Here is a 221,989-nt window from a genome sequence, read left to right on the forward strand (position 1 = left end):
AAATCATGACTGATGTGGAGAAAGTAAATAAGGAAATACGGGTCACTTGATGAGCTTAATAGGCAGCAGGTTTAAAACAAAAAGCACTCCCTCACACAACACACTGTCCATCTGTGGAATTCATTGGCAGAGGATTTTTGTGAAGGCCAAAATTATAAGTAGGTTCGCAATGTATTAGATAAGTTCATGGAGGACAGGTCCATAAATAGCTGCGAGCCATGATTATCAGGGATGGAAACCTAAGCTCTGGGCATCCCTAAGCTTCTGACTGCAGAAGCTGAGAGTAGAAAACAAAAGATGGATCACCCAGTGATTGTCTTGTCTGTTCATTCCTTCTGAAGCCTTGGTATTGGCCACTGTTGGAAGATGGGATACAGGGATAGATGAAACAATGCCCTGACAGAGTAACACCACTCATGTCCTCATCCAAATTGTAAGGCATTTGAGAAATGTTTTGTTATACAGTTTTACTTCTGCACAACGGTGGTGGAATCAAGTCCCTAACTGATAATCAATTAAAATAATCTGGGCCCAGGGAGGCACAGGAAGAGTCCACTATATAAACTAAGAGGACACAAACAATATCTTCAGGTATAAAAGAGCTCAGGTGCTTAAGAGTTTTAACTCACACTCAAAAAGTTAACTGCCAAACCTAAGGTCAAGAAAGAATTTTCCCTCAGGACATGTTGGCAGAGACAGACACATCTTTTTGCCTTCCTCTAGTGCACTGAGTCAGGGACCATCCGTTTGGATCAGGTGGCTTGTGATTTCAGGGCACGGTTGGCATTACTGGCTATTGCTTCTTTCTGCTGCTTTCTTCTAAGGTTCTAAACATTTATGACCAGTGATCATCTCAAATATGGTTCAGTTAATAAAAAAATATTTAGACCTTTTTTTCTTTTCCCACTCTTGCAAAGGGTGCACTACTTCCCATATGCAAAGTATGGGGAAATTAAACAAATGTCTCTGGTTCATAAATTTAATTAAGCTACATTTATGCCAATTTTTCAGACTAATTGGGAATGACGAGGTGTTGGCAGGCCATTAAATATTCCATCTCCAGATTTGTAACCCTTTGCAGACCAAAGACATTGTGACAAATAATCACTTTGCCTTCAATTTGCACTTTTCTTTGCAGCAAGAGAGAAAACCAAAAATGCAGGTTTACTAAGTTATGAGTAACACACACACACACAGGCATAACAAAAATTTGAAGAGACGAACTAATGCTTTGTTATTTTTAACTTACAGTTGCAGAAATAAGCAAGAAAATATTGAAAGCAGAGAAGTATTTCTGAAGTGTTTTTTCCTTCTAATTTTCTCAGCTCAAATCTTGCTCAACTATAATAGCTATCAGCATCTATCGAGTTCATAAACTTCTGACTGGCAGCCATTTCTCTATTTTCTATATGTCACAGTAAAACAGTTTTGCTTACAAGTATTGTTATTGTGAATGTAACAGCCAAATTAACACCTGAGCCTAAAACAGCTTGTAGGAGATATTACAGTGTAGCAAATGGACATTCTGAAAACCTAGAAAAGTGTTCAGTTAACATCATGTCTTTTGACAAGACTGAGATCCGTCTAGTCAAAGAGCCATTACTTTAATATGTATTAACTCACTGAGTTTGTAGCTATAAATATTAGGGCTAACATTTAGAATGAGCTAGACTGAGTTCATTGAACTCCCATCAAAGTGTAACTGAAGCTGGGTGTGAAGTTTTTTGTCCGAAGTGCAAGCAAAATGTTCAGTCTAACTTTTCTATAAAGCATTTTTAAATTTTGAGATTGATTAGTTGGATTTGTCCACATGCCTGGTTCTTATGACATTTCTTCTGAATCACTTATTGGTTTAGCTTACTAAGTGTTTAGAAGTGAGCCTAGAAGCATCTTCAGCGTCATGTCATTATACTCCTTAAAATGCTCCTTTTCTGTGATGCCTACAAAAATGGTGACAAGAATGAGGCCCCTGGCGTACTGAGACCCCTGCTTATCATGATGATCATTATCATCTCATTGTTTCCTTCTACCCTCTTGTCTGTATTTACTTGATTTCTCTTATTTTACATGACAATTGTAAGCTCTTTGGGGAAGGGACCATCTACCTGTTCTGTGGTAGTTCCATAGCTAACGCACTGTGGCTCTTGTTCATGATGGGAGCTACTAGACACTATGGTAATACAAACTCCAGATTAAAAAAAACACTTTAACTTTTTTGTTCGGGTCTTTGTGGATGCTGCTGTGGAGATACACTCCTGACGGATGCCAGCAGAATGGGCAGGACATTCACCCGTCAGTAGATGGGAACAGGACACAGCTTCATTTCCCACTTAACAAGAAAACTCTGATGGAAGGAGAAGAACTGAAGTGGATGTGGGTAGAGGGCAAGAGGAGGGAAATTATGTGTTCAAAAGACCATTGGGACAGACGGTTAATATGATGCTGGAGAACTGCAGGGCCTCTAGAAATTTGGATTAGCGATAGCTCAGATTCATCCTCAGATCCCACAAAATTCAAGCATGTGCCAATCCACTTTTTTGGTTGGGCCCAATATCAATGTACATCCTGGGTGAACATTTCATCTCCAGTGTCAGTGCTCTGATACAGTCAACCCTCAACTTCTAGTTTTCCCTTCATGACTTGGGAATGAATTTGAGAATTTACCACATCCATATCTAAATGATCCACAAAGATTACTTAACATCTCCATTACAAATAATATCATTCACATGAGCACTTAGAAGTAAACCTAACTATTTGATTTGCACATATAGTCTGCACCTGAAATGCTTCTGGAAAATTCTTCAGACATTTCATTTACAAGCCTTCGGTGCCATCTCAGGGCTAGATCATGGCAGGATCTAGACCACTCCCTACGTCCTTTTTGGGGCAATACCTCCCAGAAGTTCAGTTTCCCCCCTAAACTTCCTGATATACAAGATGTAAGTTGAAACAATATCAGAGCACGGGATTATTTGGCATGAAAATAGTGTTTTTCTGGTGATAACAATGTAAATTGCAGCCACCTGTTGCTTACAAGTACATGAGTTAATTCACCATGTAAAAGGAAAGCCACTTTAATGGCATTAGCCAGCCACGCACATGGCATAACTGGTACCTAATTATTTTATTACTGTAATCCTTTTGCTGCCTCACCTCATGTTGCCTTGTTAGTGTTACTCTTACTTGGTGCATCATATCTATAGTTAGATCACAAATTCTCTGGGGGTAAGGACCAGACTTCTGTGCTGTTGAGCAGCAGTTTTCAACCACGGCTATGCAAGGGTCCAGATATTTGCCTGGTTTTACAATAGTCTGCATAAAAAGCACCAGCAAAGTCAGTACAATCTAAAATGTCATACAGACAATAACTTGTCCATATTGCTCTTTTTATTATACACTGAAATGCAAGTATAAAATTTCTATTCCAATTGATTTATTTTCCAGTTATAAGGTAAACATGAGAAAGTAAGAAATCTTTCAGTATTAGCGTGCTGAGATGCTTTTGTGTTTTCATGGCCAATGTCGTGAGCAAGTAGCTTTTATGTAAGGTTCAACTTGCAGATACTTAAGACAAAATCACACTCATAAAAGGAGTTCGAACAATGAGGCGTCCTGTAGTACCATAGAGACCAACAAATGTATTAGGGCATAAGCTTTTGTGAGTAAAACCCACTTCATCAGATGGAATAAAATGGTAATACAAAGACAGGTATATATGTAAGAAAATTACTGAGAAAAAATGTTATTATCCATTGTAAATTCAGGGAGTCAGTCAGGGTGACTGTTGCCATTCAATGTGGCTGATGGGGAGATGTGAATGGCCATCCAGGGGAAGTTGCCTCTGTAGAGCGTTATTCAATTACTCCTTATTGAGACCATAGTACTGACTTTGCAGATGAGCTCCAGTTCAGCTGTTTGTAATTGAGTTTTGAAGCTTTTCTGTACAAGGATGGCTATTTTAAACCCTTCACTGAATGTGCAGGGAGGTGCAGTAATCTGGAAAGGCTCAGAGCATGTAAAGCATGTACGCATGGGTGGCAGGTAATGTAGGCAGGGCAAGGCTGTGATCCCTCAACCAGCTTACTGTGGTCCCATCTCCCAGGCGAGCATGCCTCCTGTAGCTATCTCACAATGGCTGGTGCTGGGCCATGCTGCCTGCATGGCACCCTGGGCCTGCGGGCATCACAACTGTGCTGGGCAGCACCCCAAAACCTGGGGCACAGGGCACTTGTAATGAGAACTGTGTACCCAGCTGCCTAAGTACTTGGAGTGGGGCTGGGGTCACCATGACCTGGCTGCCCAAGAACTAGAACTGGGGGCCAGCCGGAGCCCTGTGGCTGGGGGTATGCAGACCATGCCACTTAGCAGCTGTGGATGTCAATGCTGTGCTACACTGCTGTGTCTAGAGCCTCACTCCCTCAACCCCAGCCATCTGGTGCTTGGGCTAGGGGCTGCAGAGGACATAGTTTGGGCTCCTGCAGGGAACAGAGAGAGAAAGGGAGGAGGAGAACAAAGGGAGGTACTTGGGCACATGAGGAGGGAGTAGGGGCCACACTCTCCTGGCAGCTAGGTCACCGGCTGCAGCCACCCACGCATTTATCACACTTTTGGTGAATATATAAATGAAATTCTTCTCGCACAGGATGGCAAAAGCACCAAACTTTGGCTTAGCTCTGTTGTTCCCACTGAACTCAATGGGAGTTTTAGAGTTTAATTCAATGTGAGCGGAGTTAGGTACATGCAAGTGCTTTGAAAAATCCCAACACACACAAATCCTAATAATAACAGAGAGGAAGCCGTGTTAGTCTATACACTATCAAAACAAAGAGCAGTCAAGTAGCACTTTAAAGACTAGCAAAATAGTTTATTAGGTGAGCTTTCGTGGGACAGACCCACTTCTTCAGACCATAGCCAGACCAGAACAGACTCAATATTTAAGGCACAGAGAACCAAAAACAGTAATCAAGGAGAACAAATCAGAACAATATAATCAAGGTGAGCAAATCAGAGAGTGGAGGGGTGGGGGGGAAGGTCAAGAAGTAGATTGAGCCAAGTATGCAGACGAGCCCCTATAGTGACTCAGAAAGTTCCCATCACGATTTAAACCATGTGTTAATGTGCTGAATTTGAATATAAAAGCCAGCTCGGCTGTTTACCTTTCCAGAACGGTGCAATAATTCTTCTTCAGTAACACACATACCTTTAGGTCATTGACAGAATGCCCCATTCCATTAAAATGTTGACTAACTGGGTTGTTGATCTGGAGTGTTTTGATGTCTGTTTTGTGCCCATTGACCCTTTGTCTAAGGGAGTTAGAAGTCTGTCCAATATACAAAGCATCTGGGCATTGTTGGCACATGATGGCATATAGGATGTTAGTAGAGGAGCATGAGAAAGTGCCCGTGATTCTGTGAGTAACCAGATGCTTTGTATATTATTAGGTCTTTCAAAAGAAGATAAGCAGTGCAGATACTGCTCTTTCAAAAGTAAACCCCATCTTCGAAAAAACCCTTCTTCCCTTTCTTTATGGGAAGAAGGATTCTTTCAAAGATGGGGTTTGCTTTCAAAACAGCCACGTCTACAGTGCTTTCAAAAGAAGCTCTTTCAAAAGAAGAAGGTGCAAATGAGGTGCCAGATACGTAAATCTGCACCTCATTTGCATTTTCAATTTCCCTCATTTGCATGCCTATTTTGAAGGAGGAATGCAGGTGTAGGCACAGCCTGCCTGTTTCGATTTTTGTTTTATGTTCTATTTCTTCCAAAGGCATATGGTGAAGGCACGTGAACCATTTCAATAATTGTAACCTGCATGCAATTTTTCCTGTTGTTTATCCTTCATTTTTAGGACTGTTTTTCATAACAAGGGTTCATCCTGCATCCTGTTGGTGATATTTTCAAAATAAAATAAATTCAGAAATACACAAGATGTAAAGTTTCATAATAATAAAAATATACAGGTAGATATTAAGCAGAAGACTCTGGTATTATTGTCTGTTGCCCTACTACTGTAGCTCCTCAATTATCGTGCCTTCTACTGATTTTAATCTTTAATCCTATAAAATCCTTGTGAAACATATAACTATTATGCCTGTCACTCAGCAGTCCTGAGCTGAGGCTTACATTTCGGCTGTCTACACTACCAGTGCATGCCAGCACTTCGAAGCTTGACACTTGGAAGTTGCTGAGGGGGAGAATTTGCCTAATTAAGTGCTGCATATGCATTGCAGCACTTCATTAGTAATATCCCATCACCCTGATTACTTTGCCCGCTTCTTCGAAGGGGGCAAGTGTAGACATAGCCTTCGTGTACACACCATATTGTGCTTTGTAAACTCGATTTGATTGCAACCAATTAGAAACACCAGGTCAGATTCTCAACTGTATAAATCAGCATAATTCTGTGGAGGTCACCGGAGGCATTATTATTTACTCATGGTGAAGGTCTGGCTCTCTGTTCCTTATTTTACCTTTAAATTAGTGGTTCTTAACCTGGGGTGTGTGATGCCCTTTCGGGGGGTGCGAGGCACGCCAGTTTTTTTTGGAAGGTAAACCATGAAAAACACAAATTAAGCAGAGGCACATAAGTACAACTACTTTGTTTCCTGAAACATATGTATTTATTTACATTTTGTAACAATTCCAGTAATATACAAACAAAACTTTATTTTCAAGCTTGTAAGCTAATTAGTGAAATTATCTCTCTACAAAATACAGTGTATTGCCACTTTGCGGGGTATTCCTTGACGCAGGCGCAGATGACGATGTGGCAGCACATCGGGGCTTTGTTTGACTTCAGTTAGCGCATCGGTAACGTTTACTTCCACAGCAAAACTCTGCAACATCTCTGGGTAGTACTTACTTATTTTTGTATGCCGACTATACTATTATTTGTGGTGCGTAATAACATAAAGCTATTTTACATATATTTAATATGCATTTAAAAGTGTATAGGCCCCCCATCTCAATTTTTGTTTTTTGTTACGGGATGTGAGAATATATTTTAAGAACCAAAGGGGTGCAGGCCGCAGTAAAAGTTAAGAACCACTGCTTTAGATGAATAGTGAAAAGCCACTGGACTTTGGAGAGATAGCATGATGTGCCAAGCACTTTTAGAGCTCTCTTTACACAAATTGATGGCACTTAGCAACTCTAGAGGAGGAGATTGGGCTTTAAAGTACTGTACACCTTTGTTAAGAGTTTACTAAGGTAAAGACATGTTTCATGGTGCATTTAACTGCGTATTGGGGGGTGGGAGGGAATCAGTCTACAGTGATAGCAAAGAGAAAAGAGGTCACCCAGATTCTGCCTCAGAAAAGGGAGCAATGTTTTCCATGACCTACATAAAGAAAGGCATAATCAGAAGTGGCCAAGGGATGCAGTTTCTTAGAGATCGTGTGACTTTTTCTGCCCACTTGAAAAAGCTGAATGAGAACAAGAAGCTACAGAAAACAAAACAGCAGTCACGTAGCACTTTAAAGACTAATAATAATTTATTAGCAGATGAGCTTTTGTGGGACAGACCCACTTCTTCAGATCTGGAAATTCTGTGCTACATGACTGCTTTTTTTGTTTTGTAAAGCTACACACTAACATGGCTACCACTCTGTGGCTACTCAAGGATAATCTACTACTGTTTGTACAAAAAACTGTTCATGTAAGACCTATTTGAACTTTCCCGCTTTGTTTGCATGCATTACAGCATTGTATTATTCATAAAACATGTGGAGCAAACCAAGATGTTACGTGCACATGCTTGTGCTTCTGATTCCTGTGTATTACACCTTACATGGGCACCTGTGACTTGACAATTGGCCTTATACTGCACAGTTACTCCAAAGAATTTAAGAGGGCACCATGGATAGGACTCAGCAAAATGGCTACAGTTACATTTAAAGTGCTTCTTAGCGTGAGTACCAGCGCAGAACTCTTCTTGCCATAGCTGCTGGCTCTTGTCAGCCAGAGGAAACGAGATCCTTAATCCTGCAAGCTGCTTGCCATGGGCAGATTCTTAAGTGCCACTCAAAATCCAAGGGGCTCAGCCTGGGTTCATCTCATGGACCTGCTTGTGGAATGGGTCCTAAACATGGTCTTGAGTCAACATCCCAAACAGGATCCTCCATTTTCTGATCCAACTATCCCCGTCTTCATAGGTGGTGGGTGAAGCCTCACTGCAGGGAGACTAGTCCCCAGCTCTGCCCCTTCCACCTGCATCCCCCTGCAACCAGAGCCACAAGCCTGCCCCCCCCGTACAGCCAGGGAAACAAGCTGCCCCAGTCCAGAAGAGCCCTGAGCGTCCCCCCTTGGATGGAGGAGCCCTAGGCTGGCCTGAGCCCTTGAGGACCAGAGGAGCCCTGGGCCAGCCACAGCTCACCATGCCTCACTCCTCAGACCCCAATCCACATGGCAGGAAAAGTGTCTCTCCCTGAAGCTTTGGTATGCCCCATGCAGTTTCCCAGGTGGCTGAGGAGACAATATCTCCAGGGAGATTACTGATGAACCCAGGATGCTGAACAGCATATTTCACCTACTTTGCTGCTCCAGCATCTGCGTGGAGCACACTAAAGCAAAAACGTTCCCTACCAAACCCACAACCAGGCATCCAGCAGCAGCACCTGCACCAAGAAGGCTGGCTGGCCTATTATCCCTGCCACCTGTGCATTTTTTGTTTTATTTGTGGCTATTGATGTGCATCTGTTCTTTAGGCTTCTTGGGGTTCAAAGAGCTTTTACAATTGGAAAGGCTAAAAAGCCAAAGCCCATTCCTTCACCTCGTGGTCTCAGACAGCACTGCTACTGATATGAATGGGACAGTTTCCTTCATCTATAAATTCTCTCTATTTTCTGATGGAAAGACTCATTTTTTATGAGAACTGGGTTTCTCACAAGTAACAATCCTTTTTTGTTTGATGTTTATTCACTCATTCCTCTATGTTTTACACTGCACTAGACACTGTGGCACACCGTGTTGTAAAGAGTATAATGAATTGGTGTGTATAGTATTGCCAACCCAAGTGTTCAGAAGCCGTTAGCTGTAGTACCATAGCACCTAGGAGTGCTAGAGTTCAGGCATTTTCTGGAAGATTAAGGCCAGTTTTTCAAGGGTTACTGAGTGCCCTGCAAGAACTAAATGAGAGACTGAGGGAATGGTAATGGCAGGGAGGTAGAACTCAAGACACGTATTGGGAATTTGTCATAAAACAAAAAGGTGGTGGTTCAATCAAGTTAGATTATTCAAGTGAGCCAACATAAGTAGAAAACCACATTTCTGCCTAGGCCTTATCTAGGATAGGGATGAAAGAGTTATATTAAAAAATATTAACTAATATTATACAAACGTAGCGTAAACAAGGAACATTGCCTGTAGCCTGTGCTAATGTGCTCAAATAAGGCCTAAAGAATTCACAATGCAAAGAAAGTAAACTACTTGCCAAAAGACTTAGCTGGAAGGAGTCAACAGTATTTCTTCCTTATTTCAAGAACATGGGGGATGCGATCCTTGAACCAATAGATATAATCAATATGAGCAATTCTATCAAGCAGTCTTTAAAAATCAGACAATGAATTTGACTCTGATGAATTTGATTATTTTATTGAAGGCCTGATTTTTAATATCCCAGCTTCAGAACAAGTGCTGTGACAGTTTTATCCATAAATATCACAGGAGATCCAACAACCTGTACAAGGATGGGTGCTTTTCTGGCAAATTTCTGTAAAACATTTCTCAATCAGTTATCTTCTACTCTTTAAAAGGGTTTCACTGAAACATCCCGAAAAAGAACCACGTCTGTCTCATACCATAAGAACTGCTTTAATTTCTTTAATATTAAAGAAGAACAAAGCTGGTTGCAGCTTGGCAACTTCTGACTCATATTTCTATTAAACTCAGATTGCAAAAGAATTGTGAAAATTTTAGCAATAGGACTGAACATCATCCTCCCATCAATTATACATGCAGATCAGTTTGGTTTCATTAAAGGAAGATTATCTGCTGAGAATATGAGAAAAATCACTCACTTGATCCAGCAAGTTCAGATATCAGATGTTCCCTCCATAGCATTATTTCTACATGCAGAGAAAGTCTTTGATAGGGTTGAATGACATTATCTGATGACTGTCGTAAAAAATGGATGCTGTCTCTCCACAATTTCTGCCTGTGCGCATCGGCGGAAGCATTCTATATATAGCATGGGTGTCCAACCTTTTGGCTTGCCTGGGCCACATTGAGTGAAGAGGAATTGTCTTGGGCCGCATATAAAATATATAATATAGTTAATGTATATAAATCACATAATAATATTAAAAGTTTATGATCTTGTGGGGCCGCATTATTAGCTGTCCAGGGCCACATGCGGCCTGCGGGCTGGACACGCCTGATATATAGCATTCTATATATGTCTAAACTCCTGCCTGCCACACAGAGCCACAGCAGTGGTACCACTAACTCAGCCAGCAATATCGTCAATCTGTCCAGCTACACACTCAGCTCAGCAGAAGAGTCTGCTCTTTCTCGGGGACTCTCTTTTTGCCCCACCACCCGCACAAACATAATACAGTTCTGCGGTGATCTGGAAGCCTACTTTCGCCGTCTCAGACTCAAAGAATACTTTCAACACAACACTGACCAGCACACCGTTCCACAGACACCCTCCCAGCAGCACAAGAAGAATAACTTCACATGGACTCCTCTTGAGGGTAGAAATAACAGGCTGGACCTATATATAGAATGCTTCCACCGACGTGCACAGGCAGAAATTGTGGAGAGACAGCATCGTTTGCCTCACAACCTCAGTCGTGCGGAACGCAATGCCATCCACAGCCTCAGAAGCAACCCTGAAATTATAATCAAAAAGGCAGGTAAAGGAGGAGCTACTGTCATCATGAACAGGTCTGACTACCAGAAGGAGGCTTCCAGACAACTCTCCAATACCAAATTTTACAGGCTACTTTCCTCAGATCCCACTGAGGAATACACTAAGAAACTAAACCAGCTGCTCAGGACACTCCCTACACAAGCACAAGAACAGATTTATACCAACACACCTCTAGAGCCCCGTCTGGGGCTATTCTACCTACTACCCAAGATCCACAAACCTGGAAATCCTGGACGCCCCATCGTCTCGGGCATTGGCACTCTCACTGAAAGACTGTCTGGTTATGTGGACTCTCTCCTCAGATCCTATGCCACCAGCACTCCAGGCTATCTCAGAGACACCACTGACTTCCTGAGAAAACTGCAATACATTGATGACCTACCAGAAAACACTATCCTAGCCACCATGGATGTAGAGGCTCTCTATACCAACATCCCACACAAAGATGGAATAAATGCTGTCAGAACAGTATCCCTGATGATGCTACAGCACATCTGATGGCTGAGCTCTGTAACTTTATCCTCACACACAACTATTTCAGATTTGGTGATGATATATACCTTCAAATCAGTGGCACAGCTATGGATACCTGCATGGCCCCTCAATATGCCAATATTTTCATGGCTGACCTGGAACAGCGCTTCCACCAACACCCCGTCTCTACTTACGCTACATTGATGACATCTTCATCATCTGGACCCACGGGAAGGAGACTCTGGAGGAATTCCACCAGGACTTCAACAACTTTCACCCCAACATCAACCTCAGCTTGGAACAGTCCACACAGGAGATCCACTTCCTGGATGCCACGGTGCTAATACACGATGGCCACATCAATACCACCCTGTACCGTAAACCCACTGACCACTACGCCTACCTTCATGCCTCCAGCTTCCATCCCAGACACACCACACGATCCATTGTCTACAGCCAAGCACTAAGATATAACCGCATTTGCTCCAACCCCTCTGACAGAGACAAACACCTACAGGATCTCTACCAAGCATTCTTGAAACTGCAATACCCACCTGAGGAAGTGAAAAAAACAGATCAACAGAGCCAGACATGTGCCATGAAGCCTCTTACTACAGGACAAGCCCAAGAGAGAAACCAACAGAACACCACTAGCCATCACCTACAGTCCTCAGCTAAAACCTCTACAGCGCATCATCAGGGATTTACAACCCATCCTGGACAATGAGCCCCCACTTTCACAGGCCTTGGGAGGCAGACCAGTCCTTGCCCACAGACAATCTGCCAACCTGAAGCAAATCCTAACCAGCAACTATACACCGCACCACAGTCACTCTAACTCAGGGACCCATCCATGCAACAAACCTCGTTGCCAGCTCTGCCCACATATCTACACCACCAACACCATTACAGGACCTAACCAGATCAGCCACACCATCGTGGGTTCATTCAGCTGCACGTCTACCAATATAATTTATGCCATCATGTGCCAGCAATGCCCCTCTGCTATATACATCGGACAAACTGGACAGTCTGTACGTAAAAGAATAAATGCACACAAATCAGACATCAGAAATGGCAATATACAAAAACCCATAGGAGAGCACTTCAATCTCCCAGGCCACACAGTACCAGACCTAAAAGTAGCTATCCTACAGCAAAGAAATTTCAGGACCAGACTCCAAAGAGAAATTTCTGAGCTACAATTCATCTGCAAATTCGACGCCCTCAGCTCAGGCTTAAACAAAGACTGGGAATGGCTGGCTAAATACAGAAGCAGCTTCCCCTCCCTTGGTGTTCACTCGTCCAGATCAACTGCTGGTAGCAAGCCTCATCCTTGCTGACTGAGCTAACCTTGTTATCCCCACCCTTGCTCTGGCTTATTTATACCTGGCCCTGCAGATTTCCAAGACCAGCATCTGATGAAGTGGGTCTGTACTCATGAAAGCTCATGCTCAAAACTTTTCTGTTAGTCTATAGGGGCTCATCTGCATACTTGGCTCAATCTAATTCTTGACCTTCCCCCCCGACCCTTCTACTCTCTGATTTGCTCACCTTGATCATTTTTTTTCTGATTTGTCCTCCTTGATTACTGTTTTTGGTTCTCTGTGTCTTAAATATTGAGTCTGTTCTGGTATGGCTATGGTCTGAAGAAGTGGGTCTGTCCCATGAAAGCTCATATAATAAATTATTTTGCTAGTCTTTCAAGTGCTACTTGACTGTATTTTGTTTTGATAGTGTATAGACTAGCACGGCTCCCTCTCTATTACTATTCAACATGAGAGGTAGCCATGTTAGTCTGTATCTTCAAAAACAGCAAGAAGTCCTGTGGCACCTTATAGATATTTTGGAGCATGAGCTTTCCTGGGCAAAGACTCACTTCATCAGATGCATCTGATGAAGCGGGCCTTTGCCCAGGAAAGCTTATGCTCCAAAATATCTGTTAGTCTTTAAGGTGCCACAGGACTTCTTGATGTTTTTAAAAAGATCATAGCATAAGTGGCTGTCTTAAAGGTCTAATCTTGACAGGGAGATTAGATGGGCATAGAAATTTTTCTTGGTAAACCTTTTGTTTTATTTTGATATATTTATTTTTAGGAATGTAAATGATCACTTTTCTTCTGATTTTACCTCCAAATATGAGTGTACCTTATTTGAAAGTTATCAAAATACTTCCAAATTATCTTTGGGTCATTATAACCCATAACTACATTTTTTTTGGTGTTATCCAGATGACTAAAACATCAATTGGCATGCTAAATCTTAATTTAGTCTTGGCTGGGGCTTCTCTGTACATGCTGTATGTGTCACAGTTAGCTACTGTTGATGATTTAATATCAATATGACACATGAATCATCCACTGAATCACTTCAGAGTTTGCTTCTGAACTGTTTTAAGAATCATTACAATGCTGTTACTCTGCATGTCAGTTCCCAGTAAACTGAAATTTCTAAACTATAATCTGTTCAAATATGTTCCAAATGCCATTGCATATGTACTGTATGCTAATTTCATACTCCAATATCCCTTACTCCCCTTGTTTCCGCCTTCTTCTCTGATCTGATTTCAGTTTATGGTTTCTGCACAGGTTAGTACTGAAAACTCCTCAGGGCAGGGGCTTTGTCTTGTTGTTATATCTGTGAAATATTATCCATGCTGGTGGTGCAATACGTCTAACGAAAAATGTGTTATAGTAACAGTTTTTGGCAACAAAACAGAAAGGTGACACAATGATAATATCCCACCCAAATTCAAACAACTCTCCATGGTCTTCTGAAAGTACTTCTGTTTGCACTGGGAACTATAACAGCTAAAACTGGGTTTGGTCTCTTCCTATTAGTACAAACTTAAAAAGGAATGGTCATGTCATCAAAAAGGAAAAAGAGAAAACCCAAGGCCCTTGTTGCGTTATACTACAAACAAATGTCACAATCAGCTCTGTATCTTGAGTAGGTCTTCATTCACCAGTGACGGTTTTTTCTACAGGAAGTTTTACTGAAAGTCACATGACTGTTTGCCCACTAGAGATAGCATGTAAGAAGAGGGCCATCATGAACTACAAATTGCTGGGGCCTTGAGTGGTTCTGTGGGCATCCTGCCTTAGCTCTCTCAGAGTTTACTTGCACCCAGAGCCTTTAAACAACATTCCTCTTCTCTTGGGAATCAATTTGTCCAAAGCAACTTCACCCTAGAATGCTCCATTTTAGGTCCCACTCCTCTTTCTTGGGACAGAGGGGATTTCCTATGAGGCCTTTCCATCCTTGGCTCAGGAGGCCCACACCCACATTGCTGGAGTTAGGTTATCACATAATAAATTCATGCTCCCAGATAAGGAGCCCATGTCTGTCCTCCTGGAGTTGGAATGTGCTTCAAGCTATCTGTAGCCCTCCGACAGGAGGTGGCCGCTTAGCTGGCCCCTCACTATTCAATCATTTTATCTGTCAGGTTAGAGACAATAACAGGTGGCAGGTAGTCTTTAGGAGCACCTGACACCACAATATAGGCATCAAAACTCAAAAGGTTCAGACTCTGACACACTCTCTGCCTCTCGGCTTCTGTTCAGTCCCAATTCTCCTTCAGTCTGGAGGCTTTCAGGCTTACCCTCAAAGTCCCTGACTGCAGTTCAAAAGCTCAAATGAAGTAATAACACCAAGTCCACCTGCCCTGGCCTCAATGAAAGATTCATACGCCTCCTGGGCTTTCTTCTGCCTCCCTGACCTTGTATGGCACACTGGCCACAGGGCCACTCCCCCCGGCCTTCCTCTTGACTCTCCTTTTCTCACTCCCGGGACCTCTCTGAAGTCTCTCTCTCCCCCTCAGGCAGAAAGAGTCTCACATTGGTTCTCTCAGCATCTTTTCTAACTGACTGACAGGATTGGCTCATTAAGTATGACTCACCTGGCCTCAGACACTTTCATCTGCTGGTGTCCCTCTTGGAGCCAGGTGCCTTCTTGTAAACTAAGGGTCAGCTGATCAGGTACAGGTACACTGGCCTCTTCCCTCCTAAAGGGTCCATACCATCATGTGACAGTGTGATAAATGCAATCCCAGAGCTGACTGAAAGTATTCTGTTGGAAAAGTTTTCCCTGAATGATGTAATCACAGCAAAAAACAAGACGTCATAGAATTTTGAAAAGATCTGACCAGGGAAAAGTATAAACAAAATCTATCAGCTGTGACAGGGTCAGGCCAGACAGTACAGGAGCGTGTTAGGAGGGAAATATATGAGTCCTAGATTAAATAGATTCCTTTCCCCAGGGTAAAATTATAAAGGTGAACTCAGAACCATCAGAAATTTGCTAGAATTGATTAGGGCAATCAGGCCAATGAAGGCATCTGGAGTCAAATAGGTAGGTGAACTGCTCCACATCTTCCAGGTCATCCCCTCCAAGTGTGATGGTGGTGGTGCTGGACTGGTTGATCCTCACTGTGTTGTTCTTTCCCTTGTTAATGCTTAGTCCAGCCATTGAGGCAGATTTGTCTAGCGTTGTGACCTTTTCTTTCATGCTTTTATGTTGGTGTGAAAGGAGGGTGACATCATCTACAAAATCAATGGCCTCTAGCTGTTGGAAAGGTGCTCTCTGAATCCCTTGTTGATGGCCATCTGTTGTCCTGTTCATAATCCAGTCCATTGTAATCAAGAACAGGAAAGGTGACAATAGCCACTCTTGTTGCACTCCCGAGAGTATGCTGAAGGATTCTGCCAAGACACCATTGTGAACAACTTGGCATGTTCAGGGTTCATACGTTGAATGAATCAAGTTAATAATTTTGGATTGGATGCCATGGTGTTGCAGCAGTTTGCACAAAGTGTCTCTGTCAACACTGTCAAAGGCTTTCTCGCAGTCTATGAAGGTTATGTACAGGGGTGACTTCCACTCAAGCAACTGTTCTATGATCACTGAGAGTTGCTATTTGGTCAGTGCAAGATCTGTCACTTTGGAAGCTGGCCTGTTCTTCTCTGAACTGTATATTGATTTCTGCCTTCATTCCCTTCAAGAGAATCCTCTTGAATGCTTTTCCTGGAACAGACAGTAACGTGATGCCCCATCAGTTCTTGCATTTCTTCAAGTTGCCTTTCTTTGGAAGCTTCATAAGCTACTAGGGGAGTATTATGGACACAGATGGAGGAACAGATAAGGATATTGATGCCAGGATAGGGAAAGAAACAGCTGCATTCAAGACTCTCTATCCAGAGTTCACTAATGATATCTGAGAAGATGAAACTGTGGTTCTTCAACACAAATGTGAAGCACGTGCTGCTGTATGGATGCAATGCCTGGCATACTAAAAAGTCTTCCAATCAGAAGCTACAGACATTCATAAACAGAAGCCTTCACATCAAATGACAAGACTTCATCACAAATGAGGATCTTTGAAACAGAGCAGGACAAGAACCACTTGACATTAATATCAGGGTCAGAAAGTGAGGATGGCTAGGCCACGCTCTCGGGAAACCATCATCATCCAGAATAGTCCATCAAGCTCTCACATGGAACCTACAAGGAAAACGCAAAAGAGGAAGGCCTCAGAGAACACAGAGAAGTCTACTGAGATTGAAGGACAACAACTGGGCTACTCCTGGAGCCAGCTAGAAGTTTTGTCCCAAGACAGAGTGAAGTGGAGGAGACTTGTAGATTGCCTATGCTCCATGCAGAGTACAGAGGTTAAATAATAATAGTAGTCAGTTAGGAGGTTTCCAGAATAAAGTGAACCAGACTAATCAGGGCACCTGTAGCCAACCAACTGACACTGTTAAAAAGGGCTTCCCTCCAGTTAGTTCACTGTGTGCAAGGAGCTGGTGAGAGAAGGGGTTGTGGAAGGTCTGTGGGGAACAAGCACCAACAAATCCCAGAAGGAAGAGCCTGTGGTAAGAAGAGTGCCAGGGAGATCTTGGGGAAGTGGCCTGAGGAATCATAGCTCTCATGTAGCTGATACTGGAGATGTTGCAGGCAACTGCTAATGCAGGCTCCTTCAGCTGGAACTCAGAGTAGAAGGTGGGCCTAGTTTCCCCCCCGCCCCCATTACCAACTCCCTCTTCAGCATAGGAGAAAGACTAATTTTGGTAAAAGAGTCTGTCCATCCCTGAATCACTTGTAGGGGCAGCAGAGACTATAGAATTTGGTCTCCTCTCTTTGAGCCAGGTTGGCCAACAACGAGGCTGGTTCAACAAATGGCAATCTGTGCCCTAGAGAAAGTGTCTAAACTCTGGGCTTCCATGAGCCTCTGGGGAGAACCATCCACCTAAAAGTGTGGGACCCGTGAAGGTAGAGGAGTTTTGTCATACAACATTGTCAAAATGACATTCTTTTGCTTTCTTTTGATTTTGTCCTGACTTACATAAAACACGTTATAGTTGTTATCCATGATAGATAATAAGCGTGAAATGAAACATGAGATAAAGTAAAAACAAATTACAATACTGTCAAAACAGAACTATTCCAAGGGCACAAATTGAAATTTTTCAGACTTCAGTCTTTTCTTTTCCCTTTGGAACAAAAAAATAGAGATACCAATATTTCCACAAAAAGGATAGTCCAGTTTCCAATCGATTCTACTAGGGAAACCAATTTTATTTCATGCAGGACTAGAAATGGAAAATAAATCTTCTCTCATGCCCATGTCTTAGCCACAAGTCCAACAAAGAGATAAGATTCAGCTCCCGAGAGAAAGTGGGAGATTGGTGCCTGCTAAGACTAGAATCACTGCTGATATATTTAATGGAGGCATTTATGGGGAACATAGCCCATGGCCAAATACCATATGTGGAGTATACATTATGGCCCAGACATCTCAGTGAAACTTACTGTTTCCAGGATGCACTTCTCCATATTGATCTGGTTCAAAGGTCAATCAGATCAAAACAAGAGCATTGCATGTTGGGATCTGCAGTTCTTGGCTACGTCTACACGTGAAGCCTACATCAAAATAGAATAACGTCTACACGTCCTCCAGGGCTGGCAACGTCGACGTTCAACATCGACGTTGCACAGCACCACATCGAAATAGGCGTTGCGAGGGAATGTCTACATGCCAAAGTAGCACACATCGAAATAAGGGTGCCAGGCACAGCTGCAGACAGGGTCACAGGGCGGACTCAACAGCAAGCCGCTCCCTTAAAGGGCCCCTCCCAGACACAGTTGCACTAAACAACACAAGATACACAGAGCCGACAACTGGTTGCAGACCCTGTGCCTGCAGCATGGATCCCCAGCTGCTGCAGCAGCAGCCAGAAGCCCTGGGCTAAGGGCTGCTGCCCACGGTGACCATAGAGCCCCGCAGGGGCTGGAGAGAGAGCATCTCTCAACCCCCCAGCTGATGGCCGCCATGGAGGACCCAGCAATTTCGACGTTGCGGGACGCGGATCGTCTACACGGTCCCTACTTCGACGTTGAACATCGAAGTAGGGCGCTATTCCGATCCCCTCATGAGGTTAGGGACTTCGACGTCTCGCCGCCTAACATCGAAGTTAACTTCGAAATAGCGCCCGACGCGTGTAGCCGCGACGGATGCTATTTCGAAGTTAGTGCCACTACTTCGAAGTAGCGTGCACGTGTAGACACAGCTCTTGTGAGTTATATTTCCTGACATCTACAAGGTTACAACACTTGGCAATTCGAAGAAGCCATGTGGCCCACTGCAGGTCAAATGTAGGCACTGGCTCCTAATGTTCAGTACTTTTGAGTTCTGACAATAACTATGAAACACATCTCTTCAGGTGGCCAATCTCCCAAACCTCACTGAGGAGCAGTAAAGAGAAGTCACCAGCTGATAATGCTTTTTTCCCCCATCTGTAAATCTCTCAGTTCTAAACTGCTGTTTCTGAGAGCTTTGCCCTGCACGTGGTAAGTAGGTTTCGCTGTTCCTTCCATCACTCTAAACAATTATCATAATAATGGTTAACATTTATAGAGCTCTTTATAGCTTCACAATGCTTAGCTAATATTAATCACATCACAATGGCTGGGTTTCTTATCGTTCCCATTCTTTACAAAGCCATGAATAATCTGATAATTATATGAGCTAATAATTGTTAGCTCATATAAACAACTTTTCCACTTTTAGCAGTTTTCTGTTTCGCTTAAGTTATAGGAATGTGATACAAGAAGCTATGAAGTTTGAACTATTAACCTCCTCCTTCCCGAAAGTATACAGTTAGGCTACGTCTACACGTGCAGCCAACATCGAAATAGCTTATTTCGATGTTGCGACATCGAAATAGTCTATTTCAATGAATAACGTCTACACGTCCTCCAGGGCCGGCAACGTCGATGTTCAACTTCGACGTTGCTCAGCCCAACATCGAAATAGGCGCAGCGAGGGAACGTCTACACGTCAAAGTAGCACACATCGAAATAGGGATGCCAGGCACAGCTGCAGACAGGGTCACAGGGCGGACTCAACAGCCAGCCGCTCCCTTAAAGGGCCCCTCCCAGACACAGTTGCACTAAACAACACAAGATACACAGAGCTGACAACTGGTTGCAGACCCTGTGCCTGCAGCATAGATCCCCAGCTGCCGCAGAAGCAGCCAGAAGCCCTGGGCTAAGGGCTGCTGCCCACGGTGACCATAGAGCCCCGCAGGGGCTGGAGAGAGAGCATCTCTCAACCCCCTAGCTGATGGCCGCCATGGAGGACCCAGCAATTTCGACGTTGCGGGACGCGGATCGTCTACATGGTCCCTACTTCGATGTTGAACGTCGAAGTAGGGCGCTATTCCTATCTCCTCATGAGGTTAGCGACTTCGACGTCTCGCCGCCTAACGTCGAAGTTAACTTCGAAATAGCGTCCGACGCGTGTAGACGCGACGGGCGCTATTTCGAAGTTGGTGCTGCTACTTCGAAGTAGCGTGCACGTGTAGACGCAGCTTTACACTTATATTTATGCAGAAGGGGAGAGGACAGAGGCTTTACTGCAAGTCCCTTTTCCCCCTACTGCACTTTTTAAGCAAGTGTAGTCATCCTTCCTTAATTATGGGTCTGTCCCAGTGTTCCCTCTAACCTTTTCCATGCACGAGCAGAATAAATTTTGTTATGCGCACCTAGGCATGTGTGGACGTGCACCACCAATAGAAACACACACTGCCCACTATGGCTATGGGTGCTCTGCTAATCAGTTGGGCAGCACCTGAATCTCTCCTGGCAGTTGCAAAGGAGCTCAGCTTACAAGGAACACTGGAGTCTGCTCAGAAATGCGCTGTTCAGGACTGATGAGAAGTGAATGAATTTGTCTGAAACCCCCCATTTTAATTACTAAAAGGCATCCTTCTTTTGTTTTCCATTGATAATTATTGACTGTGTGTTTGTTTGGCATCATATATACCATAGAAGAGAGAGTCCCTGACTTACAGGTGCATAAACACTACAGTTAGATATCTAGAGCTGGCCCATGCTCACTAACTCAGGTCATTCTCACTCCCAGCAGGGTCTCAGTTCTTGGACTCCAGCTCCAGCCTAAACAACTACACTGCAATGAAACACTCCCTGAGCCCAAATCATCTGGTATGGGCCAACTGGGTGCTTTAAATTGCAAGGTAGACTATCTCCTGAAGAAACCATGTTAATCACAGAATCACGGACACATGCTCCTGTTCCTCAGCTAACACCATATGGGCCATCATGTGCCAACAATGCCCACACGCCATGTATATAGGACAGACTGCAAACACTCTTTGACAAAGTATGAATGGACACAAAACAGACATCAGAAAACACCAAACACACAAACCTGTCAGCCAGCACTTTAATGGAGTGGGCCATTCTGTTAATGACCTGAAAGTCTGTGTTTTACTGAAAAGGAACTTTAACGGCCATCTGCAGAGGGAATGCTCAGAACTGTCATTTAAATTAACACATGGATTGAACCAGAACAGCAATTATCTGGCCCATTATAAAGACTCTTTTACATACTTTGTTTTATCTAATGCTTAACTTCCCCACCCCACACCCTCCTCTCGCTGCCCCTCTGCTCGTCTGGTTTGCCAACCTTGATAACAATTTTTGGACCTCTGTGCTTTATATATTGAGTCTGTTTTGGTATGGCTATGGTCTAAAGAGGTGGGTCTGTCCCATGAAAGCTCATCACCAAATAAATTTTTTTGTTAGTCTTTAAAGTGCTGCATGACTGCATTTTTGTTTTGATAGAATACAGACTAACACAGCTATCTCTCTGTCACTATCTACCGAAGAGTACAGCCTACGGTTGCTAACCTCCATTAAAGACATCGGCAGTGATTCTGTTCTTAGCAGGGGCCAATCTCCCACTTTCTCTCCAGAGCTAAACATTATGCCTTTGTTGGACTTGTGCCTAAGACATAGGCATGAGAGAAGATTTACTTTCCATTTCAAGTGCTGCAACAGACTTCGTAGACAACTGATTTCATCCATCAATAGTGAGATACTGTAGGTAGTTCAGTAGGGGTATCTTAGAGGCTAGCAAATCGATTAGGTCACAAGCTTTTGTGGGTAAAATCCTCAGATGAATCTGAGGAAGCAGGTTTTATCCATGCAAACTCATGACCTAATTTGTTAGTGTCTAAAGTGACACAGGACTGCTTGCTATTTGTGAAGCTACAGACTAACACAGCTACCCCTCTGAGACTATTTACCTAGGGTATGTGATGGTTGGTTCATTAGTATTTGCCAAGTGCTTTGAGATTTTTCAGATAGATGAGAGAAAGCAAAGGATTAATACCATTCACCATCATCTGGTTTCCATTTTAGAATTCTAGTACGTTCAACTTTCATGCTAGCTCAGCACCATCTCACCATCAGCCTGGTCTAAGAGAGACATACGTGGACCCTTCTGTCACATGACAGTGCAACTTTGTTGTTACTACAATTTACAACAAAATGGGTTGTCCCTGGCCTTGCCACAGACTCTCCAAGACACTGACCCTTAACCCATTACTGTACTAATACGAGCCTGTCAGTGTGCATGGTGCTTGATACGCAAAGAAATCACTGCTCTAAGAGATTTTACGATATCAACTAGACACAGCGCTTGCAACGACAACAAGTTCTGTTGACTTTCAGACCAGAAGGGACCACTGTCATCATCTCTTCTGGCCTCCTGTATAACACAGGCCATACACCTTCTCCAACATAATGTTCAGATCTTGCCTCTTACTAAAAAAAAAATCCAGTATTGCTTTAAAATTGTCAGTGCTGGAGAATCCACTATGACTGGTGGGTTAGTGGTCCCAATGGATAATTACCCTTACTCTCTAAGGTTACTCCCCCTTTACAGTCTGAACTTGTCCAGCTTCAACTCCCAGACACTGGACAGTATCATTTTGGACTGTGTTTCCAGGTAGACTGTAACAGAGTCATCTTACCTTAGTTAAGCTCAATAGACTGAGCTCGAGACTCTCTGGGAGACATGTTTTCTGGTCTTTTAATCAATCATTCTCAGGACTCTTCTCTGAACTTTCTCCTGTTTATCATCACCCTTACTGAACTGTGGACACCAGCACTGCATGCAGTATTCCAGCCGCAGTCATACCAACACCAAATCCAGAGAGGTAATATAACGTCGCTACTCGTGTTTCATATTCAGGATGCCGATGTTTATGCATCCCAGGATCACATTTCCTCTTTTTGGCCAAAGTGTCACATTGGGAACTCATGTTCAGCTAATTATTTGCCACAACCACCACAACATCTTGTTCAGAGTCACTGCTTCCCAGGGTAGAGTTCCCCCCAGTCCTGTGAGTACAGCCTGCATTCTTTATTTCTAGATGTGTGTTTTTCTGTACCGGGGAGGGAATGTAAGTGAGTAAGGGTTACAGCAATGGAAGGAGGAGTTGCCCCAGGGTCCTCAGGCATGAGGGGCCCCAAGTCTCCATAACTCCAATTTTTTAAACAATTCACTATAATGGAACAAAAGAAATGTGTCAAGTCATTCTTATTTAAAAGTAATGCAAGTGTACTTTTATAACGCATCATGAATAATAATAATAATAATTAATAATAAGCATGAATAGATTTAAAGCATAAATAATGACTTTACATTAATATTTTAATATATGCGGGTGCCCCCGGTGACTGTGTTCTCCCAGCCCCACCTGTTCCTAATTCACCCCAACACAGCTATGTTACTGATCTCATCTGCAGCGAAGCTCTACGCAGTCAGTAGAAGTAGGGGGACGGGAGACCCCAGCAAACACGATGTTCTGTGGCTCCAAATTGCTCTCAACAGGCCTGCACAGCATTGCAAAGGACAGACACTTGCAAGAAAGCATACAAGGCTAAATGATGGTCCTCTGCAGTATGCTCAAAGCGACACTGAGGTGCATGATCACCATCTAGTGGTACAAGTAACCATTAAACTCCACAGTGCATGAATGCAGAATTTTTAGTGTGCAAACCAAAGCAAACGCTTGTTTCATGAAATATGTCCTCATTTCAGCAATCGTAAATGCAGACTCTCAATAAGATGAATGCACATGTGTAGAGTAAGCTCTGTTTTGTATGGTATTTGTATAACCGGATCTCTCAACTAACAGGCCCAAACATGGGAATGCTCAAGCAATGCTGTCCCTCAGGGGCCAGCCCGCTCAGTGCTCACCTGCCCTCCCTCCGAGCTGCCAGAGACGCCCCCAGCCCTGGGGCTGCTGAGGTTCTCCCGGCTGGGTCCCCAGGGCTGAAGCTGCTGGCAGAGCTCCACCCCCAGCTGGCTCCCAATCCTGGGGCTGCCAGAGTTCCCCTGGCTCTGAGGCTGGAGCTGCCAGCAGGGCCCTGATGTTCTCCAAGCCCTGTGGCTGCTCAGATTCCCCCAGCTGGGAGCTGTCAGCAGAGCTCCATGTCCCAACCAGTTCTCAATCCTGGAACTGCCAGTGGAGGAGTTCCCCCGGCCACAGGGCTGCTGGAGTTCCCCTGGCCCCAGCAGGCTCCCTGGGGTGGGAGCTGCCAGCAGGACTTCATGCCTCAACCTTCTTCCTGCCCCTGGGGCTGGCAGGGTTCCCCACCCCCCACAGGGGATCCCACAGCTGCTCTTGATTATCCAGAATATTTGAACATTCGGGCAATCTCTCAGTCCTGGGGTTGCAAGATATGAATGAGTTTATTATATAAGCCAGATAAAGACAGGTTTCTTCAGATAGTTTCAGTGCACAGTAAAACTCAAAACTTGGATCTATTTTAATTCAATAGCATCCCTGGTCATCACTGGCATACAGTTGACCTAAAAACATTTTATAGGGAGGAAACACTAGAGATACCTACATACAGCTAGGAACAGGATAAAGCCATTATTACTTGGAAATGGGGAGGTTTAACTTTGCTTATCACGGTTACAATCTTCATTTAATGAAGAGAGACTTTTTGATGTAAGTGGAGAAAGAGAAAAGTGAGTAAGGAAGGGTCATGGTATTCTTGGATGTTCTGGTTCATGTATAACAGTGTTTTTATTGTCAATAAACAGGTACTTTGCAATTCCCTGAAACTCCATTGGTTTAGCTCATGGTTTCCCAAACTTGGGGGGTGGGACGTGAAATTCCGGGGGGGGGGCACAAGGTGACCCAGCCCCCCTCATTCTCCCTACCTGAAGAAAGAGCCAGCCTTTGCTTCCATCTCTCAGTACCTGACATTTAATGTGCGCAGACGCTATAAAAAGCAGGCAGCTGGCGAAGACCCACATGAAGCTAGCTGCCCCCTGCAAAGTTGAATGAGTGTGGGTTGGAGGGCAGGGATGGGGAGGAGGGAGAGGATGGAGTTAGCTGGGGGATTAGGGGTGCCTGGCTCGGGTGAGGGGTTTGGGGATGAGATAAGAGTGGAGGGCTGGTGGTGCCTGGCTTCGGGTGGCTGGTTGCAGGGCGTGGGTAGCTGGCTCCAGCATCATGAGGCTCAGGCGGGTGGCTGGCCCCAGCAGTGTGGGGCTCAGGTGTCTTGGGCTGGCAGAGGGACAGCTGGCCCAGGCAGCATGTGGAGCTTGGGCAGGCAGCTAGCCCGTGGCTGATGCAGCTGGTGGGCAGGTGGCTGACTCCAGCAGCATGGGGCTCAGGTGGCCAGCAAGTGGCTGGCCCCGGCGGCTGGTGGGTGGCTGGCCCCGGCGGCATGGGGCTCGGGTAGATGGCTCTGGCAGCGCTGGTCTCACATGCATGGGCGGATGGCGTGGGCAGTTCTGGTGGTTGGCACGGGGCTCAGGCAGATGGCCAGCTGGGGCTGCACTGGGCACCCACAAGGGGCCATGAAAAACTATTTGTGCTTATTTTTAATTTGAAATAACCTTTTTATATCAAGCTTTTGTGTTTATTTTAAATTATGAATTGAATTTTTTGTTAAAGGGGGGTTGGATGATGGTAAAGAAGAGGTGGGGGGCATGAGAGTTTCTCAAAATTCAAAAGGGGGGCGTGATGCCAAAACGTTTGGGAATCACTGGGTTAGTGGCATATTGCTGCTACCAAAGATAGGAAGGCCTGCCAGACTTTCAGCAAGAGCAGAAAAGTTTAGTAATAGAGATACAGGAACAACACCCAAGAAGCAAGAAATGAGACAGCCATCTGCATTTCCCCTAGCAGACCTGGATTAAATTCAGTCTACCATGAGCACGGTTGAAGGAAATATAAGCACAATGTGTTTGTTCCCTTCTGGATAAGGATCAATATATTAGCCAGTCTTTAGCCACAGTGGGATATTTCCCCCCAGGACCACCCTGTCTGTTTAGAATAGCATTTACACAACCCGGAACCAGAAAGCTACTGTGGAAAACAAGGTGAATGCTGTGACTCTGTTAGGGAAGGCTGGTTGCTCTGAAACATAGGAAGCGCTATTTAATTGGTCGTGTGGTTATTTTGTGTGCTTACATTGCCACCCTCTGACAAGCGAGTGGATTAAAATATTACTACGGCAGAAATGTAGCACTTTAAAGACTCACAGAATGATTTATTCGGTGATGACCTTTCGTGGGACCGACCCACTTCTTCAAATCTGAAGGGAATTGCAAAGTACCTGTTTAAATCTGAAAAGGTGGGTCGGTCCCACGAAGGCTCATCACCAAATAAATCATTTTGTCAGTCTTTAAAGTGCTACATTTCTCCTGCTTTGTTTTGTGGGAGTACAGACTTACATGGCTACCCCCCTGTTAAAATATTACTAGTCATTGAAGGACAACTGAAATTGAGGAAAAAACAGTTTTATTCAATACCGGACTGGTACAACATAATCTGAAAGATATGAAGCAATAGATAAATTATTGACATCATTTTGGTTTGATTTTAATCTCTTTTCACTCCATTAAAGGACATACAGTACATGCAATAAGCAATGAAGCCCTGCCCCCTGCCCCTCTGTCACAGCACCAGCTATGTAGTAAGCCTGGATTTTGAAAGGCTTGTCTGAGGATATACAGCAGGGGTGGAATTCCTCCTGCTGCAAGGAATCTAAGCAGAGCTCTTTGTGTACATTGTCAGCCACCTACACTCTTACGTGGGGGGCAGCTCCATTTACCATGTGTGCTGTGGGATTCTGCTCTATGTAGGCTCTCATACCACGCTCCTAACTGTAGAACCTGAGCACCCTCCAATATTGCATGAAGCAACATGAGCACAAATCTATCCAATGACTCTTACCTTCACTGGCTGCAGTAGGCTATGCAGACAGCAGCAATGATGTTCAGCAGAAATTATGGCTTTTGATACTAGAGTTGGTTGAAAATCATAATTTCTACCATGGGGGAAATTTTCACATGACAAAAATTGTGTTTTTTATTACAACAAAACCAACATTTTCAAGCCACGAAATGGAATTAGCAAAATATTTCGGTATTCAGAAAAAAAACGCTTTGAATTTTGCTTCCAAATTTCTAAGTTAATTTTTTGTTTCAATACATTCCACCTCCCACAGGGACTTGTTGAAGTCACCTTTTGTAACGTGTTTTGATTTCAGCAAAAGCCGCATTTGTCATCGAAAAAGTGCTTTGATGAAAAATTCCAGCCAGCTCTATTTAACACCCAGTGAAAGTGGCACAGGCTAAAATAACAGCGTCTGGCAGGCCATGCTGATGCCCCGCCCATAGGTTGCTCCAGCCGTTTAGTCTCCTCAGTCCACGTTGACCCCCTCACCCACAAATCTTAAAACTTTCCCTTGACGAAACCCAGTTATACTACTTTTATGCAGTGAAGTGTTTTTCAACCCGGGGGGGAGGGTGGGAGTGAATGAAATGAAAAGGGATCAAATAAAATCAGTTTGCATCTTGTATAAAAATTTAGTATTGTATTAAATATATCCTCATTTGACATCAGTTTTGTCTGGGGGAATGTGGTCTCATTTTCTCCTACTGGGTAATTGCCTATTAGTTAGGACTGTATTTTCTGAGTAGAGATCTGTGTCATTAAGATGACATCAGGTGAAAGTTAAACAATTCCCACAAAGGAGTCTTAGCTTCCCTTCTTGTGTGTTTGGCCTTACCCTCAAATTATGGATGGTATTTTTACTTGGTATCTTCTGGTCTACCCTTTGGCCATCTAGATTAGGGTCCTACAAATCTAGCAACTTTCTGCTAGTCCTGAGCAAATTGAGCCTGGTGTCTGTGATTCAGGAGATGCAGAGAACAATTTTTAATTGAAGACCATGGAATACACTTAGGCTACGTCTACACTAGCACACTACGTTGAAGTAGCCTATTTCGAAGTAAGGACATTGAAATAGGCTACTTCGACATGTATCATCTACACGTCCTCCAGGGCTGGTGCCATCGACATTCCACGTCAAAGTAGCTACGGGGAACATCGAAAGGAGCCGCCCTGGAAGGAAATGTGGAGCGTCCAAACACACAAGTGCTCCCCTTTGAAATAAGGGGCCAGCAAAGCCCCAAGCTGCTCCCTTAAAGGGCCCCTCCCAGACACACTTGCCCTGCACAGCACGAGATCCACAGAGCCGACAACCAGTTGTAGACCCTGTGCACTCAGCATGTTTAGTTTACAGAAGAGAAGACTTAGAGGTTATTAACAGCAGCCTTCAACTTCCTGAAGGGGAGCTCTAAAAAGGAAGGTGAGAAACTGTTTTCAGTGGTGTCAGATGGCAGAACAAGGAGTAATAGTCAGAAGTTGAAGAGGGAAAGGTGTAGGTTAGATATTAGGAAAAACTACTTCACCAGGCGGGTGGTGAAGCACTGGAAAGTGTTGCCTAGAGAGGTGGTGGATTCTCCATCCCTTGAGGTTTTTAAGTCCCGGCTGGACAAGGTCCTGGCTGGGATGACTTAGTAGGGTTTGATCCTGCTTGAAGTGGGGGGCTGGACTAGATGACCTCCTGAGGTCCCTTCCAGCCCTATGATTCTGTGACCCCCAGCTGCAGCAGCAGCAGCCAGAAGCCCTAGGCTGCTGCACGCGGTGACCATAGGCCCCTCGTGGGCTGCACAGAGTGTCTCTCAACCCCTCAGCTGATGGCCGCTACGGAGGACCCTGCTATTTCAAAGCAGCGGGACGTGGATCATCTACACACACCCTACTTTGACGTTGAATGTTGAAGTAGGGCGCTATGAATAGCAATTTCAACGTCTCACCACGTAACGTCGATTTCAATGTCAAAATAGCACATAGTGCGTGTAGACGCGATACGTGCAATTTTGACGTTGTGTTGGCTACTTGGAAGTAGCTGGCTAGTATAGATGCACCCTTACTGTCAGGTCATCTCAGCAAGATACGGTGGCTTCTGGAGCAGATTGTCAAATCATCGAGTAACACCGACAGACCAGGACTGCTGGCACCAGGGATAGAACCTACAAGCATAGGGTCTAAAGCCCTGCACTCTACCACGTGAACTAAAGGTCAGCTCACTCTCAGTCAAGGCTGTAGAGCAGAGACTTCACTCACTCCAGATGAGGTCTCAGTGCCTCTGGGTACTACAATTGTTTTACAGCTGGAACTAAACACATCTGCACAGTTGTGGGTAAGGACAAAGGCAGGAAATAAAAATCCGTACGGGAATAAAGTTTATAATCTTGGTGAGGTAGGAAGATGGGAACCAGTAATGCTACTGTTTCTGCTCTACTGGATTCCCTCTTCACTTAGGTAACTAGAACCACAGAGTTAAGTGAGCAATTCAGAAAGGACTCCCTTGCCAGAGCACTGATGCTCCAGTATAAATATTGCCCAAAGCAGTCTGTTTGCTGAATAATTTGGTGGTATTTGACAGCTCCTCAGATAACCCAAAGGGCACTAGACAAAGAACAATACAAAAGGGCATGGATTCCTCCTATTGGGAATATATTTTACTCTGCTAAATTCATCACAGGTGAATACAATCCAGAAGACTCTTTTTCAAGACCTGATGAGAATACATACTGAAACAAGACTTTTGAAGGAGAATGGTTATAGACATCCACCTTGGGACAAAGCAGGTCTTGCAAACCTGTACAGTCTAATAAGGATCTGAAGTCAGTAGGCATTTACACATTTGCACATGTCCTAGCCCAGTCCTGAGGTACAGCTATTTCTATAGCTGTATTTCTATAGCTATTTCTATAGCAGGGGCAAGTGGCCTCTCCATGGGGAGTCAGGATCCAGTCTGCCCATGAATGCCATCTGAAGGACCACCTGGGAGTAACTGACTGCCCCAGGTGGCTGATTAATGGTGATTAGCAAATGAGCTCCTTGACTTAATAAATGTTGCCAAGTTCAGTCATAAAAAGACTCCAAAAGAGACAGGAGGTACCTGTGGAGAGCAGCTCATAGGAGGACTGAGCAGGGAGCCCAGGGGGAGTGATTCTATAGCCAAAGAGCTAATAGGGAGTTTGGAAGCCATGCTCCTAGAAAGGGAGCTGAAGTGGGCAGGAATCCTGAAGGGTCTTGTCTCAATTCAGGGGTCTCCTAGACATCAGCAAGAAACTCAGTCTGAAAGGAACCTTGTGAAGAGCTGCTGTTGATGGACTTCCACAGACCCCTGACTCCAGAGAAGGCTCCTACATTAAATGTGACGAGAGGTCTAACTCAAGGGGAAGAGCCCTGGACTGAGTGAACACATGGCGAAGAGTCTGGATGGAACCATGCCCTGGACTCAGATGGTGGTCACAATTACCTGGTCACCCAGCTAAAATGAAGGAGGTTTTTTTTATGTTCTTTATTGACCTTCCTAGCAATAAATAAAACACTCCAAAAGGGGATGTTCTTTAGTATCTAAATATCTGCATGGGCTTGTGGATATCCTTGGTGAGGGGGAATCAAGGCAGGGAGAACCATGGCTCTCTGCAAGGGGGTCTGGAGGTACAGCCTGGATGAAGACAAGCAGTTATTGAGGAATTCACAGTCCCTACTTTCTTTCCTGCTGCTCTGGAATAGTTTTACACCTTATCAGTTTTGGTCATACCAGGACAGGCCTAATCATAATGTATTTGATCAGTGCACAGTAAGGCAGCCTGCTTGTCAAATAGCAGCTCTCAGTGGTAGCTTGCAGCACTAGTTTTGGTTTCTGGGCAGAGTTTAGGGCATTGTTATTCTGTCAAGAAACGTGTTATGCCTCATGGGGGCGAGGCAGGAGGCTGTCAACAAAAGTGCCGAGTTCTGTTGAAAGTAAGTTGACAGAAGGCATTTTTAGTGTGGATTCACTGTGGGTTTTGTTGACAAAGCACCAGTTTTGTCAACAAAACCCTCTAATGTAGACGTAGCCTTTGTGACCCATCTATAGGTAAAAATTATACAAAGGGTTTGAGGAACAATTTAAAAGCAAATCATGGTTGGTTTGTGGTGCAGTGAGCACATCTATAGTTAAAAAGTGACTGTGCAATATAATCAAAGTTAGACTCCCATCATGCTTCAGACAGAATACATACCGTTGTTCAGAAGAGTGAGCTATTATGATACGCAGAATCAGAATGGGGGAAAAGTACAATGTAGATGTGGAAAACATCTGTATTTTCTGATTTTCAGCTGTGCAGGTTTAATATTGTATTCACAATCATTTAAATCCCTGTGGTCAGAAAGCTGTAGAGGAGGGAAACCCAGGGATATGAGTAGAGAGGGGGAGAAAGGAGTGATGACTAAGAACTTTCTCCTCCCAGTTCAGCCTGCTCAATATACATGTCTGGATTACCTCATCACCATCAAATGTAGCTTCTTCAGTCTCTCTCCCACAAGTTGGTTTTGTTTAGCCATCTGAGTAAATTAAGATTGTATTCCTTCCATAGTAACAAAGAGCACAACTCAGAGAGTAAAAACCAGTCCTTCCCCCTCGGCCAGCCACAGACTTCTTCAAAAACTAGTTCCAAGCATCCGCTCTTCACCTTTTCAGTCCTACAGCCTTTCTCCAAGGGCCTAAGCAATCACCTTCCCTCAGTGGTGCTGGAACAATTTTTAGTGTGGCAGTCAGGTCCCTCCTTATAATTTATGAGGCCTTATGCAATTCAGGCTGCCTTCCCTGCATCCCACGTGGCTTCCACCGGGGCTTGGAGATCACCCTTCTGTGGCTTCTGCTGGGGTTCTCTTCCCACCAAGCACAACTTCTAATAGGGCTTTGGGGCTTACCTGGGCACAGAGGATCAGGAGGAGGACCTCAGTTAGCAGTCAGCTGCTGGCCAAGAGGAGCACCTGAGTGGGAGGAAGCAGGAAGAACCAGCAGGAGAGAGCAGCTGAGGGGAGGGAGCAGAGAGAAACCAGGTAGTGAAGGCAACACAAGGGCGTCCTTAGGCATAGGAGCACCCTCGGCTGTGTAGAAGCACCTGAAAACTTGGTGCCCAACATTTCTGAATTCCTGATGCATCTGTGTATTTTGTGTATGCCTAGGGACTGCCCCGATGGGGGTGCTGACCTGTGCTCCCCCACCCTTACCTCTTTCTGTACCCCTCATCATCCTCAAATGGAGCCACAGCTGCAGAGCCAGAAATGGAGCCCCATGGCTGGCAGCCAGGATCCCAGGGCTGGTAGCAAAGCCCCTGGGTGTTGGGCTAGTGGCCAGGACTTTGGCACGGGGCCTCACTGGGCACAAAGACTGGGGATGCAGCCACAATCCTCTGCATCCCTACCACCAGTGCCTTTTTCTTCCCTGAGTGCAGGGAAGGCCTTTGCCAGAAGTCAGAACTCATAGAGTCAGAGTTTTCCAGGCCAGAAAGGAATATTGTGATTATCTGGTCTGACCTCCAGTATTACACATGGCAGAGAAAATTCCCCCAGAATTCCTCGAACAGATCTTTCAGAATAAATATCCAATCTTAATTTACAAAATGGTCAGTGATGGAGAACCCACCATGACCCTTTGTAAGATACTCCAGGGGTTAATTACTCGCTTTTAAAAATGTACACTTTACTTCCCATCTAAATTTGTCTCCAACATCCAGCCAGTGAATCATGTTACTGGCTGAACCTCTCTAATCCAGCATGATTTTAGTCAGAGGGATGACCACAGGTTAAAGTTGAACCTCTCTAGTCTGGCACCCTCGGGATCTAACCAGTGCCAAACCAAAAATTTGCTGAACCATGGGAGGTCAAGTAGCATTACCAACACTTACACTGCTTACTGGGCTCTTAGAAGACATTTAAGGGTAAATTACAGCTAAATAACAGCACAGAACACTGAGAGCCAGGACTGGTAGCTGGAAACAAACTTTATGAGACCACAGGAAACTTGGCCACACCCACGATGTGGTCATCCAGCTAACTAAAATCCTTGAAGGCCTTGGATGTCACGTGACTATGGCCTACAGGAGCTATGAATCCCACATGCCTTGCTGTATGAACAAGATTGTGTCAAGGCACATGTTTCCTCAAGGGACCAAAGGATGCCCAGTTGCACATAGTCTAATGTACATAGTCACGTTCTGTAAATAATCATGGTGTTATTAAACTCAGAGTTTTTTTTTCAAAACTCTTAAAGATGAGGTCTACATCATATGCAAACCTGACACATTATGGCTCCAATCTCACACAGAAGAAGGAAGAAGGACTACATACTGTTTTACACTGTGGGAAGCGTATGGATTTCAGCTGTAAAATTCAAACTTGGCTAAGTTCTCCTCCCCACTCCCAAATAATTTCCATCAAATAGGACTCAGGGCAAATTAGCCCGCAATCTTCAATGTGGTAGCTAAAAATGTGTGCTGACAATCAAATCATTTGGAAAAGCTTTGATTTTATCCTCCTTTACCAGCATGGCAGTCTTCCAAGCTGTGAGTCAAGAGCCAGAAAACCTCTTTCTAGAAAGCCATATCAAATCAGTTCACATCCACCTGCCCTTTCACCAACTTTCCCATCCACTTTGAAGTTCCAGGCATTCTCACAGAGTAAACTTCTTAGTATATTCAGAATAGTAGTGTCGTGAATGTGCCTATGTGGCCTTCATCAGAAATGAGGTTGTTGGATAGGGAGGTGTTTTTTCCATCCCACACATACATTTGACCTTGGAAGCTGTTATCTGTTCCACAATGGGGTGAAACTGGGACCTTTCAAAAGGTTTTTGTTTTACAACAGAAATACCACAAAGAGACAATTGCTCCAGAACAGCTCTGGAATTAGGGCACTCACACAGGCCATGGCGGAAGACCTGGCTTTGAATCTCTGCTCAAAATCAGGCAGCAAAATGACTTAAACACCAAACAGAGGATTAAACACCATGTAGCTGACTATGCTGGGCTCCTCTGACAAAACTTTCAGAGGAGCTGAGGCAGCCCCTTGAATAATTTCAGTTTTGACAAATGGGCATTTAGTGATAAAAGATGTTTCTTCAAAAAATTCCTGACCAGCTCTAATTGTGACCTCACTGTGGCAGCCCAGGTACCAACACAAAGAGACAATCCCTGCCCCAACTGGCTGCAATCCAAGTATGACAAGAGTTCTACCCCTTGAAGCTATTACAGAACACTTAACAGAAATAAGAACTCTAGGCAGAATGGGAAAGCAGTCAGCCAGCACTGCTCCCCTGTTGCCTCTGATACTTCTGAGGTATGCAGCAAGCCTCCCTATACAGGCTGGCCAAAGATAATCTCTGTCTCTCACTGCCAGGGAGATATCGGTGGGGCTGGCTTTTTTTTCTTTCTTTTTTTTTTTCTTTTTTTTTTGTGGCTCTGCAGATCCTGGGTTCAAGCCCACCTGAGAATCTACACAGGTTTATTTGTTTTTGTCCCCATCTCCCAGTCACTCCCACAAAGCCATGTAACAACAGTCAGATCAATTGCCTTTTTGCCCAGTATCCTGTCTCTGACAGTGGCCTATAACAGAGCTTCAAGAAGCATAAAGAGGCCAATTTGGGTGGGATCCACCCCTGTAGGCTTCTGATGCTCAGAGGTTTAATATCATCCCATGCATGGGGCTGAATCCCTGATCATCTTGACTACTAGTCATTGATGGGCATATCCTCCATGAGCTTTTCTAATTTTTTTATTAAACGCAGTCACACTATTGACTGCTATCACAGCCTATGGTAATATGTTCCATAGATTAAATGTGTGTTGTGTGAAAAAGTATTTCCTATTGTTTTTAATTAAGCCTGCTGCCTATGCATTTCATTGTTTGTTTTGTGGGATGGGGTAAATAACACTTCCTTATTCATTTTTTCAAAGCCAGATTTCTGTTATGGTCCACCGCCCCCCAGACCATCTTTTGGAGAAGCATTCAGTCCCTCTGCTGTATGAAGCATTTAAAGAATCCTGTACCAGCATGGCTTGCCCTTGGGGCTGGAGATCCTGGAACAAAGCCAGCCCTGATTACAGAATGGGCCCCACCTGAGAGAAACCAGTTGATTCCAGTTTAAAAGGAGCAGGAAGTTGCAGTGAAGGTAGGAAGGTTAGAAGAAGGTAGATGTTTCAGGGAGTGGTAAGAAGGCTTCTGCAGGGCCCTAAGTCAGATGAGGGAAGGAAGCAACTGACAAAGCTCACAGAAAAGGGCAAGCTCCGGGCTGGAGATACTGGGAAGACCCTCTGAGAGGAAGGGTGTGGGTTGAAGACAGAAAACATGTTGTATTTTGAAAGACATTGTGTTATTTGAGACTACTGGAGGGAGTTACTGAAGTAGGGTTGAGACCTAGAAATCCAGTGTATATCTCCAGAGGGCTAAATAAATCGGACCCCTTGTGTGGATTGTTTGAATTATCTATGGACTGTGGAGTTCTTCCAGAGCCCTGAAATGGGAGAACACAAGGAGAATGCTTCACAGGCAGCTTTCAACATGAAGGGGGCATGCAGAAGGCTGCTGCCCATATTACAAGATCCAGCTGAGTAAGAAGATACATTATTATGTCAGAGCTTCCAGGACCTCTAGTCCCCAACTGGGTCCTCACATAATCTGAGCAAATCTTCACTATGCCCTTTTATCCCATGCTTTGGTAAACTGGAAGTATATCCATAGAATCATAGGGCTGGAAGGGACCTCAGGAGGTCATCTAGTCCAGCCCCCTGCTTCAAGACCATCTAAAGTCTTCACTTTGCATTGATGTAACACAGAGGCAGAGGGTATGGAAGGACAAGTAAGCAAGGATTCATGAAATCAAGCCGTTCCAAAGGTTAGGATGACTTGGTCACATTGGGCCAAAACATGAAAGGAGCACTCATTGGGAGCGTGGGACTTTTAACTCATTGGGAGTTAAAAGCCAACCCAAAAAGTAGAAAAAAGGAGACATACAAAATAAAGAAAAGTCAACAGGTGATTTAAGAGATTTTACTAAACAAGCAGCATAGGCAGGCTGAGATCTCTTCCTTCTAGTTCTAATAGCTCCTCACCTGCAACCCAGGAAAAAAAGCATATGATAGTTCCAGTGCCCTTGTTCATGTTTTCAATTAAATAGACTATACACGATGAGCCTGAACAGGAACATCAGATCAAGCTGAACTCAGTGTCTGGGAGAATTCAAATCCAGATATGATCTTCATAGATGGTGACCTGAAGGATTGGGGTTGGATCATGAGGCCATCCCATTGGGATGGGAAGTGTGTAAGTCCCATTCCCTAGAGAAACATGGAGAACATGTGAGGGGAGTTTTGTAGAGCTACCTGTCTCCTGACATCTCCCCTCCCTATGCATAGATTGTTTTGTAGGAGGGGAGCAATCCACTTCAATAGCCATTCATTCCTCCGACTGCTAGGAATATGTTGTAGTTCACTAATGAAAGTGTCAGAGAAGTAATGCTTATTTCATCTGCCATGTGGAAACATCATTTTCTGGACTTCTGCATGTTGCAAACATGTATTTGCACCAAGTGTATATCACATATGTATTGGCCCCCAAAAGGGGGATGTTTGCTCTTGGGAAAAAGCTAGCTTGGAACCTTCTGTTCTGACACCAGCTGGAATGTAGGCTTTGTGGAGCACAAGGTATATCGGTCCCAGGATGAAGAACTAATGTGGAAATAAAAGAGGAATGAAGATACTCTACATGGGTTTCCATGCATTCTGAGATCTCTTACACATGGAAATTTTACAAAGCCAGCAAGCAAGAGTAATGCTGTGCTGTACTTGCATGTCCTGCAAGACATGTCATCAGAAAGCTTTGTTCCAGAGGACAATCTGAAGAACTTTTCTTCTTGTAGCAGGGGCCAGGGCCAGGGCAGCTGGGGGATGCATTGATTCATGTCCTAACTCCATTCTTTGCTGGTGCGATGGAGTTGCTATCCCGGTAAAATATGAAGCTGCCCTTAAACATTATCAGTCTTAGTAGAGGGTGGTGGTAGAAACAATGACAACTGTGGCACTAATACATGGTTTTATAGCTGAAAAATGAGTTCCATTATCTCCAAGCTTGGGATGCTACATGCAGCACAGTAGTCTACACTGGCACAGCCTCGGAAGAGGTGAATTTGATTTCTCATACTATACCCATAAAGTAGTGAGACGGCAATTTGTTAGATAATAATATCATAATGTTGCCTGTCTCATTAAAAATAGCAGAGATAAAATGTACAAGAGTCACAGCTCTACAGTCGGATGAATTGAGTACCTCCTGTTCATTGTCCAGGTTGTGCCTAATAATATTTGACACCTTCTGAGTCACCATTTGCTAGGGAAGGTTTGGTCATCCTGGAGCTTCTTTAAAAAATTGGATCGGGGGAGAGGCCCAAAGCTAATGAGCAGCATGTGAGTGCAGTTTCCAACACAGAATCAAAATATTCTTTGGTAGCAAATGATGCAAATGATGAATTCACTCTCCAGCTACATAGAAAACAATAGGGGCCTCATGTTTTGGAGCTTCATTCTAGCAAATAAAACATCAATGGATGTTAAAGAACCACTTCAATCCAAACCAAATTACAACATGATGGCGTTTTTCTTTAAACAGAACAAAGAAGAGCTTCAAAGCCAGACGATATTTGTTGTTACAATTGAAATCCAGATTTTTAATGAATTAGGTTATTCAGGACTAATTATGTTGCTTTTTTCTTTCTCATTGCTGTGATAATGAACAAGAAGATCACTTAATCCTCCAATGAGTAAACACAGAACTTAGCTATCTGTGTCCATAACTTGAAACAATGAGGAGCTACTTTATTGAGGATTAGGATGCATTACATTCAGAATCAGCAAGTGTGTTCTGACTTGTATATAAATATTGTCATAATAAATGTTTTTCTTTTGTAGCATACCAATGTGGTGAAGTGAGTTGCCCATGACCACCAACCGGTTAATGTCAAAGTCAAGAATAGAACTCAATCTTCTGACCACTGCCTCAGCCACTGAGCTACTGCCAGTGTTCACCAACGTATGGACCTCATTCTAACCTTGCCCAGCCCCTGAGTTCAGTGGAGCTATCCCTGATTCAGTCTAAGTAGGATGATGTTATTTTCCCAAAGGGAAACTGGGACACCCCTGGGCTGGCCCAAGCCTCCCACCCCAGAGGGGGCTGGCTCAGCCCTTCCCACTGGTATGGGGCCAGGCTGAGGTTCCCCTCCCCCAAGGGCCAGCTCCTTGATACCCACCCATGTGTGAACTAGCCTGAGCTTTCCCTGCTTCCCACCCATGTGCGTAGGAGCTGGAACTAGGTGCTGCAGCTTGAAGGGGCTTGAAGTGGTTTCCATGATATCCACGGTTTGTAGTCTGGGCTCTCAGCACCCCCAGAATGAAAATTGCTCCAGCACCTCTACCCACGTGGAGCCAGCCTGAGGTTCTCCGTCCCACTGACACCTAGGAGCAGCCTACGCCCTTTCCCAGACACCAATCTTTCATTCCCCTCCCCCTGTGTGCAGGGTTGGTTAGAAGCCCTCACTGACTGCCTGGGGGTCTTGTCCTCTGAGCCATTGCATGGTCCCCCCTGCAGCTGGCCCAGGCTCCCCCTTACTCCATGTTTGGGGCTGTCCTCTGAGTCCTATCACTGCTCACCTGCACATGGGGCTGGTGGTCTGAGGCCCCCTGCCACATGCTCAGGGCTCCCTCTCACCCCTTCTGTATGAAGCAACCTGATGCCCTCTTCCTCCCCCTGCATGCGGGGCAGGCCAACTGACCCAAATTGCTCTCCCTAATCTTCCCTCCAGATCACGACTGGTGATAAAACTTGTGCCCTCCCACAACTAGGGTCCTGTCCCACATTTTTGACAAAACTGAGCCTTTGCCCATTTGTGCTTCTGCCAGCTGATAATCAGTTGACAACAGCAAACAGCACAAAAGCCCAGTTTTGTCAAAAAAGTCAGGATGGCCTGGGTCAGGGCAAAACAGGGACTGTGGAGGCCAAACCAGAATGCCTGGTCACCCTGCCATAAGCCAAGATCACATTGTTCGTTTTATCAGAGAGGTGGCCGTGTTAGTCTGTATCTTCAAAAATAACAAGAAGTCTTGTGGCACCTTATAGACTAACGGATATTTTGGAGCATGAAGCTTTCGTGGGCAAAGACCAGCTTCATCAGATGACACAGGACTTCTTGTTGTTATTGCTCATTTTGAATTCAACTCCTTCTGATTCACTCTTGGAGATATTCTCAGAGGGTAGCCATGTTGGTCTGCAGCTTCACAAAACAAAGCAAGCCATCCTGTAGCACCTTAAAGACTAACAACTGTATTTATTCCGCAATGAGCTTTCATGGGTACGACCAAAAGGCGAAGTCACTGTCATTTACATTTGCAGGTGCCTTTTTGCAGGGTTCCTTGGCTGACTGCATTGTGACATATTCTTCTGACCAATTGCTTTGACTAGCTTCCATCCCTGGCTGGAGCCACTCTAATAAGCTAAAGCCAACAGAAGACAAAAAGGCCAGAAGAGCCTCAGCTGAAAAGCCTATTTTGTCAGGAAGTTGTTTCATCATCATCCCCACAATCCGATTTCTTTCCTAACGCTAGTTTAACTGGTGATTTAGCCATCCAAAGGATTCTGTGACTACTGAGATCGCATTCCCCAGTACACAGAAGCAAAGAAGAAATGTCTTTCTGCTGAACCAATTTTGCCCTCCCCCATTACCACACTCCAACCGCTGCCCCAGTCCAGTATAAGTCCAATAAAAGTGACTGAGGCTGGGGGAAAAACAACCACCAAGAGATGGGAGATGTAGTGTATGGGAGCAGGGCCACAGAAAAAGAGGGGCGGGGCAGGATTTCAGCCTCACGGAAGGGTCAGCACTAGGGTGTTCACTGGAAACAAAAGCCCTATTTAATTCCCATAGTGTTAATTACTCCAGCCAGTGCAAGTTAGGCATTTTAGAACTCACTACTCAAAGAATAATATTTAAATGTAAAACAAATAAAAATTGTGAAAAGCATGGATTAAATAGCACACTTTGAAAGAATAAAATTACAGAGAATGTATCTGCATTGCAGGAAGTACCAAATAGTGACACCAATAATAAAAGTGTAGGTTGCCTGGGGGTGGGGGTAACATGGGCAGGGGAGGGCAGGAGAGAGATACTGTGAGCTAGTTGATCAGAAAATCTGAGAAACCGTACACTGTCTCTTTAAGGAAGGCACACAGTCATCCAGCATAGAACACAGCAGCTCTGATGGAAGAGTCCTCATGAGCCAGAGCCTCCTGTCTCCCGGTCCCATGCTCTCCAAAGACAGAGCAGAGCCGTGGTTTCCGAACTTTTCGGCATCATGCCCCCCTATTGATTTTTGAGAAATCCTCACACCCCTGACCTCTTTTTCACCATCATCCAACCCCCGCTTAACAAAAAATTCAATTTGTAATTTAAAATAAACACAAAAATGTGATGTAAAAATGTTATTTAAAATTGAAAATAAGCACAACTAGTTTTTCTTGGCCCCTTGCAGGTGCCTGGTGCAGCCCCAGTTAGCCAGCTGCCTGAGCCCCATGCCAGCCACCAGAGCTGCCCACGCCAGCCTCCCACCCACCTCAGACCTGCACTGCAAAAGCTGCCTGCCCAAGCCCCATACCGCTGGTAACAGCCACCAGCCCACCTGCCAGCCGCTGGGGCCAGTTGCCCGAGCTGCCTGTCCAAGCCCCACTGTGCCCGGGCCAGCCACCTGCCTGCCAGTCCAAGCTGCCTGAGCCCCATGTTGCTGGATCCAGCTTCCCACCTGTCCACTCGAGCCCCATGATGCTGGGGCCAGCCACCCACATGCCACCCCAAGCCACCTGCGCCCTACGATGCTGGGGCCAGCCACCCAAGCCCCATGAGTGCTGCAAGCCGGTCGGCCTCCTGAGCCCCACAAGCCCTGAGAACTGCCCACCTATGCCCCTCCCCTCCCATAAAGCCAGGCACCACCAACCCCCCTGCTCTTACTCCATCCCCATCCCTCTTACCTGAGCCAGAAACTCCCAGCCTCCCATCTAACTCCATCCTCCTCATCCTCCCACCCCCGCAGCCCACACTCACTCATCTTAGCATGTGGGTCTTCGCCAGCTGCCTGCTTTTTGTAGTGGCTACGCTGGGTTACCCATGTAAAATGGCAGGGGCTGAGAGCCAGAAGCAAAGGGTGGGGGGAATAATGAGAGGGGGCTGGGTTGCCTCACACCCCCTCAGAATTTCTTAATGCACCCTCCCAGAATTTCTTCGCACACCCCCAAGGGGGCACACAACCCAGTTTGGGAAACCCTGGAGTAGAGGGATGGGGGGAACCCTGAAATCAGCACACACACATGCACACACTCTACACAGCCAGCTGGAGGGTCCAGAATCACTGTCCTGCAGCAGGAAGGAGCAATGTTGGTGGAAGGGACTGTTGTCTCTCGGGTAGGAGGCATGTGAAGGTCTCCTGCATGGCAGAGCCCCTCTGGGCCCTTTGAAATGGCCTGGGCTCCTGGGCAATTTCACCCTTTGCTCCCCCTCCTGTTGGCAGACCTGCCCCAGCCTCAGCTTCCACTGGCTTCAGGGGAGGTGCCAACTTAGGGCAGAAAGAGCAGAACACAGAAGCAGGGCATCATGGTGGAACTTGGGCTGGACCATGCCTGGCTGTCCGGGGAGATGTAGCCTCTGCTGGCCTATGGTACATGCCCCTGGTGCCAACAGGGCTCAAATAGCTCAGTGGCTTGACTATTAGCCCCCTAAACCTGGGGTTGTGAGCTCAATCCTCAAGGGGGACATTTCAGAATCTGGGGCAGAAAACAAGACAAAGATGATGCTTAGTCCTGCCAAGAGGACAGGGGAGTGGATTCATTGACTTCCTGGGGCCCTTCCCATTTGTGGGGGATGTGTGATTCTCCAGATCTCTCACCACAGTAGCATAATTACTCTTCTGTCATCCCTCCAGGTTCCTCTGTCAATCAAAGAGTTCAACCAGAGGTGTCTAAATAAAATTTACAGAATTACAACTAAAGTCTCCCTAATGACCCTCATCACTAAGTTTATCTACTTTCATTTTTAAAATGACACGATGCTGTGTTAAACTGGTGACAAAACAAAAACGAACAAAAAAGCCCTTGCTGTGTTATTCTGAAAGTGTGGCAATTTGTGAAGCCGTGGCCTCAATGTATTATTGTTTTAAACAGATCAGCTTGCAAAGTCAGTTTGTGGGTACCGTGGGAGTAGAAAGAAGTCAGAGGGACACAACCTGCCCTCTGGGAATGACACAAAACATGGTAGAGTGGGACACAGAGAGCTCTGCCACCTCTGTGCCCAATGGGCCATAAGTATGGAGTGGTTAAATAAGTGTCTTATCAATTACTGTCAGTTCAGGAGAACAGATCCCACACTCCAGAAACCATGTTGCTCTGGGATATACTTCAGTTGTTGTCCATACATGCCTTAGTGTTGTATTCTTTAGATACTTCTTGTTGCTTTTCTATACTGCACTAGATTTGGTTTTTAAAAGAAATTAATTAGGATGAAATTTGTCCCGCTGCCCTAGGGAAGGTATAACCAAATTTACACTTCAGCTTAAATTTTGAAATATTTCTCACCTGTACAAATATACATGTTATTTTCTAAACCTGTCTGGACATTTAAATTTATTACCACTGCAAGCAGAGCCCTGAAATTTTCTGACATGAATTTTCATCTGCACATACATTCCAAATGGTTTATGTTCTGCAGTATGAAACACTTGCTTAAAAAAAATCACTAGAATTTTGTTTTCTTTAGCTCTGTCTGCACTAATGCAGGTTTTCATGTATTATGCCACTGACACACACGTGCTGTATATTAATCATTGTCTTGAAACTAGCTAAGAAAGGCACATAATGGTCATCACTAAAAAGTCAACATTTCCCAGTATTCAGCACATTGGAAATAAAGCAGTTATAACCTTTATAAGAAAGAAAGCTTGTCATATTCAGGTAGCACTTTTGGATAACTATTACCTAACACTGATTTTTTTTTAACAAGAGAAATACTAATCCAATCACTTACTGTATTTCTATCAACAGAGCCACTCCATTGAGACACAGAGATCACACATCCTTCATCTACCACACTTTGGGCAAAATTCCCACTACAGGTACGCTACTGAATTTCTTGTTCACGCTTCATGCATTTTCAACAATATGGACACAAGGCAGCGGTCTGACATGTTTCATGTAACCCAATCTTCTATCAGCTTTCAATTAGGGCAATAGACATGAAGGAAACACCTGCAATGTTAGAATTCCCAGTGCAAAACTTTAAAACATTCAGATCACAGGAGAAGGAGATTTTGGTAAGCAGTTTATTTTGCCTAAAATGTATTCTTGTACAAATCCCATATGCTGAAAACATTGGAAGTCTCTTCCATGCGCTACGTCAAAATAATGGTCTTCCACATTACTGTACCACAGAGTGCAGTTATAGTGCTCTGAAGAATTTCAAATGACAGTGAATTTTGTCACAAGTTAAGAGCAAGTTTATGCTCCAAGAAATTGTAAAAGATAGTAAAATTTTTGATACATTCAGGTAACATGCTGTAATTTTAATATACAGCCCATATTACCACTTGGTATAATGGCATCTCTTGTCTGTGGAAAGAATACAGGCTTCATTGTTATGCCTTTATTTCCCAACTTTCCTATGAAAAAGTAATTTCACATTGAATTTGAAGATGTTCCAGCAGAGAGGTTTTCCCACCCAGCTTCTCTTGTGACTGCTTTGTTCAGAAAGATCATCTTCAAAACTTTTCAGTTATGCTATCAGATAAGTGGTGCTTCTCTGAGATTCTTTGGCTAATTTATACACAAGAGATGCTTAAATTGGCTCTCTTGTGTAAATTGATATGCATTCAGAGTTCTATCACTGGGGAAAACATCAATCAAGTCAAGACGATCCACATAGAAAGCAAGCACAGATGGTAGGTGAGGTCTGCCAAACTTGGAAAATGGGAAAAGAAAGCAAAAAGAGAGTGATATGCTCAGAGCAAGTGATTCCTGCTACCATTTGCACTACAAGCATCTCTTCCTGTTTGATGTTGGTAAGTACAGGTTGCACTTCCCTGGTACAACACCCTTGGACCAGTGGAAGTTAATGCCGCCACTACCCCAGTCTCTGGTCGCTCCCACTGGCCAGCTGCAGCTCCCTAGCCCTGCAGATGTGGCTTGCTGCCACAGCAGGCTCCCCGGCCTCACACAGCTGCCTGGGAACTCCAGCTCCCAGGGCTTGGTGTCATGTGGCTTCTAGGGATGCCATTTCTGGCCCCAGCCCTGCTGCCCTCCACAGGGCCATTGGGAGGCTGGCTGCTCTTGCCCTCCTGCCCCAGCCCTCTGGTCCAGAAGCACCCCTTGTCCTGCCAGACGAGGGATATTGCCAGACCGGAGAATGCCAGTTTCAGTATGTGCAACTAGTATAATGAGAATACAGAAAACAGATACCCATGTAAATGGGAGTTTTAAGTATTCTGGGCTACAGTATTTTTACCAACAGGAGCTGAGGGAAAAAAGCCTCTCCAGAGGGAGAAATGGCAGTGGCATTAGGCACTGAGGTGCCACTCAGATCTAGCCAGATAGATGGCTTGCCCACAGCACTGACAGAATATTTTCCCAAGATTCACATAGGCCAGCTTCTCGGGAGCACTGAGACAATATAAAGCTGCCCCCTGTAGGACAGCAATAGCGCAAATATTGCCACAGACTTCGCAGGACTGTGAGTCTCCTTTTAAGTGCAGCCTCTAGGATGCACTAAGGACCAAGTTACAGGCTTTCTGTTCCAGCAAGATAAATCAAGCTCGTTTCCAAGTTAGCTCCCACGTGAGTCCCTTTTGAAAGTCTAGTACAACTATCATGTTATGTGTCATCTTAGGGTTTAACACATAATGCATTAGCCGCTTTATTCATCTCTGTCCCCATCTAACACGTACAGACCCTGTGGCTGCAAAGTGAAAAATGATTTCTAGAAAATATATGCCTGAAGCCAGATAATACATCAGATGATAAATTAGGGTCATATTCTTCTAGTGGCTGCTCAAAAGCAATGGTGGTGGCCTGAGTGGGCACCTAAGCACAATGTCAAAGATCCAGTACTCACACTCATCAAAACTTCTCAAAAAGCAGCTTGACCTAAAATGTTTTCGAAGAGGCATTATCTAAAGTCTTTAGGAGTTGACATTTGGGAGGTCATTGCACAATTCAGCATGAAGTAGTACTGACTTCATAGAGGGGAGGGTTCGTTCCAAAAAGATTAGATTTAATTTTGCTGGCAAGCAGGTTAATAATTCAGGGCTGAATCAGCCCTATCTGCTGATTTTGAAGTTCCCAGGACCCCTGTCTGGACGAGTTGCGCTGGATTTGCGAAGTACTCTAACATGCTGGGCTCGACCTGCCCTTGTAGATCCTGCTGGTGTGCTCTAAAAGGTACCTACAGCATAAGTCCTGTTGCAAATAGTACTATGCTAACATGAGCTGGGGACCTTTCCGTCAGCACCAGCAGGCTCCACCCAGGGCAGCTACAACACACTCCACTAGTGCACTTTACAAATCACACTCCTCTGGTGCAATTTGTCCGGAGCGCACGGACAGGCCTGGAGTGATGCACCATTGCTCCATTTCCTTAAAACAGTGCACAGCACAGGCTGCCCTGTCAGTGGATCTCTTCACACCTATCCTCTGATGCCAGCAATGCAACTATTTGCTCAAATTCAAGCTGGCAACGTAATTATTTTCCCTGCAGCACTGTCTCTGACCATCTTCAAGGGCTCAGCTGTGCTGTACGGCATTAATCAGCATTAGAAGTGGTGTAGACCCCTGTGCCTAGTAGGAGCTCAGGGAGGGGTAGTGTCTCAGGGTAGGCATATGTCCTATCTACACACATCACCTGCTGTATGGAAGGAGAAATACAGCCCAGTGTGTTGGACATGAGCCTGAAAATTGGGAGAGCTGGGTTCCCTGCCTTGCCAGACCTCCTGTATGACCACATAGCCTCTTTGAGCATTTGTCAAATGATAAGACCACTGCCGTACCTCACAGGAATATGAGGAGGACATAACATTAAAGATCTTGAAGAGCTCAGATATTATGGTGAGCAGGGGCTTTTCACTGGGCTAGGATACAGCTACGTCGGTTGTCTGCCCCTCCATATCTCCACCAGATTTCTTCTCCAAGAACAAGGATTGCCACTGTGGCTGAGCCTTGCACAGATCACAAAAGCGGAAGTGGAGAGGCCTTGTTGTTGCTGATTGTCTCCCATCGCTGCCCATCTGTGCTACAGCCAGTCACACTCTGCCCCCAGTTATTTTGGTGAAGAGATAAAAAAAGTACTTTACAACCTTTCAGAATCCAGTTAAACAAGGGAAGGCATCAAAATTATTTTCATGGCAGTGTAGAGATATCATCAGCTTGCCATGCAGTCATTTCCAAAGACTGACGCAGAAGTAGCTCAGGTATTAGACCAGCTCACAGGGTTCTGGTCAGTCTTTGTGGTTAGACAGTCACATTTTCCTTCTTATTTCTTTTAATTCCCTCTTCTCCTGACCTTTGCTTGTGTTGGACCCATTCACAAGACCTGGAGAAACTGACCCCACAGCAGAAACAGTGAAACTGGCTGTACAAAAAGTGTCATGTAACACACCGTAAAAAAAACTTACCTCCTCCAGCATCAGTTCCAGCCACTGCCTCCATGTTCCTTCTCCTGCATCTGAGTGATCGGCAGCACCTGGGGCTTTGTTGTTATTTTCCTTCTCTGGCCAGAGTCAACATACAATAAACATTTTGATTCAAAATTAGAAATTCACAACCACCTTTTACAGGCTCAGCAGCTCTTTACACCATTCAGGTTCAGCAGCATGTTGGGTCCTTACGGGCTCCGAATTCCCTATGAAGAGTTTTGGTCCTGCAGCGTGTGCCAAGCCTCTCTTGTTTGCTGGTAGGGAGGTCTTTCACCATGACTCTGGGCCACATTTTGGAGCCTCCATTCAGATCTCTCTCGTCTTTAATCCACCAGGACATCAGACCCCAAGTTCTTTAAGTTTCTCTACCAGGCCTCATCCCCAGTCAATAGCTCTTGTTTTTCCTCAGCCTCTGGCCTTCTTCAAATTCTCTGATGCCCCAGCCAAACCCATGTTAAGAAGCCAGCTATTAGTAATTAGATATAGACAGAACTGAGCCCAACCCTGTTGAAATAAAGAGCCAGCCTGTTATACATGTAACCCTTCTGTTAACGCCAGATGCCTGCCAGAAGGGCCAGGTTCAACTCTTGTGGGGTTTTCCTATCAAGGATACAACCAACCAGCTCGAGCCCCCACCCAGTGGCCTGGGACAATTTCACCCCCGTGCTGGGTGCCTGTAAGGCGGTTCTCCCCCCGCCTCGCAAGCACAGAGTCTGAGATAGAAATGGCTTGTTTAATGACCGTAACCTACCCCAAGGTTACAGCGACAGATGCAGTATATCTCAGCACAGAAGAGACAAAACCCCTTTTACCCAGATACCATCCCCATATGCAGAAGAACCCAGTCTCTTGCTCGGGCTCTTGGCCCTTTTCCACACACACACACACAGTTACAGGGTGTACCCTCTGCGGTGCAGTCCCAAACTCAAAGCCCACAGATACATCACCAGGGCAATACTTGCTGTCCACTTGTCTGTAGCCTCCCCTTGCTGTCACCAGCCGTCTGCCAGTCGCCGTCGTCCGCCGCCGCTCCTACCGGCCACCCGCCGTTCACTGTCGTCTACCACCGCCGCTCCTACCGGCTGCCTGTCAGTCGCCGTCGTCTACCACCGTCGCCACTCCTACCGGCCGCCCAGGGGTCGCCGCCGCTCCTACTATCCACCCCCTGGTCCTGCTGTTGTCCGCCGCTCCTAACCCCACTGCTTGGGACTGCCCTAAGGCAGAACCCAGTGATTTCAGCTCTGTGTGGCCTCAGCTGCCACTCTGTGATTTCAGCTCTTGGTATCTCTAGTGTAGGGTTTCACAAACACCCTAGTAGCCAGCTCTATCTTTCAACAGGTGGGGAGGGTTAGTCAAGCCAGGCTTATAGCTGTATGGCCAAGGCATAGGCAGGGCCATGGCACTCAGCAAGCTGGCTCAACCAGTGCCCCTCCCCTTCTCCCTCACAATGCTTTAAACCAGGGAGCCCTGTGTAATCAATGTCTTACACAGCTAAGGCAGCTGCCCTGTCCCCCACAACAACCCAGAGCATTGGTGAGATCTCACAACTCCCGCATTAAGTGTCAGCTTAAATTGTGATTTTACAATTACATGTTTACAATAGACCAAATCTCATGGCTTACTTGCTACCCATTAGGCTTTGCCTGAAAAGGTATCACACATGCACACCTTTTGCATTCTCATGCAGATGACCTCTGGGAGACTCATTCCTCCCAGCCTTCAGCAGCACTGCATTCCTTCTGCCACATTCCCTACATACACAAAGAAACAAACTGAAAACTGGGAAAAATATAAAGAATAATGTTTTCCTTCTCTAATCTCCTTTACCTAAAGTAGTTTAGGTGTTGCATGAATCAATATTATGTCAAAATTCAAAACACAGGGTGATTTTTAACTGAGTTGTGTCCCATTTTTATTTTCCTAAAATAATTGTGATTTGGACTGTACACAAGCAAAGCTATAATCAGGTCTGATTCAGATTGAAGGGGAACAAGAAGTCTCCTGATGTGAAACTGGTTGCCTTGTCCTGCCTACTCATTTTGTATCTTCAGGAGCAGGTCACTATGGCTACAAAATCATAAAACTATAAATCCTGCAGCCAGTCACTGCCTGTTTTAAGGGGGTGTTGGCTTCATGCACTGAGGAGCATGTACTAATTTACAACAACTAAGAAAAGCTTCTCCAATTACTACACTAAGGTGTTTGTTTAAAGTGAGTTTCTCCATGTGTGGCATCTCGCTCAACATCTGTTTCTAGTTAGCTCCTTTTCTGAGCTTTGCGTGTGTGTTTCTGTGCTGAATCCATATTTAATTTCAAAACAAGACAGAGTTTTAAGATAGAAGTAGACTTTCATTAGACTCGTAAAAAGAAAAAGTCTGCAACACAACCCTGATATTGTTCAGTTTGTGCATTGATATTTGGGTGATGTCCCTGGAGATTCTCCATTCCTGCTAATTTGTTGCTTTGACTCCTGCCAGAAAACACTCATGCAGCTACTTTACTATGTTGCAGGGTAGACAGAGATTAGCTTTCTATGAACCTTTTTGTTCACCATGGCTACGTCTACCTAGCCCAAATCTTTGAAATGGCCATGCAAATGGCCACTTCGAAGATTACTAATGAGGCACTGAAATGCATATTCAGTGCCTCATTAGCATGCTGCTAGCTATGGCTCTTTGAAATTGCTGCTTTTCGCTGCCATGCGAATTCGCTGCCCCTTACTCCTATCTGCTGATTTCGAAGTTCCCAGGGTCCTTTCTAAAAGGACCCCTGTCTGGACGAGTTCCGCTGCAGTGAAATGCAGCAATTTCAAAGACCATGGCCAGTGGCATGCTAATGAGGCACTGAACGTACATTTCAGCAACTCATTAGTAATCTTCGAAGTGGTTATTTGCATGGCCATTGCAAAGATTTGGGCTAGTGTAGACACGGCCCATGTTCCTTAATGTGCATTTTCTTGGAAAGTGATTACATGCAGCCTTTGTAACTTACCTAGTTTATTAATTAAAGAATCAGGCCAATATTTAAAATAAACCACTATCACATTTTATTGACAAAGTACACAACCAATGAACTAGTTTACGTATGAATTAATCTACACAAGATGTTGTAATGCCAAAAGATACGCACATACTTTGCTGATTTAGGTGTTTGCACATTCAGTGTAACCATGTTCTTGTTTAAAATCATATCACCTGTCCCACATCCATACCCAATCTGCTATCAGCAATTCAAGTTCTGCCCCACATCAGCTTTTCAGCAACACACACAGGCTGCGTCTACACTACATTCCCCTTTCAGAAGGGGAATGCAAACGAGGGAGATCAAAAGTGCAAATGAAGCACTGATTATCAAATCTCACATTTAATTTGCATAATCTCACATGATCACATTTTTGGAAGAGGCTTTTCTGAAAGCAAAAACAGCGGTGTACAGGGGGTTCCTTTGAAAATAAACCCCTTTTTTGGAAGCACCCTTCTTCCTGAAACAAAGATTTTTTGCACAAGAATAGATGTTGGCCCCTTCTGCTTTTTCATACTTGGATAAATGGAACGTCATTGACTTTCCTCACCTAAACTTTGAACACTGTAAGGAAAAAAAAATTAATAAACAAGGTCTGCTTGATCCTTCATTCTATACTGCCCTTTAACAAACACCAAGGGGGCCAACAGAATTTCTGCATCCCTGAGCAAGGTGGGGGGTGCAGCTCCCAGAAGAGGCAGTGCCTTGGGCAGAAGGAGTGGTGTTGGGGGCAGCCAAGCTTCAGCACCACCAGAACCACTTGCCTTCTCCCACTCAGCCAGCCAGCCATTCGTGCAGCCACCTGGGGCTCCAGCACTGATTTAAAGAGCCCAGACCTCTAGCCACCACCCCTGCTACAGTAGCTGTGCTGGCCACCAGAAGCCCTGGTCCCCTTTGTATCACCAAGCCATAGGGTAGTTACCTTCTTCCCCCCTCCACGCCCCCCTTGGCATTCTTATAAGCACCATATGTAATGGGTGTCATGACAGCAGCCTTGGTTAAACTGTTCTTTTGAAATATCCTTAATAGTTCCTTTAAGCTGCTGAGTGTTCACAGGCCGGGGGAAGAGAATGCAACCAGGAATAGTTCTGTTTTGTCAGCTCCTAGCCATTCAAAATCTGAAAGGCTTTATATCATGTTTGTTTAAAGTTTGTACAGTGACTTTGAAGAGATAATGCAGCAGAGAAATTATAAAATACAATGTCACTGTATAAAATATGAAATGCTATTTCTAAAAATACTATTATAAAATGTATTAGAAAATAAAATTAATCACATAAAATATTAAAAGCGGACAGTGGGCAACCATATAAAGTTCTGCATCACTTCTAACTGTTACCTTTGTCTTACAAAGGCTTAAAACAAACAATGCAAACTGTAAGAGGCTGGTATACATAAAATTCATGCTTGAAAACCTCATGTCAGAGCTGCTGATCACACATTCTAGTCTAGATAATATGTTGTCCTGCACCTTCCTGAGGTCTCTTCCAGTCCCATGATTCTATTCTAGGATTGCAGTTGTGGAAGAGCTTGTTGACTGAATGGCCCAAGGTGGTGAATCACTGGAGATTAACTACACAAACTAGGTATCATCCCACAAACAATATTTGGGCTCTGTGTGAAAGTAGTAATGCCTTACTCTCAGCCAGTAAAACACTGGGAATTGGATTTCAGAGCAAGACAGCCCGAAATACAATGCTACCCCATGTAATTTTCCCTCAGGGCTGCTGCCAGAATTGCTGGGTCCCCAGGCAAAGTGGATGTGGAGTGGATCTAGGCCTACAAAGGTCTGACCCATGCCAGCCCTTCAGCACTGCCTGGCCCACAGTGCCTCAGGCTCTGGCAGTGATTTGAAAGGCCCAGGGTTTCTGCCACTGTCTTTGTCACAGTAGCAGCAGCAGGGAGCTCTGGGCCTTTTTAAACCACCGGGTCCTACACCATCTGCCAATTCCCCCTACACCCTGTTATCCCAGTACTACTTCCTTTACTTCAGTGGATTTTATACCTGAGTGGTTTTGTTGTATGTAATAAAAGATGCCTCCCAGACTGCAGCTAGAGTGATATAGGGTAGGTGGTTTAGAGTCTGTAGCTTAGGGAAAAGACTTGCTTGACTTTGCAGTGTGCCATGTAGAGAGCTGAGGGTAGAGGTATAAGGTTGAAGGAGATCATCAGCATTTGTCAGGGGTGCTGAGAGCTATTTAACCACCCTGGAAGCCCTGCATATAGTGGAAATCACTTCAAGCCCAGAGGGTGCTGCAGCTTTACTTCCAGCACCTGTGGTGTTTGGTCATCCTCACACAGATGAGCACTCCACTACCCAGAAGGAAGGAGGTCTGAGAGCAGGAGAGAGTACCACCCCTCATGCTGCTTCCTGACTCAGAAGTATCTGTTTGAAGAAATGAGTATAGTAAGAGTAGAATAAACTTGCTAATTTTACATAAATAAATAATACGTAAATATGCATGTAGATAAAGGTTTGATGACTTCATAACTTTTTTGGAATATGTAATTCATAAGGGATTTAGGCTAACGGGAGAGAAGGGCCTACTTGGCCTGTGTAGGCCCTTCTCTCCCATTAGTCTAAATCCCTCATAGCCTTAATCCAACCCTGGCTGTAAGAGTGTCTTCTCTTCTATGCTACAGCAGCACAGCTGCACCAATGGGCCATTTTAAGTACAGCCTGCCTTCAGTGCCTTGGTGGCTCTGGGGCCTGAAAACTTAATTTCCTTTGCTAGTCAGTTCAAGCTCCCAGACCCCTAGGCTCTGATTCAAGAAGATTTTTTAAGCAGGTGCCTAACTTCACATCTATGAGTTGACTCGTGCTTAATGCTGGGCAAATGCTTAAGTAAGGTCCTTGCGGACGGACTGTCTTTTGTGCGTTGTTTTTGTGTAGTGCTCAGCACAGCTGGGCTGTGGCCTTGTCTAGATGCTATGGTCATAGAAATAAAGAAGTACATTGCTAAACCAGTGGAAGTGCCTGGAGGTGACATTTGAAAGCTTCATGGGGTCCTGGGGTAGACATCCCACACAGGACAGCATTTCAGAATCACAGATTGATGTGCCTTTATACAGCACTTTTTAAAAAAAGTAGTCATCAGAGAAAGTTTTGAATAATAGTATTTGTTTAAGTGTTAGGCAATCTTTGAAATATTTATGTCCAAATAGGATTTATATAAATATTTGCACAGAAACAGGATATTTCTAGAATTTCTCTGTGTTGCTTTGAGTTATTTCATTGCTGTGTAATGTTTAATTCATAAAATGCAGGAATAGCTTTATTCAGGCTTTAAGCCTGAATTTTAGCCTTTCTGAGGGCAGACACATACCATGGGATACATTTTCAGACAATAAGTAACATGTTTTATAACGTATCCTATTTCAACTGCACTCAGATTATATTTTTTCCTTAAGGAATATAAAAGAAAATGCGCATACCAAATAACAGATGCAGAAGTTAAAGGTCCATGTTCAACAAAGCACTTAAGTGCAAGCTTAGTTGTAAGCACCAAGCTCCAGTGCTTTGCTGAATAGGGTCATAATGAAAATCTCGCAACTTTTACTTATGACCTGGCCTTAGTTACCCTAGTTAGCAGATGGAAGCTGGTAAGATACCAGTAACAATCTGCAGCAGCAGGTGTGTATTTGAAAAAGGCAAAACTATCAAAAAATCTCACAAAGAAAATATTTAAGACAACTTCTGTGACTATATTTATTTGTATTCATTATGGTAAAGTACTTAGAGAATGGATGGGTTTGTGGTCTCTGTCCAGACTAGGGGGAAGAGATGTGCAATAATTCACATTTTACTGTGGGAGAGGGTCATGGAGAAAGGATTACCAATAGATATTACATTCATTTCATAACAGTATAAAAATGGCAGTACTTAGGAGCTTGAGAGCCAGCCTTCCCTCCTGCTCCTTCCTACTTGGCTTAGACTTTGTAACCTCAGGAGGACTTGAGGAAACCTGGAGAGCTCTAGTTCCACACTGGGTGAGAATTTCAGAGAAGGAACTGCTGATGGCTGAGGTGGAGTAGCAGGTCCTAGAGACTGGCTCTGAGATTCCAGTCCCCACAGAGCTGGGCAGTACCATCAGAAACATCCTCATCCCCACCAAAGAGACCCCTCTTTTAAGAAGGACTGAGGCTCAGCATAGAGTGGGTTTCCAAGTATATTCCCTGGCTTGTGATAGTGATTCTCAGGCCAAGTCCACTCTACAAACTGCAGCCAGCATGGTGATGTTGATTTTGGCTGTGATTATTGGCATAGCTATGCCAGGACAAGCCTTAGCTCAAGCAGAGTTGTACCAGCAAAACGGTGTATTGGCCTGCCCGGTATAGCGTGGAGGGTGAGGAGAGTTTTACTGAATCAGTGCAAAGTGCAGCACTGGTACCACTTTACTAGTAAGGTCCATTGGTGTTCCTTCCTGTACCAGTATGGTACTCCTCATGTAGGCAGACCTGAGGCCATGAAGACTGATAGGACTGACTAGATGGATGTAGCTTAGAAATACATGTCTTATTGGACCATAAACAGCCAAACTCTATCCCTCAAAACTTGCAGCACATGAGTCCTAATGCTCTACCTGAGTCTGACGCAAGGCAGCCGAGTGTATCTGTAGCATTAGTGAAGTAAACATGGCTTTGTTCACGGATCTCCCTGGTTTTGGTTTAGCTGAGACAGCACATTTTGCCTCAGAGTGCCTGGTTGGTCTATTTCCTTTAGAAGCTGCTGGAGTTTCTAATATTAGAGATCATCTTCAATTCTGAGCACACACTTTAAAGTCATAAGCTCAAGTGTTTGTCTTCATTGCATATTCGCATTTCAATTTCACTACTACTTAGAGTCACCTAAATGTCCCATAAAGATATTTATTTTATCTATTTATAGCAGGCCCACCACTGTAGTAAAGCAGCTGATACTGTGCTGAGAGCGGGTAGCAATAGAAAATGAAAACAACCATTTTTAAAAAAAGACAAAAATATGTAATTGAGGGCTGGTATAGTCATCACATATGCAAGCTAGGACATTAAATTTTTCCATAAAAGCACAACATTTCTGGATTATCAGCTGTCAATAAATAGTCTAATAAAGTCAGGAAAATTTTGTAAGAAACCCTGAACTCATGAGATTTTCAACTTATTTTCCAGACTAAATGAGATCTAGATAATATTTGATTTACATTGGAATATGAGCTTCTGATGCTCACTCATCACTAGCTCTGAAACGTACAGGGGTGACACCCACACAAAAAAGTGAAACAAGAAACTGAAACGAGTATTACATTGCAGTTGAATAACTCTTCAGAACCCAGAGTGCACTTTCTGTTACATATACAGACTGTAACTAGCAACATTAAGAACCAACCAAGAAGCAGGAGGATAGAAAGAAAACTTCCCAGAAAATTCCCCAAAGGAGACAGCATAGCTATCTAATCTGGATACATAGATCAAAAGGTTTGTTAAGTGCAGACAATACAGGGTTAATCTAGAGCAATATTTTCTATTTAAAGGAGTATGTTAAATGGGAAAAAAAGACAAAATATGTGATTTAAAGAAAAAGGTATTAGTGTCTTTTGAACCTTGCTTGAAAAGAATGTAAGACCTGTAGGAAGAATAGAATCTGAAGGCTTTGAAAGAATTTGCACTGATGTTGCACAAAAATCCCAAATGGCCAATGAAATACATATCCCATTTTTTTTAAATGTCCACAAGTAGAACCTGCATCATCCTTAACAGAATCAGTGAAACACTGAGAATGGGGCTGCTATGAGGTAGGTGTATAACCAGTTGGATAACCATTGACAGAAAATAATTATTAATGGTTCATCATCCATAAAGCAGGATGTGATGTATTGATTTATGGAGAGCAATTTTTCCCACTGCAGGTTTGGTCATCATGAGAAACTGATTCTTCTTTATTGTTTCTCTCCTGTTCATGAACGTTTTGCTTTATCAGTACTCTTCTCTTCACATGAGCCATGTTCTACCTTATCTCTTTCCTCCATGCCACCAGCAAAACTGGAAGATTCTCCGTCATCTTCCTCACATTGCCATTTCTTACCTTCAGGTAAATATGCTAATTCCTTAGTAATAGGACTTCCATAGTTTATGCTTCACTGCTCAATTTCCTATGCTCTGGGACAATTGTTGCTGCTGAAAGTCCAGTCTATTATTGTTCTATTTCAGGTATTTTCCTAACAGCTTTGCTCCTTGCTTCAAACTAGACTGCAGCTAAACTTTTTGTTTCCTATACTGAACTCCTGAAGGCTTCTTCAGACATATATTTTGTTTTCCATTGGGGATGTGGGGAGCAGACAGTACTAGAAAGAGCAAGAGTCTGTGTTTTGCTGTCCTATAAAGCCATCAAACATTACATGCAAAAGATAGCAAAAAAAAGTAATAATATTTCTTATGTTTTTCATAAATTGGGTTTAATAGATATGTTTGGTCACTCATTCAAAATGTGCCTTATTAGCTGCTACTTACATGCTTGAGCTTTTAAAACACAAGTATATTTTAACAATTACACAACAAATCAAGGTTAATGCTACCACAGATGGGTTCTCACTTCACTTCATTTTTATATCTCTGACTGACTGGCAACATTCTGTATCCATAAAAACATGAATGACAACATGCTAGGAGGTTCAAGGAAAATGTAGTTCTCAGAAAGTCTGGAAGGTTCCAGAACATTCTAGGCGATTAGCAAAAAATTAATCACCATATGAAATGTCTGGAACATTTTACTTCAAGCATTTTATTTTCACTTTTGTTACTGACAACAAAAACAATGTCCTAACTCCAGTACCTCTAAACCCAGCATACCAGACAGTTGCCTGCCGCTGAATCCAGTGCTGTCTGACTGTGGGGGAAAAATGAAGGGAGGAAAAGATTCATATTTTGAAACTGAGAACTTTGTACTGTGTAGTGACAAAACATGTCTCAGTTTCCTCCCATAGTCATATAAGGTCACTCAGGAGACAAGGAGCATATGTACACCTTTATTAAAAGTAAATCAAGCTGTTGGCCGGTCTTGAACAGTGGTGAGCAAACCCCATGAAGTCATAACTCAAGGAATCTGGACATGTAATTTTCCATTCACATAATATCACTGTATAAAAATATTTCAGACAGTTTTTCCAACTTTTTATCTGAAGAATAGCACCCTTCTGTGAGCTCTACAAGTTCTGCAGGTGTGAGAAGTGTCAGGTCATCTTGTTCTGAAGATTACCTCTATGAATCAGATTTCTGAGAGTATCTTACAAATGGAAATATGAGGGTTATTCATAATTGTAGACATTCAGTGCTAACAAAATAGTCTCTTTTTAATTAGCCTCCCTCCTGCACAGACCTCAGACAATTTTGTACTTTTGAAGCCTTGGTGAGGCCTCCCAAGGAGAAGTAAGTAGCAGGTATGCAATTTCATGACTTCTAAGCAGATGGTTTAAAGAATTATTGAGGTCATTTTGTACCCTAATGAAAAGATGTTGAGTCATAACAGAAAAATGTGCAGTATTTTGCTGGATGCGACTGCCAAGTTATACAATTATGCAGTGTTTTTGTAGCCATGTAGGTCCCAGGGTAATAGACAGACAAAGTTGGTGAGGTAATACTTCTTCTGCACTTCAAAAAATCCCACACCTCATCATCAGAAACAAGTTCCTCACAGATCAAAGCACAACTTAGTCAGGTAAATCCCAGCAAAACAACAAATTCAAAACTCATATCCCCACTGCTACAACAATCTACACTTCCCACAACAGACCTTTCAAGATCCATGGATGCTATACGTGCCTGTCCCAATATATGACGTACCTCCAGCTAGTGCCCTAAATTGCCCAATAACAACTGTGTGAGTGAACCTAGTCACTGTGACTGCGCTCTCAAATGAATTCACACAGGAAAATGATAAAGATAAAATCACTACATGACCTCTGGGTAAACACATTTCACAGAGCCATCATGCTATATCTGACCAACTAGTTCACATCCTTGAAGGAAACCTAAACAACCCTTTCAAAGACTGGGAGCTTAAATTCATAACTTTGTTAAATGCTAAAAACCATGGTCATAACAAAGAACCTGAGTTTATATCTTATTATGACAACTAATGACCCACTATTGCCCCCTCTCCCCACTATTTTTTAATCCTACAACTAAAGTGGTATTAGGCCATTTGATCTTGAATGGTTCCTTAAAATATGTGCTATCAACTTCTGTTAAACTATCTGTTTCTAATTATGATGCTCTAAGCTGACAGGAGACAAGTATCCTAACGGAATAGTTAATCCATCTCCCAGAAAGGTGATAGCTATGTTGGCAGGAGAGATGCTCCCATGAATATGGCATGGTCTAAATGGGGAGTTAGGAGATTTTTCACACCCTTGACATGGTTATACTGATATTGGTCTGTAGTGTCTACCAGCTCTCAGTACCATCTCAGACCTGAAGTAGAGCTCTGTTGAGCTGAAAAACCTGTCTCTCTTACCAACAGAAATTGATCCACTAAGCAATATTACCTCATCCAGTTTATGCAATCTGCTTTCCATGTGAAATAAAATAGCAGATTTGGGTAGCCAAAATATTGTGACATCGGAATCCCATCCTCACTGCACAACTATATCGGCTAATCTTATTGCAACATGATTCTGAGTTGTTGGGTGGGCAAGACCTTACCCATGTTCCATTATCAGTCTTATGAATTAGACATGGCTTCAACCTGATTGCATTACCTGATTGCGACTGTGGTGTGACAGAGTTGGGAGACAATTGCAGAGTTGATTATGTATTGATCAATATGTGGCACCCCAACAGTTTGCTTGAGACTGTGCATAATAGTCCTCACCTTGGTAAGCTTCTATTTGTAGTATGGACAGAGGCTAAGGAGCCAGACCTACTGAAGTGGGTTTTACAGATGAAATAGTCAGTGCAGTGCCTAGTTTGAAGAGCCTATAATGGGTTGTCAGTCTTGGGATGAAGCCTGGAAGTCACTGGAACCACTGTGCCCCCTAACTATTTAGTTGGGTTAGCCTCTCTCACTGCTCTGCTGGTGACTTACCCTCTCCAGTCCTCCTTATCAACCAACAAGACAGCAAGTGCACCACAACACCCAACTAAATCACCTGAATGCTTTATCTGAGCCACTCATGGACCAACAACAAAGTCACCAGCCAATATTCTAACCCTCCAGCCTGGCACCCCAATGGAGTATAAGCCAAGAATTATACTATCTTACACTGCACAAGGGGTCTGTATGGTACAAGCTCATTAAACTGGCTCACTCCCCACTTGACATGGGAAAGATATGTACCAAGTCTTTGTTAAATGAGCTGAGATTTCCCCAAACACTTTGCTCAAAAACATATGGGTTAAGATAAACCATAATACAAGTTTATTAACTACAGAAAGAGAGATTTCAAGTGATTATAAGTGATAGCAAACAGAAGTGAATAAAAAGGCAATCTAAAAGGGTCTCACCCTGTTAATTAGTACATGCAGTCTGTCAAGCTTCCATGTACAGACGAGAAATCCCTTTAGCCTTGGACCAACACATTCCCCAGTTCAGTGTTTGTTCCTTGGTATTTCTAGGCATTCTCTTGTCTGGGGAGTGAATAATAGACATGATGTCACCTCCTCATTATGTAGTTTTTTCCGTATGGCAGGTTACTAGCCAGTGTCCCAGCCCAGTTTATAGAAAACTATAGGTATCAAAATGGACTCCAATATCGCGAGCCCATGCATGCCATGTGGGGTGATAGCAGCCATTAGTCATAGGCTGGCTGAAGTGTTCACAGGAGAATATAATCTGTTCCATGGTCCATTGTGTTTGTTGATCAGCTATTAGCACTAACTTCTTCACTGTTTTACCTGAAAGGCTAGTTTTGAGTGTTTCCAGCTACACTACACCTGTCAGTAACACATACGTAGCAAAACTTCAAAACAAAAAAGCAGTCCAGTAGCACTTTAAAGACTAACAGGATAATTTATTAGGTGATGAGCTTTTGTGGGATAGACCCACTTCTTCAGATCATAGCCATACCAGAACAGTCTCAATATTTAAGGCACAGAGAACCAAAAATAGTAATCAAGGTTGACAAAACAGAAAAATATTATCAAGGTGAGCAAATCAGAGAGTAGAGGGGCAGAAGTGCGGGGGGGAGTCAAGAATTAGATTAAGACAAGTATGCAAAAGAGCCCCTATAATAACCTAAAAAATTCCCATCCCAGTTCAAACCACATGTTAATGTGTCGACTTTGAATATAAAAGAGAGTTCAGCAGCCTCTCTTTCCAAAGTAGTGTGAAAATTCCTCTTCAGTAAGACGCAGACCTTCAGGTCAGTAACAGAATGGCCCACTCCATTAAAATTCTGGCTGACCAGTTTGTGGATTAGGAATGTTTTTATGTCTGTTTTGTGCCCATTAATCTTTGTCTAAGAGAGTTTGAAGTCTCTCCAATATACAAAGCATCTGGGCATTGCTGGCACATGATGGCATATATGATGTTAGCTGAAGAACATGAGAATATGCCCATGATTCTGTGAATAACCTGCTTAGGTCCAGTGATGGTATCTCCAGAATAGATATGTGGACAAAGCTAGCAATGGGCTTTGTTGCAAGGAAAAGTTCCGGGACTGGTGTTCCTGCGGTATAGACTGTGGTTGTGGATGAGAATCCTCAAGAGGTTGGGAGGTTGTCTGTAGGACAGAACAGGCCTGTCACCTAGGGCCTTCTGGAATGTGGCATCCTGATTAAGGATAGGTTGCGGGTCTTTCATAATGCGTTGCAGTGGCTTGAGTTGGGGGCTGTAGGTAATGACCAGTGGTGTTCTGTTCTTGGCTTTTTTGGGTCTATCTTGGAGTAGCTGGTCTCTGGGTATTCGTCTGGCCCTGTCAATTTGTTTTTTTATTTCTCCTGGTGGTTAATTATGAATATTTGGTAGAGATCTTGTAGTTTTCGGTCTCTGTCAGTAGGATCAGAGCAAATGCGATTGTACCTAAGGGCTTGACTGTAAACAATGGATCTAGTTGTGTGTGCAGGATGGAAGCTAGAAGCTTGTAGGTAAGTATAGTGATCAGCAGGTTTCCAGTAGAGTGTGGTACCAATCAGGCCATCCTTGATTTGTACTATAGTGTCAAGGAAATATATCTCTTGCATGGAGTAGTGGAGGCATAAATTGATGGTGGGGTGCAGATTGTTAAAGTCTCTGTGGAATTCTTCTAGAGTCTCTGTAACATGGGTCCAAAGCATAAAGATGTCATCAATGTATCGTAAGTAGAGGGGGGGTAATAGGGGACAAGAGCTGAGGAATCGTTGTTCCAGGTCAGCCATAAATATATTAGCATATTGTGGGGCCACATGGGTGCCCATAGCAGTTGCACTAATCTGGAGGTATAAATTGTCCCCAAATCGGAAATAATTGTGGATGAGAACAAAGTTACAGAGGTCACACACCAGACTGGTTGTGGTGACATCAGGGATGGTATTCCTGATTGCTTGTAATCCATCTTCATGTGGAATATTAGTGTACAGAGCCTCTACATCCATGGTGGCAAGGATGGTGTTGTCAGGAAGTTAACCCAGACATTATAATCAAATCAGCTGACAAAGGGGCTGCTGATGTCATCATGAATAAGTCAGACTAGGAACAGGAGGCAGCCAGACAACTCTCTAACACCACGTTTTACAGACCTCTCTCCGTTGATCCCACTTTGGAATTCCAAAAGAAATTACAACTACTTAAGTAACTCCCTGCTGCTACTTGGGACCTTATTCACTCAGACACACCATCTGAGCCCCAGCCTGGATTATTCTATTTACTTCCCAAAATCCACAAACCTGGAAACCCTGGATGCCCTATCATTTTGGGTATTGGCACCATTACCACCAGAGTATCCAGTTACGTGGCCTCCCTCCTCAAACTGTACGCCACCAACACTCCCAGCTACCTCCGAGATACCACTGACTTTCTGAGAAAAATTACAAAACATTGGAAAAGTTCCTGACAACACCATCCAATAGGATATTAATGTTCAGCCAATCAAGACTTCTAGCATGATATCTCAGACAGCATACCTTGTACAAAATATATCATAACTATATGACTGGTGAATGTGGGGAAGCCAGGAGGTCACATGTCCTTCTGGGGCGTAGGCATGAGCTAGTCCCACCAACACAAAATTAGGTGCTTTAGGAACTTAAAATGCATACAAGGCCAGCCAGAGCTCAGTGGGGCAGGTGTTTAAAGAGGCAGTTAGGCTCCTATCTCATAGCTGTGGATTCCACTAAGGGGCAAGGCACCTAAACATTAGGCACTGCAACTGTGAGGCTAAGGCCTTGTCTACATCCCACAGTTAGGGCCACAAAGCTGCCTTACATTGACCTAATTGCATCAGTATATGCACTACTCCTATTACACTGACATAATAATTCCTCCTTCACAAGAGTCATAGGGCTTATGTCAGTATAATAAGGGTGATACAATTTCATTACTTATTTCAGCTGCTGGCTGTCTTGTCAACTTCAGGGCTCTATGCTGGAGCCCTAAAATTGACAAGGCGACCAACCACCACATAAGTAATGCAATGTAAGAAATACTTCATGCTGGGGCCCTGAAACTGACAAAAAAGCTAGGTAGCTAGGGCTTGGCTGCCTCCAGGACCCACTCCCAGCTGGCCTGCACACCAGGCTCCCCACCCAGGAAGGCATGGCACGTGGGTGGCTTTCCCAGCTCCCAGCAGGGAACAAGCTGGCAAGAAGCCCAGAAAGCAGCTGAGTTCCCAACAGGGATCTGTGCAGAGCTGACAGTCCTGGCTCTTGACCTTCCTCACTGGCCCTCCTCAGCTGGCAGAAGCGCTCCTGGGGAGGACGTGCTGCACCAACAGAAGGAAAAGAAGGTAGATCTGAACCACATAAGTCATTACTGTGGTTACTATAAGTCAACCTGACAAAGGTCAGCTTCTGGATGTAGGATAGACATGCCCTAAGTTTACCCTCACTTTTGTGGGTCCAGCCATCACTCCCTACCAGCACCCCAGCATGGCACAGCTATCCCTTCCATGTTCAAGGGCCACTTTTACTGATGATATTCTTTCAATCCTATGAGACTTGAACACTGGGGGTTTGGAGATGTGCTGTAGGTTAAATTACACATAGTTGAATGTGAGATGTGGCCCCAGCTGATAAAGGGTGTGCCTATACTGCATGCGCCTTATGGTGCCACATGGATTACATATGCTGCATGAAATCCTGGCATGGGTCTATAACCAGTAATGTAGGTGTTGAGGCACTGCTTAGCTACCAGAACCTTAGCATGTCCATGTCTTTCTGAATACCCAAGCAGCACCTTCTCCCTCACTTATCCTGCTATTTTCAGCAGTCATGTCCCACTACATCTCTCTGCCAGAGCATTTCATTGACACATGTACCTTTGAGCTACAGTGTGGACAAAGCCTACTTTTAATTGAAGTGTGTGGTCTACATGCTGCCATCAGTGGTGTGCAGTGTAGATATACCCTAGATGAGCTTTTTGCTTAATTGGTAAAAGGTTAGGAAACGTGACCTTAATGTTTCACAGCAGAGCCAGTAGGCTGGTGGTCCAGAACACTACACCAGCAAAGTATGTATGTATACATATATATATATAGCTAGTATGGTGTACTGGAAAGACACAAGAAGTGGCTCTCAGTGTTCTGTGCTTTTATTTAGCTCTATTTTACCCCTAAATGTCCTTTGAGCACCCCCCATGAGCACTGGAAGTGTTGGCAATGCTGCTAGATAATACTGACCTCCCACACTTCAGCGAATTCTCTCGTTCAGCACCAGTCAGGTCCCCAGGTGCCAGACTAGAGAGGTTCAACCGGGAGTAGTCATGCAGTTAATAACTCACATTCAGTTTTCATGAAACTTATTATTGCTCAAGGGATCAAGTACAACTTAATTATTACATGAGTTTTAGTTTCCCCTTTAATCCAATGCCACATTGGCTACGTCTACACGTGCCCCAAACTTTGAAATGGCCACGCAAATGGCCATTTCGAAGTTTACTAATGAAGCGCTGAAATACATATTCAGCGCTTCATTAGCATGCGGGCGGCAGCTGCGCTTCGAAATTGACGCGCCTCGCCGCCGCGCTTCTCTTCCAGACGGGGCTCCTTTTCGAAAGGACGCCGCCTACTTCGAAGTCCCCTTATTCCCATGAGCTGATGGGAATAAGGGGACTTTGAAGTAGGCGGCGTCCTTTCGAAAAGGATCCCCATCTGGACGAGAAGCGCGGCAGCGAGGCGCGTCAATTTCAAAGTGCCGCGGCCACTCGCATGCTAATGAAGAGCTGAATATGCATTTCAGCGCTTCATTAGTAAACTTTGAAATGGCCATTTGCGTGGCCATTTCGAAGTTTGGGGCACGTGTAGACACGGCCATTATGTAATAATTGTTTATGCTCACTTGCACACAATAGAGAGGGCTTGAAAAAATATTCTGTAAAGGTTTGCTGTCCAGTAGTCTTACATCAGAGGGGTAGCCGTATTAGTCTGGATCTGTAGAGCAACGAAGGGTCCTTATAGACTAACAGAAAAGTTTAGAGCATGAGCTTTCTGAAGAAGTGAGTTAACTCACGAAAGCTCATGCTCTAAACTTTTCTGTTAGTCTATAAGGTGCCACAGGACCCTTCGTTGCTCTACAGTAGTCTTACAGGAAGCCATTAGTGTATAGATGTTTCACAAATCTGTACATGGGAAACAATGTTGATTGGAAGACATAGTCTGGTCATTCCAGGCTTGTTTGATAAATTTGTCAAAACACAGTTGTCCAAAAATTTTCTTTCGATGGAGACTTTAATATCCAGTCCAGTTGCAAAGGTTGGTTGGTTTGTTTTCTGTAAGGTAAGTAGGACAAATCTCTCATAATTGCCTATTAAAGATTCTAAAAGGACAAGTTTTTTTCCACAGTTTAGGTTGCCTTGTCTAACTGCAGTATTTTAAACTTACAGGATGTACCAAATATTTTTGAAGCTAGCTGAGAAAATGAAATAAGTGCAAAATATCGCATTATTGCAAAACCCCTTCTTTATGCAATGATGGAAAGAGTCCGGTTGGATCAGGCCTTTAATTGCCTTCCATCAATGATATTATCTGAAATATATGCAGAAGTTGCAGTTTGTTGCCCACATGAGCATGAGGCATAGCTGTTCCTTTTGCAATTTCTTGTTTCTTTTCAAAGATGGACTTTCTTTTCTTGTTTACTTGGTAGTAAATATTCAGTAGCTTACATGGTTAAGTTGAAGCTGATCCTTGTGCTACCTGGAACATGAGCTTAATACATCTTTAAAATTTTATTTTTTTTACATTGGGTGGCTTGGCTTGTGCACATCTTGCTTTTAAAAGTTAACAGAAATCCAAACACGCCAAGCAGTTTGTTAAATTCAAATAAGTTCTCCAGTGCAGGGATTCAAAGTTAGTACTAGAAAGCAAGTCATTAGGTTCTTGCTGTATATATACAAAGATATATACTTTTCTCTAAACCACTTGGCAAACTTCATTTAATCTTTGGCTGGACTATACACATAGCCTTCATCCTACAAACACAAACACATATGAATGACTCAACAAATGAATAGCTCCAATGAGCTGTATGAGAAGTCACCCAGGCATAGTTACATAGGGGTGCGGAGGAGTTGCAGGATCAGAGGCCATAACACAGATCTCTGCCTTTGAGACTGAAGAGTTCTGATTTCCCTGCTAAAAAGACAACAGTTCTAAAGCTAGAACAGACGTTCTCTTCTATTAATGCCTGCTTCCTACATACACGATTAGGCTGCTTCTACACTAGTCCCCTCCTTTCAGAAGGGGCATGTTAATGAGGGATTTCGGCAGATGCTAATGAGTTGCTTCCATGAATATGCAGTGGCTCATTAGCATAATGGCAGCCGCACGCGATTCAAAATTGCTGCTTTCAAAACACACACCACCCAGGTTGACGGGGGCCTTTTGAAAGAACATCCTGATTTTGAAAGCCCCCTCTTCCCAAAACCAAATGGAAGAAGGGGCTTTCAAAATCAGGGGGTCCTTTCCAAAGGCCCCTGGCTACATGAGCCTTGTGCATTCCGAAAGTGGCACTTTCAAATCATGCGTGGCTGCCATTATGCTAATGAGGTGCTGTATATTCATGTCAGCACCTCATTAGCATCTGCCGAAATCCCTCATTACCATGCTCCTTCCGAAAGGAGGGGGTTAGCGTAGAAGTGGCCTTAGAGTCTGTGTAAGATAGCAACTGTTCAATGCCATCAAGATACAGTACTAAATATTCCAAGACACTCAATTAAAAAAAGAAAAAAAATACACTAAAAGAGAAAGGCATCTTAGGCTACGTCTACACGTGCCCCAAACTTCGAAATGGCCATGCAAATGGCCATTTCGAAGTTTACTAATGAAGCGCTGAAATGCATATTCAGCGCTTCATTAGCATGCGGGCGGCAGCCTCGCTTCGAAATTGACGCTCCTTGCCACCGCGCAGCGCGTCCAGACGGGGCCCCTTTTCGAAAGGACGCCTCCTACTTCGAAGTCCCCTTATTCCAATGAGCTCATGGGAATAAGGGGACTTCGAAGTAGGCGGCGTCCTTTCGAAAAGGAGCCCCGTCTGGACGCGCCGCGCGGCGGCAAGGAGCATCAATTTCGAAGCGCGGCTGCCGCCCGCATGCTAATGAAGCGCTGAATATGCATTTCAGTGCTTCATTAGTAAACTTCGAAATGGCCATTTGCATGGCCATTTCGAAGTTTGGGGCACGTGTAGACACGGCCTTAAAAGGAAATCTCACTCAACTGATCAATTATGGAAGTCATCTACCACTAACATGTACATATATAAACAACAAAAAGTCCGGTGGCACCTTAAAGCCTAACAATTTTGCTATGGCATAAGCTTTCATGAGTTGCAACTCACTTCTTCAGATGCATGAAGGGAAAGAAAAAAGATAGCAGGGTTACAGAGTGGACAGTGTTACCTCAGAGCTAATTCAATCAGAGTGGATGTGGATAAGAAGGTGGGATTACCTAATATGGAAAATAACATATGGAAAACACATTTTTAAAAACAGCGTCAAGAGAACGTTAAGGTTATGAAGTCAAGTGAGAAGTAGGAAATACAGCAGTAACTCAGCCATCTTCTATGTGTGAATCATTATACAACCTTTAATTGCATGCTCACATATTGGGTTCTTTTTTTCAACAGGACCTCTAAACCTAGCACACTAGGAGCTAAAATTGAATTTATTAAAATTGATTTATTAACGCTGGGTTTTATCCATGCGATTTTGAGCATCCTCACCTTCTCACATGCTCCTAACAAAATCGACTTATCGCTGCCACACACAAGTAGCTTAAATTGACAGCTACAGCAGCATATTGTGGGAACCTATCCCACAGTTCCCTGAGCCCCGTCACGTTCTGGCTATTTTCACTGGTGCAGCACAGGGAAAAAATGCCACGCAAGTAGATGTGGGTATCTAACGACATTTTCCCACATTTCATTCCCCTCTTTCCCCTGCTAAGTTAAACAAATGTCCCTTTTTCCAGATGGGGAGGGGAGGAGGAGGAGGTAAGGAGTAGTAAACCTATCCCAACTGCCAGGTTTCTGAAAACAGAATGCAGAAGCACTGATATCCCTGCTAAAAAGACAACAACTCTAAAGCTAGGACAGACTTTATCTCCGATTACTACCTGCTTCCTATATACACCATTAGGCCGGATTTAGATCTGGATTTAGACCGCCCGGCAAAGAAGACCCTCAGAAGAAGGATATTTTTAAGTAGATACAGGTGCTACACTGAAAAGTGCAATGCATCATTGAAATAGTTATGGCTCAGGGCAACTAAAAGACCCCAGACTTTAGGCGGCCCTGAAAATTGTGACCACCCAGGGAGACCCACCAGCAGCCCCCATTAACAGCATGCCTAGGCTGGGATCTAGGTTTGACCCTGAATCTGGATTTAGACCTCCTGGAAAAGAACACCCTTAAAAGAAGAATATGTTTAAGCAGACACGGGTGCTACACTGAAACTGCAATGAATCATTGAAACAGTTATGGCTCAGGGCAGCTAAAAGACCCCCAGCTACAGTCAGCCCTGAAAATCATGTCCGCTAAGGGAGACTTCCTCACGTGGCTAAAAGACACCAGACTACAACCAGGTTTGCACCTGTCAAAAAGACCCTCAGGACAAGAATATTTCTCATTGCAAGCCTGACTTTGAGAACTGTGGTAATTGTATAGCTACAATCTTGCCATTATTGAAACAGTTACAGCTCGGGGTGACTAAAAGACCCCCGGCTACAGTCAGACCCCAAAAATTGTGACCACCAAAGGAGACTTCCCCTGGGCAGCTAAAAGACCCCTGGCCACAGCCAGCCTCTTGGCCTTTGGCTAAAGCCCATCCAAAAACTTCCTCTCAGAGGACAGCCACTCTTACAACAATGTATTTTCTTCTGTTGCCCAAAAATCATGACTGATCAGGAAGACTTCCCTGGAAGGCTACAGGACCCTCACCGTGCACAATCTTCCTGACATCTTGCACAGCATGTCCTTTTATTGGTTCAGGGTCAAGCCACATGATACAGCTGGGCATGGGAAAGTTACAGACTGTGTGACACCTCTGGGGGTAGGGAAGGGAGGGGATGTGGGGGTCAGGACAAAATGTAAACAGCTGAAAAGAAGTTTCTCATCCAAGAACAACCCCTACCCACAATCTATCTGCCACGTGATGCATGCAAGAAAAAGTTCCAGAATGCATGGTGCTTCTCGAGGAGGGAAAGGAGGGACAGTGGGGGGTGGGACAGCATGTAAATGGCTGAAAAGAAGTTTCTCATCCTATCAGACAAGCACGACCCCCACCCATACCCTAGCTGCCACATGATGCAGGGGCAGGGCAGGTGGGGGGGCAGCAGCTGGCACCAGGTAATGCGGAAAAAAAGGCAACCAGCTGGGGTATACAAAGAACCACAAACCCCACAGCCAAATTGAAAAAGTGCCGAATAGAAAAGGTATTCCTGTTGCCTAATTCCTCCGCACCTGAGAGCAGTGGAGATGGAAATGGCCAGAGCAGAGGACTGTGGAGCATTGTGGGGCACATACAGAACATCTCTGGAGGTTAATGAATTTGATTTAAAGACATGTCACTTCCTCACTACCCTTCATTCAGAATTTTATATTTGAACTGAACGCTATACCCGCCAGGTTACTGCGATATTAGGATATCGATATTATGTCGATTTCAGTGCTCCATAAATTGAATTAATGGAACTTACAGTGAAGACAAGCACTAAGAAAGATTGGGCTAATTGACTTAAAATTGATATCATATCATAGTGTAGACATAGTCTGGGTCATTCAGTGCACAGGAGAATGAGTTAGAATTATGCGGTGAATAAGGCTGCCTTGTTTGTTTGAATAGTAACAGAGAGTAAGCCGTGCTAGTCTATACACTATCAAAACAAAAAGCAGTCAAGTAGCACTTTGACTCAATCTAATTCTTGATCTTCCCCCACTACCCCTCCACTCTCTGATTTGCTCACCTTGATTATCTTTTTCTGATTTGTCCTCCTTGCTTACTGTTTTTGGTTCTCTGTGTCTTAAATATTGAGTCTGTTCTGGTCTGGATATGGTCTGAAGAAGTGGGTCTGTCCCACGAAAGCTCACCTAATAAACTATTTTGCTAGTCTTTAAAGTGCTACTTGACTGCTTTTTGGTTGGTTTGTTTGACTATGACTGAAAGCATGTAAATAACAAGAGGACGACAGAAAGAGAAAGGCTAAGATAGGAGAACTTGGGTCCTGACCTAGAAAGGTGTACAGGAACCTAAAAACAGGTTGGGGTGCCTAAGTCTCCAAAAAACCATACTCAGTTTAAAAGTTCCCTGTTACTCAGCTTTCGGTAAGTGAATAGGAATTGGTCCATATAGCACAAGCATCACTCTGCAGTCAGATGGCTAAAGCTCTTACCTGAGAGGTAGCAGAGCTGTTAAAATCCCTTTGCTGGGATAGAGGGAAACTGAAGCAGGACCTCCTACAGCGTAGGGAGTATCCTGACTCCTCAGCTAAAGGTTTTAAGGGAAGCCCAACTCAACTCAAGCTACCTCCTAGCCTCTTTGTGCAGTGTTATGTGGCCTCTTTATTCTTTTTCGTTAAGGTACAATTTAGATGCCTGACCCCAGGAGAAGGATTTCCATTCATAAATTTCTAGGAAAAATAGAAATCGTCCTGCAGCCCAGATTTGGTCTCTGAACACTACAACAGGGGCAGAGCTTAGGATACTCTGGCATCTCCTATTGCTCTCATCTAGGCACCATGCTGGTATTTGTGGAAGGCTTTTAAGGCCCCATTCGCTGTAGAGGGAGCCTAAGTGCCTAACTCAGGCTTTGAGGAGTCCAGGGTTGTTGCAGAAGCCTAAAAAATTAGGTGTGGCAATGTCTAAATCTCTTTGCAGATCCAGATCTTAGTTCCATCCTTGCATCTGTTGCAGTGCTGTGCACATCCCTTTCAACCACAGTTCTTAGGCAGGTGGCCACAGTTCTTCCTTTATTTTACCTAATCCCTACTTGGAGGCACCTAGGGTCTGATATGGACCATCTGCTTTTGAAAATGCCAGGTACCGCAGCATATAAGGCAGCCTGTCCACTAATAGTTACCCTGAGTACTACTTATATCACCAGTTGAGACTTACCTGTCACAGGCAGGTGGGGGAGTTTGGCTGAAGTATCATTCTTTGTTGTACTTACCATTGCTTCTGGCTACATGAACCATCCTTTTCATCACAAGATTTCTCCTTAGCTACTTTCCATTGGCAGTAGTCACTCTAGTTGTTCTCGGGATATGTTTGGGGCCCCTAGTCATGGACTGAGTTTGACAAGGATATTGTGGATTTGATGGCACTTATCCCTTAAATGGTGGCACAGCATTGGGGAGCATGTAAAAAGTCTTCACCCTGAACAGAGCCAAAGGAAATGCTAGCCAGAACGGCAGCCCCTCCCCTTACACATGCACATAGACTCCTATCAAGATGCACCATCCCTATTAAGCTCTCACTTCAGTTAATCAGAAAGAGGCTGAGGAAAGTGTCACAGATTTAACTGACCTGCCCCCGCCTCCTCCACCTGAGACACTCATCAAAGTGGAGTGAGGAGAGCCAAACCCTGAATCCCCATGTGCTTCAAATCTCTAGAATCTAAACAGAGCACAAGCAGTGCCTTTGGCTTAAGGCCTCTAGATACACTATTGAGGCACAGATCCTCTGTCTATCACTGCCTCCTGGAAGCTGAAACCTCGTAGTCCCACTGCCTAGCTCCTGGGATAAGTGTCAACCCTCAAGCTTCCCTATGGCTTAGAGCTCCTGTCTCCCAGAACTCCAGCCATGCCAGTACTGTGAGTTCATAAGTTCATCCCTCAGGGGTACATGGTAAATGTGACATGTGCAAGATTCTAAAGTCCTCTTTAACAGCACAAGAGATAAACCCTGCTGCCATAGATCCTAGCAAGTGCCTCCTCCAGACCACCTACTAGGACTGCTGTGAGGGAAAATCAAGCTTCTGCTGCTCTGGATCTCCAGGTGTTCCAAGTCACTGAAGCCTGAATGGAATCCAGTTACTGCCCCACACTCTCATACCACAGACTAGCTGCAGGTCTGACAGCCAGTTCAGATGGTGAACAGGGAGCGGCTAAAGAGGTGCTGAGGGTCAGGTATGGCAGGTGGGTAGAACGCACGCTTCCACATCACCCACTTGAGAACACTACAAAAAGTGGGTGGTAGGACTGCCCTCACCTACGCGAATACACAGCCTGGCTGGAGAAGCCCCATGCACCAGCCAGGGTCCACCCAGTCTCATTGGGAATCAGAGTCCAATTGTTCAGACAGATTCTGGATCTTCCTGCTGGCTTAAGTAGGGCAAGCTGGCAAATCAGCTGTCCTGGGATTCTGACAATAGGATGGCAGGGGCAGAGCCTCAAAATGGGGCTGGGCTTCATCGATCCCAGGTGTTACCAAGTTGTCAACTGGTGTGTTGCTCCTTCTCAAAACACTGCCACCTCAGGTGTGAGACCTGTAGGTCATGACATCATCTCACCTTTGTTGTTTTACATGGGAATGACCCCCCATGTCAGCATGTACACTCCTAACAGCGCATTTTTCTCGAATTACTCTTCTTAACCTGAGGGAAAATATTACTGGATGGTGGACTCAATTGTCACTTGTTGGCTTTCTTTGTTACATTTATTTATTGATTTTTTCCATTCAGTAGTAGGTTTCACTGTTTTGTTACCATACCTGTACTTTTTCTTGTATTTCTTCTCTGCTAGTGTCAATGGACCTGTGTGCACACATACTAGCTGAGAATGTATCTTATGTCTACTTATCTTCATCTGAAGTTCTTTGGGAAAATGCCCTCACTTTTGGCAAAATGCTGTAAATGATCTATTTAAAGCAGAACTTACTATATATCTATATTTCTCAGAGAGCTTTTCCTCATCCACAAAGAACGTTTGCCATAGAAATTGTCAATCTGAATCAGCAAATGGCCCATCTCATCTAATAGCCTGTCTCACAGTGGCTGGTACCAGATGGTTTAGAGAAAGGTACTGAAATAGTCAGCTGTAGAAAGTTATGAAATAATCTGTGCACAAGGAATGTTTATTCCTATCTTTCATTACTTAGACTTATGTCCTGAAGAATGTGGGTTTTATCCCTTCCAAAACTCCATGTTTTCTTGTTTGTTTATTGCTCATGTGTAAATTTGCTCTGGATTACAGTTCTTATGACTATCCATAAGAGTTCAAGCTCTTTTGTGTCCTCTTACTCTTGCTAATACTTGATTGCAATGAGTTCTCCAGCACTGGTATGCACCATTGTTCCACTCGCAATAGCACGCTTCTAAAATCCTGAATCCTTGCTTCACAATTTAGTGCTTGTATAGGCACTTTATACACAAATAATGTTGGTTACTCAATTTGTGTGAATAGCTAGAAATGACCATATAAAGACAGAAAAAGGACTGATAATTTTGCTGCAAAAATGCTAACTATCAGCATCCCTGTCACAGCTTTATATTTAGCTGTTTGTATCACAGTCATTTCTAGTAAACACAGAATTAGCATTCCTTCAATTACTTATCTGTGTAATAAGATTTAACATTCTTTCCAGGATCATTAGTTCTTAAGGCATTTTATCTCAGCAGGCTTCTGTTGAAAACATGCTCTTTCTTGTTAGGAATGATGCTAATTTTCCAGTGAGCAATCAAAACAAATTATTTCTGAATTTATAGCACAGTCTGCCATAAATGTGCAGAATGAACTCATAAATCTATATCACTTCCTTCAAAAGTATGGAATTTGTGTTTGCCCCAGTCACAGCATGTCACCAGATGGGTTAGTTTTCCTAAGCAACAGATAAAATTTTCTATTCTATACTCTGTATGACATCCAATTAAGGGATAAAAATGACTACTGAGCCCCCAAAACTGCAAAAACTACAGAAGCAGGGCCACATTAATGAAAAAAGCGGATGTAACTTCATCCCTGAGTTATTAGTATTCTGATTAATGTTACCATGAAAAGTAATTGGAGGTAATATAGTGTTTGATACAGTTTGGCATCAGATCATCTGCACCTCAGTTTCACCTCTGGGTGGACAGGTGATTTGGGACTTGTTGACGATTTGATGCTTTGGCCCTCCAGTCAATGCACAAAAAGTCTTCAGTTTCCAGAGTACAACAAAAGAATTCAAACAAAACAAGTATTCAGCCTCTCCTGAGGCCCCATAGCCCTTTGCCTTCTCAGTGCAGGCCGCACCACACTTCTTACTTAGCTGTTAATATATGGAAGACCTTTTCCTTACTCAGCCATGCCTCACACCCCTGGCACTTTATACTGTGCCCAGAAGACTACCCTAATGCAAAATTTCCAAGCTCCCCTTCCTCCCAAAGCCATTTTGTATGATGTCTGTTGCTGGTCAGACCTTCTCTTCTGCCTCTGCCAGTGACCAAATGTTTCCCCAGAGGTCTATAGTTCACCTCTAGGTCTCTTGGCTTGGCATATATTTCTCAGGAGGATCCTTTTTTGACAACTGCCTCTCAGCCAAATTCTTTTCCCCATTTCTGGAAAGCCTCCTACTGAGTATTTCCCCTATAGAAACTTTCCCTACTCAGGGAGAGGTTGTACGGCTGACTGAAAAATTTTGGCTGAAATTTCCCAACTGAATTTTGTCAACAAGAGTTGTTATCCCTCTGAAAATCTCATGTTTAAGCATTTTTCAATGGATTATGAAACAAAAGGAACATTTTAATGTTTTCAATATGAAATATATACACTTGAACCTCTTTAATCCAGAAACCTTGGGAAATAGGCAGTTCTAGAGTATGGAATTTACTTGATCATGAGTGTTCTCCATAATGGAGGGTGAGCAAAGTTTATTACTAAAAAAATGTGTATGTATAAACCATTATGGAGGACTGTACATGTATACCACATCACCAGATGATCTTTAATGCACTGTATTTAAACTGTTACTTTGTTTTTATTATCAGATGTAGATAATTAAGCAGAAAACCACTAATTGTACAGTATAGTGCTCTGCCATTTCTTATGTTTACTAGTTAAATTTGCACTGGACAGTACAGTATGTATATGTATGTAACTTGTTTTGTTGCACCATGTTTAAACTTATTTTGTTTTTATTATCATCATGGGTGGTGGATATGAGACAAAGAGAGGCAATGCCTCCCCTGCGTCTTAGTGCTCAACCTCTCTCTTCTACCTATCCCTATTCTGACAGTTCCTGAAGGCTCTCACAACTGACTGTTGTAGCTTGCAGGCTCGTGACTTTTCCCCCAAAGTAGATCTATTAACTTAAAAGTGAAAAGCCTTCCATCTTACCCGATCTATTAGCATAACACTGACCCTGGGAACAAGACATTTTAGTAGTACTGAAACCATTTAACATCCATATGCCAGCCTTCTTTACTGAAGAAAACAGTTGTGCCTTACTATGCCTACATAGTAATCCTGGTTCTCATCAGTCTTCACTACAGGGCTCATTAGGTTGATTTTAAGGGGCACTATGGTAGATTTTTTTAAACCTCCCTTTCATGAAGAGTAGCTCCAAATCTGAATTTGCAATAGCGACCTTGGGCTAGTGCAGACACAGTGTTATTAAAATCGATTTTATTGGCCTCCATAAGTATCCCACAATGCCCACAGTGTGTCCATTCTGGGCATCGCTTTCACCTTCACTGTTCTCCAGGTGAGCAAGAAGTAGGTCACAGGAAGCAGGAAGCAGACTGGGAATTTTGTATTTATTTCCTTTTTGCCCAGCAAGGCCATCAGACCTCAGCAGCACACCTGGATGTGAGTTCACAGGGTCACCAAAAAGCCCCAGCATGGAGCAATCAGGAGATCCAGGACCTCATTGCTGTTGGGGGAGAGGGCAATAAATCCGTCCTGATGCAGTTCAGAACAAGTAAAAGAAATGAGGACATTTATGCCAAGATTTCACAGGGAATGCTGCAGAAAGGTTGTACTAGGGATGCTCAGCAGTGCCATGTTCAAATCAAGGAGCTCAAGCAGGTGTACCAAAAGACCAAAGAAGCCAATGGATGGTCTGGGTCATCTCCTCAAACATGCCACTTTTATGAGCAGCTGCTACATGTGATTCTGGCGAAAGACCCAACTACTTCACCCCCCTTTATGGCAGCGAGACTTGGACCCTGTATGCCCGCCAGGAAAACAGGCTGAACGTCTTCCACTTGCGCTGCCTCAGGCGCATCCTTGGAATATCATGGAAGGACAGAGTGACCAACACCGCCGTCCTCGAGCAAGCTGGAATCCCAACCATGCACACCCTCCTCAGGCAGTGTCGGTTCCACTGGCTTGGCCACGTCCACAGAATGAATGATGGAAGGATTCCAAAAGACATCCTGTATGGTGAGCTAGCCTCTGGCAAAAGACCTCCCGGACGCCCCCACTTGCACTACAAAGATGTCTGCAAGAGAGACCTCAGAGAGGTAGACATTGAGCTGGACAACTGGGAAGAACTAGCAGACGACCGCGGCAGATGGAGGCAGGGCTTACACAAGGGCCTTCAGAAGGGCAAGATGAGGATCAGACTGCTAGCAGAGGAGAAGCGAGCGCACAGAAAGCACACTAAGGACTTGCCAGACACCCACCACATCTGCAAGAGATGCAGCAAGGACTGTCACTCTCGTGTGGGTCTTCATAGTCAGAGTAGATGCTGTAAATGAAGTCCTCAATTGAAACTATAAAGGGTGCAATCCATAGTCTATGCAGACTGAAGGATGCCTACTAAATACGAGGGTCCTTTGGTAGAGGGAAGTGAAAAGATTTGGAAAGCATCAGAAGTTAAATTGAAAGCACTATAGAATGGTCCCCCATCTCTAAAATACCAGTTTTCCATTATATTGCTATCAGCAGCCAAATAAATTCTAAACAAGACTGACAAGTGAATTAATTTGCCAACTGCAAAAGCTCATAGTATCATGAGTGAAACATCAAAAATAATACACAGATAGTTACTAAACAGAATGATGTGTGCTTTGATACCTGACTGATCTATTCAAACATAAAACAGCATCTCAAAGAATTACTACTGTACTTACTTTTGTGATAATTTGCTAGTCCTTGAAACATCACAGTTTCAGAGAGCCAACAGAGACTGTAGTGTAATCTAAATATAATTTAATACCTAACTTTTTCAAGAGAGAGAGTTCATCTCTTACTATGATATTATCATATGTACGTATGCAAGCAGAATTTCTGATATAATTTGGTTTGGCTTGTAATCGCTGATTCTAGGCATAGGTACGTACTTCACAGTAAGGCTGTGTCTATACTACAAAAATAACTTCAAAGTTGCTTTAAAGGTAAGTGACTTTTAAAATGTGAATAGTCACATGATGTTAGCTTCTGTGTAGTTTGTTTTATTAAATATATGAAAAGAAATAAGTATATGAAATAGGTCTCTTGTTAAAATTGTCTGTAGCAATCAACCTTTATTGGTTGATAGGCATCTTTTACAAAATATTGTCTGCCTACACAGCTAGAAGTGAGGTAAAATTTCAGTAGGTCTGGTATAACAGAAAGGTTTTAAAAATAAAGATTTAGAATTTTAACATTATTCTTCATAAGTGAAAATTTGTTGTCAGAGCCCAGTGAATAATATTTTTTCAGAGAAACGCAGGCATTGCCCTCTTTCAAAATGGCTGTTATCTCCCTTTGTTATCAGTTGAGCAGCAGCCACAAACTGGCTTTAGTTAAAATATTATGTGACTAACAACCTAGGTTAACACACTTTTTTTGCCTTAGTGTATGCGTGTTTGAAGTGACAGCAAAGAATGAAAGAAATCAAATCTGAAAGTAAAACAGAATTAATACAAACTTTAAATGAGAGACTGAGGTAATCACCTCAGTTTGTCCAGGTATCAGCCTCCCTGTCCTAATTAAGCATTGTTCCCTTAATTATATTACTGATAGTTTATATACTGAGCATTAGAAAAAAATTACCATTTGTTTGCCTGAGAGCAACATGTTTCTTGGCTTGATAGTAAGAGATTATGCTATGCATAGCCCAAATTCTTTCACCCATGTACCCGCAAGTAATTGATGGTGTAACAATAGTTATCATATTTCCTGAAATCCATATAAACTCCTAAGACAAAAATATTACTAGATTCATTAGAGCATATCTATTGTGGGTCCCTCTACTATGGTGTAGCTGTTTCAAAATATGAACATAAACATTGAATCCTGACATGCTTATGAAAAATATAAACCTTTCCCTTAAAAAAAGTGTTTAATGTCACAACATTATCTTCAAGAAATAGTAAATCTTATGGACATTTTTTCTAATCCAACACTTAAAACTTAAACAGAGTATTATGAAAGATTATTTTTTAAATTGACTTTCATAGTCAACCCCAATAAATTAAGGTGATAATTACAGCTGACACAGTGGCAGAGTCTGACCCATAGTATAATCAAAAGCTAAGAGACATGTGGTGGAACAAGTAAATTCAGACTTATTCTTTCTAGTTATAAAAATTTGATCATTTATAATCTATACAACATGACACATGGAATTTACTGGCTCTTGCTTTTCAAACTTAGAGCAACCTGTTCAAAGAAATTCATCTACATTTAGGGTCCCTTTTAGCATGAAAACAAAGCAGGAAATCCATCACACTGGTGGAAAAATTAAACTGAGTGTCTCAGTGCTAAAGGTGGAACAAAATATCATGTACACTTAAAAGCCATGGGCCTGAGTCCCATCTAGTTTAAACCCAGTGTAACTCCCGTGTAACTTCAATAGGATGAACTCTTAGTTTACAAGGTAGAGAACCAGAACCCATATCAATAGCAGAACAGTTTCAAGAGAGAGTGGGAAGACCTGCCAACCGATCCTAACAGTAAATTGCATTAACCAAACCAAATGCACAGCATTTTGCCAAATATTTATTTTGCACTGTTTACACACAGCTATTCTGGCAAACTAGAGTTATAAATAGAGATGAAGAAATTAGCACTTGACTAAAATGAAAGGACAGTCGAAGCAGTTAAAGAGTTTATTTTTTAAAAAGCAAGAATGCTACCACTCGTAATGCTACTCTGTATTATAGATATAGGGAATACCCATTCAATCTACCAGTGGAAAAAGAATGAAAAGTAAGTTCCACCAATGTGCCCAGTTATGCTGTATTTTCTTTGCCTATGCATATCCCTAAGCTGAGCAGATTTTCAAAATCAAAACCCATTGCTTTTTGTGGCAATGCATTATGGGTTGTGAAGTACCTGTAGAAAAGATAAATGCACTTTTTAAAATAAGTCATGCTGTCATTTCGTTCAGGTTTTGACTCAACACATGTGCCTCTATTGTAGAGATGGGAATAAATTGATCACGAAGCTGAACAAGTGTCATTAATATTCAGTGTGCAGAAGACTGTCATTGATAATGTCAACAGTCCCACGCCTTTGATTTTTCTCTTCACTTCAAACAGTCTTTGTCATACTAAATACTCAGTCACAGGCCCATTGGTTTGCTGCTGGTAAACACGGAGCCAATTCAACTTTGTGCAGCAATGTCTTGAACAAATATTTTGTAATTATAAAAAGAACGAACATTTTGACTAATGACATGAGAAACTGGGATATTTCGTGTGTCCTGAAAGAAATTCCCAGGTTATTTGGGACATCAGATAACAAAATCAGGACTTTCCCAGTTTGGTGTCTTTACATATATCTGAAAATCTGCATGTTTCTCATGAGTGATGCAATTTGGTGTGATTCACCCCAGGGCCAACAGCCAGTACAAAGTCAATGCACTTTTTAAATAGTACATAGGTCTTGTTCTGGCCTTTGACAAAGGGGTAGATTTCACCCTTTGCCCACTAAGGCAACCCATACATAAAAGAAGTATGTTTACTCTTCCTTAACTTGATTGATATTTGCTCACTTCTTTGCTAGAGTTATCAGTATAGCAGTGACCTTGTTTATACTGAAAAGGAGCACCCTGTATATTTGACAACTAAGTTCAAACATGGGTCAAGCATGGTATCACCTAATCTTTTTCCTAACACAGTATATTTGGCTAACTTAAATTGGTTCATAATACATGAATGTGTTAGAATCTTGTTCACAAAATATTTGGGATTGTGGATTTGTCCAGCCTTAGGCCAAATGTTGCACTTAGATAGACAGAAATTCATCCTTGCCACAAGCATCAGAAAGGTAGCTGTGTTAGTCTGTATCTTCAAAAACAACAAGAAGCCCTGTGGCACTTTATAGACTATCAGATATTTTGGAGCACAAGCTTTCGTGGGCAAAGACCCGCTTCATCAGACTTCGTCTGGGACCAAAATATCTGTTAGTCTATAAGGTGCCACAGGACTTCTTGTTATCACTGCCGCAGAAGTCAGAAAGATACTCAATAATTGTGCAGCTGGCAGAGGTGAAAGAGAGAGAAAACACATGGCGTGAAACGGATCCCTGTGCAGAAGGCCAGCTCTAGGCAACTTATAAATCCTTCAGTAGAGTGGGAGAACTGTGTCCCTCTCTGGTGCACAGCACAAAGAGCCCAGTTTTCCTCTCTGTTCCATGGTGCAAATCCAGTTGTCCAAAAACTGAAGGGCTGTAAGGGTGTTGTAGACATCACATTCTTCTGCTACTCAAACTGTGTTCTCCGACTGCTTGTCTTGTTCTGACTAGGCTTGGGGAATGGCCTACCAAACCTCTCACTCACATCGTCAGCCTAAACCCTTTCCATGAGGGTGTGATAGCAGAAGGAAAGCATGATGAACTGCAGACTGGGGAGCCTGGTCTCCCTCTTCCTGACTTTTTTTTCTCCATTCTGAATGCTAAGCAGCTCTTAATCAGGGTGGAAGGCTAGCTTGGTGTGTTTGTGTGTTGGTTTACTAAAGCTAGCTTTGGGAGTTTGATCCTTGAGGGAGCTATTGAGGGAGCTAGGCCCAATAGAAAGAAGGGACCAAAAATGGGGTGCTTGGCCTTGCTAAGAGGGTAGGAAAGCAGACTTCATGACCTCCCCAGGTCCCTTCCAGCTCTATGAGATGTATATCTCAGGTTGTTGTTATTATTATCCCTCTTTATACAGCTAACTATTATGTAGCCCTGGGACAGCTCCCCTACATCCATTCCCACTGTTCTGGTGTAAATTAACTTGGGAAAGGGGTTTTGTTGGTTTCGAGCCATTGCCATTCCCACACAATGTGGATGGAAACTATGTATATAAAATATATCACCCATCAGAAGCTTAGGAGCCATGCTTGGTTTGAAGAAGAACAAAGCTGTTCACTTGAGGAACTAATAGTATTAGTGCTTATCACTGCCTATAACATTGATTAAAGTAATAAAAAATGCTGTGCTAAACTTATGGAATAAATGAACGCATTACACTTCAAATAATATAAGAATTGTGCAGACGTATTTCTCTGTATCTCTCTCTCTCCCCTGCTAGACGGATGATTCATTATTTTCTTCTACCCTACCCTGATTTCAAGCCTAACAGTACTTCTCTTGTGATGGTACAAGTGCAAGCTTGGACAATAGCACTATACTTCCCCACCCAGGTCAGACTGACAGGCTGAATGAACATCAATTCCCAGGCACTGGCTCATTAGGGATAGTATGGAACTTCATTGTTGGAGGCGGAGCTGAGGAAGAGATGATTTTACAGACATAGGTGCTGGAACTGGGGTTGGGGGGATGCTGCCACACCCCCAGCTTGAAGTGCACTCCATTATAAACAGTGTTTACAATTTCATTCAATGGCTCCCCACATTCCCACTGTAAAATCTGTCCCAGCACACCCCATTTATTTAATTTATGTTCAGCTTCCTTTAGAATGTCACAGACTGCCATGCCTGGGGAGCCTAGTCTACCCCTCTACACCCCCACTTTCTCTCCTTTCAGGGAATGTGTGACCCCAGTGACATGGCAAAAATAGGCTCTACACTTGTCCATGTCCTGTATGCAAAGATGTACAAGAACAGGAGGAATGCTTTTCTGTCCCTCACCTGCACACCAGCCCCTGCATGAGTCACAATCTGATCCTTTCTTCTGGAAGATATTAGCACAGCGCCTCATCAGAATCCTGTATGTTCTTGTTGATTGATTGACATTGATTTCCTGTATGAACATTCTATTAAGGAAATAATTTTGTGGAAGCACTGGATGGCTGTATGCTAGGATAATGCTACTTATGTTCAAGAAGTGAATTCATCACAGCTGAGTCTACGTCACCAGGCAGAAGGATGGATTGATAGGTGATTTGGCTTCAGCTCAGCTATTATGCTTTATCATCTGTCTCAGCCTTGGGAAATATAATATACAAACAATACGGTAAGAAAAATAAATGAAAGTGAAGATGACAATTTCCCAATATAGTCATCTGGAATGTTTTACAATTTAGATATCTGCATTATTAACCAAACCATTGCACTTCCAATCAATGGCTTTACATGGGAATTACAAGTCTTGAAAAAAAAATGAATTAATAGCATATGCATTAAACTTGTACATTTTCTTGTGAAACAGCTAGGAAAAGCACAAGCTCACTTCCAAATCTAGCTTTCTCAGACTGGCAGTATGCCTCTCACCAACATATAACGGGTCTGATTCTAACCTCCTGCATGTCTGTGTAAATCAGGAATAATTCTACTGAAGTCAGTAGTATTATTCCAATGTGAAATGGATGTAGCTGAAAGGAGGGTCAGGTCCAAGTTTCTTTGTACCAGCAGCTTGAACTTATTCCTTTGTTTCTTTACTCTTAAGCTGTGTCTACACGTGCACGCTACTTCAAAGTAGCGGCACTAACTTCGAAATAGCGCCCATCGCGGCTACACACGTTGGGCACTATTTCGAAGTTAACTTCGACGTTAGGCGGCGAGACATCGAAGTCGCTAACCTCATGAGGGGATCGGAATAGCGCCCTACTTCGACGTTCAACGTCGAAGTAGGGACCGTGTAGACGATCCGCGTCCCGCAACATCGAAATTGCCGCGTCCTCCATGGCGGCCATCAGCTGGGGGGTTGAGAGATGCTCTCTCTCCAGCCCCTGCGGGGCTCTATGGTCACCGTGGGCAGCAGCCCTTAGCCCAGGGCTTCTGGCTGCTGCTGCGGCAGCTGGGGATCCATGCTGCAGGCACAGGGTCTGCAACCAGTTGTCAGCTCTGTGTATCTTGTGTTGCTTAGTGCAACTGTGTCTGGGAGGGGCCCTTTCAGGGAGCGGCTTGCTGTTGAGTCCACCCTGTGACCCTGTCTGCAGCTGTGCCTGGCACCCTTATTTCGATGTGTGCTACTTTGGCGTGTAGACGTACCCTCGCAGCACCTATTTCGATGTGGTGCCGCGCAACGTCGAAGTTGAACATCGACGTTGCCAGCCCTGGAGGACGTGTAGACATTATTCATCGAAATAGCCTACTTCGATGTTGCTACATTGAAATAAGCTATTTCGATGTTGGCTTCACATGTAGACGTAGCCTTAGTGGCCTTCTTCATGTCATACATCAACATAGGTTTACTAAAAATATCCCATTTGGTTCCTTCAACCAGAGAATTCTAGGGATGAGAGCTACACTGCTTCTGTTATAATATGATGTCCTCCCAACAATTTCTTTGTTCCCATCATATTTTGATTCTAGCTCTTCAAGTGCAAAGGCAACTTTCGCTGTTAGTACATCCTGCGATTATGTGGCAGCTTTGGTCTGGAGTAGTCTCAGGATTTCTGAAGGGTGGGGAGAAGAATAGAATATGCTGTTTTTGTCAAATTTGAGATTTTTTGCTATAAATTCAGTCTTTTCCATACCTATTTTCTTCAGCTCACTGCATCCTGGTTTGCCTGTCAGCATTACAGCCCTTCTTGCTTTGTTACAAGCATTCATCAGTAATACAATAAAACACAGAGAACATTTCTCTTCTCTCCTTCCTGCACTGAACTAAGAGCTTGTCTACCCTGAGGTAGCTCAAGTTTTATGGATAAACTGTTTGCCAAAAAATCCAGTTTCAGTCAGATTGAATTATTTACAGATTTGTGTTGAGTTGATGCGCATAACTACTCTTCAGGACAATGGCTAATCCTGATAGGTACAACATTGATGTGGCCTGTGGGTCACCCAAAGTCATGTCACTGTACAAATGGCTATTTAATCATTTATAAAAAAAGTGGAACAGCTTCAACAGGAGAGATTAAGGAAGACCCACTCCAGCATGTCCTACAGCTCAACAGCAGGGGTATCTTCTGTGATGTGAAGACTCAAGTTCAAATCCCCTCTCCAGATTAAATAGAAGAGGGGGTTGAACCTACTGAGCTAAAAGTTACAAGGGAGGTCCTTCAGCCCCAGCTTAGTGCTTTGTTTGGTGTAGATCTTCCCTGGTTTAAAATATGTTGTTTCTCCCCAACTTCAGGATTTTTCCCTTTCAATACACCAAAATTTAGTTTTTCATTTGACCCAAAACGAAACTTTCTTCTCTGATTTTTCAGATTTGTCAATAGAAAAAAAATGTGTTGTTCACTCATGTGACAGTGGTCACTGGGCAGGGAATGGAGGTAGGCTATACTGTGAAAGCTCAATTGGTGGAAATTATAAAGAATAGAGCAGATGATCACCAAACTTGTTGGTTTATTCTATAATTTTTTTTACTTCCTATCAGCACAGATGTTCAGTGTGAGGCATTATTTAAAAGCTGTGCTCATGATACAGATTGTTCTTCTGAACCCTGAAGGGCCAGCCACATTACTGAGTCAACATTTGTTTGGATCTTACCCAAGATATCATGGTGCCAGCCAACCTTTTAGTAGCTAAAACTAAAGAATTATTATAAAAGAAAAGACCAAGAAGAGAACTGTTAAGTGGTAAACCAACCAGATACATACATAAAACTTCAGAGTCCGTATATCAGGTTCTTGGCAGCATTGGTGAGTTCACTGGCTTGTAGAGTCTCTCTGGAACAGGTCCAAAAGTTGGATGGATCTGTGAGTCCTTTGTTCAATGTGTTAGTTTGTAGAGAAGTTGTTTCAGAGATAGAAAGCAGGACTGAAGACAAAATGGAAAGATACACCTGTTATTTTATGTACTTTTGCCATGTGGTTTGTACTTTCTTTGTCTCAAATTTACAGCATGGGAAAGTCCTTTGTCCACCAGATGTCTCTACCTCTCCTGCTGATTCATAGGTGAAGGCTGGCTTTTCTTGGTGGATTCACTGTATCACCCTTGATGGACCACTGAACTGGCTAGAAATTGCTGATGCTGATCTGCCTGTAGGCATTACTCAAAAACACATCATAGGTTTGAGATACAGCTAGATCACACATATCCACAATGCATGACACAAAGATGATACAAACATATAAACAACATCATCATACTTGGCAAATCAAAACTTTTCCACTGATACCAGACAGAGGGCATATCTTAAATAAGATTCATTGCAATTTTATAACATTGGTATCAGTAATATTATAAATGGTCACTTACGTTTAATACAGCATCACATAAAGTTCTACCAATGCCAAGAAATCAGACATATTACCCACAAGGTCAACAAATATTTCAGACCTTACGAAGGTGATATAGCCAATTCCGACTAAGTAATCTATGATTGATTTTAAAAGAGTTATTATGGCTGAAAGATCATTTTACATACTGATAGGAATAAAATTCTGAGGCTAGTTTGATAGCATAGATAGTGAGCTTGCTGATATGCAAAAGCTCTTCCAAAGCCAGTTCAATGTTATAGTCTAATAGACAGTCCATGCACAGAGTTTTCTCAAATTCTGTGAGAAATTGTAGGGTGAATACAGAATAGATCTGGAAACCTAAATCCTGTAGGCTTATACTTTCCCTGTCAAAGTCTGAGCTGTTCTGAGACAGTAAGGATCAGTCCCTTTGTAGTTAACGTTTATCTCATTATTGTCTTTGCAGCAATTCATCTTAGCAGGCTTTCCTTGAAGAACCAGTAATGCATGTTCTTGCCTGGAAGGAAATCCCTGTTGGCTGGGGATTCTCCACTAATAGTTGCCTTCATTAGCATAAGACAAGCAGCGCCGGGGCAATTTTACAATGTGTAGTCACAAGTTTCAGAGATAAATGCAGATAATAATATTACACCACCAGTTCCATTTAAATAATAGCCCTTTTTGGTCTCTGAAGCAATAGAATATAGTAATGAAACATTGGAGATAGGATCAAAAGTTTAGGATCTACAAGCTAATTAGACCACATTGTAAAAATCCTCCAAAGAGATAGGTTAGCACAGACAAATACAATTAGTATCCACTTCTGATTAGCTAACAATGCAGGCTAACATATTTTTAGTCTATTTAACATAAATCTGATAATCATCTGCAAGGAATGGCCCTATTTATCATTTCAGTACTTTTGTTCTTAAGAGCTGCTTTCAGTTCAACCAGTCTGCTGCTTGCTTAGCGTCCACTGGCTCAGCGACACAACCTACCTCTGATTCACACAGTTTTGTACAATTTTAATGCTAACAGTTTCAAATTAGGATAGTTAAAGCAGTATGCCCCCTTACGTGCCATTACACTGGCTTATGGTAAAAGCTCATTTCTATACAGGAATACGTTAAACTGATAGAAGCAACTTTGTACATGTGTTGTATCATTTTAATTATGCCGCTAATAGTTACACCCCATCCAAAATATTTAATTTATTCAAAAATAGTATAGATCTGTTCTGAGACAGGAACAGCTCCAAAACTCCTGACATAGGCAAGATGTGGGTGGGCACAGGAGGCCACATACCACCCCGCCAGCTTCAGCCTTCTCTCTGCACTCACCATCAGTGCCTTGCCACCTCCCCTGAATGTGGGGCAGTCCTGCCCCTCCCCCACAATGGCACAGCCTGAAAGCAGCGCAAGCTTCCTAGCTCACACTATTCTCAGTCCACTTTGCTCCAGGGGAGGGAGGGGAATGTCCTGCACCCACCGAAAGCAGCTGAATTCAGTGCAGTGCTTCCACAGGAAGAGGTGGGCATGGGAAAAAAGGGTCAAGGAAGGGATGGTCATGGGCAGAAGAGGGGCAGGCAGGTATGGGAAGGGGAGGGGCATGAGTGGGGGGTGTAGAACTAGGGCTTCCTAGCTGCCTCTGACTCCTGATAACTGTGTTTTCTCCCTTTTTGAGCTACCACAGAAAACTTGACCAAGCTTCCGGAAGTTTCTAAATTCATTTGTGAATTTCTGTCTCCAATTGGCTATTGAGGGAAGGGAATTTCCCCTAGGAGAGAAACACAGGAGTGGATGGGTGAGGTTCTGTGGTCTGCAGTGTTCAGGAGGTTGGACCAGGTGATCATGGTGGTGGTCCTTTTTGACCTTAAACACCATGCCACGTCTACACGGGCAGCTTCTGTCAACAAAATTGAGCTTTTGTTAACAAAACTTGCCAAGCATCTACAGATTTAAAGTGCTCTGTTAAGAGTTTGTCAACAAAACTCAGCTGTTCGGTCAGCAGCATTATCCCTTTTCCCAATCAGGTATAATGCCTCTGTTGACAGTGTTTTGTCGACAGAGTGCTGATGTAGACAGAGAGGGCTTCCAGTTCCCCAGGCAGCCTTATTTGCACAGCTTCCAGTCAGCCAGTCTGTCTGAAGACGGCAAGGCAGTGTGGCTGCTCCCTATCAGCAGACTAGCTTGCTCTTTCAATCTGCTTTTTGTGTGCAGATGCTACCTGTCAACAGAGGTCCTGCAGAAGTGTCTCTGTCAACAGTGTAGACATGGCCCATGCATCTATGAAATGTTCCAAAACTACATGCTGCTTTTCCCATCATGCATTTTTTCCTGTGCTCCCCATTGATCGATCCTTTCTTACACTCACACAGCAAAGCACAATAAGCAGGGTGTTAGTTGCAAGCTCAAGGAGGCATATAAGAGCTTGCTCTGATAAACCTAGTATGCTAAAAATAAAGTGACAGATTAGGACTTTGCATGAGCGTGCTCTCAGGCCCAACAAGCAATGGCTTAGCTGGGTTTGTTCTCTTTATCTGCCAAGAGAAAACAGAACCATTCAAGTGCCTCCCTTCTGCCTCGGATACCCTGTAAAGAACAGAGCTATTGGTAGCAAAAGAACACATTTGTAGTGAGGGAGTTCCCTAGTTTCGTTGACAGAAGGCCTCTTCTATAGACAGAAGTTTGCAGCGTAGGCACAGCTTTAGTGTTTAGTTAGCTGCTAGGCTGTTCCAAGGTGCAATGCTACTAGTAATTGAATGTAGTCCCTGGTCTGATCTGTACCTAGAAACACCATACTAACTGGGCATTGGGGAAGATCTTTAGCCAGAATGGAGCGCTTATAAAATTTTCTCGTGTGGCCATAATCCAAATAATTAGCAAAGTGAGCACTATAGATATTATAATTTGGAAGAAAACAAATATTTTATACTATACTTCTTTGTTATATTGCCCTTAACAGTAACTCTGATCCTCTACTCTCCTACAATCTTTGTAGTCACTGGTAATATGATTGTTATTGAGTGTGTTTACTAAGCCCTATACGTACTGGTGTATTTACTGAGTTCCAGATAGTTGCTTTCAAAGGCACTGCTGGGTTAAGATTTCTGTAGCCTGTGAAAAATGAGCTCTGATTTCAAAGAATACAAATGCAAAAAAGGGACGAAAAATGAAAATCAGTTCACAGGGTAGCTTATTTCAATGGATTTCCTGTCAGCAAGACCTTTTCCATTTAAAAATAAGTGCTATAAACAATCTGCATTATAGCTCTTCAGTGTGACTGTAAATATCCTACAGAACCTGCTCCTCCAAACCTAGGTTTCTACCCCTTGCTACTTACAGAGATCTCACTGTATGAAGCAGCTATGAGGATCCAATTGTGTAATGTGCTGAGCTGCTGTTGTAAACTGACACAGCATATGAGATGTCCACTGCTCAATGCGTTCCTGCTCATGTGGCTCAAGCCACTACTTTATAGGGTTTCAATACTTCTTAGCAAGAATCTGGGACTGTTTCCAAGTGCCCACCCCCAGACTACTCTACAAAGAAGATCAATCCTGCACGGTCGATCTTCCAGAGTTCGATTTAGCATGACGTGCTAAATTGAATTTACAAGGTGGCACTGTTGACTGCAGTAGTCCTGCCCCATCCCCACCATTAGGAATAAGGGACGCTGACAGATGAGCAGACTCCCATTGACCTCCCTTGGTGGTGATGGTATGGAAGCTCAAGTTAAAGTACATTGACTTCCGTGACGTAATTAACATAGGTGAAAACGCGTATCTTAATTCAACTTTCTCCTGTAGTATAAACCTTCCCTAAGACTTTATTCAGCTTTGGGATATTTGTAACCATGTAGACAGGGGTTGGTGTATTTTCGATTTATTCTCTCTCCTTATTAAATAAAGTATCTAGAGCTGACAGGTTAATTCAATTCAACCTTGGCTTCTCTACTGCCAACAAAAGAAAACTAATCAGTGGAACTGTGAAAATAGCTTTGTTGATTAGTGTAGTCATCGATGGATGCAAAGATATTTCTGATGTGTGAGTGTAAGAATGTAACCTTTCATTTGGATCTGTGCTTTACAAGTCTATGGTGAAAGCACCTTTTGAACCATTTAAAAGTTAAGCTATGTACTTATATGGCCTCCATTGAAGACAATGAAGTGATACTGGTTTACATCCACCAGAGAGCTGATACTATTAATAATATGGACAGCACAAATCCTGTGTGAATAGCAGTCATTGCATTTTGGGTTATAAATCAGACTCTGCACTGCTGTGAACATGTTCTTTATACAATTGTCCTGCATAAATAAATCTCAACCCATGTAGTCTCCTGCCCCAGAGAATGATGAAATAATGACAAACTAAACGAAACAAAGCAACTGAAGATTTGAGGGGAAGAGGAAAATGTAGGAATGGGTTGGGTTTAAAAACAGTTGAGTACTTGTTTATGAGAACACAAACAATTCATGCTCTTTTCAGTGTTCTCAGTTTGCCACAGAAAGCAAACTTTGGGATTACTTTAGAAATGGAAAACACAGTATCGATGTTGAAACAATAATAAGAGGCTGATGCCTCTGTCCTGCAGCTGCCTCTTACTCAAAGAGAGTAGTATCTTAGAAGAGCTGGCTGGCAGCTAGTAGAACAGAAGGCCATGCAGAATGGGGAGCAAGGAAAAGTCCTTACGGAAAAGTCCTACAGGGGATGAGGGCTATATAAAAATTAGATAGTAAGAGCTCATAATAAACTATTACATCTTACAAATCAACTCCTTTTCTTACATTGCATGCCAGCAGTGCTTCAATCCACAGAGCTCAATAACTCAATAGTCCCCAGAGCTGGAAAGAGTAAAACTTTGGTGATTATTATTTATTCGATAACACCAAAGCTAGTGAGTTTTAACTGATTTTATCACCATGTGAAAAGTCTTGCACAAACAGGTTCAGGCAGTGCATAATAAAGCAAGCAATTTATCCCAGATGTAGCTGCCATTCCACAGGGTACAAACAAGACTGGCCTAATCATCAAATATTATGATGCCCTGGGAACAGTTTTTGGAAGATAGGATAGAGTTTTTTGTCCAAGTGGCTTAAGCTGCTGGCTGTGGCAGAGCACTAGATTAAGTCCCACAGGGAAATCATTCAGCTTCCTGACATTCATGTCTTTCTCCCGCTACAGTAGGGCCAAAACAAGCAAAAACAAGTGGGAAAATGTCAGAATTGTGCAATCTACCTCTTTATTATTTGTTCTATTTTTCTGTTTGCAAAACATAGCAAAGTTACATACTATATAAAAAGGATGAGACAATAGCTAATTTACCCCTCCAACAATACTGATTTTACTGTGTCTCACTATTGTGGGATTTAACATTCTATTGCCAATCATTGATCAGCCAGGTCTGCAACCCTGCCTCTATCAGGGACCTCTGGCTAGCGCTTCAAAAGAAAAACAGCATTGATTATTTGTGCAAAGACAAAAAAGGGGAACATTTTCTCCCTGATCTCTGCCCTGACGAGCATGAAGCATGAGAATGGATTACCCAATCTCAACAACTTCAGTTACCAACATCAGTTATTGTTCAGAAATTCTGCCTCTTTTTCAGTCCTAATCATGACTTCCTGCAGCAGAAAATTCCACAGGCTGACTGCATCCTGTGTGAGGTATTTTATATTACATTGAATCTCTTTTGAATTTGCTTAACCTTTTCTCTCTTAATCACCCCCTGCCAGTTATTCATGGCTTCTTCCTCTCAAAATGGGATTGCTGCAATGTGCTCTACGTGGGGCCAGTTCAGAAACTTAAGCTAATTGAGAGTGCTACAACCTGCTTGTATAGCAGAGTTGTATATTGGTACAGGTTGAACTTCTCCAATCCAGAACTCTTTCATCCAGCAATATCTGTAATCTGTCATGATTTTAGTTAGCTGGATGACCACTTCTCATGTGCACAGCCAAGTTTCCTGTGGTCCCATAAAGTTTGTTTACCACCACCAGTCCTGGCTCTCAGTGTTCTGTGCTGTTACTTAGCTATAATTTACCCTCAACATCTTCTAAAAGCCCAGTAAGCAGGGAAAGTATTGGTAATACTGCTAGACAATATGACCTCCCATCATCCAGCAAATTCTCTCCTACAGCACCAGTCAGATCCTGAGGGTGCTGGGATTAGAGAGGTTCAACTTGTAATAAGTTAGACCAATACTGTTTCAGTTCTGAAACTTGCCCCCCTATCCAGAGCTCAGATGTGTTAGTTGTCCAGTTGTGCTGTGAAGTTTCTGTTTCCTCCCGTGGTAGCTAAGGATCCTGAGGAAGGTATGGATCAATGTGGATATATTTATAGGCAGTTCTTTCCCTGAGTAAATGGTGTCATTTCTAAACTATGGGATGGGCACTCAGAATGCTGGATGGATGTCTATTGATGTATATTAACAGCTAGAATAAATAAAGAACACCATACAATGCTGATCCATCAGTTTTGACTATAATCTGTATGGATATCTCTACACTGAAGCAGTGAGCAAGTCTCCCAAGCTGGGTAGACAGACTCATGCTAGAATGTGGAACATAGCTCTAGCTGTGTCTACACGTGCACGCTACTTCGAAGTAGCGGCACTAACTTCGACATAGCGCCCGTCGCGGCTACACGCGTCGGGCGCTATTTCGAAGTTAACTTCGACGTTAGGCGGCGAGACGTCGAAGTCGCTAACCTCATGAGGGGATCGGAATAGCGCCCTACTTCGACGTTCAATGTCGAAGTAGGGACCGTGTAGACGATCCGCGTCCCGCAACATCGAAATTGCCGCGTCCTCCATGGTGGCCATCAGCTGGGGGGTTGAGAGATGCTCTCTCTCCAGCCCCTGCGGGGCTCTATGGTCACCGTGGGCAGCAGCCCTTAGCCCAGGGCTTCTCGCTGCTGCTGCGGCAGCTGGGGATCCATGCTGCAGGCACAGGGTCTGCAACCAGTTGTCGGCTCTGTGTATCTTGTGTTGTTTAGTGCAACTGTGTCTGGGAGGGGCCCTTTAAGGGAGTGGCTTGCTGTTGAGTCCGCCCTGTGACCCTGTCTGCAGCTGTGCCTGGCACCCTTATTTCGATGTGTGCTACTTTGGCATGTGGACGTTCCCTCGCAGCGCCTATTTCGATGTGGTGCCGCGCAACGTCGAAGTTGAACATCGACGTTGCCAGCCCTGGAGGACGTGTAGACGTTATTCATCGAAATAGCCTATTTCGATGTTGCTACATCGAAATAAGCTATTTCGATGTTGGCTTCACGTGTAGACATAGCCTCTGTGATTTTGCTCCGTAGGGCTTGGGCTGATCACTGGGTGAGGATGGGTTTTCGACAGCCTGGGCCCTACCAACACTACAGAGTCCATGTAGCTATTTTGGCAGGCTAGCACAAGCCCCAGACTGGGAGGTTTGCTCCTGGCTGCAGTGTAGATGTACCCAAAATATCTTCATTAAGTCAGGACAGGGGTTTCTGTGACATCCCTGCCTCGCCCACCACTGCTCTGCTCCATAGCTAATACAGTAAACTCTATCTGCCATTCTATCATCCAGAATTCTCCAATAACCAGCATCTTAACCATAAGTATATTTAGTGACAGAGAGTAACAGAGAGTAACAGAGAGTAAGCCGTGCTGCTTTTTGTTTTGATAAGTAAATTTAGTTACGTTTTCCATAAGTACAGTACAGTGAAAGTAAATACAAATAAATATGGCAATTACAGTATAAGTTTACAGTGTACAATGCTACCATTGCTGGAAAATAAAGTACCCTGCATACACTCTTGTTTGTTTCTTAATATCTAATCTTGTTTTTCTTTCATGTTATGATTGCTACATATACTTCTCTATTATCCAGAATATTTAAACATCTGGCAAACTGCCAGTCCCGTGGCTGCCGGATATGAAAGAGTTTACTGTGTTGAGGAACAAGCCTCTAAGCATCTATGACTCATCCAACTCTACCCTGCTCCTGAGCTGTCAGGACACAGGCCACTACATGGTCAACAGTTCTGAAAGAAATGGATAGTCCTAAAAGTAGCGGCATGAATCTCTGATTTGCTTTCATCACCAACAAGGGTTATCAATCAGCACAACCAAGAGCCTTATGACTTTTGGGCCAAGAGACTTGTGAATAATCCTGTATTTTGATCAGGATTTCAAACCAATTTATTGGTGGCTAGCTGTGTTCCCACTGCAGTCAACAAAGGGATCAGAGACCTTTTGAAAGTACCTCTCCATGGCTGCGTCTACACTTGCATTCCTCTTTCAAAAGAGGCATGCAAATGAGGGAAAATGCAAATGCAAATGAGGTTCAGATTTACATATCTGGTGCCTCATTTGCATATTCTTCTTTCAAAAGAAGAAAAGTAGTGTAGACACTGTTCTTTCGAATGTAAACCCCATCTTTTTTAAGGGTTCTTTCGAAGATGGAGTTTACTTTCGAAAGAACAGCATCCACACTGCTTTTGTTCTTTCGAAAGGAGCTCTTTTGAAAGAAGAATATGCAAATGAGGTGTCAATATGTAAATCAGCACCTCATTTGCATTTTCAATTTCCCTCGTTTGCATGCCTCTTTCAAAAGGGAAATGCAAGTGTAGACGTAGCCCATGAGTATTACATGCAAATTATTTACTCACTATAAAATTCTCTCCCTGCCTCCTGCAGTATCTGAGGATCTTGACACAGAATTTAGGTTGAACCTGCTACAGAGTATATCAGGTCTTGTACATAATAAACACAGATTTTTTTTTAAATGGGGGGGAAATGTGCAGATCTGTGAAGCATCATCAGGTTTTGTTTGCAGTATAATGTTTATATACTTTTTGGCAGAAAATGGAAATGAAAGGCTAACTTGTTAGAGTTCAGTACATCAAGCAGTGTGAGGTAATATCTTTTATCGGATTAACTTCTGTAAATGTCTCAGTTCAACTCACAGCTTGAGAAAAATAGTAATGTTTACTTCTCACATATAACTGGGCACCAAGAGCTCTTGAAGCAGGCAATAAAGGAAAGAGATAGCATTATTCCTATTTTACAGATGGCAAAACTGAGGCACATGGCCATGAAGTGACTCACCCAACATCACCATTAAGGTGAACATAGAATCCACAGCTGCTATCCAAGACGCTATGCCATCTCTTAATGCAACATTCTGAGCTCCCCTAAATCAGTTGAAAGTTTAGTAAATTAGATGTGACTCCATAGGTAGCCCTTACATTATAGCCGTGTCTACACGTGCACGCTACTTTGAAGTAGCGGCACTAACTTTGAAATAGCGCCCGTCACGGCTACATGTGTTGGGCGCTATTTCGATGTTAACATTGCCGTTAGGCGGCAAGACATCGAAGCCGCTAACCCCATGAGGGGAGGGGAATAGTGCCCTACTTCGAAGTTGAACATCGAAGTAGGGGACGTGTAGATGATCCGCGTCCTGCAACATTGAAATAGCGGGGTCCACCATGATGGCCATCAGCTGAGGGGTTGAGAGATGCTCTCTCTCCAGCCCCTGCGGGACTCTATAGTCACCGTGTGCAGCAGCCCTTAGCCCAGGGCTTCTGGCTGCTGCTGCTGCAGCTGGGGATCCATGCTGTATGCACAGGGTCTGCAACCAGTTGTCGGCTCTATGGATCTTGTGTCGTTTAGTGCAACTGTGTCTGGGAGGGGCCCTTTAAGGGAGCGGCTTGCTGTTGAGTCCGCCCTGTGACCCTGTCTGCAGCTGTGCCTGGCACCCTTATTTCGATGTGTGCTACTTTGGCGTGTAGACGTTCCCTCACAGCGCCTATTTCGATGTGGTGCTGCACAACGTCGATGTTGAACGTCAACGTTGCCAGCCCTGGAGGATGTGTAGACTTTATTCATCGATGTCGCTACATCGAAATAAGCTACCTCGATGTAGGCTTCACGTGTAGACATAGCTTATGCATTATATCTGGAGTTATTGTATATGCACTCACTCTGTCATTTCTTGACTTTTGATTTCATAGCCATGATATCATTCAATTAAGGCTATTTTAGTACAGAATAAGATACCCACATATAATTACAACCCAAGAATCGATATGTGGATGTGGGAAAAATAAAACTGAAAATAAACAAACTTGTAAGTTCTAAAAATGATAGGACTTTATGCACCACACAGAGTAAATAAACTGGTCTACAAAAAGGTCACTGATTACTCTGCAAGAGGGGCAGCATACAATTTTTAAAACCATATATTCTCATGATGTCATTCTATGACTCTTATAGAAACTTCCCATGAACACAATGCTTAATTACACATTTATTCCTCAAAAATAGTCTTTAATTATATACTTCAATCATTTAGCACCATCAGATTCATGTTAAGCTTGTAAAACAGCTTAATTATAATTTTTCTTAATTATGTGGGTGTAGTTATTATTGTAATCAGAACTGGTGCAGTTCAAGGTAAATTGGGGAGTCTATTAAAAAAAACAGCGTGAACCAAATTCTGCAGCCCCACTAACCATGCTAATGCAAAGTAAATGAGAAAGAAGTGTGTCATTCCAGAACATGTTTTCCCAGACCCAAACAGAAGTTCCGAGTTTCATTCTAAATCTAGAACCAACGATTCATGACCTGGGTTTATATTTGGCAAAATGACTTAATTCATTCCTGTCCTTGTTTTCCAATAGTCCTTAGTTCCCTCATGCCAGTGAGGAGCAAACACCTCTCCAAAGCTGCAGCCCTAGTTTGGGTAAACTACTCTAGTTTGCATGTCGTTTGTTGGGACAATACTAATATCAACTAATTTAGCATTCTGGAGAAAAGAGAGACATGAGCTTTGCTTTTCTGAATTTTAATTCCCAAAAATCTCTTCGGGTCATAACTCTTTCATAACAGGGATCATATGAGAGCTATGGGAACAAAGGATTGTGGAAGGGTTTTCTCCCTTTTGCCCAGCGTAGTTGTATGGGCAAAGTTTTTAATTACCTGCCTGCCACTTATTTTGAGGAATGGATGATGTGACACTATCCCTAACATTTACCCAGTCTCCCACACATAGCTTTACTGAGGATACTCCTATGTCCCTAGTGCAGTGAGGTCACAAGGAGGATAGAAAAGAACTCCAAAGCATCAGGGTGAGAATAGAGAAGATGGTCCCATTGGGGGGATCCCTTTCCTGTGATGAGGAAAAGATCTGCTAGAGTGACTCCCACTCACTGCCATGTCACATGAGTTATGTTGTAGTCAGAACTGCTACCACTTAATGTAAATTAAAGGACCTCTCTATTATTTAAAAAAAAAACAACTAGTGTGAGCCAAATTCTGCAGCCCCACTAACCATGGAATCAAAAAGGAAATGAGAAAGAAATGTGTCAATCCAGAATATGTTTTCCCAAGCCAAAGAGACATACTGAGCTTCACTCTCTGTGACATCATCCATATTATTTGGTAATGTATAAAAGGAAGCCTGGCTTGGCCACAAGAGCTTCCAGGGAGCTGGAAGTCATAACTCTTTCAGATATGGAACTTTCTATTTCTGTGCGTGTCTGTTTCTATGTGTTTTCCCTTCCACCTCTCATTTATAACCCAAACCTATAATATATTACACAGAAGTCTGGGCTCCCTCTCACTGCTTCCATTTTCCATTTTGTCTTTCTTTTCTTTTTCCTGTGAGTTTTCTTTTCTGTTTTTCATTCTTAATTTTTTCATCCCCTCCACCTTCCTCCTCCCTGCCACCATCTGCACCATCCCTTCTCCACCAAGCTCCCTCCAATCTGTGTTCCACCCCATCCTCTTCCTCCTGCCCGCCCTTCCAAATCTCTCTCCCTTTCATTGTGCACTTCCTCAGCTCCTTCACCTTCCCCTCCCTTATCTCTGCATTCCATCACTCCCTTCTTTATCCTGCCCTCCTGCATCATTCCTTTCTTCCCTGTTTTCCAGTTCATAGAATCAGAGACAGACAGAGTCTGGAAGGGACCTCAATAAGCCATTTAATACAGTGACTGCCCTGCAGCAGGGCTATTATCTAGATGGGGGTGGGGAATCTTGCCTGGATCTGGCCCCCATGGCTTGGGCTCCCCTCCCCAGCATCTGACCTGCTGTGGGGAGGGGTTGTGGAGCCCCAGGCCTTGTAGACTGGAGTCAGGCAAGCCACGGCCAGATCCAGACCATGGGCTCTGCCTGGAAAGGGCAGGAAGCAGCTTCAGGTCTGCCCCTGCTGCTTTCCTTCCCCTTCTCCAGCTGGGGAAATGGCAGCACAGCTCTGCTTGAAGAGGCTTTTCCCCTGCCACTCTGAGTGGCTGCAATTCTGGCCAATCAGAGCAGCAGAGGAGAGCAGTGCCTGGAAGCAGCAGGGGGAAAAGCTTCTTCAGGGGAGCCCTTCTCCATGCGGCTGTTCCCAACTCAGAGCCCTCACCTCCAGCCTTCTCCTGAACCACCTACTGCGTCACAGCCCACTTATGCACCTAACCTCCCAACCAGACCCTCCAAGCCCAGCCCACTCCTGCACCATCCCTCCCTCCCTCCCAGTCCCCAAGCACCCACCCCTGCCTGCTCCTGTACCCTTCCTCCCACCCAGATCCCACACCTGCACCCTCCCTCCCACACACTGGATCCTCAGCTCCCCATTTTTGGTCCCACCCCAGGCCCCCAGAAGAGTTAATCTGGCCTGGGGGAAGCTCTGAACCTCGGTCCCCCCTTCTCCAAACCCTGACACTAGGGATGGAGCATGAGGAGATTGAGGTGTTTCGGGGGGGTTTTTGGTACGTCTCACTTTTCTGTGACCGCCAGATGATTTTTCTGTGGGTCAGTGGCCACCAACCAAAAAAAGATCCCCCACTGCTGCTCTAGGCCATCTACACAACATCTCCCCTTCAGCATTCCACTCTGTTTCTCCCTTCTTTCTCTCCCAAGCCTGGTTCCTTCCCTCCCTGCCCACTTCTTTCCTCTCCCCATCAGCCCTGTCACTGTCGCGAGTTCCCTTTTCTCCCCGTTGGTTTTTCCTTCCTGTCTCCTGGTGGTCCCCATTCTCCACTTTCCCCCTCCTTTCCTCCCTCCCTCCCTCCCTCCCCATTTATAAGAGCTGGGCTTGTGCTGGGGGACTGGGCCTTTGCACTAATCAGACGTCCCTGTAGAAGCGGACAGTGGGCCCTTTGGACTAGCAGCAGTTTGAAGCCACTAGGCAGACAACCTACAAAGATCAACTAGCCACTTTCTGTTCACTGGCTTATGCGCCAGCCAGGGCACACTTCTGCACAGGGGGTGAGAGCACCACAGCTCCGCCTCCCTCTGCCTTTCTTGATGTCACGGGAATTGCTTCTTAAAACCTCGGGATCAGTTTTCCCTCTAATTTACCACCCATGTGCAGAACAAAGTGTTTAACATGCACCGAGGCACATGCAGACAGTCGTAATACACACTGCCGGCTGTGGGCACGGTGAGGGCTCTACTAATCCTCTGGGCAGCATTCCAGTCTCTCCTGGGTGGCTGTCCAAGCGATCAGCTTACAGGGAACTCTTCTTGGGATTAGTTTCTCTAAAGCAGCAGTTATCAGCCTGTGGCCTGTAGACCCCTGAGGTGTCCACAGGCTAAGTCTCAGGTTTCCAAAGGAGTCTGCACTTCCATCTGAGAAGTTTTAGGCCTCCTCAAATGAAAAAGGTAGATGCCCTCTGTTCTAGAGGGCTCCAGTATATTCAGAAGGAAGTACTGTGGATTCCACTGTGTATAGTTGCTGAAATGCCCCTTCTTCCCTTGTCATCTTCCCTAGACCTATCTCACAGAGCTGAAAGGGACCTTCAAAGGCCATTGAGTCCAGTCCCCACTCCTCACAGCAGGACCTACCTCCATCCTGGACAGATTTTTTTTAAATGTATTTGTCCCACATCCTCAAATGGCCCCATCAAGGACTGGGCTCACAGCCCTGGCTTCAGAAAGCCAATGCTGAAACCACTAAGATATCCTCCCCTCAACTTTCTTCTCTTTGTTGTATATCTGTTCTGTCTGTTTGACAATGTGGCCTCTTCCAGCTAGGGACCCTGCACATAAAAACAAGTCCCAAAACTTATCAAATGCCAAAAATGTTACAAGTATCTAAATCTGAGACCCCATTTGAGTGTGAGGCAAAGGCCCAATGGCCCTCCTGTCCCCCTTCTTGCCCCTCAATCTGCCCCCAGTTGGCCCTGGGTACAGCTCCTCACTTCTCTGGCTGCTGAAAGGGATGGAGTGCTGCCTGAGTTGCTGCATTCTTAACTCTGACACACCTCTCCTGCACTCAGCCTTACCCCAGCAGGCGTGCCAGTATGGGAGGCCATGACCCCCCATTTTTAAAAGTGGAAGGGTTATGCCTTCCCACGTTTTTCCAGCTGTCAGGGTGAGTGACGGGGGAAGAGGAGTGAGCGGGGGGAGGGTTTTGGGGGACCAGCTGGTGTGGTGGTGAGGTCTCGGTGAGGAGCAATGCAAGAGAAGAGCATTGCTGTCCCCACACTTTTAGGGTATTTCTGCTGCTCCTGCACCCTGGCCACCCCCTACAGAACCCTATGGCTGTCCTCTGCAGTGCCTATACCTGGACACTCTCTGGAACTGGACGGGTGGGTGGTGTGGTCCCTTTATTACGTGCAGTGTTGTAGCTATGCTGGTTCCCCTGTGTTGGATATTGGAGAAACAAGGTAGGTGTGGTAATATATTGTACTGAAGTTGGCCTGTTAAAGATATTATCTCTCCCACTGCATCTCTATAACTTTCTCTCTATGCCACTCTGCCAGAGTGTAGTGAGGGTGGCGTCTGCTAGGCCGACCAGCTTTGCACGTTCACTTTGACAGTTTGCGCTTTCACGTGTGTGCCTTTTCTTGTTTTTTAGTTCAGTCAATAGGAAAGAATCCTCCTCGCCAACTCATGGCACCATTTTTGCCCTCAAATATTATCTTAATGTTATATTTGGTAGGGATAAAATTATTTTCAGGAGTTCCAGCCTCCACTTTCTGCCTCCCACTGGGAGCTGGGAGCTGGGAGCCAGACATGGGAAGAGCAGGAGGGGCAGGCAGCCTTTGGAGCACAGGTGCTTGGTTTCTTCATTGCCATTGCCTGGGTCTGAAGAGCACCTTGGAAAAGTTGGAAGTGGCCCAGGTCTCTTTGGACTGGGCCTGTCTACACCTTAGACAAGAAGGATCTTTTCCATCCCTGGAGCTGCCCAGGGTCAGGAAGGTGGTTTAGCTCCGCCCCCAAAGGGCACAGGTGGTCAGGAAAGGAGGAGCGGAGACATTCATTTAATGTTCTGATAAGTGAAACAGCACGTTAGTTTTTCCATTTTCTCTTCAGCTGAGGCACTCGTAAGCATTTGCCCATTCACAGAATAAAAGACATTAAAAAAAAAAACACATGCACACACTGAGCTCTTCAGAACACAGCTTGAGTATTGGATATTACAGTCTTGCAATCACAACCCCATTATTGCAAAAGCACTTACTAGCACCAAAATGCTAAGTGAATGTCACTTTTAAATGAGGAAACTCTCAAAATTAGGCACTTTATTCAAAATATGAAGTTTAGAAACATGTCTATAAAGAGTTTGTCCGTCTGACTCTCATTAGCATCAAATTCACGGGAACCCTTTCCAATTGTAAATCATTATCCTTATGTTTTCACAGGATGAATGCAGGCATTCCATTGAATGGGTTCTGTTAATTTTCATTAGAACCATGCATCTAGCATCTCCCACCTGACTTTAGAGGTTTAGTGATTATTATGTAAAACTATGGTACCTGTTCAAATCAACAGCACTCATGGAAATGACTTATAACCAATTATGTTGATTTTACAGTTGAATGTGTAGCCCATTGGTATTATTGCTTCATTTTTTAATCCAGACCTTTAATGAAGATGTGTGTATTTTTCACAAAATAGTGGCTATCGAGAAGATCATTTTAAAAACTAGACAAAATAAAAAGAAAATCAAAATAGATGGGGCCAGAACTTCAGGGGGTGGAAATCAGAATAGCCATGGAAACAATTTAACTTCTGTGGAGATACATTAGTTCACATCAGCTGAAAATGCATCCCAGAATCATGTGTGCTTTTTTTGCAACAGAGTCAAACTGTTGACTCATACATACCTTGTGTTCCACTATGACCCCTCGTTCATTTTCTGTGGTACTCCTTCCTAGGCAATCACTTCCCATTTTGCATGTGTGAAACTGACTGTTCCTCTCTAAGTGGAGTACTTTGCATTTGTCCCTATTGACTTTCATCCTATTTGCCTCAGACCATTTCTCCCATTTGTCCAGATCATTTTGAATTCTGAGCCTATTCTCCAATGCACTTGCAATCTCTTCTAACTTGGTATCATTTGCAAACTTTATATGCATACTCTTTATGCCAATAGCTAAATCATTGATAAAGATATTGAGTAGAACTGGCTCCAAAACGGACCCCTGAGGAACCCCTCTTGTTATTCCCTTCTAGCATGACTGTGAACCATTAATAACTATGCTTTGTGAATGCTTATCCAATCAGTTATGCACCCACCTGATAGTAGCCCCATCTTGGTTGCACTTCCCTTATATACTGATAAGAAGGTCATGCAATACTGTATCAAATGCCTTACTAAAGTCCAGGTATACCACATCTACCACTTTCCCTTTACCAACAAGGCTTGTTACCCTATCAAAGAAAGCTGTCACGTTGGTTTGACATGATTTGTCCCTAAAAACTCCTTTCTGACTGTTACCTAGCACCTTACTATTTTCCAGATGTTTGAAGATGAATTCCTTAATTATTTGCTCTATCATATTTCCTGGCTCTGAAGTTAAGCTGTCTGGTCTATAATTTCCCAGGTCAACCTTATTTCCCTTTTTATATATTTGTCCTTTTCCAAACTTCTGGAATTTCTCTTGACTTTCATGACTTTTCAAAGATGATAGCTAGTGGCTTGGATAACTCCTCTATCAGCTCCTTGAGTATTCTAGGATGCATTTTATCAGGCCCTGGTGACTTGAAGACATCTAACTTTTCTAAGTAATTTTTAACCTTTTCCTCCCCATTTTAACTTTTGGCTCTACCCTGTTTCCACTAGCATTCACTATGTTAGACATCCAGTCTCCATTAACCTTCTTGGTGAAGACTGAAACAAGAAAACCATTAAGTACCTCTGCCATTTCCACATTTTCTGTTATTGTTTCTCCCTCTTCATTGAGCAGGGGGCCTACCCTGGTCATGGTCTTCCACTTGCTTCTAAAATACTTGTAGAATGTTTTCTTGTTTTCCTTTATGCATCAGGCTATATTGCACTCACTTGCTGCTTTTGCCTTTCTAATTTGGCCCCTACATTCCTGTGTAATTTGTTTATATTCCTCCTTTGTATTTTCACCTAGTTTCCACTTTTTATACAATTTATTTTTATTTTTAGTTTATTCAAGATGTCCTGGTTAAGCCAAGCAGGACTCCTGCCACGCTTCTTATCTTTCCTACGCAAAGGAATGGTTTGCTCTTGGCCCTCAGCAAGGTCCCTTTGAAAAAACTGCCAGCGATGTTCAACTGTTTTTCCTTACAGTCTTGCTTTCCATGGACCTTACCTGCCAGCTCTCTGAGTTTACTAAAATCTTCATATCTGTTGTCTTTACTTTGCTGTTCTACCTTCTACCACTCCTTAGAATCATGAACTTTATCATTTCATGATCACTTTCATCCAATCTGCCTGTCACTTTCCAATTGACAACCAGTTCCTTATTATTGCTGAGTCTACACTACAAAGTTCTGTCTACAGAAGAAGCCTTCTGTCAACAAAACTAAGGAACACACTACAAATGTGTTCTTTCTAGAATCTGTCGACAGAACACAACCTTTTACCTGGCACAGTTCTGCTTTGAAAGTTTGAGACATAGCACCTCTGTAGGCAGATTCTGTCGACAGAAAAATAGTGTAGACACTCAGCGGCAGGGAGGGCTCTGTCAACAGAGAAGGATTCCGGTTCACTGGGCTGCCCTGTTTGCAGAGCTTCAGATTGGCTGTTCTGTTGACAGAGGGCTGGGCAATCTGGCTGCTCTCTGTCGACAGAGAGTGTTGACAAGGGGAGCCTGTATTAGATGTGGACATGTTCTGGTGGCAAAACTCTGTTGACAGTAATGTAGTGTAGACCCCGCATTCGTGGTGAAATCAAATCTAAAACAACCCCCCCCACCCCTTGCTTTCTCCACCTTCTGAAATAAAAAATGTCTCCAATGCATTCCAAGAACTTGTTGGATAATCTGTGCCTTGCTGTGTTCTTTTCCCAAGAGATGCCTAGATAGTTCAAGTCCCCCATCACTGCCAACTCAACAACTCTATGGCTGTGTCTACACGTGCCCCAGACTTCGAAATGGCCATGCAAATGAGGTCATGGGAATAAGGGGACTTCGAAGAAGGTGGCGTCCTTTCGAAAAGGAGCCCCGTCGGGACGCGCCGCTCGGCGGCAAGGCTCGTCAATTTCGAAGCGCCGCTGCCGCCCGCATGCTAATGAAGCGCTGAATATGCATTTCAGCGCTTCATTAGTAAACTTCGAAATGGCCATTTGCATGGCCATTTCGAAGTCTGGGGCACGTGTAGACACAGCCTATCTTTTATGTCCATCTCAACCTCATTCCCAGTATACACATTTTTAATATATAAAACAACACCTCCTCCCTTGTTTTCTCCACACCTCCTAACATTTGAAGCCTTTAGTAATAAAGAACTATTTAACTTAATGGGAATGTCACAGATCATATAGAGGCGATTTCCCCACAAACAATCAAATGTATTGGAACAAATCAGTTTCACGCATACAAAATGGGAAGTGATTCCCAAGGATGGAGTATTGCAGAAAGAGATCCAGGGGTCATAGTGGACCAGAAGCTAAGAATGAGTCAACAGTGTGACACTGTTTCAAAAAAAGCAAGTGAATCCCGCTTAGAATGTCTCAAGCTCAAAATTCACCAAAAAGAGACATTAAATGAAAGCCAAGGGCTATTTGAATACTATGTCCTTAATCGCACCATCTTCCATCAATATACCCACCAAACAAGAGAGAAATGTAGCTGTCATTCATGTCTTCTTTCATTCAACATTCAATAGAGTCAGAATTAAGGATTCTCTGTGGTGATTCAATTGACTTGGAACAGAAAGTGAGAAGGTCCACCTGGGAATTTTGAAACTCTTGAAGTGTGCAAGTAACTTTGCCCATGGAAATACATTTAAGGGGGCACGCATGCGCACGCGCACACACACACACACACACGCACACACACAGAGTGGTGAGTCCAACAATTGAAAGAGGGTGCCTTTCTAAAAATGAATAAATGAATCTAAAGATGGTGATTTGTTGGGCCATTTGCACGCTGTGCTTTCCTGGAAGTATCTTCAAATCTGCTAATGGAAGGCTTGAAGCTTCGTCTTTAGCTGCATCAAATCAAGACTCAAAGCAGCTCGTGGGGGATGGGGCAGAGGGAGGGGAGGGATGATGCCAACAAGCTGTTTGCAACTCCCTAGTCCTGGGACTGGCTCTGTGCTCTCTCTTTCCCTGGCATCCTTTGGAACAGGATCAAGGTTGCCATAACTACATTAGTCGGCTATATTTTCCAGGGGCCAGAATGCAAGTTTTTTGCAGAATTTTCTTTTATTTAAAGCAAATTGTGTGTGTAGTTTTACACCACCAGTTAGAGTTTCAAATTCAGCGTGAAAGTTGCCATAGCTATTTGCTTTAAATTGAGAGTTTCTAGGAACATATAGGTTATGTCTACACTATCCCTTTCCTTTCAGAAGGGGCATGGTAATGAACCATGAATATGCAGTGCCTCATTACCATAATACCAGCCACACACAGTTTAAAAGTGTGACTTTCAAACTGCATGCCGCCCATGTAGACAGGGTCCTTTCAAAAGGACCCTCCTGTCTTCAAAAGCCTCTTATTCCTAAAACTTTCGAACTGCGTGCAGCTGGCATTATGCTAATGAGGCACTGCATATTCATGGCAGTGCCTCATTAGCATCTGCCAGTGTGGCTTGTTATCATGCTTCTTCTGAAAGGAAGAGGCTAGTGTAGACGCAGCCATAGAAACCAACGGTAGTGACTACAAACACATTCACAAGTTCAAAGTCTATTCTTCTTCACAGGTTAAAGTTATGATCACCTAAGCATAGAGCAATTCTGTACAGACCTATGTACAAGTTACTAAAACAGTTAAACTCACATCCCTAACAATGATGTTAGTGTCTGATGGGTCTCTCATGGCTTGATCATCAGAAGAAGGATGGTTCTTGCTGTAGGCTTCCATAGGGCACTCAATTTTCCATTCTGGGCATCCCCTTTTTATAATGTGATTCTGTCCACACCTGCATTCTGCACTTGTCTCTCAAAGGCTACGTCTACACGTGAAGCCTACTTCGAAGTAGCCTATTTCGATGTGGCGACATCAAAATAGGCTATTTCGATTAATAACGTCTACACGTCCTCCAGGGCTGGCAACGTCGATGTTCAACATCGACGTTGCGCAGCACCACATCGAAATAGGCGCAGCGAGGGAAAGTCTACACGCCACAGTAGCACACATCGAAACAAGGGTGCCAGGCACAGCTGCAGACAGGGTCACAGGGCGGACTCAACAGCCAGACGCTCCCTTAAAGGGCCCCTCCCAGACACACTTGCACTAAACAGCACAAAATACACAGAGCCGACAACGAGTTGCAGACCCTGTGCATGCAGCATGAATCCCCCGCTGCAGCAGCAGCAGCCAGAAGCCCTGGGCTAAGGGCTGCTGCACATGGTGACCATAGAGCCCCGCACGGGCTGGAGAGACAGCGTCTCTCAACCCCCCAGCTGATGGCTGCCATGGAGGACCCCACAATTTCGAAGTTGCAGGACGCGGATCGTCTACACAGTCCCTACTTCGACGTTGAACGTCGAAGTAGGGCGCTATTCCGATCGCCTCATGAGGTTAGCGACTTCGACGTCTCGCCGCCTAATGTCGAAGTTAACTTCGAAATAGCGCCCGACGCGTGTAGCCGCGACGGGAGCTATTTCGATGTTAGTGCCACTACTTCGAAGTCGCGTGCACGTGTAGACACAGCTAAAGTGTCAACCCTCTTTTCTCTTATTGGCCTGTATTCCTTGGAATCTGAAGAATATATTTCTATTTTCTATGGGCTGTGTAAGGTGCCTTTATTCTCATTAGCATTGACGCACAACCTGTACCCTTTGCTTAAGACACGTCAGAGACAGATGCAACTTTACAATACTTTTATTATTTAATATTAATCTTCTGGGTAATTTTGCACAACATTACCACTTGGTACCTCTTTTTCCATAATCTTTAGGCATCAAGTTATTTTCCAGTCACTTATGTCATCATTTCTTGTCTCCAAGGCCTAATATAGCTAAGATGAATTCTTTCAGGGTTCAGGATACAGGTTCTTGCATTCCAATTTATCTTACTTATGTCTACTGTATGACTCTTCTGAATACTGATGAATTTTATAGTTTTACAATCCTACAAAGTAACTCTAAGGCTGCATCTGCACAACATTCCTCTTTCGGCAAAGCAATGCAAATGAGGGAGATTGAAAATGCAAATGAAGCACTGATTTACAAATCTTGTGCTTCATTTGCATAATCTCACGCTATCATGCTTCTGGAAGAGACCTTTCCAAAAGCAAAAACAGCCATGTAGAAGGGCTTCCTTCAGAAAATAGACCATTTTCAGAAGAACCCTTCTTTGTGAAATGAATAAGGAAGAAGTGTTCTTTCAAAAACGGAGTTCTTTTTCCGAAGGAAGCCCCTCTACATGGCTGTTTTTGCTTTCGGAAAAGTCACTTCCAGAAGCACAATAGTGCAAGATTATGCAAACAAAGCACAAGACTTGTAAATCAGCACTTTTTTTGCATTTTCAATCTCCCTCGTTTGTATTCTTCGTCCAAAAGGGAATGCTGTGTAGCCACGGCCTCAGTAACGTGATTAATCAACATGTTATATCTTATATTCATTGTATAACATCAAGCAATAAATGAACCCTAAAACTAAAATCACTAGCTACAGTCTACTGCCAGAGCACTGTGACAAACCAGCCATGCCTCCTTCATCCCACCACAAAAGGGTTAGGAGGGAGGAAGATGTGCAGCTAGGAGTTATGCTTTCTTTTTGGCCCTTTTTGTCTGGCAGAGCAGCACAAAGAAGTCAAAGTGAAGCTAAAATTGTGACATTTCAAAAAGGATTGTAGAGAGCAGAACTGAATAGCTTTGCATGATTAAAGGGCTCTCTTATTTGATTTACAAATTTGGCACACAGTACCGTCATGTACTAGCCATGTGTCAAGTTGTGAGCTCGGTTAAACATGAAAATATCACAGATAAGCTTATTCCAATTTCTGGAGACTAGAGAGGGCCAAAACTGAATGGGGCTGTAACAAGGGCTGACTGCAGGGATGTCATGTGCTAAGGTGTGTGTTCTAAGAGGGACCACTGACGCAAAAGGGTTAGATTATTTAATTTCCTTTCTATCCAATACTGGCAGGCATAGAGGCACACAATGGGTCTTTTGCTGTAATTTACACAAGGGTTTGGTTCTTGTTTTTATTTGGAAAATGCATAATGGAATAGCTGATTCAGACACTGACAAGATGTGGATGGCATGGATACCCTCAGTGCTAGCCAACTCTCTCCTACCATTCCAATATTTTCTATGATTCTGCCTGTATTGCCAACTAAAGCAACCCACAGTCTGAACCAGCATTGTCACCCTGGCATATAAAACAACTAAAAGCAAATTGAATTGGAAAGGAACTGGCTGGATATGAGAATACAATGAGATCATTAGTGCCAATGATGTTAAATCAATGTCTAAATCAAGTGTGTAACCTACCCCTCAATGGGCAACCTTTCTGAGAGGCCAAATTCTTTCCCAATTTATACCAGGCTAATTCCAATAAAGATAATGTAATTACTCTGGATTTACACCAGTGCAAGTCAGTGCTGAATTTGGCCATGTCTTTTCTGCATGGTTTCAAAGTTAAGGGTATTTTCTCACAATAGCAAGAGGGCTACAGATCATTCAGGAAGATTTGTTTTGTCTTGGGATTTCCATGATGTTATCAGAGGAGCTAATTTTAAAGGAACAGCTGAGGACAAGAAATTCATTTCCCATCCAGGAGATGTAAAATTCCAAATCCTTGCTCTAGCTTTCATTCTGCCCAATAGATTGTTACACTTATCTCCACTTGGGAATAGATTGTATTCTAACACTTTCTGATGAGTAAGTTACAGGGTGATCTCTCTACTGCAGGTGCCAGGGCCTTCTTTTGTGTTTGCACAGCACCTGGCATAATGGGGCCCCAGTCCTGAGAATGGCAATGAGGTATTACCAGTTAGGACTGGGGTCCTATTTTTTTACCATAATGTGTATGTCTTCATGGAAGTGTAAGCTGTGGGAGAGAATGGTGTCTATGGGGACCCCGAAACGTTCAAGATCCTTGACCTGTTCCATCAAGATCCAGTGTTGATCTTGATCATGTGACTACACCATGTGAGACAAGCACAGGAAGACAGAGGAGCCTAAACTTAGTTTGGATAGGGAGTCAGATCCCAGCTGGAATTTTGCTATGTGCAGAGTTGTTTGGATCCAGACTTTAGATTCAGCTCATTCTGGCTGGTTGTACCAGGTAGGCACAGCCCTGGCTATGGGACAATGCAACACTGCACCATTCTATTCGGAGAATGCACATCTCCTCCACTTACTGTGCACAGCCCATCCAACCAGCTACTGCAAGGGCTTTCATTCCATCTCTGGTTCAGTGTCAAGGGAGAAGGGCGCTACAGAAACAGCTGCAGCCCTGTACGGGAGAACAGACACATGAATAAAATGTTAGCCTCATGCATTTGAATAATAATATAACGCCTGGAGGGAGGACATATCAACATTTTTCTTACAAATCTCTGTCTGTTGTTGGTGTCTATGCTCATCAGGAACATTTTAGTGCTCAGCAATAATGATAACATAGAGAGTTAATGCATGGACCACTGGAGAGCTGCACCCTAACTTGCTAGCCATAAATGTTCATATGGACATGCCTATAGATTGATCTTAACTACCTGTCTCAGGACCTCTCAACCTCCACTACATTATTGTGAAGTGGGCCAGAAGGGTGGGGAAGTTCTCTTCCTCTCTATGTATTCTTAACCACCATGGCAGTTGCACTCCTCTAGGCCAATGCCGATCACACAGCCTAGGATGAAGGACATGAAAGCTGGGGACGAGAGAATCCAGCTATGGAATGAACTTCCAGAGACAGTTGGGTGAAGCTGGAGTCCAACTTTAGGACATGCTTCAAACCTTCCTCTTCCTAGAAAAGCTTTTCCACTATAAAAATGGCATTTGCTTGATTCCTTCTTTGCTGCTAAACCCCACCAACCTCCACTCCTCCCCCACAAAAAAGGAAGATGGGCTAGAGACCTCCTGAAGTCCACTAGGCCTTCCTCTATTGTCCTGATTTTAACACTCAGCTAGTATGTTAATGAGCAACAGGATGAAATCCTAAAGTGATAAATAAGCTGGTTTTAGAAAATACCTCTTAGAAAAGGGCATGAAGCTAAGACATACTACTCTAGTTCTCTTTATAGTCCCTGTCATAACGTGTTTCCAAACAGACCTTGGCAAGAGCACAACCCAGATCCCTTAGGCTACGTCTACACGTGCAGCCAACATCGAAATAGCTTATTTCGATGTAGCAACATCGAAATAGTCTATTTCGATGAATAACGTCTACACGTCCTCCAGGGCTGGCAACGTCGATGTTCAACTTCGACGTTGCTCAGCCCAACATCGAAATAGGCGCAGCAAGGGAACGTCTACATGTCAAAGTAGCACACATCGAAATAGGGATGCCAGGCACAGCTGCAGACAGGGTCACAGGGCGGACTCAACAGCCAGCCACTCCCTTAAAGGGCCCCTCCCAGACACAGTTGCACTAAACAACACAAGATACACAGAGCTGACAACTGGTTGCAGACCCTGTGCCTGCAGCATAGATCCCCAGCTGTCGCAGAAGCAGCCAGAAGCCCTGGGCTAAGGGCTGCTGCCCACGGTGACCATAGAGCCCCACAGGGGCTGGAGAGAGAGCATCTCTCAACCCCCACAGCTGATGGCCGCCATGGAGGACCCGGCAATTTCGACGTTGCGGGACGCGGATCGTCTACACGGTCCCTACTTCGACGTTGAACGTCGAAGTAGGGCACTATTCCCATCCCCTCATGAGGTTAGCGACTTCGACGTCTCGCCGCCTAACGTCGAAGTTAACTTCGAAATAGCGCCCGACGCATGTAGACGCGACGGGTGCTATTTCGAAGTTGGTGCCGCTACTTCGAAGTAGCGTGCACGTGTAGACGCAGCTTTAGTGTCATCAGCGGCCTTTGGGAATTCAGTACGAAATATCACAGATTCCTGCATTTCAGTAACCTACAGGGGCTACGAACATTGCAATGGCTATGGGCATTTACAGAGCACTTTCCTTCCAAGATCCCAAAGCACTATCACAAACTATGCGGTGGTACTACCAGGAATCTCTTTACCAGCTACTGAAATGTAGAAACCCCAGTCAGGAAAGCCTCGGTCCTTAAACAAAGCACAGCTCCACTACACTTGCAAGGAGTAAATAACAATGTCAAGCTTTATTACATGGAAATGTTAGGCAGCCAATGGTCACAATGCCTGCATGCCTGCATGCTTGCATTCTCTACTATCTTCTGGAAAGTCATGGCATTTCTGATGATTAAGTGGTCAAGACATTGTTTTTACAGTTGATCCAAAAGACATAGTTTGTATTAGCTAATGGATGATTACTGATTAACATAATGTTTCAGCATACTGTGTCATCCCTGCATGGGGGCTATTTTTAATTGTGATAATGCATGCCTTAAAAGGCCCTGGCTTTACTGAGCTTTCAAATTCTAATTTTTTAATCCATTTCAGTTCTTCTCCACACTGTTTATTTTCATGAGGATTCTGCGCTAAACATTTCTGCAATGATCAGTCATTGTGACAAAGAAAGCTAGTCAGCTCATGTGATTTTTGGGAGAAGTGCTTCTCAATCTAAGAAAATGCAGCTAGCACACTCCTGTCTGCAAAGCTCACTGCAATCCAAGGGCACTCTGGGACCTGTTCTCAGCAGTTTTTGGCAAATCACGTTTTTTGTTTTTTGTTTTGGCAAGTACAGGTGGAAAAATGTTAGTAGTAGATTTTATTGTGTTCTGTTGAGTAGCTTAGCAATAATAATTAAAGAGACTCAATACAAGACTGACACCATCTGGCTAATCTAGAACCTGCAGGTATTACTGTGTGAAAAACTATTGTGAATTGCACTGGACATGATGAAACCTGAAAACAGAGCAAATGGGTTAAGAGTAACTTAGACTCACTCGGAACCCACATCGGCTGTGCTCCCAAATGTCATTTTTCAAGTTATAGAAGGGGCATTTTGGAAAGAATATTTTATTTCGGGTATCTAAATAAATGGAGGTTGTAGTCTGCATTCCTTATTGAAAAACAACAAGAAGTCCTGTGGCACCTTAGACTCTTCACCAGCAAGTCTTTGCCCACAAAAGCTTATGCTCCAAAATATCTGTTAGTCTATAAGGTGCCACAGGACTTCTTGTTGTTTTTGAAGATACAGACTAAATTGGCTACCTCTCTGATTCCTTATTCAGTTTAGAGTCAGAAAGAAGCTTGCACTAAAATCTATGACATGAGTAAGAACAAAAAGCAGTCAAGTAGCACTTTAAAGACTAGCAAAATGGTTTATTAGGTGAGCTTTGTCTTTAAAGTGCTACTTGACTGCTTTTTGTTTTGATAGTGTATAGACTAGCACGGCTTCCTCTTTGTTACTATGAGTAAGAACAGAGGGACAAATTATTATCTCATTACCCAAAGGCCTTGTCCACACAGTTTTTGTACCAAGAGGACAATTGATAGTGTAATTATTTCCCCAATATAGCTATACTGGTACTACGCCAGCAATTACATTAGTATAAAGGTGCATTATAGAAGGCTGGTTCTTTCCCCTTCCTGTATAACTATAAGCAGGTCTGTACTAATATATTTACATCCACCCTCTAGGATCTGCACTGCTTTATTTATACCAAGCAGTACAATTTTCCTGCTGAGATAACACCTTAGCACCTTACTCCACAAATAAATATGTTACACGTACACTACTAGAACTATTAATGCATTAAGGCATTATTCAACATGACCAAGGGTATCTGAATTTAGCTTTGGGCCTGGATAGATTTCAGGATTAGACCCCTTATGATCAGTAAAATATATTAAATAATGTCTCCTAATGTTTATTTATATTTCCGTCTCAGAAATGATTGACTGGAAAATCCTTCACTGGTGAAAGTGGAGACAATCTCTTAAAAGGTCTAAGACTGGGAAAGTTTCTTTTCAGATGTCTCATGGTTAAGAAGAATCCTGCATGTTAGAGGCTAGGATATACATTGAAGAATACTTCTCCTGTTTTAATTTGGCCACAGGCACAATGATCCTTTTGTGTTCTTTTACCTTGGAAAAGCATAGTGTTCCACTCTAGTTTTATAAAGCTGATGTAATGGTACATGCTGGCTCATTGTGGGCTGATTGTAAAAAACACCACGCTGTCTGTATTCTCTACTGAACTCAGAAATGTCAGACATCTTAACACTTTCTGCCTCTGCTGGTTCATTTTCTTTGATGATCCTCACTAAAACTGTACATACATTGCAAGTGTTCTCCTGCAAATATCGCTTGAACGTGTACAATAATTTGTTTGTAGTACATTTGTCCTTATCTTCCCTGGAATATTCAAGCAAGCAATTTTAGCTGCAGGAATATTTACTGAGACACTTTCAGCAAGGTGCTTAAATAGGTGCTTAATTTAAAGTGCTTGAATCTTGCTGCCACTGAAACCAATGGAAATAGTCACATGCTTAAACTTAAGCATCTAAGTAACTGCCATGCCTTGAAACAGCAATTCAACCAAATAGTGCATAATATTCACAGAAAGTAAATTTTTCATTTGGATTCGCATCTGTTTGCACCAGAAATCTCAATCCAAGAGCAAAATTCTTCCAATCAGGAAAGAGAAACCTAGCATGTGACATGTAAATACAATCAAAACAGTGAAATTTTTGAATGTTGCACTTCAAACACTTCTGGAGCCGATAACATTATAATTGCAACAAGGGGCTTATCTGTCCAATTTAACAGGTGAAAAGGGTACCCAAAAAGTTACTTGAGTAAATATGCAGCTGCTTTGGAGAGAATGTAAAGTACAAGTCAAGAGTGTCTGTCTGGAAAACTACTTGAGTAAAAGTGCACACGTGCATGCACACACACGTCACATCCTTATTGTACTTAAGTATCCAGAAGTGAAAGTAGCTGCACTTTTACGCAAGTAACTTTTTGGTTACTTTTTCTTTTTCCACCTGTGCAATTTAGCTCTTTTCTTTCTTTTCATGAATTTCTCACATATAGATCAAGACATTTACAAGTTTCTATCACTTAAACTTGCTTGAGAAACGTGTAAATGTATTTCAGGTCATGAATTATTCCCAAACTCTTTTTTTTTCACTTGAGAATTCAGTATTCACAGTTTGAAATTAAAGTATCTCTCTGTGCACTTATAATCCTTATCACCTGGGTGTCTGAGCACCAATTAATGAGCTACATATAGAAAGAAAAATAAGTAGGCGTGTGTGATTGTGAGTGTCAGGTAGGAGGGGGAAGGGTTATAAAACTCCCTGGGAATGGCTTCTGAGGGTGGGGTTTCTGGGCATGCAGTGTCGGGGGCAGGGCGCAGCTGGAGGCAGGATATTCTGAACGTAGGCAGGGGTGCTGGAACAATTTGTATTGTGTGGGTGCTGGGAACCACTGAACTAAACTGTAAATCTTGTACATAGTGGAAATCCCTTCAAGACAAGGATGCTTCCGTCTATGCTCCACATGCGTAGTTCCATCAACTATGGGCATAGGAGTGCTAGGTGGGAAAAAGCTGGAAGATGAAGGGCAATTCTGAGGGGTGGGCAGGGTAAGAAGTAACAGCAGTGGTTCTCAGTCTTGGGTGCAGGTGAGTAGGGGGGAGTTCTGACTGGGGAGGATTGATTTGAGGGAGCCAAGGAAATTTCTGAGTTGGGAGTGAGATGGGTTAGTTTAGCTGGGTTGAGTGCAGTAGAAAATAGAGTTATTTGGTGAGTTAAGTAAGGAGAGCTTTCCAGCTGCAATGCTGTCGATGGCTGTCTTCAGTTCATCCACAGTTGGCTCTTGGTCCAGTTCGTCCATTACTGGTATGAGCTCGACGGCATCGAGGGCTGCGTCAACCACAACATTCTCGCGCGAGTACAGCTCGGAATAGTGCTCAACCCAGTGCTCCATCTGTTTGGCTTTGTCAGCAATGACTTCACCAGATTTGGATTTCAGAGGTGCCATCTTGTTCTGGGTGGGTCCTAATACCTTCTTCATACCCTTGTACATTCCTCTGAGATTACCAAAGTCGGCATAGGTCTGAATGCTGTTGCATAGCTGGAGCCAGTGGTTGTTGGCACAGCGCCTGGCTGTCTGCTGTACTGTTCTTCTGGCCTCTCTTAAGTGCTTGCTGGGTTCTCTGGCTCGGTGAGCGTTTGTACTCCAGGAGTTCCGCGCGCTTCTTTTCAATGACTGGAATCATCTCATCAGAGTTATCTTCAAACCAGTCGTTCGTGTTTCTAGCTCTTCTTCCAAACACCGACAAGGCCGTGTCGTAAACTGTATCCCTCAGATGTTGCCATTTCGATGTCGCATCGACGCCCCCAGGGCCACTGCGCAGATTTTCCTGGAGGGTCTCTCTGAACTTTTCAGCTTTCTCTGAGTTTGCAGTCTTTCTGGCGTCAATGCGGGGCCTTCCAGCAGGTTTAGAGCGGTACAGCTTCTTGGGTCTCAGCTTGAGCTTGGAGCAAACTAACGAGTGATCTGTATCACAGTCAGCACTATGATAGCTGCGTGTCAGAAGGACGTTTTTGAAGTTATTACGCCTAGTGATGACCACATAAAGAGGGTGAGGTTCCACAGGATATGCATGACACTAACATTGTAACGTTGTATAAGAACAAAGGAGACAGAAGCGACTGCAACAACTACCGTGGAATCTCCCTCCTAAGCGTCACTGGTAAACCGTTCGCTCGCGTCATCCTTGGCAGACTCCAGAAGATTGCTGAGAGGGTGTACCCCAAATCGCAGTGCGGATTCCACACAGAGAGGTCTACCATTGATATGGTCTTCTCTGTAAGGCAGCTGCAGGAGAAGTGCAGGGAGCAGAGAAAGCCACTCTACATAGCCTTCATCGACTTGACCAAGGCTTTTGACTTGGTCAGCAGGGATGGTCTGTTCAAACTGCTCCACAAGATAGGCTGTCCTCCACGGTTACTGAAGATGATCCAGTCGTTCCACGAAAACATGAGAGGAACCATCCAATATGACGGCGCATTATCGGATGCTTTCAGAATCAGGAGTGGCGTCAAACAAGGATGCGTGCTTGCTCCGACATTGTTTGGGATCTTCTTCGCACTCCTCCTGAAGCATCTTGGATCTTCAACAGAGGGCATCTTGCTGCACACAAGATCTGATGGGAAACTGTTTAACCTTGCAAGGCTGAAAGCTAAGTCTAAGGTGCGAGAAGTCCTCATCAGAGACATGCTGTTTGCAGAAGATGCTGCTGTAGTGTCTCACACAGAAGACCAGCTTCAAAAACTGCTGGATCGGTTCTCCAAAGCGTGCAAGGACTTTGGGCTTACCATCAGCCTAAAGAAGATGAACGTACTCGGTCAGGATGTTGCTGAATCCCCATCAATCAACATTGACAACTATACGTTAGAGGTTGTCCACGAGTTCGTTTACCTCAGGTCCACCATCACTGACACCCTGTCGTTGGACACTGAGCTAAATAGGAGGATCGGAAAAGCGGCCACAACTCTGTCCAGACTCAGCAAGAGAGTGTGGAATAACAACAAGCTGTACACTCACACCAAAATGCAAGTCTACAGAACCTGCATCCTCAGCACCCTCCTTTATGGCAGCGAGACTTGGACCCTGTATGCCCGCCAGGAAAACAGGCTGAACGTCTTCCACTTGCGCTGCCTCAGGCACATCCTTGGAATATCATGGAAGGACAGAGTGACCAACACTGCCGTCCTCGAGCAAGCTGGAATCCCAACCATGCACACCCTCCTCAGGCAGCGTCGACTCCGCTGGCTTGGCCACGTCCACAGGATGAATGATGGAAGGATTCCAAAAGACATCCTGTATGGTGAGCTAGCCTCTGGCAAAAGACCTCCCGGATGCCCCCACTTGCATTACAAAGATGTCTGCAAGAGAGACCTCAGAGAGGTAGACATCGAGCTGGACAACTGGGAAGATCTAGCAGACGACCTCAGCAGATGGAGGCAGGGGTTACACAAGGGCCTTCAGAAGGGCGAGTTGAAGATCAGACAGCTAGCAGAGGAGAAGCAAGCGCACAGAAAGCACAATAAGGACTTGCCAGACACCCACTACATCTGCAAGAGATGCAGCAAGGACTGTCACTCTCGTGTGGGTCTTTATAGTCACAATAGACGCTGTAATTGAAGTCCTCAATTGAAACTTTAAAGGGCACGATCCATAGTCTATGCAGACTGAAGGATGCCTACTACTAAGTAAGGAGAGAATGAGCGTCTGTGTGGGGGGTTCTGGAGGAGGGGAGAACAGTAAGCAATGAGGAGATGGATCTGAGGGAAATGAGGACAAGAGAGGTTACAGATGGGAATATGCTCTTTTCTTCCATTCTGCCCCTGCCTGTGAGAAGCCAGGATAACAATAGGAGATAGAAAGGATGCTCCTTTTTCTTCCCACTTTCCCACAATCTGATCCCACAGGAAAGCAGTGTGTTGGGGGTGACCACCATCCCCACCCACAGTGTGTCCCAGTTTTCCCACTTTCAAAATGTATCAGAGAAGTAGCTGTGTTAATCTGTATCTTCAAAAACAACAAGAAGTCCTGTGGCACCTTACAGACTAACATATTTTGGAGCATAAGCTCTCGAGTGCATCTGGCAAAACCAGTCTTTGCCCTTGAAAGATTATGCTCCAAAATATGTTAGTCTGTAAGGTGCCACAGGACTTCTTGTGGTTTTCAAAATGTAGTCAGTCTTCAGGGAAAGACAGAAAGGGTGCATGGGGGAAGAGGAAATGGAGAAGTGTGCTACCTGCTGCAACTAGGTTACATGATGCCATCCCAGATCCTTGACTTCCAATAAGAGCAAAAATTCAAGAAGGGTAGGTCCATAAATGGCTACTAACCAGAACAGGCAGCATGGTGTCCCTATTCTCTGTTTGCCAAAAGATGGAAATTGGTGACCAAGGATAGATCACTTGATTATTACCTCTTTGGTTCCTTCCTTCTGAAGAACCTGGCATTGGCCACTCTTAAAAAACAGGATACTGAGCTATGTGGACCATTGGTCTGAGCCAGTATGGTTGTTCTGACATTCTTGTATAGAATCCAGATGCATCTGCTCCCCTCCCAAATTAAGATAGAGCCAGGAGTCCTGACTCTCCGTGTGTGCCTCTCTCTGCAGAGTTAATAGCAAAATAAGAAAGTACATTCAAATTTTAAGCCTAATCGGAGTCTAAGTGACTTGCCACAAGATGTAAAAGTACATTAGTATTAGAGTTGAATGGATCTAATATTTAATTTTTTTTCTTTTCTATAGGAATTAAATACAGTGTTCCTGCCATTGCTAAGTTAGCTGCCAAAAAACTAGAATTTTCAAGTGCCTTAATAGACCCTTGCAATAGGTGACATGGAGAGGAGGGCCAACAGGGTTAGTTCCACCTTCTCCCCACCCCCGCATTTGTTGCTTGGCTTGTACTAACCATGTTCAGTAACACTGCTGAAGCTGCTGTCGTCACTTTGCTTCCCCCGACTCACTCTGCCTCCCCAGCTCCTGCAGCATGTACAGCCCCCTGACCAAAATCTGAAATGGCACCCCAGACTGGATGGGGGCATGAGCTGGTTCTCTGTTGTGTCAAAGGAAGGAACCCCTAGATATTAGTAAAATAAATCTTCTTGCTCAGCTACAAGAAAAACTTTCAAAAAACACAGAATACAAAAACTAAGAGCCCAGAGTTTACTTGACAACTACTCCCAAGAGTAATGGTTGAAGAATCGTACCCCTCATGCTTTTAACTCCATTTAGTTTGTTTAAACTGAGTGTGTTCTTCTGCCTAGTACTTAAAGCTGGTTGAAATTTTTCTTTCTAAATATTTTGGCATAAAATGACAATCTTGCATCATAAAAAAGTGATATATTTGAAAGTGTCAGTTTTATCAAATGAAAACATAAAATATGCTGAAAACTGAAGAAAAAGAAAAGTGTTTTGTTTCTGAAGCTTTTCCACTTGGAAAAATCTTTTCCTATAGTCTCCTAGTTGTCCAGGCATCTGTAATTTAGAATAGTGGCTTTATGTACAGATACCTTGCCCCCAACTCTTACCTAGTAGAGTTGAGAACTAAGGACCTTCTACACTTCTCAGCTCAGCACAGTCAAGGGTGTCAGATGTCTGGCATAATTGTGAGTGCCCAGCTTAGGGCAGACTTTTACAAATAGAGTAGGTGTCCCATCAGGGGTATGTTCTGTAATTAGATTTCACAAGTCGGTTACATATGTCAACTCCTGAATCACTTTAACTGTCTTATTATGGAGCCTTCTTAAGCTCTGCAGACATCCAGACAAACTGGACTTACTGATAAATGGTCTCTGAAAGTGGCGATGTTTGGAGTGACCAGTCACGTAGTACAGATTAGTCAATACCTTACATCTTGTACCAAAGCCAATGTCTATAGCCAATCAAAAGTTTTAGTAACTAGAACAAAGAAATACTAGCTATTTGCAGGATAAAGCAAGGAAACATATAAGCTATGTCTACACTTACCAAAATCTTCAAAATGGCCAGGCTAATGGCCAGATCGAAGAATACTAATGAGGTGCTGAAATGTATATTCAGCACCTCATTAGCATGCCGCTCGCCGCGGCACTTCAAAAGCACCACGGTTCGCTCCCGTGTGGCTCGTCTACACTGGGGTCCTTTTCAAAAGGACCCCACCAACACTGAAATCCCCTTATTCGTATGAGCTCATGGCAGAGTAGCATGGACAATAATGACTCCTATGAGCTCACAGGAATAAGGGGATTTCGATGTTGGTGGGGTCCTTTCAAAAAGGACCCTGCTGTAGATGAGCCACACAGGAGCGAACCACGGCGCTTTTGAAGTGCCACAGCCAAGTGGCATGCTAATGAGGTGCTGAATATGCATTTCAGTGCCTCATTAGTATTCTTCAATCTGGCCATTAGTATGGCCATTTTGAAGTTTTTGGTAAGTGTAGACATAGCTTACATGTTTCCTTGCTTTATCCTGCCAATAGCTAGTATTTCTTTTTTCTAGTTAATAAAATTTTTGATTGGCTATAGACACAGCCATACAAACCATTGTGATACCATCTAAATCCTGAGTGACAGAGCTGCAATGATCTGTCAGTTCAAAGTGTCTTCCAGGGCAGCCCCAGGAGACAGTCCCCAGGGATCTCTGGCTTCAATTTAGTAGGGCTAACATATTTGAATTTAGATGGGCAGTCACAATTACGCCAGACAGTCTGATCCCTGTAATCTCTCCTTTGCCGAGAAAATGCCTAGACCTTGTTTTGCCTGGACACCACTTGTTAGCTCTCTTGACTGATATATTAAACCTTTGAGTTGCTGAGAAACAGAAAAACAATTAAATAACTGGTGCAGACAATAACCTGCAGAAATTGTTGTTGTAATTAGAGAGACACACACACATTTTGCCTAGAATATTAACAAATGGGAATTTTAGAAGCATAAGGTTTTCTAGTAAAACTTCCATCAGTAAATTTGCTACTTTTTCAAATTCCCATAGGTAATCATTTGCATATTTTAACATAAGAATCCACACTATTATGATATTTCTATGAACTTCACAAAAGAAGTTTCCAAGTGCCACCTGCCAAAAAACAGCAAACTTAACTTCTCAAGTTGTGTGTTGAATCCAAATAGACACAGTTCAACCTTAAGAAATTCAGGATATTTTCCTGACTCTTACCCATGTTACAGAAAAGAATACAAGCCTAAAGCAAGAAATGTCTCTCAAATGCTTGAGTTTTCTCTTTGCAATGAGTGAAGTGGCATTTGTGCAAGCCTGTCAGGTCTCAAAACATTTCTTGGCCATCACCTCTCAACAGAGCTACAAATCACAATCAAGACATCAGAGCAAATATGGTCATTGTACGAGATGTGTGAGCAAAGAGAAGCCGAATGCCTTGCTTCTTTTATCTCCAAGGCACAGTCAGTCCTACAAGGTGCTGTGAGTCTTTCTATGGGCCTCATTGCATAATATCTTAAGACCTTGTTATTTAATCATAGAATCATAGAATACTAGGACTAGAAGGGACCTCAAGATGCCATTGAGTCCAGCCCCCTGCCCTAATGGCAGGACCAAGTACTGTCTAAACCACCCCTGACAGACATCTATCTAACCTGTTCTTAAATATCTCCAGCAATGGAGATTCCACAACCTCCCTTGGCAATTTATTCCACTGTCTGACCACCCTGACAGTTAGGAACTTTTTCCTAATGACCAACCTGTACCTCCCTTGCTGCAGTTTAAGTCCATTGCCTCTTGTTTTACCCTCAGAGGCCAAAAAGAACAAGTTTTCTCCCTCTTCCTTACGACACCCTTTTAGATACCTGAAAACCACTATCATGGCGCCCCTCAATCTTCTCTTTTCCAAGCTAAACAAGCCCAATTCTTTCAGCCTTTCTTCATAGGTTACATTCTCCAGACCTTTAATCATTCTCGTTGCTCCTTTCTGGACCCTTTCTAATTTCTCCACATCTTTCTTGAACTGCGGTGCCCAGAACTGGACACAATACTCCAGCTGAGGCCAACCCAGCGCAGAGTAGAGCAGAAGAATGTTTACCTCCACAATAATACTATGAGGTGGAACCTGACTTAGGGAAAATGGTGCCATGGATAAACTTGTGTTTTGGAACCCCAGACCATGGAGGCATTGCATCCGCTATTTCCCCTGGCTCTCCTGGGCTCCCCAACCTTTGCACCCCTATTCTGTGCCCCTTTTGCCTCTAACCCCTCATTGTGTCCCCTTTGGCCCTAGCCTCAGCACAGAACTGCTTTCTTCCAAAACCCCTGCACTTCCCACCCACCTGTCCCCCAACCCTAGTCTTCTTCCTAGTATTTTACCTTGTGTTAGTTACCTCAAGTTCAGAACACACATTTTATCCTACCACAGACAAGGCTGAAGAGTTGATTGAGGCCTATTTCTATGTCCAAACAACGGTAATTTTAATGTACTACATTTTAGGTGACTCAGGGTTATTTCATGTTTATGGTACAGAGCACACGTGATGGCGCAAAAGTGCCCTGGAGGAGCACCAGGAGGCACTGGGTCCTCCAGAGTGCTCCAGTACTGTATAGAGAGAAGTCCATTATTACATCTCAGAAGGTACTGACAGATATTCTCCTTTAGGTTGGCACACATGAGGCGGGGGGCACCTCTTCTTCCTTTTTGCCCTCTTTTTTGGGTGGCTGATGTCCCAGTGCCCATTCACAGGGAGCAGTTTCTCCACACGTATTATGGCCAACCTAGGTATAGTGGCATAAGGAGGGAAAGAAAAAGCCCCAAAGGGATAGTAGAAATGCAAACCACCTTTATTTCATGGTGATAATGCTTCCAGAAACCTTATGGTTTTGAATGTAAAACTTGACTTAGCCCCCCGCACCTCTCCAGCATCCCTATTATCCTGCTGGAATTGGATGGTGAAAGGATCTGAGTCCCCACCCCAGCTCCCTTACCTGGGTGCCTGCCTGACTTCACAAATTCCTCTTCCTCTCTCCCGTGCGGCAGAGACCTCATAACCCCAATGAGGCAGGCCCGGACTCTGGCGGGCTTAACCCCCAATCTTGTCATGAGTCACTTGGGATAGAGGCTAGGGTATCCCCACCAGTGTTCCCTGTAAGCTGTGCACTTGTGCAGTCACTTAGGAGAGAGTCAAATGCTGCCCAGCTGATTAGCAGAGCTCCCACAGATATGTTTTTGTTTCTGCTGGTGGTTCACATTGACACCTGCCTTGGTGCACATAAAATTTTATTCTGCAGATGGGTGGAAAAAATCTGCATATGGATGGAGAATATTACAGGTCCCCAGTCTGGGATGCTGTCTCCTCATGAACCACTTCCCTGACCCAGTAATCTCTACATCAAGTTTAAGCCACATACAATTTATTAAACAGTAACTGCAGACAAATAAGAGGCATATTGACATAGCTGAAGGAACACAGAGCCCTGCATTGTGGGCAGGGGGCATGATACACAAAAGTCCCTGGCACTCAAGAAAATTTTCCGCCTGTTCCCTACACATCCCAGGCCCTCTGCCCAGGCACTGGTTCTGTTGTGGTAACACCACAGTTGAGGCACCTGCTCTGGTGATGGCTACATGCCCTCAGGCTGTAGGTGGTAGGACCATTCTCCTAAGCATTGGTTGCCCCATCAGGTCACATCCCCCTTCAGAGTCAGGCCTTCCAGACCCTCTTGTCTGACACTTCCCTGAGCTGGGCCCTCTCTACGTGGGGTCCTGCCTCATTCTCTCAAGATGCTTACCACATGCAGCTCCAGTGTTATGTGTGTCAGGCCTGTGTCTGCTCTCCAGGTTTGGCCCTTTCACATCAGCCCTGGAACATGAACGGTGAGGCTGATCTAAGGTTTTCCAGATCCCATTATGTTGGCTGCTGCTCTAGCAGCCCCATTTCATAGAGAATGGGCCCCAGAGTTCACTCACTTATTGGCCTGTCCATCCTGTCAGTTCAGCTGACTTGTAGTTCTGTCCTCTCCCTACTGGCCTTAAGGACAGTCTGTAAGAGGATCCTGCCTCTTTTTGGACCCTACTCCTTTCTCTATAAGTGTTTGGAAAGAACCAAACAAAAAATAACACCAAGTTTCAGTAAGGGGTCATCAACCCACTTACAGATGCAGCTGTGGCAGGACAGAGTGTTCCAACCTAAGGAATGGCAAACAAGTGTAGGAGACTGGTTCCAATTCAACAAAATGAAACCCCTCTTTCTGCCTCATGATACTACACTGCTTCCACCAAGAGGCACCTATGTGTGGCTGCTATAACTTACCACTATGCTACTGCTTCACTGAAATCAAACTCACAAGAGTCCTGGCCATGTATTAAAGTCTTCAAAGGGTTAAATAAGTATTCTGGAAGAAGCTGAAATTCAGTGGACCACAAACTTGTCAACCAAAGGCAAAGTTTTCTGGGTGGCAGGCTCAGCTTTCTGCTACTAACTTGTGTCACGAAACATAGCCATTGCCATGTCATAGTTTTTTGTAGCTCTAATATGTATGTTCTGCTGTGGAGGTCTTTCAGCAAGGCACTGGATCTAGGGGGAAATCTGATCTTATAATTTCCCTTTAACATTTTGGAAGCCCTGTGAAATTTATGATGTTTTACAGTTTAATAAAAATATTGGTTTTCATTCCAAATCTGTGTATAATAATTTACCATAATCTGTCACCAATATTGCATGTGAGGTCAGTGGGGAGGGATACCTTAGTGGTTTGAACATTGACCTCTCCAGCTCCTTGAGCTCAATCCTTGAAGGAGCCATTTAGGGTTGTAGAGTGGAAAAAAAGCAGGGGATGATGCTTGATCCTGCCAAGAGGGCAGGGGACTGGATTCAATGACCTTCTAAAGTCCCTTCCAGCTCTATGAGATGTGTCTCTCCATAAAAGGTTCTTGCATAAGATACCCACAACATTTGCCCTTTTGATTATTATAAATTTCAGCTACTCTTTCACCCATATTTACTTAAAACCTAAAGAGATGACACAACTCCAAGACCCATCAGAAGGAACCCAAATCTTGAAAGAGATGAATAGGAAACTTTAAATTTCATGACAGGAGTCTTTGAATCAAAACTGTAGACAAAGGCTGCCATTAAAAAAATTGCATGCAAACTTTTGTAGAACTAGTTATTAGTCTGAAAACTACATATGTAAATTGTATGAGAAAAAAGTTAGGTGTTTATTTAGTAAAACTATTTCAGTCTATCAATATAAATGAACTCTTTTGATTACTCAGACATGAAAGAGCTCAGGAAAATAAAATATATCGCAGGAAAATGCATCATAACCTTTGCTTTTTGAAATTCTGGTTGACTACAAAAAAACTGAGTACTTGAAAGTCAGGTAGCGTTAGAATGTACTTCAAAATATTTTCTCCCTCTTGTTTTTATTTTTAGTAGTGATTAAGAATAGCAGAATAAGTAAGACAGTGAGAGATTTTCCATTATAAAATTCTATTTTCATGAATTTATAACTCATCTGTTTGCTTTTTGAAATGTTCAGATTGAAAAGTACGTAATATTTAAGTGGAACAGAAAACTGGACCCTTTTTGCTCAGTGCAGTAAGTCAGAAGTTCTCGACACCAGTGCAGGAGACGATAAATGACTCTATCCTTCTTTATTTTGTTTTCACTCGAGAAGCAATTGATTTCCTAAATAATAAGTATTGAAGATCTAAGGTTAAACTAGTATTCAAGCTGGACAGATTCTGAACTATTCCCCTACGTTGGCCACTGATGTTCTAAAAGACGTCTTTCCTGTAAGACAGCCATCTCCCATTGTAGGCTTGGAAATGCCAATTTTAGTTTTTGACATTTTTAAAAGAGAATGAAATCCTGACCCCACAGAAGCAAATAGCAAAATATCCACTGACGGGGTATATTTATGCTGCATTTGGAGGTGTAATTGCAGAGTGGGTAAGTATGCCTGCACCGGCTTTAATCCAGCCAGCATGGCTGAAAAGAGCAGTGAAGATGTCATGGCAATGACACCAGCATGGGCGAGGAATGTGACTACATGACCAGGGTGCAGAGCAAGCCTATACAGCCTGCACTGATGCCATTGCAGTCACATCTTCACCATTAAAGCTAGGATGGGAGTGCCTACCTAAGCAGCAATCGCACCTCCGACTGCTATACCCTCAGTGTCTGGTATACAGTAAGAACTAGTTCTCATCATCTTGGCTATGTCTACACTAGCCCCCACTTTCAAAAGGGGGAAGCTAATGAGATACTTTGGGATATGCTAATGAGGCACTACAATGAATATGCTGTGCCTCATTAGCATAATGAGGGCCATGGCACTTCAAAAGTGCCGCTTTCGATCACGAGCAGCTTGTCTACACAGGGTCCTTTTTGAAAGGACCCCGCACCCCCTTTGAAATTCCCTTGTTCCTATAACCTATTTTGAAGTGTGCAGGGTCCTTTTGAAAAGGACCCCCTTGTAAACGAGTCACATGCAATCGAAAGTGGCACTTTCGAAGCGCCACAGCTGACATTATGCTAATGAGGTGCTGCATAGTCATTGCAGTGCCTCATTAGCATATCCCAAAGTGTCTCATTAGCATCCCCCTTTCAAAAGGGGGGGCTAGTGTAGCCATAGCCTCAGAGTTATATTCATCAATCCCCAAAATTATTTATTGTCAATATCATTATATAGATGTTATCACTGTATGATATCACATTGCTGCTGTCTGGATTGTCTCCTCTTGGTAGCTTATCAACCGAATATAGCTGTTAGCAATAGTTCATTTCCCAAAACATGGTCTCAGTTTTCCATATTGAAAAGTTTAATCAAGTTTTGGTATTAAGTAACCTAAATGTTTCCTTTGAACAGTTTTCTTTCAACTACCAGAGAACAAACCACATTTCTTTTAGTCATTTCCTCATTTCTATCTGGATGACTCATCAGTGAAATATGTATGTGAAAATTCCAGACCCATGCTGCACCTTATAAACATAAAAATAGAGCAAAAATAGAGCTCTACCACCATATGTTATTCATTTTTGTGTATGATCCATGTCCCAAAAGGCATCCCTCTGTTCTAGAGAGTTATACATTATTGGGTGCATTTTTGTGAACCAGCAGCAGAGCCGAAACTGAATGGCTTAGATTAGTTCCAGATCAGTGATAATAATTCATACATATTTATCTCTTCAAAGTGATATTTACACCCTTATGGTATGATAAGTGCTAAAGTGGCTTCTCATTTACCCAGCTATTGTTCTGTTGATTTCCCATTACATGATGGGTCCTGTGGCACCTTATATCCTAACAGAAAAGTTCTGAGCATGAGGTTTCGTGAGCAAAGACTCACTTCATCAGATGCTGGTCCAGCATCTGATGAAGTGAGTCTTTGCTCATGAAAGCTCATGCTCAGAACTTTTCTGTTAGGCTATAAGGTGCCACAGGACCCTTCATTGCTGTTACAGATCCAGACTAACACGGCTACCCCTCTGATACGTTACATGATGGTTATTCTAGTGTTAGAAGCACAACTTACCATCGCAAAGTGTAAGGGCACAATCGACCTCTCAGACTTCCATTGAAATCAAGCGAAAAATTCCATTTGGGAAGTCTTCCATTGTCTTCAACAGACTTCAGCTCAGACCCTGTCTGTCCATCCTAGGGCTCAGTATGGCACCCAGTATTGTACAACTGGTCAGTACTGTCCTCACCAGCTAGCAACCACTTGTGGCCAGGCAGTGAGGTGGAATGAGTTTGGCTCAGTTTTGTTCTGTCCCACCAATAATGGTTTAGTTCTAGGTCTTGTCCCTGTTAAGGCTCCCGCCAGCTGGTTAAAAATCTCTCCCTTTTTGGGGCAATAAATAGTCTGGTGGACCACGAATCCCTAATGCCAGCCTAGCAGAAGAAGCAGGTCTACCCACACCTCTGAGTCCCAGTCCGGTACCCTATATGAAGCAGCTGTGACTGGTCGCTTCCAATTCCTTGCTACTTCTTACCACATGTCTCCTGAGGCTTTTCCCAGAGTAACATGCAACTTGTAAACTCTTATGCCATAATAAACAGGGGCAATGCATGGAGGTGCATGAGGGGGATCACATGCACCCCCCAACATCCACTCACCATGCTCTCACTGTCAATGCATTGGTCTTGTCCCTCCCCCAAAGTAGCGCGTCCCAAAAGCAAAGTGAGCTAGAGCAGCTTACACGACTCTCAGGCTGCTCCACTTCCAGGGAAGGGTAGGACCACCTCCACATTCAGGTGGGCCAGGAGAGAACAGGGGCAGTGAGGGGGCAGGGCAAGGGCAGAACTAGGAAGGGATGGAGTAGGGTAAGTACAGGAAGGGAACAGCTTTGGGCCATGGGAGATGGAGGGTAGCCAGCACCCGCCAGAACCTCCCTCACCAGTCACCACTGATAATAAACTTAGTCTTGAAGGTGCCATTGGACTCCTTGTTGTTTTTGCTGAAACAGACTAACATGGCTGCCTTTGAAACCTGTCATTCTATTTACAGTATCATATTTTTATCTCTCTCTCCAGCTGATCTAAGAGTGTCAGCACAAAGAAGATGCGCTTGTTCAAACCAATTTAGAAACTGATATAATTAAACTGGTACAAAGAGTAGGTGTAGAAATGGCATAGTAATAGGAAAGTACCGAACATTGTCTTTTTCTATATAGCTTTTTGACTCAGAAATAATTAACATAGTGCAGAATTGATTACTGCAGCAAAACCAAATGCTATGAAGACAATACAGTGCCAAGGAAGGAGAGGAGCCAGAGAGGGGACTTTGCTGAAAAAACAGATTTCCTAGAATTCTATCACTTTCTCTCAAACCAGGAAACTGGCTGATATAGTGATTCAGAGGATTATTTATGTATGAGCTTTAGAATTAACTCTGACACTTCAAAGGCAAAGAAGAAGGGAGATAGGAAATGTCTGGAAGAGGAAATGCTGCAATTTTCTGTGCATGTTGTGGACCATCCACTATTACTATGGTTATCTGTGTTGTAGTAGCTGCCAGAGGCACCACTGAAGATCAGGACAACATTGTGCTTGATATCTGATGCATGCCCGTTATGTAGCAATATGGGTCTTTCTGATTTGAGATATGATCTCTGTCCCAACATGTTTACAATCTCATTTCAGAGAAGACACAGGAAGAGGGTGTAACAAACAATAGGAGGGTAAAGGAGAGAGATGAGACTTACCAGTGGAAGGAACAAGTTACACAGAATAGCTTTACACACAGCTTGGTTATAATGAAGAAAACCAAAGAACAATTTCGGATTTTAAAAATATATAAATCGTTACAGCTCTCTAGTTCCTTTATGGAGAAACCTACGTTAAATAAAAACCTTGCTTTATTTGTACATGGCCTCTGTCTCAGAAAGGCTGAAAAGTGGGATGGGTGGCAGATAACAGATGCATTTTAACGTGGTTTTAGCCAACTGTCACCTTAATTATTAATACTAACTATTGCCTTTTTTTATCCATTGGATCCCCGTGTTCTGAAAACTAAAGAAAAATCAAAAAAGTACACCCTTTGAAAATTCATTCTTTGCAATTAGCCCTATGCACTGCTGTCTCTGTCCCTTAACACCGAAGCTACATGGCATAATCCAGAGAAAGCCTTTATCTATGAAAGGTTATCTAAAGAAGTTAAGAACTTCAGAGGCGCATTTTTTCCTGAGTACAAAATCAAAGCAGCATTATTGAACCTGCTCAATCCTATTGACACATTGGCTTAAAAGATGGGAAAAAATGAATCGCCAAGAGGGTAAAATAAGGCATACAAAACTGATACTTCCAGACATGTTGGTAACATCAGAGAGTACACCTAGACTATGTGGAAGATTGACCCATTCAGGGTTGATCTTCTGGAGTTTGATTTTGCACACCTGGTAGAGATATATGAAACTGAACTATCTGGGGTCAGCAGTCGACCCCTGTATTCCTCAATATCACAAGGAGTAAGATAAGTTGATAGGAGAGTTTCTCCCTTTGACCTCCCTCTCTGAAGACAGCTCGGTAAGACAATTGCAGATAAGTCAATTCTAGCTACACAGTTGCTGTGGCTAGAATGGTGTATCTGCAATCCACTTACCTACCTAGAGTAGACAAAGCCTCAGTTAAAACCAATGAATTCTTGGAATGTTCTACTCTTCTTCCATTCTGGTCCCATAATGTGTGGCTGATCCTGTATGGGTGAAGGCTCCAGTACCCACTTCCCTTTCTCACAGCTGCTGGGTAGCCTGGTGCACAACGCCTGTGCAGCTATCTGCCACACTCCACTGCACAGACTGCTCATTTGCAGTGGTTCTATTTATGGAGCTCATAGTAAAGTGCTTTGAGATAAGGAGGTTGTGGAATCTCCATCGCTGGAGATATTTAAGAACAGGTCAGATAAATGCCTACCAGGGATGGTCAAGACAGTACTTGGTCCTGCCATGAGGGCAGGGGGCTGGACACTATGACCTCTCAAGGTCCCTTCCAGTCCTAGCGTTCTGTGATTCTATGAAGTCTTATCTTTAATGTCTTCCAAAGGACTTCACAGCAATTTAACTTTTAAGATGATGTGTATAGTGAACAGAGGGATTGCTTTAATCTGGCATTGAAATGCAGCCACCTTTAGGATGAAATCTGGCAACTGTGTAATGCCACACAGGAAAAGTACACAGGACTGGACATGAAAAAGCATTCTAGAGCCAAAAGAAGGTGGGTGCGGTGGGGTGAGGAATTTAAGGTAGGCAATATGAAATTAGCTGATGTGGCATTTGATCAACAAACTGGCAGTGTGTGCTGGGGGAAAAATGATCTTGTGATTGAGGCACTGGACTCAGACTAAAATAATTGGAGTTCAGTTCTTAGTTCAACCGTACACCTCCTTCCTGTGTGATACCAGACAATTGGTTTGATCTGCATGTGTCTTCATTCCTTATCAGTAAAATGTGATTAATATGTCAACTTTCACACCTTTTTCTGACTTGTCTTTTTAGAACGACTAGCTTCAGGGCTGCAATTGTATTTTATTGTAGTATGCACTGCCTGTGGTACAATGGAGTCCCAGTAGCTACTGTAATACAAATAGGTACTATTTACCACTCTTTTTTGCCCATTCAAATACAGTGTTTTAATACAGCCAAACGCAAAATTCATACCTCTAGGAACAGGAACGTAGGCCACAGCTCTAAATGGTGGACTGTATCCTGGAAAGCAAAGATGCTGACAGCGATCTACTCATCATAATGGACAAACGATCCCAAGTGTGCTCCTAGAGCAATGCTGTAGCAAAAATGCATCCCTTGTGTGTAGAAACAGAGAGTAGTGAGTAGAGGTAGAGAGATGATTTTATCCCTGGCTAAGGCACCAGTGAGACAAATATTGAAATAGGGAGTACAATTCTGATGTCCTTACTTCAAAGAGGCTGTTCAATAACTGGAGAGGGTGCAGGAAAGAGACAAAAAACATGCAGGACTGGAGAAAATGTCTGGCAGTGTGAGCTCTTTAAGTCTGTTAAACTTACCAGAAAGTAAACGAAGGTGCTTGATTACAGGGATTGTATACCAGACGCTCAATGGCTATTTAATACTAACAATTCAATAAAACACTGGGCACTCAGAATCCATCAGCAGATAAGCTTCTCCCTTCCCCCAGTGCCTAGTGCCCACTATTGCCTCCCTGATCAAACCTTCCCCCTTCCTGCAGCTATTCTGCAGTGTGCAGCAAGTGTTGAGAGGGAGGGGAGGAGGGAGGGAGAGGAGCAGGGACAGGGCATGCTCAGGGAGAGGGTGGAGTGGAGCAGGAGAGGGAAAGGGGCAGGGCGTGTTACTTGGAAGATGGGGAAGAGAGAGGGCGGGCCTGAGACAGAGGGGGCATTGAGCAGTCTCTGGGTAGACAGGAAGCCTCCCGCCTCTTGATGTCTCTCTAGAAAACATGTATTAGCCAGACGTAAATTACTGGGCTTAATGCAGAATTAACTGGGTGAAACTTAAGGGGCTGTGAATCACAGGAGGTCAGACTAGATGACCTAATGGTCCCTTTTGGCCTTAAATTCTGTGGATCTATGGAAATTGCTGGGATCCCTTTATTGAAAGATGGTCAGAACCTGGCTGATGAGGGTAGTAATGGGCACAATACATTATGGGGATCTTCAAAAGGAATTTGGTTTCCCTGAGCCACACTGGGGATTGTGCATTGCTCTTTTCTATGGTACTGAGTGGCACCCCTGAGCCTATAGCTTCACTGGGAAAAAAGCTAAGCATAGAAGGATTTCCCCACACTGCAGCTGAAAGGACAGCTTGGCAGTCTGCCGGGGGGGAGGATGAGGTAGGAAAGTCCTTTTAACACTGTGGTGTTGTCTCCTTCAGCATCTCCCTCTTCCATCTACAACTACTTCTCTCCACCCTACAGGTGCTTTTCATTACATCGGTTCTCTCATTAACATTTTGGCCCCATAAACTCAACATAGTTACAGGCATGGGAATGTGTGTTTCATGCCAGCAGGAGCTGGTGCATGACAAAAAGTCCAAGCAGCAAATTGGAAGGTACCTTTGGACAATCTGGAGTGTGGTTTATGTTTGTCATATGACTATTATAGCTGCATGCTTTCAATCCTACCCTCCTCTTCCCGACCCCACACAACAGAATAGATGTACTAAGTATAAATGGAAAGTTGAATAAAAAACCTGCCAACCAGCAGTAAGCAGTTCCACGGTGTGTTATTTTCCGTGCTTTGCATACAGTCTTCACAGGACAGATGCTCACAGTCTGTTGTGATCTAACTTGCTTTTATTTTCAAACGGTAACATTTGGCAACATTTCACAGCCATCCAGCCTGCACCAGGATACACTGACAGCTGGTCTCAGCCTTTAAATATCTGCTTTCTTATTTGAAATGTTATCATTGTCAGTTGTGATTAACTCCTTTATTAGTTCAAAGGTACAAGAGGAAAGGAAATTACTCCATTCAAAGAGCCCTGTTGAAAAAGACTTCATTTTTTTAATGTTGCAGAACACTCCTCAGATTGCAAAGCCAGAAACAACTCAGAGATCACCGCATAGGGGGAGTTCAAATGTCCATATGAAGGGCACACCTGCACTGGAGCGACGGGTGTAATTTCAGCTCAGATAAATGTACATGCACTCACTTTTATACCGCTAGCATATTAAACATAGCAGCATAGCTACCACCACACAAGCTAACTGCGTGTCCAAGACCCTAACTTGGGCGATCGACAGTGCCATGGTCATGCTGCTATTTTTAGCCCCCTCAGTCAAAGCTAGCATGTGTAAGTCTACCTGAGATGAAAGCTATAACTCTGCCACCCACAGAATCAACATACTCTTTGCCTAGTATCAGAGTGGTAGCCTTGTTAGTCTGTATCTTTGAGAACAGGAAGTCTTGTGGCACCTTATAGACTAACAGATATTTTGAAGCATAAGCTTTCGTGGGCAAAGACCCGCTTCATACTCTTTGCTTGTTAGACTCACAGATGGTTTACACTGATGATCATGAGGTGGCGCTAATTTGACTGATACCTCTGAGCAAAGGGCAGCAAAAAACAACAAATCTATCTTAGGTACTGCAAAGTCATGTCTACACAACAATGGCTTCAACAGCACGGCCATGGAACTAGAGCTGTGCTGCTATAATATAGATGCCTCCTGCATTGACAGAAGGGGTTTTTCAAGAGGCAGGAGCTCAGTTAATAGAAGAAGTCTTTTGTTATCCTAACTGCATCTAGCGAGGGTTAGCTCAATTTATCTAGGTCACCCAGGGAACAAAATTCTTCCACAGCCCTGAGCAATGTAGCTACACCTAATTTTTAGATGCAGACCACACCTAACCCAAGATGGAATGCAAGTGGAGCTGTGCAAACTTGCAGAAGTGAAATCTGACACCATGAAGAACTCCTTAAGTGTCAGGTTCAAATAAAACCCATAGGGTGCATCTACACTAGCCAGCTACTTCAAAGTAGCCGCCACGACGTCGAAATAGCATGTGTCGTGTCTATGCACGCCGTGTGCTATTTCAACGTTGAAATTGATGTTAGGTGGTGAGACGCCAAAATCACTATTCCCATCCGAAGATGGGAATAGTGCCCTACTTCGACGTTCAACGTCGAAGTAAGGCGTGCGTAGATGATCTGCATCCCACTAGTTCGAAATAGCAGGGTCCTCCATGGCGGCCATCAGCTGAGGGGTTGAGAGACACTCTGTGCAGCCCCTGTGGGGCTCTATGGTCACCGTGTGCAGCAGCCCTTAGGCCAGGGCTTCTGGCTGCTGCTGCTGCTGCAGCTAGGGGTCCATGCTGTGTGCACAGGGTCTGCAACTGGTTGTCAGCTCTGTGGATCTCGTGCTCTGCAGGGCAAGTGTGTCTGGGAAGGGCCCTTTAAGGGAGCGGCTTGGGGCTTTGCTGGCCCCTTATTTCAACGGGGAGCACTTGTGTGCGTGAACGCTCCACATTTCCTTCCAGGGCGGCTCCTTTCAACATTCCCTGTCGCTACTTTGACGTGGAACATCGATGGCACCAGCCCAGGAGGACGTGTAGACGATACACATCGAAGTAGCCTATTTCAATGTCCTTACTTCGAAATAGGCTACTTCGACATAGTGTGCTTGTGTAGACGAAGCCATAGTGTAATCTTAGTTCCACTGAAATCAAACTGAATAGTAACAGAGAGGGAGCCGTGCTAGTCTATATACTATCAAACCAAAAAAGCGGTCAAGTAGCACTTTAAAGACTAACAAAACAATTTATTAGGTGAGCTTTCGTGGGACAGACCCGCTTCTTCAGACCATAGCCATACCAGAACAGACTCAATATTTAAGGCACAGAGAACCAAAAACAGTAAACAAAGTTGACAGAAAAAAAATGTCAAGGTGAGCAAATCAGAGACATCAAAACATTCTTGATCCACAAACCAGTCAGTCTACATTTTAATGGTGTGGGCCATTCTGTTAATGACTTAAGAGTTTGTGTCTTATTGAAGAAGAATTTTCAGTCTGCTTTAGAAAGAGAAGCTGCTGAACTCTGTTTTATATTCAAATTTGACACATTAACATGTGGTTTGAACCGGGATGCAAATTTTCTGAGACATTATAGGGGCTCTTTGGCATACTTGGCTTAATCTAATTCTTGACTCTCTCCCCCTCTCCCCGCCCCTCTGTTCTCTGATTTGCTTACCTTGATAATTTTTTTCTGATTTGTCAACTTTGATTACTGTTTTTGGTTCTCTGTGCCTTAAATATTGAGTCTGTTCTGGTATGGCAATGGTCCAAAAAAGTGGGTCTGTCCCACGAAAGCTCACCTAATAAATTGTTTTGTTAGTCTTTAAAGTGCTACTTGACTGCTTTTTTGTTTTGAAATCAAACTGTTTGTTTCAACTGTTAGTTGTTCATCATCCTGGCCATTGGCTGTTTGCTCACTCATGTCACATGGATTTGTCTCTGTTCCTGACTGGATGACTGAAAAGGGAACTGAAATAGCAAATGAATAACTGGCTCTATTGTGATTTTTTTTAAAAGATAATAATTTGTGGTAGAACTCTTAAAACTTTCTGAATTCACAGACATTCTTTACAAATGCCCAGAAATTGTTCACACATACCCTCATAAATAAAACATGAGATGAACTTAGTGCTTTTAAGATGAATTTATTAGACAATTAGTGGCATAATTACTATTTCCTGACTACTTAGATCAAGTCCAAAATGTAGAGTGAAATTCCAGGGACGTTAACCAGAGCAGAACATTTCACACAGCACTGTGTCAGTTAATGTTAGATGGGATAATTGAATCAGATACATTTTAATACAATCAGGGTAGCTGTTCTGAAGTTTGGTGGGAGGAAAAATGTAAATTTATATATCTGTTTTAAACCAATAAGCTTGTTTACTTCAACAAACTTTGAATGCTTCACAGCACATCTGCTTTGCATTTGTTATTTAGTACCCTTTTGACTCAGTGGCTATGTCATCTATTATGATATTGGTTCCTGCTTTTTGAGTCACAGGGGAAAGCTCTTTATTTTGTGTTTTACTGGCCACTGACAGTTTGGAGAGGTGAGCTTTCCAGACTTGGTAAACATCCTCTTTTAACTGTGAGTCTTCAGAGTCCCTGCCCGCATGTGATGCTACCTCACTGACACAATTTAAATAACTTTCCAACTTCCCTTGAAAGTATATGAAATGCTTACCATGCTGTTATGGTATTAGATAATAAATAACAGTTGACTACCACCCCATGGACTACCAGAAATCTTCTTTAAAGTTTTCCACTCTAGCATGCAGTACTACACTGTGTAGAAAGAAAAGCAAGCACCCTGTTCCCTCAAGTTCTCTCAGCTGTCTATTGCATTGCAAAGAACAAACAAACAAAAATTATATTTTCTTCCTGGCTTATGTTTACACCAGTGAAAACCCTAGCCATCTTCTACTCATTTTTTTCACAATAATCTGTTGCATGCTGGCCTGGAGCTACACAGAATGACTTGAATTGCTGCAGTTTTGAAGTTAGGCTAAATCAAAGATAAATCAAAGATCAAATATCAAATCAAATATTCACAAATCAAAGATAAAAAGAATTTTTCCTGTTTTCATGGTGGAGGGAGGAGAGGGGCAAACCTGAGAAAATAAGAGTAGGAATATCAGGTAGTTTGTGTTCATCATATAATTCACCCCACCCTCCCTTCTTTTAAAGTCAGTGGCAAAGAATGCAACAGCACTAAAACCAATTGAAACGTAGATGACATAGAAGCAGTGTTCCCTCTAATGTTTTCTAACAATGGGTGGAATAATTTTTTACTGTGCACCCAGGCACATGCAGATGAGCACCACCATACAAACACATGCTGCCAGCTGTGAGCGGCTGTGGGTGCTCTGGTAACCAGTTGGATGGCACCTGAATCTCTCCTGTGTGGCAATGAAAGCATTCAGCTTATAGGGAACATTGCGTAGAAGCAAATCTCCAGTGCACAGTTAATCATCATCTGTCTCAACTACTGCAATTTCTTCACATCAGGTCCTCCTCACACTCACTTCATCTATTGCAAGGGTGCCTTTAGGAAAGAATGACACAGACAGATGCCAAGAAGAGGCCATCCATTTGTAATCTAAAATTTCTTTGAATTCATGGACTACTACACCGCCCAAAAAGCTGCCACCATGGCCTATTCTTAATCCTCATTTAAATCACATCTCACTTGCCACAGAAATTTTGACTCACTTCACTAATACCCCATTGTGCTGCTTATTGTGTGTAAATATATTTCCCTGGCTTGCAAAATCCTGTGTCTCACAACTTCTTCTCTGATCTCCTTCCTCATTGCCCAGCACCTTCCGGGCAGCACCTCCAATGACAGCAGCTTGGTCTATCCTGTGCAACAGGCATCTGTGTGTCTTCTCATGCCATTCCTTATGCTTGAAACGCCCACCTGCTCTACACTAGCCATTCCATCTATTCCCCACGTCCCATTCAAGTACTATTCAAGCAAAGGCAGGGCAGGGGTGGGGCCTACAGCAGGGTTTCCGCAAGCCCCATGCCTGGGACACTCTGGTTGGTTGCCCTGGATCCCATGTCTCTCTGGCTACAGCCTTGCTTACCAAGACTATGCAAATTAGCAGTGAGCTGATCCAGGTGGAGTAGACATTCTGCTGGAAAGATCAGCATCACAGTTAATTCAGCCTGCAAGTCTCCTACTCTTATTCATCTTGCTTGGTAGAGCACTTTCTTCTTAACCATGGTCAAGCTAAGAAGAGCTCTTCTTATTCCCAGGAGGAAATTTCAAACTTTATCTCTGCAACAGATACAGATTGACATATCTGGCACTTTATTTGCACATTCTTCTTTCGAAAGAAGATAGGAAGCAGGGCTCTTTCGAAGATGGGGATTCCTTTCGAAAGAGCCGCCTCTACATTGTTTTTCTTCTTTCGAAAGAAGAATGTGCAAATGAGGTGCCAGATATGTAAATCTGTGCCTCGTTTGCATTGTCTGTTTCCTTCATTTGCATGCCTCTTTCGAAAGAGGAAAGCTAGTGTAGACATAGCCTGAGTGTATTGGTGATAAATGACTGCAAAAGAAAGCCATTCTTTTAAAACACCGATGGCTGAAAATTCCTGACAGAGCTGAGTCATGTGCGGACTGAACGTCAAGGAATCTGCACATTCATATTTGTGTTATGGTCAGATAGGGGGTTTAATGTGTATGATAATAACAAGCAAAAGAGCCATCTCTCTCAAAAGAAAGAGAAATAAAAACACCAATAGCAAGCAATTATTCTTGATGCTAAATAATGAATCTATAACCAAGCAGCAGAGAAAATACAAGAACAACAACTTCACACTAAGGTAACAAACTCACTAAATAATAGTCACTGAATACTGGGTAGCATTTGCATGGCAGGATGGGGTGATGCAGGGGCTGGGACACAGAGCCTTTCATCTCTAGATCACTCATTCAAACCCCAACTGATAGGTATCCAATTATTATGATTATTTACTACTATCTGTTCACCATTTGACAGCCTATTGGCATTCTGAGTCCAGCTACCGATGGGCACAAAATGTCTGGAGCACAAAAGCCACCTCCACCCCAGCCCCAGCTGGCAGCCTGTGAGGGGGTTCCCGGTTGGGAGATATGGATAGCCTGGCCTTGCTACAACTGAAGCCAGTGACAAAACTCCCATTGACTTCAGTGGAACCAGAACACGTCTCCATGTGGGCGTGGAGCTTTCACGAGCCTCTCAAGCTTAGCTGTGATGCCTGTACATCACAATCAGAGCCCAGTGCATAAAAACATCCAGTCACGTTCCTAATCCCCACCAGTGTCGCACAAGTTTGCAGAACACAACCTCCTGCTACTGCTGACCTCTTGCCTCCCTGTCTTTTGTGAGTAGTTTCCCACTGAGCTACCATTTGTGGTACTTCCTAGGCCTGCTCCCATTTTGCTGTCATTTAAAAGACTAACTCCAGGCAGCTTCTCCTTGGACTTGGCACCCTTGCTGCTGCTATTGTCTGTAACAATCTGGCACTTCGTGGCTGGCAACGGTGGTGCCTGTAATCGTTCTGCTGGCACGGATACAAATCATCTTCTCCCGTCTGGGTTCCTTGAGGAAAGGGGGTTCCAGCTGTTTCCCCTGTAGTGACAGTTATCTGCCATGTCTGAGGTAAATCTCCTCGTCTATTTCCGCAAGGATCTCAGGGGCTGTCTGCACAGTTGGTTAGTGGCACAGCACCCAACCACCCAGAGCACTTCACGGAGGTAAATCAGGGGGCTATTAAAGGGTCTTGAAATTTCACTTGGGATTTTGAGAAGCTCTCATGTGCTGCTGGTCCTAGTGTGTCCTGGGCATGGGCAAACTCAGGCTGGCCACCTGAGCACATGGCATGTGTCTAGAGGGCCATCCCGAGGCCAGGCAGGAACCAAGGCAATCCCTTGTGCTGCAGGCCCCACCTCTTCCCTGCTCTGGCCCTTACCTCATCCCCTGACCAATGTGCTCGAGAATTCCCTGGGGTAGGGTGTGGAGCTCATGGGCCAGGAGGATGCTGGGGAGCATGCCTGGCTGCTGTTCGTGCTGCTTGCATGGGGAGTGTGGGGAGCCTGGCAGTAGACGGTGACCCCCTGCTGCTGCTGCTGCTGCTCCCTGCCCCAGGCAATCCTCCCCGCTCCTGTCCGTAGGATGGCTGGAGCGGCCACCACAGGCTCCCCAAAAGCACGGTTGCCCCACTTTGTCCTATGGACAGGATGGCTCTGTGTGTACAATGGCTACACTGAGCCACTGCCTGTGCTTGCATGGCTGCTGTTTAAGCAAGTTTGCCTACCCAGACTGGGAACAGAGCCGACCTGTCCATAGAGTGAGGTGGGGTGGCTGCCCCAGGCCCCAGGCTTTTGGGGACCCTTCAGCAGCTGCCCTGGCTGGCCCATGGATGGGAGGGGCATAGAGGGGTTACCTGGAGCCACGGGCGAAAGTAGCAGAGGCAGCAGGTATGCCCCCCACCACTCACTATGTGGGCAGCAGGAGCTCAGCAGCCTGCTCCACTACGCACTGCCCTCCCAGCCCACTGCACCCAGCTGCTCCTCAGCAGTGCGAAAGAGAGTGCCCCAGGGTCAGGGTGCGCCGCTTCCCGCTGCTGAGGAGAAGCAGGGTGCAGCACCCACCCCCTGCATGGTGAGTGGGGGGAGGGCGCCCTCAGGACAGCCCTGGGTGGGAAGCAGCCTCTCAGCTGTAGTGTAGACATGCCCTCAGGCAGCAGCTTCAGGCCACTTGCTCTGCACACCACACCCCAAGAAATCTATTCCAAGCCGCTTACATCCCTCCCCCTTCCTCCCAAAGAATGAAAGCAGCAGCAGACAGCAGCCCACTGACAGTCATTCCCGGACGAGCAACATGAGAGTTGTTCTAAAAACCTCTGAGCAATTGAAGGAAGAAACTCCATACACACCCTGCCTTTATAACACCAGAGGCTTCTCTGGGCTGCAGGCAAAACCCTGGAACAAAGTAGTAAACACACATCTATCAGAACAGTATGTCTTGACTCAGGTGTTCCCACTTTAGTCCAGCACCATCCAGTTTATCTGGCGCAGAGTCTTAGCTCCCTCTAGTGGCTGTTCATAGGAGAAGCCCACCAATATTTTAGAAATCAGGGAGTAGAATGTAGTGTGTGGGGTAGCTGTGGACAAGCTGGACACCCTCCATGTCTTTTTTTCTTCTCTTCTTTTCCACCTATGAATGGAGAGGTGTTAACTGGCCACTTCACCCTTGATGGTCCCTTGCAGCTACTTATATTAAACAATCTGTTCCCCTGGATTTCACAAGGGTAGCGGTGTTAGTCTGTAGCCCTTTAAAGACTGATGCTACAGGACTGCTTGTTCCATCTAGCATGACACTCTGAGTGCATTGTCCAGCCCTCAAGAAGAGCTCTGTGTAAGCTCTGAAGCTTTTCTCTCTCACCAACAGAAGATGGTTCATAAAAAATATATTACCTCACTCAACTTGTGTCTCAAGCAATTTTAACAGCAACAAAGGGTCCTGTGGCACCTTATAGACTAACAGAAAAGTTTTGAGCATGAGCTTTCGTGAGCGCAGACTCACACGAAAGCTCATGCTCAAAACTTTTCTGTTAGTCTATAAGGTGCCACAGGACCCTTCGTTGCTGTTACAGATCCAGACTAACACGGCTACCCCTCCAATACTTAAGCAATTGTAAGTGGCTTTGACCTAAAGTCATGAGCATGGAAAGTCTTAGAGTAGAAGCAGGAGCTTGTTCAGCAAACAATGGAAAATGAAAAAAATATAGTGTACCCATGAAAAGCGGTCATTCCCTCTAGAGTTGTAAAAAAGCTCACTAAGCACACTTGTTCTATTTTAAAGCACCCATGTCTGCTTAAAACTTCCTTTGCTATTCAGTCATCTGCAGTCTGCCGCCAGACACGAGCCGGCGAGAGTTTGGAAAGGATAAACATCATATTCCCGGACATCTTTCTTTCAACAAGCGGAAGAGAAATAACACTCCAATAACAGGATGTAGACAGATCCCAAAGGAAAGTGCCAGGGAAACTCCCAAGTCACTTCCGAAAACATCAATCTGTTCCCCTGCCAAAAGTGATATGATGAGATAGCCAGGCTTTTAATAAGGGAAATGCCACTGAAGGTGATTAGGCCAGGGGCTTGCATACAGATTATTTTAAGCATCTCTGTGAATGATGACAGACATATGCCAGGAAAAAATATTTTCTACTCAGAATTTTAAAACCTCTTTGACTCAATAAGCCCAGTGTACACAGAATCTGATGGAGTCACTCAGTGATACATATCAACGAGTGCTGTAGCTGCATATTGGATGACAAAGTCATACGATGTAAAGCTAAAAGGAGTCAGTGAGGGGAAAACAAGGGCTTTCTTTCCCTGAGGTAGGGTTTTTAAAAATTCATTAATCTAACAGGAAGAGAGGTGTGAAAGCAGAGGCCCAATTGCTCCTGTTCAGAGGATTTGTTCCAGACTAACCTTTTATTAGATGACGGGTTGCAGGAAGCTTGTCAGTCTTCTGTATCCCTTTGTTCTCCACAGGTTTTGTGTATTGCTGCATGGAGGCTAGTTTGTTATGTATTATTTGCGGGCTGGTTTTTTATGTTTATGTTTTTTTTTCAATGTTGTGATAAGATCTGCTGCTCCAGAATTGGACTGATCAGCCATCAATGGACTCACAAACAGGAGGGTGACATGAAGACGTCCTACTCTTTATCGAGTGACCTGCAAGATTTTTACGTTTGATGCATGATGCAGATCTCTCCCTCAGAATGTCACAGCATTCTTTGTGTATTTTACAGACAAAATATAGCTCAGAACTAATACATAAGGAAACACTCACATTCTCTGCACAGCAATACACAAAATGTACACAAGAGTACTGGCAACTGGGAACAAAACACATTAAGAAGATTCGTTTAGCCAGTCTGCAATCTGTCATCTCAACAGGTTAATGAGAAATGTGTGTGAGACACAAAACAATACCCGAAAAGAAAATTGTTACGGTTCCAAAGTCAAGCACCCAAAAGTTAGGAAATACCAGAATTAAGGGTGCTTCTGAAATCTGAATCTGTGTGTACATGCAGTATAGCAGCCTTTAAGGACATAATCCTCTAGTAGTTTTCCATTGGATTCCTGACCAAGCCTAATGTGCACTGAGAAGTTATTTCAGCATAGCTACATCGGTCAGAAGTGTGAAGAAAACCAAACCCCAGACACCTTCTTGTAGACACAGGACTGTTCTTAGAACGGGGCTTCCATCAACATAGCTAACTTCATTCAGAGAACTGGTGTTCCTACACCAATCAAAAAACCCCTTCTGTCAGTTTTGGTGGCAACTCAGTATAGAGCAATACTAACATGGCCAGTGAGTATAAGAGGCCAGAGAAGGCTAAGCTGCCCCAAACAGCTGACCTACTTACTTTGGGTATGCCACTGCCAAAGGGTATCCAGGCTATGACACTGCATGTTCTTCACCCCAAGGCCCAGCCAAAATCTAAGGAGGTTCTACTAAGTATGTGCAAACTGATTTCAGTTCACAAGTTTTTAAAGAGGATAGCAAAAAGAACATCTCTGACACAAAGGTCAACCCCCATCCACCAACCACACACATGTGCGCGCACACACACGCTGCTGATCACAAGGCTCTGCTCCAAAACCTGGGAGGGATAAGAGCTTTTCAAAGAATCTTGAATTTTGCAACATGGGTAACTCCACCTGTTTTCCTGAGCCTGTTTTCAGAAACAGCTGAGCCACTTGTGTTAAAATTAAACTGCAACCTGGGGCAGACACCTGGAATGGATAATTTTAGCTCACACAGTTAAAACTAGGCAAAGTTATAAGTCAATGAAAAGAGGCTCAGATAAAAGAAAGAGTCAGGTGAGGCCTTATCTACACTACAATATTAGGTTGGTTTAACCATCAAAAAAAAATCCAGCCCCCAAACAAATTTCTTAAGTGGGCCCAAGTCCCCTTGTAGGCAGCATGAGGTTAATGGTAGAATTCTTCCACTGATCTAACTGCAACCTCTCTCCAGGACTGAATTAGCCATGTTGACAGGAGGGGTTCTCCCTTGGTGTAGATAGTGTCTACATCTCCATGGAACCACTAAGCAGCAAAGCTGAAATATAGACTAGCCCTAATACATCTTGTGATGCCCTCATGTGCCTTATGAGGATTGGCTTATGAATATGCATAGCTCAGAGATGCTGTAGACTCAGTAACTCATGTGACTTAACAATGTTAATGTTACACTCTACTGAATGTGTATATCCTTGTATGTGAAGACAGAAATACAAAGTGTGGATCTGTGTAAAGTTCTAAGTGTGTTCGTGAGGCCCATTCATGATACTTCAAATATTTTAATGACTCGGTTCTCAAACCAACAACCTGTGAATGGTTGTGTTTGTCCTGTAAGCTTAAACTGTGGTTGGTCCTAGAAAGATACTGTAAGGTCTCAGAGTACATAAACCCAGAGTACGCGACCCCACTGTTAAGCGTCTGACCCCCGATTCCTACAGTAAACCCTGGAAATGCGCGATTTCCAGTTGCGCTTACCTCTCTCCCCCAGCCTTGGCTCAACCCCGCCACACCGGCTCCACATGGCTCCAGCTCAGCCCCCGCCAGCTCTGCTCACCCCCCACACCTGCCTCTGACTCTAGCTCACCACCCCTCAGGTGCAACTCCAGCTCAACCTCCCCAGCCTCACTTCAACTGCCCTACCGACTCACCAGCTGCATGCAGCACCAACTCACCCTCCACACCCACACCCACACCCGGCTCTGGCTCTGGCTCACCATCCTCACCTGCAGCTCCAGTTGAACCCTCCCTGCCCTGCCCCAGTTCAACGCCCCATGCACAGTTCTGGTTCAAGGCCCCACCCATGCACGGTTCTGGTTCAACCCCCCTACCTGGTTCAAACCCCCCCCCGCATGAGTCCAGTTCTATCCTCCTACCCTGGTTCAAACTCCCTGCACATGGCTCCAGTTCAACCCCCACCATGTGTGGCTCTGGTTTAAACCCCCCGTGGCCTGGCTTACCACCCAAGCAGGTTTCCAGCTCACCACCCCATGCACAGCTCCAACTCAACTCCACTCCTCGCCCCCCTGCAGCCCTAACCCACCCCAGGCTTAACACCCTCCTGCCCATGTCCCACAGCCCCAGGCCACCACCAGCCTTAATCCTCCCCAACTGCCTCCCAACCCCAAGACTTACTTTTCTGCTGCTTCCCTGGCTGCAGAACGTATGTTCCACAGGGGAAAAAGCCGGACCCCCACTTACACGAAATTCAAGTTACGGGAGGGTGCATGGAATGGAACCCTCCCGTAAGTTGAGGACCTGCTGCATCTGACTATGCTACCTGCAACCGGAATCCATTTTGAACCTGGTATTTTTCCATGGGGACAGGAAATGAAAAACAAAGGGTTCCCACCCTGGAAGAAAGTCCATTCAAGCAGTGGGAAGCCATCAGTTTTTTTGTCTTCAGTTGGCTTTTGAAATTGCCTGGCCCACATTAAGAGAATACAAAGAATTCTGAAAAGTTGTAGACTCAGGGCCAGAGTAAACATCAACTTTGAAGGCTTTACCTGAAAGAACAGCTGTTCAGGGCAAGAATTTCCAGGTAACAAGCTTCTTAGTGGATTAAAATTAGCTATGTAGTCTTTTATTCATTTTAATTGAGTAACTTACTTTGCTATAACAGATATTTTGGAGCATAAGCTTTCATGGGCAAAGACCCACTTCATCAGATGCATCAAAATATCTGTTAGTCTGTAAGGTACCATAGGACTTCTTGTTGTTTTTGAAGATACAGACTAACACGGCTACCTCTCTGTTACTTTGATATGACTGTTTTCACTTGCAACCGTTTAAATCCTACTTTTTTTACTTCATAAAACAGTTTTGTTTATCATCAGGCCCAGTGTAAATAAATGTTGTGGGGGTGGGGCAAGCAACCACTGTACATATCTCTCTTTCATTAAAGCAAAGAGTGGGGGGAAGGGTAGCTCAGTGGCTTGCACATTAGCCTGCTAAACCCAGGGTAGAGAGCTCAATCCTTGAGGGGGCCGCTTAGAGATCTGGGGCAAAGAAGTTAATCTACAGAACTGAAAAAAGAAATGGCCCTCAGCCCTGCCAAGAAGGCAGGGGTCTGAGGTCAATAACCCCCTCTCCAAGGTCCCCTCCAGCTCCATGAGATGTACATTTCCACATACTTACTTATATTTAAAGTCATGAGCTTCTCCCATGTACAACTTTTACATAGAGTAAGACAGATTTGGGGAGGTTGGTTTCTTGGGTGCTGAGCCCTTAGAATTGAGTCCTCTCAGAGCTTCAGTGGTTTAGTGCATACATTGCTCTGGTGGGGGGCAGTAACCCCAACTATGTCTTATGAGGGAGAGACCAGAGGATCTAGCCCAGCACCACAGGATGGGGGGACCCCTCTGAAAGCAATAAGGCAGGCATCAGTGGCATGATCAACCCACTGGGGAGCAATTCCAAGGAGAGTGCTCTGATTTCACCCCACCAGACTTCTCAGTCATACCAGTACTTCCAGAGGTATCCTTTGAAATGTGTAATGACACTACAGAGGCCATTGTTGTGAGATCTTTTCGGTGCTGGCAAAGCTACTGACACAGGGAAGGACTAGTACACTGAAGCAGAGATCTTTGGTAATATTAGCATCTGAGTCTGAAGAACTATGCAACATAAAATACCTTTCTGCTTGGCACAGCAAAAGGATCTGGGGAAGACCTGAGGAAGTAAATGGCCACTTGCACGTCAGTGAATATGGAAGCATTTGTAACAAGTCACTGCATACATTAGCTACATCTACACACTAAAGCACATTTTTGAAAGGGCACCTTTAGAAAATGAGGAATCGAAAGACACCCTTTCAAAAGGTAGTGTCTACACACATCCTCTTTTGAAAGGGCGGCCTTTTCTATTTCATGTTTGGATGAGCAATTTTGAATGCTGGGCCATGTTCTGTTGATTTCATTTTCAAAAGAGTGTGAGGTATTTGTAGACACAACATGCTGTCTTTTGAAAGAGGGCCTGGAGTTTCGAAAATAGTGGCTGGTGTAGACACCGCTATTATGGCTACACTGTAAATGAGGTTGAAGTGTTCTCACGTTCTCTTGTGTATTCTCTGATATTGGTGTGATTCCTCCTTTTATGTAGGTTACTTTGGAAGGAGAGTTAGTATCTATTAAAACTATTAAAAGATCAATCTGGCTATAGTAGGGGATTTTTATCAAGTGTCCGATACAGAACCCAGGCAAAACCTCTTATAAGTATGGAGAGAGAAGAGGACATCCTGAGGTGCAGTAATGACCTAACTATCCCCATCTCATTTACTCAGGAAATACTTGGATACTACAAGGATGAGTAGTAGAGAAAACACTCAGAACAAGAATTGTTTGAAAGTGCCAGGTTGGTGTGCAGTTGTGGACGAATGAGTCACAGTGCAGATCAAAAGGTCTGGGAACTGTTCGTGTTTACAAGAGATGTGTATTCAAGATCTAAGCTGAAAACACGGGAGATCAAAGCAAGAACATCAAATACATCTGACCCAGCTGTAATATGACCTCAAGTGCCTTTACACTTTTCTCATGTCATGCCAAACCAAATTTCCATTTAAAAACAAATAACACCTTATTTGACTGGGATGAGACTTCATAAACTAGGTTATGTTTCACCATGTGCTTTGTAAAAGCTATATTTGTGGTTTCAGTGTTTCATTTCTTTATCCAGGTGCCTGGATATGTTACATCTGTTGCTTTTATCCCTAAATCCCACATGATATACTTCCAAGCTGTTGAAGAGAGATGTTTTGCCTATGCAATGTATTTCTTGTCCAAGCATGTGTCATATCACTATTGTTCCTAAACTGCTTTGTCCCTCAGGAAAAAGTTGGGCAGATCCTTAAAGAGCTCTCCAATGAACACAGTCTGCATAGCCTCGTTGGCTAACGATATTCATGATCACTTTCCTGTTACTAGAAGGTTAAAGGGAAAACATTGAGAAATTAAATCAAACTCCTTTAATAATTTAACACAAAAAGGTCTTGAATCTTCTAGAGAGGTATAGGTTGGATACTAGGAAAAACTATATCACCAGGAGGGTGGTGAAGCACTGGAATGTATTGCTTAGAGAAGTGGTGTAATCTCCATCCCTGGAGGTTTTTAAGTCCCATCTTGACATAGTCATGGCTGGGATGATTTAGTTGGAGTTGATCCCACTTTAGTCGAGGGCTGGACTTGATAACCTTCTAAGGTCTCCTCCAGCCCTAGGATTCTATGAATCTATTTCTAGACAAGTGCTACATTAATGAAGAAGGGTAGATAAGAAGTGTTTCAAACAGCTATCAAAAACAAGTTTTGTAACATTGCTGCTTAGTCATGCACACTGTGAAGTAGCTTTTGGCATCAGAACTGTCCACCTACCTACACTAGGACAGGTTTCCACCATCATATATGAAAGGAAGATCAAAAAGTGAAAATGTGTAATGGAGGTGATGTTTTCTTATTGATTAATATGGCTTTGTTTAATGATCATTTAGCAGCAATTTCATGGCAAATCACTACATACAAAGTTTCTGTCCATCTGGAGCATTCTGAGACAAAATTTGTCTAGATTGCAGTACAGGTTGCATCTCTCTAATCCAGAACTCTCTCTTCCGGCAAACTCCATAATCCAGCATGATTTTAGTTAGCTGGACAACCACTTATCAAGGGTGTGGTCGAGTTTCCCGTGGTCCATAAAGTTTGTTTATAGCCACCAGTCCTGGCTCTGAGTGTTCTGTGCTGTTATTTAGCTGTGATTTACCCCCAAATGTCTGCCAACAGCTTAGTATGCAGTGGAAGTATTGGTAAAGTGCTAGACAATATTGACCTTCCATGGTCCAGCAAATTCCCTCGTCCCGCACTGGTCAGGTCCCAAGGATGCTGGACAAGGGAGGTTCAACCTGTATGAAGAATTCATATTAAGAAAGCTCCTCAGCTGCATAACTTGGTGTAATGCCACTGAAGTTAATGAAGATGGGCAACTTTATATCAACTGAAGATCTGATCTGGGACAATGATAGTTTGTGAGTGAGGGAGTTTTTTTCATTAGGTTTAACTAACTAAAAAAAAAAGGACCCAGAAAAGTTAAATTTCAGTTACATCATAGTTTCTTCCAAAATTATATTTAACACAGAAAATGCAGGCTAATAGGATCAGAAAAACAAATTACTGGTTAACTGTAATGTTATAACACAAAATAAAATATAGTACAGCTTAAGCTCTACACAAAGTGAAACCTAGCAAAACCCAGACACTTCCCAAAAATGAACATTTGGATTGTCTCTCTGAGACAAGAGGTGCTAGCTATGCAGCACCTAGAATAGCTATTGCATTTTTGAGAGTGTGGAAGGAGAGTAGAGTTAAATTTAAAACTATTCTGTGAACTCTCCAGCAACCCAAATCAGTAAGGCAAAAGTTATAGCATAATGTGGTATGAAGAAGCAATAGTATTACTACAACTGAGGTCAACAAGAACTCATAGACCACTCGTGTAAGTGCTCTTTAGCAGAGTACCAATAGAAATTTTGATACCCTAAGTTATCGGCAAAAGATACAGTGATGTGGAAGATTCTTAAATTTTAGCTTGCATTGTTTCTTTCACAAGAGTGGTGACTGGAGCTATGCCCTGTTCTTCTGTCAGGATGTGTAAAACTTATATAATTAAATTCAAAACCACACAAAATTCACTTCATTATAATGTTTGGGACAAATCTGAACGTCAGTTCAAGTTCAAAGCTACAAATCCTGCACCAAGTTGCTAGTCAAGTTGGCAAGTTCTGAGTTTTGGGGGCTGACACTAAGCAAGACTCAGTGAATGCAAACTCCTGATTCTACTGCAGAAAAAGTCAGGGGTACACGACTCTACTGAGAAGCAAGTTTTGAACAATTCTGTTTTTCAATAAATTACTGGCATGAATAATAGATTATAAAACACAGAGCACCATTTTTAAGTGCACTATCTACATTAAGATGCCTGTTATACAGGGAGCAGTAGCAGCTGGTTTCATTTATCTTTGTGCATTTATTTAACAAGTTGATTAACTCACTTCACAAGACCTTAATTATCTTCTGGAAGCTGGTGGGTTTTATTTTATTTTATTTTATTTTATTTTCTGAACTTTCAGTGAGCAATGGACTAGATTAATACTGAGAGCAACTTCCAGTGTAGGTTAATTACTCTAAAGTTCAAAAATGCCGTGAGTCGGCTTCTCTTTTTGTATATTTTCACCAAATTCTTTTCTAATGTGGCAGACTATTTCATACCATAGCTGTAAGTGCAGGAGAAAAAACAGGAGTGTAACCAGTGCAGAAGGTAATTTCCTGTTCTGATTGGTCATAATTTATGAGTCGTTAATGCATCACACGTGTTTCTCATTTACTTGAGCTATTACTAAACTGTAGTAACAAATAAATCAGAGCTAGACTACATGAGCCTGACCTCAGATGCATCCATATGGCTCTCATTGGTTTCTATGTGTCTCTTCTGTCTGACTGACACATATGGAATGCGGAAACTAATGATGAAAGCTCCATCAAATCACAGAATTTTAGAAATGTAGGCCTGGAAAGGACCTTGAGAGATCATCCAGCCCATCCTGCTGCACTGAGTCAAGACCAAGCATACTTACTCAAACCCCAACTTGTGGTTAAAACCCTCCAAGGAAGGGGATTCCACACCATCTCTTGGTAATCAAATTTAGTACTTAACTATCTTTATAGTAAGAAAGGTTTTCCTGTTATCTAACCTCAGTTTTGTGTACTGCAGATTAAAGTGGATTACTTCTTGTCCTGCTTCAGTGGACTTAGGCATGAGAAAAGGAGTGCAGATCCTACTCCAATAGAGTGAGTTTGAGACAAGGGGACACTTTGCAACTTTGCCAATCCCCAACCCAAATGGTCCCTGATGAAAGTTAGAGCAATTTAAGCGCTGCTCTGATCCCTGCAAGCTAGAGCTACCTCCTAGTGACTGCACTAGTGGACCACGGGAATCCCTGGCTGCCCTGTCAGGCTAACTCTGAATCTCTTTGGCACCGCTAGAGCAGTATAAAGAGGATGGAGTTCAGAACCATAATCTTGTGCTAGTAGTAGGGTAATTTTGTCCCTCCTGCTCGTGGATCTGAAATCATATTTATTCTTGAATACAATTTTAACTGTCTGGATAAGAATTCCCCCAATTGAGACTGTGCGTACATCCTTGTATATGGGGCCCCATGTGCCTAGAGCAGCATGTGACACTATATATTTCAAAATAATTCATGTAGCATTTCAGTAATTGAAACCCTTGGGTTGGGGGGGTGACTTAACCGTGAGGTTTATACAGATTCCTAATAGCTGCAACCTTCTCGCATCACATTTGTACGTGAGGCACAAGGTTTCCATGTACCAAAGCAGAGCCCCTTCAAAATGAGTATTCACTTTTCAAGATGTGGCCTATATTTTACCAGGGAACTTACATGTAGTTATATGGCATGTAAAGGCAACAATACAGCTCTAGAACTGGCTTGATAACTAAAGGGTTTTGATGACCTATGAAAATATATTTTGTCTGAAGTTCTCCTGTAATGTGTATTGAGTAATTTAGACACAAATAATTATTACCAACTATTGGTCAATACCTATTATTTCACTTAAAGATAACACAGTCACATTCAATAAGCACAATTTGCTGTCTTAACAGACACATACCAAAGCTAAATATAGCATAAAATAACATCTTACAATCTAAAACATAATCATTTCATTAAAGGACAAACTGTAACCAAAATAGCATGTCATTTATTACTGGTGTAAAGCAGTACTGAAACTACTGTACTTGTTCACCTTTGGATTCATTAAATTTCCCCTGTTAGTTGAAGCTTGCACAAGTACTAAATAAGTTTACCAAATAGTTTTGTCTGTGTCAGACTGTTACAATGTGGATAGAACTACATGTGTATCAAACTTTCAACAACTGATTCATTGAAGAAGTCTACTAATCTATTGACTAATTTTACTGAAATTATATTTTGTAATTATAATTTGTTGTTTTTAAATAAATCTATGAATTGTGAGCTAGATTCTCAGATGGATTAAATTAGGATATTTCCACTAATGTCAATGAAGTTTAATTGATTTACATAAGATGAGACTCTAGCCTTATATTTCTGGTTATCATTACAATAAATTGATGTAGACCCGTCTAAAATAAGTAGGCATATTGTCATAAATCACCAAAGGTTCTTAGGCATCTAACTGTAAACAAACACACATCTATTTGAGGACCCTCTGAATCCTTTCAGAGGTATTTTGTTTAGACCAGTGGTTCTCAACCTGTTTGTTGCCTGTGGCCCATTCAGCATGCAGCTGCTGCCCATATGACATCACCCAGGCCATACAAGTATAGGCAGAACCTCTCTAATCTGCAGCTCACATTTGGCAACATCTCTAATCTGGCATGATTTTAGCTAGCTGGATGACCACTTAACAGGGTGCAGCCAAGTTTGCTATCGTCCTATAAAGTGTGCTTACAGCTACTAGTCCTGGCTCTCACTGTTCTGTGCCCTTATTTAGCTCTAATTTATCCCTAACAGTCATCTAGGAGCTCAGTAAGCAGTGGAAGTGTTGGTAATGCGGCTAAATAATATTGATCTCTTGTGCTCTGGCAAATTCTTTCATCTGATGCTGGCCAGGTCTCAATGGCGCCAGATTAGAGAGGTTTAACCTCTGGTATATACATTGTGTGGATGTGGCCCACACAATGTAAAGAGAGCTGCATATGTGATCTATGCTGGAAAACTGATTGAGAACTATTGAATTAGACAGACATCTATAGACTGGTTTTGAAGAACTGCAACTGCCATGGTTCAATGGTGGCTGCCTTCCAGGACTGGAGTGAGCTTCCTGGGTCAGAGACATTGCAAGGGGGCAGCAGCCTGCAGTTTGTTAGGAGAGAGCTGGATAGGGTTGTCACTTATCTAATTACTGGTAACTGGACCCCTGAGACCTGACACCCTGCCTAACCTCTTCCCCTTAGGCCTGTCCCTGTCACTTGCTGAATTGTATCCACCTCCCTGCCTCACCTCCCAGGCGGGCTCCCCCTGCTCCATTGCTGGGACAAAGCTGCTGCAGTCTGACAAGGAGTCTGAGCAGGGTCTGGTGAAAGTTAATGACCTCGTGCTTCCTCTGCCCTGAAATAACACGACTTTTGGCGTCCTGGCAGTATATCAGACCAGACCCTGCCTGATCTCTTTTTTGACTGGACTTTCCTGTTAAAAAACAGACATGTGGCAATGCTAAATGGTGCCCGGACACAGAAGTGAAGAAACACAATGTCTGGGTAAAACCCCGATAGGTGGCAACCCAAGAGCTCTGACAGACAGCTGGTTCTTTGTTTTTTGACTGGGTGATATCAAGGTTGTTCCCCACTCTGAAACTCTGAGTGCAGAAGGTGGAGGCCCACAAGGGACCTTGAAATTATCTTGTCTCTATAGACTTCTGCATAAAAGCTTTCCAAGATCACAGACTCCCTGGCCCTGGGAGATAGCTGCCACCACTCAAGTGAGAAAACCCCTCTTTAGAACTTAAGAAGACACACTTGGGATGTCTCACTGTGGGGTAACCCCAAGCTCTTTGCACTCCTTTACAAGAGAGCTTGAAAACAAAGAGAAAAGCAAACTGTAATGACTGATAGCTGACTTTTAGGTCTTAGGAATGCATACACACAGAACCTCCTCTAGCACACAGGAATCAAGTATTTCCTTTTAAAAAGGTGATTTATTAACAAAACAGAAAAATATAGGTATAAAGCATACTTGGTTGCTAGCTGTTACAGTTCATTGAAAAAAGGTAGAGTAAAACAAAGAATTACTTCCCCTGGACTCAGTTTAGAAGTTACAGGGTATGGGGAGGGGGAGGGGTGGTACATCAGCCAGCCTCAGAAGGCCCACACCAAACCTGGGTATTGTATTTGTATGCATGTATCATTCCTGTATTTGAAGTTAGAAATATGAAGAATAAACCTGTGTTACTAAAGTAGTCATGCGAAGTGAGGACCATTAGTAATTCTCAAGGAACTTAATTGCCCAATAGTCAGGACAATGATTTGTGAATAAACTTGTTTTTCTTTTAGGCCTAAAAGGAAGGGCTATGCGAAGTCCTACCAAGACATGTCACCTCATGCTGGAATCTATCTTGGATGATGTATTTTCCACAAGAGCAGAAGAAAAGCTTAGGCCAAGAACAAATAATTCGTGCCTTTCAGAAAATCTATTTAAGGGTGAGGAGCAGTGTTACTTGTAAGCTAAGCACTTGGGTGGCTACCCAGGAGAAATTCAAATGCCGCCCAGCTGATTAGCAGAGTGCCCATTGCGCTCACAACCGACAGCATATGTTTCTACTGGTGGCGCACATCCACACGTCTCGGCAAACATAACAAAATTTATTCTGCCCATGGGTGGAAAGAAATAGAGAAAACACGGGTAGGGAGTGAAGTAATCAACTCCCCCCAGTGACCCCACCCAAGATGACTACTGGAAATATGTAAGATTGAACTAGAGGAAGGATTGGGCCCAGGCTAGAAGGCCTTTCCAGTCTGTGGAAGAAGCTTATTAGAACAATATTGAGAGTGAGCCATTATGTGTAGTCACTTCCTTAGCGAATTAATCTTAGCTTGTGTGTTCTGTTTTATTTAGTTCTCTGATAGCCACTGAAGTCCTACCTTTTATACTTACAAAATCACTTTTGTTTCTTGATTAACCTAGTGTCAATAAGTTTTAGCCGGGGTGGGGCAAGGAGTCTGTGCATCTGTCTCTCATTAAGGAAGAGGGTGAATTTCATGAGTTTATAGTGTACAGGATTCTACACAGCATCAGACAGATTTATCTAAGGTCTAGGAGCTGGGTATCTGAGTGCTGGAGACAGGTATCTCACTGTGCTGTTTTCAGTTCAGGCCTGCAGCCTTGAGGGTGAGACCTAGACATGAGGCCTGTGTTGCAGCGGGTTAGCAGGTCTGACTCACCTAATCAAGGTACTTCGGGGCCCAAAGCTGGCAGGGAAAAGAAACTCAGTGGGGTCTCAGCACATTGAGTGACAATACCAAAGGGGGTCAAACCTGTCACACATAGGGTGCGTCTGCACTAGCCGGCTACTTTGAAGTAGCCGGCACAACGCTGAAATAGCACGCGTCGCGTCTACACGCACAGTGTGCTATTTCGACGTTGAAATCAACGTTAGGCGGTGAGACGTCGAAATTGCTATTCCCATCCAAAGATGGGAATAGCGCCCTACTTCAAAGTTCAACGTTGAAATAGAGCATGTGTAGACGATCCACGTCCTGCTACTTCGAAATAGCGGGGTCCTCTATGGCGGCCATCAGCTGAGGGGTTGAGAGACGCTCTGTCCAGCCCCTGTGGGGCTCTATGGTCACCGTGTGCAGCAGCCCTTAGCCCAGGGCTTCTGGCTGCTGCTGCTGCAGCTGGGATTCTATGCTGCGTGTGCAGGGTCTGCAACAGGTTGTCGGCTCTGTGGATCTTGTGCTGTGCAGGGCAAGCGTGTCTGAGAGGGGCCCTTTAAGGGAGTGTCTTGGGGCTTTGCTCTGCTTGTTTGGCTTCCCAGTTACAAAAGAGGGTTTGGTGTAGTTAAAAAGAAGAAAATAAGTCAGTAATAAAACCCTTTCCTCCAGTTCACTTGGACATCTGAACAGACACATAAAACAAGGTTGCTGTTCACTACCACACAGTGGTTCATCTGGTATGAGAGTCGTTGCCAAGAGGAAGAAGAGAGACCTGATTTGCTCCTTTCATCAGGAAAATACACAAGGCAGATCTGCCTGAAAAAATGTTGGCTAATGCTGAGATTTCTGGGGCTCCACCTCATCCCACCTATTTGCACCTTTCCCCTGTCATGACTTGTATTCAGGACTGGTGCCTTACACAACAGACAAAGCAGATTTGTTCCACTTCACATCCCTTCTGGCATTATTTCTGTTCAGAGTGGAAGCCAAGTCAGGCTCTAATATGCAAAAGGTCGTTAGAGGCTTTAAATTATTAAGTTTGGAGCAACTATCATTTGTCCTACTAGGATCTGCATAGCATGCTCTCTCGGCCTCATCAATACAGAATATTTGGACTCATTTAAGCTAAGGGTATACAAAGCTTAAGCAAACATCATTAAAATTAAGGATTGCAAAATCAATATTTTATTCACTGGCAGAATGCACCCTTCCCATTAAAAATATGAGCTGTGCTTTCTAGTGCAGACAATTTAAGAAATATTGTTCTCTACTGTAACTTTGAATATAGCTCAGCAGAAAGTGCTACTTCTTGGCTAAAACATTGAAGCCTGTTGTCCATTCAATTCAATATTACATAGCACTTCTTCCATCCAACGGTCTCAATGTGCGTAATGCACACCGATGAATTAAGCCTTACAATACCTTGCAAAGTAGGCAGAATTGTCCAGCTACAGCCCTCTGTTCTGCTGAGTGCTCTCAACCACCGTCCCATGCAGAGAGCTCAGTACTATGCAGTCATGTTGAGCTCCGTGCAGGGCCAAGCGCAGAGATCATTGCCATTTTTGTGTGTAGCTGAAGGATCAGATTTATAGAAAGGATAGTAAAAAGGCAGGAGGCTTCATTTGGAGAAAGAAAGATTCTTCTCTCTCGCTCTCCATTCTTATCCTATTCTGTCACACTCTACCACCCAAAACTCAAAAAAGAAAATTAAAAAAACAATTGAAGCTCTGCAGTGGAAGAAAAATCCAAACAAAGTGACAATCCAAACAAACTTTTAACAAGACAGATCACTTTGCCAAATGATTTTGGCAAATCCTTTGTGTTTAAATAGGAAAGCAAATCCCTCACTCCTTTCTGCAAGCTCACTCACCACAGCATGTGGGTTTCATGGCCTGAAGGGGCTGGTGAAGTCACATCTGGAGTACTGCATCCAGTTCTGGGCCCCCCGGTACAGGAAGGATGTGGGTGTATTGGAGCGGATCCAGTGGAGGGCAACAAAAATGATTGAGGGGCTGGAGCACATGACCTATGAAGAGAGACTAAAGGATTTTGGCTTCTTTAGTTTGCAGAAGAGAAGACTGAGGTGCGATTTGATAGCAGCCTTCAACTTCCTGAAGCGGGGGTCTAAAATGGATGGAGAAAACCTAAGGCGACCATCCATCCAGTATTTGGCAGGATGGTCCCATATTTGGGATGCCAAAAAGGCGTCCCAATTAATTTTTTTAAAGAGATGAATTGTCTCTTATTTAGGCCTTTGGTGCCTGGCAGTGGGAGCGGGAGTTCCCACAGGCTGCCACTTTCCTGGGGCTTTGGGCGGGGAGTGCCTATGGCTGCTGTTTCCCCAGGGCTGGTGGGGGAGCACAGCATGCGGGCTCCCCAGGGCATGTTGCGGCCCGGAAGAGCTACCCCTCCCCCCGCATCTCCCTGTCTCATATTTGGGACAGGGAGATATGGTCGCCCTAAGAAAAGCTGTTCTCAGTGGTGACAGATGGCAGAACAAGGAGCAATGGTCTGAAGTTATAGAGGGAGAGATCTAGGTTGGCTGTCAGGAAAAGCTATTTCACCAGGAGGGTGGTGAAGCAATGGAATGCGTTACCTGGAGACGTGGTGGAATATCCATCCCTATAGGTTTTTAAGTCCCAGCTTGACAAAGTCCTGACTTCCTGAGGTGTCTTCCAGCCCTAGGAGTGTATTATTCTAACTCAAAACCAGCACAAGCCTCCCACAAATGACCTGGGACAATTACACACCACCCCCTGGTGCTTCTAAAAGGCAATATTTCCCCTTTGGCAAGCATGAGCAGATGGGAATAAGGGGACTTCGAAGTAGGCAGGGTCCTTTCGAAAAGGAGCCCTGTCGGGATGAGCCGCGCGGTGGCGAGCCGCGTCAATTTCGAAGCGCCGCAGCCGCCCGCATGCTAATGAAGCGCTGAATATGCTTTTCAGTGCTTCATTAGTAAACTTCGAAATGGCTATTTGCATGGCCATTTCGAAGTTTGGGACTAGTGTAGACACGGCCTATATGGCTTTGGTGAGGCTACATCCGAAGTACTGTGCCCCGTTCTGGGCCCCCATTTACAGGAAGGATGTGGATGCACTGGAGAAAGTCCAGCAGAGGACGACCAAAATAATTAGGGGGCTGGAGCATATGACTTATGAAGAAAGGTTGAGGGAATTGGGACTGTTTAGTCTGCAGAAGAGAAGACTGAGGGGGGACTTGATAACAGCCTTCAGCTTCCTGAAGGGAGGCTACAAAGAGGCTGGAGAGAGGCTGTTCACAGTAGTCACAGATGGCAGAACACGGAACAATGGTCTCAAGTTGAGGTTGGGAAGGTCCAGGTTGAACATTTGGAAAAACTTTTTCACTAGCAGGGTAGTGAAGCATTGGAATGGTCTATCCAGGGATGTAGTGGAGTCTCCATCCCCGGAGGTGTTGAAGTCTCGCCTCGACAAAGCCCTGTGGGGCTGATCTGATGAGTTTGGTCCTGCTTAGAGCAGGGGGCTGGACTCGATGGCTTTTTTAGGTCTCTTCCAGCTCTATTGTTCTATGATTCCATGATTCTATGAAAGGAGGGATGCAACTCGGTACGAATCTGGGGAGACACCACAAACAGGGTTCATAAACAGAAACCAGGAATGAAAGACCCACCCACAAATAAGATGGGCAGGATCCTTTTCCCCTCAGGATCTTGTGGCAGTAACCAAAGGTCCTCATTCCTCCACCTCCCTCCCAGAGGCTTCCAAACCCTGTGCTGCAGGGGGGAGGCACAGGGAGGGCTGGGGAGGTCTAATCAGTGAGGCCTGCTGAGGATGGAAAATGCTAGGAGAAGAGAGTGAGCTGATGGGGAGTCTGTATTTGGGTTCTCAACAATTTTTCCCCATGGGTGCTCCAGTGCTGGAACACCCATGGGACCAGCACCTATGCTGCACCAGCCAGAAGTGAACCTTTGGGCAAGCACCCCTGCCATGCTGAGCACCTAGGTGGAGTGAGTGTGGCCACGCAAACCAGAGCAGGTCCCAGATCCTGAAATCATCACTAAATGTCTGAGGAGAGCTCATTCAGCCTCAGGTTGGCCAGAGCTCCTTGTTCAAATACTGTCAGAAAGAACATCTCTGTCCCTCCCCATCCTCCCCTTTGTAAATTTCACTGTGTTGTCATTTACCCACCCCACTACAGGTTGTAAAGCAACCCTTTATGGAAGTGATGCCCAGGATGGGAAATCTGCATGTTTGTCTCACACTCTGTACAGATGGGAATCGCTCCTCTAGTTAAAATCAATGGGCAAAATACAGATTAACTCCAATGGGAGCAGGATCCGGCCTCAGCTGCAGTTATAGTACATTAGGGCATGGCTTGCAGTACATTGCCAGCTATTATGGGAAAGTCCAATTTGTCACTTGTAAGCCTTATCTGTTCCAAGGGGGTGGGGGATGTCTGGGAATCACATCGGGAGGGAAGGTGAAGTCTGGTGGTGTCCCTGCAGGCAGACAGAAGCTGGGAATGCAGGCGGCAGAGACTGAAAACGCTTGCAGGAAGTAGAGAAGGGCCAGTAGGGAAAGGAGGCCACAGGTGAAATCAAGGAGTAGAAGGAGGTGTAATTTTGCCAGACTGAGTTATCAGAAAGCTGCACAGAGAAAGCAATTTTCTTACTCAACAGTGAAAATCAGTTTGGTTTTGGAAGTCACCCGTTAATCCTCTGCATGTGAGTATAACGCCTATTAATTAGTTAAATGTTTGTTCAGCACTTTAAAGATGCAAATGGGCCATTTTCATATAATAATTGAGTCAGCATTTGTAAACAGAGAGAAACAAAAATACCTTTTATACAATGATTTCCTCACGATTCCAACAACTGGCTTCTAATGGAACAGGATCTACTGCATCTGAGCACACCTTTCTGGAAAAGATCCTCAGATCCCTGCTAGCAGAAACAAGCATTTTACAAAATCATTAATTGCCTGATATCACTACTTGTACAAAGGCAGCCGTATCTAGTGGTCAGAGCAGGAGTTGAGCCAAATCAGGTATCAGGTAGTCAGAGCCCAAGACACTCTGCCTAAATGAGAGATAGGCATCAGGCAGGATCAGGTACCCAGGAGCTCAGGGGCACACACCATATTACAGATAGCAGTCAAACTGCAAAGTCCAATGAAAACCAGGGTCAGAAGACAGAGGCTATCCCCAGTGGATTATGGAGAAGAGATGAGCAGACAGTTTGCTGGTTTGCACGCTGGTATTGGCCAAGCAAGGGCTGTGAGGAGCTGCCACTCCAGTCCTGCTGGACAGTACTTCCTGCAGACTCCAGCCTCATAGGGTCCTCTCATTGGAGCCTGGCAAGATGCCTCCTGCAGTGATGCAGCAGCAGCCTCTCGTCCTAGGTTGTGGCCCTGAAGATTCTAACACTTATCATCACGGCATTCACCAAGCATGCAATTATACAAACTCAGTGAGACACAATTGGGAACCCCTCTGCTGGAGTCAAGAGGCTTAAGTGGGGGGAGAGATAGCTCAGTGGTTAGCACATTAGCCTTATAAACAGCGGGTGGGGAGCTCAAGCCTTGAGAGGGCCTTTCAAGGTTCTGGGTCATGTGAGATTCAGCAGGGAAGGATAGCTCAGTGGTTTGAGCATTGACCTGATAAACTCAGGGTTGGTTATAAGCTCAAGCCCTGAGGGGGCCATTTAGGGATCTGGGGCAGAGATTTGAAAACAAAAAGAGGATGGTGCTTGGTCCTTCCAAGAAGGTAGGGACTGGTCTTAAAGACCTCCTGAGGTCCCTTCCAGCTGTACGAGTAGGAGACAGCACTTGTCTTATGTGCCTTGGCAGCACTTAGTTGGGATGTGGGAGACTAAGTTTCAGTTCTCCTCTTTCTGTCTGATGGATCAGTAAACTCATCTTGACTACCCTTATTCTGAATGTGGAGTGGTAAAGTTGAGACCTTGACCAAGTTGAGCTGTGCCGAGAATGAATCCCTGCCACACACCAAAACCCCTCCTTGACATTAACCAACACTATCTTGACAACATGGCCTTGCTTGTAGAAAAGTCAGAGAATTTTAGCAGCACCTCCCCCAAGGTCTCTAAATGTCATCTGCACTGTACAGTTGATTGTTTCATGGAAGAAAACCAACTTCCACAAACTTGGATCTGTGCCACCAAATCCTTTGGCACAAGTGGGGTTGAGTGTCATGGAGCATTGATGAGATCACTTACCTAGGCTACACGAAGGGGTCAAATGGTCACAGCATGCTGAATATTCTTTAACAAACAGGTCTCACTGCCTCCTGCATGAAGTCCATGTCTCACTTATGGACAGGAGAAAGGCTTTGCGCCGGGATCAAGTTCAAAATCTATCAAATCTTGTTCCGACTGCATTGTTCTATGAGTCAGAAACCTGGACCTTCCTAGCAAGACTTAGAGTGGCTAGATGAATTCAATGTGCAATTTCATCATATTTTATGTAAAATATCTTAATTTCAAGAAGTTGTGGCCTCCCTCCAGTCACACATTATTTCCAAAAGTGGTGTTGCATGTCTTCAACTGATGGCAAAAAACACCTCAGCACACATGCTGTCAAGTTCCCCATGGATGCTCAAAGAGGCACATTACCTGACTCTAACTGCTGCTGCCCACAGGGCTGCCCCCAAGATTCAAGGATTCAGCCAGATGAGTGAATTTCACTACATACCTGCAGCACTATCAAACATAGTCACTCTGGGTGGTGCAACAGCCCTCAGTAGACTACGGGTGTTTGATGAATAAAAATAAGAGTTGAACAGAGATTTCCAACCTGCTAAGCAGGTGGCCAAACCATTGAGCTATAGAACAACCTGACTTAGAACTCCCTCAGTTTCTTCTCTTGAAGCCATTCCAATTTGGATCAAGTTTTTAAAGTCACTAGAACCAGGAGACTGACCCTAGGTCTGCCGCTTCCCAGCTAGGCACAGTGATATAAAATTATTCTCACTCCCTGGTGCAGTGACTGTCAAGTATTTATTTATGGTGTAACAGTCTCAATTGCAGAGGTCTGGGGATTCTCTTATTAGAATAGCTCATTGTCCACAGGCTACAGTGCTCACTGGGCTATTGGAAGCCCCATCCAAATCCTTTCTCGTCCACAAGAAGAGAGGGAAATTTTAATCCAGGTCTCCCACACCCCAGATGACTGCGCTAACCACTAGGCTAACTATTGTAATGGTGGCAGCAACCACTGCCACTACCAGATCTTGAATGGGGGCTGAGCTGATCAGTATCCTTACGAGCATGTATATCAAATTGGGCTTTTTAGGTAAAATAGGTGGGCAAAAATTTCTCTTTCCATGGATTATGCTGGGTTTTAGGAAGGAAATAAGCCTCCAGTCATCAAGCATTAAGCAGCAATGCATGTGCCCAGAACCAGGAATTTTGGGGCCAATGGAGTTTTTACAATGGAAATTTAGGTGCCAAGTTTGCTGAGAAGTATACAAAATTTGGCAGCAGCCTGGTGGATGTTTGTTTTATGGTGGTGCCTCAATCCCTTTATGGAGATGGGCTTTTGAGATTACACAGACTCAGTGCTTACTCATTCGATCTGCTGAAAAGTACTGGAAGGCTTTTAAGGCTTTCCCAGAACCTTGGAAAGAACAGCCTAACTGAGTTTCCAATATTGTTCATTCCCTCCTTCTATCTACTTGTAACCATTGAGACTATGAATAAAATATGGCATTTCCATTTCTCCACTGGCAAAGATAGAATATCCTGATTCTCTGCTAAACACATCTCCTTCCCCAGGGAATAGGCAAAGTTTTTCATCGCATGAGTATTTCCTGGAACCATCTAAGTTCAGAAATAAACAAATTTTCCGTGGAAGTTTACTCAAGTGCTATTTCAAGGAACATTAACTCATGTAACTGCATCTTTCGAGTACTGTACTCCTTACTCATCTAAACACTGTGTTCTTATTTTACATTATGTAAAGTCCAAATATTATCACAATAGAGCTTAAGCCAATAGCCAGATTGCCATATGACTGGTGATGACTTCCTTGGTAAATATACTATTTTTAGAGTAAAAGAAGATAGCTCTTCAAAAGTAATCCATTTCTTGTTTATAGACTCACTACGATGAAACTGTCAGCTCTTTCCATCTCTGTTAACAATCACATATGTTTACATCTTTCTCTGGATTTGGAGCATGTGTTCTGAGCTACTTGGATTCAGCAACAATGGATCTTTCCCAAGGATAGTTGTTGTCCTAAACTGAACCTCTTCAGCCACCATTCAATGGAAGTGTCTCTCTAACTTCACTGCAAGAAACCTAGCACTGCTTGTAATTTAGGTCTTCATGCTTCCAGCACTTGCACATGTACCTAATTTCAACTGAGTAGTCTCATTGAAAGCAGAGACACTCTTCACAGATGTAAAGCTCCAGAGAGGTAGCCCTGTTAGTCTTTATCTTCACAAAACAAACAAGCAGCCCTGTAGCACCTTAAAGACTAACAATATTATTTATTAGGTGATGAGCTTTCATGGGATAGACCTACTTCTTCAGACCTGGAGACTAATAACTGATAACTGAGAGAAAAAGAATTTTAACATAGGATAGAAAAAATGAAAGAAAAAAGCTGACAAATTTGCTAGATATGGCGGGAAGAAAGGTAGGAGAGGGAGTAGAAAAACAGGTCTCCGCTAGTGTCTGTTAAGTTAAGTGGGATGTCTGGGATCACTGTGAATATCAAAAGTGGGGAAATTGTCCTTGTAATCCATGAGATAACTGATATCTTTGTTAAGTCCATGGTGATCGGTATCAAACTTGAAAATAAATTCCAAATTAGATGTCACCCTTTGCAATCTGGTGTTAAAATCTGTTTCAAAATGTGTACCAGCAAGTCTTCGATAGTGTGTCCTGCCAAACTGAAATGCTCACTTATCGGTTTGTGTATATTCAGATTCCTAATGTCTGATTGTTGTCCATTCATCTTTTGGCAAAGTGATTGCCCAGTTTATCCAATGTACATGGCAGAGGGGTGCTGCTGGCACATGATGGTGTATATCACACGAGTGGAAGTGCAGGGATATGAGCCCCTGATTGTGTGATTGGCTTGGTTAGATCCCTGGTAAAGAGACCCTTGAAACACATTAAGCGCGGTGCGTATGAATGCATCAGCTATTGGCTATTGGAGCTGTGCTGTCTGACTCAGCACAGCTCTTAAGCCCATGCTTAAGTTGCATTGACTTCTGGGCAATTAAATTGAAGCATGTGTTTAACGTTAATCATGAACTGTGCTTTACTGAACAGGGATGGCTGTAAGCATGTTTTTACCTTCTGAAAGAGAATTCACAGAGCAAGTGAAGTCAATGTAAAAAGAAAGCCTAGAGATTTCAAATTGTAAACACTATTCCTCCCTTATCCTGACCTAATGGAGTTTGACATAATAAATGATGATGATACTTTGCATGTCTATAGCATGGTTCAGGGCACCCACAGAAATGGCATAGGTTAGGCAAGGTTAAGAAATAAATTAATGTCACGTTATACATATATATGAGCAGACAGTGGGGCCAACGGCCACCATGGGCCCGGAGCTAGGTGGGAGGGGAGCCTGACTCCCTGTCCTGACAAGGGCGGAAGGGGCAAGGCTTAGGGGAGTCAGCCCTGGACCCTCCTATGTTCCCTCATGGCTGTGCAGAGCAGCATTGCTGTGATGTTTCAAATGGGCCTGGAGCTCTGGCCTCTGCTGCTGCCACTTTTGAAATGCTGAGCCCTGGGGCAGTAAGGAGGGGCAGGAGGGGGATGGCTTAGGGCAGAGGGTTGGGAGGTGTGAGTGGACTCAAATTGGGGAAGGCAGCTCAAGGCAGGTGGAAGGCACAAAAACTAGGGCAGGGGTCTCAGGACAGGGGTAAGAAGGTGTGGGGGAATTGCTGGGGCCACTGGCTCTTCCCAGGAGGCTTGGTCCCCAGCTGGGCTGTGTTCCCCAGACAGTGACTCCTCTTGGAGGAGGGTATCTGGGGCTGTGTGCTTGTTGGGTGGGGGGTGGGGGCTTTGTGAGCTCGCCCCAGCCTCCAGCTGCCCACTCTGGCCTGCAGGCTGTCTGGGGGTGTGTGCAAGGGCCACACTCTGGGACCAATGTCCGGCCTGCTGCTGCTCACTCAGCCTTCAGCCGCTCCGGGGGATGCTTTGCTTGGGGCAGTGGCATTCCATCCTGCATAGCTGGCCCTGGCCTCCAGCTGCCCTGCCCCCCCGCCTCTATCTGGGTGGGGGCAGTGAAGCTTGCTGCTTCACCCCCAGTCTACAGCTGCTCTTGGAGGTATGGGGGGTTGTGCAGGACTGTGCCACTCTCTATCCTGCAGCCTCTTGTGGGGCGTGATGCTCTGTGGGCTGTCCCCAGCCTCTAGCTGGCCTCCTTGCACAGGGGCGAGTCAGGGGATGCTGCTTTGGGGACTACCTCCAGCCTCAGTGACCCCCTCTATCCTGAAGCCTGTGTGGCAGGGCATTCCAGGGGCTGGTCAGGCTCCAGGGGCTGCCCCCAGCCTCTAGCATCCCCACCCATAGCCTACAGGCTGTCAGGGAGGGAGTGGGGCTGGCTCTGGGTGGCTGCTCCTACTCCAGCTGCCCCTTCCCACAGCCCTCAGCCTGTCTGGGGGATGCCCCCTGACTCCAGCAGCCCCCTCTGCTGACTGCAGATTCTCCAACGGGGGCGGGGCAGGACCAGAAGCTCTAGGTTTGGGGTAGGGGAGCTACTTACCCAGTCTTTGTGGCAGGCAAGATGGTGAACCCCCATCTCTGCTGGCCACTTTCTTGGTACTACAGCTGCCCCCAGTGGCCATTCTTAATATTTCCTCACTATGGCTCTCCCTTTCACCTCCCTCTTCCCTTTCTATGTTTTGGAAAACAACCCCATTCCCAGCACTTCCCATTTTCCAGGTCCAACCAAACCCTGACCTTAAGGTATGGTAAGAGGAAGCTGCATACCAAATTTGGAGGTTCTAACTCTAACAGGTTAGGAGTTCTTGAACAGATTCACAGAAGCACAGACAGGCACACCCACCCTAAGATAGATAGATCGATGTTTAAAATGAACAAGTTTGGAAAATAACATACTTTCTACATAACAACAGAATGATCTGACCTTCCCCATGCAACAAGAAAGCTGTCTTGTCTACTTTCCAGCCCCTAATTCCCTCACCTTTTGTAACAATCAAATCCTGAAAACAGGACACTAAAACAAAACATGGCACTCACAATGAAATGCTCATACTTTTTGGCCCACTATGTTATTGTCTACAGAAAATTTTGAAAGGAAAATAATAGGGAGACTGAATGGGCTGCAATGTGAAGGTAAGAGCTCCAGTAGAAAACAATGTTCTTTTGTTCTTAATGAGCCACCAGCATTCATTATACTACATATGACCCAGGTAATGTTGGGCTGCAAATTGACCATAAAAGTGGTTCCAGTAGTCTTAGCAGTCTCATCATTCTGAGAAGTCCAGATGTGCCAATAAGAATCATGAATTAGACCCAGGTGTTGTGGGTTATGTCATCCTGTGCTATTCTGCCAATATGTAGAGACTAAACACGAGTAAGCAACAAGAACAGACTTCATGCTGAGTACTAGTGGCTGATGGAAGCTGGGATTTCAAAAGCAGAGGAATATGGAGGGCAAATATGTATATTAAATGAAATAATTTGTCTTTATACAGTCAAGAAGCACTGTAAAAGTATTAACTGCATGGTGAGTGTTTCTTTTGACAAAATATTATCAAGAGAAGTGAATTGTATGTTTCTGGTAGTAACTTCAGCTTGTATGAACAAGGCCCTACTAAATTCATGGTCCATTTCTACAAATTCATGGTCATGGGGTTTTAAAAGTAATACATTTCTTGACTTCATCTATTTAAATCTGAAATGTCATGATGTTACAATTGTGTGATCCTTCCCCCACAAAAGGAGTTTTGTGTATGTGTGGTGTTGCACATTTCATGTAGGGGGTTTTGGTACAGCTACCCTTACTTCTGCTGGTGGCAGCACTGCATTCAGAGCTGGGCAGCTGGAGAGTGGTGGCTGCTGGCCAGAAGCCCAGCTCTGAAGCCAGAGCTACTGCCAGCAGCAGGAGTACAGTATGGCAAGGTATGAAACTGGCACCCTTCTGTGTTGCTGGCTGTACAGTGGGGTCCTCAGTCAGCAGGCCACCAGCTTTTAAGGCAGAAGTGAAGAAGGAAGGGTCGTATGATAAGGAATTTCCACTCTTACTTCTGTACTACTGTTAGTGGGATGCTGCCTTCAGAACTGGGTGGCTAGCCAACAGCTGCCACTCTCCAGCAGCCCAGCTCCTAAGGAAGTACAGAAGTTAGGATAGCAACCCCTCAAAAAAAACCTTGTAACCCCTCACAACTCTCTTTTGGGTCATAACCCCAAGTGTGAGACACGCTGGTCTTTCCCTGTGAAATCTGTGTAGTACAGCTTAAAAAACACAAAGCAGCAAATTTCACGTTCGAGGGGAAATCCAGATTTCATGGGGAGTGCCCCATTTTTCATGGCCATGAATATGGGATGGCCCTATGTTTGACAACAGAGAGTAAGCATGTAAATAATGATTATGTTCCATCTTTCTAATATCATGGGGTATCTGTTTTTCCTCTTATGACAATTACAGTACATCTGTTAGGGATGGTATAGGTATATTTAGTTCTGCTTCAGCATAGTGGAGATGGACTACTTTTTGAGGTTGCTTCTAGTCCCACGTTTCTATGAGGTCATGTGGCTTTATCATCTATTAAATCCCATATACTTAAATTGCTTTGTACTAAAAACTACATTAGCTAATTGGCAGGAGTTTAAATTTATAGTAATAGCTGCAATTCTGCAAACACTTATGCCCAAATTTCACTTTATGCATACAATTATATTGACTTCAATAAGTCTATTCACATATGTAAAGTGAAGCATTAAGCATTTGCTGTCCCAGAATCTGCTACCATAATTCCTTATTTGATGACTAAGGTGGACAGTTAGTATTCTGTGCTTAAGAATTTGTTCATATACTAAATGTTACTTTTATATTATCAAGAGAGAACGCTTCTGTAAACTGGCGTAAGAAGTTTATAATAATCTTTCTCACGCTTCCTATAGTTAACAGTGTTTGCTCACCATTGAGAATACAATTCCTAACTGTGTTTGTAGCAGTTTCAGAGTACCCTCTACTGGTTTAAAAAGAAAACTGAGAAAGCCTGTTTCAGTATAGGCTACTCTACTGCAACAACAAATGCCATTATATGCTTCCGCCTACCTCCCCCCACTAATTGGAGCATTGTTGTACATCTTTGGATATGGGGAAAATGCTATGTATTCGCAGTCACCACCTGCAAAGACCCAGGGAATGCCTACAGCTACATCAGACTCTTTCCGCTAGAGTTTTATTTCCTCCCACAAAAAATAATTTAAAAGTTAGCATTACGTTGTGACATTTGTCCTGTTGACTGAGTTTTTAAATTCCACCTGTGTGAGTAGCTCTGACACAGCAGTGTTTTAGGTTACACAGCCTGTAGTTCCCCTAGGTTTGCGCAGTATGCAGTAAATTGTTACATTAACTGGTTGTGTGTTGAAAGCTGGAACATCTTTCAATTGCATCTTTAATAAGCTCTGCATTTTATGTGCTGATCAGTCACCTTTTTCCCCTCTCTATATCACATATCAAAGCCAAATCTTTAGTTTCAGCATTGTGGTAATGTAGGCATTCTAATTGTTGGAGATTGTTTGAACGTGAGGCAAATCATACAGTGGCAGTATGTATTGTTGTGGAGAACCACCTTTGTTCCTATATCATGACCCAGACCTGCAAATACACCTGTGCTATGTCTTAAGAACTCTACCTACATTGATAACAAGGGTGGAGCTAAGACTTCCCAGGTGATTACTATGCTTTATATTCCTAACACCATATGCATCAAGATGGCTAATATCCTTCATATTCCCTGACTGGCTATCTGGTATTGCATCAGCTTGGCCTGAAGGCCTGGAGAACATGCAGGGCTTGGATAGATTGTTTCTTGGATAATGGTTTCCATGCTTTATGTAGTACGTGCATGCTCATTTGCTACCTGGACTCCTCATTAAAGATTAGCCTTCCAAGTTTGATTTAGAGGATTAAACTCCAGCCTAACTTTTTAAAATAAAGGCCTACTATCTCCAAAAATACTTTACAGTTTCTCAGAGTCTAATCTGTTTTGTTTGGTGGTGGGTGGGTTGTTTGTCTATGAATGGTTCTTTGGTTCTGTTTTTGGTTTTTTTTGCCATTTATTATTAACCAGAACCCTTCCAAATATTCCTTATTCTTATGAATCTTCAGTACTGCTAGGAGAAACAACTGTCATTTAGAATGCAATCTCTCTGGCGCAGGAAACATCTTCTTTACTTATCCATACTGTAGTTACGTACAGCAAAGTTTGATTCTTGATTGAGTTCCTAGGCACTACTATGACACAAATAATGTAATAAAAAAACCAAAAAAATACCATTTTTGCAACTGGCGCAAAATGGCGCAAGATAAATGCATGTAGTTGGGGCATCTTGTGTCAGAATATAGATAGAGGGTACCAAATGGTAAAGTTATTTTGCATAGTAAGAACAGTAATAGCTTATCACATCAGGGAGGTTTATATAACATGACACTAGTTCACAAAACGATGTGTTGTTATAGGTTTATTGAGCATCTGAAGCAGGGGTGAGCAACCCCCGGCCCAGGTGCCAAAAGTGGCACGCGAGCTGATTTTCATCAGCACGCAAAGTGGGAGCTCCGCCCTGCCCCTCCTCCCCCTTGCCACCTGTGAAGTAACAAAAGACCAGCTAATGCTACCAACCATCACCTAAATGATAAAGCTCTGCACCTTAATTTATTTATTAATGAAGCTGTTGTAAGTAGGACTATTCGTGACTTAGAAAGTATCACCGGCACTCGAACCATGCATAGAGGTTAAAAGGTCAAATTTTAGCTCTCCTCCTCAGAAAGGTTGCTGACCCTTGATGTAGAGGAACCCTAACGAAGTATCCCTGATATAATAGGAGTTGACTCATATGACGAGAACAGCATCCCCATGCCAGAAGGAAAGGGGCTCACTCATATTAGGTAATGTGTTTCAACTGGCAGCACCACTTCAGTGTACCCTGCCTCACTATAGTTATAATCTGAATAGACAAGGTGTTGTGTAATATGTCAGTGGAAAACTAATAAGTCACTGTTCACTAATGTTCTTGTGTGGTGTCTGTAATGGATATAGGCAGCAATGAGAACTAACATAACATTTAAACCGGGCACGTTGAGGGAACTGGTAAACTGGTCTGTGCTAGACAAATGAATGTCTTTACTTCTCTGATCTGCCAATTACGTGTTAGGAAGGCTCTTGCTGAGAAGTGGGGTAGGAGACAGCATGGTGTCTGTGTTATACTGTGTCATACTGTTTGGAAGTATCAGAGGAGTAGCTGTGTTAGTCTGTATCTTCAAAAACAACAAGAAGTCCTGTGGCACCTTATAGACTAACAGATATTTTGGAGCATAAGCTTTTGTGGGCAAAGACCTGCTTCATCAGATGCATAAGTTTGGAGCGGCCCATGACTCTGAGTTCCAACTTCCAGACAGACTGGAAAAAAACAGGGCAGACACCTCACGCTGGTGCTATATGCCAGGGGAGAGCAAAAACTGGAGGGCAGATCCCCCGGGGCAGAGCATGAAATTTTGTTGGGTAGTGCACAGTATGATTGGCTGCTGGGTCTTAAGCTCATCCATTTAATTAGAAATGCTGAAATATTTGTCTTTATGTGTGTATTCATATTTATACACCGATTAATAAAGTTTTTACATTCTACATATTTTCTCACACATGCCAAAAGGGGTTTTGTCATATGAACATAACTGAAATTTCTGTCAGTTTGGATTATATTAGACAGGTTGGGGGACCCTGCTAATTGCAGGGACAAAAAGTGGAGCCCGACCTAAAAGTTTGCTCACTCCTGCTCTTTGCTATAATTAATTTCACCAACTCACTAACAAATGTGAATGCTTGAACTACTGTAACAGGCTTAGTACAGAGTCACAGACTGGCTCCTGGGGTCCTCCAATCAATCATACCACTAGGGCACTTGGACATAGTGATAAATTGTCACTCACCCCAAATATCACAAAACAGGTTGCTCCCAAGTCATAAGAGACCAGTCAATTACCCCAGGTAATTTGCACCTGCAATTTCATACCAAAGACATTGACTGTAGCCAATCCTCTAGTAATTTAACTAAAGATTAGCTAGAAAAAAGAATGTGAATTGTCTACTATAGTATAGTCTTTGTTATGTGGATCTTTAATAACCGGAATTCTCAGCCAGAAAATTTCATGAATGGTGCTATACATTCTTTTGTTAACTGAAAAAGAAAAAAAAATTATCACAGCATGCACTTCTAGTTGTAGTGGTTAGTGTATAAAAAGGTTAGCTTATGCGGTGATATATGGCATGTTTAACTAGCAGCAAGAGAGAATGTCATGTATAGTTCAGTGTAGCATCAGCCACTGAAGAAGTGCTCATTGTCAGCTCAAAAGCTTGTCTCCCTCACAAACAGGAGGTGGTTCGATATGAGATATTACCCCACCCACGCACCTTGGGTGCGTCTGCGATAGCCGGCTACTTCGAAGTAGTCAGCACAATGCCAAAATAGCATGCGTCGCGTCTACATGTGTCGTGAGCTATTTCAACGTTGAAATCAACGTTAGGCAGTGAGATGTCAAAATCGCTATTCTCATCCAAAGATGGGAATAGTGCCCTACTTCGACGTTGAATGTCTAAGTAGGGTGTGTGCAGATGATCCGCGTCGTGCTGCTTCGAAATAGCAGGGTCCTCCATGGCAGCAATCAGCTGAGAGGTTGAGATGTACTGTCCAGCTCGTGGGGCTCTATGATCACCACGCGCAGCAGCCCTTAAAGCACCACACACCCGGATTTCCTGTGGCAGGAAGCTGAGAGCATGCAGGCAGCAGCATACACACATGGCAGCCCTGCATGCCCTCCACAGACCCTGACCTGTCCAACCAGCGCCATGGCAACCAGCCAGCCCCCTGAGCGCCCCCTGGCCTCCCTCCCGAGGGGACCCAGGCACCCCCGGCAGCCAAACAGGGGGCCAAAAAGCGGCAGGGCCCCTCCTGGTCAGAGGCTGAGCTCTAAGATGTAGGTCCCCGCCTCCAGATGGTGGCACAGACCTGAGTTCCAGAAGATGCAGGTGTCATTTGTACAGCCGGGTCAGCCCACATACACATCCTGGAAGTGTCCCCGGATGTCCACCATGACCTGAAGGACCACAGAGTGGTGGCACCTCCGGTTTATGTATCTGCCCACTGCTGCGATCCAGGGCATGGATGGGAATGTGGGTCCCGTCTAGGGCCCTGAAACAGTTCGGGAACGCCATGGCAGCAAATCCAGAGATGGCTGTGTCCAGGTCCCCAACTAGGATGACCCTCTGGAGCAGCATGGCATTGAGCGCATGGACCACCTGTGGGGAGGGGACACAAGCACCCATGAGGGTGTGCAGAGTGCCCTAGGCCCTTCTGTCCAGGCACCGCCAGCGCACTCCCCCCCGGCACTCCCCACCCACCTTCTCCCTCCCAGGGCACCCCTCTCTCCCCAGCCTCACACCTGGGCCCCCCCCTCCTCAGCACCCTTCCCTCCCCAGCCCCACACCCAGGCTCCCCTCCATGACCCCCTGCCCCCCAGTGGGTGCATGCCCAGGCCTTCTGATCTCCATGATGACAGCCCCAACCATGGCCTTTCCCACTCCAAACTGGTGTCCCATGGAGCGGTAGCTGTCTGGAGTGGCCAGCTTCCAGACACCTGTTGCGACCCTCTTCTCAACGGGGAGGGTGCACCGCATCCATGTGTCCTGGTGCCTCAGTGAGGGGGTGAGCCACTGGCAGAGCTCCAGGACGGTCTGCTGTTGCATGCGGAATTTCCGCAGCCACATGTCGTCATCCCACTCCCCCATGACCAGCTGCTCCCACCACTTGGAGCTGGCCGGGTAGCTCTGGAGGTGGCGGAACACCCGGCAGGGAAGAAACAGGGGATCCCAGTGATCAATGGCGTCCCCATCTGCCTCTGGGGAGGGCCCCCCTGGCAGGAGCTGCTGGACAGCCTCCCGTGCAGCACCTAGCAGGGTGCTTGCTCCCTGGGTGACAACCTGGAAGGCTTCAAGGTGCTGCTGCTGCTGCTGATGGGAGTCCCTAGCTGCTGTGCATCGGTCTGCGAGTGCAGCTAGTGCTCTGCAGACCTCGTGCTGTGCAGGCCGGGTGTGTCTGGGAGGGGCTTTTTAAAGGAGCAGCTTGCTGTTGCCCCGGAAGGGCTAGTCCAGCCTGTGACCCTGTCCGCAGGCTTTTCTGGCCCCTTATTTCGATGGGGGGCACTTGTGTGCATGGACGCTCTGCTTTTCCTTCCGGGGCGGCTCCTTTTGACATTCCCCGTTGCTACTTCAATGTTGAACATTGACTACACCAGCCGCGGATGACGTGTGGACAATACATGTCAAAGTAGCCTATTTCAACGTTACTTCGAAATAGGCTATTTCGACGTAGTGTCCTAGTGTGGACATAGCCCTTGTACCTGTATAGCAAGCTGGTATTCTAAGGAGATTCAAAGTGTCCAAAAAACACCTTCACATAGTCTTATCGAGTTTTCATAGAGACACTGACTGAGTGGCAAACAACTCCATTTCCATTCAAGTGGGCCTTTCAAGTCTAACTTAATACTTACGGACGAAGGCTGTAAAAGAATTTACTGTTGCTTATGCTATGGCTAAACAGAGGGTTTCAGTTTTGCATGGTCAAGCTTCTAAAATAATAGTTAATGGAAATACCTGGATTTAAAAGAAATGAGTACTGTTTTGTCTATACTACAGCAGAATAATGAAAAAACATGCAGTCCAGTAAGTCACCTGCTAGTTTTTACGAAGAACAAAACCATAGCAAAAGCGCATGTAGGTTGGACCTTCCTAATCTGGCACCCTCTGGACCTGAACCATCCTGAAGGAGGGAGTTTGCTGGACCAGAAGAAGTCAGGACACTGTACTGTCCCACTCCAGCCACCAAGGCTCCTTACCACCAGCTTTGCATCCCCAGCTGCCCCAGCTCCCTGTCTCAGGTCATTGGTAGCTCCACTCCCAGCCAGTTGGGCTGCCTGTTGCTAAATCAGCTGAGCTCCCAGGCACTGGGAACCTCAGTTACTGAGGCTCTCTGGTTCATCATCTGTGGTCGTGCTGGAATACAGATGTTGCTGGACCAGAGAGGTTCAACCTGTACAGGACTTACTTATAGAGCTGAGCAGTAAATGGTAACTCACCACAAGAGGGCAATCACTTCATAAACTGAGAGAGCAAGTTCACTGTTTAAGTTCGAACAAAGACAGGTTTTTGAAACTGAGTATTTGATTGCCTCAGTAATATAGTTGGCTGTTTTAGTGGCTGCTAACCACATTCAAACCCATCCTTTTCACCTTCTCTTCCAATGCCTTTTAATGAGTTTTACTCCCTTTGTCTAGGGAGGTTCCTCTAGGCTCTCCTGCAACATTTCTGGGTGCTCTGGCTTCAGCTTCTGTCCCTGCCCAAATTGCTCAACACCAACTTGTTTCCTTTTATTCACCCCTCCTCAGGCTATCTGACATAAATCCCTCCTCAGTCTAACATATCCTTGAACTTAACACAGAATTTGGTGGTGGCATTTCCCTCCCAAACCTTCTAAACTTTATCACTGTCGACAACCCACCATCTGCCTGAAATGAAGTCCATAGGTTGGATCATCTTCACTTTCTCTCCTTCTTCCATGCTGTCAGTGCAGCATGTCCACTGTAGCAGCTCTTGCTGCAACACAGAGAGCCGTACGCTGTGGGTAGCTATCCCATCATGCAAATGGCCACAGGATGCTTTGGGAAGCATTTGCAACGCCTTACAAAACAGGTAAAGAGTTGCAAGGCAGGTTTCTTAATCCCATCATTTCATGGGCAGCCTACTAGATTACCAATTGTTTTTCAACTGAAATGTAGAAGGGGAGGGAAAGAGGATGTGAGAGGGAATGAGTATGTTGCAGGAGTGGATGAGTGTGTGTAAGAAAGTGCGTGTTGGGGGGAAAAAAATCAGTGCATAGACATGTCTCAGTTCAGAGAGCTCTCAGAAGCAACCATTCCTGAGGCAAGGTGAGGAACACCTTGATAGCCACCTCTGCTTCCCTTGTTTTGCCAGTCTCTCCCTCTCTTCCCTCCTCCCTCTCCACACCCGCCTTTGTGGTCATAGTGCAGGAGACAGCAAAATTCCACATTGATGAGCTGCTCTTTGGTGCCTGAGGGGCTTCATCAGTTGTCAGAACTTCCCAGAGCTTTGAAAGGGAAGGGGTATATGTCTGCAAGGCAGCCACATTCCAAGTAATGAGCAGAGCTGTCATAGCAGGCACTGAGGAGTACAGGGGAAGTCTAGTTATGGAATACAAGGAACACTGACGACATGTTGCTTTGCTAGAAAAACCTTTATGGCTTGTGCTGAGGTACACTTCACTAAAAACTGAAAGGTCTGTCACCACAAGTCACAGTGTATACAACACCACCATTTTGCTACCAAAAGCTATTTTTAGCAATAAAACTCTGCACTGTAGACAAGGCTTAAGATAATTTTTCCTTCTGTTGCTGCAGCTAATGCTCTGTTGGGGCTCTAATTCTCTCCCAGTTTGATTACTGTAACCACCACATCTCTTCTAAGAATGCTTGAGGATGTATTAGAGTTATTGTCCTTACTCATTAATTTCACCATTGTCCAATTTTAGCAACCAGCAACTTTTGAGGCAGATTGTGAACATAAAGTGAGCCCAAAATCCAAATTTAGTTTATTGCCAAACTCTACCACCTTTATTTTTCCAATCACTTCCTCTGACTGTTCCCTCCTACAACATAACACTGCTTTTTTGAAACTCAGACTAGCAGTAGTTATGATGGTCTAGAAATCTGGAAGTTGAACTGTTTTTCCCCCAAGAGGAGTCAATAGTATGCACTACCTCATTTAAAAAATGTCAGTGAAATGTAACAAAAAAGAAACACTATGATCATTTTCCGCTCTTGTGCTATCATGTGCTGACTTTTGGTACATAAACTGGAACCACTATTTTTGTAGAAAGTGGAATGGTCAAGCTAATTGTTACAGAATTTTCTTTTATGTCTATTGGCACATAGAGTTCAGATACTTACATGCTTTAACTACACTTGTTGCAATTCACTAAAGACAAATCTGCCAAGGAATAATTAATACCAACAGCATTAGCTTCCCATATAAGCTATTGTATTGTCAGTGGCAAGATAATATACTTTGAACTACATACACACCAGTAAAGCAGCTATCATTATGATTATACATGATCTAGCAAAAAAGTATTTCCATCACGTTAAAAGAAATAGCTGCTTACGTGTGTAACCTCTTCAGTGCAAGGACTATGCCTTGTGTTGGTACAGCACCTAGGCACAATACCAGCATTTGGTGTAAACTCTTTATTTAGGAGAAATTCAAACTCATTTGGTGTTGTAGACATCTCTCGGAAGAAACCTGCCACTAAGCTTGCTCATAGCTTCAGTAAAGGGAGAAAAGTGCTGTGAAGTTCTCGTTTCCACCTATTCTACCCACAATTTATACTTAAGGCAGAACAGAGTTAATTTATAATTTAAGACACCAGTCAAAATAAATCTTTATTGAATGCAATATTAGGCATTCAGCTTTCATTAAAGAGAAGAGTTTTCCAAAAGACACCCTTTTTCAGTTCCTAAACTAGAACATGACTTTTAGGAAAAAGTATTCACACGTCAGGAGTTTCCAGATGGTCAGTCCATTTTGTCTGAATTACTAAATTCAGGATAAACTTAATCCTTTCTGAAAGCACAATCATTCCTAATAGATGCTAGAATGAGAACTAGGCAGTTTGCTTAGGAATAAAATGTTTAAATCAAATATACCAATTCAAACAAATTCTGTACTTTATCCATCTAGAATGAGGTTTATTGTTTGAAAAAAAAACTCTAGAAAAGTGGCATTTATTTAAGTGAATGAAGAAATGCAGATGTCAGGGCAATTAATCACTATCTGTTTCCAAAATAATCATACTGGCAACCTGCATATTCAAACACCATTTCCACAGTACATCAGGTAAATAGCACTTGAGTCCAATAATTTAAAGTGTAGATATTAATGCCTTTCTTTGGAATGTAGATCATAAATCCTCATGTCTGGCAGATGGGGGTGCAGTTGCCAAAGTCTCCACTTCTCCTGTAGAAAGATGTCTCAGTTAGAATAAAGCTTAATTTATTTTTACCTTTTGACTCTGGGAAACTTTTTGCGTTAAGAGAAATTGCCCAAGAATATCCATCAAGAAAGAACCACCATAATTCAAGCCATACTGGGAAGATGCCTGCAAGCATTAGTGTCCTGGTCTTAGCTTTACAAATTGATTCCAGTCTACAGTACATATGATTATTCAAGACAGTGTTTCTATATCATATATATTCCAACTGAATTAATTTAATTGCACTTACAAAGTAAACTCTTCCATATCCAGCATTCTATCACCTGGAACTCTCCAGTAACTGGCATTTTAAACCATAAGTCAATTTTAGTTACATCTTCCATACATACAGTATAGTGAAAGTAAATACAAATAAATGCAAATAAATACAGCAACTACAGTAAAAGTTTACAGTGTACAATACCACTGTTGGTAAATAAAATACTCTGCATACATTTGTTTTTTAATGTCTAATCTTGTTTTTCTTTAGTATCATACATTGCTAGGTATATCTCTATTATCCAGAATATTTGAATATCTGGCAAACTCCCAGTCCCAGGGATGCCAGATATGAAAGAGTTTAGTATAATAGGTGCAATCACAATAGCAGCAGCATAATTTCATCTTTATTAAGCTCTGATTTCAATAAATTATAAATTTTGATTTTCTGCTGTATGGTCACTTAAGATTAAATAATTTGGGTATTTTGAGAACAAGGATGGACACCCCTTCCATTTAAAACAAAGAACTCTCAATGTATCTACATCCCAAACTCAGGATTTTAAAATGTCATAAAAAGTCAGTACTTCAGATATTTAAATCTGAAATTTCATGGCTTAGTAATTGTAGGGGTCTTGTCCAAAAAGAGAAGCGTGAGGTGTCCACAAGGTAACTGTTGGACATCATGGTACCAACACACTTCAGAACTGGGTGGCCAGAAAGCGGTGGCCGCTGGATAAGAGCCAAGCTCTGAACGCCATGCCACCACCAGTAGCAGTGTAGTAGTAAGAGAGGCATGGTATGGTGCCACTCTTACCTCTGCACTGCTGCTGGCAGGACACCATCTTCAGAGCTGGGTGCCTGGCCAGCAGTTGCTGCTCTCCAGCCACATAACTGAAGGCAGGCTGGCAGCACTATGACCACCCTACAATAAGCTTTGTAATCCTGCTTTTGAGTCAGGACTCCCCGTTTGTGACACGCTGTTCCCCTCCATGAAATCTGTAGGGTAAAAGTACACAAAAAGTTTACATTTCATGGTGGTGACCAAATTTCACAGCCTAGGACACTTTTTCCACAGCTGTGGAAAAAGTTGGGGCCCTATGGAAAAAGTTGGGGCCCTACCCATATCACCCATGTCAGATTTCTACTTAGTAGCACTGTCATCAGGCTCAGTAATTTGTGAGGATTAAAGCATCTTTCAAGTCAGTGGATCTTAATCTTTCTAGACTGAAGTGCCCCTTTTCAGGCATTTAAGTACTCATGACAAGTTAGATCTCATTTAAAAACTTCTTGGTTACAAATTCTGACATTTTTGGTTTTGTGTGTCTCAGCATGCTATTACTGAAAAATTACTTACGCATTTTTCATATTGTTATAAAACAAATCAATTGGAACACAAATATTGTACTTAAATTGCAGTATAAACTAGTCATTGTCTGTATGAAATTTTAGTTTGTCCTGACCTTGCAAGTGCTTTTTATGTTGCCTGTTGTAAAACTAGGAAATTCTGGATCAACTGATGTACGCCCCAAAAGACTGCTGCGTACTACTGGTTGAGAACCACCGTTTCAAATGACAGAAAATCTGTTACATCTATTTGTGATCTGTTTCAGTCGTTAATTTCGCTGACCAAAAACACCTGCATTCTTGTATCAAATTTGCATCTTCTCGCTTCAACTTCCAGCCAGTGGATCTAGCTGTGTGCCTTTACAAAATTAAGAGCCTTTAAGCACCTTCATCTTGGTAGGAATTTTCAGACTGATCAGTTCCCCTGAAGTCAAAGGGGCTCTGGGACTGACCTCTGTAAACCTCTAAACTATAGTGAGGAGAGAGAGCCGTGCTAGTCTATATGCTATCAAAACAAAAAGGCAGTCCAGTAGCACTTCAAGGGCTAACAAAATAATTTATTAGGTGACGAGCTTTCATGGGACAGACTCACTTCTGTGTTTCTCCAGATCACAAAATCTTGTAATTCTTTTCTGAAACTGCACCCCCCCGCCCAGTTTATCAAAATTAAAAACCTTGTTTTGACCCCTGCACACAATAGAGGCTCTCTCCCAAGGAAATAAAAACCAACTAGTAGAAAGAGAAGCATTATCAAATAGAAAGTGGATCAGTCACACAATACAATTAATACTGCTACTTTCCATTTAGGAATGTGTCATCTATCCTCAAGTAACTTCAAATTAAAGGTGCTAACCTAGGAGACCGAGGCTCAAGCAGATTAAGGGTTGAGGTGTATATATCAGTAATGGACTACCAATAATAGGGAATGGGCCACATGAGTGGTCCTCCCTCACCTCAGTGGGCCAGAGTTACCTGCAGCCCACTGGGACTCCACCTGCAACCTCTGTCTACATCTCTTTCCCAAGTGCCTTTCACACACTGGAGCCTCACACTTCCTAACCTCTGCCTCTCAGCATTTCTGGAGCCACAAACTGCTGGAGTCACAGCTCCGAAAGCGCTGGGAGGGAGGGAGAGAGGAAGTAGGAAGAGCAAGGCTCTGGTGTATGAGAGGTGCATGGGGGAAGAGGATAGCTGGGGGTGTCTGTAAGCTGCAGGTTGCACACCAGTGGTACACATGCACTCAGTGATGAGAAACAGAAAGTGACTGAGTACACTCAGAACAAAACGCTGTATGGTACTCACATCTTTTAAGACTGATATGTTAGGCATGCTGTATTAAAAAGTACATTTATTTTCTCGACCTTTTTTAAGTCACTTACCTGCTTTTACAGTCTGAACACAAATACCATCTTTTTCTTCAAAGCCTTTTGAACACACACATTTGTAACTGCCTGGGATATTAATGCAGTCTTCATTTTCTCTTGCACACACTTTTTCAGCAAGGTTACATTCATCAATATCTGCAAAAAAGTCAACTGCTTTAAAACAAGAAATTGCTTCTATTACAGTGTAAACTGCTAACACCCACTTCTATGAAACTGTCTAACTATGAACTACATAGAGAGTCCTCAAAGAATTTTTAAGACTTATGTGACTTTAACAAGGAAATACAAACATTGCTTTCTTCCCACTGTGGATGTCAAGGCACTTCAAGTACATTCATTCTTTCTCAGTAATGAAGGTGGCAGAAATGCTGCTCAGAGTTTTGACTTCGGTCAGAGTAACCTGTCTTGGTTCTGCTGCTTCTAGACAGGGATGCCAAAGACTTTGGGAGGAATGTGAAAATTCCATGTTTGAATAATCCACAAGGTGGGATAAGTTCAGCACTTTATACTCTCTCCATACACAGCAAATCTCATGAGGTCAGTGGAAGGCTTGCTCAGACATCAAGGGCAAATTAGAGGCTTTGCACAGTAAACTATTTTTTAAGTACCATATGGACACATTTCAGGAAGAAAATGGCCCTCTTTAGGCCATCAGGAGTGCTGCCTCAGTCTGTTATTTATCTTCTCTCCCATCTTCTCTTCACAGTTTTGCTCCCTCTTTCATCTCTGTTCCTCTCTCCACACTTCCTTCTTCACAGCAACTCCCATCCCTTTTCCCAATAGTAATCACCAGTTAAATCACACTGACAGTGAAGTATCCTCCTTGGGTTTCAGAATTGCCATTTTAATTAGATTAACAGGAAATAGGGAGTGCACAAGTCTGAAGCATTACTTCAGGCTACTTACTAACTCTGGCAGACATGACAAATTACACTTCACACTTGCAACTTGCTTTTAATAAAAATTAAAGCTTATAGTCTGCATAATATGAGCATTCAAATCAGAAATCATGAGGGACGTATATTTGACTCTACTGAATAAGTTATTCTGGAGTTATGTTTGTTCCTGGCCTATCCATTAAGAGCTGACCGCAAAACTCTTTTTCCCTGTGTAGCAGTGGCTGGTCTTTTTAGACCTTATTGTATATAAGTTTAGCAAACTGCAGAGTGTCTGACTATTTGATGGGATCTCTACTGTTATATGAAACAGACAGATGGCTGAGTTTTTATTTTATGAACTATTCTTAACTATTTACAAGATCTGAAGTTCTAAGAGACTAAAATATTCAGCAATAACTCATCTTGTATTCTACCCTTTGGAACATATTTCCACCTAGAAAGTGCACTTCAGTACATTAAATCTCAAAAATCCAACTAACCTGTACACATTTCATCTTCTATTGTGTATCCAGACAAACAGTTTTTACATTTGCCAGGTCCTTCTCCTGTGCAGCCTGCACAGCTAGCATCGCATGCTAAAACAAAAACACTATTAATGAATATTGGAAACCAGATGGGATATAAACAGAAAAGACTGTCCTTGGTCCTTAAGTTCACAAATGTGCATGAATAAGTGATGAAATGAAAGAAGTTATAGTTTTCCATATAGCACTAACTTGTTCACCGGTTCAACATGGAACCACCTAATCTGTACTACAGTAGTGCCTCTAGGCCTCCTTCTCCAATCAGGAATGGGCACTATTCTGCTAGGAGCTAGGTGAAAGGTCCTAAGGAAGACAGTGGTACAAACACACACATAAAAAGTGTGAGGAAATAGAATATGCAAACAATTGTGAACATCCTGCAGTTAACGCAGCTCTCACTAAAAACCATTGTGTGTGTGCTCTTCTTAAAATCAGGGTTACAAAAAGTATGGTTTGCCGTGATCTATTAAGGACCATCTCATAGTCATATGCATTGCGGCTCCTGAATTAGAGTTTTTTCACCGAATTGGAAAAAAATGTCTCTTCCTGCTATTCTGGTTGCCATCCCCTGAGCTAGGTGCTTAACTGAACAACAGAACAGCCTATAGTAATGGTGGTCGACCTGAGGCTCACGGGCTGCATGTAGCCCACTTGGGTTCCACTTATGGACTGAAGATCCCCTGCCTGCTCCCCTCCCCACACGCAACTTCTGCAACCTAGGGCATCAGAGCCCCACACTTCCTATACCCGCCCCTCCCAGCACTTTCGGAGCATGCGAATCTCCTGATTGGTGCTCTGTCCCTGCACCTTTCCCTCCCTCCCAGGGCTGGAATGCTGTGAATTGGCTGTTCACGGCTGCTCCAGCTCTGGTAAGGAGGGGGAGGAGTGGAGTCAGAGTACAAATCAGGCTATTTGTGGTTCTCTGAAAATGCTGGGAGGGATGGGGAAGAGCAGGTAAGTGGCAGGGATCAAGTGCCCTGGTGCACCAGAGCCACAAGGGGGGGTGGGGGGCACAGGGTTGTAGGCAGAAACCCCAGTAGGCTCCCACTGAGGTGAAGGAGGTCCACTCATGCTGCCCACTGAGTATTTGTAGTTGCTGCTGGGCAGCAAGCTCCTAATTATTTTGTAATCTCTAATTTGGATCTTGGTTGGATGATTCATCTTCCTTGATTTTAAAACAAAAAGAATACGGAAATAAGCTTCCTGTGCTGTTTAATATTAACACAAACATTCCTTGTGGGCAGTGGTGGTTACCCACTGTTAACAAATAGTTTTATGGTTTAGCCAGATGGCTATGTGCAATAATGGTTTAACATGGCAACAGTACACTAGATAACATTTTGGGATTCTATAAAACAGAAGAATAAATTTAAAGTTTTTCATTCAAGCATTCATGAAGAGTACATTTTAAGCTGAGACCAAGCACAGAAAATGTAATCAATAGAGCAAGGAAATGCTGTAAATAACTCACTGTATTGTATGTGTAACTATATTACTATTTAATGCCACAAATAATATAAAAGACAAAGTGTTTTATAAACAAAGTCAATTCATAATGAGGATGTAGACAAGGTTGACACAAATTGTAGTGCATGTCATCACTAATACAGTCAGATTTTGAAAACCAGGGACAAACTTCTAGTAACTCTACAGATGAAATATACAAATGAAATATGAAAAAAGGAAGTGGACACAAAGAGCAAATGTTCTTCTAATTTGTGGTTAGGAGGGGAACAAAATTACAGTTAAATTAACTTGGGTAGTTTTAAAGCAGCAGTCACACTTGTTTAGTGAAAGAAAATAACATTTGTTCCATTCTATATAGATCAAGTATTGGTTTAAATGTTAAGGTAGTCAAAAGGAAACCTTTGCATGTAAAAGATCCATTTGTGTTTAGACAGTACTGATGATCTTTGCAAGGAGAAGCCTCTACAGCACATTCGTCAACATCTGTAACACGAGAAATGACATATTATGTACAACTGGAATGTGGTTAGTAGTTAGGATAACATTAAAGTGTTAATCTTCAACATCCTGTAAGAACTACTTTATACAGGTCATGACCATAACCTTGTCAAGTCAACAGACTCCCATCCAAGAGGTTTGCTTCGGGCCCAAAATGTTCTACAGAAAAAAGCACTGAGTCTTGCTATTTCTTTGCCCAATTTGAAAAATTACATTTAACACACTCAAGTACTAATCCAAGTGTTCTGTTTACAGAAGCAGCAATACAGATACTTAACTTGCAGTCTGAAGTAAAAGACTGAAAACACCTCACATCCTGATGTGTTTCCAAGTCTAATAACACTTGAATTTATGCATTCTCCTTTGCCAAACAAAAACCATTACAAGCAGAACCTCACACGTTTGCGTTCGCAAGTTATGAGCTGCCAAGTCAACCACATACTTCATTTGGAAACAGGAGTATGCAATCAGCCAGCAGCAGAGATAAAAAAGCAAAACACTACAATAGTAAATGTAAATTACTAAAAATTAAAGAGAAAATTACGTGAAATTTGACAAGGTAAGGAAACTGTTGTTTCAGTGCTTGTTTTGTCTAAATTCAGCTGACTAAAAGCAGCATTTTTCTTCCCCAGAGAAACATTTCAAAGGTGTATTAAGTCAATGCTCATTTGTAAACTTTTGAAAGAACAACCATAATATTTCGCTGAGCGTGACAAACATTTCAGAGTTATGAACAACTTCCATTCCCACGGTGTTTGTAACCTTGAGGTTCTACTATATGTGACTAACAATATTTAGTCGCGTTTACTTGCCTAAAACACTCCTGCTTTTGCTGCTCCTGTGTTACCCAACCAGCACACTGTTCTAGGTGGTGTTAAAGATACAAGATTGAAGAAGAAAGCACAATACAGGATTGGAGAAAAAACTTTTGTTAAAAAGCCACAGTGGACATTAATGCCACTTTAGAAAGCCAAGTACATGCTCATTTCAGCTGCAAATACAAGGAAAGGGTGCAACACACAACTAAAAGGGGGAAAAAAAATCAGACAGAGGGATGCTGCTTGGGTCTTCCTTGCTATTCATTTCATCCTGGTGCAGCTGACATCATTTTTATTTTCTTGATGTAACTTGTACTTGAATAGCTGCAGTAATTGCACAGATGCTTTTCCTAAAGTGTTCTAGTTACCTACACTACAACAGACAACAGCTGAAATTCTTTTGTGTTCTGCTTTTCATGGCCAGTCACTTCTATGTTATCACAAAAGTTTTTTTCTATCATACTGTTAATTTGGGGGGTCGGGGGGGCGCAGAAGGGAAATGGTCTTATATCCAATGTCTTATGGTAATTTAATGTGAGCCACTTACTACTGAACATTTGTACTATAGAGTTTAAATTTGTAGATTTGTAGTAATTCCATAGTATGGAGAATTAAGAGGTTACCCAGAATTTACCACCAACCTACTGCTACAATTAGGGCTGCATTAGTTAATGAAAATCCTAATACAGGAATACATGCTCACCTTAGGCCTGAGTAAACTATGGCTTTAAACTGAGTTTGAATATTAGTACAGATTGCACCTGACACACTGGTCTGGCAACATCTGTGGTCCCTCTTGAACCAGAGAGCCCAGAAACCAAAGTGTAAGAGGGACCTACCAGAAGCAACAGCCTTAGCTGCCCAGCCAGGGAGTGTGAGGCTGGAGTCCCTGGGGAGCATGGGGCCAGGGCTGGAGCCCCACGACAGAAGTCACAGTCAGCCACTGCCAGCAGCAGCAGAGTGGACTGAATCAGCGTATCTGCTGGGGCGACAGCAGGTGGTAGCCTGGTGCTGGGTCAGCGGAAGGAGACCACCCCAGGTCCAGCAAATTCTCTTGCTCAAGACCGGCCAGGACCCAGGCTTGCTGGACCAGGGAGGTGCACCTTGTATGTGTAATAGGTTGAAAGCATGTGATCAAAATAATATGATCATGAGAAAGAAGAGTTGTTTGTGGTAAATTTATAATGATTTGTGAAATACCAGGTGTTCTGTTAATGAAAGTTAGGCCTGAATGATGGAAATTAACAAAAGACAGCTAATTAAGTACCAGGTGCAGTAAACACTTTTATAAGTCCTATTACTTTTGGGGCGGTGGGTTTAGGGGAATGAACATTAAAATAAACCATGAATGCTATTTTAACCAGGACAGGACTCATCTCTAAAACTGCTTTTCTAGCTTAGGCTAAGATCCAAGAACTACCAATGACATCATTTGTTTCTCACAGTGTATAAATGCAAGGTTCTTTGGGAGTTCCTTACAGCTTTTCCTCACTCCTCTGAAAAGTCACAATGATGGAAAAGTGTTTCCAAGACTGAACCTGCTGTGAGTATTTTGCCAATACATCTAACTGGACTGTTGCTAGGATATGGTGTACAGGAATGGATATGCTGATAATTGTATTCACGATGTAACCAATGACAAATGGCCTTTGAAATGAGGAATGTTTATGTGGAAGATCTTGGGGTAATAAAAGTTGTGTTCTACACTCAAGTGTTTCAGGGGCTCAACACATCACTGCCTACATGAAGAATGCCTCGTGCTATTCCAGAAGGCTGTATGCAGTTTTGTACATGCTGGTCCAGGGTTATTAGAGGGATGAGGTAGGTGAGAGTATCTTTTAGTGAACAAACTTCTGCTGATAAAGAAAAAGTTTTCAAGTTACACAGAAATTCCCTTTAGGTCTGGGAAAAATGCACAACTTTGCTAGACACTATATATCATTGTCTTAAAAAAGACACTGGATGTATGTTTTATTACAACAATGTGCAACCCACTAATCCACATTACAGGTATATTAACAAGCCACATCACCATGAACGGTCCCCTAGAATATGTGCTAACTATTTATTTTAATCTCTATGATCTTGTGATTAACTGTGACAATCTTGCCACCGTTCACAGACCTGAAAAACTCTATGTAGCTCGAAAGCTTTTCTGTCTCCGCAACAGAAGCTGGTCTAATAACAGATATTTCTAGAGGATTAGCGTTTAGACAGTGCGGATGCATCTACACTGAGCCATGCTGCAGACAGCGTGATGCAAAGGAGGGCTCTTGAAAATGCAAATGGATGCTCATTTGCATATCTGCACAGCTAATTTGCATAGCCGCACAAGATGGCCCTGCTGGCAGAAAACAAGCAGCGTAGATATGGTTCTGCTGCCAAAAGCCACCTTTGTCAGCAACCCTTTATGCCTGGAAAATATCAGGGATAAGGGGCTGCCAACAAAAGGGGTTTTTTGCCAGCAGAACCATGTCTACACTACTTGTTTTCTACTGGCGGGGGCGGGTCACTTGCATATATGTAAATTAGCAGTATGGCTACACAAATGAACAGTCACTTGCATTTTCAAGACCGCTCATTTGCTTCAAGCTGCACTTAGCACAGAGGAGTGTAGACGCAGTCTGTGTGTATGATAATCTGTAGCCAGCGTTATGGAAATACTCTGTATTACAACTTCACAGAGGTCTAACAACTTTAGTCCCCACCAGTACAGCTGAACAATACATGTAGATGGCTACATTGTTTTCTGCATAACTTTTCCTCAGTTCTCTTAGGCAAACCCACAATATATACTATGTCACCAAGGTATTTCTGCAGCATGAATTAAAGACATTTGGTATCCAAATACACCCAAGCTTACCACTAAGTGTGATACTTAATTTGGTTCACTGGATTACAGACAAGCTCTCTGTTCAGTAACATCTTAGACTGATCATTTGCTATGCTTTTTAGAGTAATTTTATTGAGCAATAGGGAGATATCCTTCCTATGTTGCCTTCCCTTATGTCTGGAACAAAGAGACTACCATGAATCACAGAATACACCTGAACTAGTCAGCAGAAGAGTAGCATAAATGCTCTTATGGTAGAATGATTTCAGATTGATATGCTACATGCTTATCGATTTTAGATTCAAATATTTTTAAATGTGGAGAGTGGACAAGGCCTTGCTTACCCACGCAGGTTTCTTCCTCATTTTTGACCCATCCCTCTTTACAATCCTTGCAGTCTTTGTTAGTTGAGCCAGTGCAAGTTTTACAGGCTTCATGGCAGGCTGGAAGAGATTTTGGGCATGGTACAAGTTAAAACTACATTAATTTATGCTTTAAATGAATCAGATAATCTTTCAAAAGTGTAAGTTTTCAGGCAACCAAATACTAGGATTGACCAGAAACTACCAGATCACATTTAACATATAAATAAGATTTTCTGAATAAATATGAGTTACTAATTATGTTATTAATTAATAATGCTAAGTCTTTAAAGTGCTACATGACTGCTAATTTTTGTTAGAATACAGACTAACACAGCTACCTCTCTGTTCCTAGAATAAGTATGCTTGCAATCATCACATATATTGTTCTATCTTATTTTTGAACACACACAAACGCCTCCCCAAAATGCAACTACCTATAGAGTGGAAGAGAACAAGGATTTTAACTAGCAACACTAACAAGCTGGATTTTCTGTTTTTATATTTTGCATACATGTAATGAAAAGTAAAGTCAATTAAAACTAAATACAAGAGGTGGGCAGAATGTAGTTACCCACATTAGAACTTAGCAAATACAGGAAGATTGGCACCCTTGTATTGAGAAGAGATCCACAAGATTATGTGGTGACTGGGAATTGGTTAGGACCAATTTTACCTCTGATCAGAAATGAAGCAATACTTAGAGCCTTTTGCTCAATAGCACGGTGTTGGGGCACTAGTTTAATACTAATCCAGAGCAATAATACCTACTGAATCAACAAATTTTTCTTTAGCATTGATATTGCTTTGAAAACACAAAAACCTAAGGTAAGTATCAAAATGCAAAGCAAGTCAGATGGGAAAAAATATGTTACATAACCGCATTATAAAGCTGCCAACAGCTCTATTAATAGTTTAGTTAAAGTAACATTTTTAGTTAGATCCTATAATCAGGTTTACGCTACTAAGTAAGTCTGCACTGAAACTAATTGCAAAATTAGAGGAAAGATGTGGGAGAAATTTTGTATTTTTATTTGTCAAATTTAAAAGCCCAACCAGCTATTTTTAATGTTATTTATATAAAGGGATAGATTTATTTTAAAGTGAGGATGAAGCTATACAATTTTGAGGGTTTTTTTGTTTAATGGGACTTAAATGGATTTTGGCTGAAAATATTTTCAAGTGACCAACATAGGCTCTAATGTAGACTTCTATATGGCAACCTAAAATCAAATTTGCTACATATTTTAATGTATCATTTAGGTAGCTGAAATCAGCACATTTAATTATTTGTTTTTATGCAACTAAGTTACTGTCAGAGCAGATTAACAATAAAACCATTCAGAAGGATGATTTGCCAGATTCTCAGATGCTCCACCACAATGCAACATGTGCATGAGTGATGCACCTCACTAGTAAGAAACAATAATCTAATCATTCCAATATTGTTTTCTTTTTTCTTGTCAAGTCATATTCTCTACTTATAGGGTTCTCTATATTTCATATATTAGAATTTTTAACTAACAAAGGGTATACAAAGATTAAATAAACGTTAGTTACCTGCACAAACAGAATGTGTATCATTCTTCAGGATGCTGTAGTAACCATCAGCACACTCTAGACAAAACTCTCCTGTGTACTCTGGGTTACAGCTGCATGATCCATCCCCTCCTCTAGTGCCATCTCCATCGCAGTGACCATTTCCATGGCAAGGCCGTTCTGATCCACCATGACATGCTAAAAAGATTAAAACATCTTAATATAGAATTTTTCACCAATCTGTACAGGGAACCCTCAAAATTCTACTGATCAATTTCCAGAGGAACCAATAAAAGCTAAGGTGAAATTTATTTTTCATGATGCAGAATCTCCTCAATAGTTGTGTGTTCTAGTTTTAAAACAAAACCAAGAAGTCCCACCACAGAGTCTTACTTCTGTACTTCAGTATACAGATCAACACCAATAATCTCTATCGAAAGAGACCCTTGATATTAAAATAATTTGTTTCAGATTAAGATTGGTTTCCATAAGAATTCTGAAGTTTCATGAAGTTTACCTATTGTGCTGAATCTCTTTTTATACCACTTAATAAAAATAGATTTTCTGAAAAACAAAGCAAAGAGGCCTAGATTCAGGAATATTCCTGCCCTTTGCTCACTTGCACATATACATCCAGATGTTTAAACTCAACCCAGCACCAGTACGACTTAGCTAAGGCTATGTGAACTGGTTACTAGAACACCGACTCAGTTAATTCTACTAAAGTGAATCTGGATTTCAGGAAGACAAATTAATTTTGTGTCACCTGGAATTCATTTAATAAGGCTTCATCTATTTAACAAATAAAAAAAGACAGTAGGATTGCAAAGACATCAGATTGCAACTACATACAGGTATTAATAGCATTTCTTACAGAAGTCAATTTCTGAGCGAATCCTACAATCTTGACAACATTTTAGAGGATAAACTTGACCTGCCACTCAGCATGGGCTGCAGTGCCCAGAGGTAGCATCACTTTGATCTAACTATTCTCCTCTTTCCGCTTACTTCTCCTGTGCTTTTTCTAATATCACCTAGTCATCGTGCTTCCTCTGCTGCTGCTCCTAAACCTCTGCAGCTGCCTCTCTCTCACTTCTCTTACTCTCCATTGCACCTGAACCTCAGTTCTGGATTTGCTTTTGTCTTCCCTACCAGCCTCCAGGATGCTTTGCAGTCTATGGCTTCTCAGCTGCTGCTCCACCTTTCACTTATGCTAGCTATTGGCATAAGTACACCCACTTCCTACTACTCATGGTACTACTATTGTACCTATCATCACAATATATGGGCACTAACCCTTCTTTTTATTTCATTGTTATTGTTCTGCCTGCCCAGGCCCCACAACAAGATACCACTTACCTCTCACCTGCTTGGGTCAAGACCCCCATTAAATCAGTTGGAGTCTACAGCAAGATTCTAGTTGTACAAAGGATTTCAGGACAGATAAGCATTAAATGATTACATAAAACGGAGCCAGCATACTCATGAGTTTAAAAGTACTGTAATATTTTTAATTTAAAGACATACCAAGGCAGTCTGGTCCATATGTTCCAGCAGGGCAGCAAACTTCTGTAGTTTCTATACAAAACCACTTGTACAAGTCAGGATATTTCTTCTTCCTGTTCAATAAAGACATTCATTTTTAGAAAGCATAAATATTCATGTATCTAGCTCACAACACAACTTAGTCTCTACAATTTGAAATATACCTGAAATATACAATTCTCAAGAGTTGGCAACCTCTCACCTTGGCTGATGTTATTGAAATAGAATTCGCTGTAGTTTTGGATGCAAAAACAGATCAAGCTTTTTAAAGTGGATCTCAATTGTTTTCTATCAACAATTAAAAGTGACATCCTAATTCACTGACCATTTGCGGGAAGCCGTCTAGAACAGTGACGCGACAGGCCAACCACCTATTTTATTTTTCCCTTCAAAGTAAGTCTACACTTATGGGAAGATTGATGCACAAGCAGCTGATCTTCAGCGGTTTGACTTAGTGTACCTAGTGGTGATGCACTAAACTGAACTGTCATGGCACTGCCATCGACCTTGGTATTCCTCAAAGTCGTGAGGAATAAGGGAAATCAATGGGAGAGTTTCTCTCATCGACCTCCCACTGTGTAAACATCAGTAAAAATTGATTTTGGATAAGTTGACTCCAGCTGTGAAATTCTCATAGCTGGATTTGCATATCTTAAAATGGCTTTTAACTCCTAGTGTAGACCTGGCCTAAATCATGGAATAAAGCCTAAACCAGGGGTCAGCAACCCCCCAGTGTGTAGACAGCCAATTTTCATCGGCATGTGAAATGGAAGCTCAGTCCCGTCTCCCCTCCCCTATGCAGTCGAGACCTTGCCCAAAGCTCGATTAACAAAAGACCAGATAATCTTAACAACCATCACCTACAGGGTAACGCTCTGCACCTTTATTTATTAATGAAGCTGTTGTAAGTGGGATTATTAGTGACTTTGAAAAGTATCACTGGCACTGGGACAGTACCTAGCAGCATTACCAACAATTCCACTGCTTCCTGGACCCTTAGAAGACATTTGGGGTAAATTACAGTTAAACAGCACAGAACACCAAGAGACGTGAATGATAGCTGTAAACAAACTTTGTGGGACAACAGGAAACTTGGCCACATCCACGTTAAGTGGTTGCTCAACTAAAAACAATCACATCAGATAAGAAACTGTCTTAACAGAGAGGTTCAACCTGTATTTTCACTGTAGTGTATAGAAGTCTTAACTGTTGATTGGGATGGGAACAGTAACAAATCATTGGACTGCACTGAAGACTGTTAAAAAATGCTACTCCTGAACAACGAGTAAACAGTCTCTGAAAATGCAAAGTAATGCACATAGGAAAATGTAATCCCAACCATATTTAGAAATGATGGGGTCTAAATTAGTTGTTTCCATTCAAGAGAGATCTTGCAGTCATTGGTCACGCCTGCAGTGCCAAGCAGGGTTCTTGAAAATGGCTTCCCATTTACATTGCTGCACAAGCCCTTCCTGTAAGTAGAGCCTGCTGCATGTAGTAGAGAGACCATGCAGACGTGCCTCTGCCGGCAAAACACCCCCATTGCCAGCCCCTTATCCCTGAAAATAGTCAAGAATAAGGGGCTGATGATAGAGGGTTTTTGTTTTTTTTTTTTTGCTGGCAGAGGCACATCCACATGGCCTATTTACTGCCAGCAGGGAGATATCATGTGGCTATGCTAACTAGTAGGAAGATTATGCAAAGGAGAAGGTATTTGCATTTTCGAGAACCCTGCTTAGCATAGCACTGCCAGCAGCAGTGCTGAAGAAAGGCTCCGTGTAGATGTGCCGGTTGCGGATCATTCTCCAAAAACATCTGCTCAACATGCAATGGCAGTCAAAAAAGCAAACAGAATGATGGGAAACATTAAGAAAGGAACAGCTAAGATAGCAAACATCTACTGCCTTTTTATAAACCCATGGTACCTATGAGTCTTGAACACTATGCACAGATGTGGTTGCCTTACACAAAAAAAATGGAAATGGTTCAGAAAATGGCAACAAAAATTATTAGTTATACGGAACAGCTGCTGTAGTAATAAGACTGGTACTTTTCAGCTTGGAAAGAAGCAACAAGGATAATAAAATGTCTGGTGTGCAGAAAATAAATATGAGAAGGAGTAAACAACACAAGAACTAGGGGTCACAAATGAAATCAATAGGCAACAGTTTTAAAACAAAAAGGAAGTATTTCTTCACTCAATGCACAGTCCGCCTTTGGAACTTCCTGCTACAGCAAGTTGTTGAAGAATGAAATCATGGGGTCCATCAATGGATAATGGGCAAGGATGTTGTCCCTAGCTGCTTCTTGTCATCACTGGGAATGGGCGACACAGGGATAGGATCACCTGGTGATTACCCGTTCTATACATTCTCTCAGGGGCACCAAGCATTGGTTACTGTCAGACAAGATACTGGGATAGACGGACCTTTCATTTGACCTAGTATGACTCTTTATGTCAAGCTCACAAAGATCAAATCTCTGAACTCACATTATCACTAACTTCCTATTCAATGAGTTAATCAACAAAAAGAAGCAGTATGAAGGAATTGCCTAAGTCTTTACGAAAAATGTTCATCTAGGATAAACACAAAACTATTGGCTCATGGGTCTAACCACTCATTCATCCAAGGTAAACATAATATGGGATTTATTGTGCATAATCTTTCAAAATTTAAGAGGCAGGTCTTTTTGCTCAAGGTACTTGAGCAGACATCAAGATATTTTTAATAAAGGTTTACCAGTACGTCTTAGCTAAATTTCTGACTTTCCTCACTGCTCCACTGCATGTCAACTAGACCAGACATTGTGGCAATTGATAACACTTTGTGCATAGAATAAAGTGCTTTCAAAGTATTTGGAAAGAAAGGTGAAGTATAAATATAAAATACCTTCAGAATACTATCATGGCTAGAACTTACATGACAGTTTAAGTTCCATAATGATTCCATAATGCTAATTAGTGACCACAGGAAAAAAAATAGTAGGTTCTTACTGAATTATTGTAGTGTAGAGCAGAAAAAAAAAAGTGAGGCTGAGCTATTTGTATTCACCAGACACAGGATTTGGTAATGATGGATTGTCCCTAAATATTTATCTGCAAATAAGGACCTTACTAGAAGCTTTGTTACCTACAGTTTGAACCACCAGTTCTCTATATGCTCTTCATGCTCTTCTACCATGTTGTTGCATTCAAAGTTACTGCTGTCGCACAAGTTCTCTATGATCTCCACAAGACGGATTTCACTAAAAGGTGAAAAAATTACAAATTTATAACTGAAGAATATTATGTGATTATTGAGTATCCAGATGGCAATCTCTTAGTTTTTACTACATTATCATTTTATGAAAACAAACCAGCAGTCATGTAGTACTTTAAAGACTAACAAAATAACGTATTAGTCTTTAAATGTTAGTCTTTAAAGTGCTATATGACTGTCTGTATTCTAACAAAACAAACCAGCAAACACTGTTATTTCTGTTATTTATGATTTTGTAGTGTGATCAGGTGCATTTCCCAAACATAACAACAAAACCACTTCCATCAAAGCATAAATAGCTACTAAATCTCTAGCATCAGTTAAGAACAAAATCACAAGCAACACTTCGTTTTATAACTTCTAGTTGTAAATTACATTGTGTTGGAGAGGAAATTACATTGGGTTAGAAAAGAAAAAAAAACAAAAATATTTCATTTAATGTAAAAAACAGATATTGACCACATAAATCCACAACTTTGGTTGTAACTTAAAACTAGAAGTTTTGCTCTAGCATCTTATTACTCAGTGACGGAAATTCAATGGTGAATTTGCAGATCTGGAGAAGACTGAAAATCAGACTGGCAAGCTTTTTATCCTGCATACTGAAAAAACAGAAAGGTAAAGCATAAACTGTTCTAACGGTAAAACTGGCAGAAAGTCTGGACCTTTGAAATGCTGTCTGCTCAAGGTGGCCCAATAAAGGATATTTCATCAACCCACCTTGTTTCTCAAATATTCTGGGACCAATACTGCATTCTACAATAGCACAGGTATTTAGAAATCAATTCTTCATTCAACAAACTCTAAAGCAACAAAATATTACAGCAACGTGGCATTAAGGTCAAATCTGTGACAGTTTTTTTTTCATGTCAGAGCTAACTACTTCATAAATGTCTAAATAAAATAGCCTTAAAAGATTTTCCACAGCATGAGACATCTGAGCTTAGTTTTGGTATTGTCGGTAAAAATCTGTCAGAGAGCTAAACCACTGAATTTTATTCTTCAGTGAAAACAGCTAATACTGCTCCAAGTATCTGATGAAGTGGGTCTTTGTCCACAAAAGCTTATGTTCCAAAATATCTGTTATTTTATAAGGTGCCATAGAACTTATTGTTGTTATGAAACTGAATGTATTTTATCAGGAAGAATTATAAACATTCCACTTTATTTTGTTATTCTACAAAATATTTTTAATAGTTACACTTTTGTACAGATTGCTAAGGCACTATGACAGATGAGAAGCCTGGCTTATAGATACCATACCTGGATTCATACTTGGATAGTGTTTTCTCTTCCCAAGCAGTGTTCCCACCACCAAAGTTCTTTTTTGCTGTATCTGCTAACCCCTAAAGAAAACAAAACACTGTTAAGGCAAGTTTTATTGAAACAAACATCGCTGTAGACCTTTATAATTAAAAAGTAATCACTACTACTTTTACTGCATGCAAAGTTGCAATGGGTATGTTGAGGGAAGAACAAAGAGTCTGAAGCTTACAATCAACTGTTACAGGAGACAAAGAGGTGACAGGCAATGCGGAGCGATGGGAAGAGAGGATACATGAAAAAGTAAACTGCAATAGTATTGCATACTAGTGCCTAGATAGCCATTTGCATGATAAGGCTCTGGAATAGTCTTCATTAAGATTAGCCCTCTCGCAGCCCTACAGAACTAGGAGTAAACTGCCAGCCCCCGGCAGGCCATGGCAGTTTTGCCTTAAATTCAGGTATCTGTGTGGGGGGAAGGGGGTTTCATGTAGGAACTTGGGGGGAACTTAGCTCACACGGCCAGAACAGGGGAGCCAAAGGGACAACAAAGAGCAGCGGGCTGCGCTCACCCCTCAGCCCGCGAGCAGCCCCCGCAAAGCCGCGCAGCGAGGCCCTGTTCCCTCCAACACGAGCCTGACCCTGGCCCGCAGTCGCCTCCGCCCCTCGGGGCCCGGACGCCTGGGTCCGATCTCTGAGGAGCCCCCCTCGCCCACCTGGTTAAAGCGGTCCGCGATGCCCCGGCAGGTGGCGCAGGCCTGGCGAGAACGCGGCAAGGCGCCCAGGGCGAGGGGCGGCAGCAGCAGGGCAGCACACAGCACCAGCCAGGCGGCACGGCCGGGTCGAGCACCGGCTCTCATGGCGCGGGGACCCCTGGGTCCGGGGCCGGCGGCGCCACACCAGCCGCGCCGGCCCAGCCGGTACCCACATTCGGATTTCCGCGTCAGCCCTCCGGCGCCCCCATTGGAGCGGACAGCGAGAGCTTCGGAACGTGGTCCAATCAGAGCTCGCCACGCTCGAGGCCAATGGAAACCCCACGTGTAAGCCCAGGGCGGGGACGGAAGCGGCAGGAGGAAAAGCGAAGGGCGGAGCCAGGCATAGTCTTAGCGGTCATTTTGAGTCCGGGCAGACGTGCGCCCCGCCAAGACCTCGTTCCGGAACCCATTTCCGGGGCCTCAGGTAGGGGCGCTGTGCCCGAATCCAACATGGCCGCCCGGAGACTCCTGTACAGTCAGGTGATCTAAGCCATCTGGCTGTCACGTGCTCCCTGTGGCGGCTGCTGCGAGCAGGACACGTGGCTGGTGGCTGTTGCTGGTGAGTGCAGGCGGCTACGGAGGCAGGTTGGCTGTTAGGGGCGGGGGCGGGGGAGGGACAGGTGTACAGCCGGCGGCTCCAGGGGCGGCTGGCGGGGATGAGGGTTAGCGTTATGTGTCCTGCCCACGCGGAATCAGCCCGTCCCGCTGCCGACAGTGCTGCCAAGCGCCGGGGGCGGACCGGAGCTGGGCCCCGCCGCAGCAGGGGATGATTTTCCCGCTGCGTGGGAGGGAGCAGCCGGGGCTCCCGTAGGACAGCGCGGGTTGCGAGCGCAATGCCTCGTTCTCAAGCGCAGCTCCGGTCAGCCCTGGAGCGCCCGAGAGCGCCTGTGCTGGTCACCGAGGGAGCCGGGCTGGGCCGGGCGTTTAACGGGAAATCCCAGCAGGACGCTGAGAACGGCTCGTTTGCGGCCACCCGCCCTGTGGGTCTCTGCAGCTCCTCATGCGCTACTGTGAACGGGGATTTTTGGGCGGGTGCGACTTTCTCTTACCGCCCCCACCCCCGCATTGAGCCTCGCCGTTCCCCGTCACCCACAGCGCTGCAGCTGCCCCGGATCCCTGTCCAGCTAGGCTCTGCCCCCCTCCCCCAGCATCCCTGCTGCCCAGCCCAGCTTCTGTACTGTTCCTCCCCACCCTCCTGTACAGTACAGAACAGCTCCTGTACTGTTCCTCCCCACTCTTCTGCCTGCCTTGTACGCTGGGGTGGTGGCTCCCACACACCGGTTCTCTCCTGGTTGCCCCAACCTGTGCATAAGTAACAGAGAGGGAGCCGTGCTAGTCTATACACTATCAAAACAAAAAGCAGTCAAGTAGCACTTTAAAGACTAGCAAAATAGTTTATTAGGTGAGCTTTCATGGGACAGATGCACTTCTTCAGACCATAGCCAGACCAGACCAGACTCAATATTTAAGGCACAGAGAACCAAAAACAGTAAGCAAGGAGGACACATCAGAAAAAGATAATCAAGGTGAGCAAATCAGAGAGTGGAGTGGCGGGGGGGGAAGGTCAAGAATTAGATTGAGCCAAGTATGCAGACGAGCCCTTATAGTGACTCAGAAAGTTCCCATCATGATTTAAACCATGTGTTAACGTGCCGAATTTGAATATAAAAGCCAGCTCGGCTGTTTCCCTTTCCAGAACGGTGTGATAATTCTTCTTCAGTAACACACGTACCTTTAGGTCATTGACAGACTGCCCCATTCTCATAAGTGTGTGGGTTACATGCACCATGGCTCTTCTGATGGTGCCCAGGGCAGGGGAGCAGTGTTCCTTTGTAGATTTCCATTCTTGGACAGGTTGGCTTTTTTTTGGGGTGGGTTAAAATTTCTTATGTGCAATGTTGAGGTAGTGCAAGGGTGTGCAAACAAAAAATATCAGAGAGGTAGCCATGTTAGTCTACCTATTCAAAAACAACAAGAAGTTCTGTGGCACCTTGCAGACTAACAGAAATTTTGGAGCATAAGCTTTTGTGGGCAAAGACCCACTGTGTCAGAGAAAGCTTTGTCTGACGCAGCGGGTCTTTGCCCACAAAAGCTTATGCTCCAAAATTTCTGTTAGTCTATAAGGTGCCACAGAACTTCTTGTTGTTTTCAAACAAAAATATGGATATAAATATATATCTTGTAAACAATCCATAGGTGGGGAAGAAAATATTTTGAAATAAGGGATAATTAATAAGTAACAATGCTTACCATACTTATTTGATGTGAAATAAAAAAATAAACACCACTTTTCAAGTATCTGCAGTACTATATTTTCTAACAGCTCAAGTTAGCATACGTGCCAAAATGCATATTATCCACACATAACTCAGCTTTAAGATGCTAAACAAATCTACAAGTTAATTAGAAATATTTCAGATATTATGGGATGGAGTGTGGGAGGCTCAGGGCTGGGGATGCAGGAGTCAGGGTTGGGCTATATGACATATGCAGGATATGGGATTGGAGTGGGTAGGGTTGTAGAAATTAGGGCAGGACTGTTACTGTACTGTGCTCTGACATCCCACTACTGAGCATGGGTGAATTATGATTTTGAGAGCTGTGTACTTGGGTAAATGTGGGTGGGCTTTCATGGGAACTGCAAAAGGTTCGGCAACTTGGCAAAAGGTGCATTCCTGACACCAGAAAGAGCAATGATTGTTTAAAACAGCAGACAGAAAGAAAAAAAAAATAAACAATGGAAAAAATATATTGTTGTGCCCTAATTTTGTTGTTAAACATTTGAACTGTTTCTTTCTGGAAAATGCCTTGAAAAGTAAGCATGTGTCTGTTACCTGTTGGTGATTGGTCCAATAAAAGCCATGACCCTGCTCATTTTGTCTCTAATATAAGACTGACATGGCTACAAAAACACTGCATACAATCATCTGAGTCTGGGTATTTCAGACTCAAGGGAGGGGCAAATTACAAGCATATGGGACCGGCATAGAAAACATTGTACCACCAGCTCCTTCTTGTCTATGTTTGTGGTGGCAGTTTGCTATTTGGAGAGACGTGGTCTCTTAGGGTAGAGCATAAGGCATTAAGACTTTATAGATCAAAACCTTAAACTTCAGGGAGCCAAAGCAAATCGTGGACTACTGGTGGAGTATAGTATGTATGAAAACATGACTGAGTATTTGATCTGTTAGTTATGCAGTAGACTGAAATAGCATAGTACTGTATTTCACTTTATTAAAATATAAAGTGCATTAGTCCCTCCTTTTCCCTTTATAAGCACATTGTCATGATGCTAATATGATTTTGTTTTTCCCCCTCATCAACCTTCGTCCCTGTTAATAGATTAGATGTGAATTTCAAATCCAGCATGGCTGAGAAGAGGCGCTCAGGTGGACAGTTACTGCTGCTGTTGCTGATCATTGCTGTGGCCTTTGCACATTTAACTGTCTGTCCATTTACAAAAGTGGAGGAGAGCTTCAACCTGCAAGCCATACATGATGTTCTGTACCACAGATTGGACTTGGAGAAGGTGAATAGGAAAGAGGACATTATTATTTATGGTTTGTTCAAGATAACCAGCACTCTCTCTGCTGACCAGCACAAATGCAACACATAGCATAAGAGCATTATTTATCTAGCTCTGCTTCACTCGTCTGTCCTGAGACTTTATTTCTAGCTTGCCTGTCTCACTGAGCCTCTCTTTTCTTTGCAGTATGACCACCATGAATTTCCTGGAGTTGTCCCAAGAACATTTCTTGGACCTGTCTTTATTGCAGCACTTTCCAGTCCAGCTATATACATGCTGTCTAGGTTGCAAATATCCAAGTTTTACTCCCAGCTGATAGGTATGAACTTGAAATCAGGTCTTAAAGGAGATCTTGTATCGTGTTGTATTCCGCAGCACTGATCTGTAACACAGTTCTGGGGAATATGGCAGTATGTTTATTTTATAAATGTTCTTTCAAGACTGGAGTTTTTTAACTTAATGCTAATTTAAAGGTTCCATCATCCTTTTCAAACCAGCTAAACAGCACAAAGAAAGATAGCCATGATAGTCTGTATTCTATCAAAACAAAAAAGCAGTCATGTAGCACTTTAAAGACTAACAAAATAATTTATTAGGTGATGAGCTTTTGTGGGGTCTGTCCCACAAAAGCTCATCATGTAATAAATTATTTTGTTAGTCTTTAAAATGCACGTCTGCCTATTTTTTAGCACTAAGAAAGTTATAATGAACTAATGGAGTTCTAACAGAAAACTGAGGGGGTGGAGGAAGAATTCAGAATTTACTTGGGAAGAGGGATGCTTTCAAAAGCGGGGTTTCTTTTCAAAGGAACCCGGTCTACATGGCTGTTTTTGTTTCAAAAGCAGCTCCTTTCGGAAGCAAGATTCCGCAGGATTATGCAAATGAGGAGCAAGATATTTAAATTTGTGCCTCATTTTCATTTTGGATCAGCTTTATTTACGTGTCCCTTGTGGAAGGGAGGGGTAGTGTAGACATACCAGCATCTACCAGTAGTGTGGTCGGTCTGTCTCGTTGCTTGGGAACAGAACAGCCAGCCACGCCTACCTCTGCTTTTAGCCCTTGAGGCAGGCTCTTTTATTCTTTTACACATGCACACACAGATGTGAAAAGTAACAGTCCTGACATAATGCGATGATGCAGAGTCCTCCACATCCCAGTAGTTCAAGGTTTACAGTCCTCCCTTACTCTGAGGTCCACTAGGCCAACCCGTCCTATTGTTGCTTTCAGCTTCTGCTTAGGGAAGTCTCTTTTGGCCCTCCTCTGACAAAGCAGGGTCCTCACTTATATATTTGATTGCTGCTGAGCTGAATTTGGTCAGTCCCAGCACTTATCTGCTGGGCTTCTTCTTTGGCCACAGGTTCTGCTCCCTGGCTCTGCAGGCCTGCTGCACCACTTCATGTAACATCATTCAGAGATCTCAACCATTGTGGTACTGAGTCACAACCAAGAGAAGATAGATTGCATTGGAAACAGTACCGTGGATAGTTTTTTCTTTTAAATTTAATCTGAAATGTTATATTGCAACATAATTTGCTGTTTCTTTATACACTTTTTACACCATCCTTCAAATATTGCACTACTTAAAATATTGACAGAGAGATAGCTGTGTTAGTTTGTATTCTATTGAAACAAAGAAGCAGAGGGATGGCTTGGGGGGCAGGGTGGTGTGTGGGGTGGGGAAGTTGAGTTAACAACTAACTACAGAGGGAATGCTTAGAACTAACATTCGTATTCAAATTTGACACATTAACACGTGGTTTGAACAGGAACAGTAATTGCCTGATCCATTATAAGGACTCTTTTACATACTTTGATGTTTTATCTACTTCTTAATCCTGCCCCGCCCCCCGCACGCGCGCACACACCCTGCCATCCCTCTGCTCTTCTGATTAGCCATCCTTGATGATAATTTTTCGACCTCCGTGCTTTATACATTGAGCCTGTTCTGGTATGGCTATGATCTGAAGAGGTGAGTCTGTCCCAAGAAAGCTCACCACATAATTAATTATTTTGTTAGTCTTTAAAGTGCTACATGACTGCTTTTTTGTTTTACTTAAAATATTTTTTGCGTTTGTTTGGTAGTAATTTAACACTTCTCTCTTTTGTTGCCTCTGTCACTAAACAACCTGATACTGCTTTCTTATCTACAATTTTTTCCCCCCTCCCAAAAGTCCGAGGAAGTCTGGGGCTTAGTGTGATTTATACGCTATGGAAGTTGAAGAAGGAAGTTCAAAAGCAGTTTGGATCAACTGTGTCAACGATCTTCTGTCTTACAACTGTTACTCAGTTTCATCTGATGTTTTATTGCACTAGAACTCTTCCCAATACATTCGCCCTTGCTGTTGGTAAGTGTTTATTTTGAAGATGTTCTTTATATTTTGAAACTATTTCTGATTTTATTGCTAGTGAATGCATTTAGACAAATAAATATGATCAGACCAAGTCGATGTACCATGGCAGAGCTCTAGCTTTGCATTAGTGGGACTTGTATGCATAGGTGCTTAGGGCTTGTCTCAGAGACTCATTGTGACGCTCAACGTAGCCTCTCTGCCTTTCTGGAGGCAAGGGTCACAGTCTACTGACCACCTTCATCAAAGGTCAGTCAATGGGTTTGGTGTGAGCACCTTCCTCAGTTCCAGTCTTTCCTCTCAGGGAATGTATCTGTATTGGCCTGCCCTCTACTCTGGGCTCCAGCCCAGAGTTCTTATGGAGAGTGGCAAAAGTAGTCTTTCCTTTGCTACTGGAGCTATTTCCCTGCACCAGGTTGCTTCCCCAAACAGTCCCTTCTGGTATCTGACCATGCTGATTCTTGAGCTCTTCCACAATGCACCACCTTGCTTCTAGCATGCCACCCACCCCAAAGGGAAGTCCCAGCAAGTTCTTAATGGGCTGCAGTATTCTGAGTAGCTTGTCTCTCTTCATTGCTTCTAGCAAGTTCTTAATTGGCTCCATGTTTCTTATGGTGCGTGTCTGATTTAATTGGTTCTAGTACATTCTTCATTGCTCTGGAGCAGTCCCTGCCTGGTGATTCAGGGAACAGAATACTCTTCATCCTGGGGCAGTATATTTACCTTTAACCATACTGTTGCAGCCAACTGGTCTTGTTCTGTCAGAGTATATATGTTTGATAGCTGGGAAGTGTAACAAGGAATCTGGAGAACTCTGGTGGTACATCTTATATATGTTAAAATAATTAGTTAAGCTGAAGTTATATTTAAGTTGAATATGTTGGGCTAGATTTGACATTTATTTGATTTACAAACTATGTGGCCATTGGACAGCGTCTGAACATTCTTGCAGTTTAAAATCCATAGTACAGTAATGGCTCAAGATACATGCATTCAACATGTGCGTATCTTGTTTTTATGCAAGAAGGGTGTGTGGAGGAGAATATGGAGGGTGATGAGACCCCACAGAGTCAGCTGCAGGGTCCCCGGCTGGTGGGTGGGGAGACCCACAGCCCTGTGGCTGGAGCCTTCTCCCTCCCTTGCTCCAGCCACGTAGCTGTTTGACAGCCCTGCAACTGGGGGAAGGGAGCGAGAAGGCTCTTAGCCTCGTTCCTGGCTCCCCGCTTGTGGGAACCTGGAAGCTGACCGGCCATGAGCTGTTCAGTTTCCTGTGTCGCACAAGTGGCGAGGAGCCAGGAACGAGGCTGCCCCCAAGTTCCTGGCTCCCCTCAACTGGCACGAAAATTTGAGTTACTCTGGAATTGCAGGAATGCAACCCTCACATAGCTCAAGTGTTTACTGTAAAGGTAGAGCTAGTCTGTGCAGGAGAAAGTCTCAGACTGACCTCTGAGGAAGCTATGTAGTGAAGTTCCTTCCAAAATAAGGACCATCTGAAATTTCATAATGTCCTTCTCTAAGAGCAATATGCACATCCTTGACATGAGCTAAATGCATTTGAAAAATCCCCCAAACCAATAGATTCCACTGCATATACAGTCTAGTGCAGAGAGGGTGGAAGTAACAAGTCACAGGTGACAGATATTAGTTACGTCACTTCATGCACTATTGGAAGGTGCTCAGATGACACCCACATAAGAACCTATATAGAACAGACTAAAAATATTGAATCATCCGATGATGATACAGCAAAAACCTTATTGAAACACTCTACAAGATACTGAGACACCTGAAATACTTTTCTACTATTACTCTTTTGTAAAGGCAATTGCTGTAATGTTTCACATGGGGTACTTTGTGATCATGACAGGTCCTCAATAAGATCTGTGTTAGTATGTGGCCTGTATTGTAAAATGTGTTGAGAACCCAGGATATATAGATTTGATGCATATATTCCCATTGTTCTTAGGAGACGTGTGGTATATTCTCTGTTGATACTTTGATTTGAGTATATGGGTGTTAATGCAAGGTGGGCACAGGTCATGGGAATAACATGCCCCGGCTGTTGCTAAGTAAATTATAATAGTAACTATACCTCTTTAGTTCAGAAAAGCTTCAGTATTCTGCAGAGTTGTTCATGGGACCTATTATATATACACCCTGGTGAGGGATTCAAGACTCCTTTCTTTGTGATGTGTCCTTTCCTAGTCAGCTAGTGCATCAGACTAGAGTATGATGAAAGAGCCCCATTCTGCATACCTTGTCCTGGCTTTGTGACAGTCCTGTTGCAGTCGGAATGCTGGAAAGGGTCCAGAACGCAAGGAGATAGTTGAATTAAAAAGCCTTGAGCATGTGATTAATAAAGTGTTTTTATATCTTTTTTTTTTTTTTCTTCAGTTCTCTTAGCACTTACATCTTGGATACAGCAAAAGCACGCATCATTTATTTGGTTCTCAGCACTGGCAATTATTGTCTTCAGATCAGAGCTCTGTATATTCTTAGGCCTCATGCTCCTGGTGACATTATTAAGTAAAAGAATTTCCATTTTAAAGATGTTTTCTCATGCTGTTGCAGCTGGCCTTCTCTGGTTAGGTAAGTGCTTATTTTTTAATTGTATTTAATATCTAATATTTCCTCTTTTTTCTTTTGTCGTCTTTTACTTAAAATGTGACTGCAGTAAAATTTACTTAATAGAAAGTAAATAAGAAAAAATATTCTCTCTCTTCACCACAAGAAAGCTAATTTACTCATTAAACTGACAAAATTTTACTCTGAGAGAAATATAAATTGTTTAGCAAAAAATCTGCAGACTGTATTATCGCTTACACAGAAGAAACTTGTGTACGGGCCAGAAAATGCTGTACATTTCAACTTGCAAAGTTTTCTAGAGTGCACTGTTGGAGTAAGGTGAGATGGAATGTTCCACTCACAGCAGTTGGGCCTTGTTCGTCATTGCCATAATGTAGTTTTCCATTTTCTACACTCAGCTTGGCCATCATTACTATAAATGGCCTGAGATGATCACCCAGTGTAGCAAGCTCAGACTGGAAATGAGACATAACATTACAAGCCAAAAGATGAGAAGGGTTGATACAAATCAGGTTCAAGGAAGACTTGAGTTGCCTGGCACATGCCATGATTCCTTTCTGTATTATTTCATTTCTTGAACTTTAGCTGTTGGTCACTGCTGAAAGATTGTGAAATTGCCTGGGTTCCAAGCCATCTGTGGAGTCCTGGAGCATATTATATAGGCCTATCGAGCCTCCTCATGGCAGCATGGCACTCTTAAAAAGCTTGCTCTCAGAGGCTGCCTGATTGTGGCTCCATGTATGCCTTGCCTTCTTAGGGCAGGCAGGAGGGTGTCACAGCATAGAAAGGAGAAGCAATGTAAGATAACTCTGAGCACATCAGTATTCATTTACTCTGCTTTGCCTCAGGGCACTGTGCTGCAGAGAGAAGCCACTCTCCCCTTCACATCCTTTCTGACCCACAATCCAGACTATTGTTCACATTGGACATAAGGTCAGAATACAATATGAGTCTCTCTCTAATTGTGCCTGTGATTTCTACCATGAATTTTAAATTGTGCAACCACCTGTCACATTTCTGTGTCAGCATAAGACACAGAGCCTGACCTGGCTCCTATTGCTTTTGACTGGCATTCGGTTAGGCTCATAGGGTGTCCCAGTTTATGTTCATCTCTTAAGCAAATGTTCAGTTTGAATGAGCTGCTCAGTCTTGGTTATTTGTTTTTCTTCTAGGACTAACAGTGGCTGTGGACTCTGTGTTTTGGAGGCAGCTTCTATGGCCTGAGGGGAAAGTGCTTTGGTATAATACAGTTTTAAATAAAAGTTCCAACTGGGGAGTATCCTTCCAATACATATATATATATGAAAATTGGGCCAGGGCTCTGTCAGCTAAGCTAAATATTTGAATTGATTTATTTATGGGATTCAGCTGTGACATAATTGAAATGTTTGGCATCAGTGACAGAATTCAGCTGAAATTTATTTTGCAAGAGATAGCTCTCTCCTGTCCTCCTCTTGGTGCCTGCTCCACTAAAGTCAAAGGAAGTTTTTCCAGTGACTTTCATGGAAACAGGATCAAGCCCTTTTGGAGTCTGGCATCTGTCCTTCAGTCTCTTCAGTGCCTTATCTTTCCCTTGTTTTTTCCGCTTGGTTGTGAATTCCATTGTCCTCCCTATCACGCAGGTCTTGGGCTGCTTATACACTGGCAAAAACAGAACTCATTGTTGTCCACCTGTGCACTGGGGGGCACCAGCATTTGTAGCTGTAATACAGGCAGCGACTAAGAGTAGGGTTGACAGAAACATCTGAATCCATGGTAGTCTCTGCTACGGGTAGCACCGGTGGAACAACCCTTATATATATTCTTAAGTTTACAACTTTTCCTGTGTAGTCAAGGCCTTGGTGTCATGGTCAACTCTGAGCCAACGCAGGCAGTTATTCCTTTATAAAATGTCTACAGTTTGTCCATTTTATTGCTAAGGGTCCCATTTGAAAATCCCTCTTGGACTCCTCCTCTTTCAGCTCATTGCCTCTCACCTTAAAAGTTCTCCTTTTCATGGGTGTGCATTTTACTTCTCTGTCTCCTTCAATCCAGCTGCCTTTCCTGCAACAGTTTGACTTGCTAGCCCCTTCTTAATTCTCATTGTCTAACTGTTTAACATTCCCAGCATAGCTTTTTGCAATAGGAAGAGAGTGGGGGGAAAAAACCTGTGGGTCACAGACTGCAATTGCAAGGGCAGCTGAGCACAAAGAATGGAGGAGAAGGGAAGCTGTAAATGTCCTGGAATGCTTGAGAAAGAAGAAAAAATAAGTATTCAAATAACCAAATTAAAGGATTTTTCCCAGTATCTTTCTTTAGTCTCTTATTTTTCTTGTAATCATTAAAAAGTCTCAAATTCAGGATCGCTGTTATAATTTTACTCAGATATGTACTTGTGCATAGCGGTTCATTAATGTACACCTTTATCCTGCTGTGCAGGTTTTTGTACCATGCTTATTGTCATGATAGTGGAATACCTAAGGGGACTGAAGGCCCATAGCATATACAAGGACATGTTACCAGACAATCGGAACATATTTTCGTAATAATAATTTCTTTAAATGGAAAGCAAGTAAAAAGATCAAATGCCTCAAACTTTTGGGAATAACACATTTCTACAAAATTTGTCATTTACCCCTTTTTTTCCACTTTTCAGCCAGCTCTGTAGATGGTTGTAGAACTTAACTGAAGAAAACAAAATCCACAGAATTGAATAAATCATCTTATTTATTAGTTTGATAGATGAGCAATTGGGAAAAATGTGATAGCTGTAAACTGAATAAAATTACTATGTACTTGCAAAACTTTAGCAGAAAACCTCAAAGGATAAAGCTGTCTTAAACCAGACGTTTGCTGATAACCACCTTAACTCCCTTTTCATCTTAAAGACATCTCCCTTCTTGTGGTATTTCTATTCAGCACTGCCTCGTGCTTTGGGATGCAGTATTTTATTTGTGCCTCCAGGAGCAGCAGACAAAAGGACTCGGTTGTTACTTCTACCAACCCTGGGTTTTATTTTTCTGTATTCCTTTCTCCCTCACAAAGAGCTGCGGTTTATCATATATACTTTCCCTATCTTCAACATAGTGGCTGCGAAAGGCTGCACACGAATGTAAGTTCAGAGTAATTATCCTTGCAAAGATTATTTACAATTCAAAACTATATAGTAACTTATAGGACACAGGTCAGTCCTTTTCTCCTCTACATAACAAAGAGAGATGAAATATGATGTGCTAGTCAAAGGAGTGCGTGTGCGCAGGTGGTGGTAGGGTCAGGTTCTGTACCTGAACTCATTTTGGAAGTAGGCTGCCCTATACTAGCTCAGCACGAAGCTCTGAAGGCTCTCTCCACCAAAAGGCCACAGTGATTTGCTCTTGGATTGGACTAAGGGGTATGGGCCATTCTTATGAGCATGCTCCTTCTAACCAAGTGTCCCAGGAACATCCAGAAGCAATAAAATGGGGGCTCAAATTGTGTTTTGGGTTCCTGCCAGTCGGAAACGGGAAGAAGTTTAGCACAGTTCAGTAGTTTAGCACACCTGTTTTCCATGGATCCTGAAGAGTCTGCCAAAGACTTGGCCCGAAAACTGATTGGACAGAATTCCACTATATACACAACCAACAGATTTTCCAAGGGGTCTGCATTGCCATGCAAAATTTTTAAAGGGGTCCACAACTTACAAGTGTGTAGAAATCAGCAGATTAAAAAAGGTCGCAAAACACCGCCTTTGCAATACATACATGCATCTGTGTGGGAAAGATTTTCTTACAGTTCCAGAATTTGGTCCATAGTCCTAGTCTTGTAACTAGATGGTTAAAATTTTATTTATGAAATAAGATCCCAGTTAAGGCCAGAATGGCTATACCACTATAATAAAATGGGGTAGCTCTTGTCTGACCGTACAGGAGAAAGGGGCAAATGCTGGTGAATAGCTATACTGTTTATTACTTAGGAAACTGCTTGGTACTAATTATATATTAAGCACATTTAACTATAAAGCTTACCTTAAAGAACTGAAAGTAGTCCTTCAGATAAACAAAGTGAAATTCCAAAGTGCTTTGGGGAATTGTATGTTTATTTTGATAACTAAAAGTTGAACTCGTGTAAGTGTTAGAGTTGTACTGTGAATATTTTATTACTTGTAACTATTTTATCATTAAAAGTAATTCCTTTAGAATTGTGATAAAGAAATAGCATTATAATTTTTAGTTAATAGAACTTGCAGCCATCCTCACTCTTGTTTCTGTCTAACAGTGAAACATTTTATTTTTAAATGTGCTGCCCAATAATCCATTTACAAAATGCAAACTGCTAATTCTCATTTCGTTTTTCATTTCTTTTTATTTTTTACCTCCTTCACAGCTTAAACAACTATAAAAAATCTTGGCTATATAAACTAGGATCTCTCTTGGTTATGATACATCTCCTGATTAATGCTGCTTATTCAGGAACATCATTATATGTTTCACATTTCAACTACCCTGGAGGAGTTGCAATACAGAAATTACATGAGTTGGTGCCTTCGACTGCAAGTATGTAAATCTGGTTCAAATGTTAACGCTAACTTTGGTTTTGAGGATTCTTTATTGTACCTTTTTCATTAGATATTGTTTATTTTGGACTATTTACTTGTATCATTGTGGGTTTTAGCTAATTAGTCATTTACCGGTGCCTTGTAGATACAAGCATTTTGAAATATTGTTTTTGTTGTAGATATCTCTGTTCATATTGATGTGGCTGCTGCACAGACTGGAGTGTCTCGATTTCTGGAAGTCAACTCAAATTGGAGGTATGTCATGAGAAAGGGGTTTTGTCAAGACAGCAGACATTGTTTTCCCTTTTGTGTATATGCATGAGGGCAAACTTGCTGGGCATTGGCTCTCATGACAATTAAGTCACAATCAAAGGAAATCCAAGTCTTCAGGGATTTTGGTGAAGTCTGTTGTGATTTTCAACTCTGCATGAAACATCTCTGGAGCTTTTTATTTTATTTTTCTTGGCCCATTTATTTTTAAGTACCAGAGATTATTTAAAGGCATGAGAGGGAAAGTCAAAACAATCCTTATCTTATTAAACTCAATCACCTTTGTTGTGACTGTACAAAGATATTTCCTAGATAATCCCTAAAAGCCCTTCTTCACTGGCTTTGCAAAACAAGTTGTAACAGTCCATCACTTTTCAGCTGATGACAGCAGAGTGTAGATAACCCTTTTCCTTAATTTTTTTCCTCCCCTTAAAGACAGTGGTGAATATCTTAAATTGAACAACTGTTCTGGTATTTGTGTGTTCAGATAATAGCTTTAGTTCTGTGAAGGGGCCTACCAAATTCAGAATCTGTTCTTGTCAATTTCACAATTTCATAAAGTTACCTTTGAAATTCATGGTGTTGAAACCATGAGGGTCCCTCCCAACCCAAAATGGGATTGTGGGGGAAAAGGAGGGTCGAGTCCACAAAACTGTTGTGGGAAAGCAGTCCCAAGATTAGCACCTTCCCAGCATCCTGCAGTTAGTTGGTTCCCGGAGATGGAAATAGGTAGGACCCCCCCATGCTGGTGGAAGAACACCAGATGAGGGCTGTTCGCTGCTAGTTCGTGCCAGAGACAAAGTAAGGCAGGGATTTGACTGGAGCGGGGGAAGGAACAGGAATCTGGAGTTGCCCCCTGCAAGGTGGCAGGAGTACAAGTCCTGAGCCCTAGCAGGAGTTGCTGGGGGACAGCCCTGAGCTCAGCGCCCAGGGGCAAGGTATAGGAACCCCAACTGGGATGTGGTGGGACTGAAGCCCTGAGCTCATGCTGTCTTGGTTGGAGTGAGAGAGGGTTGGGGCAGTGGAAGCCCCAAGCCTGTGCTTTCATTGCCCGAGCAGCAAAGGAAGTCCCTGTCCTGGCTACCCTGAATTCTAGCTGCAGCCACAGAATGGAAGCTGCCAGGTGCCCAGAGCTGTGGCAGCAGCAATGCAGAAGAAGGAAGCAGAAGCCCAGTGCCCAGGCTGCCTCAGCTGCAGGCACTGGTAGTGAAAGCTGTAAGCCCAGCAAGAGCTGCTGCCGGAGGATGCCCAAACTCAATGGAACCGAAGTCTTCAGCCCAGTTCCCAGGCTGCTGCAATGCAGAAGAGAAGGTGTTCCACCCTTTTTTCTGCACTGCTTCTCCTGGTGGGTCTGATCTCCCCTCCAAGAGCAGTTACACAGGAAAAAGACAACTCCTGTCTCTCCCCAGGGTAGTGGGGATGGCAGCTAGGAGTCCTGTATTCCTAGCAGTAGGTGAGATCAAATTTTAAAGGAGAAGATGGCTGACTTCATGGCCTGGAAACTGGTGGGGCCCTAGTTATATGTTTAAAAAAAAAAAAAAAGACTTCTAATCTATCACACACAACAGTCATGTCTAGGGATGTGGGCATCTGAGCATTTTGGGTGAGATCACCAGGAGATTTTTAAGCCCAGTTTGACAAATGCTTATCAGGAATGGTCCGGGTGGTGCTTAGTCCTGTCCTGTGTGCAAAGGACTGGACTCGATGCCCTCTCCAGGTTCCTTGTAGTTCTACAATTCTGTGACCAAAGTAGTTAACCATTTTGGCACTGAAAGGGCCAACTATTTTGGTGAATGTGGGAAGTCAGCAGTATCCAGATGCCACTGTTCCAGTTTCTCAGGGTAGAGGCTAAAAAAGACCATAGTGCAATTTCAATTCTCAAGGCCATCTCCAGACCCAGGGTCTGCTCATTTACTTAAAAAGGGAAGCTGAGTCAAAAGGAAAAGTGTACTAAGGGCTTGATCTTATAACTCTTCAAGGCAATAGAAAAACTCCCATTAATAGAGCTTTATTTGGTCTGAATTTAAGATAATTCCCAAATTACTTGTGCCTGGAGATTTCTAGTTGGCTCAGGACTGATTTTTCAGCATCAGACTTAAATAATTTATATTACTGTAGTGAGGAGAAGCCTGCTTCATGTACCAGGACCCCATAGTGCAGTGGTTCCCTTTTCACTAGTGCAGACTCCCAATCACCCCATCAAACTGTTTGTGGACCCCCATCAAAGCCTCCTGTAGCTGCAATGTACGCTTCCTTAAATGAAAAAGTAAACCACAACATAAATATTCATGCAGCAATTAATAACATTATTGAAAGATATGTCCTTTAAAAATAATAATAGATTGTAATTTTGCAAATTTTTTAGAACTTATTTTTCTATTATTTTTATTTATCTTTTTTATGGACCCCCCTGCAATATCCTCACAGACCCCAGGTTGGGAACCACTGCAATAGTGCTAGACACTGTAAAATAAACCAGAGTTGCAATTTTAGATCTTGGGGTGATCAGAAAACTCAGAATTTTTGGAATGAGGGAAGATGGAAAATGAAAGAGCAGAAGTAATTTGCTTTTTGGCAGGCATGCAGAAGTTAGCCAGTTTGGCTCCAGTTATTGTTTCTACTTTTTCTCATAATCCAATGACACTACTGAAGATGTTAAAGGGGACATTTCCTCACAAATGTAAGTTCATCTCTCCTCATGTTGAATTGCTCTGCACGTGTTGGGATCTGGAGGAGTCTCTAAGTCATCATTGTAAAATATCTTCCCACCATACCCTTCTCATGTGATAGACCAGATTTGGTCACTAGAGTGCCCCAATTCTTCTTTATTCAGCAAGTTTCTTTACTGAGTGTACCTTGGACTGAATATGATGTCTAATTTTGATGGATTTTTTTAACCCGGTTTTTGCTTTCCGTTGGTGGTTCAGCATAGAATGTGAGGCCGTGATGTGATTGGAAAAAAGGAAGACAAAGCATTTCGTCACTCTGACGCATGTCACACAGTCTTGCAGCCTCATATGGAGGCACCGTATGTCCCCCGCTGTGGTTTTTGCACATCAGAAAGATGCCTCAAGGAATGGCTGATTCATCATAAGGAACAACACAAAAGAGGTCAGAGATAAACAGCAGCTGACCATCATACACTCAGGCACCAGGTTCTCATCTGACAACACAATAATGAAAAGAATCAGGGTAGCAGGAGGAAGCAGGAGTCCTTCAAAGGGGGTAGAAAATAATTTGCTGTCCTCACAGACTGGACATGTGAACAATTGGATTTTGGATGGAGTGCCTGAGTAGTCTGATGATTCACCAAGATAACTGCAGTCTATAGCCAGAAGTGTTCTGAAGCTCAGGACTTTCCTTAGCGTGCCGAGATACTGTCTTTGCCTCAAGAAAAATCTGCCTTCAGAGAGCCCAAATGAAACTTAAGTTGATTCTAACACTAGATAGATCCCATCATCTGTGTTTGCATTTTCCCCATTAGTGTGAACTCTGAAACAGGAAGAAAGTTGCTGTTTGAGGAACGCATGCATCCTACTGGTCGCTCCTTTGCTAGCCCTGTGGGGGGTGGGGACTGTGGGATTGGAGTAGGGAAGGCTGTTAGTTTGATGTCATATTTTCTTCACCTGCCTGATCGCATGTCCCATCTCAAACAGTAGTTGGCTCTAATAATCCTTAAACTGCCGACTCCTTAAAAGGTGGGTTCTTAGGAGACATGCTTATGTAATTGGTGTGGATTAATGTACTATTACAGACTACATTTACAGGAGACCTGGGCTTCTGAAGAATCTGCTTCATGTTGTGACACCATCTTTGAAATTACAGTTCATCATGGGATTTTGCAGGAGGGAAGACTTTGTTTCTCTTAACTTTATCTTGGGCCCTCTTGACTTCTCCATCACTTTGAGTTATATCTCAGGGTATGTCTACACAGTAGCCTCATACCGAAATAAACTATGCTGGATGAGTTATTCTGGAATAGATTATTTTGCAATAACGCTGCTACCCACAATACATTTTGAAATAGCACTTAGCTATTTTGAAATACAGCATCTACACAGAGAGGCTATTTCAAAATAGAGCCATTGGACATGGCTTATTTTGAAATAGGTATTGTTAAGACAGGAAATAGTGCCTGGTTCGAAATAGCTATTTCAAAGTAGGCACTATTCCTTGTAGAATGAGGTTTACTAATTTTGAAATAAGCCAAGCGCAATTTTGAAATTCTTTTGAAATTTGCTGTTGTGCTGTGTAGACACTAGGATAGAAATAACTTTGCTGTGTAGACCTAGCCTCAGAAGTGAATATTGAGGACACGCAGTTACTGGAGGACAAATGTATTAACTATCAGTTTTGCTCATCAGTTCAGTATTCATAAATTGATGTCAATAATTTCATATCAAAACCACTTTAAGAAGCTGAAGTGAGTTTGTGTTAAGAGTTTTGGAGGCATTCATTTGGGAGTTAAGGTCCTTCCTTTAGAGTGACCTTCAGCTCCCACCAAGGAAGAAACAACTTAGGTATGAAGGACTGGTGGACATACATGTTGACACAAAAGGAAACTTCCTTTTCCCTACTCCTTGCCTTATTGGTGCAAAATATAAGAGACGGGGACACTCTAAATTATATAGGTGAAGCAAATTGGTAACTCATATGTTTGGAAGAGGCGTGGCCAACCAGTTAGACAAAACAGCTGTGATTAGCATGCAAAAGAGCCACATATCATATACTTATTTTCTCTCTCTCTCTCTCTCTCTCCCCTGACCTCCCTATATATTATATATAGATGCACAGAGATACACTTCCAGCCCTGCACTCTAACCCAATCTCCCTCCCATCCTCCAGAGCCAGGCTCCCCCATCCCCTGGTCTAATCCAAGCCTGGGTCTGACTGGAGCTGCCACCACACACTTCTCCCTCCAGGTGCTGGGACACATGCACAGAACAGTGCTAAGCAGTCTGTGCATGTGGCTCTGACCAGGAGCTGCATTACAGTGAGCAAAGAGCGACATGTGGCTCGAGAGCCATGGGGTGGCCATCCCAATGTAAAAGTTAGCTAAAAATTTTAGCTTTGACTCATTGATGTGCAATGGCAAAGGGCACAATGTGAACATACAAGTATTTTTCCCCCACTGTGTGCAACCTAATGGAACACAGTACATACAGTCTCATGAAGGCTATGATTTTACCTGATTCACTTACTTGAAGAAAATATTATTCATTGGCCGTGTCTACACTAGCCCAAAACTTCGAAATGGCCATTTTGAAGTTTACTAATGAAGCGCTGAAATACATATTCAGTGCCTCATTAGCATGCAGGCGGCTGCGGCACTTCAAAATTGACGTGGCTGTGCGGCTTGTTCAGACGGGGCTCCTTTTCAAAAGGACCCCGGCTACTTTGAAGTCCCCTTATTCCTTTGAGCAGATAAGAATAAGACGACTTTGAAGTAGCCGGGGTCCTGTCAAAAAGGAGCCCTGTCTGCACGAGCCGCGTCAATTTCAAAGTGCCGCAGCCGCCCACGTGCTAATGAGATGCTGAATATGTATTCCAGCGCTTCATTCGTAAACTTCAAAATGGCCATTAGCATGGCCATTTTGAAGTTTTGGCTAGTGTAGATGTAGCCCAAGTGCTATTATATTTTACATGGGCAGGTTGTGTTTCTATTTATCCCCGCCTTCAGTGCGTTTATCTTCTCAATACCCCTGTGCACTTGGGCTGTCTTCTCAGTTTTGCGGATTAAAAACTGAGGAGCAAAACAAGTGGGTAGGTGGCCAAATGTACTTAGGTGGCTAAAGATGCAGATAAGGAACTGGGCCTCACTCCCTAGGCAGTTAGAGCCCTAACTCCTGTTGATTTCATTAAGAGTTAGATACCTAATCTAAGTATCTCTGAAGATCTGGCCCTATGCATGATTTACAGAAATCAGTCAGTAGGGTAGATGCATTCCATGCACTGGCAGTTGTCAGTTGTGCCAAGTACCATGCTGTGTCATGAGGCACCTAAATATTAACTCTAGCCCCACAGTCACAGGGGAAGCCTGTAGCAGAGCAGGAAATGGAACCCGGGACTCCCAATTTCTATTCTAGTGCCCTATGAAGTATGCAGTCCTTCCTCTTGTTTTATACTTGGGGGGTGGAGGAGGAAGAGATGATGACTTAGCACCATCATGAGGTGGGACCCCCACTGCAGCTGCGTTCCCGTAGCGGGGGAGTGCCCCTTCTGCAGCATATCCCAATATTCTCAGAAATAAAGGTAAAATACAATCAGATGCCATTGGAAACCAGCCTACTGCTCTTTCTTTGCAAATCCCTGGTACAGGACTCACTGTAAACCTTTTCACTGTAGCTTGCAAATAGAAGGGCAGAGTAATATGCTCTGAGCAGCTCACAGCTGTATGGATTACCAAAGCAGCAGCAGGAAAATACCAGTTTCTGATTTCTTTTGGATAGTTTCACTCCTGTGGCTTGCATAATTAAGTATGATGAGAATTAGACAGAGTCATCTTCTCCTTTTTTATGTTTTGGATAGCATGTCTTTGCAGATACCTAGCAGATGTTTAGTATGTACTGAAAAGAATGCAAATAAATCCACTGCCTATTCCTTCCTTACAGGTATGACAAAAGGGAAGATGTAAAACCAGGGGACCAGCTGATGATGTCTTATACACACATTCTAATGGAAATGGATCCCATTCAAATATCTCATTACAAGATGACTCATCAGCCACTTGCACACATATCTGGCATCAATAGAATTGGGTTGAACCTCACTACGCTACCTCCTTTTACATTACACTTAAAAACAAAATTAATACTGTTGGAAAAGCTTATTAGTTCTTCTTGACAATAAATTTTAAATTGTTTTGACATAAATTCACTGACAATCTCCAAAATAATTGCAGCTTGCCTTTCTAACAATGAAGTACAGTAGATATGGGGGGAAAAATACAAGTTCTTATTTTCCTGCACCTGTTTCTTACATAAATTAAAGAATCCCAAGGGTATGTAAAGCTAATCCACATCATGATGGAGTTGCATATTGCATATATTTTCTTTGAAACACTTTAGAATTGGTTTGAGTGGTTGTCTGTCTACCAGTGTAAAATATACATATTTTTAAATATCTGGCATGAAAGGGAGGAGTCGTGCTATTCTGTGGTATCTATGTATGTTATCCAGGGGCATTACAGATGTTCTGCTTGTGGTTCTATTGTATAAATTGATTTTTCCCACTAAATTATGTGGAACTTTAATAATCTCAGTTTGTATCATAGCAATGCCACATTAATTGTAGAGTTTGTGCTTTAACCTGTTAAATTATTAAAGTTACAAGAACCTTTTTGATTAATAATTGTACTTTCTGGAAAGCACCAAGTTGCGAGAGTTGGGTATTAAAGTGGTTCAGTACATTTATGCTGAATTTGTAATGAAGGACAGCTTAGATTTCACAAAAATATTTAGTGTTTTGTTAAAAATAATCATTCTTCTCCTACAACCAGTCTATTCTGACATATACCTCATTTTTATAAAATTTAGGAACTTAATTTCCTTGGGTGGGGAAAACAACTAAGTTGTCCTGGAGGATATTGCAAATGGGTATGCCTAGCATGTTTGAGGTATGTCCTTGTGTTTAAAGATTGCACTGGGAGACTGATTTCCTCAGGTTTCATACAGTTTAGGCTTTAAGCTAAATATGCTCTCATACAGACACGATCAAAATCAGCACTGAATTCACCACTAATTCCTGCTAAATAAACCTGTGTGATTTTCTGAAGTAAACAAGTTGTATTGTTTGAGATTGTGACAGGCCTCATTTTCTTAAACATACTAGCTCTGGCATAGTTAAAGACCCATTAGTGTGTGATAATTCAGTGCCAATAGCACAAATAAACTTGGAGTCTAGCAGCTGAACATGCAGTTTTGTCTGAAAATTCACAGGGTGAAGTATTTCCCCTTGAACAAAAAGCTGTCCCACTGAAAAAGAAGCAGATGCTCCTCTTTGCACTCATAGAAATAGATGTTTACAATTCTGAGATTTTGTTTTCCCTCAGATTCAGTGCTCATGCATGGGAGGAACAAATACAAGATGGAACTTGCCTCACGGTAGCAGTTCAGGCTTTCCCACATAATACTCCAGCAACGGAGGTCTGCAGAACCTGTTAATCCAGCCTTTGGCTTCCTTTGAAATTGCCATTGGTGAAACGCCATCTATTGGATTTCCGTGGGGGGGTGGAATCTAATTCCCTCCTGAGCCAGCTTGAGTACCAAAGAGCATGAAAATGTCTGAAGAAAGCATGTAAGTTTACAGAACACAAAGTTTGGAGTGAGTTCATTTCCATATCTGTACGTTCAGAGTTTTAGAGCCCTGTAGAGATACAAATTAATATCTGCAGATAATCAATGGGATACTAATACCAGCCTATATATTGGAAGAAAAGAATAGGTGGTGCTGGTTGAGGAATGGCACTTGTGAAAGAAAATGCTCAATGAAGTAAAAAATTTAAGTTAACCTGTACAGACAGTAATTCCATGATATAAGAACATACCAACAGGGATCTATTACCAGCCACCTCCCCATGGCAGTGACAGTGGCTGTGAAATGCTAAGGGTGAATAGAGAGGCTATTAAAATTAAATATTCAATTACAGTTGGGGAGTCCAACTATCCTCACATTGACAGGTACACATTCGCTCATGATGGGCAGCAGAGAAAGTTCTTTGATGCCTAAAATGACTGATTCTTGGACTAGCTGGTTCTGGATCCCACAAGAGGAGACACCATTCTTAATTTAGTCCTGTGCAAACCACAGGATATGGTCCAAGATGTGAATAGAGCCACATATCTTGGATACAGTGATGCGAGCTGTATGGAAACTTTTAAAAGACACTATAAGAAAGGCTCAATTTAAACATATACCCCCATTTAAAAAAAAAGAGCCACTGTGGCTTAACAACCAAGAAGCAGTTAAAGGCAAAAAGGCATGGTTTAAAAAGCTGAAGTTAAATTGTAGTGAGGAAAATAGAAAGGAGCATAAACTCTAGCAAATTAAGAAACTGAGGAACTGTCCCAGACTAAGTCATTAGAGGAGGTTTGGGAACAAACTGATAAGCTAAACAGCAGTAAGTCATCAGTATCAGATGTTATTCACCCAAGAGTTCAGAAAGCACTGAAAGATGAAATTGCAGTACTAACTGTGGTTTGTAACCTATTCTTTAAGTCAACTTCTCTACAATGATTGAAGGATAGCTAATGCAATGCCAATTTTTAAAATGGGCTCCAGAGATGATCCTGGCAATTATAGGGCAGTAACTCTGACTTAAGCATCAGGCAAAGTAGTTGAAACTATAGCAAAGAATGGAAATGTCAAGCACATAGATGAACTTAATTTGTTGGGGAAGAGTCCACATGGTTTTTGTAAAGGGAAATCATCCCTCACTAATGTACTAGAATTCTTTGAGGGAAGTCAACAAGCTCGTGGACAAGGGGGATCCAGTGGCTATAGTTTACTTAGATTTCCAGAAAGCTTTTTACAAGGTCACTCATCAAAGGCTCTTAAATAAGCCATCGGGGCTGAGAGGCAAGGTCATATCAGGGACTGACAGCTGCTTAAAAGATAGGAAACGAAGGGTAGGAATGATCAGTTTTCAGAATGGAGGGAAGAAACTAGTTGCATCTGCCAGGGTCCCTACTTGGACCAATCCTGTTCAACATATTCATAAAAGAACCAAAGGAAGAGGAGACCAGTGAGGTAGCAAAATTTGCAGATGATACAAAAGTGCTCAAGATAGATCCAAAGCAGATTGTGAAGAGCTTCAAAAGGATCTCACAAAACTGCATGACTGGCCAACACAATGGCAGATACCATTTGATGTTGACAAATGCAAAGTAATGTATATTGGAAAACGTATTTCCAACTGCATGTATAAATTGATGGGGACTAAATTAGCGATACCTTTCAAGAAAGAAACTGTGCAGTCATTGTGAATAATTGTCTGAGAACATCCACTCAGTCTACAGCAGTGGTCAAAAAAGTCAACAGAACATTGGGAAACATTAAGGGATAAAGGACAGAGTATCTTTTGGCCTTTGTATAAATCCATAATACTACCATGTTGAATACCACATGCACCTTATCTCAAGAAAGATATTGGAATTGGAAGTTTCAGAAAAGGGAAACAAAAATGACTAGGGGGATGGAAAAATTTCCCTACATTGGTAAGACAGATACGTCTCAGCTAGGAAAAGAGACATCTGAAGAGGCATATGATAGAGGGCTAGAGAATCATGACTGTTTTGGATAAACTAAGAAAATGTTATTTACTACTTCCCAGTACTTCTTTTTGTGCCAGTACTTGCTGGTAATGAGTACTGATAGCTCAGCAGTCCCCCCACTGACTTAATGGGATTGGCTGGAGGATGGGAGCAGGGAGCTGGCCGAGTACCAGCTTCTCCTATTTTTACAAAAAAAAGCACTACTCCTTCCAATAATACAAGAGCCTACGGGTCACCAATGAAATTAATAGGAAGCACATTTAACAGAAGAAAATCTTCATAGAGCCCACAGACAACCTGTGGAACTCCTTGCCAGAGGCTGTTGTGAAGGTCAAGATTAAAAAAAAAAAACAAAAAACAAAACACTAGATGAATTCATTGGAGGATAGGTCCATTGAGGACTGTTAGCCAGGATGGGCAGGGATGGTCAGAAGCTGGAAATACATGATGGGCTGGATCACCCATCCATTCCTTCTGGAGTACTTGGGATTGGCCACTGACAGAAAAGAGAATAGTAGGCTAGATAGACCTTTGGCCTGACCCAGTCTGGCTGTTACGTTCCTTTCATTGCTACAGTTCCTTGGAGACTCCTGCAGTTCCCCAGTAGCAATTTATATTAATGCATATCCACATCTGAGGTTATATATTTGTATCTGTGCTGGACTCTACAGATTCTTTTTTGGTCCTAAAGTTATGGAAAACAATTTCAAAGGCACCAGCATGCAGAAGAGACTCACCATTTTTAGGTGCAAAACAAAAATCCTCTCCCCCCTTGACATAGGGCCAGTCTCTGTGTTCCCACATAGTTTCCCCATCCTCCCACCAAAACAAAAACAAAAGTTTAAATGAAGTCAAGATTAAGGGTGCACTACTGTAAAATGTCACTGGAACAAAAATAAACATCACCCATACATTTTCAGACTGAAGCAGGATGTATTGCACAGCTTTCTTACTTTTTGGTAATTAAAGTTTTTATTCCTCTGGATAGCTTTAAGCAAGGAATCTGTGAATAGATCGTGCTGCACGCTGACATTTCTATCTGGATTGGAGAAGTTATTTTCTAACACTCATGAATGATTAGGCTTGAGCTGGACTTTGTTTTTTGATTGTCAAAACAAAAACAAAAACAAAAACTTTTAAGAAGCCCCCTGACCAAGCCTGCAACTCTCTAAGTTTGGAAGTATACTCAAAAGAAGCACTATTACAAGTTGCTTTTTTGATAGATGAATCAGCCATACATTTCCAGGCACAAACTGTAGGGTTTTTTTTCCCATTTTTTAAACACCGAACTTTTTTAGTTGTTTTTGTTGTTCTGTAAAATCTGAAGTTTTAGGTATCCTTGGTTGATACATATTGTTTCCAGAACATTTCAATTTCTAAAGAATATTGAATTATGCTTGCTTTCTTTGTTCACATTGACAGAACACAAACCCAGTACATTGATACCTTGCCAAAGACGAAAGCTGGGAATGAGTTGGTCATAGACTTCCTTTTTCCCTTTACAATCCTTCTGCATACGCTAGCTCATCTTTATGTACCAGAATTGTTATTCAGGGTTGCAAGAGCGAGGTTGCATCTCTATTGTTTCTTTTGAGGCAAAATTGAAATTGTAATAATTTGAATATGTCTGGCATTTTAATTCTTAAAGCCTTAATTCTCATTAATCCTACTGTTCTTGAAAAATAGCCAGCTTACCCATACACACCGCCATTTTATCTTCATGTCTTTTTTATTTATTTTGTGACATTTCATCAAACTGTTCTCAGGAGAGATTGCCACTGCTGCTCCAGAGCCAAGAGGCCCAGGCATGAGAATCTGCACTGTTAGCTACTTTTGCCCTACTTTCCCCCCCAAATGTGTGTGCTGTGAAGAGCATTCCCACTTATGAAGAGACGACCCTTCCGCACAAATGCTTTTTCTTACAGTTCTGAATGCTAAGATTGCTTTTACACAAACAAGTTTTAATTCTTCAAACTGCAATAAGAAAACAAAACCACAAACCAAGCATGGTATCAATATAAGCAAGACTGTTTGACCACAGCTTTCACTGTTGGAGGATTGCACAATCGGTTACAGCTTTGTCTTTTTCAAGGTAGTTTGCCACTATGACGGGTTGAAAGCGGGGGGCTGACATAAAAGAATTATTAAATGAGACTCCTAATGTAGATGCGATACTAGTGTTTTTCTAAATGGTGTTTCTGCCCAGAGATTTCCCCCACCCCACATAATGGTGGGTGTTGATCTTTGTGATGTGTCCCAGAGGGTGTAGTAACAGCAGAATGACATTAAATGTATTACTATGATGTTACAATGAAGTAAATCAAATCTGAGTATCCTAAGTTTTAATTTTAAATCTTTTTTCATAGGTGGAGCTGGTATCACTGCCTGACACCTTCCACAGCAAGAGTGTTTTACATCTCTTATTATTTTGCCAAATTTTAACCAGTTGGATTGACATTCTCATGCTGGTTTTCTGCCTCAGACTGCACTTTATTTTGGCTTTCTTTTCAGCCCTAAGAACCTAAAGAAAAATACACATGCTAAAAGAATTCTGGCAGTCTCTGAAAAACGTAACTGCCATGCTTTTCAGTGAGAGCTTGAAACTTGGTCAGCACTAGTTTTCAGAGCAGGGATGTGCTTTTTGCCACCCCTTTGAAAACCTACCTAAATGTGGCTAAGCTGTATCTTTTAGGAAAGTTACTGTTCAGATATGTTCAGGCTTGTCCACATTTAGCAGCTAAATTCTAAGATTCTGTCCACTCTGATCATACTTAAGCCTTTCACAGCTTCTAGGGCTGACCAGACTGCTCATACACTGTTCTCACAAGGAGACTGAACATGCTTCTGCCCAGGGGTATAATAGCTCTGCAAGACTTCTATAACTACTGTTCCCAGCATGAGTGAAGTCACAGGAAATGCTGTTCAGATGAAATCAGTGTTACTTTTAAGTTTTTTACCTTGACACAAAGGAAAGACTTCAATCACACACACACAGAAAGGCTTGAAGTAGTTTTGTCACAAACTAAGGGTCTGAACTCAAATGAAACAGGGTCCTTTAACTTAAACAAAGATGTATCACCAAACAAAGTGGAATGTGACTTCTTTGGTCATTTTTTGTTATATTTTCACTTAACTATGTAAATCATTAATTATTTTTAAGCAACTGGATTGCTAGATTCTAAAACCTAACTTTAAAATCAATTCTAGTGATACTTAGTAAAGCAAATCAGTGGTATACTGGACTGGGTAGTCTTAAGACTGAACAAAATAAATTGTAGCTACAAATAAGGGGAACTAGGTTTAACATAATTTGGATTATTTTTATTTGCTAAAAAGGAGACTACAGACATCAATCAGCATGTGCTCCAGGAAAAAGTCTTAAAAATGAATGACCAAGTCATGTGGCTTGAAAAGCTGCACAGTTAAGTAAAATTCTAACTGGTCCTTATGAGTGTACGCAAAACAGCAGAGAAGGGGGGCAAACAGTCTTACCTTTCACCTTGCAAAGCCCACATGGGAACTAGACAGGAACAGAGACTTATCTATTGCAGGGCAAAAAGAGGGTGTAAGCAGTAAGTACTCTTTCAATGATCTGGGAAACTGAGTCCAACACAATTAACTGTGATGATGTAGATATCTGACCCATCTAGCACAGGCCAATATCTAATATGTACAATCTAGCGCAAAGTGAATATATGCCTAATTTTAAAAATATCAAAGTATCACTTCTTCCACCCTGCACAAAAAAAAGCCTTTGAAGAAATTAAATTTGTCATTACTAAGCCCGTTAGTTGAGGGATATAATAAAATTTAAGGTACTTACTACCAGGTAACCATATAAAATGTTTCCCAACTGATCTAATGTTAACTCATGCAAAACAGTGCAGTTTTACTTGTTGCAGAAAAGCACTCTCAGCATACAACTATTTTTACATGTAGCCCAAAATGTCTTCTATTTTTGTAAAAGGTACTGGTCTAAAATCCCTTCAACATTACTAATGAAAATATTAACACAAAAGCTAAATAAATTCTTCATAAATGCTGTTATGTAGCAGATTTACTGTATATTTTTGAGAAAGTTTAGTTGTAATGGTTTTCAAAATGTTTTGGGAAGTGTCATGTAACAACTATTGAACCACTGGGAGAACATCTCAGGAACCTTTACAGAGGTCCAACACGCGTGGGGGGGAGGGTGTTCAACAGAATTGCCAGGCCCCTGGGGGGGCAGGGAGGGGAAGCTCTTCACTCCCAGAAGGGACGGGGCTGGGGCCTTGGACAGAAGGGGCGGGGTTGAG

The 221,989-nt window shown here is 43.2% G+C and overlaps 2 protein-coding genes across 6 annotated transcripts; one reads left to right on the forward strand and one right to left on the reverse strand.

The window, feature by feature from the left end:
* Nucleotides 1-57,015: 57,015 nt before the first annotated feature.
* ALG12 (ALG12 alpha-1,6-mannosyltransferase) lies at nt 57,016-215,478 on the forward strand. 5 transcript variants are annotated; one of them, XR_012648384.1, is made up of 11 exons: nt 194,624-194,739; nt 197,523-197,709; nt 197,893-198,025; nt 199,878-200,051; nt 202,449-202,643; nt 203,813-203,916; nt 205,508-205,731; nt 206,982-207,151; nt 207,333-207,408; nt 210,351-210,534; nt 214,035-214,167. XR_012648384.1 is itself a non-coding variant. In XM_075015706.1 (10 exons), exons 2-10 carry the CDS (start codon nt 197,548-197,550, stop codon nt 214,264-214,266), a joined length of 1,470 nt encoding a protein of 489 aa, XP_074871807.1. In that variant the 5' UTR covers nt 57,016-57,073; nt 197,523-197,547; the 3' UTR covers nt 214,267-215,478. The 5 variants fall into 5 exon arrangements, 4 of the variants coding, with proteins under 4 accessions (XP_074871807.1, XP_074871780.1, XP_074871798.1 ...); XM_075015706.1 differs by lacking the exons at nt 194,624-194,739; nt 210,351-210,534 and adding an exon at nt 57,016-57,073 and having other exon boundaries at nt 214,035-215,478; XM_075015679.1 differs by lacking the exon at nt 210,351-210,534 and having other exon boundaries at nt 214,035-215,478.
* Nucleotides 175,162-194,429, reverse strand: CRELD2 (CRELD disulfide isomerase 2). Its single transcript, XM_075015724.1, has 10 exons — nt 194,142-194,429; nt 193,426-193,508; nt 192,038-192,148; nt 188,885-188,976; nt 187,379-187,555; nt 185,801-185,899; nt 181,707-181,790; nt 179,796-179,891; nt 178,412-178,552; nt 175,162-175,450 (listed from the first exon to the last, which is right to left on the reverse strand). Exons 1-10 carry the CDS (start codon nt 194,283-194,285, stop codon nt 175,395-175,397), a joined length of 1,083 nt encoding a protein of 360 aa, XP_074871825.1. The 5' UTR covers nt 194,286-194,429; the 3' UTR covers nt 175,162-175,394.
* Nucleotides 215,479-221,989: the final 6,511 nt, after the last annotated feature.

The sequence above is a fragment of the Carettochelys insculpta genome, chromosome 1, assembly GCF_033958435.1.
Source record: "Carettochelys insculpta isolate YL-2023 chromosome 1, ASM3395843v1, whole genome shotgun sequence".
Classification (NCBI taxonomy): Eukaryota; Metazoa; Chordata; order Testudines; family Carettochelyidae; genus Carettochelys; species Carettochelys insculpta.

What these genes read in the sequence shown, in the direction of transcription:
- CRELD2 (XM_075015724.1), bottom strand. Translation starts at nt 194,285, where the DNA reads ATGAGAGCCGGTGCTCGACCCGGCCGTGCCGCCTGGCTGGTGCTGTGT. An exon ending in TCGCGGACCGCTTTAACCAG is followed by an intron (nt 193,509 to 194,141) that starts GTGGGCGAGGGG and finishes TGTTTTCTTTAG; the next exon opens with GGGTTAGCAGATACAGCAAA. An exon ending in GAGAACTGGTGGTTCAAACT is followed by an intron (nt 188,977 to 192,037) that starts GTAGGTAACAAA and finishes TTTATTGAACAG; the next exon opens with GAAGAAGAAATATCCTGACT.
- ALG12 (XM_075015706.1), top strand. Translation starts at nt 197,548, where the DNA reads ATGGCTGAGAAGAGGCGCTCAGGTGGACAGTTACTGCTGCTGTTGCTG. An exon ending in TACATTCGCCCTTGCTGTTG is followed by an intron (nt 200,052 to 202,448) that starts GTAAGTGTTTAT and finishes TTTTTTCTTCAG; the next exon opens with TTCTCTTAGCACTTACATCT. An exon ending in GAAGTCAACTCAAATTGGAG is followed by an intron (nt 207,409 to 214,034) that starts GTATGTCATGAG and finishes CCTTCCTTACAG; the next exon opens with GTATGACAAAAGGGAAGATG.